This window comes from Podarcis melisellensis (assembly GCF_964234715.1).
Source record: "Podarcis melisellensis genome assembly, chromosome: 2".
NCBI classification, from domain to species: Eukaryota; Metazoa; Chordata; class Lepidosauria; order Squamata; family Lacertidae; genus Podarcis; species Podarcis melisellensis.
This window is the reverse complement of record NC_138529.1, coordinates 33,927,586-34,187,362: the sequence shown is the minus strand read 5'-3', so window position 1 is coordinate 34,187,362 and position 259,777 is coordinate 33,927,586. Positions and strand designations below refer to the sequence as shown.

The following is a 259,777-nucleotide window of genomic DNA, read 5'->3' as shown; positions in this document are numbered from 1 at the left end:
ACACACCCACACCCACATCTCTGCTTCTGGGGCTGTTCTGTGCTCAGCCAACGCCTAGAGAGCTTTCCAGTGAAAGTGGGTGGGGTAGGGGGCCTGTGTTTCCCAAACCCTCAATGAGATGTTCCTAATGCAAAGACAACCATTTAGCTGAACTTCAGCCTGGCCTGCCAGATTACACACATGCAAACAATTTGTTGCTTTTGGGTTTGGGGAGGAGGCTAAAACAAAAGTTGCGTGGGAGGAGGGTGTGATTAATCCTGTGTGCCTGTTAACTGGGCCCAACCAGTTTCTGTTCTGACAGTCTTTGGCTGCTGTGCAGTTGCACCAGGGACTCATTTCTTCCCTTTGCCTCTCTTTCCCACAGTGGCTCAGACTGGCTTCTTTATTTCACTTGGCTCGTCTCCCAGGTTCCGCTCCTTGCTCCGTTAGCCCTTTGTGTTGCGTTGAGACGGGGCATTTTTTCCATCGCTCCCCTTCCCAGTTGACGCTGACTCATCTCCTAGATTTTCACTTGCTAGTTTTTAATTGAGCTGTCAGTTTCGGTTTAGCTCATCCTAAAGCACCGGGTTAGTTGGGAAACCCCATCTCTGTGTTCTCTTTGGGAGAGATGGCTAAACTTGGAAAGGTTTGCTGCAAGCAGTACTTTACAACTCCCTAAAACAACTTCGTTTCAAGGTTATTATTCTTAAGTGGAGCATTTAAGGGCGGAGGATGCTTCCGCAAATGGGAATCCTCAAGGGACCACACAGAGCAGGCAAGTTCCCATTGCATTGCGATGCCATTGTTTCTCTAGTCACAAGGCCAATTGAGATGCCCCAAACCTACTGATGTGAGGGGAGAATATTCTCCAGAGAATATTCTCGAGAATACAGTGGTACCTCAGGTTAAGTACTTAATTCGTTCTGGAGGTCGTTCTTAACCTGAAACTGTTCTTACCCTGAAGCACCACTTTAGCTAATGGGGCCTCCGCACGATTTCTGTTCTCATCCTGAAGCAAAGTTCTTAACCTGAGGTACTATTTCTGGGTTAGCGGAGTCTGTAACCTGAAGGGTATGTAACCTGAAGCGTATGTAACCTGAGGTACCACTGTATTCTCCAAAAGATTATTCTTGAGAATTTAACATCACTACTCGTACCCCAGGATGCCCAGGAAAATATTTCCCTCAGTGTTCACACTACTCTTGTGACCCATTACTTTAAGCCGGACGTGGGGAACCTTGTACCCCTCATGTTCTCGGACTCCCAACTCCCACCAGCCGCATTCAGAAATGATGAGAGTTGGAGTCCAGTAGCATTTGGAGCTCTATGTTTTCCTGATCTCTGAAGGGAGTACATAAAAAGTTAGACAAAGCACTGGCTGTTGTTAACATGCTTTAAACCAGCGATTGGGAGCCTCAGGCCTGGAGGTTGAATGGGGTCCCTCAAACCTCTTTATCTGGCCCTCAGGACTCTCTTCAAGCCACACCCCCTCCCTGCTCAGCCTGGCTGGAATGGGTCCTTGAACTCTTGTCTGGATTGAGGAGCAGAAGAGAAAGAGGCGCACAAAGCTAAAATTCATGTTTATTGCTCTTCCTACTTTGGCATCTGACAAGGCTTACCATCAGCATGTGACCCCTGAAAGGTCACCCAGAGGGGAGATGTAGCCCTCTGGGTGTAATGCCATGTAATGTACCATAACTGATGCTATGATCACACCCGAAAAGGCCTACTTGGAGAATGTTGCTTTCTGTTCATTAGTGTGGGAAGGACTCTGATACTGCAGTCTGTTCCAGTACCTCTGGTATGTAGCATGAGGCCTGAAAAAGGGATTGAAGCTACAGCAGCCACAGGCAGGACAGCTGTGGCTTTCAAAGTATAGGTGCAAACTCCCTAAATGGGCGCCAGGTGGTCACTTTTAGAACATGGATGGGGAAGCAGTAGCTGTTCATTGTACTACAGCTCCCATCATCCCTGACCACTGGGTATGCTGGCTAGGGGTTGGTGGGAGTTGGAATCTCACAGCAACTGGAGGAGCACCACTTCCACATTGCTGTCGTAGAGGCACAGAAGTGGGGTGTACAGTGGTACCTCAGATTAAGAACTTAATTCGTTCTGGAGGTCCATTCTTAACCTGAAACTGTTCTTAACCTGAGGTACCACTTTAGCTAATGGGGCCTCCTGCTATCGCCACCGCACAATTTCTGTTCTCATCCTGAAGCAAAGTTCTTAACCCAAGGTGCTATTTCTGGGTTAGCGGAGTCTGTAACCTGAGGCATCTATAACCCAAGGTACCACTGTATAGGGACAGTCTCTAAAGCATATATCATGTCATGGGAAGGAACCTCATAGCATGGTAACAATGGAGGAATCAAGTTAATCAGGACAGAGTTTATTAAAGGGGTTGAAAAGGCCATCTGATATATTGCCTATAAACTTGGAGCAAAACATTTTAGAAAGGGTCCCAGTGGCAGCTGGGACCTATTGGGAACCCAGCAGTAGATAGAGCCAATGATTGGCAGAGCCAACTAAGTCTAGATTTGTCCCCATCCTCTTCCCTGCTGAGGTGGACAAGGGCAACACTGTGAGACTAAGGAGAAGGAAGCTGGCAAGTTGTGCTGCCCCCTGAACTGGCTGTAAGAAGGATGCAGGCAGGTGGGCCTGGCAGAGAGCAGGCCGAGGGTGGTGGGCAGTTCTCCTTTCCCTTAATGGACCTGACTCCACTGGACAGTCCCATGGTTCAGTGGGGGGAGCACCCTCTTTGCGTACAAAAGGCCTCTGGTTCAGTCTTTGGCAGCATTTCCAACTGAAAGGCATTCCTGGGTAACAGGGCCAGGAAAAACTTTGGCACAAGATCCCAGAGAACGGCTGCCAATCGGATAGCCACTACTAGGCTTGAAGGACCAATTGTTTGGAGCTGGTATGAAGTCAGAATTCCAGGCAGTGAAGTTCTCTCCTGCTGCCAGGCAACCATAAATTGACCCCAGTTCTGTTATGGAGCCAGAGCAAGTCTGTAGCTGATGAACAGAAGGGAACCCGTCTGTTAATTACCTCCCCCTTTGCCTGGAATAAAATGTTATCTCTCCTGGTGGAAGGGAGGAGGCAGAGATTTTCCTGTGTGGCAAAAATAGATAGGGTTTGGCTTGCTGTCAAGGACTGCCATGCCTGGGATGGCTTAAGCAAGTTTTATTTATTTTCATGGCGGAACACCTGAAAAAAAATAATTCCTTGCATGTGTGAGCACATGCACATGTATGTTAGTCAGAACGCACTTAATCATTCTCATTGCTGCATTTATATTCCACCTCGAGGAAGGGTATATTGTTCTTCCCGCCCCCGCCTCTATTTTATCTTCGTGAGAAAAGTAGGTTGGGCAGTTAGTTTAGGGGCTAAGAGGGGATTCGAACCCTGGTCCTTTAACAGTACCCTAACTAGCACACAGCATAGACAGATTGGTGCTGTGTATGCCCCAAACGAAATACAATTTTTACCTTATTGGCCAGTGTCACATCAAATTGATCATGGCTATTGATGCTAGTTCCGTTTAATGCTAGCAATTTTATGTTCTGTATGTTTATATAAAATAGCACATATGACTAAGGAACAAGTATTCCCTGCTTTTGGAAAAGAAGCAGCTTTTATGACCGGAAAAAATAATGCCATTTTTTTGTTAAATCATCTTGGCTACATCCCTTTCCTTCCCTCTCCCTGGGTCTGCTTAAAGAGATCAATGGGTTATTATGGCTTCACCAGATAAGCCCTCCCCGTGGCACTTTAATTTCCTTGCTTTCTGGTCCGGGTGAGGGTGTTGATGCAATTTGGGCTGTGGCTCTTGCTTTCTCTGATAGAGCTACGATTGTTCCTTTCATTGCAACCCTCTCAGTCTGGTCTTTATCTCACTCCAGCACATTGTTTAAATGGAGTTTGGAGCCACATGACAGTAGCACTTTGCTCTTTTTAGCTTTCCAGAATTGGGCACGTTTCCAGTCAAAATTCAAATGTCAGACAGTTGGGAAGACCGCTTCCTTTACAGGTCTTTAAAAGTAGACAAAAGACTGTTGCTTTTGCAAATAAAAACAAAAACCAGACACACGCACATAATATATTACAATAATGTTTCCAAACACAAACCAACTCATGTTCGGGGTCAACATTTGATAGATCATCAGGGGAATGGTTTGTTTCAGTTTAGATTACTTTGGCCTCATTCACACATAACACTAAGCCATGGATTAATCAAAAACATTATTAGCATTGTGTGAGAGACCTGCCTAGCCATTTAACTGTTATTTCTTCACTGACAACAAACTGTGTTTTATTGTTGACTTATGAACCTTTGTTTTAGTCAGTGTTTTTTTTAAAAAATAAAAAACAAGGTCCTGGTACTCATATCTTGATAAAAGTGCCATTGGTGCCAGCACAAAATGGCTGCCATGAGTCACAAAAAATATATAACAGTATTCAGTACCTGTGAGTACTATCACACACACACACACACACACACACACACACACACACACACACACAAAAGCACTGGTTTAGCTATGGCTTGGTGTGTAGTATGTGAACCCAGCACCCTTCTTCAATCATGGCTTGTTTGGTTACTCCACCCTAGATGTTTACCAGGTTACAAAGGCATGAGAAAAGAAGAGCTGGAAAACAAAACTAATCATCATCATCCTCTCCTTGACATCTGATGGGAGGGCGTTCCACAGGGCAGGTGCCACTACCGAGAGCGCCCTCTGCCTGGTTCCTCTTGCAGTGAGGGAATCACCAGAAGGCCCTCGGTGCTGGACCTCAGTGTCTGGGCTGAATGATGGGGGTGGAGATGCTCCTTCAGGTATACAAGGCCAAGGCCATTTAGGGCTTTAAAGGAGAAATGATGGAGAAATAAGATGTGGTGTGTCATCCTGGCTAACTCATGGTTTGTTGAACAAACTGTGGCTTAGATTTATGGGCTAGCGGAGCCTTTGTCAAGAACAAATATATAATAGGCAGGAGAGACAATAAGGGCAATACGTTATGCAGAATGAATGGACAGGAGGGAATATAAGGGTTTTGGGGAGCAAGGGCAATCAGGCACAGTGGAAAGTGAAGTCTCATCACTACCACCTTCAAAGAACTTGTCCTTTTTAATCTTTAGAGTGGTGGTGGGGAATTCTTGGATCTCCAAATGTTGCTGGACTCCCAACTTTCATCAGGCACAGCTAGCTTGGCCAGGACTTATGGAAATTGGGAGTCCAACAAAATCTGGAGGGCCACAGTTCCCCATTCTTGCTTTTCAGAAATAGATTAAACGGTGAATATTTCTCTACAGCCATGAGGACTGGAAGAGAAATGTACTATTTTCTGTCAATGCGAGGTGACATTCTGATATTCCCTTTCTCCAAAAGGCCCAAAGACCCAAAATCCTGAACAGCGTTGAGAATCAGTTGGATGAACTTGGAGTCACTATTGCGCAGACAAGGAGGACTGTGGACCTCATCAAAGTAAGATGGCTTCAGTCTATTTCATCCCAGAAGAAAAACTGGATGTTGATCTCACACACACACTGTGCCCTGTTCTTTTCATATATTTCTATGTCATTGTCTCCTGGTGCCAAGGGGATCAGGGGTTTGGGCTGTCTCTCGGCCTGGGTATCAAGAGGTGGTTCATCCACTGATTCTGATCCAATTCTGCTGCAGTGTTGGGAGGTTTAATTAAAGATAACATGTAAGCAAAGATATACAAGCTTCCTGAGAACTGGATCACATGGTGCTTTTCCTAGACTGTTCCACTTCAGACTGCAGGTGGAGGATCACATTTTTCAACGTTCCATCAGACTGGGGGAAACTCCATTCCGATAAGAAAGTGGCATGTCCAAGGTAGCCATTTCCATTACATGCTACATTTCCACTTGCAGAGATACCCTCATTTCTGGCACTCAGATAAAAGACAGAAAAGCATATAGTGGCTTAGTGAATTTGGCAGCAGTGGGAACCTTTTCCCTAAAGTTTGCCTCTTTACATGTCGTGGTCCTGATAAAAATTGGAGGGCTTTAAAATGGAATAATCCAGACATGTTTCCTAATGTCGAATTCAAGCATCATGCCTAGTCTGGCTTAAAGTAGATCTTTTTAAACAATCAGATCTTGAAGAAGATTTGATTGCTTCTGCCCTCCCCCACCTGGCCAACTTTAAAAGGAGGATCTGGATGTGTGCATGTGTTGTTGTTGTTTTGGGGGGGTGAAAATATATGTAATCTACATGAATGATAATTGGTATAAAGCTATCTCTGTTGTGTTTAGGGCACTGCTCAGAAAGAGAAGGAAAAGGTCAGCAAACTCTTTGCCGAGACGGCCAGAGTCCTTGCAGCCTTTCAGAAGGAAGTCCTTGGCTTCATCGAAGATGGGGAAAGAGCAATGCTGACTGGGGCAGCGGAGGAGCTGCGGCAGAAGGAAGAGAGGCGTGACACACTGACTGAACACAAGCGGAATCTGGAGAAGGTTCCCAGCACAGACACCATCTCTTTCCTGCAGGTCTGTGCCCCTGAGTGTTATTCTAGTAGAGAGTCACCCCTAAAAGCACTTCATTCCTTGCCTCTGGGCAGATCCACACCATACATCGAAAGCACATCTAACATACATCGGAAGCACATGACTTTCCACAAATGAATCCTGGGAACTGTAGTTTCCTCTCACAGAACTACAGTTCCCAAAGCCCTGAACAAACTACAATTTTATTTCTTCTTCTTTATTGAAATTTATATACCACCCTATACCCGGACATCTCACAGAACAAAACCAGAACACAAAACCACAAAATATATACAGTGGTACCACAGGTTACAGATGCTCAGGCTACTGATGCTTCAGGTTACAGACTCCGATAACCCAGAAATAGCACCTCAGGTTAAGAACTTTGCTTCAGGATGAGAACAGAAATTGTGTGGAGGTGGCGTGGTGGCAGTGGGAGGCCCCATTAGCTAAAGTGGTACCTCAGGTTAAGAACAGTTTCTGGTTAAGAACAGACCTCCAGAATGAATTAATTTCTTAACCCGCGGTACCACTGTAATCAAAATAAAAACAACAACCCAATAACCTGCCCTCCAAAAACCCACCTTTTAAAAGGGCATATGATATAAATCGGATCAACCAAAGGCCTGGTTAAAAAGGAACATTTTTGCCTGGTGCCTAAAGGTGTATAGTGAAGGCGCCAGGCGAACTTCCCTGGGGAGAGCATTGGAGCCACTGCAGAAGGCCCGTTCTCATGTTGCCATCCTCCGGACCTCTCGAGGAGGAGGCACACAAAGGAGGGCCTCAGAAGATGATCTCAGGGTGCAGGTAGGTTCATATGGAAAGAGGCAGTCCTTGAGGTATTGCGGTCCTGAGCCATTTAATGCTTTATAGGTCAGAACCAGCACTTTGAATTGGTAGCGAGTGCAGTCGGACCAGGATTATTTTACAGAAAGTAATGTGCTTTCAATGTATGGCATGGATTTCCCCTCTCTGGAAACAGTAGAAAAGGGGAGGATTTGTGGAGACGTGCTGTCCTCTCTAGCGAGCCGCAAGTGGAGAGTCTGATTCAGCTTGTCCATAATTTTTTTATGGGCAGATGCTGCTGCTTTTTCTGGCTCCAGACTGGTGATTTTTTGTATTGGAAGGTGGACATGCTTGTACGCTACAGGGACAGGAAGGAATAATAATAATAATAATAATAATAATAATAATAATAATAATAATAATAAATTTATACCCCACCCATCTGGCTGGGCCTCCCCAACCAAATATTAAAATACAGTAATGCATCAAACATTAAAAGCTTCCCTAAGCAGGTAGGACACAATGGACATTTGTCTCTTTTACCAGGCCCCACAATTTGTAGGGCATTCATTCATTTACAACAGCCTTCCCCAATCTGATGCCTTTCAGATGTTGTTGTACAACAACTCACATCATCCATGACCATTGGCCATCCTTGCTGGGGCTGATGGGAGCTGTAGTCTAGCAACGTCTGGTGGGCACCAGGTTGAAGAAGGCTAGTATGCAATCGCAGTGCTCAGTCCTATCTGGATCTCTGCTGGGAAATATGCCCTCATCCACTGTGTAGGGGCCCTGGGTAAACGGACCTTATAGGGAGGAAGCTCTGCTGAGCTCTATGTTCCTGGATCCACATTTGGAACAGAGCAGCATGCCAACATCTCCTGCCAGTGTAGCTGCTCTTTCTCTCTGACCCCCTCCCTCCCTCTGGTATGTTTGTTTCCATGTCACGAACAGCAGCCATAGAGGTGGCTCTGTGGAATGAGTCCTCCCATCAGTCAATTGCTGTATATCACCCCCTTTTCTTTCTTTCTTTTTTTGGCACAGGAGTTCCAAGCACTGAAAATAGCCACCGAAGAGAAAAACTTCTCATGGGCAAGCTTCCCCAAAGAGCTGAGCTTCATCAAATCCAGCCAGGCCGTGCTCGCTGTGAAGGAAATGCTAGTGAACATTTGCAAGAACCAGTGGGACCAGCTCTCAGGGAATGGAGACGAAGGGCCCATTCTTTATGGCATGCCAGAAGGTCTGTAGCAGACGGAATATCCTGTCCTTGCATTCCATGTAGAGCGCTATGCATTCTGCAGTGTTTTGATTACGGAATTCTTTGCTGACTCTGATAGCTACCATGTGGTTTCTGCAGAGATTATTAGTGCCCAGCAAGTGCTAGAATCCACCGCTTCCCTGTAGCTCTTAAGTATCTAGGAGCTCTGGAAGTCTCTGTGAACAGGGACTGGGCTTGGAAGTATCAGCAACAAGAATGCACATTGCTTCCTTTGCATCAAACATTAAAAGCTTCCCTAAACAGGGCTGCCTTCAGATGTCTTCTAAAAGTCTGGTAGTTGTTGTTCTCTTTGACATCTGGTGGGAGGGTGTTCCACAGAGTGGGTGCCACTACCGAGAAGGCCCTCTGCCTGGTTCCCTGTAACCTCACTTCTCGCAGTGAGGGAACCACCAGAAGGCCCTCGGGGCTGGACCTCAGTGTCCAGGTAGAACAATGGGGGTGGAGACGCTCCTTTTCCCAGTCTGTTCTCAAAGCTTGAAATGCAGCTGGGGTACCCAGCCTTATGCAAATTCAGGACACTTGCTTCCATTCACATGTTGAATTTTGCTTGTAGGCTTTTGCTACTTTTAACATGCAGTAAACACTTTGGGGCATTAGAACCCACTAGGCACCATTTACATCATGGAAGTGGGAACTTGCCGCTCTCCAGATGTTGTTGGACTTTATCGCCATCATCTCTGGCCATGGTGGTTGGAACCGATGGGGGCTGGAGTGCAGCATCGTTTGGAGGGCCGGGTTCCCCCTCTCTGTTTGACATCTCCAAGTCTCCTCTTGATGTTGGCATTTGTACCTGCCTAAATGAATGTCAAATGCCAGCCTCAAAGGGAGAAGATGTTTTAAACTACAGCCTCCATTTCAAAGTACTGCAAGTGGTGCAGCTGTTTTGAAGTTGCATAATAACAAGACTCTCTTAAATTGGTGTCGGGTTTCTGCGCCCTGTGTTCCCACTTGGGGTTGTGTTTTTTTTTATGAGGTTTCCATAAGGACTCAAATAAATCAGAAGGCAACAAACAGACATCACCGGGTGTGGCCAGCAGTGGTTTGGGGAAGATGTCCAAGGTGGCTTTTTCTTGAAACAGAGCCTTGTCTTTCAGAACACAGGGGAGATATATGCTTGAAGCTCACTCTTCTGCCAAAATTGGAGTGGATCTTGCTGGCTTCGTCCTCAAGTTCAACTGCTCCTTAAATAAACTATTGCAATGTGTGACTACTAGCCTAGCACTGGCTCTGTTCTGTTCTGTTCAGGGCTTCCCCACCCTCTCCCATACATGCCCCAGGTTTCAGGGAGGAGTACTTCCTAGATACTTACCAGGGAGTTTGCACTAACTGCTTCCAGGTCACAGCGTGCTGCCACTAGCCCCACAAGACCCAGCCAGAGGCACAAACAAGACATCCATGAGAACAGTGGAACAGTCTCCCTCTGGAAGTTGTGGACTCTCCTTCCTTGGAGGTTTTTCAGCAGAGGTTGGCTGGCCATCTGCCATTGATGCTCTAGCTGGTATGCCCCGTGGAGGAACTTAAGGTCCACAAATGGCAACATTTTGGAGGTCCCAAGTCGCAAGGTAGTTAGATTGGTCTCAACTAGGGCCAGGGCCTTTTCAGTACTGGCCCCAACTTGGTGGAACGTTCTGTCACAAGAGACGGGTTCTGCGGGACTTGACATCTTTCCGCAGGGCCTGCAAGACAGAGCTGTTCCGCCTGGCCTTTGGTTTGGACTCAGTCTGATCCTTATGTTTCCCTCCCCGTATGGTTTTGATCTATGGGCTACTTTTAAAATGAGGCTGCATTTTAAACTGCATTTTAACCTGTATTTTAAATTGGGTTTTCCCCCCTATTATGTTTTTACTATAATTTTACTGGTGTTAGCCACCCTGAGCCCGGCTCTGGCTGGGGAGGGCGGGGTATAAATATTATTATTATTATTATTATTATTATTATTATTATTATTATTACTGAGATTCCTGCATTGCAAGAGGTTGGACTAAATGACCCTTGGGTCCTTTGCAACTCTACGATTCTATGATAACTGGGCACCACCACACAGAGCCCTATGTGCTGGTGGGGAGGCTGAAGGAAGGAGAGTAGAGAGGGAATCAGGGTTTGCAGACCCAGAAGAAAATGTTGGGGTCCAGCAACTCTGTAAAATGTGTGTTTTTTGGATGAGCACAGAACTACAACACAGTTATGAGCAGATCCCTCTGCTGGCTGGCTTTGTAGTAGCACAAGGACATGTTAGGATCTTGGATTCTGGGATAACATCCTGTGGGATTTCCCTCTTCTGATTAATAGGTTTAAGAATCTAATCCCAGCAGGCCTGTTGATGACAAATGAAATTAAGGTTAAAGGTGGTTGTATGGAATAGTACACCTGCGTCTGATCAGCTAGGATACTTTCTAATGAACAAGCCTCTTTTCCTTGTGTGATGGGTTAGTTTTTTCCTTTTCCTTTTTTGCTGTCTTTGTCGCTGAGGTAAATTTTTGACAATTTCCTCTCTTCACAGTGACCATTGAGCCCCCGATTCCAGAAAAAAGCAGCAACCCCGCCTGTTTGGAGTCCCGAGATTATTTTCTCAAATGTAAGACCATTTTATTGTATGTTTTGTCTCCCTTGGCTTTTGTTTCTTTGCTGATGGCGTAACGTTTGGCAGACGGCAGACGTGTTGCAGACAGCAGAAATGTCAGCCCACGCAAAGTTAATTATGAGCGCAGTCCAGTGAAAACAAAATGCTTGAGTGTTGTTTTTAGAAAACTTTCAGTGTCTCAGTTACTGGTCCTTACTGGCCTAGCTAGGTTTAGCTGAAAATACAGGGACTTAAGCACATGGGCAAAAGATTCCTGGATTGCAGGGCGTTGGACTAGATGACCCTTGTGGTCCCTTTCAACTTCATGATTCTATGATGCCTGTAAAGCTACACCACCTCCTTTTCCTGTCATAAAGAGGCACATATTGGAGGAGATGGAAAACACATATTCGGTTCTATCACTGCATGAAAGGAAAAAAAATAAGGCTGTGGCATAAAAAAGAGATTTATGTTAAATATATATCATGAGGACTAGAAACTGGAATTTATTTTTATTTTTTTTAAGTAAATCTGGTGAACTGAACTATCAGTATTTAAAATGCATTTATATGGAGGAGGAAACCAGAAACCTTGAAAATATAGAAAACAGAAGGGGTCTCTGAAATCAGAGTGCGGTACATCTTTGCTCCTTGATTCCATAGCTCTGCCACTCTCTGCTTCTAAATGACTATTACTCTACATACCCCCATCTTGCCACCCACTTTCCCTATTTCACCTTCCCAAAACATAGAAACACAAGGTGCGGGTAAATATTTTTATTTTTTAAAAAAACTGCAACCAGCCAAGTTTGCCATAGGGCTAAATTGAAGCCACACAAGTGGTATGTGCAAATTTAAATATAGTTAGGAAAAACCCAACAATTTTTGTAGAATATATGTTGGTTGCAGCAGTGGAGTTTTTAGAACACGTCGTTGTATCCAACACTGCTGTTCCACTCATGCAACAGCAGAAAAGATCGACATAAAAACCACAATATATATAATCAAAATAACAACAAGAAATTAAACACACACACACACACACACACACACACACAAAGAGCCACATTTTAAAAGAGCATAGGATGTCAATCAGATCAATCAAAGGCCTGGTTAAAAAGGAACGTTTTTGCCTGGCACCTAAAGGTGTATAATGAAGGTGCCAGGCAAACTTCCCTGGGGAGAGCATTCTACAGATGGGGAGCCACTGCAGAGAAGGCCCGTTCTTGTGTTGCCACCCTCCTTTTCTCCTTTCCCCTGCAATCCCCACCATGATAGGGGACCCTTTGGAACATATTTTGGGGGGTGGGATGCAGAGAGAGGAAGGAGGAAGTCCCATTGCATCACTCACACAACGTTAGATCCTACCCAAGACTCCTAAGCCAAGGGTGCATAAGTTCAGGAGTCTGAATGATTACTGAGGGGCACCAACCTCAGTGATGGTATGTTTCAGTTTTGTTGTCCAAGAAGACAAGATAACTAATACTGTGTGACTTCCTTGCTCTGCCTTCTTCTCGCCTTCTCCCACCCCCACCTCACACAGTTGCCTTCATCATCGACTTGGACAGCGATACTGCCGACAAATTCCTTCAGCTGTTTGGGACCAAGGGAGCCAAGCGGGTGCTGAACCCTATCGCCTACCCCGAGACCTCGACCAGGTTTGTCAACTGCGAGCAGGTGCTGGGCGAGAACTTAATGAACCGAGGCAACTACTACTGGGAAGTGGAGATCATTGACGGCTGGGTGAGCATTGGCGTCATCACGGAAGATTACAACCCACAGGAGTCCTATGACAGGGGCCGCCTGGGCAGGAACGAGAACTCCTGCTGCCTACAGTGGAACGGGCAGAACTACGTGGCCTGGTTCGGCGGCTTTGACTGCGTGATACAGCAGCCTTTCTTCCATACGATTGGGGTGTACTTAGAGTACTCTGAGAAGGTGCTGACCTTCTTTGGAGTCAAGGATTCCAAGATGACGTGCCTGCAGCAGTTCAAAGTGGCTCGCTTCAAGAAGGGTCATTTTGACCCCTTCCAGAATAAGATCAACCACCAGTTTCCGGCGCTGTTTACACACAACCTCAAGCCGGCCTTCTTCCTTGAAAGTGTTGATGCCCACATGCAGCTTGGGCCTCTCAAGAAAGACTGTGTTTCGGTGCTGAAGCGACGGTAACTCGTTCCATGTGTGGTAGAGCAAGAAAGAAACTGGTAAAGAGATTTAAAACAGGATCTTTCCTAGAACAGCATGTCACTTCCATGATACAGGGTTACTAGGCTCTTCGCCCATATGTCTGTCCCTGCTACCTTTTGAGTCATTTGACTGGTGCCTTTAAAGATAATGGGCCATTTCCATGTTGGTCTTTTCTCTCTCTTGCCACCTCTTGGATTTTTAGTAATAGTTATAGTTTATTCACACTGGGCTTAAACTCGAAGACCAAGCTTGTTACCTTTCACCTGCTGTTTGGGGATTTGGAGAGGGTTGATTCTAGTCTGAACTTTTATTTTCTGTATTAATCCAATATATTTACAACACATACACACGCACAGTTTCCTGATTCTGTACTCATCAGTTCTAGGGCTTCTTCCTGCTCTCTTAACTGGGGGGATGGTGGCAGCGGGGAAAATATCAGTGTTACTTTAAGACAGGAGTCAAGAACCTGGAATGTTGCTGGACTACAAGTCCCATTACCCCTAACTATTGGCCAGACTGACAGGGGTTGCTGGGATTTGGAGTCCCCTAACAGCTGGAGAGCCATAGGCTCCCCACCTCTGGCCCAGCTTGTGAGGAGTTACAATTTTTTCTGTGGGCACTGAGCCAAATCTTAACTTCTGATTTAAACTGCTGTTCTTTAAGATGGGAGCTGGTGGTTGAGTTGAAACAGGTGACCTACTTTTCTTCTGTTTCTAGGATATCTTGATTTTAGTAGATAATTACAGTTCTTCATATAAATTGGGAAGGATGGAAAAATAAAACTTAGCTAGTTCAGAGACAGAACTGATTTTTACCATTTGAATATTATTATGATTATTTACCTCATGGATTCCCTGACAATAACTGAATTGCTGAAATGCTTGTGTGTTTTATTAGCCCTGTGGTCTCAGCATTACGGTTATTTTCTGCCAGAGTTTTCTTCCAGTTATTCAGTTTGTTGCCTATCTGCCAAGGGTGGATCTTTTACAAAATAAATGGCAACATACTGAACACAGGGTGAAAAATATTATGAATTTGGTGAAACATGATGGTTAATTGTATGAGTTCACTTATCCCTGCTGTCTGGGCTCATGCAGTTCTTCCTGCCTACCAGTAAGAAACGTTGAGGTCACCAAAGTTATTTTCTACTTCCCCTAATGGAAATAACTACAGCGCAATTGCTCACAATAGCAACACACACACACAAACCATCATTGGTCAGCATTATTAAAAATATGTTTTGGCATTTTCATCTTTCACCCAGATACTAAATATGTTAGTCTGACTTGAGTTGAGCAAGACTCCTGGTAGAGTCTTCCTGGTAGATATTTCCTGGTAGATATGCCTATAAATGCAGCCCTTACAATCTCACCTGTTGCCATTGGAATTAGTTATTGAAAGAATACCACAATGATCATGTTGTGATTTCTGTATTCTTACTGTATTCTTAAAAACACTTTGGGGATAAACTGGAACAATAGGAAATTTCACACTGAACCAAAATTGGCTGTATTAATTGTTACTCCATGAGCAAAAAATAAAGCCAGTATATTTGCTTCCTTAGGTAATACTGTGCTGCTGTTTGTTTTTCACCCCAGTTTTTGGGTGGTGGTAACCTTTCTGCTTTGTTTTATTATTTTTATTAATAATACACAGTTGTATAATCTAACATGTGTGAGGAAATAATAAGGAAAAAAGTTTAAAAGAATCTAGTTGCCATTAAAGAATATGCAAACATAATCCTGGTTTGTCTTTCTTTGCTAACCTCAAATGAATGAGCTTACTTTCTGCAATGTTTTCAATCAATACCAGTTTACTATGGGCAAATAATAACACCTTTGTGGATAGCAGCAGCCAACTATACACCATAAAGTTTGCACACCCGTGTGTCTGCATTTATTTTTAATAAAATGAGGGCTTTATTTATTTGATTCATGCAGCATGTACATCCTCTTTGAAGAAAATAATCTGGATTAGTTTCATAAAAATGGCTTGCAGTTTTTAAGTTCTACCACAAAATATCATAGTAAGAGACTCGTGATTACTGTAACATGTGGCACTACAAAATTTCCACTAAAGGCAAGCTTAGCTGGTACGTAACCCAACCAGAGTAATCCTCATTATCCACATTATATAGATTCCACCTTCCATGAAAAATGGGAATGGATACAGCCTCTGCAATATTATTGTTTTGCAGTAAAAATCTTCACGCTCCAGTTTCTCATTTGTTTTGACTGCTGCCTGTGATACTGGAATAATCTCACTGCAATAGCCAAGCAACTTCCCATAGCTACAGTGCTGATGGTGTAGCTGTTGATAATGCCACAAAGCAAGTTTTAGGATCAAGTTGTAAGGCAGTGAGCTTAACACAAACTGTCGCTGAAAGTAATGACCTCCCGTGACCTTCCTAGGACTCTGGGCGGGTTATATCCTGGTTTTTTTACGTGACAATGCATTAAAGATCAGTATTAAAAAACAAAAACAAGGTCAAGTAAAGTGATAAGAAAAAAAACAAGCAAATAAAAATGCAGTAGAGATGGTGTAAACACAATTTAAAAAGCAGAATATACCATATCTGGTTTGAGTGTCCTATTTTAAATTTATGACTTTGTAATACAGCTACAGCTACAGTCCAGTATGTACGATCCCGGCAAGTAAGTCCCATTGAACTTTTAAGCAGACACATAAAGGATTCTGCTGTAAAGGAGATGCATGTCTGGCCCAGATTAAGGGGTTGTATTTGTGGTTGTGGGGAGGGCAAAGTAGTTTGGGGAGTATGGATTTAACTTTACTTCATTTTGCCCACCCACTTTCTGCCTAAGTGCTGAAGGTGGCAAACAGTTGGAAATGATAGCTTAGTGGCCCTCAGGACTTTCTCCAGACCATGTTACTCAGTGGTCCTTCTCCATACCCTCAACTGCTATTGCCTGGCTAAAACATGTCATTGAATTATTATAATGCTGCTTGTTTGCCTGAATGGAGAGGTGTGCATGTGTGGTGGAGATACAGGGTGGAACTCAACATTGACCAATGTTGAATGTTCTACCTGCACAAGCACATCAGCTTGCCAGATGGCACAATCGTCCCTCCTATGTGTGCTGTTCTGGGGGTTTTCCCAACCATCCCCAGAACCAATTTTGCAGGGTGCCAACGGAGGAGAGGAAGGAAGCTCCATTGTGCAAGGATTTGTTAGGTGAATCATGCACACAGAAACCTCTGGCTTTTGTATGGGTGGAATGTAACCTATTGTACAAGTCACATCCATTGCTCTGCCCACTTTTGCCCCTGTCTCCACCTACTTTTGCCTTGGGCCCTGCCCACCCCTAGAGCCAGTGTGGTATAGTGGTTAAGAGCAGTGGACTCGTAATCTGGTGAACCGGGTTCGATTCCCCACTCCTCCACATGCAGCTGCTGGGTGACCTTGGGCCAGTCACACTTCTCTGAAGTCTCTCAGCCTCACTCACCTCACAGTTTGTTGTGGGGGAGGGAAAGGAAAGGAGATTGTTAGCCGCTTTGAGACTCCTTTGGGTAGTGATAAAGCGGGATATCAAATCCAAACTCCTCCTCTTCTAGCATGCGGCCCCTGAAGGATGCCAATGATTGAGTGCAGCCCCTTGAGATGAAAAGTGTTCCCTTGTTATATGATGAAGATAATGAACTGGATGGGATATTCCCTGCAAAAGACAATACTGCTTCACTTCTGGGAAGACCCAGAGCGTAGTTGAGTCTAACCAGGCTGATGAAGGGGTGGGCCCTCACTGTTTCACCTCTCTGCTGCAGTCAGATGAAATGGACAATGGGTGCAGTTTTGTAAGGGGAGGAGGACCCATAGATTGTGAGTCTGGGCCTGGCAGATGGTGAAAGCCTTGATGTCTCACCTCTCCCTATTAGGCTGCCACTTGGAAGAGCACTGGACAAAGAGAGTAGGAGCAGATGTCTACTTTGTTTATTTGTTTCAGCATTTCCTGGTTCTTCAGCTAATGTTAAGTGCATGAGCCCAGCACATGAAGCCATGTGTAAACACAACATTGTCATCATTCTGAAACCAAGGGATTAAGACGGGCTAAAAAGCTACAGCTGTTGCTCTCTCATAATGACCAATCACAAATTTTATTTCTGCCAAACTGGCTAAAAATTAAAAATAATCCAGTTTCCATTTTGTTGCAACTCCAGTCTTCTCTGGAATAGGGCTTGCCAACTCTACCACAATTGCTAGTGAGGGATCAGTTGTGGATGTACATCCAGTTCTCGCTTACAGCCTCTTAATTTGGACTAAAGCCCTGGAAAAATGTGTGTTTTAGCCATGTGACTGAGCCAGCCAGGAAACTTCTCTGTTAAAAAAAAATGGCATGAAACCACAACAAACTAAAATAGTAGTAAAAATAGCTTATAAAATCACTAAAGTGCCAATATATATATATTTTAAAAGGTTAAATACCTGCTGTGAATTGCAGCTGTTCTGTTTGGCAGAAACACCAGAAATCAAGTTACTTGATTCATATGACCACTGCTGCTTCCTATTTATGTGGTCTTCATAGAATTAATCCAGTTTATTATACACAGTGAGAAACAAACAAATTTGGAGACAAGACAAATTTCAACAGAGTTCATTTGCTATAGCAAAACACAAAAGAGGCAAGCCGTGTGGCACTTTAAAGACTTACATTTTATTATGTTTTTGTAGCCCAGAACCCACTGTCCCTATCCAGTATAATTTAAGCTTTACATTAAAATGACACAGGATGATGAGAACTGAAGTCCAGCAACATCTTCAGTGCCACAGGTTGGGTAAAACAACTGGTTAGGCAAAACAACTCAGGAGAACATTTCTGTAATTTGAGCCCCCCCCCCCCCCATGGCAGGGCTCAAGTGAAGTACAAAGGACAAGAGCTTAAGTCATGAGTCCCACGAGGGACACAAATGTCTCCCTCTCCCAGGGTTTCAGGTTTTACAACAATCTAGCATCAAACGAGCCATTTGCGCTGCACAGTTTGTAACTCCAACCATATCTGCAACAAGATTTCCCTTTTTTCCACAACCACGAGACCAGCATCAAGTCTTTTTTTATTCTTTTTTCAAAAAAAAAAAAAGATTTTCTTGGTTTACAAAAGTACATGCCTTCTCTCTCTTTTTTTTTTGCGTAATAAAGGTTTATTTTTATTTTGATTCTCAAACGGCGGCGGCAGCATAGTTGTCAACTTTCAGATTTGAAAATAAGGGATCAGCAGCATAGCTGTCAACTTTCGGAGTTGAAAATAAGGGATCAGCAGCCTCACCTGTCCCGGGGACAGTCTCTGGGATATCTAACAATCTGGGATAGCAGCGGGAAACGGCGCTGAAATAAGGGGATTCCCGCAAAAAAAAGGGAAGGTTGACAGCTATGGGCGGCAGCAGCGGCAGCAGCAGCAACAGCAGCAGCCGTTCTCAGACAGTCCAGCGCCGAACTACATTTCCCATCATGCTCCATTTCCTCCCGCCCTCTTCCGGTCTCTGCTTTGCCCGGAGCGCGGCTACGCCGGAAGCCGTGAGCAGAGCCTGCGCAGCGCTTTCTTCACAACATCGTTCTGCGGAGGGCGGCGGGAGCGTGTGCCTCAGGGGGTCCCTCAACTGCTTGGCGGCCATGGCGCTGAACAGGAACCATTCCGAGGGGGGCGGCGTCATTGTCAATAACAGCGAAAGGTGAGCGGGTGCGGCGGCTGTGTGGACGGCACTTGGCCGCTTCTGTTCCCTTACTGCGTTGTCTGTGTATATATATATGTGTGTGTACAGTGGTACCTCGGGTTACATACTCTTCAGGTTACATACGCTTCAGGTTACAGACTCCGCTAACCCAGAAATATTACCTCGGGTTAAGAACTTTGCTTCAAGATGAGAACAGAAATCGTGCTCCGGCGGCGCGGCAGCAGCAGGAGGCCCCATTAGCTAAAGTGGTGCTTCAGGTTAAGAACAGTTTCAGGTTAAGAACGGACCTCCGGAACGAATTAAGTACTTAACCTGAGGTACCACTGTGTGTGTATATATATATATATATATATATATATATATATATATATGCCGTGTATAGCGCTGCGTCTGATGGGGGTCGCCCCACCCAGGGGCGGGGCAGCAAATGTTTACCTTCCCATTTCGCTCGGCCCGTCCGTCTTTTCTTACTTTCTCTGGAAATATTAAAACCCTGAATCCTGTTGGGGGATTCGGGCAACGGCACCTTTACTGCTGCTCTCTGGATTAAAGGAAGAAGTTTGCAACTGTTTCCCCAACCCTTTGGACGAGTGGGGTGGGGGGAGGACTAATACAAAAACTAGGGCAGCGAGGGGTCCTTGGGAAGCTCGCTAACCCGATGTGTTTTGTCTCTGCTCCAAAGCATACCTGCTAGTTGAAGGTCTGCTACAGTGCCTGAGTACTGAGCTTCCACCCTTGACACAAATCTATAAATCAATGGAGTCTAGGGTGGTGTTTTGAAAGCATTTTTGCTCCCAGTGATTTGTGGTGACTCTTTCTGTAAGCTGGGGTAGGGGAACCTCTAGAAATTCTGTTGGACTTCAACTTCCATTTTCCCAGACTGCTGGGAGTTAGGAGTCTTGTCAACGTTTGGAGGGCCGTAGCATCCTCATCCTTGCTGTCAATTAACCATGCGTTTCCTCTTGTCTATTTTGAACACGCCACAATTTAATCTCGCTGTCCTGAGCATTTTGAAGGAAGGAGAGACAACACTTTCCCCCCTCTATTTTCACAAGTTCATTAATGTTCCTTCCGAGGTTTCGCAGTTGAGGGTTTGCAGTTGTTTCTCTCTAAGATTCAGGTTCCCTTCTAATTGGGATTGATTGCTAAACCACTCTGAGAATTGTAGCTGTGTGAGAGGAATAAAGGTCTCCTAACAACTTTCAGCAGCTTAACAAATTACAGTTCCCAGGATTTTTTGGAGGAAGTCAGGACTTTTTAAAGTGATGTAGTGCTTTAAATGCATAGTGCAAATGGGACCAATGAGTAGTTGGTATCCACAGCCAGGTAGTAGATCCAGGATGCTGGAGGGCAGGAACACAAGAATATGCAGTTTCATAATATTTGGTTGTTTAGAAAGTTGACATTACCTGTGAGTTCATGGGCATCTGGCAGAAGGAGCTACCCTCTACCACTCTCACGTTTTTTGTTCTGCCCTTTTGTAATTAAGTGTCTTGGTTACTCCTCATATCGGATTTCACAACTTTGTCATGTCTGTAGATAAGATTTCACAGCCTTTGCTCATCTTCTCCAGACGTGGAAGTAATTAATGCTGAGCTCTAATCTTCCACAGTAGGAAATTAAATTCCAAGGTTGCTGTTGCCTCTTGCTAGTACCAGTTTATGTAATGGGAATACTGCAGAAGGAGCTATCACATTTGGTGCTTCATACACTTCTGCTGTAGGAATGAATCTATTCTTTACAAACCCTGAGGTTTAAATTATTAAGTCATAGTATAAAGGGATTACATCTACAAGTGAAACTAGCAACTGGAAGGCTTACAGATGCCATCTTTGTACTGTACAGTATTGCAAATACATTTTCAAGGAGGTGTTTTCCCCTATCCTCTCCTCACTATTATTTTCCTTTCACCTCCTGCTGCTCCCTGTATTTGTAGCAAAATGCTGTGGGGCAGCAACTGCTTGGCACAGCACAAATATGGATGAAAAGCAGCACTGCACCCTGGAGATGGCAGCACACACACATGGGTATATCAACAATTTCCTCTGTGTATGTTTTTCTTCCTGAAACAGTTGGCAGAGTTTGTTGCAGGGTATATAAATGTGCTGCAGATGGTGGTGGCCAAAGACAATGGAGGGATGGAACAGGAGCATATTTGGAAGAGCAGAAATGAGATGGTGAAAATTCACCTGCATAGAGCCCTATTATATGATTTATTAACTGAACATTGCAGAGCAGTTTATACACCATCATCAGTTTCACAGGTTCCTACAATGTTAGACAATGCCAATGACAGTACCTCCCCTCTTTCAAACTATATAGTCACAGTGTTTCCTAACAGTCATGTAGATGAGTAGGGGTCCGGTGGGACTTGAAGTGATCTTTGTGTTCATATTGCATAAACTGGTTACAGTGGTACCTCGGGTTAAGTACTTAATTCGTTCTGGAGGTCTATTCTTAACCTGAAACTGTTCTTAACCTGAAGCACCACTTTAGCTAATGGGGCCTCCTGCTGCTGCCGTGCCGCTGGAGCACAATTTCTATTCTCATCCTGAAGCAAAGTTTTTAACCCGAGGGGTTAACTACTTCTGGGTTAGCGGAGTCTGTAACCTGAAGCGTATGTAACCTGAAGCATATGTAACCCGAGGTACCACTGTACACTGAAATGGCTCATAAAATCACCACCACCACAAAAAGCCATGTGGAATTCCCACACTGTATGTAGGCCCTTCTTGATAAGATATTGCCTGTTGGGACATGTAAAATATGGAGTGAACAAAAGTTGCCATTGCAAGTTGAATAGTTCTGGCAGTGTCATGGCCCTGTTCAGGAGTTCAGCCTGATCGCCGGAGAGCTAAATTTGTATAGAATAATGGATGTGTGCTGACTCTGCCTCCCACATTCTCTGCATGCCAGGTGCACCCCCCCCCCAACTTTTTAGTGTAAAGGTTTGAAGTGGGCATTTGTTTGTTCAGCTGACTGCAGTTAGAAGCCTCTGTGAGATCAGGAATCCTGACTGTACAGGATTCCTGATTGTGTGGAAGCTCTTAACCACATTCACCTGAACATGGTTAGATGCCCCCTTCATATGATTATTTTTGGGGTGGAAGGGGGTACATCCAATGTGCTGAGTACATTGGCTGTGGGGCCAGTACATTTACCAATGAGGGCTCCTGTGCACATTTAGCCCTCCTGTGTTCAATCTGAACAGCTGAATATGAGTCAAAGATACCAGCTTTGCTGTTGCTATGCCTCTTGTGCTAATTAAATTTTGTGTCAGTTTTGTGTTCACTCTCCTATTTCTTTTTGTTCAACCCAACAGACAATCAGCATGTTTGTACATGTGTTTAGTAACATGGACACATTGCATATGGGTTTCACTTGGTGAATGAGGCTCGGTGATGATCTGAAATTTGTCAAACCCCACGTTATCTAACCTATAGAGAAATCATTACTAAAGAGTGAATCCGTGTACCAAACACCTCTTTTTGTGTGTGTATAGCATCTTGATGACCTACGATCACATTGAAATGACATTCCATGATATGGAACACATGCCAGATGCATTCAAAGGGACCAAGAAAGGCAGTGTCTTCATGACCCCATATCGAGTAAGTTGGCAAACATGTATTTGGTATGTAAAATTCTAATATGAAGAGTGAAGAATATAGAAACAGACCACATGATTCTTCAGTGCTTGTTTTCCTCTGAAGCTCCATGATAAATTGACGTTTTGAATCCCAGCTAGCTATCTGAAATATCTTTACTTGTGAAGCCAAGCATATTGATGCAAAGAAGTAGGAGGGTTGGATGGAGAGGAGGAGATATAATGGATATGATGATGGTAATAAATTCAATTTCTTATTTGCCCTTTTCCACATGGTCCCAGGGTGGGGAGGGTGAGTGGCTCCTGTTACTTGGAAGTACCGTGAGAGGTGGATTTTTCCAGGGCTACGCATGTTCACGTAATGAATCCATTAACCTTCGGGAGGGGGGGTGCTATGAAAGTTTCTGGAAAGAGGTGAGCAACAATGGCAGCTTATGTGTGTTTCTGAAATGCATTGCTGCATCAGTAGTATCAGTTGAATGAATGGCTTGGCTATTGTTCTAATGAATACATGACCTGTGAAAGTCTTCATTTTGAAAGCCCACTTTAGTTTTTCAGATTTTAGCTTCTAACAGTAAGATGGCTTTTTATTCTGATGCTAAATGTACCTTTTAAAGGAGATGTATTCTTTTTGCCTGCAGGTTATCTTTGTGTCTAAAGGAAAAGATGCAATGCAGTCTTTCATGATGCCCTTTTATTTGATGAAAGAATGTGAGATTAAACAACCAGTTTTTGGAGCAAATTACATCAAGGGGGAAGTGAAAGCAGAGGCAGGAGGTGGGTATCATACCAAAGCCATTGTGTTTGGTGATGCATTCAGTTTCTGACTTGAATTAGAAAGTGAAGAACTAGCAAAGAATTTGGATTCTTATGGACCACATGACAGCTTTATTACCAGCAACAAACTTCTCTGAAGAGCGTAAGAATTGCAGTGCTGGATCTGATGAAACAGCATTTATTCCAGCATTCATCTCCACCACTGGCCTGTCAGATGCTCCAGAATCTGATGATTCTGCACCAGTTTAAACATGGTGGTTTATATTTTTAGCTATGGATTTTTCTAAATCTGTTTTAAAAACTTTGTGCGCTTGGGGAGCCACTACAGTATCTTCTGCTAGTAAAATCCTTAAGAGTAGTCATGCTTTGTGTCAAAAGATACTGAATATGCATGCATCCTGAACCTTCTGTTAGCCCAGTGCGTTTTATTGGAGGACCCCAAGTTGCAGTATTAAGAGAGTGGATAATTGTATGGGAGCACCCCCTCCCTTTGGCCTTCAGAACTTCCTGTAAAGAATTCACTGAACCCACACATTTCTTCCTGTCCTGTTCTCGTCATTCTTTATCCTAGTCCTTGCCAAAAATATTAGTTCTATGAAAAAACAAATATTGCATTTCTAGAAGTACATGCCGTTTGACCAAACTGTGGGAGGCAGTGGAAGGCAGAAATGCCTGGCGTGCTCTGGTCCATGGGGCCATGAAGAGTCGGACACGACTAAACAACAACAACAACAGAAGTACATGCCAGAACTGCAGTATTGATTATTTTAATCTGTCCAGTTAGGTCTTTAGAGAGAGTTGGGATTACATTTGCAGAAATGGTTTCTAACTTTACTTGCAAGCAGTTGAGCTCAACTAGGTATGTCGGAAAAGTTCAAAATTCAGTGTGTCAAAACTCTTTTTTTGGTAACAAAACTAAGGAAAATTTTGTCCCATTCCTTCTCTACCTTTGTACTTCTAATGAAGCAGGATGTCACAGGAAAAAATGAGCTCATGCTCCACTTTGCAGATAATAAAACTAAATAAATCAGCCAAATTATTTTATCTATTTAGCATCCTTAAATGGCTCACAATGAACAGCAGTCCAGGTCCCAGAGGATTTAAGAAAGGCAATTGAGCTATAACTTTATCTTGGCTGTAGCCTTATCTCTTTTGTCTGTGTAACTCTATTTCTTCATTTCAAACCTCAAACTTAATTCACTAAAAAGCACTTGAGCAGCATTTGCTTCTGTACAGCATGAGAGAGGCTTTTGCAAAAAGTTAGATTAGCAATCTTCCATCCCACTCTGACTTCTGTCATTCTTACAATGTATTAAAAGGCGGCAATTCTAAAGACACTTCCCCAGAACTGTTCCCTTTTATGAATATATTGCCTCCACACATACTTGTGTCTCAAGTTTAATAGACACTTAGTCACATGTAGTGTATTGTCAGCAGTGGCCTGGATGATATACTCTGTTTCTAAAATGGGAAGTTCTCTTATCATTAATTTTATTTCTTTAAACAAAGGGATCTTTTGTGAGCCTTATGATATACTTCCCATTTAATTTCTCGTCAAATGATTATAATTCCAGACTGATCTGTGGCTAGCTAGTGAGGGGAGTTGTCTTTTTAGCAAATTGAATTTGCCCTTGCTGACTCAGAATAAATCTAATCTTGTTGATATTTAAGGTTGGCAGACAGAATTTTGTTGTCCTTTGTTGTCCTTTTACCGCATTCTAAGGGATGTGTTTCAAATTCATGTACCTTTCAGTCTTTTGACTCCACTCAGCTTGCAACCGTCTTAAGGACCTAAGATAAGATAAAAGCCAAGTTACGTTTTGCATCCAGAAAATTGCAACTCTACTTTTATGATAAATTACATAAATCAGAGATGGGTGGTTTTTGTTTTTAAACCATTTTTAATACCAGCAAATTTCCAGCTTGATAAAAACAAATATTACAAGCCATTCTTTTCATATACAAAAGAATATCAACTCTTCACATCAGAGAAGTGCATTACTTAGTCTCAAGGCAAATTAAAGAGAAACAAATCTTCATGTTTGGATACTGAATAACACTTGCTTTATAGAACAGCCTGATAACAGATACTCCCATTCCATTCTTACATTTATTTTCCCTTTTCCCTAGGAGGTTGGGAAGGATCCACAACTTTCAAAATGACGTTCTCCGCAGGAGGTGCCATTGAATTTGGACAACGTATGCTGCAAGTAGCATCTCAAGGTACTCACTGGTTTTTGGTAAAAGAAGCCAGTTCCGCTAAATATAGTCTGAATATATTTTGCTGAAAAGAAGGAGTGTGCGTGTGTGTGTGTGTGTGTGTGTGTGTGTGTTGGAGAGAAAGGCAGAGAGAGAAAAATTAAAATATAGCTGAGTGATTTAAGTTATTTGAGAAATTCTAAGGGTTTGGGGTAAAATTGAACTTTGACAGTACTTTGATTGAATAGCTTGCTTTGAAAGCTTCTCCTACTAGGAGAGAAAATAACAGCTATTGTAGCTACAGAATCAGTAAAGTGAAAGCCATAGTGAAATAGAGGACGAGATGGTTGGATAGTGTTCTCGAAGCTACCAACATGAGTTTGACCAAACTGCGCGAGGCAGTGGAAGACAGGAGTGCCTGGTGTGCTCTGGTCCATGGGGTCACGAAGAGTCAGACACGACTAAACAACAACAACAAAGTTGCAGCTTTTCGTTGACCCTATTTGCAAAAAACAAAGCCACTCTTGGTATTCAGCATCTCAGAGACACTCTATTATGTGTGGCACTAGGCAGGCACAATAGATGCTTTCACACCTGACCTAGCCCTTCAAACAGGATTTCTCTCCTCCACCCTAGCTCATTGCCATTATGACCTGTTGTTCCTTATACACGCTGATTATCAAAGGACAGTCCAAAGTCCTTCCAACTCCCTAATATGCATTGCTGCCTTTTTCCTCAACATCTTTTTTAGTCAGCCGCTCCTGCTGCTTCCCAATTCTTCAAAATGGCTGATAGTTATGGGAGCTGGGTCTCCTTCCTTGGCTTATTTGCTCAGTAAAGCATTTCTTCTTGTCATCTTTCCCTCCATCCCCACCTGAGGGGTGCATGAACACTAGGCATCAGGCCAGACAATTTACATTGCTGAATATTTCCTCTTTTCCTACTGCACCAGACTCCTCATGCCAACTAAGATCTTTGTACAGCGCGTGCTCCGAACTCATTAAGATTTCATGGTGGTGTTGTAAGATATGGCAAGCCGTTTAATTTATTCCTCTCACCCACTGCAGATTTTTTGACATTATAATAGCGAGTTTCAAATTTGTTGAAGTTGGTGCCCTATAGTGTTTTTGAAACGGACACTGATCATAATTTCCTTTCCTTTGTTTTGCAGCCTCAAGGGGTGAGGTCCCCAATGGAGCCTATGGTTATTCATACATGCCGAATGGGGGCTATACCTTCCCACCACTTGCTGCCAATGGGATATACCCTACTCCCTCGGGGTATCCATATCCACCACCACCTCCGGGTGAGTATTGAAAGTGGGAGAGGGAAAATCTAGTTAAATTATAATTATTTTTTAAAAATTGAAAATGAGAGAAAAGAATAGAGCTCATTTGCTTTGTCTTGATTTCTGGCTACTCCCTTGTTAAATGTGGGCCACTTTTGTTTTGCTTGAAAGCACTTAACTTTTAGTAACTACAGAGTTCCCACAGAAAACTCAGCCTATTCCTAGTACTTTCCATAATGATAAGTGTCTTCAGATGCCATGAGGTAGTTATCATGGCATAAGGTAGTCATCATGCTGTGAAGTAACTTTGAACTTGGCATTTTATCGGCCATAATTTGCCAGGCACAATACAGAAAAATGGTTTGCTGGTGACAGGGTTGAATCTGACATGCTCTTCCTCTAAGATTCCCTGTTTTTAATAATATAGACATTGTTTTAAGATATATTGTATCAGCCAGAAGGTATATGGTTTAGTGATGCATTACAAAACTCTCTCTGCAAACACTTTATTCTTCCTTGGAGCAGAATTGTATCCTGGTCCCCCAATGGATGAAGCCATGGGATACATGCAGCTTCCTCCCCCTCCCTATCCAGGGCCCATGGAACCGCCTGTCAGTGGTCCAGACCTTCCTTCGACTCCAGCAGGTAAGAGAGGTGCCAGGATGGCTGCATCACATATCCTCTGAACAGTGACATATCTGTAAAGGGGCTTCAAGCCTGGATTCAGCAGGATTCACTAGTCTTTAAAGCAGCCTGAATAATGTTTATTTAGCGTCTCCTTGCAAACTTCCTAAAGGGGAGGGGGGTTGTGTTTTGGAGAGCAAAACTTTAAAGGGCATCTTTCTAAAAATGGTACAGTTGAGGTTTCATGTTAAACATCATGTTCTAACTCCAGAGCTAGCACAATCTGTTTACAAAGAAATGATTGTTTCCTCGCTGCCAACTTTGCAAATGCAATTAATGCAATAAGGGAAAATAGAGATTTTCTTCTACATTTTGGGTCATCAGGAAAGGGATAAAAACACAGCAGCTGCTCCATCAGACAAGCCAGGCAAGGGTTGAACTTGGTTTACCATAGCAACGACATAGAATAACATGGCTATAATAACAGCACTAGCTTTGCTTATTTGGTGTCACTGTGTAATACAGATTAAACAAGAACTAGACACACAGAGAGAAGGTTTTGTAGGAATTTTTGAGGGCTGAAATAGATGCAGATCTGTGTCACCACTGAAGAGTTGCAAAATGGCAGAGAGCGCTTAGTTTACAGTGACAGGTGGGAGGCAGTTACTTAAACCTTTTCTTTCCCACTGTGTTCATCCCTGTAATCCCCCTTTCTCCCTCCTCCTCCACCAACACTTCCATCTCCTGACAAATGCTTCAGAATCCAGGCTGGGAAACAAGGTTGTTGGGGGAAGAATCTAGCACTGCACCTCTGGCCTGCCGCTCCTCTACTTCAAATTGCACCCTCCTGCCGCTTTGCAGCTGTTTGGCAATGATTCAACTTTCCAAACTGGAATCTGTCACAGATTTCTCGTTTGGCTCTTAGGACAGAACTGCTGTTATACAATCACAGATCTTTCAGCAGATTCCTACAGTGGGTCTGAGTTTGATGCTTGGCAATCGGTAATTTACAAAAAAAAGCAGTTTACAAAAAGAACCAAACAATAAGATGATAAGTTAGAGCAGTTAAAAACAAATATTTAAAACATCAACAAATAAAAACCAATGAATGGCAAACTAAAAACAGATTAAACAAGCACCAGCATTCAATATAGATGTCTACGCTTATCTAAACAAAAAATGTATTTATCAGGCACTGAAAAGAGGAAGTGAAGGTGCCTGACTGATGTCAGTAGGCAGGGAGCCTTACCTGAGATGCTGCAATTGCAGATGCTGATCCTACCTAACCATGATGATTTTCTTCCAGCTGAAGCCAAGGCTGCAGAAGCTGCTGCAAGTGCTTATTACAACCCAGGCAACCCACACAACGTCTACATGCCAATGGTAAGCTTTGCACCTTGCCCTGCATGTCATTGCAGTCTTAGAAAGGAAGGGAAGACTGGGCACATAGTATTCCATCTTGCTCTCGTCATCTCTTCCAGCCATATTGTACTGTTGGTAAATAAGACAAATTAATGTGGGTGCAGAAGTCAAAGAGCAGGAGAGGGCAAGGGATGCATTGAGGATTTTGTGAAATAGATTCTGGTGGCAAAAAAAGAGCAGGACTTGTTTCCCACCGTAGGGCAGCCTTCTCTGATGTGGTTCCCTCCAGCAGTTTTGGACGGCAACTCGCATCACCCTTGACCAATAACTATTAATCCTGGCTGGGGCTGATACAGTAGTCCAGCACCACCTGGAAGGTGCTAGGTTGGCAAAGGTTCTTTAGTTCAATGCAAGAAATGTCCGTTCAAGAAGATGTTTCATATATTCTCATAACTCGTTAATCACTTGAATAGTACTCTTCATGCAGTCTTCATAGCATTCCTTAGTGAATTTATTGTAGAGCAGAGGTTGTTTTGGAGTTCGCAAGCTTAACAATATTTATTTACCTCAGGGTTGGGAAACTTCGGGGGGGGGGGCATGTGCCAGTGGTGAATGGAGCTACAGCCAAAAGCGAGTACCAGGGGAGAGACAGATGCTGTTGCCAGAGGGCTTACAGGGGCTCCCTGCTCTTCCTCCTTTTGTGCAGTCTATTTCAGCTCCACCCCCTGCATCCTAATAAAATTTGGCCACATACAGCCCTCAGACCACAGGCTCACCAACCTTGATTTACATGTTTGAGTGCTCTGAAGTAGTAAATTGGATTGCTCCTTCGCGGTTGGCATTGTTTATGAGGTAATGAACTGAAGTTAATTCACACAATCTCTCTCCCTCTCTCTCATTTTAGGACCAGCCTCCTCCTCCTCCTTACTTTCCTCCAGAAGACAAGAAAACCCAGTAAACAGCCACCATACACTGCTTCATTTTTGGCATTTGGCTAAATGTTGATTAGGGATATGACAATGGTAAGGACCATTTAACCTCCCTCTTGTACACGTAACTCCCACAAACAGCAGTGGTAGATACGTGCGGCATTAGAAAAGAGATCCAACATTTTCCTGGATTGTCATATATAGAACTAAAAATATATTGTTTTCTTCTGTATGGTTCTTTCTCCATGTTGATGATATAATGGAGAAAGAGTTTTGTTCTTCCTCTCCCATCCCATCTTTCAACTGTCCTGGAGAATGTTCCTTCCTGAACAAAGACCACTTAAACCGAAAACTTAACCAACAGCTATTGAATTAGATAGGTGTTGACACTCTGACTGTGTTGACCAGCTCTTTCGTGGTGACACTTCGGAAGAAAATCAACTTTGTGATCTACTAGACAATCCTTAGTTGCATGACACCCCGCTCTGTTGCGACCAAGGAAGTGCACTGATCTCTTGACAAGATCATCTGGTTCTATTTGGACACTGGACTCTTCTGCCATTTCTTCCGCAAGATGCATGTATGGTGGAATATACACATCGTCTTTTAATTTTGAACATTCCTGTTGAGTCACTTATGCATCTTGGTCCTTTTCTTTCATACAACAACAACAAAACATTGGCTGCAAAGTTCTGGCAGTAAAACATCATACCTCTATGGTAAACTTGGTAATTTATTTGACCATGCGGTTTGATCAGTAAACTAAACACTAATTCCATCTTAGCAGCTGAAAGCATTTCTAGGGAAGAAGATGGCTTGTATTTTGATCTATTTATTTAATTAGTTTTGTTTGATTTTATTTATTTGTTTTTTATCCCTAGCATTCTGAGCATGTCATAATCTGAGGCAAAGCATTTCCCCTTTGATTGCTTATGCTCAAAAGCCATTAATTCAACTCAGAGAGGCAGAGAAAGATCACCTTCTGGACTGGGGATAACTTAGATGATGTCTAAACTGACAGATGGGGAAATAAGAAAAGCCTCTTGGAGTTTTCTGCATCTTCGGTTTCCTTTCTGAGGCAGAATATTAGCAATTGGTCTTGAATAGCAGTAGCCCTTTGATGCACGGAGCATAGCAGACTCCCAAAGATCTCAGAAACCCATTTACGGGAATATTTGGAATTTGGTATATACTGACAGAGCTGTATGACCCAGCATGCATGTGTTACCAGAAATCTGTTTCATTAGCATCACTTGTGACTTACACCAGAATAAAATCAGAATCTGATTTGAACAAAAATCTTCCCTCTTTCCCTGTAAACTGTGACGCAGAGGAAGTGCTTCAAATGATGGCTCTCTCAAATGCTAACTAACTGAGCCCATGCAGAAAACCTGGGGCATCTGTTCACAATTGCTTTGATCCTGGGTATCCGGCAGTGTTTGAGACCACCCTAGTTTTATCCAGCTTTGTGCACATTGTGACACTGTTCCACTTAGCAAAGGATGCCAACTGCTTTCTGTTGTCGTTGCTGCAGAGATGTCCCAAGGAAAAACACAGGTAGTATCTGTGGCCAAAATTATGGCAAAGTAGGATGGCTTAACTGCATGCCTCTGCAGTGCTTGATTTGTGCTCCCCTGACTTAGCTGTCTGTTTCGTTTTGAATAACATTCCTGACCTTGTGATTTATGCCAGGGGGTGGAAGTGCAAACTTGTTTAGTCTTTAAAATGTCCCTATTTGCATTTATTGCAGTTACCGCACTATGCTGCAAAATTGAGTGACAGCCAAGTGGATGAGAATCTTGAGTTTCTGCAGGAATCAAATTTAGTTTGTGTGCTTTTTTGAATAGTGGGAAAGGTGTTTCCTGCAGGAGCTCAAAAAACACCCTGTACTAATGAAGCTTGCTGAGATACCAGATAGACAAAAGTCCATTTCTGGAGTCCTTAGTTTGAATTTTCAAATGCTTTCTAGCTGACAAGTGATGTTAATGCGTGTGCACGCCCCCTTCCCATCTAATGCACTGACTTTTTTCTAGAATTGCTATTTAAACTGCAGTGATGTAAAGAAATGATTATTTAAAGAATTGTATTTTGGGGAAGTTCTATCGATACCTTATGGATGTGAAGTGGGTCTTCTGAATGCAAGGCTGACTTTTGATTTGCTCAAGACTGTGAAGTAAAGATAACTTACAACAACTCTCTGTGGCTCATTGTGACTGCATATTTGGGTGGGCAGCTGTTTTGCTGTGGTGAAATCGCCTTCACAGGCTTTCAGATGGAAGAGTCATTTTACAAATAAAGCCCGGGTTGCTTGTGCAGGGTGATTCTCTTTCTGTGTCTTCCACTGATTTTTGTCACAACTGAAAACGGAGTTAGTTAATTCCATCAGACCTTGTTTAAATAAATTGCATGGTTTTAGATATTCTTGCAGAAGCCAGCTAAAAAAGAATTTGCATAAATGTATTCACAACTCAAGTGGAACACAATAAAGTGTATCATTTTTTCTGGATTTGCTTAACTATTTCACTGGGTGTCTTTTAACTTGGACTGTCAACAAACCTTCTACCATAGAGATATCGAGCACTCCCAAGTTAATTCCCCTGTCAAAGTCTCTCAGCACACAGAGTGCTCTTCTCCCTGAACACTCCTGTTCTGAATCAGATGGTTCTTGTGCCCTTATGTGTGTTTACTTCACTCCTCCACCAGAAGATTGATGCAAGCCACAACAGAGGTTCAAAGGAACAGATGAGGTGAGGAGGAGAGGAAAGGCAGAAGAGGGAGTGGTGGATCAAAATGGACCCTGAAGTTGCCACCTTCCTCTCTCCAAACCTTTCTGTGAAACGCTTTATTACATTTGTAACCTGCCGTTCATACGAGATGTGGAGAGACTACACCTTCCAAGAAGTATGGTGCTGCTGTTTTCAGTGGCAGTCCCCCAAATAGACACACATAATGTGTCCAGTGTCATTGTACTATGTGCTTTCCCCCACCAGTGCTCTGTGTCGCTGGCTGGTATGGGTAGGGAAATTCACGAAATAAAGGATGGTGGGGCATGGGCAGGTTTTAGTACATGCTACAGAGGGGAAACACTCCTGACTGCTTCCAATTATACAACAGCCACCCCATGGGAGTTGTCAGTAACACTTCCACGTGGCAGCTCTGTGGTGGCGGTTATGAAATGACCTTCAAGTTCCCTTCAGAGGAAGGCAAGATTTCCTGTTAAATCACTCATGAAAAAAGGCATATTTTGGCCCATGAAGCTCTTGCATGAAAAAAATCTAGAGTAGAATCTCTAGCACACCTTTTGCTCCTCCTGCTAGGAGGCATATTGTGGCACTTCAATATCCAGAAATGAAGGCGACTTGCAACCTACCATACTAGTGCTGGTGAACTCAGAGTGTTTCTCCCTGAAGTAAGTTCAAGGAATCCATGAAGTCTGCTCTCACCTCTCATCACCTTCGCCTTCAGGTAGATGGAGTAAGCAGTGCCACACCTGAAGAGATGGGCACCCGCTTGATATTGCATTCATTTGTTGAAACAGTTTTTATGCCATTAACCACAATTGTCTCTAAGCAAATTACAAGGGTACAATACAAAAAGTAAAAATTGGAGGTATAAAATCAAACTTCATTTAAAATGTCTGATGCAATAAATAAATCTTCAGCAGGAGCTAGAAATTCAGTAGGGCAGGGTCCTGTCTGATTTCAGCTAGAAAAGAATTCTGTAAAATTGGGCTTGCAACACTAAACACACAGCGCCTGGTGGGTAAGGTTACTAACAGTGACTGGCCCAAAGGCCTCCATGATTAGAGATGGATATAAAGAGTTAATGCAATGATGGCATTGGTGGCAATGTCTGTTTCTGGGGGTCTATTGTTCAATAATATGTGACTGGAAGATGACATAGTCGTCTCAGTGATAATGAAAAATTATCAAATTTGATAATTTGCACAATTCTGGAACTGTTATTTACACACACACCATGCACATGTTGCCAGTGGAGGCTGGTTCACTAAGGCATAACCCTCCCAGGAGAATGCCAAGCAATTAAAAAGCCCTGCAAAATCTGAAAGCCACAATTTCCTGTCTACATACACTTTTTACTTCTCACATAAGTTCTGCAAACATTTCTGTCAGTCAGCTCTGTGCAGCACTCTAGCCTAATCCCAAAACCCAGCTGTAGCAAAGAAGGCCTTCCCATGTATCTAAGCAGGAAAACTCTACAAGTGATCAGACAGCCTTTTGAGGCAGGCCTCAAATGAAGCCTTCCACTCCATCTGTTATGCAGCTTAACCAGCATTCATAACAGTATTGACCTCTTAGGGCTGCCTTGAAGAGCAGTCTGAGCATGCTCAGAGCTGTTTTCTTGAAAGAAAGCAAAGCAATTTCTTCGTAGTTCACCAGAAGGGTATGCTTGCTAGCTTGAGCAGCTTTTTAAATGAAGAATAATTGTTAAGCTGAACAGTGTGTGTAAGTATATTTCATTAATATCCATTCTCAAATAAATAGCATTCATTTATGTGAATGGGATGAGAAATGGTGGGTGGTTTCTATGTGTGTTGCAACCTTCAACACTGCGTGTTGTTGGGACAATAGGGTTTCTGGGTGTGTCGCTAGATTTGAGAGAAGTATAGAGTTTTGCATTCAAACAGGCTGTGTGGTGGTCTTCTGTGAGAACAGGGTGCTGGACTAGATAGGGATATTCAGCAGGAAATTCTACTGTGGCAATTATGCAATATATTACATATATAAAGGTTGCTTGTGGAATCGCCTTATTAAATACAGACAGAAGTTCTGTAGTGGTGAGGCAGGTGCACTCTGTGCATGCTCACACTATTTATTTTGAGGCTTATATCCTTTAGGCCTAATTCTATATCCTGTGCTAAGGTTTATTAGGAGGAGTTGGTAGTCAAAGCCCTTAGTCTGCATCACACCCTGATTGGGTAGAATATTGCCTGCACATTTTCCTTCTCAGTAAAGTCAATTGGCAAAAGCCTCCCTATTTTCATACCTTTAAAAATAAGTGCACCAGAGGATGTGGAGACTTAACATAAAAATCCTCCTTTCTGTCACTGGCTTATTGTGTGGTGCTGAGAACATTAATCTTGTATTCTTTCATTTAATAGGCTAGCCAACCAGCCATGAAATGAAACAATAGTCAAGAAGCACTTCAGGGACTAGTAAATATTATTCTATAAGATTTCAGAGATTACCGAGAATGATGCATACGACAAAGGGGGTTTTAGCCTCCAATAGCTTATGCCATAATGAATTTGTTAGTCTTTAAGGGGCTAGTACTGTTTTTGTTGTTTCTGCTGAAACTGGCAAACTTAAAATGCAATTCAGAAAAGTATGGCAGTGCAGAGGATAGTTCAGATGAGAACTCTGTGTGCAGCATCTTTATGTAGTACAGAATTATCAGTTGCGTCCTGCCCATACACCCCACAGAGACTAGCTTGTCTTAGCAGACAGCCACACACTGGACTTGCCACAGATTTACATGTAAAGTCCAGTGTTTGTAGGCCTGAATATCCTTAATGTGTGTCCCGCATTCTTTTCCCCCTTTTATACTAAGAGCTGTTCAACAGTGGAACAGACTCACATAAGTCTGTGGTAGAATCTACTTCCTTGGAGGTTTTTAAGCAGAGGTTGGATGGCCACCTGTCATGGATGCTCTAGCTGAGATTCCTGCATTGCAGGGGGTTGGACTAGATGAACCTTGGGTCCCTTCAAACCCTAAAATTCTATGATTCTGTGTTTCCAAACTAGCCCCCTCTCCACCATTTCAAAACAAACTAGAGGGAGACGTTTATTTTCGTTTATCAGTATTACATTTAAATCCATTCCACCTTTCCTCCAAGAGGTTGAAGGTAACATTCATGGGTCTACTCTTTCCCCATGTTATCCTTACCGCAACCCTGTGAGAGACAGCAACTGGGCCAAGGTCACACACTGAGTTTCATGGTCAATTTTAACCTTGCTCTGCCAGGTCCTAATCCTCTTAAATTCCCTCCACCTTATTCCACATTCTGGAAAAAAGATACATAAGTAGATAAGCAGGGGATATAGGCATAGCCGGGGTGTGTGTGTGCAGGGGGGTAGCTACCCCCCATCAAGTAAAAAAATAAAAATAATTAACTGACCAATTGCATCACAGGTAGCTCAATTCTGCCACCCCCAACAAAATTCCTGCCCATCCCCAACATAAATCCTGGCTACAGCCATGGCAGGGGAATAATGGTTTCTCATAGGTCAGAGAAAAATTATGGGGTTCTTTGTTTACAGTCCTGTGTGGCACCTTTAAGGCTAACCAATTCAGGCTGCAATCCTGTTCCTACTTATCAGGGAGCAATCCCTATGGAATTCAGTGGGGTTTACTCCTGATTAATACAGTGATACCTCGGGTTAAGAACGTAATTTGTTCTGGAGGTCCATTCCTAACCTGAAACTGTTCTTAACCTGAGGTACCACTTAAGCTAATGGGGGTCTCCCGCTGCCTCCACGCAATTTCTGTTCTCATCCTGAAGCAAAGTTCTTAACCTGAGGTACTATCTCTGGGTTAGTGGAGTCTGTAACCTGAAGCGTCTGCAACCCGAGGTACCAGTGTATACAGCTTCGTTGGCATGAACGCACACTCAAAATTGTGACAGCAGGGAACTCTTCAGAACCAAAGTAATACACTTTTCAGTTTGGTTAGGTGCTGTTTGTATAATTGCAATTCATAAGCATCCACAGTAGCTTTGCAACGGAAGAGGATGGGGGAAAACCAGAACAACTTGGTCACACACACCTGTGACCACTCACTGGCCACGCCCCCCCAATGACCTCCTAGCAGCCCCACCTGGTCTAGTGGGTGCCAGCTGCTGCTGCATGTTGCTGTGTCCACTCCATCAACAACCTCAGGGGATTTATCAGCGCTGTAGTGCTGCCTGCGTTCTTGCCCAGTGCTGTCTTGCCCATGGGTTTACAATGCAGTGAGTCAGTCCAGCACGTCAGCTGTTAAAGCAGTTTCCTGCATGAGAAGCAAAGGCACACCTGGCAGAAGAATCTGTGTGTTGACCGAGGTGAGTTATGGCCTCCCCGTAGCACTGTTGCAAGCCCACCCACCTGGTCTTTATCTGGTTTAGCATTTGCCGGTAAGCTCTCTCCCCAAAAAGGAATGCGTTGATAAGTCTGAGAGATGTTACGGGGGGGGAAATGCTACTTGCAAGAAAGAATTCAAGGCACAGCAGGGTGGGGCAAGTTTCGGCTTGAGGGTTGTGTTTCAGATAGTGCTGTAAGAGTTTCACTAGCGATGGCACCCCAAATAACTGCCCGAGGGAGAAAAATCTGGATGGTGCCCTCCTCCCATTTTACTAATAATGTTATGATAATTTAATTACAGCCTACCGGCCTTTCATGAAACTCCAAGTTTTGCTATTTGCTATCTTATTTTGCTAGCAATTTAGCTTTCAAGAAGATGCCATTTTATAGAGATCTGGTCGACAAAAATTAGCTGCGCAATTCAGGCTAGAATGCTGCAAAACAGGCTCATTACAGAATTTGTTTTGCGCATGAGTACCTTAACGGACTGTTACTGAGTTCTTACTGGTCAAATCTTTGTCCCAGGCACCCGGCCCAAAGTTGCAGAGGAGGGTGACCGTGATGTTAAAGGGTCTGAATATTAAGCCTTATGGTTGAGGGAGTTGAGTACGTTTAGCCTGGAAAAGAGGAGACTGATATGATAGCCATCTTCAGATATCTCAAGGGCTGTCACATGGAAGATGGAACAGGTTTGTTTTTTTCTGCTCTGGAGGGTAGGACCTATCCTAAACCAATTCATTCAAGTTACAAGAAAGGAGATTCCAACTAAACATCATGGAAGACCTTTCTGACAATAAGAGCTGTTCAACAGTTGAACCCTTGGGAGGTGGTGGATTCTTGTTCCTTGAAGGTTTCTAAGCAGAGGTTGGCTTGCCCTCTGCATTGGTGCTTTAGTCGAGATTCCTGCATTGCAGGGAGTTGGACTAGATGACCCTTGGGGGTATCTTCCAACTCTACAATTCAATGATTCTGTTTTAATTTTAGGTGGAGTTGGTGGTTATGGAATACCCTGAGTACGATTATTTGCTCAACTAAATGATATTTCTAGTGGATTTCACCAGTCCAAACCTTGAAAAGATATAATACACCCACTTTTGTACAAACCAGCCTTCTCTATGCTACTATTTGTTAGACATGGCCTAGTAAATAGTTCAATTTCTGGTATGACTATTGATTCTTCATTTTGAAGTGTTGAGTTAGGAATGTCTGATTGTTACACACAGAGACCATGTATTTACAGACTGTATTTTCCCCCCTCTTCAATATGACATTTCTTCTTGGGAAGCTAGTGTTTTTCTACAAAACCGGGTTATACCCAAGGGCCACTGTCATTACAGTTGTCATCTTTATATTTCCTGACAGAGGCTGTGTGCCTCTAACAGCTTCCTTCCAGGTAGAAATGAAACTCTCAAATACTTTTCTGTCAGTTAGCCGCAAAGACAAAGAAACCTTTTTGAAAATGTTTGTGTCAGGCTGCTCTTTGAGAAGTAGTCTAAAGGTCACATTATCAGCTCTTCAAATCATGAATAAAAACCACAGCCCTCATATATGTTTGCCAGTTGTCCAGAAAACTAGCCTGTGCATAGTGGTTCTCAACTTGTGGGCCCCCAGATGTTGTTGGACTACAACTCCCATCATCCCTGAGCTCTGGCCTTGCTAGCTAGGGGTGATGGGAGTTGTAGTTCAACAACATCTGGGGACCCACAGGTTGATAAAGGCTGCTCCACAGGAAGCATTGATGGCTACCATTACTTGAATGACTTTAAAAGAGGATTTGACAAATTCCTGGGGGATAAAGCTACTAGGCATTATGACTATTCTCTATCTTCATGGTCAGTGACAGTAATACTTCTGAGTACCTGTTGCTGGAAACTGCAGGTGGGGAGAGTGGTCATGTGCTCTGGTTCTGGTTGCGGGTTTCCAGCAGGTATTTGAGTGGCCACTTGAGAACAGGATGCCAGCCTGATCCAGCAGGCTTTTCTTATGTTCTTCGCCTGATCTGCTCTTGTGCCAATATACACTAGATGTGCAGAAATCAGCAGGTGAGGCTTTTCATGTGAGGAACGTTATCATCTGTGTTAAATGTCTAAAGATCAAGCTGTTTATCCATCTAGCTCATTATTAGTTACTCTACTTGTGACAGGCAGTAGCTCTGCATGGTTTTGAAAATGAGAGTCCTTCCTATCACCAGTTACCAGATCATTTTTAACTGGAGATGCCCAAGATTGTACATGCAAACAGTGACGTAGCATGGGTTGCCAGTGCCCTGGGGGGCGTGGGAGAGAGGGAAGTGCACGGAGTATGCATGCACATTCAATGGCATCCGCGTCAACCAGGAGATCATTGTTTCCTTCAAATACAGCAGGGGTGGCCAACTCCCAAGAGACTGTGATCTACTCACAGAGTTAAAAACTGGCAGTGATCTACCCCCTTTTGTGGGGTTCAGGTCAAAGTTGTTGAGTTTTTTCAGGGAGGAGGTAAAATGGTGAGCTTTTTTAAGGGGAGCCACAGTTATTCAGCTTCTTTGGGGGGAACCAATGATCTACCAGTGATCTACCACAGAGGTCCAGTAATGTACCGGTATATCACGATCTACCTGTTGGACATGCCTGAAATACAGTATTTACTCGAGTCTTATGCACCATTGAACCTAATGCACACCTCAGTGTTCAGAACCTTGAAACAACAAAAAAAGTATTTGCTGGCGAATATAAATGTGCCATCAAATGTAATGCACACTTTAATTTTCGCAATGTAATTTGGGCAAAAAGGGTGAGCATTAGATTTGGGTAAATACGGTAATCCTGGGCACTGTGATTTACCTTTCACAGTTACAGTTCCCAGCAACCCATAACAAACTACAATGCCCAGAAACAATCTGGGTTTTACTTGCTATTCAGACTCCGATATTATTTACCAGGTAGAACACAGTTTTCTTTGTTGGCAGTTCATGCTATCACTTTCTGTACTCCACAAGAAGAGGCATCATCTTTCAGAAGCAGAACACAGACCTGATGTGACTTCAGTACAAACGAGCCACCTGATGGGAAATAAGTATGTTCCTCTCTCTGTGTGTAAAAAACTAAAGGGTATTCACACAGTGAAATCAAGGACCACTCCTGTATATTCTTGGTGCTAAGTAAACAAGCACCTGCTTGGTTTAGATCATGAGGCTGCAGCCAAAGGTTTCTCCTTTCACGGGGTCTTGCTTTTAACTTGGAAGGGTGACTTGCAAAATTCTCTGTCTCCCCCAAAGAGATTGAATATATGCCGGAAGCAAGCCAGACCCGAATGGTTTGAACAACAGTCACTCTGAGTTCACAGCACAGGCTTTTTTCTGCTTATTAGGACTCCATGGAAGACCAAAAACAAATAGAGCGATTTGTATTAATTCATTTTTTGGGGCCAGTGCAGCCAATTAGACCAGAGCAAGACCTTACTCTGGCCTTACCAGCTGCCTGTTGTTAAAGGTCCTAAGTGCATACTTCCTGTCAACAATGACGGGGTTACTGTCTGCTAGACTATAATCAATGGATAATGCAATAAGAAACTGATTTACGTTTCCGCCCTGAGGCGGAATGGGATTGTATGATCTGCAGGGTGCTGCTACTATTGAGGGAACAGAATCCTTCAAGGAATAGAATAGCTGGCGGCAAAGTTCAGCTTGGCATATCAGACAGGCAGTAGCCGGGTGGAGCACTGCTGTGTAAAGAGCAAAAATGAAAACAGACTAGGTAAGCGTTGATGTTAAATATATGTCTGATGGGAGAAGCTGCTTTTGTGGGTGCATCTTAGAACGTCTTATAGTAGGTTGGAAGTTTCTGAGGATTTCAATATTGAAAGAGACTTTGTCTTGCATTGTTTGTGATAATAGAGCCATTTCTGTGCCACACAGATAAGACCACACACTCATGAAATGCATCAGCTAATCTGAACTTGACTACTATGTGCACCTTGTGTCACTGTTAAAGAATTCTAGTGATTTTATCATGAAAATGCTTTCAGAGGGACCCCTTCCCACACACCCATCTTTTACCACTGTTAATCATTTTGGTTATGATGAATGTGGGTGTGTGGCTTAGATAGTGACCCTATGCGCGTTTACTTGAAAGCAAGTCTCTCTGTGGATGAGGTTTATTCCCTAGTAAGTGTACTTAGGAGTGAAGTCCAATGGTCCAGAGGTGTAAAAGAGATAATTATTCATTCAGTGATCATCATGTGCTGTTTGTGTAGAGCTGAGTTAGAATTTGCAGATGTGCCATGTCCCCTTGAAATAAATTATGGGATGCTGCTACAGCTCCATAGAATATTGTGGAACAGCCCTTTTTCATGCACCCCTGTGGTATGTCTTCCAGTGTTTTAGAATATTGATCTGGCTACTTTTAACTCAATGGATAAACCTCCGTCCAAATACCACTGGAGGTATAGCTTGAGGCCTCTGAACACAGGATATATAGATGATTGGAGGTGGGGGAAGAGGTGCTCATGAAAAATGTATTCCTGATACAGCATACATCTCTCCAGTTTATCAGTAACTACACTTATGTATGTTTATAACATGCTTTTGCTTGCCTTAAGGAAAACACTGTTAAAACTATAGACACTAACGCTTTTGAGGCAGGATGTTCTGCATAGCAAATCAGAATTAAGTGAATACTAACAGGACAATCCAATGCATGTTTGTTAAGAGTTAAGTCTCAGTGTGTTCAGTGGAGCTTCCTTCCAGGTTAAGTATGCATGGGATTGTAGCCTTAATCTATACTGTATATTATCTCAGGCCTTTGTCCTTTTAAACTGTGGGGTTATTGTTTTTGTTTGTTGTTATGAGATGTATTTTTGTGTTTTTATATTGAAAACCGCCCTGTGATCTTAATAATAATATTTGTATACAAACAAAATTTCATAATTTAATTCTCATGCAATATCTTGGCTTCATTTATTTATTTTATGACTCACCATGATATTCGACAATCAAAATACCTGAGGGTGAAGACAGGCATTCTAGAGACTCAGCTATGCTAGTAAAGAAACAGCGATTTGTATTTTCTAAACATGCAACACTAGATGGCGCCAGAGAGCAGGAAGTTTTAAAACACAATTTTCTATAGAGGTTTTTTTTTCTTTTGCTGTAACAATCTAATTCCGGCATAGGCAAACTCAGCCCTCCAAATGTTTTGGAACTACAACTCCCATCATCCCTGACCACTGGTCCTATTAGCTAACTATGGGAGTTGTTGTCCCAAAACATCTGGAGGGCTGAGTTTGCCTATGCCTGATCTAATTTCTGACTTATTTATAGCATTCCTCTGTGTCTAGATCCACCCTAAGTGTGGTAACAAATGCATGAAAAGACTTGCTGCATTTCAAGTCACGTGCTTGCAAGGTGGAGGGAATGTGCTGAAGCACCTTCCGTTACCCTTTAAAACGACTTGTCTATACCCCTTAAAATTGTGCAGCTTGACTGAACTATATGGAATAGCGATAATATAAAATTACCCCATTTGTTGGTTACGTTATTTTGTTAGTTCCCTGGAATATCTTGTGTGTCTGTGTGTTTAAGGGAATGAGGAAGTAAAAGTGAAAGAGAGAGATGGAACATGAGACACACGGTGATAGGGTTAGAATGAGTGTGTTGAGGACCGAAAGTTCATCCAGATCTCTTTTGCTTTCATTCTGAATCTTCAGCTTTCAAGTTATGTTCTGCATCCTTGATGAGAATGACATGCTTGTTGAAACAAAAGGCAAGGTTGTTATGATGCAATGAGAGAACAGGCACAGGAACTTTGCAGCTTTCTGTTAGAGCTGCTGACCTAGCTCTGCAGCAATAATGGTCGGACAGTGATTGCTATTTTCTGTTGGCCATAAAGACACTCCCTCTGCTCTCGGATACTTGATCTGGAATTTGGAATGGGAGCTCAATTTCCTGCATACTCTGTTTTAACTGAGGCAAAAAAATGTTCCGCCTTCCTTGTTGGGCTGCGAAGCAAAGTCAACTTCCCTATTTGAAGCTGCCTCTTCCTTTCCCGCCTTGACCCTTTGAAATAATACTCTGAACAGCTAGAAGGCAACACGGCGCTGAAGTTGGTTCCTCATTCCTTCCTTGCATGAACCTGCCCAACACAACTCAAGTCAGAAAAGTTTAAAAGATAAGGATTCTATGTTCCTGAACCCCAGAATGAGCTTTGGTCTACCCCATGTCATATTTTGTTTATTTCATAAAAATTATACATGGCTTGACTGGGGGGGGGACCCCTTAGAGTGGTTAACAAAAATAATAAAACAAAAACAAAATCAATTAATTTTTTTTAAAAAAACTATTTAAAACATAGCAGCTGATATGCAGAATCAGTCACCAGTACTGATACCCAGGCATAATGGGTGGTATTTAATGCTACTGCTACTCAGACTAGATCTACTGAAGTTAATGGACATGCCTAACTTAGGTTCATTGGGCGGGGTTCACCTAACTAGCTCTGCCAATTTGGAATCTTATGTGAAAAGTTAGTACATTGATTTCAATGAACTTAGGCACATATATATGATCAAGCAGCTTTTTAAGGCAGGAATTATATTGATGCAATCATGGATAAGCTACAGCTGTGGACTTTGCTGGCCCTGTGGCTGTTAAAGGCACAGACCCAGTGTGAGGAGAAGGTGTTTTCCTCTCTGAGTGGTGTAGTCAGCTTCAGATGCTGAGTTGTGTACATGTGGGGATTGTGTGGAATAGAAAACGCGAGTCGTTTTCAAATTGTACAGTCCAGGGAATGTCGATTTTATATTTGCCTTTCAGTGCAAAATCTGATTTAAGGGACACCTCTGCATTATACATTTTAAACTGTATCGGGCCACTTTAAACAGTCATGGTTCCCCTCAAAGGATCCCGGGAGCTGTAGTTTGTTAAGGGTGCAGAAAGTTGTGAGGAGACCCCTATTCCCCTCATGGAGCTACAATTCTCAGAGTGGCTGAACAATCAGTCCCAAGGAATTCTGGAGATTGTAACTCTGTGAGGGGAACTGGGGCCTCAGAAACCGCAGCTGCCAAGATTCTTTGAGGGAAGCCATGTCTGTTTAAAGTGGTATGATACTGCTTTAAATGTGTTGATGTGCAGATGGGACCTAAGACTCAACATCCTCCCTGTGAATGCTGCTGGGATTTATACCGATAGCTTCCAGGGAAGGAGGACAAGGCAGGCATTCTTTGCCCTAGCAATTGATCATCATGGACAAACAGCAACCTGTCCAGCATTGTAGCTGCAATTGAAGAAAGTGTTGCTGGTCAGACAAAACAAGTTAAACCAGTTGACTTGTCTAGTCTGGGAAATCTTACATTCCTAAAAAAAAACCCTTCAGCTTGTGTATTTGAGGCTTCTGGTCTTGGAGCCCCACTGGAAGAAAAAACCCAGAAAGAAGTAGTTTCTGAGGAGAAACTGAGCAGGGGAAAGGTTGAATCCTCACTTCTGGTCTTGGAGCCCCACTGGAAGAAAAAATCCAGAAAGAAGCAGTTTCTGAGGAGAAACTGAGCAGGGGAAAGGTTGAATGCTCACTTTCTTGTGTGCCCTTGCATTGTAAAGATTTGGTGGCTGGTCTGCTGTACTTCTGTACAGTTTGTCTGGCCTGGGCCTTGACTAATATTCTTGGCAATGTGGCCCCTTGGTAACTGACTGTAAGAAGAGTACTCCTTGGGTGGCAGCAGTCTCAGCTTTGAACATTGTATTTTCCCACCTCATCCCTGTTTCATTGACTGCTTTTCAGGACTTTTGTACCTCTGGTTCATTCAAGACTGTGTGCGAGAACCAGTTATGGGTGGGGGTAAGTATTCGATTCTATTTATGTTGGAAAGGGTTGTTTTGAAGTTGAACCAGTAAAGAATAGGTGAAATGACTATTTTGTGCTGGAATTATCATCACCATCATCATTATTGCAAGGTTTGAAACCCCACCAGTTGTTCTCCAGGCATGGTCATTCGGAGTAAATATTGATCTATGAACAGAGTAGTGACAGTTGGTGGGAACTGTGCCAAAAGGATAAAAGAAATATTAAATAATAATTGCTTTGTTATATTAATTGCTAGTTATAAGGTTAGTTAGTCTTTGTACAAGGAAATCACTTGGCGTTTTAGTATGTTACGGGGCTGGTAGGAGAGGACTCAGACTATTGTAATAGTAGTAGTAGTAGTAATTTATACCCCGCCCATCTGGCTGGGTTTCCCCAGCTACTCTGGGCGGCTCCCAACAGAATATTAAAAACATGATAAAACATCAAACATTAAAAACTTCCCTAAACAGGGCTGCCTTCAAGTCTCTTCTAAAAGTCAGATAGTTGTTTATTTCCTTGACATCTGATGAGAGGGCATTCCACAGGGCGGGCACCACTACCATGAAGGCCCTCTGCCTGGTTCTATTCTAGGATATGTGGAGAGGGGATGTGTCTACCGTCAGTAGCAATTTTCCCATCTCAAAGGAATATCAGGACTGGAGTATGTTATAGGAAGCTTCAGGTGTCACTCTTGCTTCTGGTGACAGGAGGGGAAAGAATGACAGTGCATAGACCATCTCGGTTGTGAGTCCTGGAAGATCTTTTGCCTGCCTTACAGGCCTTTTCCCTCCTGGCCTGATCTTAATTTTAGATCTCCTTTTGATTTATGTTGAAATTGTTCAATTGGGTTGTGTACTTTTTGATGTTTTAGTTATTGTTTATGGCTACTTTTGTTATATTTGTAATTATGTGATTTCCCCCCATGTTGTAAGCCGCCTTGAGCATGCAAAGGTGGCATACAAATAAAATGATGTATGTTTGTATAGTGGGATAGAATGGAGATACTGGGGTTGTGTTGGATTTAAATTTCTTCACCGTCTCTCAGTTCTTCATGTCACCATGGCCTCTTTTCTCCCCTTCACCTAAATATTTTTAAAAAACATGTACTTAAGCCCTTTCAGATTTAAATCCAAGCCACACAGCAAATACAGTTCTCAGATACCATAGTGGAACATACTCTTTTCTTCAGATATGTGTCTATCAGTCACACTTTTAGCATTCTGCTCTGCATTTCTGTTGGCAGACTTCCTACCTCAGCATTGACAACAGCTACATCAGAGAAGGGCCATGTTGTCTGGGGTATATAGAGGTCCTGGAAGTGTGAGGAATGGGCTTAAAGGGGTCAGGTTGTGATGAATGATGCCTGCTTTTCAGGTGCAATTCCGCATCTTGAATAAAAAAAAGCATCTAAGAACTAGTAACAGAGCAAAGTAAAAAATTATAGAACACCAATTGGCCATGATTACAACAGTAAGGTGTTTTATTTTATTTTTTGTTTAGCCTGATCACCTTGTGGGAGAGTGGGACTCCTTTCCTCTCCTCCACACTTGCAGGGTCCATGGGCTGCAATTGCTAAAGATTAAAAATAAAATAAACAGTGGTAAGCAGAAGGTGGATTATGGTGCCTGGTGAGATTCTTGCAAAGAATGCAGGACTAGAAAGACCATCATTCTGATTCAATAAAGCACTTCTTATGCAAGAACATGGGTGCATACTTAGGATTACTTTATGATTTAATTATACTTTATATATTAACAGACCATGAGTCAGCTCTCTTGTGCCATGAATTATAAACACACCAATAGACCCTAAAGTCATCCCACACTCCTGTCATACAAGCCAACGCAGCTACAAACTTGCTTCACTTTGTCCATGACAGTGCACCCACTTCAATTGCTGATTCTTTGTCAGCTCTGTTTTCTTTGTAAATGAACACAGGGGCAGTCAAGAGATTCTCCTTTCCTATCTTCTTGTTGACAAGGGGGCCAACAAAGGAAGAAGCTCACCATGTCTCTCTCTACTAGATGAAGTGGATGGTTGGTGCCCACTCTTTCCTGTGTGCTCATTGCATTCAAGTGCGCAGTAAGAATAAGGTACTATTTAATTCCAGCTGAAAACAGCATAGAAATGACGTCTCCAGCGTTTTCTAGGTGCATACACAAAAAAGACTCTGCACACAGTGTTCTCAAGAAAGAAATGTGTTCATTGTCATTGGGAAACTTCTTGATTTCTGAGAACTTCAGAAGGACAAGTGTCTAGGTCAAACTGTTCTTTATTGGGAGCAGTAATTCCAGTTACATTAACTCAAAAACTACCCAGTGGAAAAGCTCATAGGTCTAGGATGATTTGTAGGTGATTGACGTAAGTAAAGACCTTGGTCACCATCCTCTCAGCTCTTTATAAACATCACTGTGAGTGCACATATTCATTTCAGTGTTACATTGAGTTGTTTCGGCATAGGAGTAACTACTAGGTTATTGAAATATGTAGTCCTCGCTTGTGGAATTGCCAAATAGTTAGCAGCTTCTAACTTGCCTTAATTTCAGCATGCAGTTACATGCAGATGCAACATAGCTCTGTTTCTTTGCAAAGAAAACAATGTATATACAGGCACAGTTCAGCCAATATTAATATCACCCAAGTTGTGGATATCTACTTGTCATTATTTTGCTCTTACTCTCAGTGTGCTATATGGACATGATCCAGCCAAAGTTAGACACTTGCAAGTCTTATTTGTTCAAATGCATGCCACCTTGAGCTCCTTATAGGAAAAGTGGGATATAAATGTGGTAATTGATGATGATGATGAATGTAGTTTTCATTAAGTTGGAGGCCGCTGCCAGTGAGGACGGAGTATAGTGCTATATAGATGTGTGGTCTCTCATGTGGATCCAGAATTGGCCTCCACAGTCACTTACGGACTCATTGTTAAAACTGTGTTTATGGAAGACAATCTTGCTCGGCTACGAGTGAACGCCAAAGAAAGAAGAAAGATACAAACAATTTTTTGCAGCTTCAAGTACACATGTGCTGTTATTGTCAAGTTTATGAAACTGACTGATTACAGTTTTCAGTTTCATCATGATGCAAATTTGGCTTTTCCCAGCTCAGTGTCACTGAAATACCATAGTTTTGCACAATAATCAATTGACCAAACTTTCCCCAGACCAAGCTACTTCACTTTAGGCTTAAAAGAAGGAGGGAACCACATTGAAACCTCTTTTTGTCTTTGTGTGTAAAATTCTGCTCGTTTATTTTCTAGGTTGCAATTCACAATAAAATCAAAGGAAGGACTGAACTACAAGACAACCGACACAAGAGGTAAGCACATATTAAGCTGCCTTATACTAAGTCAGACCATTGCTCAATTCCTTTCAGTATGATCTACACTGATGGGCAGTGGCTCCCCAGGGTTTTAGATAGGCATCTTTTCCTGCTGAACCCTGAGACACCAGGGACAAAATCTTGGGATCTGCTCATGAGTAGATGTATATAAGATTGTGCTGCGCAGCTGCAGTCCTTCACACTTATCTGGGAATAAGCCCTGTTGAACTCAGTGGGACTTGTTTCTGAGTTGCATAGGATCCAACTTTTAGCCCTGTTTTAAGCAGAGTTTGCTTTCTCTGTTACTTCATTTACAACATTTAGGATGAATGTTACTGCGGAAGCAGCTTTGGGACCCCAAAATTGGTTGAACTTGAGTTTTTTTGTCATAGTAAAATATTTACAGGCTGTGGTTGTTATTTGAGAGAGCAGTAACTTACAGTATTGCCCCATTTCACACAAGACTGTGGCTCTTAGCACAAACAAGCAAATGTGGTTTTCCAGAGAGAAGGTTGCTGCTGCTGTGGAATTTAACACCTGGGTGACTGTGTGTGTGTGTGTGTGTGTGTGTGTGTGTAAGGGATATAGACATTTTTTGTTTTCTTATCAGGTCTTCAGTGTCTTGAATCACTGCCTGTTACTCAACTGTTGAATGGCACAACTTTTCTCTTAACTGTAATACCATGGCAGAAAGTACGTTTCCTACTAAATTAAAAGTTTCCCCCATTGAGAACCAGTGTGGTGTGGTGGTTAGAACAGGGATGGGGAACCCGAGGCCCTCCAAGTGTTGTTTCCCATTTCCCATCAGGCATAGCCAGGATGGCCAAAAGCCAAGGGGAGCTGTCACCTAGCAACATCCCCAGGTTAGAGTATAAGACTAGGATAGGCAGACCAGGGTTCAAATCCCCTCTCATCCATTAAAATTCCCTGGGTGTCCCTGGGCAAGTCACTGCCACCCTTCTTGTCCCCTATTTGCTCCAGAGAGTTTGAGGAACCAACAGAAATAGATTTGAGGGCATGGGGGTGGGGAGAGCGAGAGGAGGTTCCATTGCACAAGTGGAAGTCCTTGCACTAATGGAATGGCTTCATTGGATATAACCCTAAATGTCTGTCAAAAAGTGATTAAGTGCAGGAACTTTGCCTGGAAAAAAATGTGACAATCTAATTTAAGACCTTTAGGATTGATTTTTGTTTCTTTCTTTCAGCTATATTAAGATTTTCTGATTGGTAGAATTAGCATGTGCAGTGGTCTCTGCAATTCTATTTATGAAATGTGTGCCAGAGGTGGTTGTTTGCGGCTGGATGTGGAAGAGCAAATAGATTGGCAGCTCAGCTAGTGTGAGAGGAAACTGTCCTAATACATGTATTCAGTGACTAGCCTTTTTCCTTGTGAGACAAAAGAAGAAATGAAACTTCTTTCAACATCAGTGTTTCCTAATGCAGTTCCTCCAACATTGCTACTTATAGTTTGAAGGAACTCCCAATTTAAACAAGCTACTGCTAGAGGGGAATAATTTGGGTAAGCAAAACATAAGACATGAGCGATGAGGAAGTAAAAGAACCCAGTAGAGTAGGGCTTTGTGAACCCTCAGCATATAATGACTGCATAGCTGTGAGAGGATTTCTGGAGGCTTCTACACAAGGCCTGCTCAAGATATTTTGCCTTAAGCAAAGGACCAAATGGTGCCTCTCCATTCCATGTACCAAAGACAGCCAGAGTGATGGTTCAATCTTACTTCTATTTGGGCAATTAGGCAGCATCCTCCAAAGCTGCCCCACTCTGTCTAATGGTAGGGCCAGCAGGACAGAGATGCTAGGACAAAGACAGCTTACTACACAATACTATGAATTTCAGTGACCTAGCTTTATTCTGGCTGTTGCATATTGCCTAGACAAGGTTCCTCTTCTACCTTTTTTTGTTTTTGGAAGTAATAGCTAAAATTAGGGTGTCTGACATCCCGTTTGTGTTAAGGTAAAAAAAAAAAAAAGGTAAAGGACCCCTGGACAGTTAAGTGCAGTCAAAGGTGACTGTGGGGTTGTGGCGCTCATCTCACTTTCAGGCCGATGGAACTGGCGTTTCTCCGCAGACAACTTTCCAGGTCATGTGGTCAACATGACTATACTGCTACTGGCACACGGAACAACATGATGGAAACCCAGAGTGCATGGAAACGCTGTTTATCTTCCTGGCGCAGCAGTACCTATTCATCTACTTGCATAGGTGTGCTTTCGAACTGCTAGGTTGGCAGGAGCTAGGACAGAGCAACGGGAGCTCACTCTGTTGTGGGGATTCGAACTGCCGACCTTCCGATCGGCAAGCCCAAGAGACTCAGTGGTTTAGACCACAGCGCCACTTGCGTCCCTATATCCCGTTTATGTAGCAGATGTCCATTCACACAAATGGTGCTTCTCCCTCCTGAATTTATCCACATTGGTGTTGGGGGACCCTCTGGAACAAAATGGGGGACACATGGGCTGCAGGGGAAGAGAGGAAGGTTGCATCAACTTGAGTGATGTAAGTTATTGCCCTGGAACGTTACTTCTGAAATTTTAACAATAAAGGTCTCTTTTAAAATTTGCTAGTACTGCACTAGCAGAAACACATGAAGGTGGCATGTCAGGCTATGTGAATGACTAATTTTCTCTATGGGATTTGTGGTTGGTTGACAGCAAGTAACCTCAGCAACTGCAGTGGAAAACACACTGGCATTTATAGCCAGAGCTGCCAAAGCAAATAGATGGAAAATAGAAGCTATTGGAAAAACAAATTATTTGAAGCCATATTTTAAACGGTGCAGACTAATTTTGCATTTAATTAAATATGAGGAATTGCCAGGCTGGATTTCAAAATGTATCGGGTCTTGCAACAACAGCACTGGCTTTCAGTTTGTTTCTAGGTACAATGCAAGGTGCTGTTTGTTACCGCAAAATCCCTTCGTTTTTTGTGGCCAGGGTATCTGAAAGACTGCCTCCTCCTTATGAACCTGCCTGTAATGTAAGATCAGATTCATCGGCCCTGTTGTATGTCCTATCTTTAAGAGAAGCTAGGTTTATGGGACAATTGGACAGGTCCTTTGGGCAGCATCCCATTATGGAATTCCCTCACTCGGAAGGTGAGACAAGACTAGCTTCATCTTCATTTAATTTTCAGAAAGCCATTAAAACTTATTTGTACCACATGGCTTTCAGATTATTATAAATATAATCAACTTTTCTGTTGTTTTTTAAATGTTTGTTATAATACGGCTTTAAAGTTTTGAGGTAAAAGTTTATAAATCCAAGTCACCATCTTCCATATTAAACCGCTCCTGCTTTAAAATCAGTAGATGAGGCCCTCCTGATGGTTCCTCCTCAGGATGAGGTACATGATGTGCCCCCCCGAAAAGGGCCTTTTCAGTGGTGACTCCTCATATATGGAACTCCCTCCCTACTGTGGTATGTCTGGCCCCATTTCTTTATAGTTTTAGGTGGTTATTGAAGACAAAGCTTTTTAGGCAGGTATTTGGAGAAGGACAGACCTGTTTGCTGTTGCTGCTATTAGTAACTGTTTTAATGATTTGTTATTGTGTTGTTTTATGGATTTATAAAATATACATTTGCTCATTGTAAACCAACCTGTGCCTTGTGCATAGAGCGGTATATAAATTATATTGTTTAATTAATTAATTGTTGCCTTGGGGGCCCATTTTTGCCTAAAAGTGTGGTTCATAAATATTTTTTACAATAAGCTAAAAAAATAAAATTGGGTGTTGATGGGGACTAGAAACATGCTAAGTCTAAATAAGACACTGAATTCAGTGGAAGTATCACTGCTATATGCCAAGTCATTTAATCTTCCTTTCTCTCCTCTCTATGATACTTCAAAGAAAGAGGAAGTGAGGTCTCCAGTCTTGATAGCGAGCTTTTAGGATGGCAGTTGATGCTGGCAAGTGATAATAACATGCAGTTATATGATGGACTGCAATCTGATCAAAGTGCCATTTATGTGAATAATATATCTTCCTGTTTCCCATCAGAGAAAAGAAAGACGTTGTCTCTAACCCTCAGGGTGTCTCAGTCATAAACCAGAGAAAAGACTGCTGCTCTTTGTCAAGTAGAGTTCCAGATATATTCTCCTTTATCCTTTTTAGAAAACTGAAACAACTATGAGGTCCGATTTTAGTTCTTGATGTACTGTACAGCTGAGCTTCAGTGCTTAAAAAGAGTAAAGTGGAAGTTTCTGTTTGTTTGATGCAGATAATGCATATCTTCCTGCCTGTTTCAGTGAGGCAACGTTGGCTTTGAAACCACGTACTTTCTTAGATCGTAAGAGCTGTGTCTGTTCTTAAGTAACAACAGCAGACACAGTTCTTATTGGTGGATGTGTGGGGAAGAAACTTCATACATTAGATTCTTCACACAGAATGAAACTGAGTGTATGTCTTTCTACGCTTCCTACTGTGGCGTGGGAGGAAATGGAGGCAGAGACCGAAAGGTTACTCATCAGAAAGCACGTACTGTGGCTGTGTACAGAAGGCAGTTGGTAGTGGAATCGAGGCATCTTATATATATATAAGTTCCTCACATCATCTACACAGTGTTGTCCTAATACAAATGACAGCCTGCCCTTCCCACCCCTGTTCAGTTTGGATTTTCCAGATGCATGGATGGTGAGGGAATGGGCAGTGCAGTGGGGGATGCATCCAACCTAAAATTGCAAGTTAGCCAACTGTGGACATACTGGAGCACATTGTGTGGACGTTTTTTTAACATGTGTGGTGATGTTTTGCTGGGTGCCATCTATCATGACACATCCTGCTTCTGCTAGTCAGGTGCTCCTCTATGGGCTGCTGGTGGGGCCCACATGACACACAGATTTCTTTTGTGTGGTATTTTTGACCCACTGTTTTCTGCAAGTCTGGTATATAGGAAACTTGTATCTCAGAAAACCTGGACGTGTGCACAAGACACAGTGCAAATACATCCTATCAGGTACCACTCACTTGCGTGAATGGGAATCATAGGGATGCAATGAAATGTGTGCAAAAGCACAAAAGAGACAGATATCTGTGACCCACATGGTGAAGGTGTGGGAGCCACATGGTGAACTGGTGAAGGGAAATGCTTTGCAGTTAAACCTGAACATGATAGCAAGCACTATTTACTAAGCTTGCTTACCTAGGGAGTTTTCTTAGCCTTGTAGGAGTGCAGGACCTTTGCATACATCACAGGTGTGGGGGTAAAATAAAGAGGGGAAGGCAGCTTCTCATAGCACTGAGGCAGGTGAAAGGAAGGGAGAAAGCTGCTGATGAATGGTTCAGCCTGTCCTTGCCAGGAGGACCAGTGCGTAGCGTGTGGGGTGCAGGGGGCCCGACCGCACTGGGCGCAACATCTGGGGGTTAGGGTTAGGGGGCGCAAATCCACGGGTTAGAGGGCGCAAATCCACGGGTTAGGGGGCGCAAATTACTTGCCTTGCCCTGGGTGCTCACAACCCACGCTACGCCACTGAGGAGGACTAAAGGATATGTGCTCTGTTTGGGATCTGAGAGTGCTTCCTCAGAGGTCTAGGCCTGTCCTTAGCACATGGGGATATGCAGCACTAATTTCCAACATGAATATGAATTTCTTTTATTTGTGCAGAGGATTTATGTTGCACCCTTATTGGTGTAACTCTCAAGGCAGCTGAATGCATAATCAAAGAGAGGGCGATAAATTTGTTTTGAACCAGCCACCAGTGTGACAGAGGTCTCCACATGCTCTAGACTGAGAAATGACAACTCAGTAACTGTGAAAGAGGGCCGGGTACATTTCCGTTTGCTGTCACAATGGTCAGAGTGTGATAAAAGAGTGTGGTTTCCTCTTAAGCATGTGAGAGCTGATGGGAACACTGTGCTGGCAGGGACAGACTTCTGAGTTCAGGGTTCAGCCTCTGAAGAGTATATACACTCTGGCATCTTCCTCCACTTGCTCAGGCTTTCCCTATTGCTCAGGCCTTCCCTAGACCAGCCAAGCATGGAGGCTGACAGAGAGACCCCGGTGGGGGAAACCCCTGGGAAAGACAACAAAAAAGTATGTAGTCTTTTCTTTCACTTTAGAATGTTCTTTAGCGGCTAGTTACAGCTCTTGCTTTTCAATCTCCTCCCTTTCATGTTCTGCTTCAACCTGCTGAGATACTGAAACCACTGGGGGTGCTTTAGATCCCATTCTTAAATTTCTTAATATATTTCTTCTAAAGAGCTTTTTAGATTCACAACCACCCGTCAGGGTAGGTTAGGCTGAGAGGCCATGAGCTACTTAATGAGTATTTTGGACCTGGATTTGTTACATCAAGCCCAGTACTCTAAGCTACTGGTTCTTACCTTGAGGTCTAGCTTTGACCTACCTTTTGCAGGGCAGGGGATGAGATGCCCTGGCAGTTGCAGCCTTGGAGAAGAATAGTGTGCAGACCACATGAGCCAGATCGTGAAGGAACATCTAAGGGCTTTTTGCTTCCTGATATTTGTCAAGTCCTTGCATAACATTTGGTGTAACTTGTTAATTTTGCATGTGCAAAATCAGCTAGCATTAAATACTTCCTGGTGGTGGAGTTCCTCCGAGTAGGTTAGTTGATGAAGGAATGGCCCTGACAAATAATATCTCCACTGTCCATAGACAATCATGCCACGTTTTCTTGCAGTAGCTACCTAGGGCTTAACAAGTAGCTAGTCTCTGTTCATCAAGCAATTTATAACTTGTTGATCTGATCCAGTATCCTTTCCCTCCTGTGGTCATTTCTAATGCCTTGCAAGTTAGGAATTGGGAGGAGAATACTATTGATGCAAACCTGCCTTTTAAATTCCTAATCAGAAAACAAAGACTCATTGGAGCAAGTCTTGTTCTTGCTGTGCCGTAAAACTCCTTTCCACTTCCTCACCCCCCTGCACTAACCAGTTACGGCTGTGGTTATGGCCTGGTGTGGTTCTCTTATTTCCAAAAGAAAGAAAGCACAACTTGCGAGTCAGCAAGCAGCAACTCACAACCCTTTTTATAGTGGTGTTTGTTTTTACAATGTGGAAAATGTCTGATGGGGATCTTAAAAAAACTAAATCCATATTTTAAAAAACCAAATGAGCACTCAAACCTGGAAAATGTAGAAAGCACACAGCAAAGCTGCTAAAAATAACACACATACCTCTCTGCCTCTAAGACCAGAAGTGGAAGTCAAGGCATCAACATCTCTAGAACTTGGGTAGGCAAACTAAGGCCCGGGGCCAGATCCGGCCCAATCGCCTTCTAAATCCGGCCTGTGGACGGTCTGGAAATCAGCATGTTTTTACTTGAGTAGAATGTGTGCTTTTATTAAAGATGCATCTCTAGGTTATCTGTGGGGCATAGGAATTTGTTCATTTTTTATCCCCAAAATATATTCCGGCCCACCACAAGGTCTGAGGGACAATGGACCGGCCCCCTGCTGAAAAAGTTTGCTGACTCCTGCTCTAGAATGTTTCGTAATATGTAGCATTGTTTGAAAGCCATTGCTGTTGACTCTCTTTTCTTCTTCTTTGGCATTATTGAAAAAAAGATTAATTAGGAAAGGTATTAGATCTTCCTAATAAAGCAGAATGATATATATATATTTTAAGAAAAAAATTCTTGGTTTTGCTTATGTATATGTTGCTGACTTTGATAATGATTTTGTGTGTGTGTGCTGTGTTAGGTTTAAAGTTGTAATAAATTTCTAAAAAAACAAATGGAAGGTCATGATCACTCATGGTGGGTAGAACATACAGGACAGAATTAGGAAGAAACATTGGCACATGTCCTTGTTGCCTTCCAGGGCAGTGCTCATGATGGCCTGATTTTGTGTTGACGGGGTATTGATTGCAAGCAACCACAAGCTGCAAATGGGGGGTGGATGGGTATGCACCACATTGGCCCCTACCCACAGTTTTACCTGATCTTCACCCTTCCCTCTGAAGCATTTTTCTCCTGACTACCAGGACAACTCTAGTGAAGCTAGCATGCTTATGTTAGCTACAGACTACAGTGATGCCTCGGGTTACAAACACTTCGGGTTACAGACTCCGCTAACTCCGAAGTAGTACCTTGGGTTAAGAACTTTACCTCAGGATGAGAACAGAAATTGCGCGCTGGTGGCAGCGGGAGGCCCCATTAGCTAAAGTGGTACCTCAGGTTAAAAATGGTTTCAAGTTAAGAACAGACCTCCAGAATGATTTAAGTTCGTAACCAGAGGTACCACTGTATTGTGGGAGCAATGGGTGCGTGTGGAATTGGTTTCCTTCCACTTTCCTTGCGCAGGACCATTATTCTATACATACAGCACTTGCAGTGTTATCTGCAAATTGGGAGGGTGGATAGCTGTTAGCTGTAGTTAATAATGATGAATTGTCAAGGCAGCCAAATCATTTTCTTCCTGGAATACACTTTGGGAGCATTGCGTACTCTTGCTTTTCAAACCAGGTTCACAGACTTACTAGTGCATCTTTTTAATACTCCTCATTAACTTGTCTGGGCTCTTTAGAATTCACATATATAATGCCAGCATTTATTGCTCACTTTCTCCAGCTGGTGATTCCTCTGGCTGAGGACAACCTCCCAGCAGTTTTCTTGTGCAGTACATTTGCTGGGCAGACAGTCAGAAAAGCCTCGTCTTCAGTTTTCTGTCTCTTGTGTAAAGTACACAGGGGACCTATAAAAGGAAATCATTTCATTTTCAAGCTACTGTTCCCAATCTTTTTACCATGGTAATGTGTCAGTAGTAAGGTTGCTCCAGGTTTCCTTCTGTTGTGCCCAATCCCTGTAAGATTGCTTGCAATAAACGTGAATGCCCATAACCCATTGTGTTCAATAAAGAAAGGGTTGTTGTTTACAATATACTGTGAAATCATGTGAATATTACAGAGGAGTAGAGCTGTTTTTTTGTAAGAAAATGTAAACAAGTCGTTCCATGCGTGCAAAGACTTCTCCCTGTGTAGCCCCTGGATCCTCCCCATAGCTGCTCCAGAGGGTTGGGGGAAACCCCAGAACAGCTTAAAAAGGGGTGCATAAGGAGAGGGAAGGAAAATCCCATTGTGCATGCAATAAAGTCTTTGTTCGACTTTATTGCATGCTGCCCTTAATTCACGAGACAAATAGCGAAATTTTTACTGGCTTTTGTTATATTCTAAAAGTTCCTGAGATGTATGTCTACCTGAGAACCTAGATGCCCTGCCAGCTTGCTCCAGATTTTGGGAAATGCTCTGTGTACTTGGTGTTGGGGAAAGGATCTCCACTTGTACTTTAAGGCACCCACATCTCTATAGTATGTTTTGTAATTATTTAGCATTGTTTGAGTGTTAAAAAGGAGAGTAATTGCCTTCTGCTTTTCTTCCCCCTCTGTCTTTATTGAAAATAAGATTTATTTGGGAAGGTAGACGACTTTTAAATATGGCATAATGATTTTTTTTAAAAAAACTTGCTTTTGGTTATGTATATATTTCTGATTTTAATGATGTTTCTGTGTTAGTTTTAAAGTTACAATGTGGTAAGCATTTGTGGTAATGCATTTGCCCCATTTTGGGACCCCTCCTGATCCATTCTGCTGAGTAAGACCCTACATTCCTGCCTCAAAGTCTTACTTTGACAGCACCACTGACTACAGATTGTCAATGAAAGTATTTTTGTTTTTTTCCCCGCAGATGGACCTGTCTCATAAATTCTCTAAGAGAGAGGTAAGAATCTAACATTCATTCCTAATAGTATACAATCAAAGAGCCCTGGTGGATCATGCCAAAGGACTACTAGTTCAGCAGCTTTATTTCCAACAATGGCCACCCAGGAGGCTGCGCACACACCATGCGTTTAAAGTGCATTACTTCCCCCAAAGAATCCTGGCAACTGTAGTTTGTTTAAGTTGCTTGGAATCTATGAAGTGGAATCTAGTTTCTAAGATTCTTTGGCCAGAGGAATGTGCTTTAAAAGTATGGTCCATATGTAGATGCCTCTGGAAAACATACAAAGAAGGGTTTGTAGGTGTCCTGACACCTGCTATTCAGAGACCGTATTATATGCCTGTGCTCTGAACCTAGAAGCTTCATTTAGCCATCACAGCTTAAAGCCATTAACACATTTTCCTCCATGAATTTGTCTAATCCCTTTTATAAGTCCATTTAGTTCATTGACTGCCTCCACACCCTCAGGCAATGAATTCCATAAGGTAATGATGCATTCTGTGAAATAGTACTTTCCTTTTTGTGTGTGTGTGGCTGGGTTTATACAGCCAGATTCAGTGGGTGAGCTGGAATATTATGTACTGTTTTTAGAAAAAGGGAGAGATTTGTTATCTCCAATCATTATGCCTAGGTATCTAGCTGTTGTGAAGTTGTTGTTGTTGTTAATTACCCACCCTTCACTTGTAAGGCCCTCAAGCCGGTTACAACCGTTTAACATACAGTTTAAAACAGTTTAAAAACTTACAAAAAATAATAATAAAAAGATGGGTGGGTCCTAAAAATGTATATCTCAGGTGTCAGAAGCAGAGGTGAAGAGGTGCATTTCAGCATGAAATAAAGCGTGAAACCAGGGCGGATTCGATTTAAATCAAATTGATTTAAATCATGATTTAAATCACTAGTCAGTAAGACTTGATTTAAATCACTAGTCAGTAAGACTTGATTTAAATCATTTTTTTTACAGAAAGACTAATTTTTGCTGGTATAATCTTAATGTTTACAACCAGATGAAGGTTTAATTTTTGGAATAATAAATTTAGTTTTTATTTACACTTTTTACAGTTATAGAAAAAATTACTGATTTGGTTATACTATTACAAATACACTGACAGATAATTATGAAATTATTATGAGGCTTAATAAATTAACTATTTATATTTGGACAACTTTTCTGCTGTACTTTATTGGAAGAAGAAAAATAATCATTTCCTTAATAATAATTTAAACAATTTATTTAACTAAAACAATAACATTATAGCATATGTATCCATGTTCGTTAACTGCTGTGGTTAAACTTTTTTTTTTTAAAAAAAACTTAGACTGAAAAACTTAAAACAAATCCTTATATCCTGATGAATAGCCTTTGGACCATAATGTAACTTAAATAGAAAGCTATCTTTAGAAAGATTTTCCCTCCAAAAGCATTTTATTTTAAAAATCCGATTTAAATAAAAAATCCATTTTTAAGAAAAATCATAGTTGTTTTTTTTTAATCCACCCTGTGTGAAACACACCCACACCATACCATACAGCCTGGAGCTGTTTCCTGTGCAGAGCTCCTAGTTTGTTGTGGCAGACTGTCAACTTCACTGTGTTAGGTTGGTTAGTGTGACTGTAACTCCTGATCATCGTTGCTGCTTTGCTCCATCTTCCCATCTTCTTGGCAAGCCCAGAGCTCAGGAAGCAAGTCATCCAAAGCAGCAGGGGAGCTGTCCATCTATAGAGACTCTCTAGCTGGACCGCTCCCATCACAGACAACAGACAGAAGATGAGTCACGGCACCAGCTGGGCAGCTTCATTGCTGATTCTACTTCTCCAACCCCAAACAGGAGCAGCAGCAGCAGGGCGCTGATCCAGAGCACATATTGTTTCTGGCTTCCTTCTCCTTAGTAGCACTAAGAGAAGGGAGGCATTGTGTTGTCAGATATATGCTGCACTTTGCACTTTCTGGGCTGGTTCTTTACTCAGATCTGCTGCTGTTTCTGCTCCTGGGGGATTTTGAGGATCTAGCATTGGAGAGTAGGGCCAGTCATGGTGTATTAGGTTCTTTCTGACTGGGGCAGCTTTCTGGGTGATGATCTCAATAGGTGCTGGGGCGCCATTGGAATCTCCCTCCTCCAAGGTCCTGTTGGCATCAGTCTGCCTTGAGACACAATAGGCGTGCCTCTAGAGCTGAAGTCAAAGTGCTGTGTTAGTCTAAAAGGAAGGGAGTTGGTCATGGCAGGTTGGAAGGCGTTTCTGCCATGTGATAATTGGTTTGAATCAGATGGCCTTCTGGCTACTTCCACTTCTCTGGTTCTACATCATGAAATCCAGCCCTGAGATATGTTAAAATGGATTATTAGTATGAAAAACCCTTCCCTTATGAACAACAACCTTATTCTGTTCAAGGTTCCCTTTAGTTAACCAATCCACAATAAAGTAAGAATGCAGGGACAGTAACCCAGAAGACTTTGGCTTTGTTTTGATCTGTTTCTAACGTGCTGTTGCAGCGCACCCTGCTATATGAAGAGGTCCTCTACACCATTCTCCATCGCTTGGGCAAACCAGAACTTAGCCATGTTGCTGATCCAGATGAGCTGTACACATATGTGCAGAAGGTCAGATGAAAGCCAAGTCCATCTTGTCTCATTAATATCCAGCCTAAAGTCTGGCATCCATCTCTGTTTGGGGTTGTGTTCTTGCCTTGCCCATTGATTTTACTCCCACTGCAAGAAATGACTGTCTCAGTTTTGTTAATATCCCCACCACCATCACACCCACAAGACGTCCCAAATGACATCTTGAGGAAAGTGTTTATTCTCTGCTATATTGAGTCCATGTGTTAGAGAAGAACTGCAGGCAAGTAATGGTGACGGTAGAAGCCAACAGACAAATCTTTACTTGCTAGGCTTCATTCCTTAAGAAGGCCTGATGTTTGAGAGGCCACCTGAAATGGCCTTTTTCAGAAAGCTAGTGGCTAGGCTCAGGATGTTCTGCAGTAGATAATTTTGGTACAACTTGCCTTCGAAAATAAACAGCAGAAAGATGTTCTGTCTGCACCATATTCTGTGTCCTGTCCCAGCCCGCATTAATATTTATTTAAAGTTGGTGCCATTTGAAAGATGTACTAACCTTTCTTCAGCATCCCTTTTCTATATCTGGGTATTATTGCCTCTTCCGGGACGCAGGTGGCGCTGTGGGTTAAAGCCTCAGCACCTAGGACTTGCCGATCAAAAGGTCGGCGGTTCGAATCCCTGCGGCGGGGTGCGCTCCCGTTGCTCGGTCCCAGCGCCTGCCAACCTAGCAGTTCGAAAGCACCTCTGGGTGCAAGTAGATAAATAGGGACCGCTTACCAGCGGGAAGGTAAACGGCGTTCCGTGTGCAGCTCTGGCTCGCCAGAGCAGCGATGTCACGCTGGCCACGTGACCCGGAAGTGTCTCCGGACAGCGCTGGCCCCTGGCCTCTAGAGTGAGATGGGCGCACAACCCCAGAGTCTGGCAAGACTGGCCCGTACGGGCAGGGGTACCTTTACCTTTACTATTATTGCCTCTTCCACCATCAGGGTTCCTTTCTCCTCTCTTCCTTTTAATTTCATAATTTGATATTGTGGATACCCACCCCTTTTTAAGGTGGCTTTAACAATTCCTTGCTACTTCCCATTCCCACAGAGGGTTATGGTCCCCCTTATGTTTTGCAATAAAAGTGATATTCAATCAAGCAATTTGGTCTCTACTGGGATGGGTGTCTGTTTGGGCACCGAATTGATGCTGTTAGAAAGACAGCCTCTAAAGCTGACCCAAATAGCCTGCTGATCCAATGATCAGGAAAGATGTACGCATGGAGAATGTGCAAGCAGCTATCCTGAGACATCAAGGGGCAATGAAAACTGAAGCCCTAAGAAGTGTAACAAATAGTTCTTTTAAGCCAAGCATGGGGAACCTGTGGCCCTCCAGTTATTGTTGGGACTCTAGTTCCTATCAGCTCTTGCCAGCATCGCCAGTTGTCAGGGGTGATGGGAATTGTAGTCTGGAGAGCTATCAGTTCCTCAGCTCTATTTTATGTGTAATCTAAAATAATCTGTGTCAAGGCTATAAGGGACTACTCAGCATGCCTGCTCGATGCTGTCTCCCTTCACTGAGCTTGAGGCGATGGAACTTGCCCCACTTCATGCAGTATTATAAAAACAAGTAGGTCTCTAATTATTTCTTTTCCAATATCTCAACCAGGCCTTCAATATGGATCCAGAAGAGCATGATATTCTACTACAGAGGGTCAAAGAGCTAGAGGTAAAGTCTAAGGGGAGGAGAACTCAGACCTTCTTTTTATCTGGGCCTCATAACTCTCTCCAGACCACACCTCCCTAGCCATGCCCCTCAGCAGCTCTGCTTCACACACACCATGAGTGTTTTTCCTAACTGCTTGTGCTTGCTTGTTCTCTGGCAGAATGACAAACATGGCACAGGTGTTACAGGTCACCGCAGCAGCTCCCTTGCTCCCCCATGTCTCTGGTCCTATGCACACCAATAGACAGAACTCTGGGCCTTCCCCTTAAACTCCCCCGCTAAATGCCCTTGCAAATGCCCCTGTTTGTGAGGTCTGGTCGCAAGCTCCCAGGATCTGCAATGAGCAAAGTTTGACTGCTGCTGGTTGCTAACTCCTCCCTCAGCCTGGCTTCCTCTCAGTTGTAACTCCTCCCCCTCAGATCCTGTGTTCCCACAGAGCCATCAGCCACACACACACACCCCTCAGGCTCCAAAAGCTCACTCTTGGTCTCCTCCAGCAATCCTTGTCCCTGTTTGCAAGGTCTGTTCGCAAACTCCCAGGATCTGCTCTGTAGATCTGTTCTGTGCTGTTTTTTGAAGGATTGAATGACTTGCAAGTTAAATGTATTCTTTCTATTTCTTCTTCAGAAACCAATTTTTTGTCTTAAAGCAACTGTGAAGCAAGCCAGGGGCATTCTGGGTAAAGATGTCAGTGGTGAGTGTACAACTCAAAGAGACTTTTGAACTTAAAAATATGGTTCCTCCTTCTGCTCAGGGTGGGCTTCTCCCTGTAAAACACTGAGAACATTTTCCAACTCCCATTCTGCTGGTGGTGATGGGGCCTTAACAAATGAAGCGATCCCTGTACGTTTCAATAGCTACTTCTGTGCTTGCAGGATTCAGCGACCCATACTGCCTCCTAGGGATAGAAGAGAAAACTCGGGACTCTTCCAGCAGTGGTGGCTCCCGTCAAGAGAACAAAAAGCGATCAAAGGCTGTGGTGAAGAATCTGCTCCCTGAAGACCAGACTCACCGCACCCAAATCATCAGTCAGACTCTAAATCCTGTGTGGAATGAAACCTTTATCCTGTACGTCTTGCTTCCTTAAAGAGAGTGTGTTTTGCTTCTGACAGTTTGGGGTGCTTCCTCTTCCCAGTCCTTGCAGGAACCACAGGCAAGAACCAGATCTCCAAATCTGCCTCTCCTGTGTATGTAAGCATCGCCCATGAAAGTAGCAAGGGGGTTGGCAGCTGGCAAAAGGAGTAGTATGCAGGTTATCCTTATTGGAGAAGTAATTCTCTAGTAATTTGGCATTTTGCAACATGGTTTCAGACCACTGCCATGAGATCCAGACTAATATTCAGCAGGGTGGCAAACCCAGAGAAAGTGGTTTGTTGCCCTATGAGAAGATCTGCTGCTGTTTGGGTTGAGGGTGACTCAGATAGATGAATATATATAGCTGTCTGCAAATCCAGGACAATTCTAAAAATAACACCTATAATCAGCTGGTTGTCATAATGAGGTATGGTTGTTTACATATGGCTGTTATGGGGGTTGTTTTGCTTTCATGGTGTAATTTATTTATATTCATGTTTTCAGATGTGTTATGTAGGTTTGCATGGAGACTTTCAGATAGCAAGTGGCTAACAAGCCTAATATATAAATAAATCCTTATGCATAGTGTGCCCTTCACCATATGTTCACAAGGCAGAAATGCATCACGTAAAAATCGTAAAATAGTGAACGCTATCAAATGTCAAAAGAATAAAACAAAACATCAGCAGAGTATAAAAGCAGGTGATTAAAATTACCAGGGTGGTTCCCAATATCAGCAATTTCCAAAGTTCTGGGGAAAGAGGTACCTCTTTAGCTTCTGGTGAAAAATTAGCAATGCATAAACAGCAACAAGACCGAAAATATGAAAACAGTGCTGTATTGAACTCTCTAAGAGCACATATATCAAAATATAAATAATGTTACATATTGCACTGTGTTGCTTAATTATATCAGAAGACAGAACCCTGGTTGACAGTTCGCTTTGACTAAATCGATGTTTCCCAAACTTAGGTCTCCAGCTGTTTTTGGACCACAACTCCCATCATCCCTAGCTAGCAGGACAAGTGGTCAGGACCTGATAGGAACTATAGTCCCAAAACAGCTAGAGACCCAGGTTTGGGAAACACTGGACTTAAATGGTCCTTTTACATCCCATCTATTTAATTATCTGGCATCCTTGGGAAGAGTGACAACACCACATTCTCCAGAAGGAAACGCACCCAAGTCCTTCATTTGCATTACTGGCTGATAGAAGCTCTTTTGCCTGTGCAGCTGCTTATTCTTTGGTATATTGTTAGCTGTAATCATAGTTTGCTTTAATTGCAACATTATTTATTTTTGGTTATACATGGGCCACTTTTCAGTTTCTTGGAGGAAAGGTGAGATAAAAATGGAGTGAATTTTCACCTGCATATTCATTGCATTAATAAAATGTTCCAATTTTACCTTCCAGGGAGTTTAAAGATATAGAGAATGCCTGGTTACATCTAGACATGTGGTAAGTAGGGTTGGGTGTTATTCCTCACAGCACTTGTACCCTTTGTGACATTTGAATTGTATGCCTGCAAAGATCTCTGTGGAGTTGGTCAGGTCTAACATTGCACCCTTACAGAAATATACCACTCTGCTAATGTCAGTCCATCTGTCCAGAATACTAAATTGTCTTTTGGCTGACACTCTTCTCATTTTGTTTCCATCTCTTTCTCTGTTTCGCTTGTACATCTTTAAATCTGTTTCTTGTAGGGACTCGGATGATGATGTCGAAACTGTGCGCCACAAACTGGGAGAGTTGACAGACCTCCATGGCCTGAAGAGGTTTGTACTAACCATGGGCCTTTTCACGTTAATGTAGGGTCATCCAGACAAGCAAGAAAAGGCATTTAAAGAACAAAATGGAACAATATTCTGTGCTCTTCTGTACAAGAGAAGTCTCCCCCCCCCCCATTTCACCCTCTCTGGTTTACTTTTTCCTCTCCAGGATTTTTAAGGAAGCTCGCAAGGACAAAGGGCAGGATGACTTTCTGGGGAATGTGGTACTTCGCCTGCAGGTGAGGAAGGGAAGAGCAAATTGTCATGGCAATGTTTTACCTGTTGGCATCCTGGTCTTCCTTGAGCCATGGTTAACCCTCACAAATTTGTCACAGCTTCATAATTCACATGTCATAAAGTGGTAAACCAAGCCATCTTGGTTCATTTTTAAAAAATCAAATGTGGTCCAGGGAAGATGGGACCTGTGTGGCAGCTGGCATGGTATGTGCCACTAAAAGAGATACAGATTCCAGAGTTTGTTTTTGTTGTCACTCCAACCTCACTGATTCATTAGGGAGCAGGTTCAAATCTGTAGTTTACCAAACTGTAACCATAGCAACAAATTGATTAAACGCTGCGGTCATGTTGAAAATGCGTGTTCTGCAATCGGAATTGCTTTGTTGTGTTTTTCAAAAAATACATTTCTTTAATTTTTCACAATGTATCAAAGGCTATAATCCAAAACCCCTCTGTTTTGGGCATGGGGTGTATGTGTTGGCTTCTGCCCACTGAGTGACAGCTCCCTGTTTCACCCACCCAATGCATGGGTAGAAGTGCCACTGGCAGGATCCCTGCCACAACATCCTGCAGCAAGCCCTAAAATGGAGGATAGTTGAGCCAGTCTGAGATCTGCTGGATCCTGAGCTGACCCTGTTTCTCTCCCATGAGGGCATTGTGCCCAATCTTGGCCCAATCCCTGTGCCAATTTCAGGCTGGTGCAGCAGCCGTTTACCAGGGTTTGGATGGCAGCCTAACACAGTTCAGTGGTGATACCTCTAATTCACCTGCCAGAACTATCCTAACCTCTCTTTTCATTATCTGCCCACTGTTTTTTCTCTTTGTTTGGACAGGACCTGCATGGCAGAGACGACCGCTGGTGCAGGCTGGAACCTCGCACAGAAACCTACCCCAACCGAGGACATTGCCACCTGCAGTTCCTTTTTATGCATAAGAGGGTAAGGGAGTGGCCCCTTACCCTTTAGAGGGTGATATGAAGCCAGCTGGGGAGGGGACTCTGAACTATATGCTATGGTCTTCGATGGTTAGGTTGGCATGGCATCAAAGTGCAAAGCTTTTTCTCCTGTGTTGTCACCTCCTACTGGATGTTTGCTTGACCCAGTCTTTGGTTACCTTCCCAAAGGTGGTAAAGACTTTACCCTTTCAAATGACATTCAGATGTTCTGAAACTGTGTTGTTTTGTTGCTATGGCTTATTATAGCTCTATTGGGAATTGGTCTTTTACTAGTATGGGCATTGTCTCATATATTTCTACCCTGCCTTGGTTATACGTCTCGGAGGAAGGTAACTGAGATATAAGAGACACTTTGTCAGGTGTTCTAATATGGGTCAGTGTTATGATTGAACATGTAGAGATCAGCAATCTCCAGTATTGTGGGAAAGTGTGTGTGCAACTGAGTATGCAAGGCCAGCTCTGTCGTTAGGCAGAGTAAGGTGCCTGCCTCAGGCAGCTGATTTTTGGTGTCATGAAAGGACAGCAAATGCTTATTTATTGAATTTAGTAATGTATTTTTTACTGCACTCTGTGAGGGGAAAACTACATTCCCAGGATTATTTTGGGGAAGCCATGTGCTTTAAACATAATGCTTGCCTGGAGGAACAATCTTCTCCCACCATGTGCTGTTTCAGGGGTTATTCTGAACCCCCTCCAGTCAATTGAGGGAGGCAGAAGGCATGTAGAATGGAGGAGAGGAGGGAAGCCCTCATTTCGCTAGCAGAAGTCTTTGTGTGGGCTTCCACTGGTGGGGCCCAGTTAGTTGATTCCAGTCTGTGGTACGTATGCAGAGAACACCCTCTTCTAGCGCTTTCTAAAAGCTGGATGCCTGACATTGTTTCCTTTCTAGAGAGCCACCTCAGCCAGCAAGACACAGCCAAGCTACACAGTCCACCGGCACCTTCTTCAGCAGATGGTTTCTTATGAGCTTCTTCAGCACCAGGTAAATGATGGACTTGACTTGGTTACTCCCTGTTTCCTTCCATCTAGTTCAATAATCTAATCTAGGTAAGTGGCGCTAAATGGAAACTGAGCTTTAGCAGAAAGAAGCACAAAGCAAGAGTCTCACAGAGCAACTGGTTGCTAGAGCTTCTCAAAGCAGTCATGATGTCAACAGGACTGCTACAGTCTCCTTCCTTTCCCTTGCAGGTGGGCAGCACTTCCTGGAATGGAGAGTTGAGCAAACATGCCAGTACAATCTTGTATCTGCATGCTACACAAAAAGATATTTCAGACTTCCACCAGGTTATGGCGTGAGTATCTCCTGCACTCTTCCACCCGAGGCAGCAGCTATTGCCATGTGGAAGTTACTTCAGCAATCAAATGGCATTAGGAGTTAGGATTGTTGCTATTTTCGGGTGGGATTCAATCAAATTCAGGTCATAGTTGGTTGGGAGGTCTTGCTTAACAAGTCTGCTTCCCCCAAAAGATTGGATTTTTTTCTGATGTGGACCAAGTGATAGAGAAATGCACTGGAGGGTGTGGGATAACACTGGCTTTGATGCAACCTTATCTAACCTCCTCACAAACAAACCAGAACAAATGCTCATTAAGTAGCCAATGTCCTCTAATCTCTTTGTACACAAATTGAGATGGAAGTCATCTGATGGTGCCTTTAGTCACAGATGCCTTCTGCTGATTCCTCTGTCAGTCCTAGAATCCCATTCATGAGTTTGATTCATTTCCATATACTATGCACACATTGTGACCCCACCCTTCTTTGAATAGACCTTTCCAGAGCTATTTACTATTGACAGAAGAGCTGTCTCCTCTCCCATCACTTAGCAGTCTCAAATAACCAGTTTCAGCTTCTTCAACCTGGAGGTGGCACAGTGGGTCAGTGCTTGTGGCTGTCAACCAGAAGGTTGATGGTTCAAGTCCACTCAGGGACAGCGATGGACAGGGTTCCTGCACTGCAGGGGGTTGGACTAGATGACCCCCAGGATCCCTTCCAACTCTATGATAATTCTACAAAAATCTAAATTCCACCCCGAGAGACATTAAGAAAACCAATCCCCCGTTTTCTGCAAAGAGATGAAGAGATTTCAGTGCTTATTGTGTGACTTCTCCCTCCTTGACACAGGCACTGGCTAGCTTACAGCAAGCTCTACCAGAACTTGGAGTTTGACAGCAGCTGCCTGCTTCACCAGATCACCAGCATAGAGTACCAGTGGGTGGAAGGTCGATTAAGACAGGAGCAGGTAAGAAAGAAACCTGAAATTGCAAGCGCTAGTAGAGTAGAATATGCCTGTCCAGCAGGAGACAGCCATGTTTAACCTAAAAGGAATTCCTGCTGAGTCCCCCATGTGGACTGATGCCGCAACACTTATGCACATGAATACTTAAGCATGCAAAAATGACCACTACTTGGCACCTCTCAGTGCTGTGGTTGCCCTTTACCAGGTTTTTCTACTTTCTCGTGTCTTTTTGTTCTGCTTTTGGGTCATTTTGGAAGATCTGTATGGCTCTCGTTACCGACAGAGGAGGAGGAAGGGTTGGGGGTGAAACCAGCTTTGAGGTGTAAACTGCTTTGAGGTTTTGTGAGCTGCTTTGAGGAGTTTTAAATGTCTGACATTTTAATATGTTTTTATATTTTTTCTGGAAGCCACACAGAGTTGATGATTATTTAAATTAATCACTCCTGAGTGCTTTCTTTTCTTAACACAGCCTTTGATCTTTCTTGGGCGACTCACTTCTCTCAAAAGGTACTTCTCACTAGGTCTGATACATACACACACACACACACACACACACACACACACACAAATAAATATTTGTTTCTTTCCTCAGAATGTAGAACTAGCCGACTCCTTTCAGTCCTTGCTGGCTTATGGGATTTCTCTAATCCGGAAGTACCAGATTGTCTTTCCGCTTTCTGCTCCTAATTCTACAAAGAAGCTACAATCCCTGCTCAGGTGAGCTGTCACAAAGCTTCCCTATGAAAAGGGACCACAATCAGCCCTCCCCACACCTTGGCTTAGGAGAAAAGAGGCAGAGCTGTGTATCATATCTGCATACTGATGACACGTCAGTCCAAGCCTACAGATGATTTCTCCTTTTGCATCTGTATAGATGCTAAAAATATTGAGGGATAAGACAGAACACTGAAGGATGAAAAGGATGGAGTGTAACAGATTACCCAGAGTCATCTTCTGGAATGGCCCTTCCAGAAGGGATCAGCACCACTGTAACCCCATTCGTCAAACTCCTAACCGAAGGTGGTCTGTAAGGGTGCTAGGGTTGATGTGTGGAAAGCCATTAAGAGCCCTGCTAGAAGAGAGATCGCAACTCATGTGTGATAATAATAATACATTTTTTTTGTATCCTGCCCTCCCCAGCCAAAGCCGGGTTCAGAGCGGCTAACAAGAAGTAAAAATAGCACAGCACATAAAACCACACAGTCAATAAATTAAAATACATTCTAAAATCAATTCAGAATCAAATTAATGGCAACCATTGGGTTAGAATTCTATGAGGATACAGAAGAAGAGAGGGGGTCAGACTGTGCCTTGGCCAAAGGCCTGGCGGAACAACTCCGTCTTGCAGGCAGATGTCAAGTCCCGCAGGGCCCTAGTGTTTTGTGACAGAGCGTTCCACCAGATCGGAGCCACAGCGGAAAAAGCCCTGGCTCTGGTTGAGGCAGCCTAACCTCCCTGTGGCCCGGGATCGCCAACATGTTTTTATTTGAAGACCGTAAGGTCCTCTGTGGGACATACCAGGAGAGGCGGTCCCGTAGGTACGAGGGTCCTAGGCTGTAGGAAAATAAATCCTAAACCTTTATTCAAATAGCATTAAACTTCATCAATGCTTTTTTTTCGTTGCCACACAGACTCTTGGTGCAGATGTGTAAAATGAAAGCCTTCAGAGAACTTTGTACAGAAACCCCTGACCTTCAGGAAATGGTGACAGAGGCACTCAAGGTACATGGCCATTGGACCTTTCCCCCCAAGCTCGCATTGAGATATTGAGGGCTTCTATATTCCTTCCTTCAGTGTGGAGCTGGAGCTAGAAAATGGTTAGTCTAATCCTGTTTTCCAAAACTGACCACCAGTGCTGGGCTTTGGGTTTTCTGTGACTGCCACCTTAGAGAAATCCATTCGTCAGCTTTTCTTCAGAGAGTCTGTTCAGCAAGTAGCATTTCCCAGAAGGCTCAAAAGATCAGTCTATGACCCCAGAAATTTTCTCCTTGTCTTGTGTGATCTTTGAGTATCCGGCACAATGTAGCTTCCAACCATGGCCCCAGATAATACATTGCTCAGATGTGATTGATCCCTGACTTCACATCTGAACGTGGACTTTTAATGGGCTTGGAAGCATGTGGTGGAACATGACTGTAGTACTCTTCATTCCTTGTCCTGTTTTCTCAGACTGGAACAGCAGAGTGGTTTCAGATGAAGAAGCAACACCTGAAGCCAATGGTAAAGGTAAGTGTGTGTGTGTGTGTGTGTGTGTGTGTGTGTGTGTGTTTTAGTTGGACAGAGCTTACACTGAGAGCATGTTGCTGGGTTGTTGAATTCTGCATCTCATAGATTCTGGGATGGATGAAAGTAGGCAATGCTTCACACATTGCATTTCTTGTCCATATGGATAGACCCAAATGAGCACTCATTTGTAGTTAAATGTAATCCAGGCAATTTCAGATAAGGCCACCAGCGCCTTCCTTAATCATTAGCTGGCAAGTGGCAGAGGTGAGATTGGGAGGGGGGAGAGAGGTGGCGATATGGCATACTGGTGCTTACCACCTCAAAAAAAGCACTGCCTGTTCCCTTCTCCATTCCTTTTGCAGACTATGGAGGAGTGCGGGAAGGCCCTGGTCACTCTTCTTCTGGAGGTGAATGCAGATCTCCAGCGGAGCCACAAAACCTATAACAAATATTTCACCAAGTAAGTCTCTGGAAGACATTTTTCTGTTCCCTGTTCGGTCTCTCCGCTCAAGAAATATGTCCCAAAATCTTTATTCAGCAACAGAAGGTCCAAGCGGTTGAGACCAAGCATAGCAGAATCTTACCCCAGTGTTATAGTTGCCCATTCTTCCCAGGAAAATTAACTATTGTTTATTTTAAATATTACTTTACTTAAATACACACACACACACTTATGTATGCATGTATCGCCTGACTAGTTATCATGAAGTCAGAAAGAAAAGTTTTACCGTCAAATTTAAATCTGGTTAGGCATTCAAATTGACTTATTTTGTACAACTTCCCGGCCTAGAAATTTAATCTTTTGATGTTGTTTAAATCTCTCACATCTGCAATTCCTCAGAGATTTCTGACATTTTTAGCTACTGTTTTTGGATACTTTTGAGGACAGGGCCTCTCCTTATCCTTCCTCAAAATGGACACAGGAACTTAAGAAGAGCCTCCTGATGAGGCCCATGCCCCATAAAGTCCAGCATCCTGTTCTCACAGCAGCCAAGCAGATGCCTGTAGGAAACACACAAGCAGGACCCCCGAGCACAAGAACCCTTTCCCAGTTTGCAGCAATTGTTGGCAAGTCCCAGCATGACAGCTATGAATTACTCTGTGTAACCTGCTTGCCTTTTGGTTGACAGTTCTGGGGGCCCAGCTTGATTGCTACTGAAAGGGGCTGGATCTGGCTCTGGGCCTCTAGCTGCAGGTTCCTTATTACCGGGCCTGAAAGGATTCAGTAATACAGTGTCTTGGCACATTTCTGACCACCTGTTTTTTCCTCCTCCTCCTCCTGTGTAGCACTGTCAGAGTGGACCTCTTCTCAATTGCGTATCTCGAAATGCAGGCGCAGGTGAGTAGCTGCTTTGTGGGTCAGCTGCAAAGAGGACTCCAGTTCTTTTATGTGCCACAGCAGTGGTGGAAGAGACTGGGGAAAGGATGAAGCAGTGGCTGCCTCAATTTTTATTTTTTATTTTTTGTCATAAGCAAGAACTCTGGGCTTTGTCTGCTAGTTCCAGTGGGTGGTGAGATTCACCTGAGTCTTATTCGCGATGAAGCTTCACTTGCCCTTAACCAGCTATGTTCATGTTTCATCTCAGGACTGGTTCACAGGTCCATTTCATATTGGCTTTGAATCAGTGTGTGTTCCAACCAGCCCTGCAGTCCAGCTCAGGTGCTAAGAAACCCTGCTTGTTTTTGGTGTGAGTTTCTGGGCATAGCTTCTCTTGAGTGTTTTGGTGTTGTAGAAACATATTTACACCATCAGTCATTACACACTGATTCAAAATGGGGTAGGGGTTTTTTTTGGCAGGGTGTTGTTTTTTTAATGTAAACCCTTTTTTTCCAAATAAGTCCTGTGACAGGTCATGTGGCAGATCCATTCAGGATTAATGTGCCACAAATGTGTGCAATCCTTCAGGTTCTTCTCTAGGTGGAAATGCTCTGTGGTTATCCTTTCACTTCATGTGCCTGTTGAAGGTTTAGGGCGTAGGGTGGAGTGCCCTGGTTAGCCTATGAAAGAGCCTTTTTGCATGGGACAATGGCATCAATTAAAAAAGAAAGCATACATACATCCTCTTTGTATGAGAGACTGAGAACCCTAGCCATTGCGGACCCAATTTTCTGCATCGTAGAGGTTGGAAAATGTGGGGAGAGAAACACAGGCCACAGTATGACTCCGTCCTTGCCACCCTCACTTACCTGGCAGTGACGGCCTTAATTCCCAGGCAGCTGATGGGTGGTGGAGGAGCAACAGCTACAATAATAGCAAACCATGCAGGGCTTGCATCTCAGCAGGATGCATATTGTGACAGTCCTGACCAAGCTTCCTCAACCTCGGCCCTCCAGATGTTTTGAGACTACAATTCCCATCATCCCTGACCGCTGGTCCTGCTAGCTAGGGACCATGGGAGTTGTAGGCCAAAAAACATCTGGAGGGCCGAGTTTGAGGAAGCTTGGTCCTGACCGTGCTCCTTAGGGCTGGGATTTCCCAGTATCTGACCAGTTTTGTTGTAGGCCAGCTGAATTTTTAAAATAATAGTTTTCAAAGGCTACCCAAAGCACAGCTTATCAAATGAGTCTTCCCTGAGTCAATAGGAATGGCTGTTTACCCTCTGGATTGCTGGGCCTGCTGCATGCTCACCGGTTCTCATTGGCCCATTCTAGTTTTTGTTGCCATTCTAGGTTTCCCATTATGTCAAGGAGCAGCTGAGAAAGATTGACAGTGGCATGTCCCAGCTCACAGCAGAGAGTCTTTTCCAGCTCTATCTCAGCCTGCAGGAACTATATCGCATGAAGGACCTTGTGTGCAACAGGTGCTGACCTCTTTGAAGGTCAAAGCTTTTGTTTTCAGCCTTGGGTCTGTTCTTATGGCCACCACATGGAGGCTTCTTATCCATTTCACTAGAGTGTGGCCATTTCTGAGTGTGTGTGTGTGTGTGCATTCTTGTGTGCTTATAGTGTTATGAGTTTGGGGCGGGAGCAGGCTGCATGTGAGGTCGTCCCAACCCCTGAATCCAGCAAGTGTTTTTAAAAAAATAAGCCGGGCTATCTTACTGTGTGGGCCGCGGGTTGCACTGTTGGTTAAACCACAGAGCCTAGGACTTGCCGATCAGAAGGTTGGTGGTTTGAATCCGCACAACAGGGTGAGCTCCTGTTGCTCTGTCCCAGCTCCTGCCAACCTAGCAGTTTGAAAGCACGTCAAAATGCAAGTAAATAAATAGGTACCATTCCGGCGGGAAGGTAAATGGTTTTTCCGTGTGCTGCTCTGGTTCACCAGAAGCGGCTTAGTCATGCTGGCCACATGACCCGGAAGCTGTACGCCGGCTCCCTGGCCAATAAAGCAAGATGAGCACCGCAACCCCAGAGTCGGTCACAACTGGACCTAATGGTCAGGGGTCCCTTTACCTTTACCTTATCTTACTGTGTGTTGAAGTGATTGCCTGGGTGACGGGCCATTAAAGGAAACAAAGGAAAGGGGGCTCTATGTGAGATAGCAAAATAGCAAATGGGTGGGGCTCCTTCCTCCTCCCTCCCTCAACTCAGGGATAGTTAGAAGGACAAAGCCTGAGTTTAGAGTTGAAAGTGGCAGTGATGTAACCTAGAAGTAAAGCAAACAGCTGTAGAGGGAGTTAGAGCAGAACCCTGAGAGCAGTGTTTCTGTTTGAATCCAAGGCTTGTAGCTATTGGGAGAAACAAGATCCTTTTGGGGCATTAATGCTGCAACCCCCTCCATCATAGGCTCGGGTTGTATATATGTGCAAATAAGCCATAGATCATAAAGACACCAGTCTCCGCTGTGCCTCATCAACATGATGGTATTGCAGCAGTAAAGCTGCCAGTACATTTGCAAAGCTATGCAGGGTCCAGTATGGTTTCAAAACGAAACACGAACACTGCAGCCCCTGGAATCCTGCACCGCTTGGAGATTGGAAGTGGTGTGTAACAATGCACAAGGAAGGGCCTGTTGGGACAGACTTGCTATTGTTGCCCCTGACCGGGATGACTAATCCGTGGAGCAAATTCAGGCAGAAATTTAGCACAAGTTAGATGACTTTGTTTCAGTTACTGAATCTGCCAGGTTAAGTAGGTTCTGGTTTTGTATCTTTTCTTTCCAGGGAAGGTCCTCTTGAACTGACAAACTACCACCAGTGGTTCAAGGAAGCCATCCCCAAGTGGCTTCAGAAGGCATACACCATAGCCTTAGAAAGGACTCAGAGAGCTATCCAGGTAGACCAGGTAATGAATGGATCCCCATCCACGGAAGGGTCAATTATTATTGCTTTCAGCCTTATGGCATTCACATAAACAGGTGACTTTTGCCAATAGAAATGGTGACCGTTCTGGTGAGATGCAACGCGGGATTAAATCCCAAAAAGAACAATGTGTGCAAAATCATCATCATCATTATTAGGTTGAAGACACGTTTAAGCAGTGCTTTTTTTCCTTAAAAAAAGGAGAGAGGTACTCTAATTTTCCTACTCATATTGAAATACTACCTCTCAATGAGGCCAAACTTAGATACACAAAATGTTTAGGGGTATGCATACCCCTGCGCTGTCCCCCCCACAGAAAAAAAGCAGTGCATTTAAGTAAGTCCTAATAGCTACTTCCACTGGACCAACATCATTGAAGTAAGTGGAGCATTCTAAATTAAGTGATCGGAGGAACAGCCAGCCAGGTGTGAAAATCCCCTTTTGTTTTAGAGATTCAGGCTCCAAATTAACTGAAGCACTCAACCAATCTGCACTTGATTATTTATGCTGTTTCCCTTCTTTTGTTTTTCTTCAGCTGACACCGTTAGGAGAGCTGAATAAGCACAGCACATCCACGGTAGACTTATCAACTTGCTATGCTCAGATGGTAAAGACCTGGCAGCAACTGGACTGGCCGGATCCTGAAGAGGCCTTCATGATCATGGTGAAATTTGTTGAGGTGCATATACAGTAGGGATGGGCTGTGTTTCACTTTCATCTGTGATCCATTTATAAGTCTTTTAACTCTTGTTCCCACATTAATCTGTGAATTTGTGCAGAAATCCATACAAAAGTAGCATTTAAATACCCATGTATTATTATTTTTTAAAATATATTTCAAAATTTTAAAATGCATTGTTTTTCAATGTACTGTACATACTTCTAAATATATTTTGATACAGCTTTTCGATTGGAGAACTGTGTCATAACATTCAGGAGGTGCAAGAGCTGATAGATCTTCACATTAGCCCTGGAGGTGTAGTATAGAGCCAGATGTTCCAATTTAGTAACACTGAGATCCAGTGTGATGCACAGAAACAAATCCTATGAATGTTGGGGAAGATCCACCCTACTGTAAACGACTTTGTACATGAATCTGGCACTTGAAACTTTTAAGATGTTGGAAACAAGGATGCCAGCTGAGAACCTATAGCCCCAAAGAGGCACAAACAGTCGAGACCCAAAAACAATCAAGCAGGTCAAGAGCAGCTGAAACAACAAGTCCAGTGCTTTGCGCTTGTACCTGGTCGCACAGTTTTTACACTTGCTCTTTCATTATACTCTAGGAAGTAGTAGTACTTCAGAAAAGAAGTAATACATTATTCCAATGGAAAAAAAGAACCCACCTTAATTTGGGATAGAGGATTGGAATGTTTGTTTGTAAATTATTATTATTTCTTAAATACAGTGGTACCTCGGGTTAAGAACTTAATTCACTCTAGAGGTCTGTTCTTAACCTGAAACTGTTCTTAACTGAGGTACCACTTTAGCTAATGGGGCCTCCTGCTGCCGCCACACAATTTTTGTTCTCATCCTGAAGCAAAGTTCTTAACCCGAGGTACTATTTCTGGGTTAGCAGAGTCTGTAACCTGAGGTACCACTGTATATTTCTTGCCTGCTTGCCACCCCTTTGATCCCTAATGACCCGAATTACCCCCCAGACCAGATGTATTTCATTCTTGCGATGCTCTTATTATCTGATGTTGGAATCGCCTCTGCCTATTCCTTCCCACATCCTTGTAGGAAGCAGTGAAATCCAAGCAGTGAACTGATGCATTGGGAGTCTTTACCTCCATAGAGCATGACATCCTCAAGCTTTTTCCTTTTTTGACTTCTTAGGACATATGTAAAATTGCTCTGATGTACTGCCGACTGATCAAGACAAGGGCAGAAGAATTGTCATCAAAGAAACACAAAGAGGGAGAAGCGGCAAACAGGGTGAGCGATGGAGCCAGTTTCTGACAAAGGGCGTTGTTCAAGTAGGCTTTTGGGAGGTGGAGAAGTCCCACTGAAATATACTTGGAGTTGAGTGTGGATTTCATGCTCTTTATTTAGCTCATAGTAGTGAGGAATGCCAGTTCCCCCGAAATGTCTGCTTTATATACATTATTTACACAATGGGCCCCACGTGATTGGCTAATTATGGGATTCTCCTGTAGGCTAATCAGGTTGCGGATTCACTTCCACCTGGAGTTGGATTGGGTGGCTCCTGCGGACCAATCAGACTGCTGCATTTTGGATCCTATTGTTCTAGGACCAATCAGACTGCTGCATTCTGAATCCTATTGTTCTAGGTCCAATCAGACTGCTGCATTCTGAATCTTATTGTTCTAGGACCAATCAGACTGCTGCATTTTGGATCCTATTCAGTACATAACACCTGCCAACTCTTGAGGCTACAGAATTCTGCCATTCTGCTTCACAGGCAGTTGGAATGCATCAGTTTCTTGCTTTATTTCTCCCCCCGCCAGCTCTGCGTTGTGGTGAACAACATCGAGCAGCTCCGCATGATGATCCTGAAGCTGCCGTCCCAGCTGGACTGGGCGCGCCTGGAGCAGAAGACGGGAGCGGTCATTGCGCCAGAGCAGATCCAGCACACCTTGCACCACCAGCTTCAGGCTACCGTCACTTGCCTCAACAACGAGATCCGTGGCGTGGTGCAGACCCTGGCAAGCAAAGTAACCCTGCAGCCTTGGCTTTGCTCTTGATAAGCTCAATCTGGCAGGGAAAGGTCTGGCAGAATGGGGCGAACACGAGACAGTCCGTGTTTTGCAGCCCGTGGTTATGGCTCCCTAAGATAAACCTGTGTGCATTCTGCATTTCTGTACAAGAGCCATACTGAGAACACGGGATTTTGTAGGGGCCATGCAACTCAGCATCTCAAGAAACCCAAGATTTGTATGAAAACATTAACATTTTTTTAAAAAAATCTTACGAAAATTTCACACACTGCTCTGCGTGAAATTTCAGAAGCCAGAGCAGAAGACGAGAGGGGGGAGCCTTCATAGGAAGCTGCCTTTATACGAGACTCAGACCAAATAGCCTATCTTGTTCAAGATTGTTTACATTAACTAGCAGCAGCTATCCAGCATTTCCCACCTGAACTTTTTATTCATGCAAAGCAAATGCTTTGTCAGTGAGTTTTGCCCTTCAGTGCCCCCTCCCCGTAGTTCCTTGTCTAAGGCAGCAGAAATGTTGTAAAAACTAGCAAATAGACACACCATTGGCAGAGGTGGTTCCATGATTGAGGTTGAAGAAGGGTGCTCAGTGGCTGCTGCTGTTGTTCTTGGTCCCCATTCTCCGCTTGCTGCTCTTCCTCATCTCTTCCTCCACTGTAGAAAAAATATTTTAGATCGGAATGTAATGGTAGCCTTCTATACCTGACTAATGCAGTGATTACTAAGATAATGTATGTGAACTGCTTTGAGCACTTACATAGCATCTTTCCTCAAGTAGTAGTAAGCACATGCGTTTTTATTTTGACAGCTGCATGCTGGAATTGCCAGACACATCCAGGAGCTGTACACCTGCAGCGCTTCCAGGGACCCAGAAGATGTGAGTCTTGGAATGCCGGAACAAACCGTTTTTTCTAGGCTACATGCTGTTGTGCTAAATGTGCCTCTTGGCTCTTTTGCCCTATCTGTGTCTCGCATGCTGCCTTAGCTAGTCCTACATTCAAAAGAAGCCACAACCGAAACTAGTAATGTACTAGTAATGCCCCTGGTTTTAACTCTCGGCCTTGAACTGTAATATCTATGCCTTCTGGAGCTTAGGGCTGTTTGACTTTCCAGCAAATAGTTTGGCTTTGGAGCAATATGTTAGATCTCTGTAGAGGAGGTGCAGGGAGGTGTTCAGGAGCCATAAAGGAAGGTGGCAATGGGGCGGCTTGAGTCACTTCTGAACTTACTGAGATGAATGAGAGTATGTAAGTTCATGTCAAAAAAAGCAAGCAATCATGGCGACAACCACCTTGTTCCACAGCTGTTACTATTGTCACTTTATTGTCACTACTTTTATGTTACTACTAATAATAACAATATAGAATTAGCTTTCAGAACTCCTCCACAGAGCTAAGAGATGTTGGTATTTTCTTTTTTTAACATCTTCCAGGGCTATCTAAAGTCATTATTTTTGTATATAACAAAAATATAGCACATAAGGTAAAAGCCTTTGAAATGTTATGCTGGCCGTTTTGAGCACCACCAGAGGAAGGCATTTTTACATTCCTTGTATGGAGGCCTCTGAAATGTTTGATATAGACTCCACAGTGCTCTTCCCTGTCTCTCTATTTTCTCTAATCTTTTTTCTCCCTGCTGCTCTAGTGCATCACCCCTTTAATGCTATTTTTGGAATGTGAGCTCCAGTATCTAAGTGGGAACCTGGTCCAAGAGAACTTCAACAGGTGAGCCAGAAGCCTGACATTGTTAGGATCTCACCCCCCCTCCAATCATCATTTTGTAGTAGAAGTTATAGTAGTCTGTGGCCCTATGTTCTCCAGAAGAAGAATCTTCTCCCTCCCAGAAATTCTGCAATTCCTTGGGAATAACAAAGGCTGAAGGAAGACAGGAGAGCTTAATGCTACTGGGAGATGAGTGAGGGGCACCCAACAGGTAAAAGGCCCAGGGTGCCAGAAGTTCAGAAGATTTGCCATGGTGTCAGTGTGAAGAATACATGGGTGAACCACAGCAGCATGCCAGGGTCCGTAGACAAGGAGATCTACTGCTTAGATTCTACATTAAGAACACACAATCCCAGTGTTTCCCTGCTGGGTTTTGAAGCTCTCCAAATGCAGATTTACTAGTTACAGCTATTGGGGGGGGGGCTGACCACTCTGCACATGCTCAGAAACATTCCATTCTTTCTTTATTTCGACTTCCTTGGGCCCTAGTGTTGAATCCCTAGCAAATCAGCAAAATGTTTGAGAAGGGATCAATCAGACACAGGGTCTTTAGAGAACTCCCAAATGTCTTGTTCTTCTGAACTGCTTTTGGAAACCATTATGGTTGAAAAGAGGTGCATAAATATTCTTAGATAAATAAAATGAAATATTGGAGCTCCTTTGAATGCAAGTGGGACTCTCCAATGCTATGTTAAAACTTTATTTTGCCAATTTATTTCTGGGTCTAGGACCGCCTATGATGATTCTACTGTTGTGCATTTTTTTTAAATCCCCCCCCCTTCACCCATAGTTCACCTCATTCCCCCACAGAATCTAGTTGAAAGTTGATAAATGAAACCTCTGGGAATAAGGGAGTTAGTAAGATGCGCCCTGGCTTTCTTTCTCATTCATCTCATTCACTGGTATCCAGTGGCAACCTCGTTTCTATCTCTGCTTTCTCTCCCCTCCAAACAGCCTCTTGGAGCTGCTGTGGAATCACACTCTGGACATGCTGAAAGAGGCTGCAAAACAGCAACTTGGCAACTTGGCGTACTTCAAGAAATTGCAGTGTGCCCTCAAGGTACTTAGACATGTGGAAAAGAATGTAGGATGGAGCATCTGACTTTCTTTGCTGGGCTTTAACAATGGAGCATTCACTCTTTTTCCTTTTTCTTCTTCTCCCCACCCTCACCCCTTTCATTCCATAGAACTTGGAGCGGTGTTTTCATGGAGAGGGCTGTGGTCTGCCAGAGGACACCCTCCACAATGCAACATTTACAGTAAGATGCTACAAACCCAGTTGGGCTCTCTGGAGCATTGGGAGTGGGGCGAGGGATCCCTCCACCATGAACAGGCCAATCAATCTAGGGACTCAGCAACACTCATCAATTATATCATTATGTTTGTGTGACACCAGATGGCGCTGTGGAGCAATGGGATTTTCTATTAAGAGCTTTTATAATGTGTTTTTCTATAGCACTTTTTAAAAAACCTATATAGATCCAGCCTAGGCATGCACAAAACATCACCTAAGAATGGTGGTCTTCCTGATCACCAATGATGGGGTCTTTAGAACAAGTGGGCCTCCACTCTTACTTGCTGCTTGGATTACCTGTTTCAAATTTAATTTGTCTTGCATAATCTGTCAATTTTTTGGGGGGGGGTTGTTTTGTTTTTAAACAATTGCTTAATACTAGTACAATTTCTGCTCAAACCCACTTGTCTCCTAGGCTCTGGAAGAAGAACTGGACCTCTGCTCTTCCACCAGCAGAAAACTTATCCAGAAATACTTCAGCGCCCGAATCCAGCAGCAGGTGTGTGACTTCAGTGGTCTCTGGCTCCTGTTTACAAAGAAGACTGCATCTCCTTGTTCATTCATCCTTGTGCTGAATTATATTGTTACATCTTATTTTCTTACGTTATTTGTGGCTAAGATCACCACTGTTGATTTACAGCAGGGATGTGAAACCTGTGTTCTTATAGACAAATTAACAGAGAATTAGGTTATGTTCTGCTCATACTGTTGGAGGCAGTACACCTCTGAATACTAGTGCCTCGAAAGAGGAGGAGGGGAGGGAGTTGTTGTGCTGAGGTCCAACTTGCGGGCTTCTCATCGACCCCTGATTGGCCCCTGGCCTAGAGCTTGATCTAGCAGGCCAACAGTTCTTATTAGATCTTATTTTGTGGCCCAACAGTTCTTATTAGATCACATATCCCATCCTACCTGATTATTGGCCATGCTGTCTGGGGCTGATGGGTCACACTCCAAAAACATCTGTAGGGGCCACGGATTCCCCATCCCTAATTTGCTGGATGGAACTGGAAGTGATGTTTATCACTGTTTATTACTATGGTATAGGGAGACTAGGACCATTAATTGCTGGCAAGCAAACTGGGGCATTTGAAATGCATCCTGACTTCTCTGGTTGTTCTTATTTCTTAGACAGAGGCTAGCCCTGAAAAATACGGGGCTGTGACCATCAAGGCCCTTTACCGCCACTCGGAACAAAAGCTGCGTGTTGAGGTGCTCAACGCTGTCAACCTCCTTCCCCTGGACTCCAATGGTGAGAGAGCCCTTGAGCCAAAGGAACGTGTCTCATTCTCCTTATTAGTGCAGGCGCATGAATCTGGAACGCTGTGTATGGTTCTGGCTGCCTCTTCTCAAAAAGGAGTTGGAAAAAGTTCAGAAATGGTCAGTCAGAATGATGATAACAAGGGAGAGTGATTCACTTCCCTTATGAAGCAAAGTTGCAACATTTGGGAGTTTTAAGTTTAGGGAAAATGTGGTCACAAAGGCACCATTGGAGGCAGCAAGGCTTCTGAATAGCAGTTGCTGGAAACCACGGGAGGGGAGAGTGCTCTTGCGCTCATGTTCCCATGGGCAACTGTTCAGCCACTGTGACAACAGAATGCCAGACTAGAAAATCGAAAAATAAAGGTTGGTGTTTTGATGCCAACGATAGAGTATAGACGCTGCAGAAAACATTCATTTGTGAGCAGCACTGATTCCATCTGGGAGTCCCCTTCAAATCTGAAAGGCAATTGCAATTGCTGGTAGTGTGGATAAATACAGCTTTAATATCTGAAGGGAGAAGGGGCTGAGCAGTCTGTAGGAACTACAGTGCAGTTCATTCACATTTCCAGAAGAGGTGGTTGTTGTCTCACTTTAGTGCTCTTGACTCTGTGCAAAAATCACAGCGGAGAACATTGAGCGTTTACACACTTGGCTGTTTTAAGAACACAGTGTGAGCTCTGCATGCTTGGGACCTGGAATGGGTAAATATAGATTTTAGTAAAACTGAGCCAAGGGAAAAAAATGGATGGACCTGCTCCAGAGAGTTGCTGCATCAGGAAGGTGCCCTTTGCTTAGTGGCAGAGACTAAGCCTTTTATGCAGAAGATCCCACGTTCAATCTCTGGTACCTCCAGACAGCTTTAAAAAGTTTCAAGTAGCAGGCTAGGAAAGACGCCAAGTTGGAGAGCCACCACTGCCCCATCAGACCCCACAGCATTGGGCTTGTTGTTTAGTCGTTTAGTTGTATCCAACTCTTCATGACCCCATGGACCAGAGCATGCCAGGCACTCCTGTCTTCCACTGCCTCCCGCAGTTTGGTCAAACTCATGCTGGTAGCTTCGAGAACACTGTCCAACCATCTCGTCCTCTGTCGTCCCCTTCTCCTTGTGCCCTCAATCTTTCCCAATATCGGAATCTTTTCCAGGGAGTCTTCCCTTCTCATAAGGTGGCCAAAGTATTGGAGCCTCAGCTTCACGATCTGTCCTTCCAGTGAGCAGTCAGGAACGATTTCCTTAAGAATGGATAGGTTTGATCTTCTTGCAGTCCATGGGACTCTCAAGAGTCTCCTCCAGCACCATACATAGACCCAATGCACTGACTCAGTAAAAAGGCAGTTTCTCTCTTTCAACCTAGAAGGCTGAAACTTAACTCTCAGCAGCCATAGGGGGCTTGCTTGCTAGAAGGTCTTTGATGGGTCAATAACACTTGGCTTCCATTCACAATTTATCAGAAGAAAGTACTAGCAAACATTCTATGGTGGGGGAGGGGGTGAACTAAGATAAAGACTCTTAAAATTGCAGGAAAGCACCGGGTGACAAGTAAATGCAACTTATGCTTGGGGATTTGTTAGAAGAACAGATGCCCCAGGACTGACTTGCAGTTTGCTAATTATTATTATTATTATTATTATTATTATTATTATTATTATTTATACCCCGCCCATCTGGCTGAGTTTCCCCAGCCACTCTGGGCGGCTTCCAATCATGTGTTAAAAACAATACAGCATTAAATATTAAAAACTTCCCTAAACAGGGAATGATTCCTCTCTTCTTCCTGTCCCCCTCACCCCCAGGCTTAAGCGACCCCTTCATCCAGTTGACCCTGGAGCCACGGCATGAGTTCCCCGAGGTTATGACACGGACAACCCAGTGCATAAAGAACAATCTCCACCCTCTCTTTGATGAAGTATTTGAATTGTATGTATTATTATTATTTATTGAATTTATATACCACCCTATGCCCAGAGATCTCAGGGCAATTCACGGAATAAAATCAAAATATAAAACCACAGAATAAAAACAACAACCCAATAGCTACCCTTCTCTCCTGCCCTACAGACCCTTGCCATGGGTTGGTTTTTTAAAAGCCCGGCAGCAACCGCAGGTCTCAAACCTCTGGAAGCGATTGTGGGATTCAAGCAATGTGTTGGTCAATGGAACCACTGGGCTAAGATGGCTCAACCCTTGCCATGGTTGACACAGCTTGATAAATAGCATGAGATGGTGAAGGCTGGTCCATTACAGCAAGTGGGGCATTGCCCCACCATACTCAGTCTGCCCTCAGCCAGGATCCACTTGCCAATCTCTTTACTTACAACCAGTCCAGGGAGTGGAGGCCCTGGCTGTCAGCTTCCTCCTCCTGAGCCTCAGTTTTGCCCTTGTAGAACTCAGTGGGTAGGTGGGTGGGGGAACAACACTGAAATTACCGTATTTTTCCATGTATAAGAAGGGTTTTTTCCTAAAAAATGATGTCAAAAATAAGGGGGTGTCTTATGCACGAATACATCTCCCCCCCCCCATTTTCTTAAATCTGAGTCCTCAAAAATAGGGGGTGTCTTATACAAGGGGGCGTCTTATAGATGGAAAAATACGATACGAGGCCTGTCCTTGTCTCTGTTTCCCCCTACTGTTGGCTGTTCCGCCTTCTGCCCTAACAGTCCCTCTCGACTCCAGACACTACTGCCCACAAGTGTTACCAATTATTTCTGTTCACCCGTTCCCATTGGTTGGTATGGTTTGAAACACAGAGGAATCATTCGTTTGGTACTTTTTGCGTGGGCACGGAGGTGGTGCTTCTTTCCCTCGGTTTGAGGTGCCTGCAAAACGGGGTCACTCAACTCAGGCCGTCCCCATGCTCATTTCCTTTTACAGTTTGGTCCCTCCAGAAAAATGCCAGCAGGATGGGATGTGCCTGCTGCTCACCGTGTTTGACTACGACACCTTAGGAGCCAATGATCTGGAGGGAGAAGCATTCTTCCCCCTCTGCAAGGTGCTGGGGCTGAGTGAGGACGAGGAAGCCATCAACCCTTCCAGAGTGCCACAGACCCGATTGTCCTTGACTCATCCCGGGACTGCTGGTAAGCTCGTTACTTATACATTCCCAGCTTCACTTGTCCTTCTCCTTTTTGGCCAGCTAAACCTGTAGCCTCTTAGCGGCGGGGTCATGGGCTTCTAGGCACGCCCCCTAGAAAATACAGGTGTGTGTCTGTGGGGGGGAAATGTTCTTTTATTCAAGACCAAGTACTAGGCTGTATATTGAAATGCTCAGCATTTTAGTTCTGTGATTTTGGCTTGTATCCTGCGTAGCACTAAGTTAACATTCTGTGAAGTGCTCCCTAACACTATCCTGGGGCTTCCTTCAACAGGGAGTTTGCGGTGGGGCGAGAGGGGCGGGAGAAGTCCCATTGTGCAAGTAGAAATCCTTCCATTGATGGGGATGCTGTCTTTTGCTGTCGAGTTGGTGGTAAATTATATCCACACAAACACAGTTATGTACTACTAATCTAATGAAGCCAATTTAAAGAGTTTACAAAAATTCAAGCTGATCGAGTCTTCCAGGCTTCTCTGCCGACCAAGCAAAGGGAAAGATTTTGTTGTCCCTTGTGGGCCCCATCTGACCATACATTTAAACCCTCTAAACAGCCATGGCTTCTCCCAAAGAATCCTGGGAGCTGTAGTTTGTTAAGGGTGCTTAGAGTTCTAATGGAACACCTATTTCCCCCCCACAGAGCTGCAATTTCCAGAGTGGCTGGACTGTTGAACCTTCTTCTCAGAGAACTCTGGGAGTGGTAGCTTTCTGAGGAGAGTAGGGGTCTCTTAGCAACTCTCGGCACACATAACAAACTACAGCTCCCAGGATTCTTTGAGGAAGACCATGGCTGCTTGAAGTGGCATGATACTGTTTTAAATGTGTAGTGTAGGTGGCGTAATGGTGCTGGGAATTAGGAGTTCTGCTGCCTGCATTTCAATCCCTTCCCACTGGGAGTTTAGGGGGAATTGTCAATATTCCCCCAGCCATTTCAGCATTAGCAATTTAACTAAAAACTAGAAGGCTGGTTTCATAACCTGTCTTCTAAGTTTGGAACCTAGGATGTTATGGAACACAGCAGGCTTAGTATGGTTTTGGAACCTTGGCTTTGATCTGTTACTGGAGCCATAGAGCTAGGCGTGGCTTCTGTTCTACTGCTTCATTTCAGAGACAGAGAGAGTGTAGGGATGGCTTATTTTCATAAGATGGCTCCTTGTATAATATGGGTGGAAAGTTAGGGCTCTGTGGCAAACAGGCTGATAATGGGTAATGTTTGAGGGGCAAATATCTGCAGAATGGGCAGAAAAAGCCAAGCAGGAACAAAGGACTGACTGTACTTAGGACTTTTAAGGGCTCATCTACATGTCTTCTGTCCCGTAGCTAGAAAGCAAAGGTCCAAGTGGTTTTCCATTTGCCCTACTCTGTTCCTGGGGAAAATGTGCACTTTAGCTTTAAATTGGAGCAAACATCAGTCCAGCAAAAGCACCTGATTGATGCTTGCTCCAATTGAGAACAAAAGATCAGGGGAATGCAGAGGGGAAAGCAGAAGTCTGGATGAGCCCTAAGTGTGTCCATAGCAAATGAAATGATAATTGGTTTGAGGGTAGCATGGAGGCAGGCTTTTTCACCAGTGGCACCAGTGTTGAGAAATTCCTTCCCTGCTGCTGTAGGAGAGGCTTCCTCAATTACAGCATTCCCCCTGCACTTGATGACCCAGCCATTTAGGCAAGCATTCCCCTGAACTTGAACTTTCTGATACAGTAAATCCACAACTTAAATATATTTAACTTGTGAGCATTCAGCTTTGCACTTTTGGCAAAATAAGGTTTGTTTTGTTTTTTTTTAAAAAGACTGAGGAAAAAGACTTTAGCAATGCCCACCCCCCGCCATTGCACACAATGTGTTTTGACCATACACAAGTTTGTTATCAGGTACTATCCCCAGAGCAAAACCCACGTGTAAGTTGTGGTGTTTTTGTTTTTTAAAAAAACTGTTTAAATTGTTATGTTTTTTACATGGCTTGTTTAATTGTGTATGTTTTTAATGCTTTGGAATGGTTTTTATTGTGTGTTTTAATAATATGTTAATTTAATAATTGATTTTATACTTGTAAACAGCTTCAGAGCCATTTTTGCATACAAGTGGCATCTAAATAAATAAATATACAATGTGAGGCATTTTCCAAAAGTGAGGCAAGATGAAGAGATTTTTTAGATTACAGGTTGCTGTCCTTTTTATCACCGTAGCTTCTACACTGCCCCCTTCCTAGGGACGCTGGACTGCACCCACTGGACTGCTGCTGGATTTACCTGAGCATCATAGGAGCAGCGTTAGCAGTTGACTCTTAACTAGAGATCTCCTGCTTTTACTTCCAACAGCTCAAAAGGCGATGGACAGTAACACAACCCACCACACCCAAACTCCATTCTCCTTTTAATAAGATTCCCTTTTCCTCACTGCTTGGAAAGCTGCTTCCATAGCAACCTCCATTGGGGAACAGCGTTTTGACTCACTAAAGGGAGTTACAAGAGGTGCTTGGAGCTAGAACAGGAAATGGAAACAGCTGTTTTTCAATTAGCCTTGTTCTTCATGGGGCACACACATCATTCGCATAGTATCCATTAGCTGCATCCATTAGCTTGTTACGCCTTGGCGATGTCCTGCAGTTTTCCATCAGGTTGTTGTTGTTGTTTAGTCGTTTAGTCGTGTCCGACTCTTCGTGACCCCATGGACCAGAGAACGCCAGGCACCTCTGTCCTCCACTGCCTCCCGCAGTTTGGTTTTCCATCAGGTACCTCTGGGCTTCTCTGCTTTAGGATGTTTTGGGATATATGCAATAGGTAACTTTTTGAGGGGCCAGGATTCTTGGCTTTGGCCTAGAAGAAGCTTAAGTCTTGCTTGTTGCCTAGCTTTTGTGATGTCTGTCTGCAGGAAACTGGGTTTGTGTTAAACGTCAAGAGACATTTAGTTGTAGGAGCAGTCTACTTGATTCCACATCTCACTGATTGCATGCCAACTCTCTCACTCTGCCCCAGGCGCTGAAATCTTGAAGCTGCTGGAGACCCGCAAAGGAGACAAGGAAGCCCAGGCATTTGTGAAGCTCCGCAGACAACGAGCAAAGCAATCCAGGGAGACTGAGCGACAGCAGGAGCAACAATAGGGGCTGCAACAGAAGGGACTGAGCTGAAAAGGTGCAGCAGGCAGGGCCTGTGCTGCCATGGCGACAGCAAATACACCATGTTGAGCAGGAAGCCCTTCTTCCACTCCAGCTTTTTCTGCTGGTGCATTAGATGCCAGAGGGACATGCGGCATTCTAGCCTGGCCATAGCAGACCCTGGGGCTCTTTTGTCAGTGCATGCTGAAGAGCAAGCTGTGTCTGGATGAATGTTTGACCTTTCCATTCAAGAGGCAACAGGAAAGGGTTGTGCCACTTACTCCCATCCCCATTCATCCGTTCTTCATCTGCAGTAAGGACTTCCCTTATTTTATTTTAAGAACAATGTAAAACGTGGTACTATTTGATTTTCATACTGCAGGCTAAGGGATGCTGCAAGCAAACACATGCGCACAATTGGCACGCATGCGTGCACACGAGGACTGAGAAAGAGCCTGTTTGGCCGGCAAAGCTTGTAATGTGCCCCTTGTGGATTTCCCCCAGGAAATGCTTTACTCTGTTCGCCAGATGGCATGGAAAGCAGGCAGCCTGGTACACCAGAAAGCCAAAGGGTGGGGTGGGGGTGGGAGAGCAGCTTTCGGTGAGTTAAAAGCAAACACCCCAGACCTGCGATCACTAATCTCTGCTACAGGAACTGGCACTTCCTTCTGATTTAAGCATCACTGACTTAAAAAGGAATTAAATGGAAGAGCCGCTGGCTGTACGCTGTGATGGATTCTATGCCCACTCATCTCCAGGGCACAATTCTGATTATCACAAAGAAGGCACAGATGTTGCTGGGGAGTGGAAACTCTTGCGTTTTAAAGCAGGGGAGGATTTAATTGAAAAGAAAAGCTGCATGTTCTATGAACAGTGCTGTTGTTGTTTATACCTGTAAGCTGTGCTTGGCTTTGATGGGAGCATAAGACTGCAGTCACCACCACCACGATTAGAATTTCACCTGCATTTCAGCATAAAGGCTTGTGAAGTGTTACTTTGAACCCTGACCTACAGGTAGACCTAAAGACAGCCTAACGTAAGCTTTGATCATAGCACTGCAGGAAGCATTCCCTCAATTTCTGAGCATTTGAGACTTGTTCCCCCCCACTCCACTCCTTTGCAGTCAGGTGTTTCCACTGCCAGTGATGCCAAGTCTTTATAGTAAGGATGGGGAACCTGGACCCCAATTCCCATCATCCATAGCATTGGCCAAGCTGGCTGCAAGTTGCGAGTCTGACATCTGGAGGGCCACAGATTCCATCCCCACTCCTGCTCTACAACTTAAGTTTTCCTGTTTTTCCTAAAGATTGTTGTCAGTGTTGTGGTGGTAGATATAGCCAAGGTTTCTGTGCAAGGGGAAATTCTGTGCAAGGGGAAATTTGCTCAGTAGACTGTAGTTCTCGGCTGCTTTCCTCTCCCATCAAGAGGAATTGCTTTCCTGTAAGTGAAAAGGACAACTAAAGGATTATGTGAGGCTAAGGCATGCTATTTCTGTCACATTAGCAGCTAAAGGCTAAAGGCTGTGAAAGAAACCAGGCCAGGCTCTCGTTTAGTTTGGGCGGGGTGAGCTCTGAGCAAGCAAAAGCGTTTCCTATTTTTACAACTGTGTGTATGTGCATACATTCCTGAGGGTAGAGCTGAGTGGACAGGCTCTTGTGGAGGCATTTTTGAGCAGCTTAAATATGTAGTGCTTTAATGCCTTCCACTTACTACACAGCCTTTGCAGAGGAGAGAAAACCCGAGAGCATCCTCTATATAGAGCACAGCTGCTGGATGTCTTATCTACTAAACCCCCCCATAAAAAAAATCAGGATTTTTTTAAGGTAAACGGTGTGTTTTCCTCCAGTGTACCTCAGGAGACTTATTGGCATACTATACACCACTTATTCTATAATGTGTTCCAGTTTAAATTGGTGAATACAGTGTAAGAAGGGGATAGTAGCATTCCGTGGCACTGGCAGCAGGGAGGGAAACGGAGTATGAAGTAATCTCATTTCCTTTTGTAAAGGCCTGTAGAAAGCAACCTCTGCAGAGACAGCTAGGGTAGTTGCAGGAGGAAGGGATGTAGCATAAGTCCTGCATTGATTCAAAGCAAGAGCGTCCTCCTTGAAGCATCCTGGTACCAAAAATGGCCAACCAGATGTTTTGCACAGCCCATAGCAGGGTGTGAAAGCAACAGCTCTCCCTTACTGTTTGCCTCCCCCTCCAATTTTGCAAATGGAAGTGTAACTAAGAAGTGTGGCAGTGCAACAGAATGTGGCACTTCTGTTCAGTGTTCCGGTTACTCCATTCCCTCCCGACTGCCCTACCCCAACCATTCACTCTCTTAAAACCATTTCATGCCCACCGGAACATGCTCAGGATCCACCCTGCATTTGGAGTGTTGCTGGTGTGGTGGTGGAGACACTTGTGCCCAATTCCAGTCTATGGGCTGCTCTAACTTTTGTCACTGGGAACATTTAAAATAATTACTCAGGGTGGAACCAGCAATTGGATAACCCAGATAATCAGGTTTCCTTTTGTGTGTTGCCAAATCCCTATTTCATGGAGATTGTGCAGGTTTGTGGCTGTATGAATAAAAAACTGAGAGGACAGTATACTACTTCTGAACCTGGGAGTTTTGTTTAGCCATCATACACATCATGACTACAGTGGCTGCTGCTAAACATGGCCTCCCTAAATTTGACTAGGCCTGCATTAAAACCATTCAACCAAAGGGTCAGCACATTTTGTGGCTCAAGTGCCATAAATCATGTGCTGTAGGTAGGGTTGGGCAACATCAGCTTTTCAAAATTGCGCTATATCGCCAGCCAAACATCGTGGTGCTATACCGAGATGCTGAAAAGCAAGCTGCATTGGCCTCTGCCCGTGAGGCACCTGGTGAAAGTGCCCCAGCTCTCACCTTGGGAACTGATGCGGTTTCACCCAGACGCTCATGGGCTGGGACAACACAGTTTGTGCAGCTCAGCTGGGGCTTGGGAAAGTTTCCCCCTCCCCAGCTGAGACAGCCCCTGCGCTCTTGCCGCTCACAGGTGAATGGGCAGAGCATCGGGGCTCCTTTAACTGCTCAGCTGAGGCAAGAGCAGCTATAAACTGCTCAGTTGAGCAGTTTAAAGATGCAGAGGGAGGAACAAGCTGTATCGGCGCCTCGCCAATACAGCTTGTTTCTCCCTCTGCATTGTATGAGGAGCAGATCGCGATGTCAGTTCCACTGAGCGGTATATCGCTGGTGAAACCACCACCGCTTCAGAGTCCCTCTGCTAAGCAGCGCCCACTGGACGAACTCTTGACTCCCTCCAGCAGATGTTGATAGCAGACGGACTCAGGAGTGGTGGCAGTTTCAGCAGCGATATACCTCTCAGTGGAACCGACATCGCGGTCTGCTCCTCATATATCGCCCAGGCTTGGCTGTTGTGAATCTATTCCTTTATCAGTTTCAGTGGGTAACCTGGGCTCCAGTACAGTATGAAAGGGAGAGGGGAGAAAATGCTCACTCTTAACCTTCTACCCATTGCACCCTTTGATATCCTATTTTCTCCATGTCATCTCTTATGTTAATAACCCCAAACACTTTAGCCTTTCTTAATTGGGAAGGCGTTTTCATTGCTTGATCATATTGACTGCACTTCTCTGCCTCTTTTCTAGCTTTGTGATGTCCTTGTTGAGTTGGCATGACCAGAACATGCATGTAGTAGTCTAGAGGTGGTTGCCCCTTGGTTTTAAGAAAGACATTATTATATTGGCCATTTTCAGGCCATTTCCAAACTGGGCCCAGCATGGAATCTTCATTCCTACACAGCTATGCCATTTTTATTGTGCCATCCATTATGATGGCAAGTTTGAGTCCCAGGTCAGTTTAGAATTCTATCAGTATATATGTGAAGTTATTTTTTTGCCACTTTACATTTACTTTTGATTTCATATGCCATTCTGTTGGTTATGAAATATGTAGTAGAAAGGCCAGTTTGGGGCATCTCACATTTGTCACCTCCCTGCAAAATTGTTATCTTCCACAGACTTGACCTCCAGAACGCTTATGAGTAAATGAAGTAGCGGCACTCCCATCGCAGGTCTTTGGCATGGCATAGTACTTACCTCCTTCTCCTCCTGTGATAACAGTCTCTTCTTTCTATGTGCAGAGTCCTGTTCGCCAACCAAATCTTGATGCAAAAAGAGGATCTGTCATTTTATCCCGAGACAACTAAGTTCAGGCAGAGGCCTTAGGGAAGTTATGTCACCAAAAGTAAATGATGCCTATAAGATCACTTCTCTACCTATTTGGTTAACCCCCAGATGCTTCTTAAAATGTTAGGGAAGCAAGACTTCAACTTGTACAAGCCATGCTTGTGCTACCAATATAAAGCATCTTGTTCTACGTCAGGGTTGGGGAACCTGTGGCCATCAGCTTCTGCTTGACTCTAACTCCCCATTAGTCCCTGGCTGTATTGCCAACAGTCGGGGATTATGGGAGTTGTATTCCGGTGACACCTGGAGGGTCACAGAGAGGAGTGTAATTTATATAAGCTGCCCCACCCTCTATTTAGTGTTTATCGTCACCCCTAGAAGGGAATGACAGCCCTCAAACTGAAAATGGTTCTTCATCCCTGTTACAGAGACAAGGCATAGAAAGCACATGTGCATAGTAATTAACACATGTGTAGATCTCAGCATTTGCTGGTCTTACAAGTAAATAAGTCACTAGCTAGCTAGCCTCCGCTGCAGCAGCTTCTATGTTGTGATTTCATGAAATGTGGATTGATCCTTCTGCCTCATCTAATTAAGAGTAGTTGAGTGGTTGAATCTTTATTTTTCCAGAAAGGCTTGCCTGTGGGTACTACTTTTCTAGTTCAGTGATTGACCAAAGAACCTACATTCTAGCACTGAGAAGCTGTCGGTGTGTCCCATCTCTCTCCAGCCTGCACCCATTACTTATTCCTAATCATTCACGCTTTGGGGCTGTGTTTACTCAGCCAAAGGAGAATACTAGTAAGCGAGGACAGGGGATGGGATAGAATCACTATGGAGACACAATTACAAAAACAAGACAGCTTGTACAGATAGCAAACAGAGATACCATTATGCTAGGGGGTGTCAATGTGGTGACTTACAGAGGTTGCTGAACCATCCCTGACTACTGGTCATGTTGACTGGGGTCGATAGGAATTGGAGGGCACCATGTTGGCTACCACTACAAATAAGATAGCTACATACTAGTTCAGACAAAGTTAATCATGCAAAACGTTCCAGTGAAATCAATGGGGCAATTTGGGCTAAGCAACCACTGGGTCTCAATTCAATCAAGAATATGTCCTGCTGATTTCAATGGGTCTTAAGGCTGACTAAATAGCTGGATTAGCATTATTAAATTTCCACAATTTTTTTCCCCATGGTCCAAACCCAGAATTCTCAAATTTGCTCACTTTATTCTGGATTCAAGATTTTGGGAGGCCAATTACAAAATGTCATTGTTTCTCTCTCTCTTTTGTTAATGGAAAGAGGAGACAAGGCACTGCTGCACACAAAATTTGAAGTGAGAAGAGTATACGGAGATCTCTGGGTTAGGAGTTCTAAGTAAAGAGATAAGCTTTCCCCATTTCCAGTTGGGTCCTTAAAAAGCCAACTGAGGAAAAGTTCCCATTCAAAAGCAGATTCTCCCCAGATCTAGAACTTTGTTTCCATGGAATCCAAGATGCTGTTGCAGGTGGTGTGTTGGGAGATATTCCAAGATAAACCATCTTTCACAAAACCCTGAAATTGTATTGTATCTTGAGCAGTATGAGGGATATATTTATATAAAATACAGTAAATTGAGTGGGTTCTATCTTTGCAGTCCTCTAGGCTGCAAAGGCTATTGTTTCTATATAACCAACTGGAAGGTGAAAAAAGATGTGATTGTGCAGCATTCCTGGCCTACAATCTACAAAGAATCACTTCCGGCACAAGTTCCATGAGAGCAAAGGGAGCGTGTTCATTTTACCACGGTGCAGATGCTTCACATACCTGCCATTCACTTCATGGAGCTTGAACAGGAGACCTTCCTAGTGGAATGTTAGGCAGGTCCCCCCCCCAACCTCTCTAGCTTTCAAGTAGAGATCAAAGGTACTAAGAAAACTCACATAGACACCACATATACACTCTAAAACACACATACATATGCACACACAAAACTGCTGCCTTTTTTTTCTTAGCAAAAAAATAAAAAAATTTATTGTCTTCTAGAAAATCCATCCTGCCCTTGGAAATTGTGACACAAGATTGCATTTTTTTAAGCTCCACATGCAAATCCACTTTGCCAAGAAAGAGTGTCTAAAACCAGGTTTCTGGACAGCCAAACACACATATATACAGAATACGAGAAAGAACAACAGCTGAAATCACAGTTCCGCATTACAGTCTATAATAATGGAATCAAACACCACATTGTACACACCACCTATTACCTTTTGGCTGACTTCTACACAGACTTGAGCGGCTCTCTGTCCCAGCCACCCTCCACCCTCCCCTGCCTAGGAAAATCCAAGGAGAGAGACTGGTTCAGAATTGCCACCATAAATACTGTAGTGTGTAATTTTAAGAATTTATATAGAATGTATTTATATATTTTTTTCCTTTCAAACATTGGAAGCTACAGAGTGGGGAAGCCCCATAGAGATCTTTTGATCCACAGTCACCAGTTTGCAGGAATACTTCACTTATAATACTTTTCGCCAGCAACATCTACTTTCCGGTTGCATTGCTCTAAAGGCTGATATAATCCCGGAAGGGAATCAAAAGGAGGGAAAAAATGAGAAAATGCCCCCACACTGGTGGTAAATACTTTTCCCTTTTGGGGAAGGAAACAATATGGGAAAGTCCTGTCTGTCTAGTGGGACAGCACTAAACTGTTGAGTCCTTTGTCTTTCCATGCTAAGGAAGGAAATTCTCTTCATTTGTCTGAGCTGTGCAGCCCTTGAAGTGGCTCAGGTTAAGCTTGGAGACTTATGGAAAGTTAAAAAGAAAAAGGAATTTTCCTGTGAAGAATTCTGTGTGGGGTCTCTGGCTCTGTTTACATGTGATGCTAAGTGATGGTTTAGCATTAGAAGGACAAGCTGAAGGAAACCTTGGGTATGTATGCTCTGCTTGCCACCTCCAGCACTGCAACGAGGAGGAAACTGGAAGCTTCTGCTTGAACATTACAGCCAAACCGTAAACGGAGGTTAATTGTATCTATGGTTATGGGGGTGGAGAGAGGCAGCTTTATAAACCATGGTTTGAAGTTGCTTTCACTATCTGTAGTTAAGATTAAATGCAGTTTATCCAGATTTAAATGTCACAAGAATCTGTGGTTAGTCTAAAATGGAAGTGAAAGCTTGTGTGAATGCACCAGAGACTGCAGGGCTGCAGCTTAGCCTTATAATACTGAGCCATCACTTAAGTGTTACATGCAAACCCAGACCCTGTGTGCTGCATATAGGCAATTCCCCACAATAAATTGTTAGGTGCCGCTTTCCCTCTGCTGAAGTAGGGCAGTAGAGAAGCATAGCCCGGCACCTCTGAGCTGTATGATTACTCGGTCATCTGCCCGAATGTGTGGAAATTCCTCAGCCCCACAAAGCCAATCATTTTAAAAGAAGCAATATACAGGTTAATTCTTAACACTTACTTCTCTACTAATTCTTCAGGTACCTGATAGTTCTCTACTGCTAATCAAGGTAAGTCTACCAGCCTTTTTGGATACTCTGGTTTTTGCAACCACAATATTCCCTTGGCTGGTAAAATTAGTCATATTAGCAGGTCCTCCCCAAACTTTTGGAATGATTCCCCCCCCCCCCCATTAGGCCTTGGCATAGAGGCCAGAGAGGGAATACAAGAGGCATTCTGCTCAGAAGTGTGTGAACTTTCATAATCCAAGCACATCTCCTAGGGCTGTCTATTTAGGATGATTTACTCTAGCACCAAATAATAGCTTTAGCATCAGGCAAAACCCAATCACATAATCAAGTTAGCCTAAAAAACCCCCCAGTGCTGAGCAGGTACTATTCAAATCAGAAACTACTAGCTCAATCAAGATTTGCTTTCGGTTAAACAAAAATATGCATATTTCCTCTCATTCATGGTTCATCCCATCCTATCCCGGTAAACAAAAAATTCCTATGCAGAAACTTAACCCAAAGTTACAAAACAGATTGGTTTTGCTTTTTCATTTGGTACCTAACAAACGCATTCACATTTCAGGTGTTTCATTTCAATATTAAAATTCATAGAAATCTAGGCTTTCTTTTTTCTAAAAAAAGTGCGTCTTAAAAGAGCTAAAGAATGGGATAGAGAAGCGTGGGCTTCTACGATTCCCAGGTGTGGATAAAACCAGCCTGCTGCTATGTCCTCGTGCCTATGCATTATACTGACAGAGACGAGGTAGAGGAAAAAGCATAATTGGATTGGGAGCAGTCCGGAATTTGTGGGGTTGGGAGATTTATTTATTTTTTAAATCCCATTTTGGATTCTTTGGTCCTTCACAATAAAACAGACAGATTGGGTTGTGGCACTAAATGTAAACAGGCTTTTGTCTCTGGTATAATTTCTCCCCTTCATCGCACCAGCAAAGCAATTTGCCTAGGGGGGTGTTGCGGGGAGTGGGAAAGAGGAATCTGATAACCAGCAAGATTCTATAGAGTTGCCAGGCCTTAAAAACAGGACAAAGAAACTACCTCTAAGTTACGCTTGAGGAGACCAGTGACACATCTAACACCCTCTGTAGGATTCTGTTGGAGTTACACAAAGCTGTGGCAATTCAGGACTAAACAAATCGCCCCCCACAAAATCATCGTCTCACTATGGACAATCACATAGAAAGGCAGAGGAAGCAATAAAACACAATGTTTACAAAACTAAGTGTTACAAACCAGTTACCACCAAAGAGCCTGAAAATGGCTGCAATTCTGTATAAACACTGTAGACCCGATTCAAAGAGTTTATTTCCTATGATCTTTAAGTTAGTTACCAAAATAGTTTAGTACATTTTATTTCCAGCAGAGTATTATTACTCCCCCATAATTTAAATTTGTGTGTGTATGTTTTAAAAATGTTCACATATTTTAAACAAACAAGCTTTCCTTAAGACTGAGGCATGTTTGCTGGCCTTGGAGACCAGGTAAGCCCCATGGCACAGACATTCAAAGGCTACAACCAAAAACGAACACAACCACAAGAGTCAGCCAGCAGCGTCTCTCCATACAAAAAAGAAAAGAAAGAAGCCAATTAGGTGTTCTTTTAAAAAAACACAACAGATACTAGTACAATATACACATTGAAAAAAAGCAGTTTTACCAAACATAAAAGTTAATTTAAAAAAAAATAAATCCTAAACAGAGCTGCACTTTGAGATCATCTGGGAATGCATATTAGCCCCCCAAATATGGGAGGGTGGAATTGTGGAAGCAAATCTAATGATGTACTTGCATTAAATATGAAAATACTCCAGAGGAAAAACCTGACAGTGAGTAGCTGGATTACCCTTATGAAAAAGAATGATAACTTAGAGTTTCCAGTGCTTTTCCAGGTTGGGGAAAGGTGGGTCAACTACTGCAAATGAAGCAGAGACTGGTGAGCAAGGGAGTGAGATTATAAATTTAAATATTACACTTTTACATGTTAAACAAACTCCCCAGTTCAAAATGACAGATTAGAGTCCTTTTGGACTGGACCGTTGCTTTTTGTTGCCTACAGGCTGTTGCAATGTCTGAACAAGTCAAAACAAACTGCAGTGGGAGTTCTACCACTCGGGAACTGCAGGACGACACATTTACTGGATACAAGCTTAACACAAAAAATATTCCAAACCACAAATTTCAATGAAAGTCAGTTGGATTTAGGCCCCAATATATATTCCTGGAAGCCTACCACACATAATCAAAGGTTAACACATAATCAGTGAGTTAACACCATTTGTAAAGCACTCTGGGAAGAGTGCAAATTTAATCTCAATGGAAATTATTAGTGGAGGCTGCAATCCTAAACACATTTACTAGGGGGAAACCCCATTGCATTCAATGGTGCTTACTTCTGAGTAAACATGCTTAGGATTGCACTGTAAGTTTCTCTTTTAATAGGTGTAGTTATGTACTGCTAAGAGCTTGGAAACCTTATTCATTCTGGCCTACAAAAGCACAAGAAATAAATTAATGATTGCTCCGATAATCCAGCTGATGGTTGCTTGGGACCCAAAAAGATTTCTGTCTATTTGTATAAAAAGCCTAACCTATGAAATGTATCCCTCAAGGCTAGATGCACTGTGCCCAGTAAGAGATGGGCAATATAAATAGTAGTCAATGCTGTCCATGACAAATGGTTCTGGTCTAAGTAGTTCTCTAGCAAGGGCACACCCAATATTAAGGAGGAATGCATTTATAGACTCAGGCTTTATGGTCGTTTTGGGAGAATGTCCTCCATCTTCATGGAAGCTGTCTACTGCAGGTACCCAGACAAATAAGGGCATTTGCAGCTACACTAAGGTGGCCCAGAGTTAACAGAGATCCTAACCCAAAGGAACAACTAGATTATCTTTCGTAAGAATGAGCAGAGCAGTAGAAAGGGCACGTCTGCATGGGAGCGTCTCTCATTTTCGGCTTGGTGCTTTTGATGACAAAGCAGAAGGACAGGAGGATCAGGCCCCCACCAACTCCAGAATTACTCTCTGGGCTGTGCAAACAGTGTATCACATACATGCCTGATGAATGTTCCCATCTGTTGGGGACCAGTCCCAAGCCTCTGGGCTACAAAGATTGGACTGCACACAATTCAAATGGACCAAACACAACTGATCCCAGACGCAGCCTAAGACTATAGAAAGCCTTGGGGGTCCCCAGATCGTCTATAGCTAAACAGGGATCACAACCAACGATATCCTCCTGCAAAGAAGACAGGCAAGCTTCACTGGAAACCTAAACTAGTGAGGAGTAAGATAGAAGAGTGAGAAGGTTTCCCTAGTCAGAAGGAAAAGGAATGTATTTGAGAAGTGAAACACTGTGGACTCTGGGCAACCCCATCTTTTCTTGCCTACGAACAGCGCTTTAAGTATGGCCTCGTGGCATTCACTATAAATCAGAAGAATGTGAAGCGGATTAGGAACGTAACTCCACTTGACACCTAAGCAGCTAGCTAATCTTTCAAGAGAGGATATTCCAATATCTTGGATTCTCTGTTTGCCTGCTCCCAGTTCTGCATTTTGTGAATCTATTTCTTGCCACTGGAAACATTTTCATATTGGGGGTCCCTGAACATTTGCAAAATTCTGTGTTTGTCCCATGGCTGTGAATTTAAAATTATTTCTTCCTCACAATATCTCTGCTATTACTTTGCAGAAATTACATCTGAAGGAAATCCATGTTTCAATTCAGTATGCAACTCCAAATTTTTGGCAGCAAGATAGAAACACACAGTGTTAACTTCTGAAAATGTCCCCCGCTCCTCTATCACATTCTACATTCCCCAAGTTCATGGTGGTGCACCACATCTTACTCTATGCTAGCAACACAAAGTGCTGTCCAGGGCAAACAGATGAGCTTGCTCTGTAAAAAACCTGAATGATTTTTTCTTAACACTCAAAGCAAAAAACCAACCCTATAGGAACTATAGGGTGGATATGTTACACCGCGACACTGGTAACAGTACCATTCGTGGTATGGGAACAGCAGCGGAAGAGACATATTGTTTCTACCCATCAGGAAGTACCAAGTATTAGGTTTAGGGTGAGTAACACGGTATCAGCTGACCAAATGTAGTCCAACTGAACATTGTACCCTCTAGCCAGATACTTGACCAATACCCCATTTCTGCAGTCCCAGGCAGGCAGACAAAAACAGGAAACTGATTTAGTCTCAAAGGGCCACCCTACCTAACTGGTGGGTCACAAGTTATGCAGGCCTGTATTAGGCGGACTAAAAAAGTTTAAAAGGTTCCATCTACCTCCATTTAATTATCAATGAAAACAAAGCCTAGGAAGAATACCCCCGCCCCAACCTCCAGCAAGCAACCAGAAAAGACACAGGCTTTTCCAAAGCAGGTCCTCATCATTTCACACTTCCACCTCTACCTGCGACCTAGAATGCCTTCCATTTGCATTACCCACAGCTCTGAAGCACATCCTAATTGCCAAGAGAATACAGACCACCAACTCTGACTTTTCCTCTTTACGAAATTCTACTGATAAGTAATGCTTTTGAGTAAAACTATTGTGACTACTGGCCTGCCATCACTGGTTTGTTTGAAATTTTGCTCCTTTTGTTGCTTTGGTAGAAACCTACAAGTGTGTAAAAAGACTTTTAAAAAGCGAATGCTTGTTTTTCAAACAGATATCCAAAGATCCTCACCCATACTGAAGGCCAACAAGAGTTCTGAATGCCTGAAGCTCTCAACGGGGAAGAACTGGAAAGGGGATTCTCTTGTTGTTAGGCTAAGAGCATGTCAGCTGCTTTAAAAAGATGAAAATGATGATGAAGTAAGAGCCAAGAGAAGGAGGACAAAGACATGATCAGAAATTTGATTTCCGTGTCTCTTCTCCCCACAGATCCAGTCCTCACCCTGGAAAGCACTTGCAAGCCCCTCTTCCCCTTCCCTCTAAATCTTTATTCAGAAAAGACTAAAAAAGGGTTACATCCTAAATAGGAAAGGGGGGGGAGAGGGGAAACAAACTCTGCAAACTGCCCTTTGATCTACATAAAAACAGCCATAAAAGTCCCTAAGGAGTTAGACTTAGCAGGACTGGGTGGGTGGGGGAACCTTTAAATGGGAGATGCAAAGTATTAAAAAGTGCTCTGCAACTAATTTTTGTTTTTATGTATATATATATATATATATTCATATATATATATTCATATTATATTTATATATATATATATATAAAGTTAAAAAGTTCTATGTGTGATATGCTAAACCAAATGTCCTAGTAGGGTCACGACTGGAGAGTGTGTGGCCTGTTGGGATGGCAGATGGGGCATTCGCCCTCCTCAGCACACGTTTCACACAGCACAGTGTGTTGGCACGGGAGTACCACCCGGTTCTCTTCCTGGCACTTGAGGCATTTCACCGACTGCATCTGAAACACTGCCTGGAAAGAAAGAAACGGGGGGCAAAACCAAAGGGGTTGTCAGCAAAACAGAACAGAGCCCTGGTACACTCAGGAGGCAGCCGTTAAAGGGTCAGAGGCATTCACAAGGAGTAGGCAAGGGAGAACCCACAGACATTTTTAGGAGGGCGGTGGAAGAAACTGGAGTACAAAAGAGGCAGAGGAGTCCTTTGCCTCTCTCTCTGCAACAGCCTCCCTCTTCCTATGCCTGATCTGGCTTACCTCCCCACATCCCTCTCTCCTCTTCCCGTCACCTGTTCTGAGAGTGCCTTTGGGCAGACAAAATGACATAGATGGCAGCCGTGCCTCATGAACCTGGCATATATCGAACTCCTGGCAGTGACTCCTCCAGCCTGCTAGCTCTGTTAAGTCACTGAAGGAAGGAAGTGGCTTAGGCTGCAGCCAGGACCCAAGATGCATAGGATACAGCTGTTACTCCTCTTGCCTAGAAAGCAGCTCTATGGAATGCGTGGGCAAGAGGACCACCCTCCCCACCAAATTGTCTGTGTTCATTCCCGCAAATTCATTCCCGCAAATGTGTATATGCAGCTCTTGTGCAGTATAGGTTTTGTGGGGGAAACAAGATGACATTTTGACTCTCCCACCCACAAGATCAATGCTATGGGACCGTAAATGTTTTTAAGGCAGTGTCAAATTAGGTACTACCAAATAAAATCCCTTTCCATCTTCCTTCAACCACCCGGAAACACGGGGAGTCTGTGTGTGCCATTTCAGCACATTCTACAGGCCCAAGTCATTACATGGGAGCCCAATGTGGGATTTGCTTTCAGACATACCATACTCTGATCCAGAGGGAAATGCCCTTTCCTATTATCATGTTATAAGCCTTGCCTGCTAGCTGAGAGCATTCTAGTATAAAACGGCTCCCCCTCATCCGAGAAAGAATGAGACATTTCATGGTTGCCAAGTCTATGGGGTTCAAAATGTACCATGGATTAAAAATGCAAACTTCACAGTTGCTGCTTTTATTAAGGATTCAAAAAAGGAAGCTAAGTTAATTGTGGGACAAGACTTCTCACTCAGACCTACCTTATCAACTCTTTCCAGGTTGGCACGCAGCTGTTTTTGGAGATTATAGAGTGTGGAGAGGGAGAGGGTCTCTACATCAGAGAGCGAACGCAGGAACTGGGGGTCTTGGCCAGTGTGGATCCTCTCCACTTCCTCCTGGAGTTTCTTCACTTGCAGCTCCAGGGCCTCCCTCTGCTCCCGGGCCAGCTCACATTCTATGGTTGCCGTGTTGGCACGATCATTAGCTTCCTCAGCTTCCTTTTTCCAAGCATCACAGGCCTGTGTATCCCAAAGGAAAAGTCATTTGTAATTTGGGAAACAGTGTGGGGGTGGGGTGGGAGAGGAGGATGTGAAGTGAATTCTCTCATCTCCTCACTTGGCTTCACTCCGCAGCTTGAATAGTTTCCCCAGCATTCTATTTAAAGCTTTGTATATGGAGCAGATTTCTTGTATCTATACAAACTCCTGAAATCAGTGTGAGACAAAATATGGCAAATTTCCCAAGCAAACATTGTGGGCACATTACTGGCAAAAGGTGTGCACACACATTGGATCCTAGAGTGTTTATCTTCTCAAAAATATATTCACATGGCAAGAAGGTACCATGTATCTATTTTGGTGGAGATGGGGGAGGAATTGGTATTTTATTATTGTACGCATAATAAAGCAGTTAAAATAAAGTAGTCGTAGTTGGTACTTATATAGATTATTTTAGTAAATTGTTCCCCCAAAGCTTGAAAGGCAGCCTTCTCCAGCTCTGGGCTGTTCTTTCCATTCTTTCCTTGTGGCACAATAATTGCCCAGACAGATTTTTGGGAACACACCCCTGAGCTAATGAGATCCTTTCAATCCGCACACACAGAAGTGACACAAAGGTTTTCTAGCCCAGGCATCCACATTTTACCATAACTCCTCTATAGGTTATTTTAGCTACATGGCTTTGACATGTGAACAGGAAAAAACCAAAGTGCCTTAAAGTGGAGCATCCTGCCTGCCCAGCTGTTATGGACTGGCTGGATACAGAAGAGTGGTGGGTGGCACCAGCTGGGAAACCCCCAGGGCAAGAAAGCTCACAGCCAGGGGATTGGTGGTGGGACAACAATGTATGGTCAGAGGGAGAAACGGGAGCAAACTGGGAGGAGGAGGAGATGTTGGAAGCTGAAGAGGCCACAGGGTTTAGTGAGCAGGAAGAGGCTGTGGCAGAGAACACTCCAGCAGCAGAGGCAGAAGCAGAGTGGGGTCAAGAGGCAGAGTAGGGGCAGGCTGCAGAAGCCAGGGAGTCTTCCTCTCCTACTGCAACCAGCTCCCATCCCTGCTGGTCTCCCAGACCACACAGAGAAATGAAGAGGGCAGAGCAATGAGATACAAGGTGGCAGAGCCTTAGGCTGCTGGGGAAGGAACTGGAGGAGGAGCCTTAGAGAGCGTTGGGAAGGCAGGGACCTTCAGTCCTCACAACTGCCTCATTAGGGCAAGACCTACTGGGATGGGTTGCTGTGATCACTGAGCTGTTTTGTTTCTTTGAATAAAGAATTAACTTCACTGGCATCGGGTGCTTTATTGTTTTATTGCTGACCTATGCCTGACTCCAGCGCCTAACACCAGCTCCAGGAACAATTTACTAAATGCAATCCATCTGTCTCAATCTAGTTACGGGAACAGTTTAGCAAAAAACATATATTCACACCCACCCTAGTCTTGTTAGCCAACCTGGCCAGAGCGGGGTGGAAACGTACATCCCCAGAGGGAGAACATTTACACAGCATCTTGAATGCAGAAGGAGGGGCTTACCATTCTTTCAGTGCACAGCTACTAACCTCAAAATAATTAGAGCATTACTGCAAAAAGGTGAGGAGCATATCAATTTTCAGGGGATACATAAATCAAAAAGATTGGAACAATTGGAAAGGTGTGCTCAGATACAACTGGAAAAAAGCCAATACTCCTAGAGGAACACTAGCAATCTTGGCATGAACATTTTCAAATCCTATTACAATTTGCAACCTACTCCTCAACATATCTAAGGTATCAATCCGTTTCTCCATTGATAAGAGCGAAAAAAGAAAAACAAACAAACCCCCTGTGTCTGCTGTGAAGGAACTATGTTACAGTATAAACACACACCAAATCTGACTTTGTCTATTATTTTTGGACCCTCAAACTATTTATTCAGCAGTTAGGTGGATGCTTTTGCCCATTCGTATCCTGGCAAACCACTCTCACTCACCCCTCCCAGCGGACGCTACCTGTTTGGCTTGTTTCCAAGATTCTTCCCACTGCTTTATTGTGCTGTTAGCTTCATCCAATTCCTGCCGCAGCCTGGCCAGCTCAGCAGCACCTGGACCCGACAGAAATGCAGGCGAGGTACTGGGTGAAAAACTTCCAGAAGCAAAGTGCTCCCATATGCTGCTGTTCATCCCGTTTAAACCTGTTTCATGCAGACAGGAAGGGGGGAAATGTTACGTCACATATATCCCTGGATTACCCCTTTCCTTGCCCGGCACTGTTTTGGAAAGGGAATGAAATGGTTCCATATTTCACAGGGCATTGATTCATTTGGGGATTCTGGGGACGGACATTCATGTACCTGCAGAGTTACTGTTTGTCACACCGGCTTACAGAGAAGAAATGGCAACACGGTAAATATTCTCTACATTTAAAAAATATGACACATGGCATGCTGGTTCCAAGAGTGCTCCTGAGCACTTTGTACTGCATCTAACCTATAGCTGCTGTGCAGAGAGATACAGGCTTAGATGCACCACACAGGGAAGGTCTCCACATGAGACATTAGCCACAGCACAACTAAAACAGATATGCTAGCAGCTGCCAGTATAAGCAGAGGCCTGGTTAAACAGCAAAACCTGTGTGTGGATGGTTTTTAAAAAGCCCTTAGCCATTAATCTTGTGACTTCATTAATCAATCTAATTAGATCTTATTCCAAACATTGTTGCAATTCACACTTCTACTTTTGAAAGATTTGTCTCTAATATTACACCATTTTGTTTTGATCAGAATTAGAACCGTTTTAACAAACCAAACCCATATGTGATTTGAATACTTTAGTATAAGAATCTACAATTGCAATACTTAAGATCTATTAACCACGTGAGGTTCTTCAGTACAAACCAGCACTAAGCCATTTTTAGTGTCCAAATCTGTGCCTTTGCTGATCTTACTCAGAAGTTCATCTGAGGAACCAGCTCACTTCACATCAGAACAAGTGGCCCTCAGATTTTGTTATATATTTTTTTAGAATAAGGCAGAGTTTAATACTAAGGGAAATAAAGCTCACTGCACAGTTCACATTTTTATGAGAGTGCTTAAAAATGTACTGTGCAACGAACATGTGCTTGCAAAAACACCTGTGTAACACCAGGGGCAGGGATTGGCTGAGGTTCCCAGCTGAGTCTTACACCTGCTTTTTCTGCTCCAAATAATGCAAAATGGCTCACCATCTCAAACCAGGTGGGAATAAATTGGATACAGTTTCTTCTGCTGCTGTTTTCTGCCAGAGCTCACACATACAAAGGGGTAGGTTGCAAATAGATCCACAAAGTCTGTGGAGCAACAGAGAGTGCTCTCCAGTAGTGCTCCATGTGATGGGGTGGAGCTGTGGAGCTGCTCCTTTTGGATAAGGCTGAAGTCAGGCTGCGTGGCGGCAGCAGCAGAGCCAGTCGAGTGCTCCTGCTGGTGTGCCTGCACAGCCTCAACCTATCCCAGCCCCTCTCAGGCAGCAACACTGGTGCCAGAAGTGTGCCCTTGCAGCTCCACCCCACCCGACACACCACCACTGCTGCTCTTATTCTGTCATAACAAATTATGTATTCTTGTAAACCACTTAGATGGCTTACTGCAATCAAATGGCATGTAAATTTTGTTAAAGATAAAATAAAGTGTATTTCCTACAAAAATATGCTCCGGTAGAATAAGCTGCAGTAGAAAAATATCTGCAATACTATTCTAGGTGTTTTTATTAAAGCTTTCTTCTTCACACTGAATTACCCACCACAGTTTAGTTTTTCCTGTGGAACTAAGGCACTGCTCACCACACTGATTTATTAAGCAGCATGGCTAGTGTGAGCTCATCCTGATTCCAGTCATAGCCGTGTTATAAATTAGGTCACAGCAGAGGAACCAGGTCAAGGGCACATGCTACTGCAGAAGATGATATAAACAATAAAAATACTCTATCACTTATAAAAGCTAACTCTGCTTCTTAAAATGTCATATGTTTTGCTTTATTTAAAGACCCTGGGCTTGCTATTGTGTTACTGTTTTCTATGTATGCATGCTATTTTTATGCAGGAATACATTTTAATACAGGAGTAAAAATATATAGCAAAACTGCTTATTGAGAACACATTTTCAACTGGTAGCCAGCCTAATGAGCGTCAATAATGCAGATGCCCGTGGTTTGGCTTACAATTAGGCCATGATCTGAATTGAGTCTACACATGCACAAGACGCTTATTGTAAAATTAGTTTAATTTTAATTCTTTATAAGCTACTCTTGATAGTAGTTGAAGGGCAGGGTAAATAAAATAAAACATGTACACATTTACCACTTGCAATATAATGCACCAAGCGGGTGGTTATACAGATGATAGACAAGACATGATTAAACACATAAAAACAAGTACCTAGTTCTTAATTCTTCCCACATACTTCCTGCACACTGCTTTGTCATTTACCTTATTCTCTCCTGTGTGTCCTGCCTAGACTTTAAAGCTTTTTACCAGAGACAGGCACACTTCTATGCTGTACCATCCATAGGACATTCAGCAAATGCCAAGTGTTGAATTTTCTGAGGTGCTTCCATTTATAGATACTATAGCTACCCCCCAGGTTGTAAAGATTATTTGTATAATCATGTCTTCTTAACTGGAGCCAATGCTTAACCTTTGAACCTGATTTTGATGCCAGAATCCAGCCCAGGAACATTCTAAGTAACAATAAAGGAATGCGTCTGCTCTTGCCTTCCTACTACCATGGCAAAATTTGATGTAACTGTTCTAAACAGAGCTGGACCAGTCAAGGTGAGGCTGCTGCTTCAGGTGGCAGAAGCCCCCCTAGGTGGCATGCCCACAAGTACCCCATCTTCCCTGTTGCTTCTATGCAATCAACACTGAAAGGAGCATGATCTTGCCCCAACTCAGTGCCAATGGTGGCGCAGCTTTTCTGCCAAAGGCAGATGTGGCAAGGCGCATGGCTGCAGCAGGAGCAAGTAGGTGGTAGTGGTTAGAGCAGCAGCAGGGCAAAGCGATACTTCCCGTTTCACCTCAAATGGTGAAAAGGAACACACCACCCCTGGTTCTAAAGCAGGCCAAATGTTCCTTTAAACTGACAGTATGGGGTGGATTGTCTTGCAAATGGAAAGTATTCCTGGAACCCAGCCTGACTAATCTTTGCAGTGAGAGATCTGGTTGCAGGGCTGTGTAATGGTAATGGAAGGAACTCTGAGCAAACTCAAAGGTACTCCCATCACTGCACAGCTTTCATGATTTAAAGGAGCATCATTCAAGTTAGGTCTGTTACACATGGAAAACTGAGCCCTTGCTATACTTTGACTATCAAGGGTGACTGACGTCCAACCAACACATTCCGTCAGTGCAAGAATTTCTGCTTATGCAATGAGACGTCCCCTGTCTCTCTGCTCCCTAAATCTACTCTGGAGGGTTGAGGAAACCCCTAGAACAGATTTAGGGAGCAAAGGGGGTGGGGAGAAGTCCCATTGTACAAGTGAAAATGTTTTGGATACAACCCCAGGAGTCTTTTGGAAACTGTTTAGGAAGAGATAAAATATTTAGCTTCTGATAGGCTTGCAAGTATCTGATTTTCAGAGCTCATGTCTGTTAGCTGTAACTCACCAGGTATGACTAAGAGGTCTAAACCTGATAAAGTCAACTATTCCAAGTGCATCAGAAGCTAATTGCGAATGGTATCACGTATTTGAACCTTTTTCTATGATTGTTGATACTCTGTAACACAGGAGTGTCTTGCCCAGTGGGATGGAGCCACAGCAGCCTCTGAGCAGCAGAGTCAGTGCTGTTTGCCAGGAGAAGTGAGGTGGTAGTAAGGTTTGTGCAGACAAATTGGTTGGGCCAAACCACTGCTCCTGCTGGTGTGTTCACACAGCCCTGACTTCACCACTTCACCTCTACCCTTTCCTCTCCTGGTAAACAGCAGCAACTCTGTTGATGAGACGCTACTGCTGTGGTTAATAGATGCTCATCCATCTACTGAGCTACAGTTGAGACTATCTGCCTCCTTCTCTTAGCTGCAGAAAGTCTACCTTCTGTGAATTTAACTCTTGGGTCATCCTTACACATTTGGAATTTGCTTAACTTTACCTACTGTGTTTTACTACATTTGCTCTTTGTTGTATGGATATCACAAACTATTTTAACTCATCTGTTGTTTGGTTATTTTGTGCGGGGAAATTCTTTCTGGGATGTCCTTAGGCTTAGTGAATTCTTCCTCATCTGATAGGCATTGGGCACAAGATATGTTAGGTGGCAACACAAAATGAGGACATTTAAATGAAAGCTAAGATAAAAGGAAAATACTTACATGGTATAGACAGGTATGTACATGTTCACATGCACACTCTCACATACGCACTGGGCATTTACCTAATGATCCATGAGAAGCTGATGTCCCCAGGAATGTGTTTTCTGATTGGCTTAAGTGTCCCTGGGGCTGATGGAGGAAATGCGATGATAAGCTGACCGGTGGAGAAGGAGAGGCAGAGTGAAAGGAGGCAGAACTTCCAAGGGACCCAGGGATATTTACAGGAGCAGAACTTTGCAGCAAACTCCCACCTGGACAAAGAACACACAGAAAGGATGGGAATGTAGAAGCCATGAGTTATGAGTGGAAGCACAGCACAGGAATTTGAACAGCAGGTGTTTGCTTCACTCTCTGCACCAGTAAAGGACGGGGGAGTCCGGGGGTTTTCTCCACTTTCCATCCCTCTTTACCTTCAGAAAGAGCATTATGAGAACTGTTCCTCTGGCCGAGGAAGGTACAGTAGCAACTTTCTTGGGTATTAACTATGCAAAATAGGACATGTGGACAGTGTCAGCTGTACTCCAGCATACAAGGGGGTCATTTAAGAGTTTAAGGGACTGTCAAGAGAGACATTTAGACAGCTTTTTTCATCTGTCTCTCCACAATGACAATACACTAATTGATATTATGCATGTTTAAACTAAATTGCTTTTGCACTATCTCCACTGTTTATGAGTGCGAGAGGCTTCATTTCTCTAAAACAAAGAAGTGGCCAGCGATGGTGATAATGGGCATCTTTAAGACTCTTTTCACAGGAACAAAAAAACATGTGTCCATCATATCACATGGATTAAGCAACTACATTTCCAAGGGCTATTGTACTAGTTAGAAATATATTTCCCCATCACATTACATATCCTGCCAAAAATATTTCTGTAAGTTCAATTCCCCCCCCCCCCAATATTAGGGATGAAAGTTATGTTCTTAATATCAGTTAAACAACAGCAAATGGGTCCGTTTCTCGATATTCAAAGTCAAGGGAGAAGCCACAAATTCAATGGGGCAAATTACAACTTTCATTTTTAATACACCTGTAAAAAACTATACTCTTCAGTAAAAAGATGTCTGAGAAGATCAGATCATTAAATTTCAACACCATAATTATTTCTGCTAGATCTACAGGAAAGAGAGTGGGGAAAATCACCTCCCAAATTGAACAACAGAGGAGCTCAGAGGAATCAAACGCAGTAGCATGGAATTTGCTAATGTTGTCAGAATAATAAGAGTCTCAGGTTTCATTCTTTGAAAACTCAGTTTTTTACCCCTCATGTTTATAAAGCTTGAAAATGCACAGCAGCACCTGTTCAGAAATTAGATTCAGAAATTAGAGTACTTCTAGTATGGCCTCGGGAGGGACTCTTACATTTCATAGAACTCTCCATCCTCCTTCTAACCTAGACAGAGTTACAATAGAAGTAACCAACGTGTTATTCTAAGTCGACTCAGGAGGACTGTGATACAAGGTGCTGCCCACAAAACTAGAGCCCTCAATCAGTTTACTGATAATCTGAGGAGCACAGTCTTTGCAACCATCATTAAAAGGGCAGTTCCTTCACGGGAACCAACACTGTGTCTACGTTGCATGAAAAGCATTATTTGGACCCTATTTTGACTCCTATCTTGAACTGTGACGTCTGCACCATAAACAGCACCCACTTCCAAATTGTTTTAGCCAGAATAAGCATAGGCACCATACCAGTGCAGAATTGTCTCATGCTGAATTCTACCTCTTTGGTTTTTGTGAAAGCAGACTTGATCACTTGGGTATGTGGAAAATCATTCTGATTTGTGCTACTGCTCAAATCTGAACCAATATTGAGGGCAGGATGTGGTGAAAATAGAATTGTGTATTGATGGAAGGCCATTGCGGAGCATTCTGCAATGGTCTGCAACATACAACATCTGGCACCATGGAGGATCAGGTTTAAGCTGATGGCTATGCCATTCAGAGACAGAGTTCAGACAGCGTGAGCGGAAATAGCGAGTCACGCACCTACCAATTTGCATGTGGCTTAGTTCACAAAAAACCAACAACCTGTGTAAATGCATTATGGGATTCTTACAATAGGGGACCAAGGTTGTAAGGACTATTTTCACTTGAACAACCAGACACACACACAAAATGGACGCTGGTTTGAAATGACCACATACAAATGATGAGATACATATGCGGTAGTTTGTCAATGTGTGGCGATAATGTCTTGCCATGGTCCTGTGACAGCAGAACAGTGAAAACAATCCAATTTGTTTCTCATTATTTTAAAATGACTTCCCGCCCCCCTCCGTGAAATGTTCATGTCATAATTTCATAAACATGTTTAGTGTGTCAAATAAGCCATGTCAATTTCATAAACATAACTGGGACATCTGAAACCAGTGGAATAAATTTCCAATCTGCTAGTCAATGAGAGTCCTTTTGCTCCAAGGTCTCCCATTGGCCGCAAACCAACATATAATGTTGGGACTGGTTTTGAGAGCTTGTTAGGCTGCTTCAGCCAGCTGATGGGGCGAACCCTGCTTGGCAGAAGATCAAAGAAAGCTCTGTTGCTTTCATGTACCTATCATGATGCCACTCGTGTGGGGCACCGAGCTGCTGTCAAATGTCTTCTCCAGGGCAGCCACTCCGAATTCGTTCAGGTCCAGGTCATCCAAGGCAGACTCTGCCAGACAGAGGCACCAATTATATAATACAAAAAGGACCAACAACTTCAAGGGATAGGGAAGCCCAAAGAGCCTACATGCAGAGATGACACTGCTCTGGACAGGAGGATCTATAGGGCCCTGCTCCCCACTGTACAATACTGCCATTAGTCAACAGTTGTCTAAACAAGGCAGCTTTTCACATCACTTTCTATTGTTTTTGAGCCCTAAAAGCTTTCAGCATCAGGTTCTTTCCCACAGATTGACACCAGAAATAAACAGCAATGCAAAACAGATCATCCAGTGACACCTGCTGTACAGCTTGACTTTGGGAAGAAATACATCCAAGGACAGCTTGAATGAAGGGTGCCCATCCCAGTCACCTAGTAACCTGGGTATCCATGATGCATGGTGATTGGAATTTCCCTCTTTTAGGAATTCCACAGTGGAGCAGTGACTTGGGTTGCAATTCAGTGGAGGAGGAGATGGGCAGTAGGAATGAGGTGCAGGTATGGCAGTGGAAAGAAGGGAGTCGAGTGCAGCAGTCAGGTGAGGGGCATCGGGGAAAGGGGATGGATTAGCATACCCTAGGAAGCAGGCTATAGCCAGCAGTGTCCCAACAATGGATCAGTGATACATAGCATGGGCATTGCCAGTTGGGATGAGATGAAGCAAGCCTCCACAGGTTCTTCCCAAGTGTCATTTCTAGCCAATTTACTATGTCCAGCAAATATGCCCCATTAACGTTGTCTCTCAAAGAATAGTATGGCATGTGTTATATTCATGTTATTCATGTTACTTCAGAAATGTGGACCATAAAATAGATCACAGTTTTCTGTATTGAAATAGTTGCTCCCCAGCCCCTTTTTCTCCAAAGCCTGTATTGTGGTTTGGCGTTTTCCCAAAAGGTTGCTTTCTGAGCCTTTCAAAAAAAAGACTGCAATTCCCCACAGGATGCCTATTGAAATGTGTAACAAGAGCCTGTATGGGGCTAAAGAAGTTGCCCTTCCTGTCCTCCACCACACTGCTGCAAACTTTTCATTTCAAAGCAGGGAATTTTCTCTTGGTTTTTTATCATTCCAGGCGGAAGTAGCTGGGGCGGGGTCACTCTGCTGCCCTTTTGGGAGCAAGGTCAGTGTTGCCTTCTGGGATGGGCAGGGTAGCAGTGAGGTTCAGGTTGGAAGGGTGCACTGGCAGAGCCAATCCGAGCCCTGATCCTGCCTCCACACTGCCCCTGCACCATCCCAGTAAGCAGCAATGGTGCTCCTCCTGGGAGGGTGGTGGCACAGCACTGTTATAGAACGTAAACCATTAGCAATCATAATAAGATATCTGGACAATGAGAGGCGAACAGGAAGCAACACTATATATCCTCCGTTTAGAAATAATAAAAAATAGTAAATAAAGTTGTGCCTGAGGAGAAAATAAAAGGGGAAATGCCTGCTCTACACAATATGTGCTATTAATCTCCTTGGGAAATCAAGAGATTAAAACACGGTGACATACCACACCCTTGTAGGGAAGTATAAACAAGGTCCTTTTAAATCTTCACCTAAGGCACAGACTGGCTATGGACTTCTGCTTGATGTGTACAGATCAGAGTTTCATCCTTGTAAAATTTATGAAAACAGAAAACAAAAAATTACACCTGTCACATGAATTAAATAGAGTCCTGGACTGGCCCAATACAGTAGCACTTTGGGCCAAATTTGTGGTCTGTAAATTTAGCAAGCATAGAGTAAGATGAAGGATAGCAAACAAGACATCAATTTCACTACACAAAAAATTCAGAGCAATCATAATATCCAATTCACCATATTGACACATTTTTATATAATTCAGAGCTGAAATTATGATGCATGGAAGACTGTGTATGTCATATTAGCCGCCTCTAAAAGAAAGATGGGATTCTGCAAAACTCCCCAGGTATCTAGATCTAAAACATGCTCCTATTTCCCAGGCTGATTATATTCCCTTTCAGAGCTGGCCCCCATGAGTATAGGCAGTATTACCTATCACAGACTCCACTGTGTCACTGGTTGGGTAGAAAGGAAGGGCATTTGCATTCATGCCAGGGACACTGCTTGTGCCTGCTGGACTTGGCGGTGTTGCTGCCAAACTAGAAGTGATACTAGAAGAGATGCTAGATGTCAGTGGGCTGCCAACAGGAAGAATCCCCAATATATCCTGAAAGAGGGAGACATATATTTAAACACTGGATAATGCATTCTCAGCATGCAATTTAAAAAGTTCATGAGCAAGTCCCTAGCTCTGGGGATGCCAACATGGTGCTTATGGGCACTTTCCCTGGTGCCCATAAAGCCCCCTCTCCCACTTACCCTTCCATCATGAGGTGGAGAGGGTGGTAACTTTTGCTGCCCCCTCCTAAAAAAAGGAAATAGTTCTGAAGGAGGAAGTTGAAAGAATGGCACCCTTTCCTGCTTTCTCTTCCAGCTCTATCTACTTTTCAAGACTCAGAGTAGAATCTGAGCCTTGAACAGCACATAACAGGCTCTCTTCCTCATTTCCCTTGGGAAAGAGAAGTCTCTCTCTCTCTCTACATATATATATAATTTATACCACAGACTTCTATATCAATATACATTCAAGGCAGCTCACAGTAGTGTTAATATACAACAAAGTGCCAAAACAAATGTATGCTGCAGTTATGAAGGACAACTTTGATTCTTTCAGAACACTTCTCATACATTATCAGAGGCATCATATAATCATAATTGTGTACAATTTTATCAGAATAAGGTTCAGTAAGCTGTACTAAACCCTTTAATTATCTCTGCATCCCAATTCATATTTAGATTTCTAATTTGGATGCTCCTCTATATACACAGCCTCAGCATTTGCACATACCTGAATATAAATTTGTTAGGAGCTATTTAAAAAAAAAATTCTTAGGAAAATACCACCACCCACCCATGCTTCATCCAGCATCCACAAGTAGGCTTGGAAGCCATGGATGAGATGGTATAAACACACAGGAATAGTCTAGGGCCAATTTGGGGTAACATACCTGTTTTGGTTGTAACAGAGGCTGTTCTTGGGTTCTGTGTTCCAAGGAATGGGATTTAATCTTTGCTTGCTGCAGTAAACAGAACAAAAAGAAAGACGAGTGGAGGGGGAGTATACAAATGTGAAATTGCTGACTTCAAGCATTTGAGAGGGCTATGGGATTCTAACAAAACTTTCTCTATTTGGCTGCTCCCAGAAAGTTCAGAGTCCATTAGACACGGAAAAAAAGAATTAGACAATAAATGGTGTGGTAGTGGGGATTCCCAGCACATATGGTACTGATAACTTGGATGTAAATCCAATTGAAATAAATGAAATAAACTTTCCAAGTTTTAAACATGCATATGATTGCCCTGTAATCTTTGTACTCCACTGTGAGATTAACAATGAAAAGAAAGTGTGGAATGTTTTCTTAGTCTATGCCTAGTAAGGAAAAAAATGGGCATTTAAGGAAAAGTTGGTAAGAAAAATCCTACTCCATAAATACTCCAGAATAAATGTCCCAGTTATGCTGGTCTGTGACTGTAATAAAGTTTGTTGCTGCTGTTAAATTCCCAGTGGCTTCTCTGCAAGCATGAGTTTATTTCTTCATGAAAATATTCAGATATGTCCATTTTAAGTATCATTGCAGTTATATACTAAATGCCTTTTTTCAGGGATTCAGGTAGTTGGTCTGACGCAGTCAAAATAAATAAAAAAATAGTCCAGTAGCACCTTAGAGACCAACTAAGTTTGTTCTGGGTATAAGCTTTCGTGTGCATGTACACTTCTTCAGATATTTTTTCAGGAAGAAAAATAATCCCTTTAGGCTAAAAATATACCGTGATAAGTGCAATAACACAGATAGCAAGGATTTTCTTTATGCTAAGGAACTCTTACTCGGGTCCTTGCCTGGGAAAAAATGTTTCGAGAAATGTGTCTCTAGACTAGCCCAATAGAAAGTTCCAGGTGGCTGATTTTGTGGTATGTAAAAAATCTGTAAGTTTGCTTCAGATTCTTTCTTTGGATTACTTGATTATGTATCACAATACCAGGAGGCCTTGTGCCATGCTTGTCTAGCGCCAATTTCGTAGCTTAGGGAAGTACCAAGATGTTTCACCAACATATTGCAGTGGTTTGGGCAGTTGGCTTCGAAGCCAATATGAAACCCTTAGGTCCCCTTTCCCTGTATTCCCCACCTACCTGGCATTTGAAATTCTTTAGGTATTCTGCTCCAACCAAGTCTTCCCGCTCAAATCCTGGTGCCTTCTTGTAGCTGCTGGCTGCAGTTACTGAATCTGTGGGGAAGCCAATGCTTTCCAAACTATGGGGTTTTCCAATGGCACCAGGAGGAGACCCACATATATTAGATGGGCTTCCAAGACTGCTATTCCTACAGAGAATCTAATGGAAGAAGGAAGAAAAAACAGCACAGGTCACAACATGAGAGGAACTCATATAGTGTGCAGTTACAGATTCCTAGGATTGTAACATTCTGTCTTGCACTACTGCAGATGGCCTTCGATGGAAAAACCTCCAGATAACTAAGTTGTTAGATTCAGCTAGGTCAACTGGGAACATAAATCACAAGTTTTCATGCTTTAGCATCTCAGAAATGCACAACCGTATCTTGATCCCAGAGACAATCTCATATTCTTCTCATTCAGTTCACAAGTTCTTCATGCTCTCTCAAGTGACGTTTAGAAACCAGCACAGCCAACATAATCCCATAGCAGAATACAGTGGTGCCCCGCAAGACAAACGCCTCGCAAGACGAAAAACCCGCTAGACGAAAGGGTTTTCCGTTTTGGAGGCGCTTCGCAAAACGAATTCCCCTATGGGGTTGCTTCGCAAGACGGAAAAAATCTTGCATCCCCCCGCGGTTTTTTCTCGTTTTCGCCCTTTTCTTAAGCCGCTAAGCCGCTTATCAGCTGTTCCGCTGATAAGCTGCTTAACAGCTGATCGCTGGAAGCCGCTTGACAGCTGTAGCGCTAATCCGCTAAGCTGTCAATGGGCTTGCTTTGCAAGACGAAAAAACCGCTATACGAAGAGCCTCACGGAACGGATTAATTTCGTCTTGCGAGGCACCACTGTACATATTTCTAGTGCAAAACCTTGTTGCTTCTTCAGAATCTTACAATTATATGCTTCAAGTTTAAAAGAAAAAAGTATTAAAAATGTGACGTCAGTCTGTGCTTTAGAAAACAGAGGTGGTTGGGAAGTGGTTTATAGTGATCATAGTGCTGAATATTTTCACTCAGCACACCTTCTTACTCTTATTCCCATAACCCAAATTCTTTGTATCAGTTTTCCTACATATTTACAGCCCCATATGAACCACGTGTTCCATTCTTCCTTGACCTAAATTGATAAATATTTTTAATTAACTTAATATTTTCATTTATTAAAATATTTACACCCTACCTTTCTGTAGAAAAATGCTTAAGGCAGCTTACAAGTACAGAATTGAAAGCAACTAAAAACTTTTTTTTAAAATGTTTGATTGCATCACTATTATTGGGGACTTCCCATCCTTCCCTGTCATAAATAACTATTGGACCCATCACAGCAATGAGAAAAATGAGAGTTCTTTAGTATTTATGCACAACTGGGAGAGAGAACTTCCAAATTATCAGAAGCCACTTGGCTTTGTTTTTTACATATGCAGTCATTCAAGGTTGCTTTGCTAAAGAACAATGGACAAAAGAAAAGGAGAGTATCTTCAGGACAAAATGTTTAATGGCTGAGTGCTTTGTCAGGAATTCTGTACTTAAGAGTTTCTAGGAGATGTTTATGTGGATATTCATAACCATAAGGACTAGAAACTTTTAGGGAATCTAATTTATGTGCCCAAGGGCACATAATGGAAGGACATTGGAAGAGCCTGCTGGATCAGGTCAATGGTCCATTTGGCACAACATCCTGCTCTCACAGTGGACAACCAGATGCCCGTGGGAAGCCTGCAAGCAAGATATGAGCACAACAGTACTCTGCCTATCTGCAATTCCCAGCAACTGGTATCCGGAGGCATACTGCCTCCCAACAGTGGAGGTATAACACGCCACGTTGGCTGGGAGCTACTGATCTGCAAACATACAGGACTGTGGCAAACATAGCAACTGTTTCGAAATGTAAAACAGATGAGGTTTGAATTAAGGAAGAGGGGACTGACTGTTGGGAGCCTCTTACAATAACAATTTTCATTCAACCAGCACAGGTTGTGTAATGCTCTCTCTCCCCAGTTAGAGTGGATACTTACTGTAGTAGAAGTGGGGCTGGTTGGCAGAGTTCCTGGTTTATTCCATACCTACAGTCAAAGACAAAGACATAACACAGAATATGTGGGATGAGCAATTTATTTAGCTTTAATCAGTCATACGTAATAGGCATAATTAAAACATCATTCACTCGGCTTGCAGCCTACATACACAGCTGAGCAGGCTGAAGTAACAACAGGCAAAGGGTGCTTCAGTATGACAAAAGCAGGTGGACTTGGAAGGAGACATTACAATTTGCTCGCCAGAAGGTGAGAGTGTGAGCTTGCCACTAGACAGCAGGATGTCTACTTCTAAACAGTGACTTGATATGATTCACTAGAAATATGCAAGACTCTCCCAAGGGATAACTACAGCTTAATTTTAGCTTAAAATGAAAACAGAGGGCAACTACCCCAGGTTAAATTCTTCAAACATATCATAGTACACAAGCTCCAAGGCTGTATTCCCAAACATTTAGTTAGGAGCAGCTGCCACTATTCACAAGGTAAGCAATTCAGATGAGACCTATACAAGAGAGCTCAGCACCCACAACAAGAGATTGAACTTTCCCTTTTATGCTTGGAGCACTTTATTCAAGAGGAGAAAAGCAAAACCATGCAAACATTTTAATGATTTGAATAGGTGTTCTAGAAGCAGTCGTTTTCAGATGAAGAAAGAGTACTTCCCAAATGGGACAAATTCTAAGCAGGGAGCATTACAACAGTATTAAATTTCACAGAAAAGCCTTGGGCTGCTCCATATGGCAGCTTGAAAATGACTTCCAAGTAAATTTAAAGCAGCTCAGCTTGTCTAATCCAGTTTGAAAGTGGCCGTTGTGATTTAAACCCATGCCACTATGTTCCTTCAAAATCTCAGCTCACAGATGGAAACCTGTTTTGCATCCCAGTGCTCTGCCAACCCCCCACAAATTCAAAGTAAATTTTATGGGGGAAATATAGGCACCATTTCCTTAACGCAATGTAATTGAGTCCGAGGGGGCAGCTTCTTCTTCTAGAAGGCATTCATATTTAGAGAAGTCTGCAGTAAAAACCTACAAAGTGAATAACTTTCAAAATTTCTACGTACATTGCTAAGGTCTGGGGCTTGTGGACTAGAAGGGCTAACGGGAACAGAATCGCCTGCTGCCGAGGGCATATACATTACAGGGCCTGTTTGTGTAGGACTGGAAACAGAGGATGTTGATTGTAACTCTTCACTAAGTGGAGGTTCTGTAAGAAATGCAAAACAAAAACATGACACAATGTATGCAGAAAAATGAAAATGGATCTTGTGGCTCTCCTAAGTGCAGAGGTTCCATAGATCCGTATCTATTTGCAGCAATCCTCATACCAGCACAGAAAGTTTTCATAAGACAAAGTTGATAAATGTTTGGTTTGTTGCCTTGAGTGTCTTAGCTTTTCCTAAAATTATAAATTACACTCTTAAAGCAATGACAGATGTAACTATTCATTCAAAAGACCTACTGAATCAGGGTTTCCATCTCTAATGTTCAATGATAGCTAAGAATACCTTGACGGTGATGACTGACACTCCAATTCTAAGCATATTTACTAGGTAAGCAAGCTTACAATTTCAATGTTTTCTTTTGTATGCTTGCTTAGAATCATAGCCTGAAGAACGTAAGACTATAACAACAACCCTCTTGGATCAGACCAACTGTCTACACAGTCCAGCATTCTATTTCCAACTATGTCCAACCATATACTTCTGGAAAGCCCAGGTGTGAGGCATGGCTGTAGCCAGGGAGCCGGGGGGGGGGGCAGCTGTCCCACCCAAAGTAAGTAAGTAAATAAATAAAAACAATTGTGTTGCAGATAACTTGGTTCTGCCCCCCCCCCCCGCAACATAAAGTCTGCCTCCCTGAAATAAATCCTGGCTACGCCCATGATGTGATGCCTAAAGGCAATAGCCCTTTCCCAGTTGTTATCCCTCTGTTTTGGAATGGAGACAGAAAGACCTTAGTATACTGATTTGATTTCAGAACACTAGAATTGATTTTTTTTTACGTACGGAAAGATCGCATGTTCCCAATAGAGCAAACTAGACAATTCATATGGCAGAATATGTTATGTATGGAGAAACAAGAGCTGTTAACTGTTGTTGTGAATCTGCATGGCAAGCCCACCCTGAAATGTCTGGGGCACCTGGAAGGGAAAGAATATGAAGTAGATCCAGTCTTCAGCTCAGCAGACAAGATCTGGGTGGGGTTAGGGTTAGGGTTGAATGGAGAGGACTTTCACCGATTCAGACTGGATTTGTGGAGGTGGCTTCACCTTCATTCCTGATTTGCAGAGGGTGGGTAGTTCAAAAACCATTTCAGCTTTCTTCTTACATATTTCAGGTTAGGGCAAGACACTGCTTATTTCACTTTTAATGCCAGTGTTGAGCTGCAGCAGGGGTGGTGAATCTGTGCCCCACTAGACGTGGTTGAATAACAACTCCCATCATTCACAACCACTGACCAGGCTGGGAGTTGAAGTCCAACAGCACCTGGGGAGTCACAGATCCCCCCATCCATACTCACCAGTGCCTTGCTGAAGAGGAAAATCCTATCACTGCTCCTCCCTCTATGAAATATGTCTTGATCAAGTGTCCAAAAATTCTTGCCCATCATTTCTAAGACTCCAACCAAGTGATCTGTGCCACATTGATCTGGTTTCTTAAAAAGAAATCTCAAAAGCAGAAAACTCCTTCATGAAAGGATCAGGTCAAATACTACAACAGATGAGTTCTTTCCTTTGCTCCGCAGAAAGAAATTGTGTGTTCACAGCCTCAGGCAGGCAAATTACAAACCAGCAGCCCAAAATGCCCACAGCAAAACTTAAAACTGTACAATACCTTGAGTGGCCACTGGGTGTCACTTAATTTTGAGGAAATGCAATTAGAGCGCACACCATCTGGTGGCTAAAGCGTCTTTTCCAAAGTAAAAGATACAACACACAAAATAAAATTCTTTCCCATGACTTGCTGAGGGGAGGGGGGTTAATTTGTTTTGAATTTTGCTTGATCCAGCAAATGAAGTCCCACTTTGAACCCAGGATGACACTTCTCTCACAGCTTACACTTTATTGCTAGATAAAGATAAGACCACCTACGTTCTACATGTGCAAAGGCACAGAAGGGTCCTCGGGGGCAGCTGCCAGACTGTTGCATGTCATTACATTTTGTTGATTTGTAGATCTGGGGGGGAAAGCACAAAATGTGATGCAAGTGAGCACCCATAGTTATCTATAATGATTTCTTTTTTAAAAAAAATAGAACTATAGCAAGAAATGCAACTGAGTTTGATGTGCCTCAGTTATGCTTTACATAGAACTCTGATCCTAAATTATATTTGACATTCACAGAATTACTTTTAGCATTATTACCATTGATAATTAATACAGTTGATTAGAACTTCATCACAATATTTTGCCCGTCTACTCAAAAGTTTGGGTGGATTTACTCCCATATAAGTGTGTATAGGACTGCAGCTTTAATGACTCTTGGAACTTACTGAAGGATGGTCCTGTGCATACACTGGCTCTATCTAAGGATCCAGAACTGGACCACATGAAAACATTTGCGCAAAAGAAGTGTATAGTATCCATTCAGGAGAAGTGTTTCCATGTGTATATGGATCCATGGGAATCACTCCCAAAGCCCCTACCACCCAATGCTGCCAGAACAGCAGTCTCTGGGGAAAGAGGAAAGGAACCATAGTTGAACTACTTCAACTATGTTTAACTAGAATTTGAAAGGATCCTGCTGATAGACAGGGCAGCCATGTCCCAACAGTAACATCAAATGTTGTTAGAAAACACATGGTCTTCTTATGATAAGGGTTGTGTACACTAAGACTAACTCTGCTGTCCTTGTATGCACAGGTGTCAGTTCCCAAATTCATCACACCTTCTGTTCCAACTTTGAAAGCCTTCATGACATTTAGTTCCCCATCACTGTTCTGACTTTGCTTATAAGACAGTAAAAATTCTTTTTTCGCATTTTGGATGAATTATGTCTCAAATTCAGAAAAACGAGACAAGGAGTCAGCCTAACCCTTCAGGGTACTACTTAGATCTCATGCACCTCCCTCAGCCTCTTGTGTCTTCTAGGCTTCCACTCCATATTTTCTCACTCTCCTACATCCAACCATCAAGCCCCATTTGGCCCCTCACCTTGGTTCCTGCAGCCCCTGCCAGCTGTACTCTCAATGTCCAAGGAAACATTCTTCCCAGCATGTCTAGATGGCAATAGGAGCACTTATGGGTGAAGAATCCAAGATCTCAAGCAATTTCAGCTCCTCAGGACCCCTTGGATTCTTTCTCTTCCAGTGTTCTTATTGTACTTTTTATTAGAAGTGTTACTGTTTATCAGCACATATAAACCCTGGAGCCCCTCCATTTATCTAGCCAGGCAGCCAACAGGAAGGGTTGCTCACTGTACCTCTGGATGAAATTGTTGTTCTGTGCGGGTGTGACAGTACTGGCATGCATCTCCATTGTCACACTTACTGGGATCTCCCCACTCATCTCCATGTTTCACACTGGGGCATGGGGATGACCTGCATAAAGAAGGCAGCAATGGTATAGAATAAGTAACCCAATTCCAACTCGGTACCATCAAATAAACTTATCTCATTGTCCCAAACAGGGATGCCCAGTCTATTGCTTCCAGATATCCCTGCCACTTACTTCTGCACATTGAATACCTTAGCTACCTGCAATGTAGCTTTTCCCAAGGCAGTGAAAGGTTTTACTTCATTATGCAGAGCTAAATACATATGATTTCAAGTCACATTGAATTAGGACAGAAGCTGGTGGGTTTTAAGACTGTCGTCTTCTTCGGCCCCCACAGAAGAGGAAAGCACACAACAGCAGGAGACAAGGTAACAAACTGAGTAACGCTTGAAATACAGTTTGAACATGAAGTGTGGGAGTTTAATGGAAACCTGTGATCTCAGAGAGATACCTTTTCACATGGCCTTTCTATCTGAAGTATTAAGTCTCAATGTGTAACACAATTTTCACAAGGAAGGACTTTAAAACTAGAGATTCCCACTCTGAAAACTGTGCTAGCACTATGTTGCTATAAAGCAAATTCTATGTTGCTATAAAGCAAAAGATACAGAGTCTAATAGACATGATATATAAGGAAAAAGGAAGGAAGAGAACAGCAATAGAATTCCGGCACCAGTTTTTGAAGTTATATCGTCTCAACAAGTACTACCTTTAAGCACTACTACTAATATTATTAACAACAACAACAGTAACTTGCTCCAAAGTGCTGAATGGCATATTAATACAACAAAAAATGAAGTATGATAAAAGGCGATAAATTAATCAAACAAAACGATGTAAGGCAAGAAAATCACAACAGAGAAAAATAAAAGAGCAAAACTTTCTAAGCTAGAAGATTAAAAAGTGTTCTCATCACCCATATTATATATTATATTATATTGCTTATAACCCACATTTTTAGTATCTAGATGCTTGAACAGTGAGAAATAGCAAAATAGCTTACCCCAGCTACAAAAATTAAGGGTGCTCTCACCACCACCCATTCTGAACACTCAGAGGTTGCATAAAAACAAGTAACCAGTGTTAAGAAACTGCCCCAAATCATTTTTTAAAATATAAAAATTAGGATCACTTTCAGTATTAACAGTTGCCAGAAGTATACACACAACCCAGCAGCCCTTATTCCTCTCAAAAACAATATCTGAACTAATCCTTAGAGTATAACTGTGAAGAAAATGTATTGCTTTCAACTGGACTAATGCAGGGGTGGAGAACCTTTTCCAGTCTTTTCCAGCTGCATTTCCTCCTGGGCAACTTTCTGAGGTTTCCATGCTAGTTGTGTAGGCAGAAGCAAAAAGCGGGTAGTTCAATGGATGTGACTTACCTTTGTGCAGTAGGCTATATTCCAGCCATGCAAAAGTCAGAGATGGCTATACACCTACATGCATTTCTCAATCTATGCAAGTAGGAGGCATTATTACAGCTCTAGGACACATTCCAGCAAGGCAAAAGCACTCGAGGAAGGTGCAAAGCAGGGCCATTGAGGGGTGCCTGAGATAGGGTAACAGGGAGAGTCCTGAGGGTTGGGACAGAGAGGCCTGGAGGGTCACATTTGGTGCTTGCACCTGCAGTTCTCACCCCTGGACTTGAGAACTGCAACCTAGAACACACAGTAGTATTTGATTGGGACCCACTTGTAATAAACAGAACCATTTGTTTTACTACAATCCATGTCTTAACAAAGGAAGTAATCACATAAATGGGTTCAATAGGTTTGAAGAAAACTCAAAACTACTGGTCCCTTCCAAAACACCAGATCTTGAGGCACTGTACCTGTATTTGTGTTTCCTGGGGCTCCTTCTTCTATCTTTGCTATTATGGTAGTAAGGGCAGGCATAACCCTGGCGACAGAGACGTGGGGGCTTCTTACATTGTTCTGTTTTGTAGTTTCCCAAAACATATGTTGTGTCTGTGAAGACAGGTGTGGCTGGTTAATTGACGGTGACAAGCATATTGCTTCCTACATGAAGAACCTTGTGATAGGAGGAGCGGGCAGTCCAAGAACAATGGACAGCCCTATGTAAGACCCTAAGGAACTCACCTTGCCACCTTGGCTCTTCACTGAGTATTTTCTCTATCATAGCATGGCTAGCGGCAACTGCAGACTGACCCTCTATGCCACCCTCTGATGTAGTCTGACCATTCTGCAAAGCTTCCATGGCCTGAAGCTCCCTTAGGGAACAGAGTTAAATGAACAATAGGCAGGCAGAGAAGATTCAGAGAAAGAGATGTGTGTCTACCAGATAGGAGTTGCCACAATGCAGGAATTCCCATACATTTATTCTTTATTTCTTTTTTTGCTAAGCCCACTTTTAGAGATTCAGGATTTGTATGAGCACTCTGTCCTCCTGCTATTTTGGAGAAAACTCCTACAAGACATATTGCACCCCATTTTCCACTGTTGTTCTATTAATCCCCTATACAACACACACACTTATTTGCACGCAGGGGCATGGTGCTTCATGAAGAAGGTAAAATAAGATCCTGGTTGAATCTCAACTGGTGTGCCTCCAGCAAGTTAATATAGCATAATTCATCCTCCCCACCTCCCAAAACAAAACTCAAGTAAACTCCTAGCATGTTTCACATATTCCCTTTCGATAGCCATAACATAAATAGAACAAATACAATGTCTATTTCCTAAACTTAAGTATTTTCATCTTACAGAACTATTGGAAAGAATACCTTAGGTCTAATGTTAACATCTCTTCAAACATGCTCTCCCATATACTTAATGAAATGATATTTACCTCTAAGGGCTGAAAGAGACACTTGGTTGCAGACTCAGGGCTGGGAACCCCAGTCAGTAACACACAACTACACATCAGCTGGGGGAGGGTGTGATCTGCAGGGAAGAAGCAGCAGGCAGGGGAAGGGTAATTAATCCTTCCCCTGCTGCCACTTTCCCACTGCAACTCCCTCTCTAGTCATGGGACTCAGATATGCATCTGCTGCATTGTGGGACAAAACAGATAAGGTGGTTGTAGACTATGGTGAAATGTGGATAGAAAAAAAAGGGTTTTTTCTCAGAGCATATTCCCATACCATAAGCATCTTCCCTGCAAATCATGTCCTCTCCCTCTGTTTCACAGATGTATGGGGGTGACCAGAATTCCTAGACCAGTGTTTGCTGCCAATGTCCAGTTTCACCCAATCTTACAAACACTTAGGCTGCTTGTGTCTATAAAAATCTTGTTCTAAGAAATTAAAGTCATACCATCCCTTTCTTTAAACTGATAGGTGATTTTTGACAGTCATCTGGTGGTGGAGATATGCCGGGGGGGGGTATAGTTGGAGGGGGCAGATTTAACCTCTTCCTAGCCACCTTGCTATCTTATGTCTAGTGAGTGCAATGGTTGAGGCTTAGTAATAGTCTGGCTTATATTAAACCCATTCATAATAATGGGGCTCCTGGCACCAAGATACTTGCCCAAGTCACCTTGTGATGCATAAAAAGTCACAGGAAACGGCCTTAAAGGATTGTATATAACACATTATTTTGTGCGGGGTGCGGGGCAGGGGTGGAGGAAGAGAGAAAACAGAACACCATCATACTTCTGATGCTAAACACTACACATTCAGCGGCATTTTGTACTCTGATCTGTTCCATTTTGGCTTAGCAAGAATACTTCTGCAGACAAGGAACTTCATCGTCTACTAACCTGATATCATAAACTGGAGAGCGGAGGTCATGGGGCCCATGAGCGAAAGCACAGTGGAGACCGTTCTTGGTGCAGTTTCCTTTCGAGTCAGTCTCATGGATGCAGATTCCAGTTTTGTAGTAGCGCAGGTGATATCTACGTTCTGTGTCACCAGTAGTTCTATGCAGGAATGGACACCTACAGGGGAGGAGGGAAAAGAGAGCTCGTAGAAACTCAAAGGCTGAAACATGCTGCCCAACAAGAAATTCTTTTTAGTCCTCACGGTTGTCAAATCCAGCACTTTTTCCCCATTTGTATCCTTTGTAAAATAAGGATATAAAACGAGGAAACGATCCTCAGGCCGTTAATTTTAAAATAAACCTCACCAATTTCTCTAGAATTATTCCAGAGCAAAAAAACATTTGAATTACAGCCTTCAATTTTGGGGGGGATATATAGGTGTGGTGCAATCCTAATTAATTTTTTGTTCAAGTTTCTACTGCAGCGTTTCCACATTTCTTCATGGGTTCTTCTGCATGATTTTTAAAAAGCTGGTTTGCTGAATTCTCTCCTCTCTGAAAGTGCAGGCTGGAACCTCCATCTGGTCAAGTTAGATGCAGCCTTGAGTAACTTACTCATCTCCTTCTGGACAGATCCCTGTGGTCTCATCGTATTTGGTGCAGTAAATGTCAGGACTGTAGTTAAAGGTGCCATCCCGACGGCGGATCGACCGGCGGCGACGCTGGTTGACAAAGTGCCAGTGGAAGCATGTATAGGGCCTATGCTGAGTACACTTGTGCTGCACAAAGAGTGGGCACTGCTCTGTGCGGAATTCCTTCAGGTATCTGTAAAAAGAAAGAAACTGGCCTGAGCAGAGCCCACAAGGTAGATTCAGAGGTTCCATCCCATGCAGTCCTGTAGGTAACCCAGTCCCAAACTGATTAGGGATTTTAAGATTACCACCAGCACTTTAATTTGGGTTCAGAAACACATTGGGACAGTGCAGCTGGTATAATGTAGGTGTAAAGCGCTTTAACCACCCAGCCCCAACCAACATTTATTTGTTCCAGATGAAGGTTCTTAACCACTTTTAAAAGCAGCCTCATGTACATTGCAGCTGTCCATCCTTGATACTCACTTGTGCATAGATAACTGAGGCAACATCCATTCTCTCCAAGTAGAGTTTCAGCTAACAAACAAGCCCAAACTGGAAAAAGCACCCCTGGCCACAGCTGCCACCTCATCATCCCCATTTAGCATGGATTCTAGAAGTATTCACAAAATGTGAACTTGATCATTCAGATGAAGTGCAACCCCTTCTAGAATCAGTTTCAAACCTCCATACAAAAGCGTATGCTTTTCCTTCCACAGGACCTCTGTCTTATCCGAATTAAGGTTCATCTTGCTCCCCCTCAGTTGTTCAAAACAGCCTCAACGCAGGGATTCAGGAGTTTAATAGTCTCCCTGGGATGAGGATTGTGTTAGCACCAGTCTTACTTCAGGAGGGTGTTCCAAAGCTTGGATGCCACCAGCAAAAAGCCCCTCTCCTGCAGCCTGAACTCACTATGGCTTGAATCCAAAGATGCATGTGTGTGAGTAGAGGGGGCGGGTGAAGCAGAACACAAGCTTTTTGAACTTTGGTGTTTCTATAGAAATTTTAACACTCCTCTTGCTGTTATCACAGTGGCATTGGACCTGAACACACCACGCTGGTATTGGATGGATCTGCTATAACTCAAAAGGAGAGGCCACAAGGAGAAAATGGGAGTTGATGGAGAACAAGAAAGTGTGCCAATTGGACCCAATTTAAGACAGAGCTGTAGCTAGGGGGGTGGGGGTGGCTAGCCAGGTTTTTTTGCCCCAGGTGAAGCCTCCAGAGAGGCACCATCGAGGCTCCCAACCTGTGCGTGTACACGCGCAAATGCGCATGGGGTGCCAAACTGGGTCTTTGACCCAGGCGAAATAAAGTTTAGTTTCGCCCCTGCTAAATGACTGTGTGGGGAAGCAAACCCTTAAGTATAATCACCCTTGTCAGAACTCTGTTATTCCCCTGCTGCACAGCACACTTTATGTATGCCACCTTCCTGGCTATACAGTCATACCTTGGATCCCAAATGCCTTGGTACTTGGGGTTCCCAAATGCTGCAAACCCAGAAGTGAGTGTTCCAGTTTGCGAACATTCTTTGGAACCCGAACGTCCGACAGGGCTTCCGCAACCTCCGATTGGCTGCAGGAGTTTCCTGCAGCTAGTCAGAAGCCACGCTTTGGTTTCTGAATGTTTTGGAAGTCAAACGGACTTCCGGAACGGATTCCATTCAACTTCCAAAACAACTTACCATAAAAAACTGAAATATAGAAGCTGCTGATTTATCTAAGGCACTGAGATAAATGTAACCAAAGCCATTTCTTTAAAACTTGGATTACAGAAGAAAACACTAAAAATGTAGCCACCACAATCAGTTCAGTTTCATTTTCTATCCTATTGGGAAAAGGGCTGCCTGCATGTTTAGAAAACTGGTTAAATATTAAATAAGATGACAGTATTTTTAGATACAGTCCTATCCAATTGTTATGCGAGCACGTGCATACACATGTGCTTGTATAGGTAAATGTACTTGAACTCTCCTAAGAAAATACTGGGTCAGTTACAAAACAAAGGAACACACAAACAGAAACCCTCAAACCCCTTAAGCAGACATTCCTTCACTGCTGAATGAAAGCCTGAAATTATTCACATGAAAGAATTGAAAGCATCTACCGTATTTTTCGCCCTATAGGATGCACTTTTTCCCCTCCAAAAATGAAGGGGAAATGTGTGTGCGTCCTATGGGGTGAATGCAGGCTTTCACTGAAGCCTGGAGAGCGAGAGGGATCGGTGCGCACTGACCCCTCTTGCTCTCCAGGCTTCAGGAGAGCCCCAGCGCCAGCCCCACAAGGTCGGGGGACAGTGGGGAGGCGGAACGCCACCATCCCGCTGTCTCCCGAGGTGGTTTGGAGGCTGACGGCGGGGAGACACGTGCTTCTCCCCACCGCCAGCCCCGCAAGGTCCGGGGACAGCGGGAAGGTGCAGTGCATCTTCCCGCTGTCCCCGGACCTGGTCTGAAGGCGGGCGGTGGGGAGAAGGGCGCTTCTCCCTGCTGCCGGCCCCACAAGCGCCTGGGGGGGGAAAATAATTTTTTTTCTTTATTTCCCCCCAAAAAAACTTGGTGCGTCCTATGGGCCGGTGCATCCTATGGGGCGAAAAATATGGTAATCCATTTCACACTATTTCAGTTGAATTATTACTTTTGGATTCTCAAGCATTGGCTATTACTATAAAAACTGTTAGTGTGGAGTGTGTGATTACTAGCACTAAAAGATTACTGTCAAAACCAATAGTACTTCAGCTGCAGCTGGAGAAATCTGCTGAGAACAAGGCAGCAGATTTCTTCTTGAATGTTTGGGTCTGTACCAAAAATTACATTATTAAACATTCACTATTGACGATAAATAATTTTATTTTAGCATGACCCCTAAAGGTATCAACTCTATGCCGATAAAAGCATACAGCATATCCCTGGGCATTCAATGGGTAAGCGTATTTAAGTTTATGGTGCAATAGCTGCTAGGACGCACTATGCCACACATTATACTGAGCTACATGCCAGTCTTTTTGCAAACACAGAATTCTTTCATTAGCAACTTCTTCCAAATAATACAAACAATTTTTTTTTATAAAAACAGTCAGCCAGCCAACAGGGCTCAGAAACTTGAATAAATCCTGTATTGTTGCCCAGAAGTTAAGTTTCAAGTAGGGTATGAAGAAATGGTCTCCCTCTTCCAAGACAATAATCCCCACACATCACAAAGAACTCATAACCTACCTACTCTCAGCAGCCACAAACATCATAACCAGACACTGGAGAGACCTGTCAGGAGTAAGCATGGACCAATGGTACCAAATAGCATGGGAAACAGCCTTACTAGAAAAATTTACCAATACGCTGAAACTGACACGGGGAGAAATAGAAGAAGACGCCTTCACCCCGGTATGGCTCCCCTTTATCACATACACAGCCCAGCAAGACAACGACAAGAATCCACCAACAGCATATGAATCAATTTGGCTAACCTGATCCAAAACACCCACCCACCCCACTCACACATGAAAACAAAGTTCACCACAGCCAATCACAAACGAACAGCCACACCCAAGCCTAAGGCCAACCCCAACCTCTCTCACCACCAAAGGAACACAAGCAAATAGCAAAGAGAACCTGCACAAGTGACACTGACACAACCCCCCATTAAGTAAAACAGAAACATTGCCACCCGACTCCACCCCCATTCACCATTCCCCCTCCACCTCTTTCCCCGTTTCCTTCCTAATATAATACTAATGTCTCAACAAATGAAACTGATCTGTAGAAAATGTAACTTGAAAAAAGAGACATTGCACACACTTTTGTAAACCAAGGAATCTTTAATAAAAATACTTTTATAAAAAAGAAAGGGTCTGCCACAAAAGACATTGAACGGTGAGGTGAACACTACAAGGCATGCACTTGTGTGTGGTCTCCTCTCTCAAAAAGTATCAGTCTAGGACTCTGAAAAACATCTGCTACTAGGACCTCCCTTTGTCGCCACAACCTTCGAGAGAGGCAGAACAAGGAATCACATGATCCCATTGACAGCACCTGCAATTCGGAATTGACAAGGCAGTACGACCTGTCTATAAATCCAATTCTATTATTGGGAACTGCTTTGAGAAATATTACATAAGAAAAGGAGTACACAAATATTGTACAAATATACACCATCATGTGTAAAGAATGCCCGCATATCCATTTTACTACATGAGCACAGGCTCAAAAATAGACTTTCCTCCCACAAACCAAGTAGTTAAGCCACATACTAAGTAGTTATCAGACATGTGTCCCAAAGGCTTCCTTGCATGAGAGAGAGGGCTGTTCACATAATGAGTCTTGGATTGAGGGCATGCAAAGTCAAAAAATTACTCCAGAATGGATTATTTATTAATCACAGAAAATCTTATCTCTTAGGTTCACAACTTGGAGATCTGTCTTCTTAATATCTCAGACCATGCCCCTGTTATCACCAAAATACAATCAGGATCACTCAGAGTCAGGATCCTAAGGAAATAAGTACATTGTTTCTACCCCATTCATCCTAACATTTTCACTTCAGAGAACGTAATCAGTTCCTAGGTTTTACTGTGGATAACCTCAAATTGAACTAGCTAGCCCAATTTCAACATATATTTACTCAATGCGTCAAGCAAGTAGAAGTGGCGGGTACAATCCAACCAGCAGCAATTCCTCTGGGGTTCATATGGTTTTAAAGCGCTGCATATTGTCTTAATCATGGCAGGACCTTTTTCCTGAACAGCTATACAACTTCTTTCTGATACTACATTAATACGTCAGAAACTTAACCAAGTAGGAGAGGCACACTATTCTGCAATTATGCTACTTCCTCAAAAGCAACCCAAAGAAGCTCTATTTTTAAATGTATGTAAGAATTCCATTTATAGAACAGCACCACATTTTTTTATTCTTTTATTTTCCCTTAGTTGCTAAATTAGTCACTCACGGGCTAAAAAAACTCTCTGTTGCCTCAGTTCAATAACTGTTTCTCCAGCTTTGAAAATCAGGAACATAACCCACAATGGACCCTCAGAAAATTAAGGTCACCCAAACAGCCTCTCTCTAGTCAAATGAGAGCAGGACACATAGCCCAGGACTCATCCTTTAAGTAAATCGGCAATTTGGAACAACTGATTTAGGCACTTAGAGAGATAAAAAGTAAGAACCTCCAGGCCACAGCTTCCTTTGATAGCAAAGACTGCTCCAAGAACACTCACCTATAGATAAGATTGCTTATATAGGGAACATTTGCAGGATCATAAATAAGGGCAGCTGGAAGTAAAGTTTAAGTAAATGTGCTTTTTTGTATACGATACTTTTGTCCAGAGAAATAAAAGTTTAACAGAACCAATTGTTAATTTACATTACACATACCTACCTACAGCAATTGCAAAGTCACATGTTGTACTCCTCTGCTTATCTCAAAAAAATATAGAATGCTGCCTAGAACCCTGTGATAGGAAGTTATTCCAAGTGTTAATTGGTTCTGAACTGATGGCCTTATCAGAAATATCCAGTAGGCTGCATAAGTCATTCATTCAAGGGCTTTTCCATTGGAAAATGGAATCTTAAGTCTGCAGTATGCAAATCAACACGAATATCTGTCTGAATTTGGCTCAAATGTGTTCTGTAATTAACATGAGGCTAACCATCTGCTTGTGCATATTTGATGATCCAGTGTCTCAGTTAAGTGGAAATGCCAGTGCTGGCCAACTCTTCCGAAGTTTGGCTTGTAGCTGCTGATACTTAAGAATCAACACCTTGGCCAAATTTAATTTTATCAAAAACTTTCACCTGCTCTGTAAAGCAGAATCAACTGCCCAAATGTCAAAGATTACTAGCTAGCTAAGACAATAAACCATACTGTATGCATGGAGTAGCAAATAGGATCTGCTAAAACCTCATGGTGAGCTATCTAGAATGAACAGTAGCTGAAGCCAAAGCATGCTAGATGTTGCAAAATGGAATTTTGGAATGCCTGGATTCCAGCTGCTAAGAAAGTCAGGCTGGTAGACAGAAAGCATCACATTTCAGAAAGCTAATTGTTCCCCAAATCCTCTTTCCACCAGATACCTAAAAATCTTTGTTATAAGCAAGAGACTATAGATTTTTAGGCTAAGCACCACAGCTTACTTTCTTTCTTCTTTATAAGGCATTCCTTATAAGGCATTCCTGCATCAAATACGACACAAGTTGTTTGTTCATTTGTGTGAGCATGAGACTCATAACCAGCAGCAATAGAAAACTACTTTATACAGAGTCAAAAAATACATTCATCTAGCTCAGCATTGTTTACACAGTCTTCCCCAATCTGGTGTCCTTGGCAGTTGTTGGACCAACTGCCAGCAGCACAGCGATGATCAGGGGTGATGGAAGTTGCAGCTCAACAATGGGAAGAGATGAGGTTGAAGAAGACTCATTCACATTCACTGGGATTTTAAACAGGGGGCTTTCCAAGTGCTCCCTCTCACCCTCCACTTTCCCATACTACAGATGCTGGTGACTGAAGCTGGGAACTCTTACACTGAAAACATGCCCTGCACCACAGTCATAGCTCTTCTCCAATTTCTGGAGTCTCCAGGCTTCTACAGTGGTACCTCGGGTTAAGAAATTAATTTGTTCTGGAGGTCCGTTCTTAACCTGAAACTGTTCTTAACCTGAGGTACCACTTTAGCTAATGGGGCCTCCCACTGCCACCATGCCACCACCGCACGATTTCTGTTCTCATCCTGAAGCAAAGTTCTTAAATCTGAGGTACTATTTCTGGGTTAGCAGAGTCTGTAACCTGAAGCATCTGTAACCTGAAGCGTCTGTAACCCGAGGTACCTCTGTATCTGAAACCTTGAAGAATCTCTGAGTCTGTGTAGGCAATACTGAACTACGGTAGATAGAATTATGGTCTGTAACAGTATAAGGTGGCTTCCTAATGTTGAATCTAGCAGCTTTTGCATGCAAACCACTGCTGAACTACAGCCCCCCTTTAAATCATCACTTCATGAGAATATACACATGCTTCTATCTTAAGATTATCCTACACTGTAACATCCAACTAAATTTTTGAATTTTCTGTATCAGCAATCCAAAGTAAATTGGTTGGCACCATCTAATAAATAGCTGAATTCTAATTTCTCAAGACACCTCCTGGCATAAAAAGACCAATATGTCTCTTTCCTGAATACAACACTGATTACCATTGCATTATCTCCCTTCCACCAGCAAGACATAATTTTGCAAGCCTTGCAAAGATCAACCACCATTTAAGCTGCTCGAGACAACATACATTTTGTGGAAACAAATGAAATTGGGAATGAAGGGGTGTGGCAAATAGATGAAAGGGAAAGAGTTTCAATAAATGTACATCTGTCAAGATGACAGTTCTGGCATGCCTTGAAATAATCTTTAGCACCTAAATAAATATCAACTAATTAGTACGAAAAGATCATTCAGGTAAGTCTTGCCCACAATTTTAAGCCTCTCATTTTTATTCAGCTCTTACCATACTATTAGTATGATTTCAAAGAGATTAAATTTGAAGTGATTTACTTGATACCAATTAATCGTAAACACAGCACTGGTAGGCTCTAGAAATATTTACTGCATCACGTTCTCTGCAAACACGCTACCCCGCTCCACTCTGCCCCATTCCACCTCCACCCCACCCTTATAGTGATGTTTCAGTTACATCTTTATGATGTTTCCAGGTCACTTCCAGGTTGGTGCGATGCCGAACACAGTTGCACACATATTAAACATGCGGAAATGAGGGGTTGCCTGGGTATGTTAACAGCTCTCCCACTTAACACAACTAAAGATTGTAAAAGGGCAAAATAGCATGGGAAGGTAAAATATCAGGGGGGTTTTAAACTCTCTGACCGAGATGTTTAACATGCTTTTTCAAATGTCTTGTGAAATAACACAAGTGAAGCATCTTCATATACCCAAAGAATGTAGTTAATGCTAACATTCCCAGGCATGATGTCCAAATGAGTGGTGGCGGTTAATCTTGGAAGAGCCTGGTTGGATTCATTTCTAAACTAGCTTCATACCTAGTAAGTTTTTTTTTTTTTTTTTACACAGAAGCAGCCTTAGTTGCCCTGATGCATACTTATGCTGGGAAGAACGTCAGTTGCTAGATTGATACAGGACCTGATACAGCCCCCCCACCCCAGAGATTTTTTCTGCCTTTCAGTACTCCAACAATTCTAAACTAGAATCAGTGCTGGGTAATAATTTCATTGCAAGAAATGGAACTCTGCCTGCGTCCCTAAGCACATCCTTGTCAAAGGAATCAACCCAAAGGAGAAGATATTGACCAACAGCTATTTATTTGCTTGACATGAAAATTGTCCTACAGATCATCATATATTTAAGCATCGTCTTAAGTTAAATTATCATTATACTGTGTGCAGCATTCATCCACTTTACTGGTGATCTGTTATTGCTGCAAAATTAACTTCATTATAAGCCCTGTAACTGATGTATATTAATAATTGCAGCAATCTTATAAGTATTGTGACAATGTAAATGTAATGCTGCACTAAATTAAATTCCTGTCCTAATTTCAAGGAGGCATTAAATCTGATCACCAAGTCACCAGAGTTCATTTCACTACTGATCAAGAAACACAAGTAAAAAAAAAATATAATGACCCTTGCTATGGAATTATTTCAAGAACTTAAAATGGAATTCTTGATCCTAAGAGATTTCTGGAAACATCGAAATCACAGCCATGACATCTAGCCAAATCACAATACCATGTTACAAAATGGAATTGAGACCAAACTAGAAATTACATGGCAGATACATGTAACAATCTCATGATAGTTTTGTAATGAAAAGCAGCTGTAGGAAGTTGTGAACTTGAGTGGAAGAGTTCTGCCCCCCCACCCCACCCCGCAGAGAAAAACAGCAGAGGGAGTGTTGAAGGTGAGAGCCAGTGTGGTGTAGTGGTTAAGAGCGGTAGTCCCGTAATCTGGGGAACCGGGTTCGCGTCTCCGCTCCTCCACATGCAGCTGCTGGGTGACCTTGGGCCAGTCACACTTCCCTGAAGTCTCTCAGCCCCACTCACCTCACAGAGTGTTTGTTGTGGGGGAGGAAGGGAAAGGAGATTATTAGCCGCTTTGAGACTCCTGAAGGGGAGTGAAAGGCGGGATATCAAATCCAAACTCTTCTAAAAGGTTTAAGCCAGCACCTTTCCCCAAACTATTCCTCCTCACAACCTTTTGTGGCTACTTTTAATTATTTTCTTTTTAAAGGTCAAGGCTCAAGGGATCATTACATTTATTTGCGGAACCTCATGTCAGCTAATAGGAGCTGATCTGCTAGGCAGCCTCTAGTATGGCCTACAGAGGGCAGCTTTGAATGCTTATTTGGTCCAGATTTTGTTGGTTTGGGTATTAAAAGAAGCTTGGGGCTATGAAGTTCCTGCTAATGACTAAGAAGCTGATACTTGAAAGAAAGAAACTCTCAGTAATACAGGGTCCTTTTACAAGTATAATATTTTTTTACCAGCAAGTACAGTATTACCTACCTAGCCAAGCTTCACAAAATAGACACACACTTCAAATTCTGCATTCATTGCCTTGCACTCATGCATCTTATATTTTGTCATCATTCATATTTCTTGCAGCTTAATCCTGAACTTTATTATTTTGAATTACAGGTTTACTTTTTAAACTAAAAGAGGCAGATGTACTTCCTTTCAAGGATGCTCATTGGAGAAACTTGCCCCCCCCAATGAATAGTACAGTACATAACATACTGTGAATAGGTTTGAATCTACAAACAGGGATATATTTATAACAGCTTTACAAGATTAGAAAAGAATAAACAGTTTGAAAGAACTCTTAGATGAATAAAATACCATATTAATTTCTCATAAAACAAGTTCATTTGAAAGATACTGGCACATGTAAGACTTAATATGAAGTAGAGCGCAGGAAAACTTAGCCCGCAAACACATTTTCAATACCATACTCCTACAGCCAGGAAATCCACAATCAGAATGATAGTACCATTAATTCACCTCTGAGAAAGCAAGATCAGCCCACACAAGTCTGGTTACTTAGTTTTTCCTTTCAGGAATGCTTCGTTTTCACACTAGCTAGGCTGGGTGTCATTTAGCGTCTGTCCATACAAATGACAATTATTCCAATGTGTCCACACCAGTATCTGGTCCTAGGGCTCCTTGCATGCTCGCTTACAGAAAGAGCTGTGTTGTGGATGGGCTGCCCATTTATTTTAGGGGAGGTGGCAGTCCTTGCATCAATTTCCTCTCCTCATAAGAAATCTGAATGAAATGCTGGGTTGTGATAAGGACACTGTGGGTCAGGTTAACTATGGTTTGGTGCGTAACAAGCAGTTCTCAAAGCAGAGTACAATAAAACCATAAAACACTAAGAAATGTGGGTGGCCAAGGAGTATGAGCTTTGTCATGGGGGGCGGAGCTACAGTTGGATGGGAAACTGTCCAAATTCAGGTGAACACATTGTGCCATTCAGGAAAGTCCCTGGACACCCTGGCTTTTTGGGTGGGTGTAGGCGAGAAGGAAAGATAGGCTGCACTGCAAGCAACCTCTTGCTTCTGCAACCTGTGTATACGCAGACTATGTTCTATAAAACAATAAATACAGCAGAAAGAAAAAAATATCAAATTAAAGATCAAATGTTTGCCTAAACTTAAAGGCATAAACTGCCTGTCTGCACAATCCAAGATTTCAGATCTGACACATCTCCCAATGGCAGGGATTTCTACAAGCCCAGGACCATGAGGAACTATATAAACTGGAGGATATCTGTACCTCTGGTAACAGTGAAAACCATAACAAGGTTTCACTAGATTGGTGCTGTGTACATGATACTAGTAAAAAAAACTGTATACACCCAAACAAAAGAAAACCATGTCTGCAAATAATTAATAATAATAATAATAATAATAATAATAATAATAATAATTTATTTTTACCCCGCCCATCTGGCTGGGCCTCCCCAGCCACTCTGGGCGGCTTAAAAAAAAAATTAAAATACTGTAATACATCAAACATTAAAAGCTTCCCTAAACAGGGCTGCCTTCAGATGTCTTCTAAAAGTCTGGTAGTTGTTGTTCTCTTTGACATCTGGTGGGAGGGCGTTCCAAGGGAGGGCGCCACTACCAAGAAGGCCCTCTGCCTGGTTCCCTGTAACTTGGTTACTGTAATAAGTTGTGCCTCTTTTTAAGGAAACATTTACAAATATTAAAGAAATGCACTCTGTCAGTATCATTTGAATATTTACTGAAGATTTAAGGTTACAAATCTATGCACACTAACCTGGCAATAAGCTCTATTATACACAGTGAGAACTCATTTCTGAGCAAAAATGCACAGGATTGCTCAGTTAACTTGGGCCTTATATTGCTTGACTCCTTAAAGATGGTCTCCTTTCTGACAGAAGTATGAGAAGCAAATGTTACCAATTAATTAAATAACAATCTGGCATTCAAACTAACTGTTAAAGTATCATCAACTTAACTAACAGAAAAACTAATGTACTTGGAATCATTAAAAGCCAACTATGGCTCACTGGGAATGTATCCTGCCAGTTTTAAAAGATCTTCAGTGACTATTGATTATTTCTGAGCACAGTTCAAGATACTGGTTTTGATCTTTAAAGCTCCTAACAGCTTGGAACTCAGGTACCTTAAGGGCTCCCTACTCCTGAAACAATGTGTCTGATTGTTAAGCTGTTTCTACTCCACTGTCCTCTGTAGAGTGCCCCTACTAGGAGAGATGAGGCAGATGTCAACACAGGAGAGGGCTTTTTCATCTGTGGTGTCCTGAATGCAGAATGCATTTAAATATGCACTAGGTGTCAATGCTGCTTGCATCCAAGTGAATAAATCCAAGTGGATCATTTTCAATGTGACTGCTTTTGAATGTGCATCTCCATTAACATTCTGGCACAACCAGTCATTTTTTAAAATGAATATTTTCTTTCCTAACACACCTGATCACTTGCTTTCACTTCCTTTGAATACAGCTTTGTCAATTGGTCATAAGAAATGCTTATTTTGCTTCAGTCTAACATATTCCAAGGTATAATTTCCACACACAGGTGAAAATCCAATGATTCTTGGGTTTAACTTTCAAATCATGTGGAACTCACTGGTATTGCCTTGCAGTATAACATCTTCACTTCAGGGAACATGTCAAACTGCAATCAAACTCTCAGTGACTCTACTTCTGGATGTTGTTGGGGGGGGGAGTATTGGCATTAATAATGACACTGATTAGTCCCTTTAATCATTCATTTACAAAAATTAAGGAAAGTAGCTAAATAGAAGATGAAAACATTCAGTAAGATGTTCACACAATGCCACAAATGTATAAAGCTCTCATCTAACTGCTGTCATATGTAACAACTGCCATGACATTCTGTTATTTTGTAACATTTCTTGATTCTCTATCCCCACCCAACTCTGGGAAAACACACACACACACACACACACACACACACACACACACACACACACACCCGAAACACAGAGTGCAAAATTGTAAAATTTTTCATATGACTATGTTTCTGGGGTCTTGAGAGCCAATAAAACATTTCAAGAACTACGTATTCTTAGTGCAATTATAAAATTGCATTTCAAAATAAGCATGTCCTTATATCTATTTCCAGCGAATGCTTCCCAACGCTACAGCCAAAACTCTGTAAACAGATTCCAGGTGCCACCTCAACTCCAGGAATAGGGAAGTATGTGAGCTATTTTGTCTTAGTATAAACCTTGTAGCCTGCAGCCAACTCCTGAATAATCCCATTGACTTAATTAGATACTGCAGCCCTAGTGTGACAGATTCATAACAGAGTTAAGCCAAAGTACCTTGACTGAAAATGAAACCAAAAATGCTTCTCTGAGGAAAAAAATTAATTGCTAAAATCAACAGAATTTTCAGGTAACTGCCCCAAACAGGTTTCCCTATTAATCAGCAAGTTAATCAGCTTGACCATGTGTAAAAGCAGGCTGCTACATTGCAAAAGTAAAACCACATCCAGCAATGGAGTAAGTTTTGCTCAGTTTGGTACAGAAACTACGCCTGAATCGGTCTGCTGTAGGTAGCCATGAGGTCTGTGTTCATGGTCCCATGGCTAGAAGGAAACATGTTGCCAAGATCAAGATGCAAAATTCCAAAAAAGCATTACTTAGAAATCTCACTGAAATCCTTTTAACACCAACATTGTTCTATTTGCTTATAAAAATAGACCACTAGTTAAGTGTTTTGCATGGGAATACTCAAGCAAATATTTCACATGATCATTTTACTATGAAAGGAGACAAACATACCATGCCAATAACTACATTTGATCTTCAGCTTCTTCAGCACAATGAGCTTTGTTCACATGGAAATCTCACTGCTTTTCACACTTATTACTCCTTATAGTTCTCGTCTAGTAAACTCTTAACTGTCTCTTATTCAGGCTTTCCCTTTTAATAACTGCTCTGCAGACTGCAAGTGGAAGACCTAATGGTTGACTGATAGAATTAATATGTCATACTCATTGCTTGAACTCTTGGGGTTAAATCACCTCAAGCAGACACGCCTTTGTTTATAACTTTATTGCAAATTTGTGGTGTTACAAAAAAGGAAGGCAAATTCAGGAGTGTATTATGATTCTATGATTTCACTCACTTTCTTGCCTTGTTTACACATGACTTTAAACCAGTGGCTCCCATAGTGTGCAGTACAGCCCTCTGGGGTGGGTGAGATTACCTGGGGGGGGGGAGCTTAGAGGTACGGGGGCAGCAGGGAGGTGCTGGAGATGTAAATAACTATATGACTTCGAAAAACTGGTGTCCCTGGATCAAGTTCATCACTATCTAAACGAAATAGTTTCAATTGCATTTTCAGTAAATATGCAATTAATGGTTATTGTTTTGATGTTTTTGTGTTATTGTACTCCTTAGTGGCTTGTGCAAACCACTATTCTGAATACAGTGGACGCTCGGGTTGCAAACATGATCCATGCGGGATGCACGTTCACAACCCGCAGCGGTGCGTCTGCGCAGGCTGCAATTTGGCGCCTCTGCGCATCCGCCAAAACCCGGAAGTAACTCGTTCCGGTACTTCCGGGTTTCGGCGGTCCGTAACCTGAAAAAAAGCAACCTGAAGCATCTGTAACCCGAGGTATGACTGTACAGCAATGCTTTTTATACAGAAGGGTAAGGTAGGAAGCCCTAGAGTTGATTGTATGCAACGAAGGGGACAGTGGCTCAAAAAAGTTTGGGAACCACTTCTTTAAACCATAGTTGAAACTTAACTGTGGTTTAAAACCCTTGATTTTTTGGAGAGAAACAAGCCAACAGCCTAACTGACAAGAGGTTAAACAGATTTTCTAGTGGTCTAGGGATAAGTACCTTGCATAGCTTCTTGCTCCTCTCCACAATTAGAAGTCTAATGAATTTTATGAGAGCATAAAAGGGCAAAATTGTTCCAAATAAAAATAAAACCAGCTTTAATTGACACAGGATTTAGGTTTCCTTTCTACACATTTTAAAATAATAATATAAGTTCTGCGAAGTATACATAGCCTTGGTGACAATGCACCAGTGCAAACTTACTTCTACGTAACAGAACTGGGATACACACAAGCACAAACCATAGTTTGCAAAAAAATAATAATGGGGGGGGGAGATGAACTATGATTTGCTTAAAATCAGGAAGGAAGTGTTGTGGCATGCAAGGGAAGGTGGGATCATGTGTGCCAGGGGCACGAGAGCGGTCCTTAGGCTTGTTTAAGTAACACCAAACCATGGTTTAGCTTTGTATTTCAAGCAGCCCAATGCCTAAACATTTTATCTTTCTCACACAACCTCAATTTCTAGATTTGTGTTTTTTAAATGGCATACAAAAACTACTTTTACATTCCAGCAACAACCCCTTCATAATTATATTCCTTCCATTGTCAATACATTCCAACATCTTATAAAAGAGAGAAAATGTTGCTACCGTTTCAAGCCCAACTACTTTAACTAGTATAAGGTGTACAGCTGCTTAAGGACACAGGAACACTCCCTCCCCCCCCTCTCTGGGTTGTTATTTTGCTTTACCCAATTATCAAAATTGGAAATTTGCTTGCTTCAAATTTCCAAGATTAAAAACCCTCCTAAAATGTTAAAGGCTTAAGAAAATATGTATCTGCCTCTAAAGAAGATACAGGTATGCTGTGGATCAGCATGTCTGAACTCAGTCATCTTAACCATGTTTCATTATGAGACAATTAGACATAAAAATGATAACTGATCATATTTCAGTGTCCCTAATATAATGTGGAAAGCAGTGTTCTAAACTCTCATTGTTCTATGCGCATTTTGTAACACGGAATTTCATTGGCGTGAGCAGTTTCTGAGCTCTGAGAACAGTACTGTGCCTAAGATTTCGGATTAAAACTGTGGAGTGGAAGGAAAGGAAGACCTTTTTCTGCCTTTCTACAGAGCCTAGGGCTTGCCGATCAGAAGGTCGACGGTTTGAATCCCCACAATGGGGTGAGCTCCCGTTGTTCAGTCCCTGCTCCTGCCCACTTAGCAGTTTGAAAGCACATCAAGTGCAAGTAGATAAATAGGTATCATTCCGGCAGGAAGGTAAACGGTGTTTTCATGCGCTGCTCTGGTTCGCCAGAAGCGGCTTCCATGCTGGCCACATGACCCGGAAGCTGTATGCCAGCTCCCTCGGCCAGTAAAGCAAGATGAGCGCTGCAACCCCAGAGTCGTCTGCGACTAGACTTAATGGTCAGGGGTCCCTTTACCTTTTACTTCCAGCTACTCTCCAAAGACTAGGGAAGAGACCCTGTTAAGAATATTAGGGAGGGAGGGAGGTAGGGGAAGGACTAGATTAGGTAGGGAGGGAGGTAGGGGAAGGACTAGAAAAATGAACATAATATTTTAGCTGCAGTTCATTAATTTTCAGCTTTGTATTCTTGTTATAAGACCCTGATGTTGGGAAAGATTGAGGGCACAAGGAGAAGGGGACGACAGAGGATGAGATGGTTGGACAGTGTTCTCGAAGCTGCCAGCATGAGTTTGACCAAACTACGGAAGGCAGTGGAAGACAGGAGTTCCTGGCATGCTCTGGTTCATGAGGTCACGAAGAGTTGGACACGACTAAACTACTAAACAGCAACAATTCTTGTTATTAAAAAGTGTGCCTAGATATTCCATTGTTGCACCCATAACCTTGGTTTAAGGTGCCATTTAGCTCCTAGCTTTCATATCTCAGTTTCTAACGCTGGTGAAAAGTGGCTGTCAGGTTTTTCTTCTGGGGAAGGCAGATTCAAGCAACAATAATGTTTCTTCAGGGAGATATCTACAGTCATCAGCAACGTGTATAGTAACGATTATCTCAGTTCTCAAAGTTTTCACTTTGCAAAGACAACTGTTTAATTCCTCACAGTAGATGAAGTCATAACACACTATTAAATACACATATTACTAATTACTTCATAAATATGCATGCAAGGAACAGTCCAGCAAGAAATTCCTTATACTTATAAGCAGATGTTTAGTAACTTTTTGAGAGAAGGGATCAAGGACAGATTACAGTCAGCAGAACCAGAAGACACATGGTTCTCTCATTGCAAAAACAACAACAACAAAACAACAACAACAAATAAATGCCAAAAGTATAAGCAAATGAATGCCAAGCATTACATTCTGTGAACACAAATGTGTTTGCTGCACTAAGGCTGCAATCTTAACCCCACTTACTCCTAAGTAAGCTCACACTTACTTCAGCATAAGCTCTGATTACTATAGTAAAATACGTGTGATCATGCAAAGAATAGACTGCATTTGAAACATCAATTTGCAAAGTCTATCAGCAAGTCTTGTCTGAGCAAATTTTTTCAAGAAAACTGATTTTTAAACCTCACAGATGAGTTCAGTAAACTTTAAAATAATCAAAATGCACCCACAAGGCAAAAATGAAAAAACACACCTATGAACTGTATTCCTGGTATCATTTATTTCACCATTTGATTTTTTTTGTGTGTGTTACAGTCATACTTGTAAACTAGGCCTGATATTAAAATTGGTTGAGTCCCAATTGACCAGCAGAACAAATACCCAAGCAATTTTGCACAACAGTTACCGTATGTATCCAATTTATTTTATTGTTCAACTTTGCCTGCTTCAGGAGTGTACCACATTCTGGCTAGGAAGCCATTAATTTCAAAACTTATTAAATAAATGAGCATTTGCATGGAGGAGGTATACTGGAGCAAGCTACAGCAGCAGGATCTTCTGTGTTACAAGTAAGACAACTCTGCACTAACATTTGTTATCAGTTAAAACACAGTGACCGCTTGTAGCGGTATTACTAGCTCTGAAGCATTTTATTGATTTACAACATTTTAATTCCACTTCTCCATATCCTTGAGACAATTCACATGTCCAATCAAAAGTATGCCCTATTGAGTTCAATGGGTTTAGTCCAAGGAATGTAGGTACAGTGGTACCTCAGTTTACGAACTTAATCCGTTCCGGAATTCCGTTCTTAAACCGAAACTGTTCTTAAACCGAGGCGCGCTTTACTTAATGAGGCCTCCCGCCACTGGTGCCCTTCCACCATTTGGATTCTGTTCTTAGACCAAGGTAAAGTTTGCAAACCGGGACACTACTTCCAGTTTTGTGGAGTTCGTAAACCAAATCGTTCTTAAACAGGACTGTTCTAAAACCGAGGAACCACTGTATAGGATTGCAGGCTAAGATAGATGGGTTGCACTTTTTCAGTTCTAACCTGGCTGTACTGCATTTCTGGCCAATTCTGTGCCATATATTAGCTTTGCATTATACCACAAGACACATACAAAAATGGAGGCTGTTTCTAGCATAGTACCACTGTCCCACAACACTATGCCAAGGTACTAGCATCCTTTGTGGATTTGCACCTGCAGTGTAATGTTACAGAGGTTGGTGATGTCACCAGTGGCACATAATTCACTGTCTGGTCCAAAATACCTGCATTTGCTTAGCCAGTTATTCACAGAATTAGGTCACAAGAGAATTTACCAGGATTTCTGAATGGAGTGAAAACAATACTTTCCTCACACAATTGCCACAGAACACCAACAGGCCATTTATTTCAGCACTCAGTATCCCTTTGACATTTTTCTACCAAAGCATTTTGTACTACAGCGACTGAGGAAAAAACACTATTTTATGCTCTCTCTTTTGTTACCATTTCCCCCCCTAGAATTATAGCAATTTACTCTACGTAACGTTTCTCCTGGGCTTGGCATCCTTCACTTCACAAAACACACACCACAGCTCCCCTTATTCTTGAAATGTTAACGGGGCATCTCCTGAGAGAAAGACAAACTAACCCAGTGCCAAGGAAGAACAGCAAAGAAAGTCAAAGCTCTGGCAAAGAGCAGCTTAGATTTTATGAGATGGTCCCTTTACTCTAGAAAAGACAGTTCGAAATAAGATAAAGGATCTCCTTATTTGTGTTTACCACAAGCCCACGGCCATTAACACGAGGTTAGTACTTAAGAAAGAAAGCGAAGATTATATAGAAACATAGTAAACTAAACCACTTGTTTTTCCAACATTTGACTTCACAACCGTCCTACTTGGCGGCATGGAAAGACGCATTACCGTTTTACTAAGCGGAAGAAGGCAGAGTCGAGATAGAGAGACACTACCAAGTACAAAACAGATGATTTGGGGAAAGGGGGGCGAGGAAGATTACAAGAGGTACCCACTACCCCCCTAAAGTCAACGTAAAGGGAGCCATGGGGTGCGCGAGCCGCAACGCATCATGGGTATCGCGCGCCTCAGCTTGTGGGGTGTGTGTATTATGTATGTGGGGTTGTTCTTGCGCGCGCACTCGCGCGCGGGAACGGAAAAGCGCGCGGCGGCGGCGGGGGGGGTGTCAGCTCCCGCCCCGCCCCCTCCCACTCAGGCGAAATTCCACCGGCCCAGGCCGGCCACGACCGGTTCCAGCCGGTTCCGGGCGGGCGGTTGGCTTCCGTGCGCGCGAGCCGCACGCTGCCCGCTGACGTCAGGCGTGTGTGGCGCGCGGGCGGGTGCCGGGCGGAGGGGTGCGGCGGCGGCGGTCGCAGCAGCAGTAAGTGGCGGCTGCGGGTGTTCTCGCTACGTACGTGTAGTGCTGCGGCTTCTCGGGCTGCGCCTGGAGCGCGCTGGCGGGCGCCACCGGCCCGGTCGCGGGAGGCCCGGTCGCTACCGGGCCCTTCGACATGCTCCTGCCTTCCACTCCCTCCGCCGCCGCCCGCTACCACCGAGGAGGAGAGCTTTATTATTCACTCTGCGCGGTCCGCACGGAGACCGCAATGCGCAGGCGCTGCCGCCGCCATTACCGCCCCGGGTTACCCAAAGCATGCTGGGGCTTGTAGTCCCGGTGATGGCGGAAAGTCCCCCTTTTCTTCTACTAGGCTTCCGGCCAATGAAACTACAACTTCCAGGGGTGCCCTGCGCTCGCTGCCCCGGATTGTGCAACAGCGCGGGGTTTCATAGGAGTTGTAGTTCGGATGAGTTCCTCCATGGATTGCCATCAAGCGGATCTAAGCAGAAGCAGCGCTATGCAAGCCTCGAAGCGTTTTGAACAATTTAGCCGCACGTAAAACTGATACAGCCCGATCCAAACGATGTTCACTTGGAAGCAAATGTCAGTAAGCGCAGATGTAGGAATGCAGATGTAGGAGTCTGTGCACTAGTTCTTCTGGTAAAAAACTGTAGGATGTTTATGTAGTTTTAAGATGGCAAATCAGTACTATATGCAATTCTGGTTGAGAACGACAGCTTCTATAGTGAAAGAAAATCGGGGCTTTAAAACAGTTGATTAGACGAAATCCTTCTCATAGAATGTTTTGCTATCATTAGAACAGGATGAGCTATTGTCTGCTGTTGTGAGGTGTCTGAGTAAATATAATAGTTTGTCATAAACTATGCTACTTACCTATAAAATGGTTAAACCTTTACAGTAATAACTAGATATGTATAGCCATGGTTAATGCAATGACTTTATTGCACATAAATTTATTTACATAGAACATTTCAGAAGACAAGGTGCTTTACAATTCCTCTTTCAGTTGTGTAGTTGGCATGGGTCAAATCATATGCAGTACTGAGTACAGTGGTACCTCGGGTTAAGAACTTAATTCGTTCTGGAGGTTTGTTCTTAACCTGAAACTGTTCTTAACCTGAAGCACAACTTTAGCTAATGGGGCCACTGCGCCGCCGCTACACGATTTCTGTTCTCATCCTGAAGCAAAGTTCTTAACCCAAGGTAATATTTCTGGGTTAGCGGAGTTTGTAACCTGAAGCGTATGTAACCCGAGGTACCACAGTATCTTCCTTCTTAGGTATATTATGGTAGCTTCTATGCAGCACACTGCTTTGTATGTTGGCTTGAAAGTGATCCATACACTGTTTAGTGTGGCTTAAAGTTTGCATAGGACTGAAGTCTTATGCTCCCAGACTTTTACAATATTTATTCAGAAATGAAGCCATTTGGACTAATTTCCAAGTAAACTTTTGGGCTGAACATGTCTTTTAAACTTTCTTTAGAAGGGTTGGAGTCTCCCCCCCACATTTTTAGGCTCTTTATGGCAATATTTCAGGTACAATGTTGTATCCTGTTAGTGTTACATATGGTGGTGAGAGTAAGCTTGCTTATCCTTTAACATCTGGAGTCAAGGAGTGAACATGAGGACTGGAATACTCAGTTATTGCCCAGTTTGAAACTGGTTATGACCAAAGACACAGCTTAATCCTATCTCCTATTGTATTTGTGATGCAAGCACAGGCTGACACCACAACATGCGAGTTCCCAGAGAGATCACAGGTGCTACATTCTTCCCTGGTCCTCCTATTGCTCCGGGCTAAGCCATGGCTTGGCCTAGCGGTGTCCTCCAAAGCCAGAACCACAGTTTGTCTAGAGCAAGACAAACCATGAGCCCAGGTTCAGACATAGTAAGCCAAACCATGGCTTAGCTGATGGTAGTATGGCAGGTGGACGACCAGGAAAGCAGCACAGCAGCCCCAATCCCCTCCAGGAACTTACACATTTACACAAAGCCATGCAAACTACGTTGGTGTGGAAATCAACTAGCACAGAAAGGTGCTTGCCCTTAAAAGCAAATGGGAAATTGCTTTGATTCCGTTCTTAAACAGGGCAAAGCTATACTGGAATTAGAAGCCAAAGATATCCTGGACTGGTGGGATACAAGGAATTGATTGCCTCTCTCCCCCATGTTATAATGCTTCTGTTATTGGTAAGGGATATGCTTCTTTGAACGTAAGCAGCAATGATAGTGCTATTTGAGTGAAAGATTGCCCTTGTGTGGTGCTGGGATCTCTGAAGCAAGTCTTGTGCTATCAGCAGCAAATCATAAGTTTATGGCTGGGTGTTGGTAGAATAGTTTCATCGCAATACGATTTTCTTAGACTTATATTCTTATTGATAGGTGTGCAAGACAGACTTACTAATCTTATACAGTTACAGATAGGTAGCCGTGTTGGTCTGCCATAGTCAAAACAAAAAAATTTCCTTCCAGTAGCACCTTAAAGACCAACTAAGTTAGTTCTTGGTATGAGCTTTCGTGTGCATGCACACTTCTTCAGATACACTTCAGTGTATCTGAAGAAGTGTGCATGCACACGAAAGCTCATACCAAGGACTAACTTAGTTGGTCTTTAAGGTGCTACTGGAAGGAATTTTTTTTTGTTTTAATCTTATACAGTATGTCGAAAGGCTCCCACCTCCGCTAGTTAACTTATTTGTCTATCTCACTCTTTATGTGTATGGGTTTTATAGCAACCAAGTGGTTTTGATAAATAAATAAATATCACAAATCTCTAGTCATTAGTCCTACTCCTGCAGACTTCAATTTAGTTCATTTGATCTAATACACAAATGCCTTGAGGAACCCAATAAATCATTTATTGCATTGTTATTATCATTAAGGGGGACATACCTATGTGTCCAGTTTGTCTCATTGTAGACTGACCAAATAAGTATACCATGGCAAAGAAAAAGAGGAAAGTTAAACGTATTCAATAGAACAATAATTAGTATTTTATTGTGCAATCAATTTATAAGCATTTAGACCTTTTTTCTAATGGGAAGGGGTGTGGCAGTGTCGTGGTGTCTGTTCTGTGAAACTTGGGTTTTCTAACACCACAGTAAATTATATGTTTACTCAGAAGTCCCACAAAGTTCAATAGTGTTTACACCGAGGAAAGTGATTATAGTACATACACTACAACTAAATAAAAATAAGTACACAAAAGTACAACTATTTTCTATGTTTGATGTTCAGTAACAAAATATAGTGCTTAAAATGAACAGCATTTGGTCACACCTGTTTGGAAATGCAAATGTTGTGCATCTTCATGCCACACGTATTAGTAATCTGTATCACTGTAATAAAATTTTTGTGAGCCAGTGGAGGAGCAGGATTACATAAGGTGTGCAGTATATGTCCCATTGTTTATATCTTTAATTTCATCTTGATTGCACATATAAAGTAATTTCAGCACTGAGTGTGAAACAATTTTGAGATGCGTCTTCCTTTCAACAGAAATGCCCAGGCTAGTAAAGATTATGTAATTGGTTTTGCTGTATCTGAAGGCGTTTTCAAACCTTACCAACAGAGTCTGTCTTTTTTGGTACTATTACCTTATAGAACACTACGATTAGAAAGAATAATAGACTTGTCAAAATTGCATCCTGTTAAATACTAGAACTGTAGGATTAATTAATGTACTCATTAGCTATTGTGTGATCAGTAATACATGAATTTAGAGAATGCAATACCTGTGCTTTAATAGAATCAGGTATATTGCTTTTAATTAGGATGCACTTCATATATAAGATGTATAAGAAAATATGTCAATAGTTTTGACATATCAGTAGTCTATACTTCTCATTGCATTTCACACCAGACTGCAGTATTAGGCCCTCATACTAGAAGCTGCAGGGAGTTTGTATAAAGAAGCTAAAATCACTTAACATAATGTGTATTTGCTAAATAGGAACTTTTCATATTTTAAATGTTTTGTTTTGTAAATATGTATATGTTACTTATTGCAGGTATTTATTTGATCATTCAAGCCAGCTAGAGTACCAAATAGAGTAATAGTTTTCCTACCAAAGTATTTGTATTTTACCCACTAAATTTGATTAAGAAATATTTGTCTTCTATATACTGTTAAATTGAAAAAAATATAAAATTTGTAACCTTAGTATATTTGAGTTATGATTATGTGAAGGGTATTTTAAAGGGGCGTTTTAATCTGTGTTCTGTGCAATATTGTTTAATAAATAATCCGTGTTCTGTGCAATATTGTTTAGAAAATAATTATTTACTTATGTTTGAAGTTTCCTTTTCCTTGGTCTGACGCTAAACAGTCAGATATATTCAAATACGACTGCAACCTTCCTACCTGGCTTTACCATTTCCCCTCCTACAATAATTTATGTGGCAGTATTTCCTTCTGTTTACCCGCCTCATTCAGCCTGGGACACTCCAAACGGACAGCTTTTCTTTCCCATTGACTTTCCATTGTGGAGCTTTGCAACAAAAAGTAGGATCCAAACTATGTTTTCTGCCGGCCAATCACAACCTTCTCCTGGGCTCCAATTCCGATTGGTCTGCTTCAGCTCACGATGTCCAATCGGAGTGTAGCTTTAGCAACCAATCGGCTGTCGAGGTTTCATCCAATCACGGCCGAGATTCGGGGAAACGGCCTTTGTGTCAGTTAACGTCACGGCGCCAACGGAGGTAGACTCCAATGGCTCCGTGCGCTGCGTGTCTGTATTGTGAGGTCATGACGTTCTCGGCCCCCTCCCTCTATAAATACAGTGTCCCCGCGCCGGGGAGGGGACAGTTGCGGGTTCGTTGGGGAAGGAGTAGGACGTGTACCTCGCGGCTGGTAGGAGCGGAAGTGTTTTTAAAGGCTCCGTTCCCGAAAGTGGTGAGTTTCGGCTTGGGGCGGCCAGAGAGGGGGGCGGTGGGTGGGGGCGGGGAAGGTGGACGTGTATTTCTCGTATTTTGGGCCGTGTTTCGTGAGTGGTGGGGGAGGGGTGGTGAAGGCCGCTTTGTTCCTCTTCGCCCGCGGTGTGTATGTCTTGGGGGGGAGGGATGAAATACTCTGATAGTCGTAGTCATGGCAACGTAACTACCGGCGGGGGTGGAATGGAGCGGAATCGTGGCTTCGGTTCTACTACTACCGCGCGTGGGCGGGAGGCAGCGTGACTCCTCGTTCCTGTTCCCCGGGGGAATGTCCTCCATTGGCCGCCGCGGAGGGAGCAGCGCCCAGACATCTGCTACTACTCGTCTTGCGCTGCGGTTCCTCCGAAGAGTGGCGGGGAGGGAGGAGGTTAGTGGAAACTGGCACGAAGTGGTAGGGAAAACACTAAAGAGTCAGAAGGGAGGGTGTTAGGGCTAGCGCTTCCGTTGCTAACCTCTCGTTTGCTTTTTTTTCCTAGAAAAAAAAAGTAAAGGGAAATGGCCCGTACCAAGCAGACTGCCCGTAAGTCCACCGGTGGCAAAGCTCCACGTAAACAGCTGGCTACCAAAGCGGCTCGGAAAAGCGCTCCCTCTACTGGTGGAGTCAAGAAACCTCATCGCTACAGGTAATTAAAGGGAGGGAATAAGAACATCTGTCTTTTTTAAAAAAAAACAGCAGTGAATTCCGGAAAGCAGGCCGGGGTTCATATATATGCACTTAATAAGGGTTGTATTGACAGTACCTTAAAGTAGTCTGGTTTAGGGAAGTGGTTGCCCACTCCGCAGCACACTTTTCGCCGTTTTCATGAATGCTTTTCTGCTGGCAAGATCTGAATTTAGATATCACAGCTTGGGGCCTTGTTCACACTATTCTACCAATTTTGTAGGCCTGGTACTGTGGCGCTGCGAGAGATTCGTCGTTACCAAAAGTCCACGGAACTTTTGATTCGCAAGCTTCCGTTCCAGAGGCTGGTAAGGGAGATTGCTCAAGACTTCAAGACAGACTTGAGGTTCCAGAGTGCAGCCATTGGTGCTCTGCAGGTATGAGTGTGTTAATAGTTACTTTTAACCAGGTATGCTGTGGGGGAGTGGGGAAAAGGGCTAATTACATGTACCAGTTCATGGTTTCTAACACTGTCTGTCTTGTTTTAAAACAGGAGGCTAGTGAAGCATATCTGGTGGGTCTCTTTGAAGACACGAACCTGTGTGCCATCCATGCCAAGAGAGTCACCATCATGCCCAAAGACATCCAATTGGCTCGTAGGATACGGGGGGAGAGGGCTTAAGAGGAGGCAGTTTTTATGGTGTTTTGTAGTAAATTCTGTAAAATACTTTGGTTTCAATTTGTGACTTTTTTTTGTATGAAATTGTTTATAATATGTTACATTTGTACTTAAGTCATTCCATCTTTCACTCAGGATGAATGCTAAAAGTGACTGTTCACATAAAAACTCAGTGATGTGAGCGTTGTTGCTCAACAGTGACAAGTTGCTAATATGCAGAAGGGATGGGTGATCTTTCTTGCTTTTCATGCATGTTTCTGTATGTTAATGACTTGTTGGGTAGCTAAAATTGTAAGGTACTAGAATTGATATAAATGTGTACAGGGTCTTTTTGCAATAAAACTGGTTATAACTTGATCCAAGTGTTTAACAATTGGGGCTGTTAAGTCTGACCATACATCACTGTGATAGAATGTGGACTTTCAGAAGGGTAAAACTACAAGTCTTAACCACAGTGTAACTTACAGTTTCCTAAAAACGTAAACCTGGCAGCTATAGAATACACTATGTGCATTTATAATAGCTATTTTATATATTGTAGTGTCAACATTTTTAAATTAAATGTTTTACATTCACCCAAGGAGTCTTGTCATTGTTGTGGGGAAAGTAGTATTACTATTTTGTCTTATACTATCCCTGCTCAAATCAAGTTAAGCCTGTTCCTTGCTTGGTATGCAACTCCAATTACGGCAGAAGCTTGCTGTACTTATGTAACCTAGAGTGATTAAACACTTGCTAATTTGGAAAATAGTTTTCCCCACTTCTAACTTATTAAATAAACAGAACACTATCAGACTTGGTGTTTTTAGGCCTACTTTTAGTGATCAAAGTACTCAAGTGGTATAAATTTGGTCTTGAGTGTTAACACCCTATCCTTGCTGCCTTGGTTGGTTACTTCATGTACCCTTTTTCTCTTACACTTTTGGATTTGTTTTGAACCAGTTTGAGTGATCTCGCCATTTATATTTTGAAATGCAGCTTCCATTTCTATAACCAAAGCAGACAATCAGGCTGTTATTTTTTGGGGAGTGGAGTTAATTCTTCACCTCGGCTGCTAGTTGACAGCCCCTGGCAGCAAATAACAAAAGTTAAAGGTGTAAAGGGGGTGTACCGAAAAGTGTATATACAGTGTTCTTCAGATTCTTATTTCTGATTTCTTTAAACAATGTAAGCACAAAACTAGTAACGCTACACACTGAAAAACTGAACTGTCATAGTAAGTTATGCTTGACTCATTACATTGAATCTGTCTCATTTTTAAATGTAGAAACTTTGGTTAATACAAATAGTATGCAAATCCATGGCTTCAGCTTGATTTTATTCCAAATTCTGAAAATGTCCGTATAAACATGAAAAGAAAACGCTTGTAAAAACTCAGTCTTCTGTTGTAGGAGGTAGCCAAAATACTATTTCCAGTGTAGAGTTTTAATCCTTTCATATTGCCGCCTTAATCCAAGAGCAAGCCTGGCAGCGTATCACTGACTGAAACTAGGCCCTTTTGCATGCCAGTTCAGCTCCAAAAGTAGGTCATTGGCAGAAACCCAGAAGCAGAGCATCATGCATCTCAATCAGACAAACCATTCTGTGTGTTTAAATCCAGCAGCTAAAGAAACAAATGGTCATTAATCTTAAAATAATATTCCTGAAGTTGGCAGTACTTGCTCTAGCCATGGTTTTGAAAGAACAGAATTTGTCTCCTAACCACTAGCATGCTAGATATTAGGTGATTGGGATACTGACCTGGAAATCCTTCTAGATCAAACAGAAGACTTCCTACTTTATTTCATACTAAGCCCAAGTCCTTGAACATAATTAGAAATGCAGATATACAATTACTGCGAAGCCTAATCTTATTAGCTTTCTAAGTCTTGGAATTACTAGCTTGCAAGTACACTAAGTATGCTTCATTAACAGGGTATAGAGGCCTTGCTACTTTTTAGTTGTACACCAAAGAACAAATATCCTTACCAATTCTTCTTATTATTTCCTCACTTTCATCTTCAGTGTTGGATTCAAATACAAGACAGTCGAAGGTGCTTTGTTCCGAAGACTCGGGTGAAACCCTATACAGTATAATGTATTGAAAATTATTCTTGCCTGCATGGCCAAATCAATCAGAACAGGTTACACTAAAATACACATTCAGGGCCTATGCGGATTTTGCAGATGTATTATTAAACAAGAGATTGACACAATAGTGGATTAATTCCACTTCATTAGTGATGCTTCCTGGATGTTACATTATTGTGCAACGAACTTTAAAAGCCCTGAAATATTTGTAAGGTGAAGTCACAGGATTTCAGAAAGAAGCTATGGCCTGTGCACAGCATTGAAGGCAGGATCATATATAGCCAGCTTGAGACCCAACATCAGTACAAATGAATGCACAATAAAAGAACATCTGGAAGAGCCTTAAAACACAGCAGTCAGTAGGGTAAAATAACAAAGTGACAGAACACACAAAAGATTGGGCAAAGAAATGCAGCTGACTCCAAAAGCATGTAAGAATCTGGGCTAATCAGATTGGCAAAGGGAGGGAATCCCATAATGAGGTACTGATGACAACACTATGGGCAATCTTTGTTCATTCTGCCCCATCTTAAATTTAACACTAATCCTTTAAGCACACTGGCAAGCTGAGGTACTGCTAACACATTGCTTCTGACCTTTACGGGACCTGGGGCCTGGCTCTTTGTTCAAACTTGGGGGCACATTGTGTCATTGTGAAAGTGCTGCTGTTGTGATGCACCTGAGGTCAGGCTACAGACTCCAGTAGCAAATCTGGTGTTTTCCCCCCTTTATTTTTCTTCAGTTTTACAAAAGCATCAAAATTATGCTAATAGATGCATAAGCAAAGCATATTTGTAGTACAGTGGTATCTCTGGTTACATACGCTTCAGGTTACAGACTCTGCTAACCCAGAAATAATACCTCGGGTTAAGAACTTTGCTTCAGGATGAGAATAGAAATCGTGCTCCGGCGGCATGGCAGCAGCGGGAGGCCCCATTAGCTAAAGTGGTGTTTCAGGTTAAGAACGGACCTCCGGAAAGAATTAAGTACTTAACCTGAGGTACCACTGTACTACTGTTGGGACGCGCCTAAGATTAGGTAGTGACTGGGTAGCAGGTCTCAACCCACCAGCTGAAAGGTCAGTGATGGCTAAACTAGGCCAGGGTGAATTTCCCCCCAGACAACCCAAGGGGCCTTGGGGTATTCCAAATAGGATGGATGATTTTATCAAAATAAGAGGCAGACGTACAATAGAGTATGTGCTCAAAAGCATTATTTACATAGGCTCAGAGTGTATAGTAAGGGATTTCAGCAGAATTGCTGGCAGGGAAAACTGAACTTTGAAAAGATCCACTCAAAATCCAGCCTGCTCTAAATGCATTGCTGCCCCATGCAATTACGCAGCCAGGGATAATAGAATCCTGGTGTAGTGTATCTCTAGGTATGTGGGTAGTTATTTTTAACTCACACACTGCAGAAGGCGAAGAGATTGTTGCTGTCCAGACGCCGTCCCACACAGGAAATGTCTGTATAAGAGTAACGAAACAAAACCTGGCAACAACATTGAGTGATCTGATAAGGCAGTGGCCTAGAACTCATTATTTACAATTTTATGCTCTTTGTTTTCTAAATGTGTGTGAATGGACCATGATCAACACAATCAAATAGAGATTTTGTTGTAGATTTAAACAAATAGCTCCTCTACGTGCAACCTATCTTCCTGTAAATCTCACACATTATAGGCAAGTTCTACCTAGAAGAAAGCAGCTAAATTCAGTGGCCTGCATTCTATGAATAATTTTGACATAAAATATTTAAATATAGTCAGGACAAGCACAAACAGTAAAGAAAAGTACTCTAACCTTTGAAGCAGCTTTCTCTTGAACAACGACTTCTGTTTCTTTGACATCAAATAAAACCTCCTGTGAAAATATATTCAAAATGTTCAAAACAATAATGGGTAAGTAAAATGCACTGTTAATTGTCAAAACGCCTGCAACAGAAAATGAACAGATAAGCCCTGAGCATTTTGCTGGGATTTCAAGTCTTTCCCTCATTTTTGCTTCCTTCAACTTGGTGTGATTTGGGGTAGAAATAATCACAGTGATAGCCTCAAACTGATCACTTAACAGACTGCATAATTTTCACAAAATTGCCAATGTAAACATTTTTATGTACGTCATATAAAAATAGTTGGTGTCAATTTACGCTCTCAGATTTGCCCTATTGTAGTTTATAGCACTGACTTCAGTAGCTGTATATGGATTTTTTTAAAAAACCACAAAATAGTTCTACCAATCTATACGTTTGATGTATTAATGTATTCACAAAAGAGTAATTTAAGCTCAGTCTCACCCCACAGGGTTATTGTGAGGATAAAGTTTGGGGGTAGGGAAGAAAGCAGAACAATGTACACAAGCCTTGAGCTTATTAGACAAAAGAATAATTTAAACCCACTGCTTTAAATTATGTTCCTGACATGAAGTACTTACCTGGGTTGAATAAAGATGCACATGTGAGTAATTTGCTACATTATGAGCTACCCAGAAAACAAACCAGTAGCTGTCTTGAGTGCCTTCACTGGAACAGAAATTGACTTTCTCCAGCACTGGGGAAACACAAGTCGCATGCTATGCCAGCTCATTCTGGCAACGGGGTGAAACAAATGGCCTTATTTATTTACAAAGCTCATCCACCCCATCTTTAAGAGGGAAACACTTGGGCATTCTGAGCTGCATAGCTCAGAAAGGGGCCATGCAGCTAATTAATCTCCCTTTGGTCCATTCATGTTTTGTAAGTGTTTCCTGGTATGGTGCGATGGCGCATCCGATGGTGGTGGCATCTTGCAGGTACAACAGGCTGGATTCAGCTAAGTTAGTGTGCTAGCATAAGTCCCACTAAGCCATGGGGCCTTCCCCCCTTCTCCCCATGGGATATGATTCCATAGGGCAAGCTGAAACGCCAATGGAACAACTGGAACAGCGCAGCATTGAATTCCTCTTGAGTAGCAGCTGCTCTTGCATTGCTGCAGTGGATACTACTGTGGCTTATAATAAGGTCTCAGCGTTGTGGTCGTTTCAAACCACCTCCATCACTTGTTTGCTGGTGGGATCAGGCGTTGTTTTTCGAAAAGCTCAGTCTCAGAAACCCACAGTAGGTGAGTTGTTGTTGGCCAGGCAGACAGACTGGATGAGTCTAGAACCAAATTGTACAGAGAGAAGAGGCTGGGGCTCTGTTTTCACTAAGATGGTGACACAACTTCAAACCTTTATGTCCATATTTAAATGGCAAGGACTCGTGCGCAAGTAGTAAATTGCAAACATCAGCTTCAAGCAGTTTTAAGAGTAAGTGTAGGCTGGGGTGATTGTCTGATTAAGCCCCTCCCTCTCTTTTCTTTTTTGACAGCTTCATCTTCCCACGTATGCAGGAGGGAGAGAGAGAAATCTATCCTGTGTGTTTAATGGACTATAACCTTGAATTTTTATTTGCCCGCATTTCTATAGTACCCCAATATAAAGCACTTTGCTCTGTCATAGAAATACAATCAAGGTGAAAAAGCATAGTGGTACCTCGGGTTACATACGCTTCAGGTTACTCCGCTAACCCAGAAATATTACCTTGGGTTATGAACTTTGCTTCAGGATGAGAACAGAAATTGTGCTCCGGCGACGTGGCAGCAGCAGGAGGCCCCATTAGCTAAAGTGGTGCTTAAGTTTAAGAACAGCTTCAGGTTAAGAACGGACCTCCGGAAAGAATTAAGTACTTAACCCGAGGTACCACTGTACAGGCAAAAATGCAATGGTCTTGGGAGTGTAGGAGAAACATGAGAAGCTCTATACCATTCTTCTTTTAAAAAATGGTAGAAGGGGGGAGGATCTCTTTAGCAGGTAGCGCATTAGAACTCAGGTCTCTCACTCCTCACAAATTGCATGCCAACCTGACAGGAAAAAAAGGAGGTTGTTTAAGGAGCCAGGCTGTAAAGTATGTTGAGGAATGTGTGCTGTCTCTCCAAATCCTGTCCTGCTGGTAGACTTATAAAGGTCTGCAACTAGAGATACGGCCACCATTTGGGTCTCTCTGTTGATTTTGTAGCCTTCGGGCTGGAATAAAATCAGTTTATGTACGTTTAGTGACTTGCTGCAGTGTTGTTTGAAGTGGCGACTTCTAGCTGCTGCAATTAAGTGACTGGTTAAGAAAAGTTCACTCAGGTCTCATATCCAATCTGGGACAGCAGTTCTATACTCATCAAGGCCAGGACTAGGCCTGGTGGTAGCTGACAGTGTGGTAGGGTAGAGGAAGAGGGCACACATTAAACACATTTTGGTGGTGGGGTGCATTAAACCCCCCCCAATTTAAAGAATTTACATATCACACAAAGGTACCTCAGGAATTTTTAAAATCTGAGGTAGTCAACTCTCTTTCCTCACGCACATGATTTAAGGGAGGGTTCTCAGAGCTATTTCTAAAGAAATGTGCAACCGAGCGCAGAAGGCATTACGGAAACTGTTAACATGCAGAACTGAATGCCCAAAGAAGTAAAGCCTTGTAGTAAATTAGCCGGTGCAGGCAGGGGCTGATGGGAGTGTGTAGTCTGCAGGGCAGCAAGTTGGGGGGGGGGACATAATGAATTGTTTGTGGTGAATGTGCCAAGCTAGGTTGCTCCGCTCCTCCTCACTCTGGCATTCCCTGAACCAGCCTTGCTCCTCCTGAACCATTGTTTGTAGTTTGTTTCGCTCCAACAAACCACAATCTGTAAGCCAAGGCCAAACTTTGGCAACAGGTCAAGGTTTGTGGAATGTTTGATGGAAACAAATCATGACCTCTGGGTTCAGATGCCGAACGGTAAGGCAGGGATCATAGTTTGTTTTCGTCAAGCGTTTCTTGGCAGCTTTCATATGAAATTGTAATTCCTAGACTTGTAGAAGGGGGTATATATTTAGAGTATTCTTTCTCCAAAAGATCTACCAGAACTGTCATCACTATACTGCACAAGTTCAGCGAATACAATTAAAGTTTCACTATTTAATAGCTTTTCAGATTCACCAAGTTTTTTTGTGAATGGTACTTGTCAAAAGCAATTATCTGCTTGCTGCTATTTTGTTTCTTTCCCTTCCACAACGATGACTACTGCTTAGTTGTCGCAAGCCATTTGATCAAAGGAGGAAGAAAAGAAATACTCCTTCAGTTTCAAGTAGATTCTTTATTTTTTCCTCACAGGTTATAGGAGTACAAAAGTTGGGCCTGTCTCTCATCTTGTGTTCTTGACTGGAGAAGCTCAATAATTTTTGCGTACATCCCAAATTGGAGGGCTTTTGGTTGCTAGCCAAAAGCGTCTTTTCCTTTGAGAGATCTGGTTAAAATTTTGTTAGTTTGCTGGACTAGGGCTAGAGAGATCCAAGTTCAAATCCCACCTCAGTCACAAACTTCAGTGGGTGAATTTGGGCCAGACAGCATCTATTAGTCTAATGTATCACAAAGGGTCATTGAGAAGATAAAGTTTGGCGGGTGGAGAAGAGAACAGAACATTGTACACTACCTTGGGCTTACTTGAGGAAAGATAGCGGAAGAATGAATAAAAAAAAGTAAGGTTTGACTCTCCCACCTATCAATAATTTTGCCCTCATAACCTATAATCTGATTTAGCAATTCCTCACAAAGAAAGAATGGGCAAAGAGTTATTGCGGTCAAACTCCAGCCTGCTTAAAATTAAAAAACGAACAAAAATTGAGAGGAAAAACCAGACGTATGCAAAGGCAGAAATATACAAGAATGCATCTAACAACTGTAAGCCCTACTCATGTGCCAGTCTCCACATTTTGGAAAAATGTCTCCACATTTTGGACTGTTAAAGCAGGAAACGTACCTGTCGTGGCAAATGTTTCTCTAAAACCATAGGTATGCCTTGGTCTAACACCTCTTTGCTTCCATACTGAAAATAAGAATCGGAAAGGTGTAACAAAAATAAAAGACATAAACCAATAGCAAGGAAAGCTAAACAATCCTCCCTTCTCTGTCCAAGACCCAGTCTCACCTTTCCTACATTGACGTGGCCTAAGTACCGCAGGTTGTACAGCAGCCTGAGGAGAAAATGGTCACAATAATTAATCCACGGTGTCTATAAGTAGCTCATTCGTTTAGACCAGGGGGAGGGGATGGCAGTTCAAGCGAAACAGGCCGATACCAGAACAAAATGTACATGGTGTGCAACAATTGTGACAGGCGTGTGCACGTTTATATGGCTGCTTTTCTCCACAATAATCAAGCGGTGATTGCACACACCAAAATGGATCTCCTCCTTCTGGGTACATAATGAGAAAAGTGTCCATTTAAACATACACACACTAGTCACAATTGAGATCTATATTGTTTAACCATACCAGAGTGTAAAAACGTAACGTCGGCCCTACTGGCTCTCCACGATAACTACTGGCTCTGGGCAAGAGGTCTGTGCCACAAGAACAGGCTCTAAATATGTGCACAACAACTGAAGTGGAATTCCTAAGCTGGTTTGACCTTAGAAACTGCTTTACCTCACTCCCCACTCACCTCAACTTTCACTGAAATCTTGTTTTGAATAAACATTCACAAACTTTTTATTTATAATAATCAGCTAAATAGTTTGAGGATCTATACAACTTTGTAACATGCAGAAAACAGTATTCTTAGAGAAACCAAAGACTGGAACTGAGGGAAGTCGTGGGGGTGGGGGGGTTTTGTGTGGGAGGGGGGAGGGAGGAAAAATGGGGGGGGGACAAGGATGATATGTTTTTGGATAATATGTCTTGTTATAATTTTGAATTTAAAAAAAACTTAAAAAAAACTTTCACTGAAATCTTATGTGCCTTCCCCTTTCAGTCCTCCTCATTCAACAGGGTGTGAGGAGCTATTCTCTCTTTGGTAATATGCAGGGGTTTGTTTTTTTAGCCCAAACACACTGGAACTCCGTTCCGGCACCTCTCAGGTGGGCACCATTACTGTTATAAGAGAACAAGGGAGGCGTTCATGGTGAATTCCGGCACCTATTTTTCCAGAAAAATAGCACTGGTAATATGGGCCTTCCAAATCTTCCTCTCAGTTTGGCATGGGATTTTATTTTCGTGTCCCTTCATGGCCCTAGGTGGCTCAAAAGCACCCCCAGTTGTAAACATAACACTGTTTTGCTGCTGTTGTGTGTCTCTCTCACGAACCACGTGATCAGCCTAGAGCTGTGTGGCAGGTGGAAAACAGCCCAAGGACCCTAACGTTCCCACCTCAATTACAGGCTGCATTCAGAATGAATCCATGCTGACTACCTTTATTGTTACCGATTGCCGAAAGCTGGAGCCTGCAACCGTTTTGCTGCCGCTCTGCTCCCCTGGCATCCCCTACCTGCCCCCCTGCAAGCACCGGTCCTCTTTCTTTTCCTTGTGCGTGTGCTCATGCTGGAGCTGGAAGCTGGGGATTTTCTCCTGGAGGATTTTCAGGTAGGGGAGAAGCGGCTTGTACATCCCTCCATCGTGCCACTTCCAGCGGATCAGGCGGAAGCTCAGAGGCTTGCCCTTGTACTTCTGTAGCACTGTCCCAGCCTGAAGAGAAACAGAAAGGTTGAGAGCATGGGCAAGAATTTCTAGCACTGCTCACCTGGCACTAATCCCAGTTACAGAGGTTACAAGCTTTTTTCTGTGCTATTCTCACAATACAGTGGTACCTTGGTTCTCAAATGCCTTAGTACTCAAACAACTTGGAACCCAAAGTGTTTGGGTTGCGAACCTTTTTCGGAAGCTGAACGTGCTCCATTTTGAGTGTTACACTTCTGATTTTAGTGTTACGCTTCTGATTTGAGTGCCACACTTCCGTTTTGAGTGTTACGCTGAGGTCTGTCTGTTTTTGCTATTTATTCTGCGTTTTTGAGGGTCTTTTTTCTTTGTGACTGTGTGGAACCCAGTTCAGCTACTGATTGATTGATTGATTGATTGATTGACTGCAGTACATTGTTTATCACTTTCATTTTACTGTATGGATCAATGGTCTTGTTAGATAGTAAAATTCATGTTAAATTGCTGTTTTAGGGGTTTTTAAAAGTCTGGAACGGATGAATCCATTTTGCCTTACTTTCTATGGGAAAGTGCACCTTGGTTTTGGAATGAACTTCTGGAATGGATTAAGTTTGAGAACCAAGGTACCACTGTACATAAAGGAGCACATCTTCATATTTTTCTCCCATAAGGAGGAATGGATCCAATAGAGGGACTAGTACGTTCAGTCTGGGAAAAACACAATTCAGAGGCAGTATGACAGCCACCTTGAAATATCTGGAGGAGCGTCACATAGATGAAGGAGCAAAGTTCTTTTCTGGTGATCTATAAAGGCTCAAACTTCAAATTACAAGAAAAAGGATTCAGGCACTAAGTTCCAGAAAGAACTTCCTGACAACACAAGCAGTGTGCCTTGGCAAAGTGGAAGTTGTAACTCTGTGAGTGGTACATTACAGCGAATAGAATTCTTTAAGGGAAGGAATGTGTTTCAAATGTGCTTTAAATATATGGCGTCCACACAGCCTGACTAGACCTGTATGGGATTGCACAGTCATGAATTTCCATCTGTCAGGCAAGCCAGATCTGACACTTACATGGAAAGCATGAACAAAGCTCCCAGTATAAGATATTCTGCCCCAGCCCCCCGCCCTGACAGAAATACATGTAAGCAAACAGCTTGATTTGTTCAACTTTGCTATACTCAGAGGAAGCACAGTAAAAAATTTCTCTTGATCCAAAAAAATACTGAAATATTTAGGTGATTGGGGTTTTTTTTGTTTGCTTGTTTTAAAAAAACCTAATTAATTGTATTGCTAGCTCTATCACAACTGTCTGAATACTGAGGTTCAAGCAAGACTGGGCAATTTGTTTATAATATTCAGCTGTGGTTTCCCCACTAACTGCAGTAGACAAGGAGTCTATAGCTTGCCGTTGTTTCAAGCAGATTCCTATGCATCCCCAATAGTTGTCTTGATCCCCACATTTCTCATACCTATAAACATTGTAAAAGAAAACTTTAAAAGCGAGCAAACCACTGGTATCAATTTAAGTTTCTGAAATTCTAAAGTAATTATAACAATTCTATTCATTCCTGCAGTGCAAACCTCTACACTTTTCAGAAAGAAAGAAAGAAAGAAAGAAAGACATTTTGTTTCCCAGTCTTTCTGTATCCCTCCCACACCCTCAATTCTTCACCATGATCTCCAGGTCAAACACCAGAGCTTTAGCTCTGCACAGTTCCCATAGCAACACCACACAGCCATCTCTTCTGCTCCATTCTCAGGATCTCAGGCAACACAGCAGCCTTAGTCCCCCGAGACCAGAGCGTTCCCTTTCACACCTGTCCATTGCATGCGTTCCTCAGTGAAGATCCATTTATCTCATCAATAACATCTCCAACCAGCACCACCTCATCCACTGCTGCCTGGCTTTGGGGGAGCACATTTACGATGAAAATCCGTCCATCCAAATATCTGTGACGAGAAGAGGGAGACGAAGGGGTGGAGAGAGACAAGGCAAGAGCTCGCATTGAAGAGTTGAGGTACCACATACTTGAGCAAAGGAAGGAAGATCACAGGGGAGAAAGAAATGGCGAATGTCTTTTAAAAGAGATTTCTTTCTTTCTTTTGCTCAGAATGATGGGGAAATAATAGATTCCACACCAGGGATAGGGAACTGGTGGCCTTCCTCATGTTGTTAAGACTTCAACTCCCATCATCCCCTAGATTAATGGCGATGTTTGTTGGGGCTGATGGGAGTTTGAGTCCAACAACATTTGGAGGGCCACAGAGTTCCCCATCAACTACTCGTTCATACATTCTTATTTTCTGCATCTATAGGCTACCTTTCAGGGTTTCGCTTTTCAACGTGGTTTCCAACCACCACCACCACCACCACCTTTAATGTTAAGCAAACTAGCACAAGCTCCCTGAAGATGAAGGGCTGCAAATGGCATGGTTAAGATCAACCCAAACTGTGCAAGGCAACCCTCACACAAGAAGCTTGCTTTGTGGATGTCTTGTCCACCCGGCTGCACTAGAAGAAACCACCCATATGATTGGTTGCTTATGCAAACGGTGTCTTTGGCAAACATGAAAAATGGGTGTAGCATTTTGTGGGTCAGGCTTCACCAAAGCCCCCTTCATTAGAGGCTCATATGTAGGTGGTAAAAATATGTACTCAATCATTGGCACTGCGCCTCTTCTACTTCTGCAAAATTCTACTTCTGCAAAATTATTAGGGCAAAAAGACTATTTGGCTCGGATAGCCTACGGCGTTTAAAACCAGCGTTAGGTTGCACAAAGACAAGGCACAATGGAAATCCTTCGCAAGCCAGAGCGCTGCAGCTAATTTGCACATCTGTTGTGTACCATCAAGGTAATTGCACAGGCTTGATGGATGCCAAAACTGGCAGACACATTACCCTTCTTGAGAGACATCCTTTTATGAAATGCTTAAGCCTCATGGGGATGGGAATCTCAAACGTGAATGAACAAAACTTGGAGCTGGCTCCTCAAAAATAATGAATTGCTAGACGTTACTGTGTAAGCCTCCCAGCAATTGATTGTACATCACTGTTCTTTCTTTGTATGTTCCTTTTTATGAAGCATTTGCTACTAAATAATAAAAATGATTTTTTAAAAAATCAAATAATTACTGGAACTCTTCTTAGCTGGTTTCTGTGGCGTTTGCACTTATTCCCACCCGATTTTTTCCTTCTGCAATGCAGTTGATTGGGATTCTTGGGGGTTTACAAGCTCCTCTCAGAAGTGCTCTAAAAGGCCATGTACGGCCTGAGGACTACATGTTGCACAGTAGTAGGCTGAACTCCCTTGTCAACACTAGGATTTCTACCTTGCAGAAAGCGCTAATCTTTATTGCTAGGCACAGGCTCAGGTCACGGTTTGTCAAAGCCGCTGCTCTTAAGTTACAAATAACCAGGGGCGAGGGCACTCAGTCATTCTGTACGAGCGTAGAATTTGCTACTGGGTACGGAATTCAGCATACTGAAAATGACAAGCTTTGTTTTTAAAATCCAAGTTTATGGTTACATTTTTAGTTTGCCTTCCTCCAAAGAGCTTTGCAGAGAATGCATGGTTCCCTCCCTTCCTCCTCACAATAACCCTGCAAGGTAGTTTAGGTCAGGCATAGGCAAACTCGGCTCTCTAGATGTTGTGGGACTACAACTCCCATCATCCCTGACCACTGGTCCTGTTAGCTAGGGATGATGGGAGTTGTAGTCCTAAAACATCTGGAGGGCCGAGTTTGCCGATGCCTGGTTTAGGCTGAGATATAGTGACTGGCCCAAGTTTGCCTGGCAAACTTTGCAGCTGAATGTACATTTGCACTTGAATCTCCAGCATTTTATAGTCCAATCATCAAACCATAGCGGTTTCCCTTTGTATGCTTTTATGGCTGCAAAGACTAGCACATTTGCAAAGTCAATCAGGATCCAATATGGTTTCAAATAGGATGGGGGACCACGTGTTAAGAGTCCATTGCAGGGGGCTGGACTAGAAGACCCTCTGGGTTGCTTCCAACTCTATGATTAGTCTGGATGAATGTGGGCAATGGCTGGTGAAATCTCAGAAGTCAGGCAGGGAGATGAATGGAATTTCCAGGCCTGGGAGAGGCCCTGCCCCTTGCCAGCTCCATGCCTTTAGCACAAGCGGAATACACTCCACAAAACTGTATCAGGCTGACATTCGTTTCAGTGACCAACTCTCATTGTTCCCTATGGGCTTTATCTTACAGATCCACACCCGGATATTTATTTAAAACAATGGATTTTGTACAGAAGAAGTTCAAAGCAACGTAAGGATGTGACAGGTCTCTTACCTGAGCACCATTCCCAGCTCCCTGCAGGGGACAGTTTCATAGGTCAGGCACACCTAGAAAGCAGTATTTATCAGTGTGGTATCCAGCAAGCTTGAATAAATCCTCCTTCAGAGCCTTGGTGTAGATGAGAAATTTTGCTTCTTATAGGGGCGTTGGCTTTAAAGGAAGGCAGTGGAAGGCCCTGAAGCCTCAAGTTCTCCATTTATCCTCAAAAGGCTCATTGGGATGAAACACTGTCGTGATGCTATACTGTGTGTCTTCAGGGTTAGAGGCTTCTAGTGCAATCCCCTTTTAGATATCACCACATCTTAAATTAATTGATCCCTAATCTGCAGAGCAAATGATCAAAGCCCAGAGATGCTAGACTCTGACAAGTGGACCAAGCATAGTCTTGCCCTGTCTTTACTGATAACACACAGCAAAATAATAAAAATAAAATCAGCCACAGGCCAGTGTCACAAAGCCAAGGATGGAGAATTTGTGATTCTCCAGATGCAGTTAAGACTCCAACTCCCATCAGTCCCCTGTCATTACTGCCAATAAACAGGAATAATGGGAGTTGAAGTCCACCAATACTTGGGAGTGTCACAGAGTCCCCATCACTTCATGAGGTCAACCTGAGGCTGATTTTGGCAGTGCAGAAGTACTTCAAATAATGTACCACAGACCCTTCCCCTACCCCAAATACCACAAACGGAAAGATGCACACATAGTGCAAAAGCGAAACAAAAGAAGTGCCATGGTCAGATCACTTCCTGGTGCAACTGGACTTCTCCGCAACCCTTCCCCTCCGCAGGGAGGTGGGACCGATTCGGATGGTCCGCCCCCGCCACTTAATGGATCCAATTGGCTTCCAGAGAGTGGTAGGGGATGCTCTATCCCAAGTTGATGGCCTTTCAGCTGATTCCCTGGTGGCCCGCTGGAATGCGGAGTTAACCAGGGCTATTGACTGTCTGGCTCCGAAGCGCCCTCTCCGACTGCATGGAGCCCGGACAGCCCCGTGGTTTTCCCCGGAGCTGAGGGTGATGAAACAATCGTTGAGACGGCTAGAGCGCCGGTGGCGGAAAACTCATTCTGAATCAGACCGGACACGGGTTAGAGCTCAACGTCGAGCCTACCAAGTGGCAATGGCGACGGCGAAGAGGGCCTTCTTCACCGCCTCCATTGCATCTGCAGAAAACAGCAGCAGGAGACTTTTTCAGGTGGTTCGCAATCTATCAGAACCACCTGTACCACCGGGGCCTGGTAGGGACCCCAAGATCTCCTGCAATGCTTTTGCAAAGTTTTTTGCAGATAAAATCGCTCAGATTCAGAAGGAGGTAGACTCCACCGTGGGAGCAGGGCCAGGGCGGGAGAGTGCTAGAGTTCTGTCTGGTCCTGTTACATGGGATCAATTCCAATCTGTTACCTCCGAGGATGTGGACAGGCTGCTTGGACGAGTGAAACCGACCACCTGTCTCCTTGATCCTTGCCCATCCTGGCTGATAAAAGCGAGCCGGGAAGGGCTGGGCAATGGGCTCTGCGGGGTGGTGAATGCTTCCTCTGTGAGGGAGCCTTCCCAGACCCGCTGAAAGAGGCGGTCATTAAACCGCTTCTTAAAAAAACATCTTTAGACCCGGCCAATTTGGCCAACTATCGCCCAGTCTCAAATCTGCCATTCTTGGGCAAGGTGATTGAGCGGGTGGTTGCTGAACAACTCCAAGCACGCCTGGAGGAAACGGACCATTTGGATCCCTTCCAATCGGGATTCAGGCCTCACCATGGGACTGAAACTGCCTTGGTCGCGCTGGTTGATGATCTCCGGCGGGCTAGGGACAAAGGTGAGAGCTGTTTCCTAGTTCTGCTGGATCTCTCAGCGGCCTTTGACACCATCGACCATAACATCCTTCTGGACCGTCTAGAGGGGCTGGGAGCTGGGGGCACTGTTATACAGTGGTTCCGCTCCTTCCTCCTGGGCCGTGTCCAGAAGGTGGTGGTGGGGGGTGAGTGTTCAGACCCCTGGGCTCTCACTTGTGGGGTGCCTCAGGGTTCTGTCCTCTCCCCCATGCTTTTTAATATCTATATGAAGCCGCTGGGAGAGATCATCAGGGGGTTTGGACTGGGTGTTCATCAGTATGCAGATGACACCCAGCTCTACCTCTCCTTTAAATCAGAACCAGTGAAGGCGGTGAAGGTCCTGTGTGAGTGCCTGGAGGCGGTTGGAGGCTGGATGGCGGCTAACAGATTGAGGTTGAATCCTGACAAGACAGAAGTACTGTTTTTGGGGGACAGGAGGCGGGCAGGTGTGGAGGATTCCCTGGTCCTGAATGGGGTAACTGTGCCCCTGAAGGACCAGGTGCGCAGCCTGGGAGTCATTTTGGACTCACAGCTGTCCATGGAGGCGCAGGTTAACTCTGTGTCCAGGGCAGCTGTCTACCAGCTCCACCTGGTACGCAGGCTAAGACCCTACCTCCCCGCGGACTGTCTCGCCAGAGTGGTGCATGCTCTAGTTATCTCACGCTTGGACTACTGCAACGCGCTCTACGTGGGGCTACCTTTGAAGGTGACCCGGAAACTGCAATTAATCCAGAATGCGGCAGCTAGACTGGTGACTGGGAGTGGCCGCCGGGACCACATAACACCGGTTCTGAGAGATCTGCACTGGCTCCCAGTACGTTTCCGAGCACGATTCAAAGTGTTGGTGCTGACCTTTAAAGCCCTAAACGGCCTCGGTCCTGTATACCTGAAGGAGCGTCTCCACCCCCATCGTTCAGCCCGGACACTGAGATCCAGTGCCGAGGGCCTTCTGGCGGTTCCGTCATTGCGAGAAGTGAGGCTACAGGGAACCAGACAGAGGGCCTTCTCGGTAGTGGCGCCCGCCCTGTGGAACGCCCTCCCATCAGATGTCAAAGAGATAAAGAATTACCTGACGTTCAGAAGACATCTTAAGGCAGCCCTGTTTAGGGATGTTTTTAATATGTAATGCTGTATTGTTTTTAATACTGATTGGGAGCCGCCCAGAGTGGCTGGGGAAACTCAGCCAGATGGGTGGGGTATAAATAATAAATTATTATTATTATTATTATTATTATTATTATTATTATTATTATTTAAAAACAGCTTAGATTGATGCAAACTGGAATCCTTGTTCTGTGGCCCAGCTGAAGCCAGAGCCCTACAGCATTTCAGAATAGCTGAAGTTGTCCAAGTACAATGATTTAAAATTCTTAGCTGTCAATGGACTTGGGTTCAGACTCGGTTCAGAGAGACATAGAGTTCAAGTTTCTCAAATAGGACTTTATTAAAAGGTTGAATGAAAGACCCATAAAGCACTTTAAAAATTCACAAAGAGCCACAAAGTGATTTAATCAAGCAGAGAAATCCCAGAGGTGTTACCATTTCCCTGCCACAAACCTCCATGCTTGTGAGACATTAAAATGTAAATAGGAAAAAACCACCACATAAACATAAAGTTCCAGTCCAGAGTAGAGGCGCCATTTTTGGCCTGTTGCTACAGGTGTGAAACAGATGGTGCCATCCCTATCTGTAAGCAGCAAGATGGGAGAATACCATGAATTGTACAAAAGGGGGTATTGAGAGAGAGGATTAAAACTTCTTACCGGAAGTTGCCAGCTTTCATCCAAGAAACTGGAATTCTACAAACAGAAAGAATGGCAAACTATGAGAGGTCAAGCCAGAGGTTAAAAGGAAAGGTGGGAAAATACAGCTATTAATCCAGCCTTGTTCGGACTACATCTCTCGTCAGAACCAGCCAGGATGTGCTCCCTGGAGCTGCTGGGAGTTATAAATCAAAACATCTGGAGGATATTAAGCAGTGGAAGCTGCATAAAACTTAGGTCCCCAAATCATCAACTACTGTACCTGCAAATCTAGGGAGAAATTCATTTCTGTCACCACCAGCATCAGAGAGAGGAAAGGCTCTGGAAGGAGGAAATCAAGAATCAAAAATTGCTGCCAGATTTCTGACCAACTTTATATATTCATTTATTGGTAGGTCAAGGGACACACTGAGAACCCGAACCAAGAAATTTCAAACTTGCAATGGAAGCAAGTCTCCCTAAAATAATATTTGAGCCTTTCAAAAATGTAACCAATGCAGAACAAAGGCAGGTTTCTCAGCTGGCGCCACTCACTTGTACCACACGCAGATTGAACGGGCAAATGTTCCAGAAAATAAAATCTTTACAAATAGTAAGGGTGGTTCCTACAGATCAGCTGCATCATGCCTTGGTGGGCAGGTGTGTGAGGCCACTCAGGTTGCACCAACAGGTTGAGAAGGCAAGATGGGAATTTTGCCCACAGGCTCAATCAAACCGTATACACGAGAAGGATTCAGCAGCTGCTTACACAGTTAGAATTGTGTAGAGATCTGCAACCCCTCCATAGCTACTCTGGGAATCTAAAAAAGCAGATTGGTGGTGACCCTGGATCTAAGCACATAGCTGGAAGCTTCAGGCAATCACCTTCCTATGAAGCTATACATGTCACTCTGTCAGCTTGTAAGTGACAACTGTGCTGCTCCGAACCATATGAATCTCCATAGATTTAAATAATATTTTAAAATATGAGTTGAGGTGGCAGCTGTGTGGGACTTGCATTTCCCCAAGCAATTACCTGCCTCTCCTCAGGGAAGCCTGCCTCACACCCAGGAACCACGGCAATAAAATCTCATCGCCACTTGGCATTCATCTTCTCAAACCAGATTGTGGGGAATTCAGGGTCCAGATTTCAACTGCCTTCCAGGTGAAGTTGTTAAATGAAGCCTGACCCAGTAGCTGATCCCATGACAGTGATAAGGAAAAAGTCACTAAAAGTGCCATACAAATAGCTTTTGGGATGATATTCTAATAGAAAACAGGTAAGGAAATGCCCTTTCCTGCACTTTATTCTACAACCCATTACCCTTCCCCAAGGAAAAGCACTAATAGGAAGTATGGCTCTTTTCTCTTCTCGTTCCCAATAAGGACACTGCAACCTTGGCTATGAGCCAAACTGTAGTTGCCCTCACCTTCATGCCTCCTGGTGCCACTGAGATCTGCTTCCCATGTAATGAAGGCAAACACGTGCTTACCACTATTGTGAGCGCACATGGTAGAGACCCATGGCTAGTCCCAGCTCCCTGGGTGCTTAGAACATAAGAGCTGTTGGAAATGTGTGTTTGTCACATACACACACAAAGATTTAAACACATACATTAGAGACCTTGACCTCTTTGGAAGGCTGTAAATAAAATGACCTAATAGAACATGGCAAAGTGTGAAGCAGACTTCTTTGTTGCTGCACATGGACAATTCTTGGTGGGAGAGGTGAAACAGAAGGGTGAAGGGGCCGGGAAAAGTCACAGATCAATCCTCAGCAATACTACAGAACACTTACGTTTACTATTTACAACAACTTGATTGAGGAAAAAGCTGAGAAGAGGAGTAACGGGAGAAAAATGTGGAAACAAGACAAAAGGGAGTAACATAAAACTCAAAACAGCAGAATCCTGTAACTGATCACCCTTAATGAAGTAACAAATAATGAGCCACAATTTTAATGAGTCCTGAAGAAGATTCAGTTGCTTGCATTTTGAAAGGCTCGTTATGGGAAAACCTGCCGGTGTTACTTAACACACACAGACAAACACACATTTTTGGTGTAAGAATGTGCAAGCTTATGAACGGCATGAAGGCTTTCATCCTATTTTTTTAGGCCTCCAGACAGCAATGGCACAATCTCGACACGTCTGGCACTTCAGAAACCTATATAATACATTGACTAGCTGGAGGTTAAGCATGATTTTAATAACTCCAGAGCTCAAAACAGATGTTGTTACAAACCACACAGATAGTGCCTCCAAGGCAATCATGAAACGGTGCATCTGCCTTGCCAGCAAAGCTTATGAAAGGACCTGACAATCTGCGAGTCCAGAAAGGAGGGTGTCACAATGAGAAAGACAAAAACCAGCCACTGATGTGGAGGGAGGGCACAGCAGAATTCACTGGCAAGGGAAACGTGGAGCTACCAGAGGCTGCATGCCTTTTCACAGGTAGAGGGCCTCAGCAGCATCCTGGATGCCACGGGTTAACAGGGCACACAAAGAACTCAAGTCTACGGCCTTAACCTCCTTATCACCTAGCATTGTTGTTGGATGAGATTCCAGTGGGGCTGGGCAGAATATATATCTACATTGGTCCTGCAACATGCCTGTACTTTATTGAAACAAATATGCCCATTCACACCTTTATAATTAGCAACCTTGGGGATGCTAGGTTTTAAAAAAAACAAAAAAAAACAAACAACATTAATTGCATCCTTTTAATAATAAAATTCGGTTATTATGTAGCCAATATGCAACACATCACTGGTCAAACTAGACATGTTGGCAACAGACTTGTGTGTCAGAAAGTTTCCTGATTCCTTATAAAAACTGGAGGGGGCCATTTAAAGTGCTACATTTACTCTGCCCCTTACCTGGGCATCATTTGCCCTATACATTTAAAACAGTATCATGCCACTTTAGGTTAAGGGCATTTAGACTTGTTAGGATGCTCTGGTACTAGGTTAGGACAGTGGCGTAGCATGGGGGGTGCAGGGGGGGCCGGCCGCACCGGGCGCAACATCTGGGGGTTAGGGTTAGGGGGCACAAATCCACGGGTTAGGGGGCACAAATCCACGGGTTAGGGGGCGCAAATCCATGGGTTAGGGGGCGCAAATCCACGGGTTAGGGGGCGCAAATTACTTGCCTTGCCCCGGGTGCTGACAACCCACGCTACGCCACTGGGTTAGGACACCCCTGTTTAAGATGTATGGTGAAGATGGGCCCTTAACACCAATGCAGAATAAATTTAGACATCAATAATGCTGCCATTGAGCTCTGGTACCTTTTCAACTTTGTACAGTGCAGAACCCAGTAACTCAAAAGCAAGGCACAATAAATTTCAGTAACATACTGTGCTACAACAGAATGCAAAATGACTCTCAGGGCACTTGTTATAACTTCCAGAGGCAGCCATGTTAATGCATTTTGTAGCCAAGCAACAAGGAGTCTTCTAGCACCTTAAGGCCTAATACATTTAATATAGCACAAGCTTTTGGAGAATAAGAGTCCACTTCATCAGTGTGATGACCTGCTCTCTTGTACAATGCAATGAGTGTACAGAGATGTCTCTTACCAGATAAGTCTTCATTGCCTAGGATGGAGGTCATTGGATCATACCACTGAAATAAAAACAACTCTGAATAATTATAATAATTTAAATAAGTTGACCACAAAGGTACGTACACATCAGGAACAGGAAACTATTATTAACCATCATAATATCTAGAAAGGAGCATTCATTTAGGTTTGGGATTTTAGGGTCGTCGTCCCCAAGTTTAGGAGATAAGTATTACCACTAGCAGGATCACAGGAAGCTGTCTAACACTAAACCAGGACATTGGTCCACCTCAATCAGTACTATTCACACTGACTAGCAATTGGCTCTCCAGGAGCACAGGAAGGAATATGCCACATCTACCTGTAGGTGGAACTTGAGATGTTCTGTAAGTAAAGCATATGCTTTGCCGCTGAGTTACGGCTCTTCCCCAAATGGGGCCATAGGTTTAACTGCCAAGTTATAATGAACAATTGCAGATTCTTTCTGTTAAAGAGCATTAGCCCTAGACTGAGTACATTTAAAAATCAGCACTGGTTTCAAGATTATAAACATGGTGAATACAGGAATATCCCGCAGACCAGGTCTTTAGCAAAGCACACCTACTAACTTATGTGTCCACTCAACAGAGGCCCCAAGAAAAGAGCATAACAAAGACAGGTATCTGAGTACTCTTATTATTCAAAATAACTTCTCCTTTTAATTGCTCTGAATTACGTCATGTCCCGACCTCAAGCAGCCTGGAAGATCTGATCAACTGCTTAACAGCAACAGCTAGTAACTTCCTATTCAAAGCCAGGCGCAGGAAGTACCGCCCTCGTCCTTGTGCTGTCAGCACCTTCTCACAGGAATTAGTTTTTTCAATCATCATTGACAGGAGGGTCATGCTATAGGAAGAAAAGACTTTGTTATCATAGGGTACAGAAACAAAAACCACGTTCAAGTTACTTCAAATGGGGATATTTCAGGGTGAAAAAGTTATGTGCCCCCTGCCATCCTTTCCTTGATACCCCTCAAAAGTCAGCATGAAGGATTCTGGGAATTGTGACTCCCCTGTGAAGCATGGGTGAGGGACTGGATCCGGCTGGCAGGTCAGATTCCTAATACCCCCCACTCCCACCACAGGCCAACTTGGACAGGTGAGCAGGACCACCCATCTGTTAGTCATCTGGCATCATGGTGATGTCAGTGTGACTGAGAGCTTTTAAAGTTCAAAGACAGTCCCTGTAAAATGGAAGTCAAAAGGAAAATGGCCATTGTGTGAGACACACACACTCTTGAACTTAAAAGAAGCTGATGCCAAAAACCAAACAACCGTACGGGTATTATTACAAAAACTATGAGCACCTCTAATTGTGGGGCGACCTCAGAGTGTTAGAAGAACCCTGCTGGATCAGGGCAAAAGCCCATCTAGCCCAGCATCCCATTTCTCAGAGTGGCCAACCAGATGCCTATCGGACAACCAGACGGCCACAAACAGGATATGAACACCATAGTTACTCATTTATGGACATCAGGTGAAAAAAGAAGAATTGTGAGAGGAGGATAAAAAAGCAGAAAATTAATAAAAGCCTGTACAGTGGTACCTCAGGTTACATATGCTTCAGGTTACAGACTCCGCTAACCGAGAAATAGTGCTTCAGGTTAAGAACTTTGCTTCAGGATGAGAACAGAAATCATGCTCCAGCGGCGCGGCAGCAACGGGAGGCCCCATTAGCTAAAGTGGTGCTTCAGGTTAAGAACAGTTTCAGGTTAAGTACGGACCTCCGGAACAAATTAAGTACTTAACCTGAGGTACCACTGTAGCTGTAATCATGCTTATATACAGAAAGGTAAAGCAGAAAATCAAGTTCCTCTTAACTTTTGCAGTATCATAAAGTACTACTACAGGCCACCCACCTGGGATGGGTTACTTGCGGAAGCTGTTCCAGCCAGTGCCAATAGTCCTTTCTCTTGAACCCCAGAACGGGCTCTGAGGAAGACAAGACGACTTTCCTTTAGGAAGAAAAGCTGCACAGCAAAGTGCTGCGTCGCACAACCAAAGATTACAGACACCATTTCCTTAGCACCAGAAGGTGCTCAGTTAGAGCACATTTGCACTGGACGCATTCCTTGGGGGTTCAGGGTGCTGCCAGGAAGGGTCTGGTTCACTCTGTACACGCATCAGCAATCTGTGCATGATGAAAGGCTGGCAAGTGTGAAGTTTTCTACTGCAACACACACCAAACGCCTTTGCACCAGCAGAAACTGCAATTAGATTTTGTAACTTATGTAAATTTCTGATATCTGCAACAAGACACGAATCCCTCTCCCACCTCGGTCTCTGTACTGCAGTGGTCGTCTACATTGCCACTGCAAACTCCCTCATGGGACATGGCTGATCAACCCTTCAATCCTCAACAATTTTAAACAGCATTGATGGAAAGAACCCTGGAAACCCTACTTTTGGAAGGGTACTAAGACCTCTGAAATATAAAAATTGCAGTGGTCAGAGTTCTTTGGGAACAATAAAAAGTACAGTCAAACCTTGGAAGTGGAACGCAATCCGTTCCAGAAGGACAATTGACTTCCGAAATGTTCGATTTCCGAGGCGCAGCTTCTGATTGGCTCTTGCAATCGGAAGAGCCAATCGGAGGCTGCTTGTCTGCCATGTCAAACATTCAGCTTCTGAGGAACGTTTGAAAACCAGAACACTTACTTCCATTGACGTTCGGGAGCCGAAACGTACGGGAATGTAAATGATCGGAAACTGAGATTTATGAGATTAATGGTCTTAAAAGGGCCGGAAAAATAATAAAAAAGTCTTTTCCTGGCTACAAAAGACCCCAAAGTAACTACCAGATGAACCTCTCTGGGAACAATATTCGGCTACTGAAGTGCCATCAACACCACCAGCAGCAACAAATCACACTTAGGGCCAGCATCATGGGTGGGCATGGCTAAGCACTTGCCTAAGGCCCACACCTCAGGAGGGGCTCAGTGACTGCAGCCCCCGGGACCTGCTTCTCCTTTTCACCACTTGCTCATCTGCTCCTCACTCTTGCAAGAAGGTGGTGGAGCTGCCACTGCCTGCTTGCTCACTGAGTCTGTTTGCCATGTAAGCAGGTAGTAGCAATGATGAGGCAGAGGAGGCAACAGTAGCTGGCAACAACGGCAGGGAGGGGGCAGATAGACAGGGGGAGGGAGTCTTGCCCTGGGGCCCCCACCAGCAGAGATGGCACTGGCTGCACCTTACCTGGCAGTGAGATCCGCTTCACTGGGCTAGGGCCTCTGAAGTCAAACTCCAGGGAGATGCATATAGGAGGAGGTGAACTTTCAGGGATTATTATTACTTATTATTATTAAAAATACTTCTACCCCACCTTTCCTTGTAAGGCTGGTCCTGTCCCACTACTGCCCCCAACTGCAGTGCAACCCACTCCCCACAAAGGAAAATCTCCATGCACAGTACTGTCCATCTTTGGTACAGAAAAAGCCACTCACGTTTTATTCCTTTGCGAAGGATCATTTCCAGGACCTCACAAAAGGACTGTAAGTGTGGAGAGGTGTCTGTGTAAGGGCTGTTGCTCCCCTGAAGGTTGAGGATACATACTGCAAGAAGAGAGAGAGAGAGAGAGAGAGAGAGAGAGAGAGAGAGAGAGAGAGAGAGAGAGAGAGAGAGAGAGAGAGAGGCTTCAAATACAGACTGGCAATAGAATGAGTTAAAATCTAATATTTGTATTTTTGCTATACTTTTCTTCTGTTAAGCAAGGTAAAGGTAAAGGGACCCCTGACCGTTAGGTCCAGTCGCGGACGACTCTGGGGTTGGGGTGCTCATCTCGCTTTATTGGCCGAGGGAGCCGGCGTACAGCTTCCGCCAGAGCAGCGCATGGTAACGCTGTTTACCTTCCCGCCGGAGCGGTACCTATTTATCTACTTGCACTTTGATGTGCTTTTGACCTGCTGGTTGGCAGGAGTAGGGACTGAACAATGGGAGCTCACCCCGTCGCAGGGATTCAAACCACCGACCTTCTGATCGGCAAGCCCTAGGCTCTGTGGTTTAACCCACAGTGCCACCCTTCTGTTAAGATACCAAAGCCCTAATCAATAAGACTATAGTACAGAGCTTGGGAAGGTAACTTTAAGAAGGGCAATTCCCCAATCCCACCCTCCAAAGCAAGCTATCATGCCCTGATGCTACAGAAGTCACCAACTTCCCAGCTCTTCTTTGCCTCTGGGTTGGCAACTGGAGGGGAGGGGCTAGATGGTGTACCCCACACAGCCGGAATTAGTCCAGGGCCACCTGGTTGCTGACTTCTGCAAATCAGAAACCACAAGGCTACTCCTTGCCTGATCGTGGCATGTACAGAATCTCCGAGAACACAACTTTGGGTGCCAAGGCATGGTCCGAGGCACATTATGCAACCACCTTGCTAAAGCTCTCTTTTCCTTTTGCCAGTTCTCAGAACTTTTGGGGAGCGGGGGTTATGTTTCAAATAATTTGAAAACTAGGAGGTACTGTTCCTATTTTCAGAGAGGTAGCCTTCTTTATCCATCTGTAGCAGCAGAAATAGAAAAAGGTTTTGTGGCACCTTGAAGACTAACAGATTCTAGAGTTTAACAAGCACTATATTAAGACTTTCTTCTTTCTGCCCTGAATCGTTCAGCATTCGACTTCCCTGAATGTCCATGAGTTCTGGTCTTATGAGAAAGAAAAAACTTTCCTGTATCCACTTTCTCCGTGCCATGAATTATTTTGTAAAGTTCCATGGTCTCCTACATAAATGTAAAGGTAAAGGTACCCCTGTGCATACGGGCCAGTCTTGCCAGACTCTAGGGTTGTGTGCTCATCTCACTCTATAGGCCGGGAGCCAGCGCTGTCCACAGACACTTCCGGGTCACGTGGCCAGCGTGACAAGCTGCATCTGGCAAGCCAGAGCAGCACACGGAACGCCGTTTACCTTCCCGCTGGTAAGCGGTCCCTATTTATCTACTTGCACCCGGAGGTGCTTTCGAACTGCTAGGTTGGCAGGCGCTGGGACCGAATGACGGGAGCGCACCTCGCCGCGGGGATTCGAACTGCTGGCCATGTGATCAGCAAGTCCTAGGCGCTGAGGTTTTACCCACAGCGCCACCTGCGTCCCGGTCTCCTACATGCCTTTCTATAATTTTTTTTAAAAATCCCAAATGCTGCAACTTTTCTTCAGAAGGGAATCGCTCCCCACCCCCACCCCGATTGTTTTGGTTGTCCTTTTCTTAACCTTTTCCAACTCTAAAATATTCTTTTTGAGATGAGGTAGCCAGAACCTGTACACAGCATTCCAAATGCAGTTGTACCACATATTTGTGGTGGTATATCAGCAGTTTTATTTTCAATTCCTTTCCTGGTGATCTGTGGCATGGAATTTGCCCTTTTCAAGTCTGCTGCACACTGGGCTTATGTCTTCATGGAGCTATGTACTAGTACCCCAAAGTCTCTTGTCTTGGGGCATTACTGCCACTTTAGACCCCATGAGCATATATGTGAAATTAAGCCCTTTTTTTGCCCCAAAGTGCATCACTTTACATTTGTTTGCACTGAATTGCATTTGCCATTTTGCCACCCATTCACTCGGTTTGGAGAGGTCCTTACAGCACAGTTAGCCCCAAGATGTTCTCCTGAACAATCCCATCTGAAATGAAAGGCAGATCTCATCCATTTCGGAAAAACCTCCCAGTGCACACAGTGCATACCATGTTTTATTTTATGTCTGTAACCCACTTCTAGTGCTGTTGGAGCTGAAGGGCTATAAAGAACTATTTTAAACAAATAAATAATTAAATGTGATGGAAGTCCTGAACCAAGAGCAAGCTTAAGCAAATATTGACTGTTCTTTAGACTGCTGTACTCCACCCATTCATTCCACTTGAGGCAAATTTGAGAAAGATGTTCCCTTTCAACAAAGCTTCTCTTTTACTTGTTGGATTATCAGTGCAGTGGATCCAATACTTCACCACCACCACCCAGCCCATAATACAATGTTTAGGCCAATTCCCCCCCTCCTTCTACTTATATTCCACCCTACCTCTAAAGAGCTTCAGGTGGTATATGTGATTTAGCACCCCCTCCATTTTATCACAACAACCCTGCGCAGAGAATAGCCCAAGGTCATTGCGTGAACTGCACGCGTGACAAAGGATTTGAACCCTGGACTCCAGAATGCCAGTCTATTGCTCTAACCATTACATGACACTGGCCATTCCTCTGAAGTTTATTATGGAGATAACAGTTTATGCTAAACTAATATTGAGTGGAGAGGTAGACGTGCATCTAGCTGTATATAATGGAGTAAAAAAAAAGAAAGGAAGAGGCGACAACATTAGGAATTAGGGTTGCCACCTGTCTTGTATAATACAGGTGCCGTATTTCAATGTAAAATGCTACAACCACAGAGAAAAATAATCTACCTTATTTTTGTATAAATGTAAGCTGCAATCATATGCATGCTTACCTGGATCAAGCCCCACTGAACACTGTGGGAATTACTTTTGAGTAAACATGCATAGGAGTGTGTTCTGTTATAGTTCCTTTTTAGTATTTCCCTCTCCAAAAAAAGTGTTATGTGGAGCTCCAGTGACTTCACACTTCCTCCCCAGTGAGTTGTTCCCATAATAGTATAATTTCATTATCTAGATTCTAGAACAAACATGGCAATAAGGAAGGAAGGCAGATGTCCCTTAGTTATGTGTTTGCCTCTTTTTCTGGAATCAAAAGTGGTCACAACTTCAGATGGGGCTTTAAATAAACTGACCAGATACAAGCACTAAATATTTTTTCCAGAGCATGGCGGAGTAGAAAGGATTCAAAGGCGAAGAAGTGGGGAGATATTTCTTAGTTGCATGCTGAGGACCCTCCTAATATAACAATGGAACATAAGAAGCTGCCTTATAACATTAGTCCCTCTAGCCCAATATTGTCAACATTGGCTGGCAGCTGCTCCCCAAGGTTTCAAGCAGAGGTCTTTACCTGCACACCCTGAAGATGCTGGGGATTCAACCTGAGACTATCCTGTATGCAAAACAGATACCCTGTCACTGAGCTACAATTCTTCTCCAACACAAAAATGGGGATTGCCCCAATCTGCCTTCTGGAACATAACTTGACATCTGTCACAATAGCATCTAAGCAGCATATATATCACTAGGTGATATCACTCTTTGAGGGAGGATTTTTCCCTTAACAATCAAGTGGTGTATAATTTTTTTTTAATGAACTAAAGAAGTAAGTAAATAAATAAAACTCTTTGTACTGTAAGCATTTGCTCCCAGGACAGTTACCTCATAGCTCTCGAGCTTCTATTTCCCATTTCTCCGATGCCCCATAAAGTTAAGGTGAGCGCAATAATAAAGCCAAACTTAAATCGACTAAGTTAGGTTAAGATCCACTGTAATCACTTGAGATTCTCAATCAATAAACACGTTTAGGATGGGGAGTTTTTACGCTTGCGTACGGATCTCTTCGCTCTGACACTTTTTTAAAAACACATTTGTTCCCCATGGCAACCAGGGACAAAATAAGAATATTACTCTACCTGACTCCCCATCCCTATAGAGAATCGTGTGGCAGTAACTACACACCTGTATATACCCTGACCGAAAGATGCGTGTATGGTTCTCGCACTTTTTTCCATTCAGCCAAAACCTGGCACCCCGCCTCCTCCCAAACCGTCCCTCTGTCTCCGCTCGTCCCCTCACCTTTTAGCGTTCCCAGCAGCGGTTCTTTGGCACTCATGCTGCCCTCCTTCTCCCGCCCCAACCTTCAGCAGATGTTAACTTGGAGCAGCTTCTAGGGAACCGCCGCTTGTGTCTCCACCCAGTGGAAACAGACCTCAAACAGCCCCTTCCGCAAACACAAGGCAGCGTTCTGGGAGAGGCCATTATCCCTGTAAGCGGGGGGGGGGGAGAGAGAGAGAGGAAAAATAGAACGAGCAGGAAGAAGTGAACATTTTGTGGCTTGATGGGCGGGGGGGCGGGAATCAACGGGGGAGGAGCACATCGGCAGGTTTTGCAGTTGTTATGAATATTTTACCTAGACCCTGGAATAACGATTAAATACTGGCAACTGCTCCCCCTTCTCCCCCATTTAGGCCATTCCGCCAGTTTTGGAACGTTGAGACTTCACCCGCAACAAGTCCTGAACCGGAGGCGCAAAGACTTTAGCTGCTGGAAACTCAGTGTTCGCTTTCAGTGGGTTTACTTTTAGCCGAAGGAGACGGGCACTGTCGGATTTACGTATAAGCTAAACAAGCTATAGCTTACCAGAAAAATCTGAAGGGAAAAAACCTGGATGCTCATTTCCAAAATATAAGATAAAAAACAAATAAAATAAAACCTACATACAGCAACAGAGTTTCGTGTTGTGTAGGCTCCTATGATGTAAGTATGGACCCCGCCTGCTATCCTGCTCCCTAAAATATCACTGGTTTGCTCTTTTCTTTATATAGGGTGACTACATTCTGCATGGATCGGTTGCATGGCAACATGTACTTTAGATACCCATAAATTACCATATAGCATATATTCAACACAAAAAAACAGCGACAATTTGTTGTTGACAAAGGACAGCTGGACATATAAAAGGCTCCATTACCTTCAGTAGCTTAAGGCCTCATCAAACCTAAATCCAGCTGTGGAGACTGCCACCGGTCCCTTAATATCTGCTTGCTCTCCCATATTTTTGCCAAACAGCTCTTTGCTTAGGGCAACTGTTTCCCATTTATAAGCGCAATCCCTAGCAAGGAACGAATTCTTGAAACAAATGTTCCGTTGCAGTGGGGATGGGGAAAGTGTGGCCCTTCAGGTGCTGAGCGGGCTTACAACTCCCATTGGCCTCAACCAGCATGGCATATAGCCATGGATGGTTGTAGTCTAACAACATATGGAAGGTCAGAGGATTTCCAAGCAACCAGTGGAGTCAGAATAAGGCTGTACCTAGGACCCTCGTACCTACGGGACTGCCTCTCCTGGTATGCCCCGCACAGGACCTTAAGGTCCATAAATAACAACACTTTGGAGGTCCCGAGCTTCAAGGAGGTTAGATTGGTTTCAACTAGGGCCAGGGCCTTTTCAGCCCTGGCCCCGAGTTCTCTGTCACAAGAGACCAGGGCCCTGCAGGATTTGACATCTTTCCGCAGGGCCTGCATGACGGAGCTGTTCCGCCTGGCCTTTGGCTTAGACTCACTCTGACCCCTTATATGGGATTTGGTATATAAATTTTCCCTTGGCTTTTTTGCTGGCCCATGTAGGACCAGCATGGATAGCTGGTTCGGGTGAATATCTGATGTTTCTGCCCTTTATGGTCTTGATTTATGGGCTACTACTAAAATGAGGCTGCATTTTAAGCTGTATTTTAAGCCGTATTTTAATTAACATTTGTTTGTTTGTTGTTGTTTTCTATTACATTTTATTGTAATTTATATTTGGTGTTAGCTGTCCTGAGCCTGGCCCTGACTGTGGAGGGCGGGGTATAAATAAAATTTTATTATTATTATTACATTGTTTACTTTGCATCCAATGCACTCCATCCCCAGTTTCTGAAACCTTGTACTTCACACAAACCTTGTACGGACAGTCACAATCCATATCTATCCTGCAGTTTCATCAGAAATACTGTGTTTTGATGTGTTTTCCTCCAAACCAGCTTCAATTTTAAAACCTAAGCCACATGAAGGCATCCATACCCCCTTTCCATCCACTAGTTGGGGGGGGGGGACAGACAGTATGTAACACATCCAACCCTATTGATGTCTACAATGTGCAAATCAGGTTTGAAACACAGAAGGGAAATGACCTCACTGAGTTTTAAACTGGCAATGTGTACACAGCATAAATTGTTTATCAGGTTTGGCAAGCCTCTGCTTAACAGCTTCAGAGTACAGGTTGGATTCAGACTTAGAAATTCATTCTGAATCCAACTATATGTACACCGTTACTAGTGAACAGATATTCCTTTACCCTTTTGCTTTGGGATCACATCTCTGCAAGGAAAAAACAAAACAAACTAAAACAAGATTCAATGTTATTATAAGCATGCAACAATGCACTCCAAGGAATACTCTGAAGAATACTGGCTTTCAATGAAGCTTCCTTCCAGTTTTGTGTGCAAAGAAAGGGTGGTAAATCTGTGACCCTGCTAATGTTGTTGTACTCCCAATTGCAATTGTGATAGGAATTTTGAGGTCTTAGATATACAGTGGTACCTCGGGTTACATACGCTTCAGGTTACACACTCCACTAAGCCAGAAATAGTGCTTCAGGTTAAGAACTTTGCTTCCCGATAAGAACAGAATCGGGCTCCGGCGGCAGCAGGAGGCCCCATTAGCTAAAGTGGTGCTTCAGGTTAAGAACAGTTTCAGGTTAAGTACGGACCTCCGGAACGAATTAAGTACTTAACCCAAGGTATCACTGTATGTTAAATGTTCATAAATGTACCAACCAAGCACTTACATAGATCAGCACAGGAAGACCGACCTGAAATCATTTTTGAATCCCAAATGTTTTCTCTGCAAGGAGGGAGGGGGGTCAGGGAGCCTTCCAGTTGTCTCATGAATTGAGTAATCAGCATTTTAATGGGTGACAGACTATCAGGAAAGGCAATCAGATAACCTGGCAGACAGGAAAAACAACACCTTTTCTGTGATGTAGATATGATGTTTGTGGGCGGTGGTCTTGGGTTACACCCCTTCTGTATGTATGAAGGGGCGGTGTGGAGCTCCAGGGCAAGGAATTTAAAATGTCTATATAAGGCCTTGCACGCCATTGTTCTGGGTTCTTCCTTCTTTCCTGCATGTGAGGGGAGTACCCTGTTGCAACAGATCAATAAAGATCAAGCTTACTAGCTGCTTTGCTTCTCAATATTCTCTGGTTGGCTTCTGTTATTTTCTCCTACCAATAGGGAACCTACATAAGGACTCTATATGGGCTCTTGGATACTCCTTAAGGGGAAAAGGGCACATTTTTGTTTTACAACGCAATCATCCCCAGCTAGCATAGCCATTGGTCAGGGGTGATGGGAGCTGGAGTCCAGCAGCATCCTGAGGACCACACATATTCTGGCCCTGGGCTACAGGATTCCAACCATGGTTATTTTACTGTGTTTTTAATATTTTTTCCATAAACCACCATTATGTATTTGAAGGACAGAATGTGATTTTAAGGTTCAATTACATTTTTACCCCAAAAACTAAATAAACGAACTGAACAATTCTGGACTGGTTCATAACGCAAATATCCACTCCCCAAGGTTACCAAATTATAGAAACCTTGAGTGAGATGATCCGTATTTTCAGACCCTAGCTTAATTTTAAAAAATTAAGAAGGGGGTGGGTGTGCTGGGGGGGGGGGAAGACCTAATCCCACCTGCCATTGAACCTAATGTGTTTTGATTATATGCAATTTTTACTTCAGGCACTATCACCCTGAGGTAAACCGCCTCCTAAATTGAGAGCTGCTTGTATAGTCACAACAGTGCATGAGAACATGCCCTGTGTAGGGAGCATTATCTCCTTAGAGTAGAGAGGGAGAAAAGGCAAGCTCTGGCATCAGAGGAAGGCCTCAGAATCAGAAGGTGTGTTTGAGGAACCCCATGATTATGAACCCCATCTCTTAAAAACAAAATACCAAAGCCCCAGGATGGCATTTCCTCCGCGTCGCTGGCCAGCGGCCGCGAATTCTTTTTCCTTTGCTCGCTTACATGTTGGTACTCCTCCGTGAATAATAATAATAATAATAATAAAATAATAATAATAATAATAATAATAATAATAATAATAATAATAATAATAATAATAATAATAATATATTTATACCCGCCCTCCCCAGCCAAGACAGGCTCAGGGCGGCTAATAACCAATAATAAAAACAAGTTGATTAAAATACAATTTAAAAGATTAAGATACAACATTAAAACATTAGGATGCAGCCTCTTCACAGGAGGAGAAAGGAAATATTGGGCTAGCTGGAGGAGAAGCCGGTGTAACAACTCAGACGTTCCTCATTGTGAGTCGCAAGCGTGGAAGAAAGACGGAGAATTTGCAGAGGCAGAGGCGGCAAGAGGCCTGGCGCCCCCTGGAGGTCAGTTGCGGCCGTCCATGGGCGGAGCAGCGGGCTCCATTTTCCCAGGACAGGAAGCGAGAGGCGAGCCGGAGAAGAGACGGGCGGGAGCGCGGGCTACGCGGAGATCGTGTTGTTGTGCAATGTAGCAATCTTTGCTCTTCTTCCTCCCGGTTTAGGAGGCGGAGAGACCCGCTCCCTCCTGATCCTTTGCCCTCAAGCGGAGGCACTTCGGAATCTGGCCCCCGAGAGCATGGAAAGCCCAAGTGGACCCGAGCAGGGCTCGCTGCTGGCGGCCGCCCGGGGGGCTTACAGGACCTTTTTCGGAGGGCTGGATCCCCAGATCGCCGTGTCGGCTCCGGGAAGGGTGAACTTGATCGGGGAGCACACGGATTACAACCAGGGGTTCGTGCTGCCTATGGTAAGAGAGGGTGGCGCGCAGAAGGAAAGACAGACAGACAGACAGACAGACAGAAAGAAAGGGGCATATACTGTGCCCGGCTGTTCCTTCTTGAATCCTACAAATCCCGGTTTTCGCTAGTCACAATTTGGCGGAAGCGGAGGAGAAGAGAGCCGTCTTTTTTGAAAGCAACGCAGCAGCCTTCCTTGACCTGGGACTGACGAAGTTGCCTCGCCTGCCCAGTACAGAATTTTTCTTAGTTGGCCGGTTCAGTGGTTGGATCCGTCTGCAGAGGCCCCCAACACAACCTCTCCAAAATATGTTTGATCCCCATGGGCGTAGCCGGGGGAAGGAGCTTTAAAACAATAGAAAGACTTAACTGATCAATCACATCGGTTCTGCCCTCCTCTAACGAAAGTCCTGTCGTCGTCGTCCCCCCCGTCAAAAATCCTGGCTACGCCCGCATGTTTGATCCCATTAATTAATCACAGATTCAGCGTGGGGAGAGATGGCTCTCTGAAGCCACGGCCCAAAGATACGCAAATTCAGTCCAAAAAGCAAGAAACAAAAATACGAAGCTTTGCTTCAGTACCTGTTCCTTCAGGTTACTGTACCACTTGGGCTCATTCGCTTGGTCTGCTGTGAGTAGGACCTTGCACGCAATATAAAGGGTAAAGGGACCCCTGACCATTAGGTCCAGTCGTGAACGACTCTGGGGTCTGTGGTTTAACCCACAGTGCCACCCGCGTCCCACCGCACAGAATATAACCCATAGGATAAGTTAAATTTAGAGGCAAAAATACATTTGTTGGAAGATGGGTACCAGTCCAGATAACAGTCTTCACTCCTTGAGCTCTACTGCAGGGGAAGTTATATCTGAGTAGAGACTCAAGCTGCACTTCAAGTCATTTTGGCTCCAATTGCAAGCCTTTCTAGGAATGACCTTTGGAGTCGGCATCCCGTCATGGGGAAGCGATGTGCCTCTGAATAAACTGAGGGAGGAGAGACAAACAACCAACAGAAAAAGGGTTATTGGCCTCAAAGTTTCGTTTATGGGCTTGCTGGCTTGCATCTGGCTGTTGTTGTGAGAAGTAGGATGCTGAACCTTTGGTTCCTCCCCAGTTTGTTTCCTCTTATATTCAAAGGGACCTCTCGTGTGCCTTTTAAAGAAAATATTGTTTATTTCCAATTTGCCCCCACCCCACAAAAAATTACTAACCTGTAAACCTACCTCATTACTTCAAGAACTGAAACAATCCCAACTATTCTGAAGCAGCAATATTTTTATTTTGCATACTACACAGCCGAGAGAGAGAAAATAAGCATTTTTACCTCACACATCAGCCACAAAAGGCTTCCAGATCAGCTTATGGTCAGTAATAAGACAAATCATCACAAGAAAAAAACTTAAATGTTTTAAAATCGGCTGCCTCTTTTCCACACACTTTTCAGCATTGTCACTTTGCCCAGAAATCAAGCACATAGCTTAACGTGCAATATCTACCTCTATTCAGATTATATGTAGCCAAACTCTTAACTTTGTTCACATAGAGCACTTCCTATCCCCAAACCTCCAAACATTATCCCTGTTGAAATAGATTGCTGTGTATGTGTGTGAGAGATATCCAGAACATATAAGATGAATAACAAAGAGTCGGACATGACTAAATGACTAAACAACAACAAAGGCTGTACTCTATTAATTGTAAAGGTACATAGTTTTCCTCTGACCTGACTGACCACTGCTGCTGGACCTTGCCTGGATAAACTGCAAAGATTCTATGGACTAGGAAATGAGGTAGAAGAAAGTGCATGAAAGCAAAGGAGGAAATAGCAGCTCTTTAGGGCCCAGGGCTTTCTAACTCCTAATGTTGAAACAAATCACTCTTCAGTCACAACTCTGACTTCACTTGTTGGCTAAACAATGGCTTTTAAAAACCCCTGCAAGAGCAGTTAGCCTGGTTCATCTGTTAGCATGTTTTGCTTCCAGTCTTTCTAAGCTGAGAGTTTGAGCTTTTCAGGCAGGGCTCCATGGATAACCCGGCCTTGTTTACAAGTCAGTAGAGCAAATCCACTGACTACATTTGATAGGTAAGCCCCATTTTAGCACCATGTTGCTATGAAGTGAGTATTAACTTAAACAAATATTCTTATTGACTAAAGTTATGGCATTGGGAACGTCTCTGTGTTCCAACATTCCTATGCCTGTTCCTGTTCTCCCATCTGCTCCCTGTTATCTGTACTCATTTCTAACCATACAAAACACCATTTGGTAGGTGGCTTGCATAACCCTTGTTCCTGTTTGGTATCATGAGGGATTCAGTCATTGTCTCTTCCTTCAGGCCTTGCAGATGGGAACCATGGTGGTTGGGAGCCCGAGAGAAGATGGAATCATATCCATAGTCACAACCGCACAGGGAGCAGACGAGCCTAAAAAGGTGACATTTCCAGTTCCCATGGAAGGTGCCACCTTGGAGCCAGGAGAACCTCGCTGGGCAAACTATGTCAAAGGGGTCATTCAGCATTATCAGGGTAAGATCTAGACTCTGCTAGCAATTGAGGCGGATGTGCTGTTTGGGATGGAGACAGCTCTGTTAAAGTTTGTGGGTCTTAATGGTGCCCACACGCTTCCACTCACGCGCTGCCACTCTTCTCAGTTGCCGGATAATAGCAGAGTTCACACGCAGCGTAAAATGGCTTGTCTGTGTCGACGTGGTGTCTTCAATAACTCAGCTCGACACCAGTGCTTCAAATCTATCACTCTTTATTTAGAAGCATAACAAACAGAAAAGAAAACCTACAGAATCTAGCTGCATGTTCACAGCTTTCTGTCTCTAACAAAAACGAAACTACCTTGCTCACATTCTCAGACAGACTGTTCTCCAGAGAGAGCTCAGCCCCCACAGAGCACAGATCAAAGGGAAATGCCTGGATCATGTGGGCAGTGCACCCAGTGAATCAAGAACGCTTCCTGGAGTGTTAACTCTTGACTGTCCAGAACCACAACAAGCCCACAATGACATCACCTGCCGGAGATGAAAACAATCCCCCTATCCCAAAAAACCAACCACAACAACATGTGGGTGGTAGACGTATCAATGATGATGAGAGTGAGGTGGAATTTGCACACGTATTTAAAATGCTGTGAAAATGCTTTAAAAAAGTTTTGAGAAATACATTGAATTTTTCATGGCTCACTTTCGCCATCTAGTGTCACATTTGTATATTGCACTTTACAACACATTTAAAACATTTTATTTGCAGCTGTGTAGCTGAGTGGGGAATGTCCAGTTCAGAATACACTATCCTAAGATGTTTATGGTACCATGGAAGTTTCTCCAAAAGCCAGCCTTCCCCTACCTGGTGCCCTGGAAATTTTCTTGGGTTACAGCACCTGTGATCATGGATGCTTTAGTTGAGATTCCTGCGTTACATGGGGTAGTGCTTAAGTAACAGAGAGAAAAAGAAGGGTGTACATCTCCACTGAAGCCCTAATAGCAGTTCTGGAAGGAAATATCCTTAATTCTAACTCAGCAGCCATCGAGAGACGCTACTACCGCTCAGTGCTGTGTATATACAAAAGGATTTTGTCATAATTTAATTGCTTTCAGTAATTTCATACAATGGTACCTCGAGTTAAGAACTTAATTCATTCTGGAGGTCCGTTCTTAACCTGAAACTGTTCTTAACCTGAAGCACCACTTTAGCTGTGCCGCCGCTGCACGATTTCTGTTCTCATCCTGAAGCAAAGTTCTTAACCCAAGGTACTATTTCTGGGTTAGCGGAGTCTGTAACCAGAAGCATATGTAACCTAAGGTACCACTTTATTGCAATAATATAATATTTTAAATAATTCCATACTGTTAGAGGACGCTCTTTTGCGCCTGGCTCTGCTTTGTGGACCTCAGAATTCCAGGAAAAAATCAAAACAGAACTCACAAACCAGAAGTCTGCACACTCATGTCTTATATTATGCAGCAGGATATTTTCTTCAGTGGTGCCAGGAACAGATCTGCGTTGAAGCTTTTTGAAAACAGACCTAGTGGCATGCAGGGTTTTTCACTGAAGCCGAGGCCTTATTAGCACTATGCATTTAAAGCAATTCTTTGAAGACCTAGCTTCCCCCAAAGAATCCTGGGAACTGTAGTTTGTTAAGGGTACTGAGAGTGGTTAGGAAACCCCTATTCCGCTCACAAAGCTACAATTCTCAAAGAGGTTTAACAGTCATTCCCTCTTCCCAGGGAACTCTAGGAATCACAGCTCTGCTATAGGGGGATGGGGTCTCCTAGTGACTCACAATCCCCTCCAAAGTGTAGTGTGGATGAGAACCGAATCATGCATTTCTAATTGTCTAGGTTTTACACAGGTTGCCTTATAAAGAAGTTTCCTTCTCAGTCTCATGAAGATAATCCAGTTCTTCAAAGTGGCATATCATGGTCAGGCCTGTAATTTGAGTATCAATGCCTACCTAAACTATTTTAAAATCTTTTGTGTGCCATCTTGTTTAAAATATTTTGTTCTCTCCCTGTTGCTTTGCTATCCCTTTATAGCTGGCCCTCTCCCAGGCTTCAATGCAGTCATAGCCAGCAATGTTCCACTCGGTGGCGGTCTGTCAAGTTCAGCTTCCTTGGAAGTGGCTACATACACATTTCTGCAGCAGTTGTGTCCAGGTAGGAAACAAAACTGGTTTTAGTCTAGAACTTAAATACAAAAAATCCAGGGTCTTTTACTATCTACCATGTTAGCTAAGGGGAACTAGTTGGAGCATAGTGGAACAAAGCTCAGTGATAGAACACAGGCTTCATTGTGCCCTCAAATTAATACTTGGACTTGTTTCGATTAACTTCTGCAGAATACTTTATGGTACTTAAGTTAAAAACAGAAAGAAAAAAGGGTAATAATGAACTAATAAGGAGACAGTTTACCAAAAACAAAAAAGAACCGTGTTGAGGATGAAGGAAGTCAATTAGCAGAAAAGAAGAACTGAAATAATGGTATATATATATTATTGATTATTTGTTTTGTATAAGTTTTCATATGTTATCATGTCTTATTTGTATTTGTTGTTTGTTTTTCTTTTGATTCTGTACTATTATCTTCATATTTAGTTTGACAAATGTGTGTGTATGTGTTGTAAGTAAACTCAATAATAAAAAAGGAACACAAGCTTCGCATGCAGAAAGTCTTTGGTCCAGTTCCTGGGATCCTGAAGTCAGCAATACTGACTTAGATGGATAAGCAGTCTGACCTGGTAAAAGGCAACTTGCTATGTTCCTTTATTTCACGCATCTCTTTTGCTGCTGTTGGGAAATGATGAATTAGTTCAACATATGGTTTCATCTAACCAGATCTAGCCTAATCTAGCCTTTGTTCTTCATTCAGTTCTGGAAGTTAAGCATAGTTTAGGAATAGCCTAAAACAGTAATATGGAGCCTGTGGACCTCCAGATGTCATTGGACTCCCATCATTCCCAACTAAGTTGGCCAGTGGTTAAGGATGCTGCTGCTGCTGCTGCTAATAATAATAATAATAATAATAATAATTATTATTTATTTATACCCCTGCCCATCTGGCTGGGCTTCTCCAGCCACTCTGGATGGTTTCCAACAAAATATTAAAATACTGTAATACATCAAACATTAAAAGCTTCCCTGATAGGATTTGTAATCCAGCAACACTTGAAGGGCTGCAGGTCCCCCAGCCCTGACGTGATGCCAAAAGTTGGCGCTCTGTCCATTGCACAGAAGTACTAATCTGCCTGTGAATGTCTCTCCTTTTTGTTAACACAGACGATGGGGATCCTGTAACTAAGGCCTTAGTATGCCAGAAAGCGGAGCACACCTTTGCAATGATGCCTTGTGGTATCATGGACCAGTTCATCTCTGTGATGGGGAAGGAGGGCCATGCCTTGCTGATAGACTGCAGGTCAGGACATTGTAATAGCGCTAGAGGAAATGTAATCATACATCTCTCTGTCCACCATGTGATACCCAAAATCTTCTTGACAGACAGATGGCAGCAGCAACAAAGCATATAGTGTATGAGTCAACTTGGGGTGGTGGGAAAGCATTGCTAGGGCATGGCGAGTGGTGGTGGGAAGAGTTAACCCCATTCTGGAGCTGTGGCCCTTATCTGAATGGGGACACCCCCAAAGCTGCTATTGGCTACATTGTTAAGGGATGGGAGAACCAGCCATGGATCTTTTGCTATCTTGCCTAGTTTAGGCACAAAATACTCAGAAAAAGAGATGCTCAGCTGTCAAGAGGGGTCTCTGCCCTAAAGTGTATGTAACCTAAAACCTTCCTGCATAATGGAAAGCTAAAAGTGTTCCCCTGGAATGTAGTGAGCTGTAAAAACATTCACACAAACATAGAAGCTTTGAAATGCAGGATGCAGGTTTAAAAAGCTCCCTGCATCTTTTACCTTGTTGTGCTGTCTGATTTCCAGGTCACTGGAGACTTCCCTGGTGCCTTTGGCTGACCCAAACGTAGTTGTACTCATCACCAACTCCAATGTGCGGCACACCTTGACGGGAAGTGAATACCCCACCCGTCGGCGCCAGTGTGAAGAGGCAGCGAAGGTGCTTGGCAAGGAAAGCCTGAGAGAAGCCACTATGGCAGACTTAGAGGGTACATATTGTTAAAATACAGAAGTCTGTCTGTCTGTCTGTCTGTCTCTCTCTCTCTCTCTCTCTCTCTCTCTCTCTCTCTGTGTGTGTGTGTGTGTGTGTGTGTTGGGGACATAATGGGTCCCTGCCTTCAAAATTTCTTGAAATAACACGCCTCTATCCCTGAGCACATAAAAGTGCAAGTAGATAAAAGTTCGAAAGCACGTAAAAGTGCAAGTAGATAAATAAGTACCACTCCGGCAGGAAGGTAAACGGCATTTCTGTGCACTGCTCTGGCTCGCCAGAAGCGGCTTAGTCATGCTGGCCACATGACCTGGAAGCCGTACGCCGGCTCCCTCAGCCAGTAAAGCGAGATGAACGCCGCAACCCCAGAGTCGTTTGTGACTGGACCTAATGTAAATGTTTACCTATCCCTGAACAAAGGGGAATGGACAACAGAGGGGCAGTGATCTTGATGGGTCCTTGAGAACATAGTCATGCAGAAGGTGCCAGAAATTTTGAGTTGTATCCAGGAAAATAATGGTGCAAGTAGAACAACTTTTGCTGGCACAGCAGAACTTCTCCTACCTCTCCTGAAACCCCAACTCGCCCCAGATCTGCTCTGGGGGTTCCCCCAATGGTTCAGAGCAGATTTGGGCAGTGCAAAAAAAAAAGAAAAAAAGAAAAAGAGGGAAAGTTCCATTGCACAAGTGGAAGTTGTTCCACTCATTCAACAACTTTTTTGGATTTTTCACCAAGCTGCTATTTTTCTTATTAAAAGACGGAAGAGAAAGTATAAATGTTTATAAATTGGAATGTATATTTAAGACGCATGTAAACTCAGTTTCTTTAAATACTAAAGTATTCTCAAAAAAAGAGATGATGGTGGCTTTCAAATGCTCCACATTCTCAGATATTTTGTTGGGGCTGGTCTGCTCATATCTTTGTAGTTCATATGCGTTATATATCTAGCAATTCCGCATAGAAAATGCTTATTTGCTTTGTTCCCTGGCTAAAAGGAACTTTTCCGTTATCTTTTCAAACATTGCATGAAACCAGAGTTTATTGTACTGCATTTCTATTTTTGCCTTTTCCAGGGTTTTCTAGGAACGTATGATCATGAGTCCCACTGCTATGAACAGAAAACCCATCAGCACCTCACTTTTTAAAGATTTTTCTTCATCCCAAATGTAATACGGATTGCTTATTAACAGTGTTAATTTCCGTGCTGCTTTTGCTGAAGCATTGAATGGTCTGAAACTTTGCTTCTAATTCTCCAACCTAGCCTACCTGTCTGAACATTGATATTTTTCCCCTCCCCGTTTTTCATTTTTTGCAGCTTCTAAGGCCTTGCTAAGTGAGTTGGTGTACCGGCGAGCCAGGCATGTCATTGGAGAAATCGAACGCACCTCCCGAGCTGCAGAGGCACTGCAGTCCAAGGACTATAAGAGATTTGGGCAACTGATGGTGGAGAGTCACAATTCCTTGCGGTAGGCTGTTACCCAAAAGATTACACAAAGGATTCCCACCCCCACCCCCTGTTGTGCTCAGGTTCTCTTGTGGGTTTCCCTGGTTGACCACTGTGATAACAGAGTGCCTTGGGCCTGATGCAGCAGGGCTGTTCTTACGTTTGTTTTAGTATTCTTGATTTTTCAAAAATAAAAATTACAGAATCTAAGAGCCATTTCAAACATGATCCTAGATTTCAGCACGTAGGTCTGTCCTGCATACATGTAATGTCGCATCACACACACATGCCTACAAGCCACAAATGACTCCAGCTACCTGGCACATGCATGCTGAGTGCACACAGTGATATAAATGTGTGTAGGGTGGTCCTATGTGGAAGGGACTTCTGTGTAGGAATTTTACTGTGTGCGAAGCAGTGCTAACCCTGCGACTATGTATAATGAATGTAGTGTTGTGAAACCTGATTTTGAAACCCTGCTGAGCCATGAAGCTCACCGGCTAGCCTGAGGAAAGCCTCTACATCTCAAGGCCGTTCCAGACAATTGATTCAGGATCCATCTGTCAATAGAGTACTTCTGGAGGATATTGCATTTCTTTCTGTACGTAAACTACATTGGATTGTTGCTTCATGCAGAACCTTGTTTCGGTATACTCCTAAGAAGTTTTTTGTGTACTTCCCTCCCCCAATACAGCATTTCCACCATCAGACACCTGTATTGTATATGGAGCAAAGAGTAGCCATAGTCTGTAGACAACCGTACACATCATGGCAAACCCAGGCTCACAGCCACATAACATGGGGAAAACATGGGGCTCTGATTTGGAGAGTTGTAATGCAACTTGCTTTTGTTTGGCAATGATAGCCTTCACATCTAGGGGGGCTGACTCACTGTTTTCCCCTGTAGAGATGACTATGACGTCAGCTGCCCAGAATTAGATGAACTGGTGTCTTTTGCTTTGGAGATCCCCGGAGTCTACGGCAGCAGAATGACTGGTGGGGGATTTGGAGGCTGCACTGTTACTCTGCTTGAATCTGGCGTAGCAGAAAAAGTCCAGAAGCATATCAAGGTATGTGACATAGACACAGAACAGTGTTTATCACAATGGGGTGGGCAGTCTTCAGGCTGATCAGAGCTCCTAGAACGCTGGGGTCTCCCTGCCAGGCATGCAAAACAATGTCTCAGTGGGTCTGATGTATAATTCACTGGAAAAACAACAACCTGCTTCGTTTTCCTGCAAGCAGTTCAGCCGTCTAATCTAGGGGAAGGAGAGCTCTTTGCTGTCGCTGTTAGTAAACCATTTGAAGTCTTGCTGTTGTATTGCATGTTACCTGGAGATCTGCCAACAGATCCCCAACAGATCCCTGTGCTGCTCTGCCCTTACCTACAAAATACAGACAAGTGCTTCCTGAAGCCTGTAGTATGCTAAGCCTCATCTGTACAGTCATACCTCAGGTTACAGATGCTTTGGGTTGCATTTTTTCAGGTTACTTTTGGGTTTCAGCGGTCGCGCATGTGCAGAAGCGCCAAATCGCACCCAGATGCGGTGCTGCGGGTTGCAAACGTGCCTCCTGCCCTGCACGGATCACGTTCGCAATCCAAGCGTCCACTGCATTTTCTGCCTATCTTTGATCTGACCTGGGAGTACCTTTGAGCTGGACTGCAGTTATCCTTGCAGATGTGTCCGTTCCACAGTTAAGCACAACATAATGAGAGAGAGAATCTTCTTAGCATTGCATTTCATATATAGTCAAAAGTAATTGTGATGGTAACAGTTGTCATGTATTGAAAAAGACAACTGCACCAAATATAGGGTGGTGTGTGCCTTTAATGGTAAAAATAAGGGGGGGGGGAGATATGCAACTTAATTTGTTTTCAAGGAGTGGAATATGCTGGTGAATAGTGCCAATCTTCCCACCGTTGTTTCTCTTAAAACACTTTTCCCCCCTTGGCTGAGCTTAAATACTGGAAATCACTTTGTGTGCAGGGCCGGCCCTACCATTAGACAGGTTGAGGTGTCTTGTGTCAGGTAGATGGCAGTGTCCCCTAAGTTAGCATGCTATATTCTGGGATGGTAAAGGATGCTGACCTTTCACTAGTGTTGATGTAAGGTTCAATTGCTAATCTGGTTAGTTTGTGTGTGTTCCATTTTGTCCTCTCCCCCAAAATAGCTTGGGCTATCCCTAGTGCTCTGCAAGAGTTGGGCAATCACCCCTCATCTGCACATCTTTTTATTTTTTTAAATTTGGCCTCTAGCCTACTTCTTCTTTCTTTACCATAAGGGCACTTCTGTGGCCAAAAACATACAACTGCCCTTTGGCTATGCTGTAGTCTTATGAAAAGGTGTGGAATTGCATCATTATAGAGTTCCATACCGCCATCCGCCCTCGAGGACTTTTTGTTTTGACGTATTTTGTACTCACTGCCTATTTCAGACAGTTGCAACACCTGACCTTTTTTTTTTAATCAATTAGGAAAAATACAGCAGGACAGCCACCTTCTATTTGACACAGCCTTCTGATGGAGCCAGAGTACATCCTCTGCAATAATCCAACTCCCAATCCCAACCCCGTCAGAGCAAGGGTTTTCTGTTGCTCTGGTACCAAAGACACACAGCACTGCAAAGGTCAGAGCAGGCTTCCCTGATCCATGTGCCTGAGACTCCAGTCAAAGACTTCCAAATTCTGATAAAAACTTGAACTCTTTCTTGTCTCTCTCTCTTAAATCTGCTTTTTACATGTAGAACCTTCCAGTCTGCTCTACTGAACAGAGGTCTCTTCTGACTGTTTTACATTACAATTTGTGGCAGGGAATCTGTTCTTCATGTGAGGCCAGAACAGGCCTATTTTGCTGTGCTGTTTTGTGTTGGAAAAGAGTTGAGGATAGTCAATACAGCCGCCGTCCTTCCTCTACTTCTGGTTCCTGACATAAAACAAATAGTATGATTAATTGAATTTCCCTGATGATTGATTGGTTGGTAGGTAGTTCGTTCAGCCTCTTCTTTGCAAACTAAAGTAATATAAGAAGCCTCAAGAACAAGAGTCCTTCATTTATACCTCACAATGTGACAAGTTATTCATCTTCCAACCTAAATACCACAGATGGAATCCAGTGTTGCATGAGCAAATTTATGATTATGTGTTTTTCTTGAAGTTACCTGTGATTTTACTACAAGGAAGAGCTACCTTAATTATTAGAAACTCTGCAATCCTCTGCATGTCTTCTCAGAATTAAGTCCCACTAACTTGATGGAGGCCTAGTGACTGTTCTGCTTTCAAAATACAGTGGTACCTCAGAAGTCGAACAGAATCCGTTACAGAAGTCCGTTCGACTTCCAAAACATTCAGAAACAAAGGCATGGCTTCCGATTGGCTGCAGAAAGCTCCTGCAGCCAATCAGAAGCCGTGTTGGACGTTCGGGTTCCAAAGAATGTTCACAAACCAGAGCACTCACTTCTGGGCTTGTGGCGTTCGGAAGCCAAATCTTTGAGTCGCAAGGCATTCGTCAGCCAAGGTACTACTGTACAGTAAAAGTGCCAAGGCTAATTACACTTTTAGAACTTTGTGGGTTCTATAACTTGGTGCATTCTATAGTGATACAAATAACCCTGTCACACAGCACAGTTCAGCTGCTTTGGCTGTCCATAGGACTGGGAACAGCAGTATGCAATGCCATTCCATCTATGGCCAGTTCCCTCTCCTGCCATAGCACTATCCCTTATGATTCCAAAAACATCCACTGTCATTTAAGCTGCATCAAAACTTCACATCAAGGACATGTAGTTGGGACTGTCAGAATCTTTTTGTAATGAATCTATAATATGTATTGCAGTTGCAAAACCTGGGGAGGGTTATTTTTTCCCCCCTGAAGCAAAAATGTGACCTTTCCCAGTGGGCTGTGATTTTTATAGGCTGTTATCAAATTAGCTTTGAAACCTGTGTCGTTTGGCTCAAGTCTTCCATTCTTAGACCTTTTCAGCATTTAAGTGATTTTTTTTGTTTTTGTTTTTTAGCTACGCTACAATTTTATGCAATATTTTGGTTCTTGAGCCTGATCCTATTGAAATTAATGTGTGTAGGCCTGCCTAATTTTATATAGGAGTGCAGCCCTACTCTCTAACACCCACAGCTGCTAGCCACTTTCACATCAGACACACTTGGAAATAAAAAGCCTTCTGCGATCATAGAGGAAAAATGTTTAATAAGTGCAATAGAAAGCCATCTGGTCCTGAATGCCAGTTGTGAAAACACTGCATATGTATTAAATGCCACCAATCCCTGCAAGCCAGAATGTGGCTATGAAATGTAATTTACATTCTATTGTGGTTCTTCTGTTAGGTGAGTGAAAGCATACAATCCCTTTCAAAACTTGTGTTAAAACTGCTATGCTGCTGAAATCTGGCCCATCAAACACCTTTAATGGACTCTTTGGTTAATATTAAAGCCTGTGGTGCTGTCTTAGTGAAAAGAACTCGTAAGAAGCTTCAAGAGCCTGTGACCAAAGTGACTTTGCAAAACGATGTAATGCAAGAACTGGAGATACAGTCATTTCCAATAACACACTCTGAATGGGCCTGAATACAAAGAAGCCATGAAATAGCACATTTTATTGGCTGAGTTCTCTAGCATCCCATGAAAAGAAACCCCTTTGGGGGCAGAAGGTCCAGTGACTCCCCTGTTGTAACTCCCCCTGTTGCGGTGAATGGGTCAGTAGGAAAACCCAACATTAGATTACAAGGGACCTGACTTGGTATATTGGGACAGAAAGTTGAAGGCGCCATCTACCTGAGCTTCTAAAACTATGCTGCAGCAGCAGCAGCCCTGAATTCTTTTTGTGTTCTCTCTTGTTTAGCTAAGTAAAAAATTATCTGCAGTTGATCCTCTGCTGCTAGCACAGATACTTATCTAAGGTCCTGGGGCAAGGCTGGCCAAAATAGAAGCGAAGGGCAACAGCTACCTGTTCTCGCTGTGATGAAACTCACAAATCAATGGTTTACAAACTTCCTGCCTTCAGGGAATTTTGTCAGCAAACAAGTCAGTGTGGCAAACAACATACATCCTCCATAGAACCACAACACATTGCAGAAGATTCTGAGGCATGTTGTTGGTTTGGTGCACACTGGCAATGCTGGTCCCTTTGTGTGAGAACCGGCACTATCAAGTGAGCTGGCTGTCTCTTAGGGGAACTTGCCTGCATGACTGAAGAATTCATGGCTAGACTTCTGACAGTTTCCTGGAACATAGTTTGACAACCACAGCATTGTGTTAGGTCGATACTCTTCCAATGATGCCAAACACACACAGTGTGAGAAATCATCACACTGATAGGAATCAAAGTAACTTGCCTGCTCAAGTCATTTCTCTCCAGCTTCCTCATGCCTTTTTAGCAAGGAGTAAAATGTTGGTACAATCAGATTGTGTGAGTTGTCTGTCTTCTTTGTCAAATCTGCATATGTATAGATAAAGACCTACAAACAAGCAAAAAGCTTTCACTCCCACCCCTTTCTAAGGAAGGTGAAGTGAGTGTAAACAAAGGCAGGTCTGTGGTTATACTACAACTGTCTCTAGTCAGAATTCCATGTATTCAGTTCCTACCTTGATTCTGCCTTTAGTTACCTACTGGTAGTCATCCTCCACCCCTGTTGATATACCCTCAGGTCATTCTGCAAAAGCCACTGCTTCTACAGCTCAAGCTGTGCCTACACACGCAGCAAAAGGTAGTGGTAGCACCATCACAGTTGCACTGCCTTGTGGGTACTGTAGTGTTGTTGACTACAGTATCAATGCAGTGTGGCTGAATGAAAGTACATGGTGCAAAAATATGTGATGCCTGTGTTACACAGGCTCTGAAGGATTAATTGCACGTGCACTGCCATTAAATCCTGGCCACTGGCGAAGAGGCAGGAAGGGTAGCATTGCAGTGGACTGGACTAATTGCCCTTCCAACACTGATTCTAAGGGCAATCTGAAATCACTGAAGTTTGCTATGTCCAGACACCGAAATGGGCCAATGATGTAAATCAGCATGCTGTGCTTGAGCTACTGATATGGGCCAGTGAGCCACCACTGCCAAAATGGGGAGTGAGGGAGGACTGTAGGTGGAACTCAGCAACAACTCTTAATGTTGTTGGTTTTGGTTATTCAATACGAAATGATATCATTCCAGGGGGTTCTTCCAGCAAAGGCATTAATGGATTATAAAGCCGTGCCGAATATTTATTTTCTATGGTAAGGAGCAGAGGATTAGCGCCTGGATTTTGGCTCCTTATTAAATCTAGGATAAAGGACCCTTTGTAGAACAAAAAAAAAATCATATAATATTTTAAGTAAGATTGTGCATCATATTTTAAGGAGCACTGTATTGTTGGTGATGCTATGCAACTTAAGGTCCTAAGCAGTTCCTACAGGACCACACCTAAGCAGCAGGGGTGTCTACACACCAATGTAGGAAGAATAAGGACAATTCCTCTTCTGTGCTGCACTTACAAAGGAGGAGGACAAAGTTGCAATTCCGTTCCTCCCCTGGAGGTCTGGCATGCCATTTGTTGATGGGGTGGGAGTGTGGGGAGAGAATGACTTAGGAACAGATCAAAACGAGGTAAAAGGTAAAGGTACCCCTGCCCGTACGGGCCAGTCTTGACAGACTCTGGGGTTGTGCGCCCATCTCACTTAAGAGGCCAGGGGCCAGCGCTGTCCGGAGACACTTCCGGGTCACGTGGCCAGCGTGACATCGCTGCTCTGGCGAGCCAGAGCCGCACACGGAAACGCCGTTTACCTTCCCGCTGGTAAGCGGTCCCTATTTATCTACTTGCACCCGGAGGTGCTTTCGAACTGCTAGGTTGGCAGGCGCTGGGACCGAGCAGCGGGAGCGCACCCCGCCGCAGGGATTCGAACCGCCGACCTTTCGATCGGCAAGTCCTAGGCGCTGAGGCTTTAACCCACAGCGCCACCTGCGTCCCTGATCAAAACGAAACAAGCAGCAAAAGTGAAAAAGGTTTGGTGAGAGGTGGGGATTTAAAAAGCAAATTCAGTTGCGTGTAGTTAAATCTTCCAGCGTGCGATATCGGAAAGCAGCCAAGCGAAGCATGGAAAGAGTCAGGAGCTTGACTCAAAATGGAACTAACCAATAGCCCTTCACAGCCAAGCATCTTGCTAAAAAACTCTTTTCGGAATGTCTTTAGGGTGCCACCTGGAATGCATGCAGCCTCCACTTGCGGGTATCTCAAAGCAGCATCCAGTATTTTCATTAGAGTTGAAGCAATGCAGTGGGCACCATGAGCCTCAGTCCAGGAACTGATCACAGAGCAGGCCTGCTTGAGGTCACCAGCTATTGAAATCCAAGTGTCCCTTGGGCAGTTTGCTTCCTGACTCAAGCTTCATAGAACTGCCTCTCTGTCTGTCTGGAGAATGTCCCGCTACTATTAGACATCATGGTTCTGGTGACAAATTCATTGGTGACCTGCTTGGTGAGGGTGCCGCCACTCTCCACTCGCTGAGTGGTCAGCAGCATGCCATCTGGAACAAAGGGACAAAACAAAGATTGCGTCAGCAGCTCAAGGGTCTGTCAGTGTGAACATGTGCACATGTGGTCATACATATGAACAGACCTGTAGAGGCGAAATCTGTTTAGCAGGGTTAGAGGTGCAGTGCTCAGTGGAGTGTAGGCTTATACAGAGATGCTTGTGTGTTTTGGGCCAGAAGCTGGGGATTCTGAAGCTGCATTTGCCACCTGGGCAGATGTTTTGCCACCTGAGATGAAATACAAGATGACACTCTCCCCCCCCCCCCGGAATCTGACTGGGAGGGCAGTTGAATCTTGCTTCAGCACCGCTGATGGGACAACAATCTTCATCATACCTGAGGGAAGCGTACTAGCTGAGGAGGTGCTAAGGAGAAGGGGGATACCTGAGGCACCTGCCCCGCTTTGCCTAATGGTAGGGCTTGCCCCAACTGCCACGTAAAGGTTCTGCAAACACTTGATGTCAGAATGGAATGAGATTTAAATGTGGTTAATTTCAGACAGGCATCCTTTTTGGCCTCTTTTGTACTGAGAAGGTAGTCCTAGCTGCATTCACATGAACTAAGACAAACTAGGTTTTTCTATAGGGCTTAAATATAGACAGAGCTATTCCTGTACTGTGCACAGATGACTGGCAGGAGTGGATTCTCTACAACACGCACCATGCCTGGAGATGCCAGAGATTGAATGAGGGACTTCCTCCATGCAAAGCCACTGAGCGACGACCATTTCCAACGCATGTTTTGGCTGCTCTCAAATGGATCCCGGATTGCTGCCCATTTATGTTACCCCACAGAATTTGTTGAGATCCTAACCAGCCCCTATTCCCATAGTGCTTCTTTCTTACCTGCGTATAAAGGATCCAGTGGGAGGTGAGTGATGCTGGTTTGGGTACTGTATTCTGTGGGGAGATTGTAGACCTCCTCTCTGGTGAATTGCTGTGTTCCAAACTGAGAAAAGGCCCCTGAACCAGAAAGGGTATATTAGTTTAATTGTATCTCAGGGTCTGCTTAGCAAGAGGAAATTCTTTGTACATTTTAATTTAAATACAAGGCACCAGAGAGCCTGACACATATGCAACACCTCCTTGACCAAACCAGAAAGGAAGGCTGCTTATATTCACACTGGGGTATTTAGGTGACAGGTGAGATGACAGCTCTGTTGTCGCAAGCATTTTAAAATTTACCTCATCCTACACAAATACCTTTTGGTTTGTAGAGTTATATCCCAACCTTTCCCCTTCAGGAGCTCAAGATACATGGTACTCCCAAAGACCCTGAATTTATCCACATATTAACCTGGTGAGGTAGAGGTTAGGCTAACAGACATTGTTTGGTCCAAGGTTACCCAGTGAGCTTCACAGCTAAGTGGGGATTTAAACTCGCCGCCCCGCCCCCCAGGTGCTAGTCTGACACACTAACCATTACCCCACATTGGCACATCCCACTGCACAACACACACGGACACACAGGAGCCACATCATCAAGTTTATCTCTCATGTTTCTTCCCTTGAGCTGTTTGCTGTGCAATAATTTACATGGAGGGGCCTCAGCAGAACCTCCAATGCTCTGCTCAGCATGGCCTATGTGCAGGAATGCTCTTTCCTACCCATTCCTTTTCATGACTTCACCAGTCTCTCCATGCTCAGATGTTGTACATTCTATCCTGTCCTTCCTCCCCCGAAGAGCCCAATTATACCTAAGTTATTACTGTATCCGGGGTGGGGGTGCGTACCTGCATCTTGAGATTCAATAGTGATAATTCCTTCCCTTTCAGGCCCAAAGCCTTGTGTGGTCTTTGCTTGGACTTTAAACTTATATGGAACATTTTCACTCAAGTAAGGTACTGTCAGCGTGGTCTCTAGGTTGTCTCCCTCCACGTAGATATTCCTGGGTTCCCCTGTGGATCAGAAACAAGAAGAACAGGTAGAACCTAGAGAATAAGTAATAAAAGTTCCTATCAGAGGCACCTATCTACCTTATCAGCTCCTTTGTCATGCCAGTAGCCTTAATTCAGTAGCGCCCCTGCAGACATCTGATGTACATACAGAGCTTGGCACCTGCAGGGGCTGCCCTCTTCTGTGAGTCAGGAAATACAGTGGGAGTTCTACAACTGAACTGCATTCCCCGCAATCAGAACTTTCACATACCTCCACCATGCAGCATCTCACAGGTGACCATATAGCCCAGAATTAACCCATTGGGTTGGCGGGGTCTGTCCCAGCTCAGCTGAAGAGAGTCTGGACTCAGGGCCGTGAACACCAGAGGCCCCGGGGCACTGGGAGTGCTCAGAGTGAACGGTGATCCTACAACCGCAAGAACAAAAAAAATGGTCACCGTCTCACAGGAGAAAGCAAAGCGAAAGAGCAGGCAAAGACTGACACATGTGCAATCTTACATTTGATTTATGTCCCTAATTAAAAAAACAAAAGCCCCACGACACCTTAACTTTTTTGGAAAGTGAAGGACCATAATACATAGTTCCCATGATAAGTACACTTCTTCTTAGCTCAAAACCAATGTCAAAGAAAATCAAAATTTCTGTAGGGACAGTTTTGTATACTGGCAACTCATAAAAGCTGAGTGAGCTCATTTCATCACAGTTAGTAAACCATGAAGACCACATTACCTGGGACAGGACTCAGAGGGCTGCGCGGGTCCACTTGTGACTCAATAGTTATCACGCCTTCTCTCTCTGGACCCCATCCTTCATCACTTTGCGCCTTCACTTTGAAGACATAGGAGTGGTTAGGCAGTAGGTCATCCACCACTACGGAGTTCTGGTGAGGGTTGGGAATAGTAAGTCTCTGGATCTCTCCTAGGGAACAGGAAGACAACACAGTCACTTATCACAATCTGCTGTGCCAAAACCTGCAGTTTTCACTGGCAAACTGATAACTACTGCAGGAAAGGCAGTCTCCTTGAGGTCACACTAATGAGGGCTGCTACCCAGAAGATGCACTCCATGCATGCAAGTAACTTCAGTGTAGAAAATTGTGAGAGTCCTCCCACGTAAAGTTCTTTGTACAGGATGAATGCACACATGTCTGCTCTGTTGAAGGGCTGTCCATTCATCTGTATGACATCATGGAAAAATAAAAGCCATGGGTGCTGCCAGTTTTTTTGACTGGGAATAAAAAGTGCCCTATTTATTTTGAGCTGAGTGTTCTTCATCAGAGGCAGAATCTACATGCTGTCCCTTGTTCCAGCCAAGCAAATGCCTCATAATAGATTTTGAGTGATCTGTTCGAAGGCATTAATTTTTCTGGTGTAGGGAAGACCATGAAGATGAGAGGTAGCTCGTGCTGCAGAAGAGGCTCCCTGTAGCTAAGGAAAAAAGGGACATCAAACTGTCTGCTCTTGCAGCACATCCACAGGACAAAAAAATCAGGATGGGCTCTTAAACTGCATGTCCTGTCAATGGATTATTGGATGTCATATTTTTATACACACACACACACACACACACACACACACACACACACACAGTGGTACCTCGGGTTAAGTACTTAATTCGTTCCGGAGGTCTGTTCTTAACCTGAAACTGTTCTTAACCTGAAGCACCACTTTAGCTAATGGGGCCTCCCACTGCCGCCAGAGTACGATTTCTGTTCTCATCCTGAAGCTAAATTATTAACCTGAGGTAATATTTCTGGGTTAGTGGAGTCTGTAACCTGAAGAGTATGTAACCTGAAGTGTATGCAACCCGAGGTACCACTGTATGCAGCTGAGTGCTCTTTGCTGGGCAGAAATAACACTAAGCGGTGTTGTTGGCTACAACTCCCATCAACCGCAACCAGCATGGCAAGTGGTCAAGGAGGGTGGGAGTTGTAGTCCTACAACATTTGGAGGGCCCCAACATTTGGAGGGGAAAGCTATAGCCAAACAAGGAGCATGAAAATGGTAAGTTGTTTCTTCACACTGAGCAGGGAACAACATCTTTCTGCTATTTAATTCCAAGGTGCACTGGTCACCTGATAATATGATCTTATGAATGAATCGCACACACACACAATTCAGCCCTACATGATCAGCAGAGGGGCCTTCACTGACCTCCGTTGAGGAGCTGGTACTGTACGCTGTATCCTTGCACTTCTTTATCGCATTGTGGCTCCTGCCAGCTGACCTTCAGGGAGGTAGGCCCCAGGGCAGAGAAGACTAAGCGCGTAGGCGTGTCAGGAACACCCAGCTGCATTCTGGAATCTGAGGCAGAAAATCACAGGTTTGGATCTGAAGGCAGGGAAAGGCCTTGCCCACAAATGGGAAAAGCGCCTTACATGTCCCAGGAGAACAAGCAGAATGTCCCCTCATCAAATAAAGGGCTTGTAGTCAGGCCTATTGAGAATCTGGCTAGAAGGACTTCAGATGCTGAGGTAAAGCAGCTAGCTGAGTGGAAGAATAATGCTGTGCACACACCATACATTTGAAGCACTTTCCCCCTCAAATAGTTGTAGTTTACACCATATACAACTGAAATTTCTAGCGCCCTTAACAAATCACAGTTCCTTTTGTGGTGAGGGGGAGGCTGCAGCTTGAGGGCCCTCTGTCAAAGAATGAAGTTGATTTAATTAAGCAGGAAAAAAAGAAGGAAGGAGATCTGATTTTCTCCTGCCCCCCAAACCTGGATCCCCCAGGCACAGCAAGGTCCCGTGCAGAGGCCAGGTTAAGCTCACTCACCCTGAAGCACTGTGTCCAGGTTGCTCAGTGCCTCACGGACATCTTCGGAGTGAGTGCGGCCCCTGGCCTTCTGGGGGACAGCATAATGTACCCTGGGCTGTGTGTCTTGCCCTGACATGCCTGCACAGAGAAACAAAATCAGTGCTATCAACACAAAGGCTTGGGCATGGCAGGGGTGACTTGATGATGCCCTGAATCCCTTATCTAGCCCAACGAAAGAATTATGAGCAAATGTTGCAGAGACGGTTAACTAAGCAACTGGTGACAACCTTCAGATGTCACCAGGACATCTTTTTTATGGTGAAAAAAGAAGGTTTTCAGGGTATCTCAAGGGTTTGCTGAGCCTGATCCAGAGTTGTGCCATCCAATTAAACTTGAACCTTGATCTATGAGAGTAAATTTCAAGAGGGACACTTTGCACTGTTCTTCCTGCAGCTTCTCAATTTAAGGCCTGTGGATACAGACACAGACATAAAACAATAGCTTTGCCAAGGATGAAAAACACAGAGTGCTGCTGCGGAAGCCACACAAAGTCACGTGTGTTACTCAGCTTGGATAGCTGTAGTCACTGAAGTGCTGCAGGCTGCAAATGGAAGTTATCATGGTGAAGGAGCATGAAAGTTTGGGTGTGGGGAGCACAGTGAATTGCTGCATGCACACACATGCACACAAAGCTGGTAGAAGACTGGAGGAAATTTCATAACATGGACAGATTAGCTGGTTATAGGATGAGTCACTTCAGGTAGGGAAAACAACCAGGAAGACAATGAGCCATGCTATGTCATTCGCGATACCTAGGTATTTGGAAATCCAAGAGGGCCCGTCAGCCATGACTATAGAATCCCGAGCATCACTATCGCCATAGTAACCCTTCACCTTTGCCCTCCTGAAGCCCTCATCCTGAGGCATCAGGACCATCCTCCCAGCATCTTCATGTATGGGAGGGAATATCCTCCTGGACTGGTCTACAAGATAGGGCAAAACAGAGAGAAAGAAACAAGCACCATTGAAGACACCAGAGGGGATTGCAGCACCAGTGTCAGGCGCAGAGCCAGGGGAACTAGCCCACTGCTAAACTAGCAGTTGGGATATTTCAAGGCAGAAGGTAGCCATGGAGGCTACAGACAAAGTCGCAGATAGCAAGCCCACCAAGTAAGGGAGAGAGGAAGCACAGGGAATTGGTTGAGACTGAGAAAACTCCTCAGCATAAGAAATAGTGGGGGGGGGGGAGAGACAAGGACAACCTTTCTCTTGTCATGCTAGCACCTTGGGATAAGTCCTGAACCACCACTATGCCCAGGCAGAAGAGACAGAGAGACAGAGGTTTTGTAGTGTGCTTTTCACACAGCATGATGTCCAGGTGACAATCAATCTTGCGGATGTTGATACGAAAACCTTGAAACTTGTCAAAGGCTATGTACACATTAGTGGCTTAAAACGCAGAGAAGTCACCAGTGATGGGGTGGGGATGTCTTCACCAGATGTGCACTGCTTGATTTGTTTCCCTGGCCATGCAACCCCCATTACTCCTATTCGATGAAGTTGTTGTCTATGCATGTGTTGTTATCTGCACGTGCGCAATATCTGTCTGCACTGTACACATCTCAGCTTAACCATGGCTTGCATTTTCAAATCAGATGGAAGCTGGTTTGAGGGAAAGTGCACTGAATAGGGAGCATTTCTCAATAAACGACAGGATGCATACGGATTGCAGCTAATGTCATGCGTATATTCAACTTCAAACACCAGGAATGGGAGCGCACTGGAGCCAGAGTAAACAGTAATGTGTACACAGCCAAAGTTTCCTCATTAACCAGTTTGCTACTTCTAGTGGAGGACAGGAGGGAACTTCATATCACAAGTAGATTAACTGGTTATGCAATGATGTTCAGCCCAACACTCACCTTGCCCAGACACCACTGTGGCATACTCCTTTGTCTGAGATGAGTTTCCTATTGTCCTTCTCTCGTGGTATATGTGTGGACTTAGATAGTTGTAACTTGTTGTCACATTCCGGGTCAGGCTTCCAACGCTGCCAGGGAAGCCGAAATCCATTCGGCCATTCATGTGTTCTGGAAAAGATTCCATTCACTAAAGTTAACAACGTTCATGATCAATATCTGTGGGTGTGTATACCAATTAGTGTGTATACTAATTAAGCCGAACTGAGACTGTCAGAACATTCCCAGTGCCTGGGCTTTATTCCAGTCTTTAGCTGCAAGTCATTTTGCGGCTTCACATCAACTATTGTCAGCCTCATGAAAAGCAAAAATGCAACAACTGCCCCACCGCCACCACATCACTTAAAACTACAGTGCCAAAGGAAGCTCAAGTACTCAGCCATGTCAAGATGCTGTTAAGAACTAAACAGACTTCGCCAGCAGGCAATTAAAATCAGAAAAGGGAACGCTTGAGTAAGGAAGTGACACCATATATTTTAGTACTGAATTGACTTTGCATGGGAAACCCTGCAAACGAAACTATTAGCATGATTTAAATCCATTTTACAACCAACCAACCACAGGTTAAAGCCTGGTTTCAGACCCTTGGTAAAAGACGAGACATGACCACAAGCAACTGGTTAGAAACATGCTGACATTAATATAATACATTCATGTAAGGCAAATATACCTAACAGCTATCAGCCTTAACAGCTAAATGGAGCCTCTGGATTCAGAGGCATTGTAAAAAGGTAAAGGGACCCCTGACCATTAGGTCCAGTCGTGGCCAACTCTGGGGTTGCGGCGCTCATCTCGCTTTATTGGCTGAGGGAGCCGGCGTACAGCTTCCGGGTTATGTGGCCAGCATGACTAAGCTGCTTCTGGCGAACCAGAGCAGCGCACAGAAACACCGTTTACCTTCCCGCCAGAGTGGTACCTATTTATCTACTTGCACTTTGGCGTGCTTTTGAACTGCTAGGTTGGCAGGAGCAGGGACCGAGCAACAGGAGCTCACCCCGTTGCGGGGATTCGAACTGCCGACCTTCTGATTGGCAAGTCCTAGGCTCTGGGGTTTAACCCACAGCACCACCCGCGTCCCAGGCAGAGGCATTGTACCTGTGGGATAAACAACTGGGGGTGGTCATCACCCTTGTGCCCTGCTTGTGAGCTCTTCAGTGGTATCTGGCTGGCCACCATCAGAATCAGAATGCAAGACTAGATAGAGGCATTTACTAAAATGAACGTTATAGAATGAAAACTAGAAACCATTGGCTCCTTCCAAATGGCTATACAAATTAACAGAATTTCTGAACGACCATTGGAATGCATTAAAGGCAAGGTGAGTGACTGACTACACAGTGTACCATCCCCTACATGAACCTTTGTCTGTTTTAGAAGAAAATTATTATGGTTGGGTTTTTTAAATTGGGGGATGTTGAAAAACCCTCACGAAACTAGGAGGAGCTGTTGCCTTATACTGACTAGTAAGTTTCTGGGTACACCCAGTGGCCCTGTTCAAAACAATGAAATAATTCCCGTTCTCATTAGAAACTGATTCTTACCCTGAGAAGTTACCGAGAAGATCGGCCAAGTTCAACAGAATTAAAATAACTTTTTTGAACAACAAAGGGGGTTCTGCTTTCCATAATTGGGTTTCTCTGCGGAAAACCTTTCCCATTCAAGTCATCAGGTTGAAAGCGGGTAAACTCACAAACTACAACTGCTAACACCAGAAGTTCTTTCAGAAGGTGGCTGTAGACAACACTCTTTTAAAAAAATCTGCTATGCTGAATGCTGGGCTTTTTTCAGCCAGAACTCACTGGAACTCAGTTCCAGCACCTCTCAGGCAGGCACCATTGCCATTCTAAGAGAACGAGGGAGGTGCTCATGGTCAGTTCTGACACCTCCTTTTCTAGAAAAATAGCACTGGCTGAAATGATCCATGCCATTTTCAGGTGCAGCCTCTTAACAGTTTCCCAATTCATACCTAGGGTAGGTGACGACCTTGGCACTGCACAATGCATACTATACACAGACAGATCATAACAACATTATGCAAGCGGACTCTGTTACAGGTGGCCAAATATATTACTCCAGCACCAACACCAACATGTATCTACTGTAGTGATGGGAAGGCTAAAATCTGGTTCTAGGCCCTTGGAGGAGGACGAGACACAAGTTACTGGGAGGGAGGGAAGAAGGCAGTCGTCCTTCACCTGGTTGGGGCAGGGGAGTCCCACTCCTTAGTAGACTGCGACTGGCTGCATCACTGTCCACCAGCTCAGAGGGGGTGCTATCCTCATGGAGGAGACCCTCTGTGTCCGAGGAAAAGCAGCTGCTGTCCGAGTAACGAGGGATCAATTCTGCTGGGAGCCTCCAGGCGACGCGTCGAAGGTCCAGCTCCTCCCCTAGCAGCTGCACATATTTCCACCGAGAGCCTTTTGGAACAAGTCAAGCACTTGCGTTGGCATAATCAGAAGGGCGCAATAAAAGCAGGCAGCCCGCCACCTGCAAGCTACCTACTGCAGCCCTTCGTTATTCACCTAGTCCTAGCACTGACTTACGGGGACAGCACAGAGCTCATCAACAGCAGCATTTGCCTTGCCAGGCAGGTAAGTGGCCTGCCTCACTCATGTACTGTGCCAACGAAATTAGTGCTCAGAATATGGAGGTTATGTTTCTTAGTGAAATCCACAAGCCCCACTCTCCCAAGTTTAGTCAAATTATGTTGCGCACCGGCGCATGCACGCATGCACACACACACACACTTTCAAAACAGTAGCTAAGGGGGCTGTCACACAAAAGATAAAAGGAGTGGCCTCCCTCTGCTTCCTCCCCTTTCACTCCAGACCGCTTACCCCTTTTGGTGTGGCAGCGTTGCAGGACAGAAGAAACTTCACTGGGGCCCCAACAAGGGAACTGGAACAGTGATGCCCTTCCTTATAAGTGGTGGGGGTTTAAGTCCCCTTCTCCTATCAGGAACTGGATCCTAGTCTGCACCCGGCTTTGGCTAATGGGGATGCAGGCTGGGGACTTGGGCTGCGCCAGGGGGCAGAGCTGAGAGAGCAGGTAGGCTTCCCTTGGATCTGCCCCTTGCCCATTTAAGAAGCCCACACCTGGGGCACTACCTGTTTGTACAGAATGCCAATATCCTATGCATGTTTCCTTTTTATAAGGCAAGTCCCACTGAGTTCAGTACCACAGCCTTTGGAAATCCAGCCCCAAACCAACAGTAAAAAAAGCCTTGACTACATGAGCAGGAACAACCTCCTTACAAAACACAGCATGCTCCACCTGTGTTTGCAATGAATGTTAGAAACTTATCCAGTGTTTCCTGATACTTGGTATTAATTGTACACGCTACAGCTTATTGGAAACTGTTTTAATATGACTATCTTAACAATGTTCTTTCAGTTGTTGCTATGTTTTACGGTTGTACACTGGCTTCGGACAATTTATATATAAAGCAGTATAAAAATGTTTTAAAATAAATACCGTAAATGCAATTTTAAATAGATGGCATCTGAGCATGTGAAGCACTGCATAGCTACAGCCACCTCTCCCCACCGCCCATTTGTTTAGAATTAAGGGACAAGGCTTCAAGACCAGAAAGTGCAACAGAAAGTTAGATCCAGAACCTTTCTTTGTAAAAATCAACCATCTAGTCAAGTACATAAGGCTTTCAAGACTCCAAAAGTAGCTGTCACTTCTGTTTTTATTTATGTAGCCTAATCTCTGCAGAAAAAAGCAAGTATTTTGCAATTATGATGGGCAATATTAGTGGGTTTTTCACTGCAACATCCTCAGCTTCTGAAAGCATTGTTTACTAAGGAAAAGGAAATGATAACACAGCAAAGTCAAAGGTGAATGGTTTCAGAGAAGTAACTGCAGCTGGTGTCAACAAGAAGCTTTGGCCAATTTAAACAGCATCAGGAATAGAAGCCTTGAACCAGAGATCCACATACACTCAAATTTGTGTGCACGTCCTTCATTGCAGTGAAACAAATGGCAAAGCTGTTCCAAGAGAGTTGCTGTGATTGCCCTCGGTTTTAAGAAAGCTTCCTTAAAATTATATTCAGATTATAACTAACAGGTTATAGCTCTCTGGTTCATTATATATTATAGAATACAGTTACCATTCATAAGAACAAAAGAAGATCCCTGCTGGATCTGACCAAAGGCCTATCTAGTCCTGCATCCTATCTCACACTGTAGCCAACCAGATGCCTACATAAGCCTTCATACAAAACATAAGTACAGAATCGCCCTGCCGGCACCCACCCCGCAGTGACTGATATTCAGATGCTTGCTGCCTCTAATTCCTGGCGGTAATACAGTAGTTCTGGGCATCACATGCTATGCACATAGTCCAACACAAACTTAGATGCATATGTCAGCCCATTAATTCAATGGACTTAAGTGTGCCAGATTCTTTGATGGCCTGTAGCCTGCTAGCTGTTCTCCACCTGGACAGTAGCAACTTTAAATATTCTCCTCTCGCTATAACATTTTCTCATACATTGCTGGGAGCAACAGTGCTAAAGGTGGGGAAGGGGTGGAATTTTTATACGTAAATGTGAATTGAAGCTGAAATAATGCACATATTTCTTTATGGAGTTTGGAAGACAGACTCTGTTAACCAGTGCCCCATATTTCAGGTCAGAAAGGTAGCTCTCCCACAGGACCTGTTGGCTGGTGAAGTCTTCCTGTTTTTTGTCCCTCCTTGTGAGGCGTGAGCCCCACATTGAGCCTTCTGTGTTTATTGCACAGAACGTGTTCCTCAGCAGAGGTGGACTAACGGCACATCTTAATCAGTCCTGTTATTTGCTTGCAACACAGTCACATGGCCTAATACTTGATCATCATAAGGTTCTGCGAGTGCACCTAGGCTCTGCACTTAACTAAGCCACATGACAGCGGATGGTACTCATCACAGCATTTCCTTAAGTGCTACAGTCTACAGAAGCCACTGCATTGCATTCACAGATGTCATGGGATGCACTTCGATACAAGTCCCTAGTGAATCCAAATGTGTTAGAAGCAAAAGATGTAAAGCACGCCTTAAGTTTCCACAAGTAGGGGTTTCTCTGCCTTGAAATAAGAAAACCTATTTGACTTGTGGCTAGAAATTGCTTGTTAATATGTTTTTGGTTTCACATTCTCCAGAAATCTAAGGCTCCAAGAAACAAAACAAAACATTTTTGCAAACTTCAGCAATGCACTGTACCAGAATCATCTGAGACGCTGGGGTGTTTGCTACCAGCTGGTGAGCGCAGGACATCTGCGCTGTACATCAGGTAGCTATCATAGTCCTCTCCTCCTTCAGCATCAATTATTGGCACATCAGGGATGATGGGAACTGCAAGAAAACAGAAAGTATTCGTATACTAAGAGCTTTCTATACATTTTGAACTAATGTACCCCAAACACATTTTAAAGTGATAGCAGCATAAGCTTCAATCTAGTTCCTGTGATATTTCAGATTGAGTGACGGGGGATAGTTTCATTGTGGTAATGGAGAGGAATGGATGGATAACAGACAACTATGTAGCTCATTGGTGTTCATTAAAAAAAGGGATGTGTGCACCAGCACTAGGGTTGCATGACAGGATAAGACAACTACTAATTAATGCACACGCTTTAAAAAGTTCAATAAATAGTTTGATACGCGTTACCAAATGTCATCACGATCACCAGTCAAAAGGTGTCCATGACACCTGTGCAACTACATTCTATGGGACATGCTCCCCCCAAGAACAAAATATATCATGCAACACACACACACAGTTGAAATGAAAATTCTATGGTGGACATATCAAGCATGCCGAATAAATGAGAATCATTGCAAGTGAAAAACAAGATCTGCACGGCACAAGCTTGGCAATATAACTCACTGGACATAGGGCGCTTGGGTTGTGTGGCCAAGTTAATAGTAGCTTCTCGTTCAGGACCCCATCCAGCTCCATTTTTGGCCTTCACTGTGTAGCGATAGGGCTGTGATTCCCTTAAGTTTTCAATCAGAACCATTCGCTTCTTGGCACCCTCCACCATGACTTTCTTTACGGGCCCAACGGGTCCTGTAAACAGAATGTATATGTAAATACCTTTCTCCATTCAACTGCTGTTTTTGCCTCGTTCCATGTTGACCATCTTTGATTTATGCTAAAGACAGTATGCCTTTCCAATGATATCCCAGCTTTCTGCTGACCCCATTGAAACAGTGTTGTAATATTTTTGAGGGCAAAACTCAAAACAAAGGGAGATATTAATGCCACAGCGTGCATGCAGGTGGCTTGAACTGGTCAAGGTTTTCTAGCATCCAGGAATCACAAGTGGGAAGACTACTCATGTCCTGCTTAGGAGCTTCTCATAGGCATCTGGTTAGCCACTTTGAGAACAGAATGCTGGACTAGATGGGCCTTTGTTTTGATCCAGTAGTGCTCCTCCTATGATCTTATCCCCACTTTGCTATGAAGCTCACTGGATGATTTTGGGCCAACCTCCCAGGCGTGTGTTGTGAGGATAAAATGGGGCTGGGGAATAGATCTATGTTTTGCTTCTAATCACCATGATTTGGGGTTTGTCTGCAGCTCTACCACTGTGAGATTCGACAACGGCAGACTCCGTTGGCATTCTCTAAATGCACACAACTGAGTAATTGCCAAAAAGATGCTGACTAGTTCAGCCTGGAATAATAGCTTGCAAGGTTGCAGCATGATAAGGGTAGCAAACAGAATCCACGCTTACTGTTGACCTCGTTGACAAGTCCATAGCTGACTTCGTAGGCTGTGATAACTCCATTAGTCTCGGCAGGCTCAGCCCAGCTCAGCTGTGTCACAGTGGAAGAGACTACATTGAAAGCCAAGCGCCCAGGCTCACTAGGAACTGTGAAGTTGAAAGAAAGGCAAGAACATGGGAGCAGTTGGATACACTTAATGCAGTTAATGGAATGTGAACGACAACCCCACCGGATGAGGCTGGTAATATCTCAAATTAAACTATGGACAGTTATTTTAAAACAAATCCCATAAAATCTATCGCTTCCTAGGTAGTCTAGTCCACTGTTGAACCACTCTTACCATTCTCCTAGTGTTTAGCCCAGGGATCACCAACATGGTGTCTGTGGTCATCACTGTGCCCACCAATATCTCCTCTGGTGCCCATGAAAGGTCTTAGCAAATATGTCCTCATAAATCCACAATGATCAAGAAACTGTGCTCTTCCTGCTTAGTTTGCACTGGCTTGGTCTCTCCTGCATTGAACATGCCCCCTTGAACATGCCCACATTTCAATGGATGCCAGGACTGGACATCCACCCTCCCTTCTGTTCTCATTAGAGGGGAGGTACAAAGAGCTTCTCTCTACGAGTGAGTGGCTGATATAGGTGCTTTTCTCCCATTGATGCGGGACTAAGAAGTGGCATGCCTGCACTATTTTGGGATCCTGTCCCCATTTTTGTTCTTTTTGATGTGCCATGCCATACCTTCCCAACAGACATTTTGTAACCGACAGTCAGGGCACTTTCTCAAAATTCCACTAGTAAAAAAGGTTAACCTCTGGTTTAGCCAAAATCTGTTTTCTTGTAATCTTCACCTATTCATTCTAGTCCTGCCCTCTAGAGCAAGAGAAAACAAGCCTGCTTTATTTAACAGTATTTCATAGATTCACAGAATTGTAGAGTTGGAAGGGACCATGAGATTCACCTTAGTCCAACCCCCTGCAATGCAGAAATCTTTTGCCCAACATGGGGCTCAAACCCACAACCCTGACATAAAGAGTCTCATGCTCTACAGACTGAGCTATCTCCAGGTGGCCATCTGCCAGGGATGCTGCATCATCATCCAGCCCTGTAGATTCTATACTGAACAACAGCTCAGATTAGATGATTGCTTTTTCTATGCTTCTAGGGTAACATTGATCTAAAGCGCAGCAATGAGACTTTATATCACCAACAGTGCAATTCTAGATATGTCTACTCAGAAGCAAGTTCCATTGAATTCAATGAGAGAAAGGTACATGTGCACAGGATTGCAGTCTCAGTCTTTCTTACTGAACCTGTTTCTTAGTATTCATTCATCAATGTTACCCTTAGCATCAGGGACCAGAGAGCTCAGAATGAAGTTGACATGCAGAATTACTTTGATATGCTGAATATTTCTCTTATTTTCATGCTTCCTTTCCTTATAAACACAGCATTTGTTGTGTAGTGTCTTGCCTAGACTGCCCAAGGCTCTATGGTCACATTCACATCATAGATTTAAAGCAGGGCTGTGTACACGTCATACATTTAAACAGTGCTTTTTCTCTGGAGGTACACAGGGGTACACATACCCCTAAACATTTTGTGAATCTTTGTACTTTTGTCCATTTACTGTATTTATTTCCCCCCAATTTGAACTATAAAATGGTGATTTTCTTGAGTCAAAATGAGAGTACCCCCTAAACATTTTTTTAGGAAAAAAGCACTGCATTTAAAGAATTCTGGTGGCTATAGTTCACCCCTCACAGAGCTAACATTCCCAGCACCCTTAACAAGCTACAGGTCCCAGGATGATTTAGGGGATGTTTCAAATGTGCTTTAGATGCATGGTGTGTATGCAGACCAAATTTAAAGCACATTTAAAACACTTTGCCGCTTCTGGCAAGCCGAAATGCTTGCCCCAACAGCACCTTAGTGCGATGTTGAATTCCTGCCTCCTTGTCTGCCATGGAATACACCTACTTACGGTCCTCTAGTGTGCGGCAGTGGACCACTTCGGAGTAAAGCCCCTCGCCCATATCGTTGTAGGCACAGGACTGCATCTCGTAATCACAGTAGGGATACAGATTAGTCAACTCCGCTGATGGCACCTTCGAATCAAGCAAGCGAGCTTCTGACTCAGGGTCCCCTTGGATCCAGTACTTCACCTGGAGGCCAAAGAGAATCCCATTTGCTTTCAAAGTCTTGCTTACATCATCAAGAATAACAAACCACCATGTGATCAGTTAAGTCCCCATTCTAAAACATGACATCCACAGAACGCAATTCATGACTGTCCCCCATTTTAGAACATCCACATCTTCATAAACCTTGGGAGATATTGAATGACTCCAGAGTGCTATGCTTGATGTGATGTATCATGAGAAGGAGAGCAGCAGCAGCAGTCAATGCTGGGCTGACATGACATAGGAGGGCAGGACTACACAGACCTGCAGGGAAGCCACTCTAGGCCCTGAATTCAGTGCAAGGGTCAACCAAGATTGTACCCCCACATTCATAATAATTAGGTTTATTGCTTGGCAGGTCCATACCTTGTACCCTGCAGGTTTGCCAGGAGGTGGCAACCAGTTGAATCGGATCTTCCTAGAGGTCAGTGCCTGTGCATTTGGATTAAGGGGAGCTGCAAGTATGCCTCTGGGAGGCTGCGGTTGCTGGCCTAGGAGTTTCGCTGATGCTAAGCCATCAACAGCTTCTGCAGGAGAAAGAAAACAGAACGGCTTCGTTTGTCTCTTTAACCACGTCCCAAGAGAGAGGCATGTGGACTGAATGGTAAAGGCGCTTGATTGCATCCCTTAAAAGTTGTGGATTCAAGTACCACAGGCGTGTGACTCTGTCAACTCATACCACCATGGCTGCCTCCAACTAACCCATCTAGTATATAAACTTGAACAGAACATTAGACAAAAATAGCTAGCTGGAATCAATCACCGGCTAACAGAGTCCTTGGGCTAATGTAGAATAAGTCTGGAAAAGTCAGTTGTGTGAGTGGAGTTCCACACATCTATATCTGGATCAAACTCGTTGTTAACTATTTTCTGTGGTTTGTGAAATATTTACCACTTTGTTGCGGTTTGCTTTTCATAGAAGCACTCTTGCCTATTAATAAAGAGTTGTGTACAGTACGAAGGAGATGAAGAGAGGAATTCAATGTTGTGCTAAGGCACATGATTCCCCCCTCTCCCCACCTGCAATGTTCTGGGAGTTCTCCTGATGCCCCCCCAGCCAATTTGGGGGTGGGGTGGAGGGAGGAGAGGGGGGAAGCCACTCTAACAATAAACATATTAGGATGCACTTCTGAAATCACCTTAAGTGTATCCAGGTGGAGGTTATGCAATTTAAAAAAACCTGTAGCCTTTCAGACTAAATTTAGCATTTTATTCTTATTTTACAAAGCAGCTGAGGTTGCTTCTTCAGAGTCTATCATGAGTGCAAATAAATGAAACCTTTTGCATGCAGACAACAATTTAAGCCATATTCTGCTAAGTAGGCAAACTAGTGGAAGCCAGTGCAATGAGTCCTGTTAAGGTGATGGGACTTTCTCTCCTTTCCTCCCTCTGCTCCTCCCCCCCCCCATAACAACTCTGGGAGTTAAGAGACCCCCTAGGAGAGCAGCAGGTGGATAAGAGGGGAGATTGTTCCACTGGGCAAATTGAAGTGCTTGCAATCACAGAATGACTGGTAGAGCACAACATTTAATTCACTCCCTAATGTGGATTAGCACAACTACAGCATTTTCAGAGCATAACTGATTTCTGCAGGTAGATTTACAAGTCTGCCTTTGTCCTTGTCTAAAAAGATGCTACCCTGTTTACAGCCATTACGGTAATTCTTAGAACATCACACGAGCCATTGCTTGCCTGGTCTGATGGGGAAGTTCCCCCAGTACAGATTGCACTAGGTAATCAGAGCTGAAATACTAACCCAAGGGGCAAAACTACCAAATTTCCTCATAGAACATTTCTCCTTAGGGGACTTGATGAGAAGAGTAGTGTAGAAGAAGTTAGAGAAGCAGTAGAATATTAGCAACCACCTAAAGACTAATTCATTCCTGCAAGCAAGCAGTGTTGAGTCTCTGACCAAACACATCTGGTTACTGGACTTCACTGCCTTGTTGCACATGCATCATGCACAACTAGAACATTCAAAAATATATCATTGGCCACCCATGGTAAGGCATATCCCACTGAAGTGTACAGCAACACAGCAGAGGGGAGGCTTGAACCCAGGACTCCAGTGCTCTCTGTTCACTGGACTACATTGAAAGTCCTTAAATGAATCACGGTGCCAGACTTTACCCAGCAGTATATTATATCTATTCGAAAAAAGATTGGTTAATGAAGAAATTACATTTATTTCTACTCACGAGTGTTGAACTAACTGGCTGATGAAGAATTCAATGAAACACTAGGTGTTATCCGGAAACACTGTTCAGCAGAGTTCAGAATCAGACATTTGCTTATTATACAAAGCTTCACAGCTTGCACTCTGCTGGGTAAAGTCTGGCACCGGAGACTTTCAGAGACTTTCAGAGACTTCAGTTTGCTAGTTTTGAAGTTTTGAATAGGTCCATAAAGTTTTTCACATTCTAATTGTTTCTGGCGATCGTGTTGCTTTTGATATTGCTGACTCATATTTTGCAACACCGGGGTTTGTTTGTTTACTCACTGGACTACACTGGCAGCTCAGTATGCAGGTATGCACCAGCTTTTTTGCTGAAGTCTCGGCAATGATGTTTGTCTGACAGGTTCAAGCTTTTATACCAAACAGAACAACAAACTGGCAGATAAACAGATATCAAAAAGGTGCTTGCCCTCAGAAATTGATGAAGCTCACCTGGATCAGCAATTGTCACAATGGTTTGAGGGTATTTGCCAACCTTTGCACCGAACCTGGGGTTGATGAGATCCACCGCAAACTGTTTCAACTGCTGATTGCGAAGAAGGGAGTCTATCTCCGTCAGCTCCAGCAATTTCACCTGCACCTCTTTCCGCTTTTCCCCAGGCTGGAAGACTATATCACCCTCCGCAAAAACATAATCCTTGGGAAGAGAAAGAGTTTGCTAAACAGTGTACTGATGCAACACAAATATTTTCTACGTCTCTAGGATCATATAATGGCTGCACAACTGTCAAAGGGTCTTCCTATAACCATGGCTATCAAGGCTCTCCCCCTATTAGTCAGCTCTATTGTGCTTACTTTGCCTTCCTGGGCAGTGAGATCCCGTGTCCTGTATGTTATCTGAGACTTCCCGTTGTCCAGTATGTCACGAAGTACAGGGATCTTAGCCACCTGGTCGAAGCGGCTGTATGAATAAGCTGGCTCCTGGAAGCGAATGATGCTGTTTGCTAAAGGGATACAGAGACAGTGGTAATGGTGATATGGTGTCTTCTAAGTGCCACAACTCATAGAACAAAACCCACACTTCAATATTACCCTAACTTGTTTCCTAACATTTGGTGGCTAACTAGTTCCAACATGACAATTAATCACCCAAGGATACTCTGTAGAACCGAGAAAGGTAGTCAATGCACTGCCATGATATAGATCTAAAATTCAATCCACAAAAGGTCACCATATTCATCTGCAGGACATAGAAAGTGATGTCCATCTCTACATATGGCTGTACAAGAGGTATGAACAACCTGTGCCTCCCCCATATGCTGTTGTTGGACTATAGCTCCTATCAGTCCCAGACAACATAACCAATGGTTAGAGATGATAGGAGTTGTAGTCTAGAAACATCTGGAGGGTGAGAAGTTAGCTTACTGCTGCTTTACAGGAATCCTGTTGGAGTTTTCAGACTGTCCAGAGACCTTCTCTGAGAATGTTGCCTGAGTTGAATGTGCCATCTTTACCTGATTGGCCTACAGACACATTTACCTTGCTCTTTAATAATGGTGATGTTGACAAGCCGGCGCCCAATTTCTGCAGTTCCCACAGGGACATCAGTGGCCTCCACTTGCAGCTGCTTTTCATCATCATCTTCTTCCCTGATGAAGAGGGGAACCCGGACATCCACCTGCTCCACTCCTTCCTGAAACTCTACCATGCCGTGAGCATCTTGGGTAGGGATGGAAGCACAAAAAAGCACATTTAGAGGGGAGAAGGAGTTATTTAGGAAAGCATGCAACTCTTGGCTTTTATTGGAGGCCTAGCCATCAGCTGGTTGTAAACCTGTGTCTAGGCGGCATTAGTTCCGACTGCAGGTGGAATCCCACCTTGTTGACTGCTCCTCAATAAAAATAAACAAATCCCTTCACAATATGTGGGTGAGAAGGCTACAGTAGAATCTTCTGGTTTTCTATGCGGAGGGAATGTTTTGTACCGAAGAGCTTAACATCTTATGAGCCCCCACCTGCTGTATGACATGATAAAGTCCAGACAGAGGTTTACAACCTTGGTGAGAACTAGTAGCATTCATCATCACCTACCTTGATCAGAGATTACAGTGTAGTACCCAGGGGACACTTTCAGATCGTTGAAAGCCTCTTGTGCGACATGCTTCTCTGTTACTTTCACAATCTCATTCTTGGCTGAGCGGGAAGCAGGGAGCACTGTGTCTACGATTGTGTGGTCCTGTCTGAAGAAGGCAGGGTGGGATTGGGGGGCAGGAAAGGAAGACCAGGGTCTGTTTACCTAGGCTATTAGCAATATAAAGTCACTGCTCACATACTTTTATGCACAATGATTTTCAGCCACTGATCTGGAACAGGTGCCAGTGTGAAGACTCTTTCCACAGCAATGGGGCCAGATGAAGGCTACTTCACACCACTCAAATAGGGAGTGCTTGCAGCATATCCATAGAATAAACACTGCTGCCACACTAAAGGGGTAACACAGGTCTGCAAAAACTATTGGCCAGTCACAGTTCCCTGGCATAAGTGAATCCACTTCCTCTGCTACAGCGTTCGTCACAGAGAAACATGGTAGACAAATTGTGAGCTGCTTTGAGTTCAGCATTGTTGTTGAGATACAAACATGACATCAAATCAAAAACTCTGAGGGCATGGGAAGGGGTGATAGAATGACCATTTCTGCTCACGCAGCAGGGGCAGTTTGAATGCACCTCTTAGTTCTGCTTAGGAAGGGCTAACATCGATCTACTTTCCATCCCACAAACAGTGAGAAGTTAACTGGCGAAGAAGATGATGATCTCTGCAGTGCAGAGAGCAACGATGCTAATGATACAGTTGTAAGAAGACATCGCAGTTTCTGAGTAGTGAGTGAAAACTCCCACAGAATAAGCACAGCAATGGAAAGTATCCACACGTCTACACCTAGATGGAAAGCAAGAAATGAATTCCTTACCTTTTCCCAGCATTTGGCTGCAGCCTGGAGAGTAAACAGACAATATGCATAATTTTAATTACAATCCAAGGAGAAATACATAGATTTTTTGGTTTGGCCTTTCAAGCTTCATACACACTCTGACCTGGGGAAAGCTGTTGGGACAAGAGTTCTAATCCTACTACTTTATATTCTCTATATTCTTCCAAGGATGCCCCCTAGACTTAATCACACCAGACGTTCAGCCATTTTTTACCCATTCTCATCTTTAAAAGGAGCACCCACTGGAAGAGATCTCACTGCTTCTCTACATGCCAGTTGCCCCCTCCCAAAGTAACTCACCTGAATTTTGTCTGCTGAAATTTGTGGGCACCAGGGATAATCCTGTAAACCTCATTGAGCTGTGAAGAGCAAGAGAGAGTTTCACTAACTCAGATTTCCTGGTGTTCATCCCAATGTTCAGATTAAGGGGTTTAGTTAATCCCACTTGATTTCCTTATGTTGAGCAGACAACAACCATATGCTGTCTCTTAACTCAAATCCAAGAAAAGGAAGCTTGCATCGGCTTGATTGTATTCCCCCCTGCCCACCCATTCCTCAGTCGCAAACCCAGTAGGCAGCATTATTCCTGCTCCTTACATTCTCCTCCACATCCTTTTGCAGTTGCTCATGCTCACGGCTATCTGGTTTTGCAAGGTTTTGGGTGAAGAGCCGGGCGAGTCTCAGAGACACTCCATATGGAACTGGATTCAAGGAAACAAATCAATCAGCAAGAAACACTACCAGCAAATAGCATGCATATGGAGACATGAGATGTAGCAATGTGGGTGGTTGGGCAGAAGCAGTAGAGCCATTTTATTATGGTTAGCTGAATTTTGAAATCAAAGGCTAGAATCTGATTTAGGACATGTCTGTCAAACACACATAATCTGATTTAATAGTGATCCTGTTTCCTTCCCATCAGTCAACTGTAGTTGCGTGAGAGACCTAGGGATCTCTTAACAGATAAATTATCAGCACAGTTGCTCATGATGATACTGTTCTCTTGTCTGGCTGTATCATCTCAGAAAGAAAGCCAGGGGTGAGGGAATGCCCCTTGTTTGAAGAAGCTCCAGTGTCAAATCCCATTTCAAGTGGAAAGCTAGCAGGGAAGAGGTTTCAAGCCCTCAGGGATAAGGTTTCAAGCTACACAGACAACTTACTTAACTGGAGAGAGATTACAACATGGGGAAGTGTTCTAAGAAGTAATTTCCCACATGCATTCATGTGAGAGGAATGTGCATGTTAGAATCAGCTTAGGATCAGATTCTGAGAGGACCGAGGGACCACTTTCCCCCCACCATCTTTGGCTCCAGTTAGCCCCTTCTCCACCTTGCAAAACTGGCACTTACTCAGGTCCTTGGGATTGAGAGCTAAGGAAGAGAAGCCTTCCTTATGCACATTGTTGTTGATCTTCCAGTGAACTGTGTCTCTGCCTTTCAGGTTGCCGCTGCGAACCATGGGAGTGTCTAGGTGGTCCGAGGTCATGAGGCTTTTTCTGAGCAGGTAGTGGTCCTCCTTGAAACCAACAGTGCGGCCTTTGGAGAAAGAAGAGGAGTTAGAACATAGAAACGCCAACGGCCCTGTTCAAGCTTTACATCTTTCCCAAGGACAAGAGTAAGTGGAATAAGAGGACCTCACTTCAAATGCAGAAACGTTACCTACCTAAGCAAGGTTTCCACAGGATTTTTTTCTAGATGAGAGCCGCTTCTAGTTGGGTAAATGGAATTCAGGTTGCTGGCAGCAGGCTGTATTATTGTGTACTGCTGCCAAACACCTGCTCTCTTTTGACCTGTGGGTCTCTATGCTCACACAACAATGGTCCTTGTTTCCATGCCTTTTGTTTGATTCACATCTTACATTTTTAGCATGTACCCATATTATAGGACGCGGGTGGCGCTGTGGGTTAAACCACCGAGCCTAGGGCTTGCCAATCAGAAGGTTGGCAGTTCAAATCTCCGCAATGGGGTGAGCTCCCGTTGCTCGGTCCCTGCTCCTGCCAACCTAGCAGTTCAAAAGCACGTCAGAGTGCAAGTAGATAAATAGGTACCGCTCCAGCAGGAAGGTAAATGGCGTTTCCGTGCGCTGCTCTGGTTCGCCAGAAGCAGCTTAGTCATGCTGGCCACATGACCCAGAAGCTGTATGCTGGCTCCCTCAGCCAATAAAGCAAGATGAGCGCCGCAACCCCAGAGTCGTCCGCGACTGGACCTAATGGTCAGGGGTCCCTTTATCTTTACCTTTACGCATATTATATATGCCAGAAACTAAACATTTGGTGTACTGAGATACTTTTTTAAACACACACACTGCATATGTATGTATGTATGTATGTATGTATGTATGTATACCACCCTTCATCGGTAGATCTCAGGTTGGTAATATGGGTACATGGTAAAGAGCACTCCTGACTGACCCTGGTTCCCTACAGTATATACTTCAATATTTTCCTGATACAAATGTCAGTCATGTCTGGCTGCTTGGTTTCCAGGGAATGAACGTAGAGCCCATCCTACCCACCCCTGTGCCCATCATGGAACATGACTGAGAGTAAGAAAAGTCTACAGGCTTACCTGCTAAGAGATTAGTGTGGAGCAAGCCCCCAAAATAGAAGCTAATAAATTTGCACACAAATGGCTTAAACTCAGATTACTGTTGATGTAGATTCTTGTGTGACAGAAGCTTCTCTGCCATGTTCCAGGACACTGTAACCCATAGCTGTCAACGTTTCCCTTTTTTAAAAGGGAAATTCCCTTATTCCAAATAGGATTCCTCGCAAGAAAAGGGAAAAGTTGACACCTATGCTGTAATCAGAGTTCCAGTAGTAGTCATGGCTCTGTTCAGCCTAACAAGACAGGCTTCAGAATTTTGCCTCAGGCCTTATTTTTTACTATCTAGGGAATCACACGATTCAATGCCATGTGTGTGCTTTGATGATGTGCGGCTTCAGATAGCGATACTTCACATCTCCAAAACCAAAGGGCATCTGGCAACGGGCTTAGAAAATCCTTGCTTGCCTTAAGACCACAGACAGCAGTTGCCTAGCAGTGTTCAGGGGCAGATAAAACAAGTGGCTAACTCAGCTGCCAACCTTACATTATCTAGGTCTTCCTCTCCCCGTCCCCATGCAATGCTTCGCCCACCCCAAAGACCACATATAAGTTCAAAAGAAGGTACCTCGTGCACAACAGGGTAGCAGAGCCAGGCAACCCTAAGTGGCGAAAAGAAAAACAGCAATAGTTAGGAGAGGGAATTCTTTTGAACGTGACGATGAAAAACAAAACTATGGGTAGGAGGACAAACATCTTCCCCGGGGTAGTTGAGACCAGAAGATCCACTCATCAGGGATGGGACTTGCTACACATCAACATTCAAGCCTGCCTGGTCTGATTTTCAGCCTAGGTGACACTTAGAGCTATCCAGGCTGCTCCCTCCCTAGTTGTCCTTTGGCCCTCAGCTTTTCTTGTTCTACCTGAACTGCCTTGCTGGAACCTGACTGTTTCCTGACCTGCCTTTATTTCTTGCATCCTGAACTGTATCTGCACTGGCGTTTCTAGACTCTTGCCTGGCACATGCCTTCACTTCCCCAGAACTCTACATTAGGCAAGTTCTCTCTCATTCGCCGCCCTTGGCTAGCTAGATCACACCCACGCCACCAAGTTCCCCTTTCTCATTGCAGGGTGGAAGTCTTGGATCTTACCTTGCAGCAAGCACAGAACTTCCAGCACAGCAGAAGCAGCAGCCCCAGGAGGAGCATCAGTAAAATGACTAATGGGATAAGCCAAAGGAAGCTTCCTGATGGGCACTCTGTAACAACAGGAAAACCTTCATGGTTAGGCAGGGGTAGCTGGGATTTGGGCACCGCAGGGAAAACAGAGGAAGGTCAGAGGAAGCTGCCTTATACCAAGTGAGACCATGGGCCAATCTAGCGAGACCATTGGCCAATCTAGCTCAGTACTGCCTACCCAGAGGCTCTCTCCCAACCCTACCTGGTGGTGCCAGGGATTTGCCTTCGGAACTTCTTCATGCAAAGCAGATACTCTACCACCCAATTACGGCCCTTCCTTATGGCAGGGCTGGCCTAAGAAATTTTCTGCCTGAGGCAGAGGATAATATTGTCCCCCAGCCACTCTTGATTCCACTTACAGAATCCAATTAGACTGGCAAATGAATCTTACTTCAACAACAAAGAAGAGGCAACGTCCTCCATCATGCTTGAAGGCAGAAAGCTGTGTCCTCCAGAATCTCACTGCCTCTCTCCAGTGTCTGCCACCTAATTTTACCTAAGTATAGGGCTGTTTCTGCAGGTGAGGGGGCAAGATGATGGGAAGGCTCTAAGCTCTGTGATTGAGCTCCTACTTCCCATGCAGAAGCTCACAGGATCTGGGATCTTCAGGAAGAGCCAGGAAAGACTTCTGTCTGACACCCCAGAGACCCACTGCCAGTCAAGTTAGATGGACCAAATGTCTAAGATAGCTTTCTAAGGGGCAGAAGATCCTGTTATGATCAGAAATCAGTTTCACAGATTTGACTTTGTCTAGAAATCTGCATAATGGGGTTAGTTAAGCCTTCATTTTTAAAACATGCCTCAGAAGATCTCAGACTATGCAAGTGTACGACTCTGACTACGATTCTGGAAAGAGAGAAAAGAGCTGCCTCAGTCTTGCATCTCTCCCTAGAACATCATTACTTACCTTTCTTCCTTTGCACAATAATGGTGCCATTAAGCTCTGGGTTGGAATCCTCTTCCATGCGGTAGTGGTACCTGCAGTCATCCTCTTCATCTTGGTACGAACAAATTGTATTTAGATCTTCCTCTGCAGAGACAAAGAAAATTTATAAAATGCTACCAAAACATCTTCAACATTCCTGAGATTGTCTTTATTGTCACCAACACAGGAGCAAAGTTCTGAAGACTTTGCGAGCCACGTCAGGCAGGGCTTCATTGAACTCTTACACCAGTATTTGGGGCAGTGAGAAACAGCAGGCTGAGGTTCCACTGTCCAGAAGGCAGTAGCTTAGTCAGAAATGTGATACAGTGCACGCTGTCTTTAACAAGGCAACCGTTCTCTACAGTTAAGGTTTGCCTGTTCACACTATTGGTGAACTGTATGAACTGAAGGCTATTCCCTTGGAACCAAGAGACACACTTGATTTGATGAACCATCTTAATATGGTGAATGTGTGGACACCCCGATGTGCAACTGTGTGCACATTTATCCTTTGAAAATAGGTGAAGGAAGCATAATGTGTATTATTCATACATAGGTAGTGATGCAAGCGTGTTCACCATGTTTAGAAGTGAGTGCAAGATGGGGTAGGAGGAGGCCCAACTAGTGTGTGGTGATGCATGGCCCTGTGCTCATTCCATAGTTACTCTACTACACTTTGCGATGAAATGGCCCACAGTTGCTTCTGCAAGAGTCAGCAATACACAAGCTGGTGAACACTGATCAATATGTCTCCTGAAATAAGTAGTGGGTTCAGTTGATAAGGAAGTTCTGTACAGGACATCTGAACACAATTTTGTTTCCACCAATGCACTGTAAGAGGAGGACTGCTATCCATGCCAGTGATAGAGAATCTGTGGCCCTCCAGTTGTTGCTGGACTCCAGCTCTCATCAACCCCAGCCACAAACCTTATGGCTAGGGAGGATGGGAGTTATAGTCCAGGAACATATGGATAGCCACAAGTTGACCACTCATACTCTTTGGCCTACAGCTGAACATCAAGGAAATCATGGTACCTTGTTCCAGTTCATCCACTACTCGGATCTTGTAACGGCAGTTTTCACATTTCTTTCCCTTCTTCTCTCCAGTCCCCCAAGCCTGGCACTGAACACAGGTTCGGACATCTTCTCCACACACATGTCGGTAGCCCTGTTCACCAGAGAGAGGACATCAGTCTATAGAAGTATTGAAGAGACAGAGTGAAAGACCAGCAGAGGTGGAACATTTGACTTTCGGAAGAGTGCTTGAAAGCAATACATACACTTATCTCATCGGAGAACAGGAAGGAGAGAAGGAACAAGTTGTTGCATGGAATACATAAGACACACAGGGCTAAGTTAATCACTGCGCTGTGAGTTGCAGAGAACTCTCTTGTGAAAGAAGCTGTTACTGCGGCAAATAAATAATAGAAATGTTCCCTGTTGCAGTCCCGACGAAAGAAGAATGGGTGCAAAAAATAATGGAATACTCAGAAATGGCAAAACTTGCCAGAAAAATAAGAAATCAAGATAACAAACTTTTTAAATCAAAGAATGGAAATGGCTTATTGAAAATTTACAAATAAACTGTAAACAGATCAGAACATTGGTAGGATTGTTGTAATAACCTGCAATTTTATAAGAGTACAGTTGTACCTTGAAACCAAACGGAATCCGTTCTGGAAATCTGTTCAACTTCCAAGGTGTGGCTTCCAATTGGCTGCAGGAGCTTCCTGCAGCCAATTGGAAGCCGCAGAAGCCCCACTGGACGTTCGGCTTCCCAAATAAAGTTCGCAAACCGCAACACTCACTTCCGGGATTGCAGTGTTCGGGAGGCAAAACGTTTGACTGCTAAGGTGTTCGTCAGCTAAGGTATGACTGTATACATTTAAAGTAGATGAATAAATGATTACGTTCTGTTAATTCGGAATATGAGGAAAATATTTTTTTAAAAACGCAGAAAGATTATTGAAATGTATAAAATTGAAAATCATAGATAAAAAGTAGAAAAAAGAGAGAAATTCGCTGTTGTAGATAGAGTGTGCTCATCTTTTGCTTGGTTTGGCTTGTAATGGAGATATCATAAGTAAGGGCTGCCAGGGAAGTTCATATTAACAGGGGAAAGCGGGAGCAAGGGAGTGACCATGTGTGGCTACATTTGCAGTGATCTCTATTTGTCAAATATGCATAAGGAAGAGTAAATGTGGTTTTAAAAGCACAAAGAATAATCTTTCAAATATAGCATAAGAATCGACCCAAATTCCTAGTCATCGGCTATATAACACTCTAAGCATGCTGACCCCCTAAAGTCACTGGCTTCATCTAAGAGCTTACCAGCGCATAACTGGTTTCACAGGTGGGTTCAATGTAGAGGGTAGGGTTACTACAGATGCATCTGCCGCATTCACATCTCCCGCGCCCATTACAAAGAATCTGCAAAAGACAAGGGCAAGCACTGAAAGTTCATTTTCAGGTGATACATCATCTTCTATTCTGAAATGGCAAAGTCTTACCCAAATTCAGTTGAGGATATTTCTTCCCCCACAGCCAAGAGGAAAGTTAAACATGGGGGAAAGAACCCTTTGGATAATCAGAGGGCTCTTTCCTTACATCTCTTAAAAGTTGGTAAGGATTTTTAAAAGCGTGCAAAGGGTGATAGGGTCTGTATCTTGGGAAGAAGGTGGACTTAAGCAAACAATTCATAATAGTTACATGGTGGCCTAGATTACTCAAGAGAGCAGATCAGAGTTTGGACTAAAATGCCTTCGTATTCCTCATGTGTGTAAAACAAACAGGTTGCATATTCTGAACACTATCTCCACCTTAACAACTGCTGCAAAAACTGACAAAATAAGCTAAAAACAGACTTCATACCAGTGCCTTACTTCTCCCTTATTAGTCGAGTTCCCACAGTTCTCAGAGCACAAAAGTAGAGTAGGAAATGGCCTTAGTGGGCAAATCAGCAGATGGAGGGTGGATGCAAAGAGGCAACTGAATGGTGCAATTTCATGCAGTTTTGCAGGGTAGATACAATTCCCTGGGAGTTTGGCGAACAAGCCAAGCCACAGAAGGTGGCTGTTCTGTGAGTAAACTGGGTTATCGAAAGTGAGACTGTGAGGCATGTTCACCTCCCACCCATGTCTGGACACTTGTGGCTAAACTTTTCTGCTGTCTCTTCTATACAGCATAATGCTGAGCAAAAAACAAAACAAAACACCACTTCATCCCAGGAAGCGTCATAGTTCAGTGGTAGAGCATCTGCTTTGCATTCAGAAAGTCCTAGGTCTGTGTTATGTATGCCGGCGTGGTTGCTCAAGAGTGAACAGGCAAGACCCCCACTGGTCTTTTCAAAGGCTTTATTATCAGTGCAAAAACATTCACAGTGCAGGCCGTTTCAATTCCATGTCTTGCTCAGTCACTAGCAGAATCTGGGAGTGGGCAGTCCTTAAACTTTCCCCAGCAGAGTAGTATCTTGACCCCCATCCTACGCCTCCCCTCTCTGCGCGTAAACCTACTGCGCAGAGAGGGCGTGGGCAAAGGGGGACCTGCCTCTCCCCCCCCCCCCCGCTTTGCTCCTTCTCGGTGCTGTGGCTCTCCCTTGCATCCTCCGAGCGCTGCATCCCTTCCCCACTGGAGGCGTGGCTTCCCTCCTCCAGGGAGGAAGTGCTGCTTCTCACAATCTTTGGAGGCTCCCTGTAATCCAACGGCCCTTCCACCTCTCGCTTCTGAGCTGATGGCAGTTCCCTGACAGTCTGACTCAGCATAAGGGAGTTTTCTGTGTCCTACCCCCTCTCTGTGGGTTAAACCACAGAGCCTAGGACTTGCCGATCAGAAGGTTGGCAGTTCGAATCCCCGCGACAGGGTGAGCTCCCGTTGCTGGGTCCCAGCTCCTGCCAACTAAGCAATTTGAAAGCACGTCAAAGTGCAAGTAGATAAATAGGTACCGCTCCGGCGGGAAGGTAAACGGCGTTTCCGTGCTCTGCTCTGGTTCGCCAGAAGCGGCTTAGTCATGCTGGCCACATGACCCGGTAGCTATATGCCGGCTCCCTCGGCCAATAAAGCAAGATGAGCGCCGCAACCCCAGAGTCGGCCATGACTGGACCTAATGGTCAGGGGTCCCTTTACCCTTTACCTTTACCTACCCCATCTCTGAAGATGCCTTAAATCCATTAATCAGTCTACCAGCTCAAGTCCATTATTGTGTACTCTGACTGGCAACACCTTGCCCAGGGTCTCAGAAAGAACTTTCCTGAGAGCCTGGAGAAGTGAGGACTTGAATTTGGGAACATCCCAATGCAAAGCATGAGGCCAGCTACATCAACTTTGAAGTCACCAGCCATCTATTTAAACAGAACTCTCTCTGATCTTCAGGCTGTTGTACATGAAGGAATACAGCTTCCTATCTCCCTTGTTTATCTTTCTAAGAAGGGCAGGGGGGAATAACTTACCCCACTGCTGGAGATGCAGGTCTCATTGCTTGTGGGACACTCACAGCCAGGGCCTTCCCAACCACTTTCACATGCACACTGACCCATGTAGCAGCGCCCCCGATCTGCACAGAGGAAAGGATAGGGTTTCATAGAACTCAGCCTACACTTACATGGCTTATATGCCATAGCTCAAGATTCACATCTTTGGCAAAGTGCCACAATGCCCATAGTTATGTCGGGAGCTTTTGGGGGTTTGTTGTTGTGTTGTTGTTTTTTGTATCTTAGATATTTTGTGCTTTTAAAAATTATGAATGAAATGAAAACGATAAAATGTATTGCAATAAATACAACACCATTTCACGCTGTGGCTGCAGGAGCGTTATAAGGTAGAAACAAATGTTGACGTCAAATAAAGGTCTGTACAGTACAGTAATGTGAAATTAAGGAGGGAAGTCCTAACATTTTTATCTATCGAAGGATCACAATTTTGGGTCAGTCATTAAGTGAGTACTGTTGGAAAACAGCTATACAACAAGGCCATGGAAGATGTATATACAACAGGCGTAGAGAAAATCTGTGTCGTGAAGCATTTAATGGTGTCTTTATCCAAATGTGGTAGAAGTGCAAGCCATTCAGAAGCTTTAAATGACTATAATCAAGACAAAGAATTGGGGAATGTTAAGCTACTGTGTTTTCTACTTGATGGATTCATTAAGTATGCCTCCAACATTTTATAAAGGTTGATGCACAAAGACAACAACATGGTCTTGTTTGCTGCAATAAGAAAGGCCAAGTACTGGAAAGGGAAAGGTGAACCAGATAATCCATAGTATGTTTCTATTCACACTACAGTCCTCCTGACCTAACCACACATACTTGGGACTTAACTTCAGAGTACTTGGCATGCAGACATAGTTTTTAGGAAACCAATAATGCTCAGGTCAACATCAACCTGACCCTGGCTGCAGCCTGACACAGTGAATGCAGGGAATCTGTTTAAAACACAGTATTTTGCCCACTCTGTCACTTGGCTAATCTGTACGGAAATGGATCACGAAAACACCTTTTGTTTTCCCTTCACTTGAGAGTGTAACTGATGCCCTCTAGAGGCTTTCAAAGAGAAGATGACAGATCTATGACCAACCACTAAAGGCTTTTCTTGGCATTAGCTGCACAAGCCTAGGGGGATTCAAAGGCAAAGAATATGAGGAAGGTGTGATAGCCTGCAGAAAAACTCAAACACTATAAAATTTATAACTGGGGCAATAGGTTTGGGGAGGCTCTTCTATTCAGTCATTAACACAATAGTGAATCCTCTATAATCTATGATCTAGTTGTGTGATTTCACAAGCATCTGAGAACGACAGTTTATGGTGCAATGCTAATTGTGCCTGCTAAGACCTATCAGATTCAAGGGAGCTTACTCTCAAGTAAATGGATTCAGGTGTGTAGCCTTAGCCTGCAGCAGAAAGTTGTAACCACCTGAGGGCAGACCTGAAGCCTGGTCACTGCTCCAGAAGGCCTCACTCACCGTTGCAGAGGAATCCGGAACTGCGGGGACACTGCAAATTGTCAAATTCACAAAAGCGGCCCTCAAAACGCTGGGTCCGACCCTCAGAATAGCACTCGCACTGCCCACAGAGGCATTCACCTTGCCCTGAGCAGGGCTCTGTATCCCCTGGTCGTATGCAGGCCGCATCGTCAGTAGAGGAGGTGGTAGAGCAGTTACACGTAGCCCCTCGCCTGTCAAGGAGAAAGGAAGTCAAGACAAAGACTGAGAAAGGCCTCAAAGGTCTGACATCTTGCTTAGAAGGCATGGTGCAAAGAAATGATAATAATTGGTCACAGCTCAACCTTTCTTTGCCATGAAGTGACTATTGAGAGGTGAACGTGTGGCTTAGAGAAAAGCAGACAGCATGAGTCCAACATATATTTGAGTCTAAAAATTTCCTGCCTCCTATTTGTAGTTGATTTGGAACATAACATTGAACCATGGTTACCATTAACCAAGATTTATAAAACAACAATAAACCAGTAGTTTATTGTCCAGTAGTTTGGAGGATGAATTGTTTGGGTTAGGTTGCTGGTCCCACAGATTTCTTATTTATATATTGCTGCTACACTGCTGCATTTTATTGATATCTGATGTTTTTGTGTTTTATTTTATACAGTTGTCCTTATGCTTGTTATTCAAAGCTGCACTGTGTTCCAGATTGGAGGAAGGGCAGGGTACAAATCAATCAATCAACCAACCAACCAACCAACCAACCAACCAACCAACCAACTGATATTTTCTGCTGAAGGAAACAGAAAACACACACCCCACTTAATAAAAAATAAGGATGAGGTATTTACCAGCCTGCATTGCAAACACACTCTCCACAGGCGAAGTTCCCCCTGAAATTGCACCTAGGTGATAGGACTTCCTGTTGCTGCAAAGTACAAGAGAAGAGATGTTACTGAACTTTATTCTAGGGGATCAGATTTAGTCACATGTCCTTCAGAGAAAAAAATAATGGTAGCCTCTACTTTTGCTTCTATATACAAACTTAAAGAGCTCATACAAGAGTCAGGCTTCCTATAACATTAATATCTAGAGCCATTCTTGGGGTAGGACAACCAAAGAGGAGAACAAAAAAGTACCAGTTCACAGGGGCAGGCGTCGCAAATGACTGAGGCTGCTACTTCCACGTTGTTACCGAAAGAGGAGGGCTTAATGTGGAAAACGCCATCCCGATCTTTCTCCGGGAGACTGCAGACATGCTTGTCGCCCACTTGCTCATGAGCTTTCACACGTACTTTGAATCTGCCCTAGATGGAAGAGAGAAGTCCTGTTCATTTGCTGGATTGATCCAAAGAGAGAAAGACAAGAGAGATATGCCACTTTAAACAGCAACCTGGAAGGTGAACGGCTAGGCACAAGGCTGAAGACGTAGAAACAAGGAAACGGATATTGCTAACTTGCTTCCAAGATAGATAAGAAGTGTATGTTCCCGATGCTGCACCACACTGGCTGGCAGCATCCCCCTCCCCCATGTACAGCTGGGTGGGATGGAGATACAACCAGAAAACCTACACGACGTGGTGGTGGTCTGGGATATGGGGCTCTGCTCTTCCTGTCCTGAACAGTTATTGTTAATGGCTGCTTCCAGATGGTGCTACCTAATCATTGCTCTCAAGTTCTGAACTAAAAGTGAATTGCAATTGACTTTCCACACTAGTAGGAGTATTGCGCTTCTGTGTGAGTCTTACTTTGTCCTGCCCATCCTATCAGGTGTGACGTAGCCATTTGAAGGTCAGCAACACACATTCGCTATTCATTCATTCAGTTTATATCCTGCCCTTCCTCCGGAGGGAAACCAGGGCAGCTTGTGGTGAGCGGCTTTTTCTTTAACCCTGTTTTCAAAATCAATCTTTTTATTAGCAGTAAAACACTTTCCTGACTTTTTTTCTGAAATGGAGGAATAACTCTTAATACAGTCATGCTATGTTGCTGCTGCTGCTGCTGCTTGTCTTACAGTGCTATAACAGTATAATGCAATTTCTATTCTGAACTTAAAAATGGAAAGCGTAATGCTGGTGGTCAACAAAAGAGGTTTAAAGACTCTCTCAAGACAAATCTTTAAAAATGAAGTATAAACACCGACAAGTGGGAAAAACTGGCCTGTGAGCACTCCAACTGGAGAACAGCCTTTACAAAAGGTGTCGTGAACTTTGCAGACGCTCAAACTCATGAAAGAGAGAAACGTGCTAAGAGGAAGGTACATTTGCCAAACCCTAACCATGATCAACTCGCACCCGAAAACCTATGTCCCTGATGTGGAAGGATATGTGGATCCAGAATTGGCCTCCACAGTCACATATGGACTCATTGTGAAGACTGTGTTCATGGAAGACAATCTTACTCGGCTATGAGTGATTGTCAAAGAAGCAGCAGCAACAACACGTTTTTAGCAACCTGGTTAATGAGTGTTACCAGAAAGGGATGGATGGATAGATATCATCATGACATTATAACATTGTACAGCTATACTTCTTTATTTAAAAAAAGGAAAGTATTTTAGTGCTAATTAAAAGTTTGATTTAATAAAACACACATAAATGGGGTCCTAAAATGGCAGCAACCACTTATGATGAAAACATGTTGAATATGTGTTTCATCCATGTCAAAACGCCACCATTTTCAAACAATTAGCAGCTCCAAAGCCATTTGTATCTATGGAGACTGCTCTACTCTTCCATTCTTTTGGAAATAATTGGACTCAGTGCCATCATCTGAATGCCCAGGTCAGGGATGGTGCATCGCATTTTGCCATTTGAGGCAAAACAGGAAGTGCTGCCATGCTCTGCTGCTGCCGCCACCAACACTGCCATATTTGCTGCTCCTTACACCTGCTCTACCCACCCTACCACTGCTGCTACTGGCAGAGAAGCAGTGCTGGCATCAGAACGGCTTTCATGTGAGTTCTTGCCAATTTTGGGGGAGATCACGCTTAAAATCGGTGCCAATGCTGTCACTTTACCACTAGGCTGGGCCGGCCCTGGCCCTGTCAAGAGTGAGTGAATGAGGAAGACAGAAATACAAAGGGGAGGTAGGCCTTACCACTTCACCACGGACAATATTGAATGAGCCAGACTCTGTCTTTTCATACATCTCAGATGTTATTTCTGTTTTCATGGCTTTTGGGGTTCCAAAAGCTCGAATGTCCATCTTGGAACTAATACGCTGGGAAAGGCAGGGAGGGAATAAATTAATAAAACTGAAGCATACCAAATTCAGAGGTTCCCCCTAGATTATAATAATAGGATTTGCACATTATAACGTCCAACCATGTCCACAGAGGATGGCTCTATTAATTTGCTCCTTGAGTTGTATTGTCACCGCAAAATTCAGTGAAGTACAAATGTCAAAGGCTAGCTGTGTTTTGGTTCACATATTGATTTAAGAAGTGAAAATTATGCAGCTTCTCATTAAAATGCACACAAAATTGAATTTCTTTTCCATTCCTAGATAGGACAGATTCCTGATGTTGCCTCTTACATTGTAAGCCGTACGAATCAAGTCCACAATATTAGAGGAATCTTCTTGCAGCCTCCCAATTTCAGAAATTGGGAAATATGTGTGCAGTTTCTATTAAAAAAGAAAAAGCAGTGAATTAGTTAAATATTTAAGTTCTGTTACAACCTTAAATGGACAACAGAGAAAGCAACATAGTTAAGTACCTTGTTATACACAGTAACTGAGCATATACCTTTATCTTACTATTGTAGTTGAATTTTTGCTGCTGAGAAACACTAGACACAGGTCACAACAACAAAGCAAATATTAGCTGTGGTGTTTTCCCATTGATTTCAACAGGATGTAGTTATGATTAATTTTCACTGTGTTGGGTCTCTACAATGGAATGTGCATTTCAAAGACAGTAGCAAAACCTCTTGTTGTGAAGGGATGGTTCTATCCTGTACCCATTCTAACCCATCTCAAAGAGGCCATTCTGATTAATGGCCTCCCTAGCTGATATTAATGAACAGGTGGAGAAAAGGGGCTTTGTGGGCAGAGGCTAGTTGTTTGGGATAGGACATGAAAGGCTTTATCAGTCACCACCAGTACAGTGAAGCGAGCATGGAAGCTAGTATGCAGCCAGTGCAACTGTCATAATACCAACTGAAGATGCTACCCACACTGGCCAATGCACTCTTTTAGCTGCAGCATCTTAGCAATTATCCTGGGGAGCCTCATGCCAGTAAGTCAAGCCAACACTCAGTGAAGTCCAATGAAGGTTAAGAATCTTAGGGCCAAAGCACACATTATGCCATGAGGATCCAGGACTGCTCTTCCATTGGTCTTTTAAACAGACACACAGCAATATATGCATGTGCTAATTTAATTAGGAAAGTGGTGTGAAGGCTGGGACATTAAACCCTATCCCCTGCCCAACACCCTCAAGCTGTGAGTTGCTTTTCAAGAGGAAAACACAAATCTGTATCACGCATCTGAAATTTCCCCCCATGGAACAAATAGCAGCTTAGCAGGAGCTTTAGACTGGGAACATGGCCTGGAAGGAAGGAGTTAAAATACTCTCATTCTCTGTGCATCTTTAATTGAAAAATATTTAAATTATCCATGGCACAGAGAAAGTGGATAGAGAAAAAAATATTCTTAGGGCCAAGCTAACTGTAATGTTAATTGCATAAATGCAATTAATGTACCTGCTTTTTATTACGGAAACTGTAGCCGAGGAGGAGCCTGAGCAGCCTCAAGAGCATGGGGGCTGGGGAGAAAGGGAAAGTTTAACTCTTTCTGTTCTGGCCACAATCCTCAAAACCATCTCTTGGAAACTGCAATGTGCATTTCAGTGGGACCAATGGGAACTTGCTTTGAAATGAAAACAGCAGCTTTGGAGAGGCCATTTTTGCCAGGATCATGGCAGGAAGAGAAATATTTAAATCCTCCCCTCTCCATCCTCATAGCCTTCCCCAGGACTGCTATTCTCATAACAATCAGCATGCAAGTTAATTTCCTTTGCAAAGTTGACATGTCTAGTTTGGCCCTCAAACCTCTATCCTTCTAGGACTTAGATTTAAGATAAAGCATTTGTTCACTCTAATGCGGGGGTGGGGAAACTTAAAGCCCCTTCAGATGTTGCTGAACTATAACTCCCATCAGCCCTAGCAACGAGCAATCGTGGTCAATGGTTAGGGATCATGGAGTTATAGTTTAGGAACTTCTGGGAGGAGCAACTTCTGGGGAGGCGCTAATGTTCTCCACACCTGCTCTGTTGCCTTTTTGCCCTGCAGGTTAGCTTCTTGGAAACATCTGGCTGATCACTGAAGGAAACATGATGCTAGCTTAAGGTTACCAATTTTTTTTCAATGAATCTAGGGACACTTTTCAACTTCAATGGATTTTGTATGGGGACTGATTTGTAAATCCGGGGACTGTCCCCGGGAAATGGGGACATCTGGTAACCTTATGCTAGCTAAGATGGCCCTTAGGTCTGATCCAGTAGGGCTTGTTCTATATTCTTCAAATAAAACTTATCAGATAATCAGTCATGGATTTATTGGAGTAACATGTAGCTTGGTCCATTTGCGGATGGAAATCTGTTGTGTGAAATAAAAGAGATCTTGGTCTGATTCCTGACTGAGATTATCCAACTAACCACTGGGTGTCCCCACTGGATTACAAAAATAGATTGCACAGCTGCTTTGAAATAGGTTATGTTCTTGTTTCTGCTGTTACCAAGTTGTTGGGTGAGAAATATGCAGTACCTGAAGGTAATCTGATTCCTACACCTGTGTCGCATTACCCATATATTCCTATGGGAATATATTGTAGTGTTTCACAGAGAAGAAAGTGAACAGCAGAATAACATTTTTAGGATGAGGAACATATAAAAGAAAACACTAGATGCATATATTTGGACATATATTAGAGAAGATGGTGAAAACCCACAATATCTCCGCTTCAATGTGGAAACTAAGGAGATGATGAAAAAATGAAAAAAGCTCGTCTGCTGAAGCTCTCTTGGATAACTTTCAAAGTGTATTTCCCAAACAACAATGAGTGATGGCCTCCTTTCCCTAGTCAGATCATGTAGCCCTTTTGCTGCTGGAGGAGGAGAGCAGAGCTTTTTGTCCAGCAGTAAATGCCTAAACTGGCTTCCTTGTAAGGTCATTGTCTGCAGGCAATGGTGGCCAGTGTCAACTGCCAGTGGCTTAAAAACACACCTCTTGGTTTCTCCTCCGACACCATCCAAGCACCCAACACCCACTGTCTTCCCAATGTCATTTTTACCTCATAGTAATCATAAGAGTGGTTGGTGACAGCAAATATGGGGATGATGTTGCTCTGCCTCAGCAGTTTCACAAGTGCGGGTACGGAGGGGTAATCCTGCTTTGTGTCAAAGGTGTAACTTCCTGTCCTGTTCAGGTGGCAGTATCCATCGTTCCTCCTCATAATTCCTGCAAGGACATTGGCACCGTCAGCTTCATAATGGAAGGCGGACTCAGTGGAGAACACCAGGAGGTGAGTACTGTCTTCCCGCCAGCCAATCTGGTCCTGTGGGCAAAGAGAAAAACAAAAGGGTGTAGATTCAACATTGTGGAGGGATTTAATTTACTCAGAGAGATGAAGCAGGTTCCCCAGAAACAGGTTGAGGAGAGTGCTGTGGCCATTCACACCATGGCAGAAGTTTCTGTGGCAACCCCTTCTCTAGCTACATCAATAAAGCTTGCAGCCACTGGGTGTCACTTTCAACTGCAGACCAGTCCAAGGTTAGCTGAGAGGTCTGGAAACTTCATCCATTGTTTTTGTGATGATGTTGACAGTGTCTGGTCACTTCTCTCTTATCTTGTCTCCTCAGCTCTTATCTCTTAACTATTGACAAGGTATAGCTCCCTGAATTCACCATGTTTTCTGCTTCCATTCTAAGGCACTTTTGGTATTTATTTATTTTTAACCTTCATATGTCTTTCAGCTGCTAATCAAACCATTATCTCCATCCTTATGCATACAACACATTTCTCACAAGTTTGTACCTAAAGTGGGTTACAACACAATAGCTGTTGAAAAACAATAACCATAGTACATAATTAAAACACCATTTACACTAAAGTAACAATTCAATTGTAATTATTATTTAATAACAATTATTAACAATTATTTAATAATTATCATTGTTAAGCAATAATTAACCATTTTTTAAATTATATCTTCAAAACATTTCCAGAAAATTAAACATAAAATACACCCAGAATCCCAGGTGTATAACCTGATATCTGTTACACCTGGGAGGGACTTATTCAGTCTGCATTCTCTATCCTGGAAAAAGAGTCTACAAGCTGACCTCATGGCTACTTCATCAGTCTAATTTTTATAAGTTTTGGTTTTTCATTTTTCCTCACTCATCTCTCACTGCCTGCTTGATGAAAAGTTCTAGAGAACCCGCCACACTGTTGTGGGTCCCAATAAAGCTCCAGCTGAACTACAAATTTTGGAGTTTATTTAAATTGTAATGTTGTAACTCCAGCTATGGCTTGATAACAGCTAGTCCATTCTAAAACTCAACCAGGTTCTAGCAAGACACAAGCTTTACCATGTGCTGATAATTAAAGCAAAGCTTTGGCCTAAATATTCTCATTGATCTCACAGTTTGATGAGGCGCTAAGAAGGCCGATATCCATCTTACACTCAGTTAATTGCTTTATCTATCTATGCCTTCTTCAGCGACCTCTTGGCTCACCTTGCAAACAGCTGTTTGTAATATGGCATCAAATCCACCTTCTGGGGCATCCAAGTTCCCTGATATTTGCTCCATCATTAACTCTTGGCTGAATTTATTGATATCATGGGTTAGGCGGATGACATTCTTAAAGGAGAAGGGTGGGTCAGCACCAGTCCAAGGCTCACGGAGTCTGAATGTAAAAAGAACAGCAAAGGCTTTATAATCAACGACCAGCAAGTTGATATCAGAAACACCTCCTCTGTATCTTATAGGGAAAGACCTCAGTCATCTGCCATACAGTTTAATAAAATTAATTATAGAAGAACAGTCATGTGTTGTGATCTGAAACAGCAAAAAAAAAACCAAAAACAAAATAAAGATTAACAAATGAGTTGTGACCAAAATGTTCTTAGGCATAAGTTGATTTCATCAGATGCAGAAAGACTGTTTTCCTTCGTTTTGGAGGAAAGATGGGATATAAATGTAATCCCCCCATTTATATTTGGGGTGCACAACTGTTTTGCAAAAGAAGTTTAAAAATTAATTAACACATATTAAAAACAGATATTAATCAGGAGTCAGTCAACTGACATACACAAGATTCAGTCATGCATGGATATGATGAAGTAAGACAGCACGGTTTGGAGAAGGGGCATAGTCATAGGTATTAGAAACAGGCTAGCTTAAGCTACAAGGCTTATTCACTTTAAAGCTTTCACACCCACCCACTAAAAACAACGAAGAAGATCCTAAATAGTTTATTCACAATATATTTAGGATCCTATGGATCCTAAATAGTTAATTCACAAATGTATCCTCTGGGTGCATCACCTTCACTTACCTCTCAGGCCTCATATCTGTCTGTGGGGCTGAAACTTTATCCACAAACTTGCCAAAGCCAATAGTATAATCACTGGTTAGCTGAGTCAAAAAATTTGCTGGCAGGAAGAAAGTGGGAAAGGAGCAAGTAAGTGAAGATGTCCTGGCACACCTAGATTAAAGCTGCAATCCTAACCATGTCTGCTCAGAAATAAATCCTGTTGAATTAGATGGAGGTTGCTCCCAGGTAAGTGGGGTTAGAATTGCAGCCTTAGTCCTCTGCTTGAAACATACGGTACTTTCCCACAATGTAGTCCAATTACATAATACACTTCCATTGCACATGAGGGCAGCAGGCTAGTTTGGGGGTTCAAAAGAGCTTGTATGCCCACACCTTTGTCCTCCAACAAAGGGGAAAGGATGCCCCACTCCTCAGGATCTGCTGCCTGAGATGGTTGCCTCATTCAGCCTAAAGGTAGGGCCAGCCCTGTCTTTTGCCAAGTGCACTATGACGTTGCAGACCGCTGTTTCCCACAGCTTATAAGTTTTTAATTCTCACCCAGTTGTTGGCCCATTGTTTTAAGGTTGTCCAAGTCATCACGCATGGAATAGGAAAAGTCCATGAGAATGTAGAGGTCCACAGGAGATTCACTGGGCTCAAACACATCCACGTCAAAGGTAGCTTCCTCGCCAGCTCTCAACTTCATTGCTATGTTCTGCGGGGATACTTGTGTTTTCTTCAGAGATGTATCAATCTTAAATTCCTGCCAGAGGAGACACCAATAATCCTCAGAAGATTTAGCAGTCATGTTGCATTTTTCGTTTTAACAAGAGATCAGAGAGGGAGAGAGCTAATTCATGACAAACAAGAGATTAACTAAATTTACAATGCTTCCGTGTGCTGCTCTGGTTCACCAGAAGTGGCTTAGTCATGCTGGCCACATGACCCGGAAGCTGTACGCTGGCTCCCTCGGCCAATAAAGTGAGATGAGTGCTGCAACCCCAGAGTCGGCCACAACTGGACCTAATGTTCAGGGGTGCCTTTACCTTTACCTTTTACCCTATATGTAAAAAAGGTAAAGGTAAAGAACCCCTGGATGGTTAAGTCCAGGCAAAGGTGACTATGAGGTACGGCACTCATTTTGCTTCAGGTTTAGGGAGCCGGCGTCTGTCCACAGACATCTTTCTGGGTCATGTGGCCAGCATGACTAAATTGCTTCTGGTGCAACAGAACACCGTGATGGAAGCCAGAGTGTACAGAAACATCATTTATATGTATGTACAAGGTGTCTGGACCAATTATGTAACCCTCCCCTTAAGCCTATTGACTTAGAAAAAGAAGCTAGGGAGGCTGTCCAAGCAAACTCGGCTTTTGGCAATTCTAGACAGTGATTCAGGTGTGTGGAATTGTTTTATTATGTCTGAAGCCCATCACCTTGCCGACAAAGGTCCATATAGTTAAAGCTATGGTTTTCCCAATAGTGATGTATGGAAGTGAGAGCTGGACCATAAAGAAGGCTGATCGCCAAAGAATTGATGCTTTTGAATTATAGTGCTGGAGGAGACTCTTGAGAGTCCCAGGGACTACAAGAAGATCAAACCTATCCATTCTGAAGGAAATCAGCCCTGAGTGCTTACTGGAAGGACAGATCCTGAAGCTGAGGCTCCAATACTTTGGCCACCTCATGAGAAGAGAAGACTCCCTGGAAAAGACCCTGATGTTGGGAAAGATGGAGGGCACAAGGGGAAGGGGACGACAGAGGATGAGATGGTTGGACAGTGTTCTCGAAGCTACTAACATGAGTTTGACCAAACTGCAAGAGGCAGTGGAAGACAGGAGTGCCTGGCCATGGGGTCACGAAGAATCGGACACAACTAAACCACTAAACAACAACAACAAATCCCATCTTTACATGACTTCCTCTTCACTCACTGATTTTGTTAGCATCTCTCCTTCCATGAAGACTATGCTGGTCTGACTGCAGCCGTATCTTAATAGGTTGTCTTTGAAATCACAGCGGGACTCTTTGAAGTTCTAGGGCAAAAGAATGACACACACATTTAGAAAATACTGTACATGATATTCTCTATTTTTAAGCATTTACCTTACTATCTGCCTCCATGTTAGACTGAGGGTAGAATGTGGTGGTCCCATGAGAAATTCCTACATCTACCTGTAACTGCAAGTTAAGAGAGGTAGGTTTGCAACAGTGTGAAGAGAGCACAGTCGTACCTTGGTTCTCAAAAAGAATGCATTCCAGGAGTCCGTTCGATTCCCGGAACCCTTCAGAAACAAAGACGCGGCTTCTGATTGGCTGCAGGAGCCTCCTGCAGCCAATTGGAAGCTGTGGAAGCTGCGCCAGATGTTTGGCTTCCGAAAATTGTTTGAAAACCGGAACACTCACTTCCAGGTTTCGATCGATCGGGAGCAGATTTGTTCAGGAGCCAAGGTATTTGAGATGCAAGGTATGATTGTAAATCCAAGTTCTTCCTCTCCATCCTTACTCTATATGACACTAACATACCACCTGGCTACAACCTGGAACATCAGAGCTGGAAAGTTCACATCATCTCTCTCACACAGTGCTTTTAAATGGGGGGGGGGCGCAATTCCGCTACCAATCACTGAGGCACTAATCAGCCTTCCCCAACCTTTGATCTTCAAATGTTGTTGGAAGACAATCCACATCAACAAATGTTGTTGGAAGACAATCCACATCAACCTTGATCCTGCTGGCTGGGGATGCTGGACACTGGGGAAGACTACACTCAAGTAATTTACACACATTGTATGAACTAGCCCTGCAACGTAGCCCTGTAGACTAGCAGTTTAGGCTGTAATCCAAAATCATGTGTACTCAGAAATAAGTCCCTCTGAATCTGATAAGGCTTACTCTCGGGTAAAGTGGTTATGATTGCAGCCTTAATGTGTGAATTTAGCCCACAGAAGAGAATTGTGTTTGAAGTGATATGAAACTTCCATTTGCTCATACACACATACAAATTAGTACTTGATGTTGTAGTTATCAGATGATAAGCATGCACATGTCAAGGACTCCTTAGAGTGTGTAGAGCAATAATCTATTTAGAAGTGAGAGGGGTGAAACTAAACGTTATGCATCCCCATCCAAAGGCATGCAGGTACATAAGAGTAGGCAAGGCCATAAGAGTAGAGGCTCAACACACATCACCTGTGTAATCAGGATTGATATTGCCCAGGAATGCAGCACTGGAGGCTGTGAGATTGTGGCCCAAACTCAGGTGAAATTTGGAGCTTTGAGATGTGTATGCATCAAGACAACAATCCAACAGTTATAAAAAGCTCCTACCTCATCACTGCAAAAAGAGCAGTCCTTGCTCACTTGGATACACTCAGTGCAGCTTTTTGCCCTGGAAGCCACACAACGGTTATCTAGGAGACAAGAGCAACAAGTCAGAAACGCAGGAAACCAGACTGGTCTAGCAATGGAGAAAGAAGGGGACTCTGTCCTAGTCCCATTCTGGCTCTCTTCTCATTTCCTTTGCAGGACACACACAGTGTTAGTCAAGAACAAATCTTAGTTACAGCTCGTGGTTTGTTAGCAGTGAGACAAACCATGAGCCCAGGTTCAGATGCAATGCTAAGCCAAACCATGACTTAACTCCAGGTACCATGGAAGCAAGAGAAATGGGAGAGGAATGAGATGGCCAAGATGTTTGCTCCATGCACTTGCAGACTCCCTCATTCACATTTAGCCATAGTTCGGCATAGTATTATATGTGAACTGGGCCAATGTGAAAACTGTTTTTCAGGGCTTTGGTGCAGATAAGAAGAATTTCAAGTGAGAAATGCAATACAAGGAGAATACAGATACCAATTTCACCTGCAGAAATAAGCTTGTTTTGTTTTGCAACTGCGGATCTAAATCATAGGTACCAGCCTTCCCTGTCCTAGTGCCCTTCAGATGTTTTGGATTACAACTGTTGGCCATGCTGATTGGGGATGATGGATTTGGAGTCCAAACCTTATGGAAGGTGTCAGGATGTGGAAGGCTGGGTTCATCCATTACATACAATGCCAAAAATAGACTTTAAGCCACTGCCCTGTACTGTCTGCACCGTCTATTAAGCCCACTATATTTTGTAATTATTCTGGCAAGCAATGAGATATACTATGCCTACTCAGTGTTGCTCAGGAAGACAATAATAGATCTTTCCACCATCTTTCTTGCAGAGCATCAAGACACATCCCACAAAATGGCGCCAATTTGTCTATCTATCAGTGGTTTGAAAACAATAGCACTGTTTGGTGGTAAAGGGATATCTATAATATATGTGGAACTTACTTCTGTTTCCTTGGCTCAAGGTATGAAGCAGTGATAACAGCAACAGCCGAAGCAAAGTCCTTTGTAGTACCTTGTCCATTCTTTTAATTCCTGAAATTCAATAGTCAACAGTCAGTGTCATAATCACCAGCATGAGAGCTAGGCAAGCCTAGTCCCAGCCAATAATTCCCGTGTTCCTGTTCTCTTGTATTCAACTATGTTTTAATCAGAGTAAACCCGTTGAAATTAATGGAACTAACTTAGTCATGTTCATTTATTCTAATGGTTGTGCTCCGAGTTAAACTTAGTTGACTACAGGCAAATTATCTACCTCTGACTACAGGCAAATTATCCATAAATATTTTGGCAACATTCCTAAATAACTTTTTCACATAAACAACGTTTTAACATAAAATTCACTAGCCTAACAAGTCATCTAGCTTAAATGACTTCCAAAAATGTTAGAGACCTTCATGGAGGATAGGTCCGTCTACAGGTAAGCTAGTCACTTAGGCATCACCAGAAAAAGAAGGAATGTATTGACAAAATAGAGGGCAATATAGGACACAGATTTCTATAACATTTGCACAGGACAGTTTCTATGTATAGATGAAGGTTTATTCTGTGCCTTGTTGCTCATGGTTTGTCTGTAGGAGATAAACCACACACTTGGATTTGGATGACGTGCCAAGTCAAACCATGGCTTAGCTCACTGCAGGGAAGCAGCGGTAGGAACAGAGGAGGAGTAAAGTGGCTGCAATCAACTGCAATCTCCTCTCCAGGAGCCTCCATGCTCAAGCATTTGTGTTAAGTCATGGTTTGGCTTAGTGTTACATGTAAACCAGCTCAGTGGGTACCTCTTAGATGCAGGGAACAGACAGCAGCAGAGAGCTGCTGTCTTCATGTCCTGTTTGTGAGCTTCCAAGAAACATCTGGGTAGCCACTTCTGCAAACAGGATGCTGGAGTGGATTGACCTTTGGTCTGATACAGCAGGAGTCATTATGTTCCTTATACATCTTTAGTCTATGATTGTTGCAGGTGTTCAATAATCAAGCAATGTGGGTTCAAAGTGTGTGTGTGGGGGGGAACTCTGGTGGTAAAATCTGTGTTTGACTCACCTCCTTCTCACAATTGATCATGCAAAAGACTAGCCAGATTAATACTACTGGTATGTCTGGAGGCGTCTAGAGAGCATTATTCCCTGCTACAAACACAAGTGACCTGGGAATAACCTGAGACAGTCAGCATGGATATGCGGTTGAAGCAGCATGGAATCTCTTTAAGAGTCTTTAGTCAACAACCACAGGTGTCTGCAAGGCTGTCTTTCATCTAAACTATATACGTGTGTGCCAAATAAGTAGCTCTTCAATTATCTTACCTGCACATATTATGTATGTGTGTGTGTGTGTGTGTGTGTATTCCATAATTTATTATGCTATAAATCCCCCCAAAGCATTGCTTACTTGCGAACCTCTTTTCACAGGTGTGAAGTGCTAGAAACTGGCTTTTCTTTTTAAATGGAATAAAAGGGTGGATTCCAGGCCCAATACAAAATGGTGCACATGGGACAGTAAGACTACAGAATCACGGGGCCTGTTCATATGAATCATACTGTCCATGTGATTATCTCAGACTTGCAAGAAAAGTACTAATATCAGAGTGTCCACATGGAAGTTGTATGGAGGAATGGTTAAGACTTCTGCAGTAGGGATAATACTTTAAAAAGGAGCTGGGGTGGGTTTAAGGTGATTGTGAAGGCCTATGTAGCACCAACACCTGAAGACTACCATAGACAAATAGGGTGCCATATTTCAAAAAATGAAAATCCAGTTGTTGAGCTTTCTTTGCAAAACTTTTTTTTTAAAGTAGTTTTGGAGCTATTTTTAAGGGTTGCCATACGTATGTATTTTCCTCCAGTTTTCAGCAATTTGCATCCGGACACTGTTTCTGACAGCCGAATGTCCGGGAAATTCCATATGGCAGGCCTATAAGAGATTTTGCGATTCTTGCTTTTGCAATTGTTGCTTTGAAGTTCAATTGCTGCTAATATTGCTATTTTACATAATCATTTTGTTTTTAATTTTATCTTTGTTGTTGTTTTTGCTTTAGCTTACTATTCTTATAAACTACTCCAAATTGTAGAAAAGCATCATCAGCCGTTTTGCAAAGAAGTGGTAGGACTTGATTATGAATCAATGTGATTGATTGAGTTTAGGTAAAGGGACCTCTGCCCGTTAGGTCCAGTCGCAGACGACTCTGGGGTTGCGGTGCTCATCTCGCTTTACTGGCCAAGGGAACTGGCGTACAGCTTCCGGGTCATGTGGCCAGCATGACTAAGCCGCTTTTGGCAAACCAGAGCAGAGCACGGAAACGCTGTTTACCTTCCCGCCGGAGCGGTACCTATTTATCTACTTGCACCTTGACATGCATTTGAACTGCTAGGTTGACAGGAGCAGGGACTGAACAATGGGAGCTCACCCCCATTGCGGGGATTCAAACCGCCAACCTTCTGATTGGCAAGCCCTAGGCTCAGTGGTTTAGACCACAGCGCCACCAGCATCCCAATACCAAGAGTTTACTATGTAGTAATTAAAGTAGATTACCTCCCCCGCTCCTGGAATGCTCATATTATACTCTAAGCTCAGTATTGAATGTTGATGAAATATTTTGCTGATGCTCCATGTTTGGTGAGAACCCCATCTGTCTTTGCTCACTTCCATCACAGCTGCTAGACCAAAGAGGCACAGCCAAGTTGGCTTGTAGGAAGCTGGCATGGCTCTAGAAGAGCTAAAAGAAGCTTCAGAAGCAACCCAAAATAAAGTCACTGATAATTCATCCTTTCTGTTGGCTGGCTTCTCTGTAAGCACTTCTCTATTTCTGACACGTCTGTAAGAGTCAGATTATACAATCAGGGGAATCACAGTAAAGCCTTCCTGAACTGTACCACCAAAAAAAAGCATCCTGCTCTTCACACAGAAACGGAGCATGTCAGGGAAAAATGCCACTGCTGAACTCATCTCCTTGACATGCTGTTTTTCTGTGGACAACTTTCATTCGTGCAGGGGTGTGGTATTAAAACACACAGATTCTGTGCGTGCAACCCCAAAAGGGTGGCCCAGTGTGTTGCTACCTGGTGCTGCTGATAGTATAATCCAGGTTTTCAACCTTTTTGAGTCCACGGCTCCCTTGACCAACTACATTCTTTCTGCGGGACCCCTGTGGGGCTCAGGAGCCCGGTTATGTCACCCCTTGCCTGCAGAGCTGGCAGCCCCTCACTCTTTTTCGAACACCCTCCCTTGTGGAGTATTCCTTCAGCCTCCTCTCCTCTCCCCTCTCCTTGGGAGTGCTCCAGGCAGCCGCTGCAGCCACCCCAGATCTCTGAACTGCCCCCACCCCTACCCCAAAGAGAGGTGCCTCCTCACACTGTCCACAGGGGCCGAGTACATGTCTGTCCATTCCCAAAAGCAAGGGCTGGCAGACTGGCTGGCTGGGCTCCCTTGCCCACTTGCTTGCTTACTCCAAGGCGCCTCAGCTCCTGGCAACCAGCACCCACTGGCCAGCCCCAGGGGCACCATTCGCCTGCAGACCTTGTAGCCAGGAAAGAGACGCAAGAGGACATCAAAAGGGGGAAGGGGAGGAAAGAGGGACAGAAGCCAATGTTGCCCTTGGCACCCCTGACCATCATTCAAGGCACCCCAGGGTGCCATGGCACGCTGGTTGAAACCACTGGTATAATCAACTGGTTCCAACTTGTGTTTAGTCTAGCAGTTCAAGCTTTGTGATGTTTGATGCAGAAGATTCTTTTTTCTTTTGCAAGAAGCAGTCTAACAGGTCAAATTTACTAAAGATTATGCATACCTTAACTTGCAGGGGTGCAGAGGAATGTATTTTGACTCGATGTAGCACGCCTGACATTATGCAAACCTTATCTTAATGACATCATTTAGGACACCTCAGCGAAGCACATTAACTTCTGTAACTTGAGCAGACGAGGAAAGCAAACATGAACGAGGCAAACTAATGCCTCAAAAAAAGGAGCGAACTTATCGGAGTAGCTGAAAAGACTCAGCCTAATACATTAACATGCTCAATAGTTTTGCTCTTCAAGCCTACTCAAAGAAGAGGAATAACCCCAAAGCATAACACTGTGAGACTTCCTATTACTGTATATACACTATCCATCAGACTTGTGGTTCTGCAGTAAGTCAGACCCCTGCTAGTTTAAGGCAGGCGTCTCTCTGCATACGTGACTCACAGCCAAAACAAGCACCTCCTTTTTCCTGCGTTTAAGGCCTACTGGACTAATCAGAGACGGAGAGGAGAAGAAAAACAAGGTAAGTTTCAAAACAAACCCCTCCTGTCAGCCATTTCCCATTGTGCTAATAATTTCCAGAGTGGCACCAGCCAACAAAAGAATGTTGGGTGGAGCCGTGGAAAATGCCAGGCTTCCATAGGAAGCCCTGCTTTGGGTCAGCAACAGGCTCTGGAATAATAAGGCTCACGTTCTCACAGGCCTCTTTTGTCAAGGAAGTCTACACACCCTTTGTAACTCTGTGGGGTAATGCTGGCTGTAAAACGTTGGCACCGCAAAGGCCCAAGCTCCCCTGCACATGTAAACATGCCTTGACAATGTTTATCTGATCATTCAGTAATCTCAATATATGTTGTGGAACGTTCCAGAATGGAAATTACCACCCATAAAGAAAAAGAAAAAGAAAGAAAGAAAACGCAGGAGGAACTCAAATCTGTGTGGATGCTTTTTCATATGTGATTGCGGTGCATGCTTTGTTATGGAGCACTTTTACACACAAAAAAGGATGTGTTACCTTTGCTTCTTGTGCTAATCCTTGCAGCAGCCACTTGTGGAAGAAGGGGATTACCAAGAATGGGAGCATAAATTTGCCCACTGATAATGGCCTACTGCCAATTAAATAGGTTTAGTTCTACTGTTTGAGAGCCAAGATAGGTTTAACAGGGCAGCCACCTTTCCTGTTCACATATAAAGTACTGTAATTTGAGGTGGGGGGGTTGATAGGAGGTGACTGGTACTTAGAAGAGGCAGTATATGGCCCCTGAGGCCTCTGTTTGCTGGTCCCTAATCTAAACACAGGGTGAGCCACCCCAATGGCTAGTCCACCATAAGCACACTGGCCTTACTGATTTTTCCTCAGATTCAACCATGAAGCTTACTGGATGCCATCAGGTGCTTCAGGATTAATTCACCTTGTAGCATCATGTCCCATCCTGCCCCTCCCCCAATTCTCACATGTGCACATATAGAGTGCATATGCACACACAGGACACAGACCAGCTGAAGAGCAGGGTTATTACCAACTCCACACTTACCGAATGATCAATCTCATGACCAAGGAGAGAGCAGATTACGTCCCCATTAGTGGTCTGGACTGGATAGAGAGGTTTACACCTCTCCCATTACTCCAGGTCTGTGTCTATTTTAATTTGTTTTATTAGTGTGCAGAGGTTAGCTCACTGCTCTAGAGGATAGGTTACCCCCCATGCAGGAGACCTGAAAACAGTATGAGTACAATCTAGCCAAGTTTTACCCCATTTATTTCAATGGAAGAATTAAAGCTGTTTCTGCCGTTGAAATCAATGGGGCTCAAAATGCTTGACTTTGAATGGATCACTCCCTTTCTCCTAGAGACCTAGGGATGGTATAAAAAAGAGAGAAGGTAAACTATAATTATAATTTTTGCACATCAGCAAGACTGTTCTGCAATTATAATGGTAAATCTCAAGATGTATGTACCTATTATACGCAAGCAAGCTGCGTAATTGACAGCCACAATGTTGTGTTTCAGTTCCCACTGACTACTTTTTTGCTGTCCATTGCAATTAGAGGGTATTTCAGTGCTATAAGCATGAAGTGTTATTGGTTGTGAAATTATTCACAACTGCAACATGCAGAAACATTGATACAACCCTGAATGATATATAACATGCATATGAAGAAACATTCCTTGCTACCCTGATTGTACCATCTGTATGTTTTGTAGTTTGGGGGTATTTGAGTTTGGTTTTCTTTGACTGCAATTGATATTGTGTGGGAGCTCTCGGAAGATTGAAAGTTTTCAGCCAACTCCTTGCCCCTCAAACGCAGGCATAATTTCTTACTGATTTGCCCTCAAATATTATGTCATGGTGCGTAATCATTTACAGTATTCTCATTTGTAGTGCTGGTGAAAAGAGCCTGAGTTCCCAGCACTTTTTATTTTTTCAAATACCTTCTCTGTCCTCCTTAATTTTCAAGCCAACATGTATGTAAGCTCTCCCACTCTCTGGGTCCTGTCAGTACCAACAAGGATTTTTGTGATAACAGATTGCTGCCAAACAGCTAATGAGCTCATTCAGTGTGCAACTCTAAAAAATCATCAAATTGCCACTGGGTTGAAAATGTGTGGCCTTGCCATATACCAAGGCCCTTTCTACCAGTGGCTCTCTCATGGTCTCTCCCCCACCTCCAGCTCTGCTCCCCCTTTTTGGTTTAAATAGTGATGTCAGGGATCAAACCTAGGAATATACAACACGTGTCCATTATTGTCATTGCTACTGAGCAGAGTTAGATGTAAACCAGGCAACCCTCAGGCTTCACACAAGACAATATTATTTCTAGCAGTGGCACTGCCAGGAAAGTGCTTTCACTATGGAGCAGAGACTGGCAGGGCAGGGCACCAGTTGGCTCTCTGATGTCACCAAGATACCTTCTAGACTAGAGAATTGCCAGAGAAGTTTTATACTCTTTAAAAGGTCCCCCCTCTTTTGTGAATAAGAAGACGAATTAACAGAGAAATGCATTGGCTATAAAAAGTCGTGCTTTCAAAACTGTAAAAATAAACTAGGCAGGCAGCCCACCTGAAGCATGAGGAGCAAGAAGACAGGTAGCACAGCCAGCATTCAGTTTCTTGGTGCGCATATCTGTCATTTCAATAGTGAAGCCTGGAGGAAGCCAGGCTCATCCCAAAACTAAGGGACACACGGTGATATTTGGGCCATAGATCTGTGGTAGAGCATCTGCCTTACATACAGAAGGTTCCAGGTTCAATTCCTGGAATCTCCAGGTTGAGCTGAGAGAGACTTCCTGCCTCTAATCCTGGAGAGCTTCTGCCAGTCAGTATAAGCAACACTGAGCTAGATGGACCACTGGTCAGACTGCCTGTGCCTTACTATTTCCCCAAAACAACTGCCTCTAATGCCACTGGGTTCCACTCACAGCCTGGGTTACATATGTATGAAACAGCTGTACAGTCGTACCTTAGATCCCGAACGCCTTGGAACTTGGATGTTTTTGCTCCCAAATGCTGTAAACCTGGAAGTGATTGTTCTGGTTTGCGAACGTTCTTTTGGAACCCAAACATACGACAGGGCTTCCGTGACTTCTGATTGGCTGCAGGAACTTCCTGCAGCCAATCAGAAGCCACACTTTGGTTTCCAAACGTTTTGGAAGTCGAACGGACTTCCGGAACAGATTCTGTTCAACGTCCAAGGTACGACTATGTTTTATTTCTACAAATCTGTGCTATGCATGCATTTTAAATGATTTACTGTATTGTCTTGTTATGTGTTTTTCAAAACTGATTTAAAATACCCACAGTATTAATTCCATGTAGCTGAATGATAATCTTGGGCTAGCTTTGGCTTTCTTCAGCAAAGATAAGAATAACTGAGAAATGAAAGGCTCTGTGCCAATGCCTGGAGGAGCCCTTGCTGTTATTTAATTAGCTAAAATATTTCTTAACCTCCCATCAAAAGATTTCAGGGTTGTGTTTAAAAGTATGAAAACAATTGACACAGCATAGAAGTAAAATATTAAAATAGCAACTAGCATAATAAAAGGCGGGCTAAAAACAATAAACTAAGGAACAGAGAATACAGTTGCAACTTAACATTTCATATGGAAAGCCTGGACAACAAGGAAGGTCTTAAATCTCCTACTGAAAAGATTGTAATGCCAGATGTAAACAGAGTTTTGGCTCCAAGCCTCATTCTCTCCCTATCAAAGCCCTGGGTATCAACTCCTCGTATCACCTCTCAGATAATATCCTTGTGATGTCTTTCCCGCCATCTCATAAACTTGATAGCTGTTTTGGGATAGGGGGGAAAATATACTGAAATGTACTTATAATCCAGCAAAGCCATCGGCTTGACTACCAACAAGCTGAGAACTTTGCAGTTCTTGGGGATTCAACAAGGCCAATCTACAACTTTTTTCTGCCTGAGTTGGAACAACAAATAGTGCCCTTGCAGACCATTTGCATCAGACTCTAAGTTTCGCACCTGCAACAGAAAATCCCTAAAGCATCTCTCTCTAAGTGTAAAACAACAGTCATAATAACTTCTTCTTCTTCTTCTTCTTCTTCTTCTTCTTCTTCTTCTTCTTCTTCTTCTTCTTCTTCTTCTTCTTCTTCACAATTTATGGTCTTTTATGACACACAAAACAATTTATTTACGGGTAGGTAGCCATGTTGGTCTGCCATAGTCGAAACAAACAAACAAAAAAATTCCTTCCAGTAGCACCTTAGAGACCAACTAAGTTTGCTATTGGTATGAGCTTTCGTGTGCATGCACACTTCTTCAGATACACTTCAGAAGTGTGCATGCACACAAGAGCTCCTGGAAGGAATTTTTAAATTTTTAAATTTTTCGAAAACAATTTATGGCCTTTTATGTCTGAGGCAACCACCTCACTCTACCTAATGATAGGGCCAGGTGTTGATTCAACAATGTGAGAAATTACACAGCAACTGGGCACAACTCTGCCCCATTTGCTAGGGCCTAGCACATGGTAGTCCACCACGTGGCCCGAGGGCAGCATGCGGCCCTCAAGGCTTTTTTTGGTGGCCCTTGGCAACATTTGACAACCTCCTCACTGCAGCCCTTACACTGCCTACCCAAAGCAGGGTAAGGAGGCACTGGACTTTGAGAAGGAGGCGTGAAGGCTCTGATAGGGACCTAGAGTCCTCCAGCCTTCTTCCAAAAGCCTGTGCTGTGTGCAGTAGCATTGGCCCAAGGTAATAATAATAAATAATATTGAATTTTATTTATACCCCACCCTCCCTGGCCAGAGTCGGGCTCAGGGCAGCTAACAACAGTAAAAATTACAGTAAAAACATAGAAGCGGGGTGGGGAAAACCAATTTAAAATACAGGTTAAAATGCAATTTAAAATGCAGCCTCATTTTAAAAGTAGCCCATAGATCAAAACCATAAGGGGAGGGAAACATAAGGGTCAGACTGAGTCCAAACCAAAGGCCAGGTGGAACAGCTCTGTCTTGCAAGCCCTGCGGAAAGATGTCAAGTCCCGCAGGGTCCTAGTCTCTTGTGACAGAGTGTTCCCCCAAGTCAGGGCCAGTACTGAAAAGGCCTTGGCCCTAGTTGAGACCAGTCTAACCACCTTGTGACTTGGGACCTCTAAAATATTGTCATTTGTGAACCTTAAGGTCCTCCGTGAGGCATACTAAGGTACTTCGTTGCCTGAGGTGAAGGACAAGTTGCCCCCATCGTCCATTCCAAGTTGAATCTTATTTCGTTGTCTACTGGACAACGTCCTTTGCCACATCTTGAGGACAGCAGGCTAGTTTAGGGGGCACAGGGTAGGCCACCTGGCACACACAATGCTGTCCTTCGACACCTTGCTACTTCTCCCCGCCTCACCCTGCCCTGGCATTCAGAACCTTAGATGGCTGCCTCACTAATGGTAGGGCAACCTGCTTGCAGTTTTCTCACAACAGTTATTCTATCCCTAAACCTATATTATCAACTCTGGGACACTTAACACAGAAAGCCTGCACTCAGTATGCAAATCCAGTGTCACCTTGGAGACATTACCTCACTGCTGGAGAAGGAGGGAAACCAGGAACAGGAGTCTGGAGTTGGCATGGAGTTTAGGAGAAGGTGATTAAATCAGTGTGAGGGAGCAACTTTGCTTCTTTTATTTTTTTTAATCTTGGGAAACGAAACAAAGCAAATCACTAAGGCCATTCCTGAAGCTCTATGGATATTTATGTGCTTGGAAACAGCAGAGGAATGAAGGTGTCCCAGATTGTTCAGGGGAAAGAGAGGAAGCGACCGTTAAGAGGAGAGAATGAGTTATTTAATGCCTTGGATGAATGCCAAATCGTACAAGGTTTGTGTGTGTGAATTCTGCTTTCAGGCGATGTAAGTGATCAGTAGTACTGAATAAATGTTTGCCTTGCTGCACAACAGAACCGTTGGAAGCTTGAGTGCGTGGCGTTAACAATCTCTCATTCTTAAACTGTAAATTGTTCAGGACAATGGCTCTCTGTGTGGCTACCTTGTGTTTACATCTCTTGTATGGCCCTCACCTCCTGCTGTTCTGCTGCTGTCAACTTTTAATCATAGTGATGGTTTCAATATCACTCCCTCCTCTGAGTGAAACAAACAAAAGGAAAAGCCCCTAATATGGCATATGAAAGCATGACTCCTCAAGGCAGTTGCCTACAATATTGGGTTATGCAACTGAGAGGTGCATTTTCCACCCCCCACCCCCCGCAATCTCTTGCATCCTTCTCACAAACAGATGTAGAGCTCTTGGATGTACTGTACAGTGGTACCTCAGGTCAAGTATTTAATTCGTTCCGGAGGTCCGTTCTTAACCTGAAACTGTTCTTAACCTGAAGCACCACTTTAGCTAATGGGGCCTCCCGCTGCCACCGCGCCACTGGAGCATGATTTCTGTTCTCTTCCTGAAGCAAAGTTCTTAGCCCGAGGCAGTGGCGTAGCGTGGGTTGTCATAACCCGGGGCAAGGCAAGTAATTTGTGCCCCCTAACCCGTGGATTTGTGCCCCCTAACCCGTGGATTTGCGCCCCCTAACCCTAACCCCCAGATGTTGCGCCCGGTGTGGCCGGCCCCCCTGCACCCCCCCCCACTACGCCACTGACCTGAGGTACTATTTCTGGGTTAGCAGAGTCTGCAACTTGAAGTGTCTGTAACCTGAAGCGTATGTAACCCGAGGTACCACTGTATATGCCACAGTTTTCACAATTTAAAGTTGCATCATTGTGCTGACAAGAACGTCTACAGTTAACAGGAAAAATACCCTGGGCATTTCAAGAATGATTTCAGCTATATAGTTACAAATCCAACAATATACTTGGAAGTTCAAATCACCTGTCAGCCTCAGGGCAAAAAGAAAAGAAAAGAGGAAGGCAGAAGTTTAATAAGGAAGAGCAATTCCATCTAAGGAATGTTTTGAATTCTGCTTTTGTCATGTTTCCTCTCAGGCTCTGGGTCTGTTCTAAATACTCCATAAGAATAAGAAAACTCTTTAAAGAAATTGCTTGCCACTAGCATAGGTACACATCTTGAAATATCAAATGGGTACTAACAAGGGGTGGAATTCAACACTGGGCTATGCTACATGTTCCCCTTGCACAAGCACATCAGCTTGCTGGACAGAACAATTTCCCTCCCCTCCCCATGTGATGTTATCGGTGGCGCAGGAAGAAAGCCCCATTGCAAAAGTGGAAGCCCTAGTGGAGGGCTTCCACTTGAAAGGGTTCATTAGATTTTTCCTCACCAGTATAAGCTTAGGCTAGGTAATTTTTTATGGTTGTTACTGGAGTGCAGCTTTAGAATCTTGACATTCCTCACCTAATATTCTAGACAGAATGTGAAAGAGTAAATTCTGTTTAGTCAGCCTAAACCATGAATTTACAATGGGTGCTCCCTTAATGCCCACAGTGTCCCATTCCCTTTCCCTGCCACCTGCTGAAATTAGGCTTGAAAGAAGCTGTCCATGAAAGTACAGTGGTACCTCGGGTTAAGTACTTAAATCGTTCTGGAGGTCTGTTCTTAACCTGAAACTGTTCTTAACCTGAAGACCACTTTAGCTAATGGGGCCTCCTGCTGCTGCCGCGCCGCCGGAGCACGATTTCTGTTCTCATCCTGAAGCAAAGTTCTTAACCCGAGGTACTATTTCTGGGTTAACGGAGTCTGTAACCTGAAGCGTATGTAACCTGAGGTACCACTACAATAGAAGGCTCCTGCGGTGAAGGAGGCAATTGCAATGTGGGGAAGGGTACAACTGGGGAGGGGTAAGTGAAATTGTGTGTGTGGCACCCACAACAGTTACTTCAGTTTGCAGGTGTACCCCTGGCTTAGACATTTTTTGTTTGTTTGTTTTTAAGGACACTATGAAAAGGTCTGTAAGCCCCTGCGCTACCCAACTGAGCCATAATGAGTTAAGGAACATAATTGAGATTAGAAAGCAATAAAACTCTAGACATGTAGCTTTTCTTAATAACTTTCACTTCTTCCGGGAGACCAGGGCGAGGCTTTTGCAAGAGTCCAAAGTGCAGGCTCCTTCCTGTCGGCACTCATTCTGTAGTTAGAGAGAAAATACCACCATCCAGGAGGCAGTGGCCATAGCTTGCTAGTAGAGCACACACTTTGCATACCAAAAGTCCTAAATTCAATTTCCGGCATATCCAGGTAAAGCCGGAAAACACCTCTAGTTAGTGTAAAACAATACTGAGCTAGGTGGATATGTGTGGTCCACAAAGGCTGCTTCATAGGCTAGGCTAAAACGAGCAAGTTCATATTGCAGGAGTCTGTGACATCAACAGTTACATAAATATTAAAGTCCCTGCTAAAGTTTAGTGGTTGTGCATACAAGACAGAGCCTTCTTTGTGGTGGCACCCTTACTGTGAAACTCCTTTCCCTTGGGACTCCAGTTCTCTTCTTTGATTTTAAAGTTCAGGCATCAATTGAAGACCTATTTGTTCACCCAAGCTTTTGTGAGATAATGGTGTTCAGCACCTGGCTATATATTTGGTGATGCTGAGATTCCATGCTATGTGTCAGGGTTTCTGGGAGAGAGGAGGAGATGACAGAGGAGACGGAGAGCGAGTGGGAGGAGGGGCAGAAGGATGAGGAAGAAGATGACGGAATTCTGAGGGAATCCACGAGTCTGAGCAGCGAGTCAGAGGATTCTCAAAAGGGGGTTACCTTAATCAAGCAAAGGGGAGGAGAAGGGAGAAGCGGAGAGGAGCCCAGTGGAAGACAGAGGAAGCAAGAGACGTCTCAGCCGGAACGGAGTAAAGGGGGTGGAGTCGTCAGCCTCTCGGAGGGAGCAGGATTAGGAGAGAACAGAGAGAGGGGGTTGGAGCAGGGTGTTCAGCCGGAAAGGGTGGAGAGCAGAGCAGGGGGTGGTGTAGCGGTCGAAAGAAAGGTCAGCAGCAACGTACGCGCGCCAAGTTCAAACGTAGAGGCGCGCGGAAGTGGAGAGAGCTCAGGGGAGGAGCCCGGCCCTAAAGCCAGAAAGAGGGGGGAAGAGGCGGCAGAGGATTCAGCCTCAGGCGAGTCACGGAGAGAGGGAACCCAGGGGGGCAGGAAGACCCTGCGGAAAAGAAAGGAGAGGAAGAGGTGGTCTAGAGCCAGGCTATTAAGTTGGTGCGGAAGAGGGGAGGAGTCAGAGGGGACTTCAGCGGTCTAACGTGGCAGACGTACGGCCACAATGCTGAACTGTATGAGAAGCAGAAATCTTCAATAAACTTTTCCTGTAAATAAGCTGCAACGGAGTGAGGTCTCTTGTGAGCTGGGACCAGACCTGGGTGGCCGTGACAGTAAGTCCCCTCTCAAAAAGCAAAAATTTTTTTTTGCGAAGCTCACGAACGGGAGCAGCCATGAGCGCTGAGGAGCAGCTGGTTGCATTGCGGAATCAGGTTACCGCTCTCACATCGGCAGTCATTGCTTCGCAGACGAAGAATGACGACTTGGAGAAGACGTGCCAGGATTTGCAGGCAAGGTGGGAGCGCGCGGACAAGGCGGGGGCCCCAGGATCCAGAGCGGAGGGCATTGCGCTTGGACGGAGGGGGGGTGCCCTAGTTCCGCATTTTAATGGCAACTTGCAAGACTATCCCAATTTCAGAGCGGACGTTGTATATGCACTGCACTTACTCCGTCACGATTTTAAAGATGAGGAGGAGAGAGTGGGGTTCATTGTTTCGCACCTGCATGGGGAGGCCAGGGCTTGGCTACGCAATTTGTGGCGCGAAGATGGACCGGCCCGTCGCGATTCAACTGCGTTCATCAAAGCGATGGATTCTTGTTTTCAATCCTCTGTGGATGTGGACATTGCGCGCCGTCAAATGCACGGGCTGAGGCAGGGGAAAGCGACTGTGCGCCAATACCACTCTAAATTTTTTGCATTGCTCACCGCCTTAGATTGGCCAAAGGACAGTAAACTGGTCAGAGATCTTTTTTGGGAGGGATTGAGCCCCCCCATCAAGGATGAGATCGCTAGGGGGGACAGACCCCAGACCCTAGAAGACGTGGTGCAACGGGCTTTAGCTCTTGGAATTCGACATGAGGGGCGTCCGTGGCATGAGGAGGACGGGCCCCAAGCGCGTGCGCAAGCAAGGACTCTCCCTTTTGGGCACAGGGACTTCAGCCGTGCGCACCCCTCGCCAATGGGGAAGGACAGAGAGGAGCCAATGGAGATTGGTGGTGCTAGGGCTCAGAAGCCATCCCAGAGCCCTGTCCCTGGTGCAGCCAAAGCGAAGCCTCCTAGAGGAACCAGGAAGTGTTACATCTGTGACAGTGCGCACCATATGGCGAAAGAGTGCCCCCAGAGGCTCCAGAAGCACACTGCAGCGCTGGCAACTGTAACAGCAGAGGTGCAACCAGGGGAGCAGCTTCAGGGAAACGACAGTGCCTGGCTGGAAGCAGAGCTACTGGGGCTCAGCCAGGCGGATCTGTAGACAAGCCCCCAGCATCACTGCAGAGCGTGGACCCTTTGCCTCCCAAACCGGCAGTTCTGCTCACAGCAACACTCCAGTTGCCTGATGGGAGACTCCTCGAGGTTCCAATAACGATCGATTCGGGAAGCAACGCCGACTTCATGGGACTGCAGTTCGTTAAGCAGCACAACATGGCGCTCCTGCCTGCAACGACGCCTCTGAACGT

The 259,777-nt window shown here is 43.6% G+C and overlaps 8 protein-coding genes and 2 long non-coding RNA genes across 22 annotated transcripts in view; 7 read left to right on the top strand and 3 right to left on the bottom strand.

Annotated features, from left to right (window-relative positions):
- TRIM47 (tripartite motif containing 47) overlaps positions 1-15,041 on the top strand; it is a 19,480-nt gene extending 4,439 nt beyond the window's left edge. Inside the window, exons 2-6 of the mRNA XM_081899708.1 lie at positions 5,370-5,465; positions 6,263-6,493; positions 8,321-8,516; positions 11,056-11,130; positions 12,658-15,041. Of these exons, the coding sequence (XP_081755834.1) occupies positions 5,370-5,465; positions 6,263-6,493; positions 8,321-8,516; positions 11,056-11,130; positions 12,658-13,283 (1,224 nt within the window). The 3' untranslated portion in view covers positions 13,284-15,041. The remainder of the gene's footprint in view (positions 1-5,369; positions 5,466-6,262; positions 6,494-8,320; positions 8,517-11,055; positions 11,131-12,657) is intronic.
- Positions 15,042-18,820: 3,779 nt separating this feature from the next.
- Positions 18,821-32,275, top strand: WBP2 (WW domain binding protein 2). The gene is made up of 8 exons (XM_081899903.1): positions 18,821-18,980; positions 22,486-22,594; positions 23,232-23,367; positions 25,498-25,590; positions 26,738-26,872; positions 27,380-27,499; positions 28,785-28,861; positions 29,745-32,275. Exons 1-8 carry the CDS (start codon positions 18,922-18,924, stop codon positions 29,796-29,798), a joined length of 783 nt encoding a protein of 260 aa, XP_081756029.1. The 5' UTR covers positions 18,821-18,921; the 3' UTR covers positions 29,799-32,275.
- A 1,864-nt stretch (positions 32,276-34,139) lies between these two features.
- UNC13D (unc-13 homolog D) lies at positions 34,140-92,319 on the top strand. Of its 7 annotated transcripts, XM_081899572.1 has the most exons (34): positions 40,395-40,582; positions 44,600-44,656; positions 47,925-47,983; positions 57,643-57,675; positions 60,168-60,275; positions 61,884-61,943; positions 62,568-62,634; positions 62,816-63,008; positions 64,429-64,473; positions 64,719-64,790; positions 64,954-65,023; positions 65,855-65,959; positions 66,866-66,958; positions 67,165-67,268; positions 68,099-68,216; positions 68,806-68,930; positions 69,845-69,935; positions 70,383-70,439; positions 70,802-70,899; positions 71,727-71,778; positions 73,110-73,240; positions 74,543-74,663; positions 75,216-75,359; positions 76,520-76,618; positions 77,152-77,358; positions 78,167-78,235; positions 79,003-79,082; positions 80,034-80,139; positions 80,267-80,338; positions 80,789-80,872; positions 81,502-81,622; positions 83,425-83,548; positions 84,503-84,708; positions 87,695-89,170. In XM_081899572.1, exons 4-34 carry the CDS (start codon positions 57,643-57,645, stop codon positions 87,817-87,819), a joined length of 3,180 nt encoding a protein of 1,059 aa, XP_081755698.1. In that variant the 5' UTR covers positions 40,395-40,582; positions 44,600-44,656; positions 47,925-47,983; the 3' UTR covers positions 87,820-89,170. The 7 variants fall into 7 exon arrangements, 6 of the variants coding, with proteins under 6 accessions (XP_081755700.1, XP_081755701.1, XP_081755698.1 ...); XM_081899574.1 differs by lacking the exons at positions 40,395-40,582; positions 44,600-44,656 and adding an exon at positions 34,140-34,235; XM_081899575.1 differs by lacking the exons at positions 40,395-40,582; positions 44,600-44,656 and adding an exon at positions 38,783-38,890.
- Positions 92,320-93,988: 1,669 nt separating this feature from the next.
- On the bottom strand, positions 93,989-146,520 carry UNK (unk zinc finger). Of its 3 annotated transcripts, XM_081899636.1 has the most exons (17): positions 145,423-146,519; positions 126,275-126,484; positions 125,661-125,837; positions 124,040-124,170; positions 123,772-123,907; positions 121,865-121,982; positions 120,535-120,619; positions 118,505-118,647; positions 117,421-117,468; positions 115,365-115,565; positions 114,184-114,252; positions 113,168-113,342; positions 111,074-111,175; positions 108,578-108,766; positions 104,188-104,369; positions 101,966-102,223; positions 93,989-100,897 (listed from the first exon to the last, which is right to left on the bottom strand). In XM_081899636.1, exons 1-17 carry the CDS (start codon positions 145,518-145,520, stop codon positions 100,742-100,744), a joined length of 2,478 nt encoding a protein of 825 aa, XP_081755762.1. In that variant the 5' UTR covers positions 145,521-146,519; the 3' UTR covers positions 93,989-100,741. The 3 variants fall into 3 exon arrangements, with proteins under 3 accessions (XP_081755762.1, XP_081755763.1, XP_081755764.1); XM_081899637.1 differs by lacking the exon at positions 111,074-111,175 and having other exon boundaries at positions 145,423-146,520; XM_081899638.1 differs by lacking the exons at positions 124,040-124,170; positions 145,423-146,519 and having other exon boundaries at positions 126,275-126,468.
- On the top strand, positions 122,210-127,628 carry LOC309363572. Its single transcript, XR_014165413.1, has 3 exons — positions 122,210-122,306; positions 127,011-127,231; positions 127,324-127,628. It is a non-coding gene; the product is annotated as an uncharacterized lncRNA (long non-coding RNA).
- A 4,253-nt stretch (positions 146,521-150,773) lies between the features above and the next one.
- H3-3B (H3.3 histone B) lies at positions 150,774-152,152 on the top strand. Its single transcript, XM_081899958.1, has 3 exons — positions 150,774-150,920; positions 151,182-151,335; positions 151,452-152,152. Exons 1-3 carry the CDS (start codon positions 150,793-150,795, stop codon positions 151,578-151,580), a joined length of 411 nt encoding a protein of 136 aa, XP_081756084.1. The 5' UTR covers positions 150,774-150,792; the 3' UTR covers positions 151,581-152,152.
- Positions 152,153-152,876: 724 nt separating this feature from the next.
- LOC309363456 (uncharacterized protein) lies at positions 152,877-180,455 on the bottom strand. Its single transcript, XM_081899805.1, has 16 exons — positions 180,292-180,455; positions 176,062-176,169; positions 174,478-174,550; positions 173,309-173,465; positions 172,597-172,642; positions 169,301-169,359; positions 169,039-169,074; positions 165,440-165,492; positions 162,942-163,074; positions 160,956-161,152; positions 159,619-159,664; positions 159,451-159,516; positions 155,450-155,509; positions 155,056-155,138; positions 153,546-153,640; positions 152,877-153,180 (listed from the first exon to the last, which is right to left on the bottom strand). The coding sequence occupies exons 1-16, from the start codon at positions 180,326-180,328 to the stop codon at positions 153,146-153,148; spliced, it is 1,284 nt and encodes a 427-aa protein (XP_081755931.1). The 5' UTR covers positions 180,329-180,455; the 3' UTR covers positions 152,877-153,145.
- A 4,084-nt stretch (positions 180,456-184,539) lies between these two features.
- On the top strand, positions 184,540-197,431 carry GALK1 (galactokinase 1). Its single transcript, XM_081899834.1, has 8 exons — positions 184,540-185,068; positions 187,390-187,579; positions 189,598-189,717; positions 190,837-190,972; positions 191,495-191,676; positions 192,994-193,144; positions 194,030-194,192; positions 195,598-197,431. Exons 1-8 carry the CDS (start codon positions 184,901-184,903, stop codon positions 195,670-195,672), a joined length of 1,185 nt encoding a protein of 394 aa, XP_081755960.1. The 5' UTR covers positions 184,540-184,900; the 3' UTR covers positions 195,673-197,431.
- Positions 197,432-198,748: 1,317 nt separating this feature from the next.
- On the bottom strand, positions 198,749-244,940 carry ITGB4 (integrin subunit beta 4). Of its 5 annotated transcripts, XM_081899517.1 has the most exons (42): positions 244,851-244,940; positions 243,855-243,937; positions 242,459-242,560; positions 241,085-241,289; positions 240,548-240,644; positions 239,725-239,896; positions 238,278-238,541; positions 235,521-235,610; positions 235,083-235,205; positions 233,123-233,290; positions 232,835-232,911; positions 232,011-232,222; positions 230,498-230,601; positions 228,384-228,482; positions 227,088-227,220; positions 226,035-226,157; positions 225,041-225,147; positions 224,518-224,551; positions 222,696-222,881; positions 221,944-222,047; positions 221,647-221,705; positions 221,326-221,349; positions 220,449-220,597; positions 219,898-220,077; positions 219,214-219,362; positions 218,851-219,055; positions 216,549-216,709; positions 215,984-216,164; positions 214,005-214,142; positions 213,152-213,334; positions 212,485-212,616; positions 209,474-209,695; positions 207,222-207,389; positions 206,112-206,282; positions 205,318-205,437; positions 204,694-204,843; positions 203,270-203,458; positions 202,791-202,946; positions 202,376-202,540; positions 201,489-201,605; positions 200,073-200,637; positions 198,749-199,698 (listed from the first exon to the last, which is right to left on the bottom strand). In XM_081899517.1, exons 1-41 carry the CDS (start codon positions 244,927-244,929, stop codon positions 200,492-200,494), a joined length of 5,727 nt encoding a protein of 1,908 aa, XP_081755643.1. In that variant the 5' UTR covers positions 244,930-244,940; the 3' UTR covers positions 198,749-199,698; positions 200,073-200,491. The 5 variants fall into 5 exon arrangements, with proteins under 5 accessions (XP_081755643.1, XP_081755644.1, XP_081755645.1 ...); XM_081899518.1 differs by lacking the exon at positions 206,112-206,282; XM_081899519.1 differs by lacking the exon at positions 209,474-209,695.
- A 3,748-nt stretch (positions 244,941-248,688) lies between these two features.
- LOC309363594 overlaps positions 248,689-259,777 on the top strand; it is a 23,947-nt gene continuing 12,858 nt past the window's right edge. Inside the window, exon 1 of the long non-coding RNA XR_014165453.1 lies at positions 248,689-249,164. This is a non-coding gene — a long non-coding RNA (uncharacterized lncRNA). The remainder of the gene's footprint in view (positions 249,165-259,777) is intronic.

Excerpts from the sequence above, each read along its gene's own strand:
- H3-3B (XM_081899958.1), top strand. The coding sequence starts at position 150,793 with ATGGCCCGTACCAAGCAGACTGCCCGTAAGTCCACCGGTGGCAAAGCT. Across the intron at positions 150,921-151,181 it reads AAGAAACCTCATCGCTACAG|GCCTGGTACTGTGGCGCTGC; the intron begins GTAATTAAAGGG and ends CCAATTTTGTAG. Across the intron at positions 151,336-151,451 it reads CAGCCATTGGTGCTCTGCAG|GAGGCTAGTGAAGCATATCT; the intron begins GTATGAGTGTGT and ends GTTTTAAAACAG.
- GALK1 (XM_081899834.1), top strand. The coding sequence starts at position 184,901 with ATGGAAAGCCCAAGTGGACCCGAGCAGGGCTCGCTGCTGGCGGCCGCC. Across the intron at positions 191,677-192,993 it reads CACTATGGCAGACTTAGAGG|CTTCTAAGGCCTTGCTAAGT; the intron begins GTACATATTGTT and ends CATTTTTTGCAG. Across the intron at positions 193,145-194,029 it reads GAGAGTCACAATTCCTTGCG|AGATGACTATGACGTCAGCT; the intron begins GTAGGCTGTTAC and ends TTTCCCCTGTAG.
- UNC13D (XM_081899570.1), top strand. The coding sequence starts at position 53,978 with ATGGAGGCTGACAGAGAGACCCCGGTGGGGGAAACCCCTGGGAAAGAC. Across the intron at positions 63,009-64,428 it reads TGGAATGAAACCTTTATCCT|GGAGTTTAAAGATATAGAGA; the intron begins GTACGTCTTGCT and ends TTTACCTTCCAG. Across the intron at positions 71,779-73,109 it reads ATCTCGAAATGCAGGCGCAG|GTTTCCCATTATGTCAAGGA; the intron begins GTGAGTAGCTGC and ends TTGCCATTCTAG.
- UNK (XM_081899636.1), bottom strand. The coding sequence starts at position 145,520 with ATGTCGAAGGGCCCGGTAGCGACCGGGCCTCCCGCGACCGGGCCGGTG. Across the intron at positions 115,566-117,420 it reads CCAGCCCCACTTCTACTACA|ATTCTCTGTAGGAATAGCAG; the intron begins GTAAGTATCCAC and ends TTCTTCCATTAG. Across the intron at positions 111,176-113,167 it reads CACAGTGGAGTCTGTGATAG|AGTCTGCCTTGGATGACCTG; the intron begins GTAATACTGCCT and ends TCTGTCTGGCAG.
- LOC309363456 (XM_081899805.1), bottom strand. The coding sequence starts at position 180,328 with ATGAGTGCCAAAGAACCGCTGCTGGGAACGCTAAAAG. Across the intron at positions 161,153-162,941 it reads GGAACGCATGCAATGGACAG|GCTGGGACAGTGCTACAGAA; the intron begins GTGTGAAAGGGA and ends GTTTCTCTTCAG. Across the intron at positions 153,181-153,545 it reads GGAAATAATAAGAAGAATTG|CTGCTGGATTTAAACACACA; the intron begins GTAAGGATATTT and ends TTGTTTCTTTAG.
- WBP2 (XM_081899903.1), top strand. The coding sequence starts at position 18,922 with ATGGCGCTGAACAGGAACCATTCCGAGGGGGGCGGCGTCATTGTCAAT. Across the intron at positions 26,873-27,379 it reads ATATCCACCACCACCTCCGG|AATTGTATCCTGGTCCCCCA; the intron begins GTGAGTATTGAA and ends TCCTTGGAGCAG. Across the intron at positions 28,862-29,744 it reads ACAACGTCTACATGCCAATG|GACCAGCCTCCTCCTCCTCC; the intron begins GTAAGCTTTGCA and ends CTCTCATTTTAG.
- ITGB4 (XM_081899517.1), bottom strand. The coding sequence starts at position 244,929 with ATGGACAAGGTACTACAAAGGACTTTGCTTCGGCTGTTGCTGTTATCA. Across the intron at positions 226,158-227,087 it reads AGTGGATGAACTGGAACAAG|AGGAAGATCTAAATACAATT; the intron begins GTACCATGATTT and ends TTGTCTCTGCAG. Across the intron at positions 203,459-204,693 it reads GTACCAGCTCCTCAACGGAG|GAGAGATCCAGAGACTTACT; the intron begins GTCAGTGAAGGC and ends CCTGTTCCCTAG.